General features: G+C 42.8%; 6 protein-coding genes and 2 non-coding genes across 24 annotated transcripts; 6 read left to right on the top strand and 2 right to left on the bottom strand.

Moving 5' to 3' along the window:
- The first annotated feature begins 17,348 nt into the window (after positions 1–17,348).
- Positions 17,349–26,391, top strand: Fdps (farnesyl diphosphate synthase). 3 transcript variants are annotated; one of them, XM_060377731.1, is made up of 12 exons: positions 17,356–17,455; positions 17,555–17,744; positions 18,203–18,418; positions 18,517–18,679; positions 19,887–20,027; positions 24,196–24,276; positions 24,400–24,522; positions 24,733–24,821; positions 24,908–24,980; positions 25,439–25,516; positions 25,599–25,733; positions 26,136–26,391. In XM_060377731.1, the coding sequence occupies exons 3-12, from the start codon at positions 18,240–18,242 to the stop codon at positions 26,334–26,336; spliced, it is 1,263 nt and encodes a 420-aa protein (XP_060233714.1). In that variant the 5' UTR covers positions 17,356–17,455; positions 17,555–17,744; positions 18,203–18,239; the 3' UTR covers positions 26,337–26,391. The 3 variants fall into 3 exon arrangements, with proteins under 3 accessions (XP_021493462.1, XP_060233714.1, XP_021493461.1); XM_021637787.2 differs by lacking the exons at positions 17,555–17,744; positions 18,203–18,418 and having other exon boundaries at positions 17,349–17,507; XM_021637786.2 differs by lacking the exon at positions 18,203–18,418 and having other exon boundaries at positions 17,380–17,744.
- LOC132652543 (U6 spliceosomal RNA) lies at positions 21,931–22,036 on the top strand. Its single transcript, XR_009590153.1, has one exon. It is a non-coding gene; the product is annotated as a U6 spliceosomal RNA (small nuclear RNA).
- Positions 26,392–26,554: 163 nt separating the features above from the next.
- Positions 26,555–35,208, top strand: Rusc1 (RUN and SH3 domain containing 1). 5 transcript variants are annotated; one of them, XM_060377729.1, is made up of 12 exons: positions 26,555–26,707; positions 27,354–27,818; positions 27,939–28,775; positions 28,998–29,411; positions 30,125–30,223; positions 30,338–30,414; positions 30,542–30,716; positions 30,787–30,892; positions 31,058–31,104; positions 31,471–32,011; positions 32,835–32,957; positions 34,530–35,208. In XM_060377729.1, exons 1-12 carry the CDS (start codon positions 26,572–26,574, stop codon positions 34,696–34,698), a joined length of 3,189 nt encoding a protein of 1,062 aa, XP_060233712.1. In that variant the 5' UTR covers positions 26,555–26,571; the 3' UTR covers positions 34,699–35,208. The 5 variants fall into 5 exon arrangements, with proteins under 5 accessions (XP_060233712.1, XP_021493446.2, XP_021493442.2 ...); XM_021637771.2 differs by having other exon boundaries at positions 27,354–28,775; XM_021637767.2 differs by lacking the exon at positions 28,998–29,411 and having other exon boundaries at positions 26,556–26,707; positions 27,354–28,775.
- A 4,605-nt stretch (positions 35,209–39,813) lies between these two features.
- Ash1l (ASH1 like histone lysine methyltransferase) lies at positions 39,814–158,221 on the bottom strand. Of its 4 annotated transcripts, XM_021637696.2 has the most exons (29): positions 157,577–157,703; positions 141,683–141,769; positions 138,615–139,133; positions 118,963–123,517; positions 106,281–106,382; positions 98,303–99,041; positions 88,535–88,714; positions 85,545–85,639; positions 79,014–79,087; positions 76,628–76,673; positions 76,414–76,522; positions 72,677–72,883; positions 72,163–72,309; positions 64,833–64,941; positions 64,348–64,512; positions 64,083–64,177; positions 59,828–59,982; positions 56,428–56,580; positions 54,830–54,884; positions 54,616–54,748; positions 51,911–52,159; positions 51,208–51,294; positions 49,844–49,934; positions 48,441–48,579; positions 48,150–48,322; positions 46,003–46,169; positions 44,090–44,130; positions 42,722–43,023; positions 39,814–42,262 (listed from the first exon to the last, which is right to left on the bottom strand). In XM_021637696.2, the coding sequence occupies exons 3-29, from the start codon at positions 139,032–139,034 to the stop codon at positions 42,171–42,173; spliced, it is 8,880 nt and encodes a 2,959-aa protein (XP_021493371.2). In that variant the 5' UTR covers positions 139,035–139,133; positions 141,683–141,769; positions 157,577–157,703; the 3' UTR covers positions 39,814–42,170. The 4 variants fall into 4 exon arrangements, with proteins under 4 accessions (XP_021493371.2, XP_021493373.2, XP_060233711.1 ...); XM_021637698.2 differs by lacking the exons at positions 141,683–141,769; positions 157,577–157,703 and adding an exon at positions 158,112–158,221; XM_060377728.1 differs by lacking the exons at positions 141,683–141,769; positions 157,577–157,703 and adding an exon at positions 157,957–158,065.
- Positions 157,359–202,790, top strand: Dap3 (death associated protein 3). 3 transcript variants are annotated; one of them, XM_021637701.2, is made up of 13 exons: positions 157,359–157,426; positions 171,577–171,630; positions 182,484–182,588; positions 185,133–185,234; positions 194,092–194,200; positions 194,472–194,564; positions 195,491–195,621; positions 196,629–196,709; positions 196,782–196,940; positions 198,773–198,832; positions 199,388–199,477; positions 201,153–201,270; positions 202,454–202,790. In XM_021637701.2, the coding sequence occupies exons 2-13, from the start codon at positions 171,589–171,591 to the stop codon at positions 202,537–202,539; spliced, it is 1,176 nt and encodes a 391-aa protein (XP_021493376.1). In that variant the 5' UTR covers positions 157,359–157,426; positions 171,577–171,588; the 3' UTR covers positions 202,540–202,790. The 3 variants fall into 3 exon arrangements, with proteins under 3 accessions (XP_021493376.1, XP_060233713.1, XP_021493375.1); XM_060377730.1 differs by lacking the exon at positions 157,359–157,426 and adding an exon at positions 157,599–157,736; XM_021637700.2 differs by lacking the exon at positions 157,359–157,426 and adding an exon at positions 158,513–158,687.
- Positions 202,791–206,300: 3,510 nt separating this feature from the next.
- Msto1 (misato mitochondrial distribution and morphology regulator 1) lies at positions 206,301–210,426 on the top strand. The gene is made up of 14 exons (XM_021637734.2): positions 206,301–206,498; positions 206,582–206,717; positions 207,174–207,243; positions 207,324–207,399; positions 207,795–207,849; positions 207,974–208,061; positions 208,198–208,315; positions 208,396–208,530; positions 208,630–208,782; positions 209,078–209,209; positions 209,280–209,464; positions 209,656–209,760; positions 209,840–209,943; positions 210,146–210,426. The coding sequence occupies exons 1-14, from the start codon at positions 206,415–206,417 to the stop codon at positions 210,358–210,360; spliced, it is 1,656 nt and encodes a 551-aa protein (XP_021493409.1). The 5' UTR covers positions 206,301–206,414; the 3' UTR covers positions 210,361–210,426.
- On the bottom strand, positions 209,968–275,449 carry Gon4l (gon-4 like). 6 transcript variants are annotated; one of them, XM_060377723.1, is made up of 33 exons: positions 275,308–275,449; positions 274,167–274,261; positions 273,409–273,936; positions 265,296–265,487; positions 253,144–253,337; positions 252,406–252,480; positions 252,199–252,249; positions 251,614–251,664; positions 250,891–250,989; positions 249,444–249,563; positions 248,976–249,146; positions 243,197–243,389; positions 238,918–239,019; positions 237,088–237,128; positions 235,506–235,609; positions 232,291–232,489; positions 231,725–231,811; positions 229,440–229,608; positions 228,300–228,444; positions 226,939–227,089; positions 225,084–225,200; positions 223,094–224,839; positions 221,347–221,602; positions 220,761–220,945; positions 219,666–219,863; positions 218,177–218,320; positions 217,015–217,158; positions 216,817–216,936; positions 214,363–214,473; positions 212,355–212,565; positions 211,282–211,897; positions 211,096–211,198; positions 209,968–210,819 (listed from the first exon to the last, which is right to left on the bottom strand). In XM_060377723.1, the coding sequence occupies exons 3-33, from the start codon at positions 273,908–273,910 to the stop codon at positions 210,670–210,672; spliced, it is 6,747 nt and encodes a 2,248-aa protein (XP_060233706.1). In that variant the 5' UTR covers positions 273,911–273,936; positions 274,167–274,261; positions 275,308–275,449; the 3' UTR covers positions 209,968–210,669. The 6 variants fall into 6 exon arrangements, with proteins under 6 accessions (XP_060233706.1, XP_060233705.1, XP_060233707.1 ...); XM_060377722.1 differs by lacking the exon at positions 274,167–274,261; XM_060377724.1 differs by lacking the exon at positions 274,167–274,261 and having other exon boundaries at positions 250,891–250,986.
- LOC132652544 (U6 spliceosomal RNA) lies at positions 256,958–257,064 on the top strand. The gene has a single exon (XR_009590154.1). It is a non-coding gene; the product is annotated as a U6 spliceosomal RNA (small nuclear RNA).
- Positions 275,450–276,561: the final 1,112 nt, after the last annotated feature.

The raw sequence follows: 276,561 nt of genomic DNA, 5'->3' as shown, positions 1-276,561 counted from the left end.
TGAGATTTAGGATTAGGTTTAGTGTTAAGGTTAGCATTAGGTGAGGGTTAGGGTTAGAATTAAGATTAGGGTTAGGTTTAGGATTAGGTTAGGGTGATAGGGATAGGGTTGTGGTTTTGGTTAGGGTAAGGGTAAGAGTTAGGGTTAGAATTCGGGTTAAGGTTAGGGTTATAGTTAGAGTTAGGGTTACTTACAGTTAGGCTGAGAGTTAGGATTAGGGTTATGTTGAAAGTTAGGTTTAGGGTTAGGATTAGGGGGAGTGTTAGGGTTAGGATTAGGGTTAGGTTTAGGTTTACAGTGAGAGTTAGGTTAAGGGTTATGGATTAGGGTTAGGATTAGTATATGAATTTGTGTTAGGGTTAGGGTGACAGGTTTAGTTTGAGAGTTAGGGTTAGGATTAGAACTCAGGTTAGGGTTAGGTTTAAAATTAGAATTGGGTTAGGGAGTTAGGGTTAGGGTTAGGCTTACTTTGAGAGTTAGGGTTATAGGTTAGGGATAGGGTATGAGTTAGGTTTAGGGTTACAGTTAGGGTTAGGGTGAAAGTTAGGGTTAAGGTTAGAGTTAGAGTTAGGGTTAAGATTAGGGTTAGTTCAAGAGTTAGGGTTAGGGTAAGAGTTAGTGTTAAGGTTAGGATGAGAGGGTTAAGGTTTGGATAAAATTAGGGTTAGGGTAATGGTGGGAATTAGGGTTAGGGTTATGGGTTAGGATTAGGTTTAGGGTACAAGTTAAGTTTAGGGTTAGGGTTAGTTTGATAGTTACGGTTAGGGTTAGTGTTTGCATCAGCGTTAGGACTAAGTTTAGAGTTAGGGTTAGCTTAGGGTTAGGTTTACTGTTAGAGTTACAGTTAGGGCTAAGGTTAGGATTAGATTTAGTTTTTAGGGGTAGCGTAAGTATTATGATTTTTGTGAGGGTTGGTGTTAGTGTTAGGGTAAGCATCAGGGTTCTGTGAAGCTGAAGGATTTCGTTATGTTTATTGCTAGCATTAGGATTGTGTAAGGTCTAGAGTTATGGTTTGGATTGGTTTATGGTCAGGATTAGGTTTAGAGCTAGGGCTGGAGTAAGTCTATGTTTTGGTTGGGGTCAGAGCTAGGGATGTAGTAAGGTCTATGTTTAAGTTAGGGTTAGAACTTTATGCAGTGTTAGGGGTAGAAGTAGGGTTAGGGCTGGAGATGTGTTATGTTATGACTAGGGTTAAAGTGAAGGTTATGGCTATGTTTAGGGTTAAGGCTAGTGTTAGGTTAAGTGTTAAGATTTGGATAAGGGCTAGTGTTAAGGTTAGGGTTACGGTTAAAGTTAGGGTTAGGGTTAAGAACTTTTTGTTTGTGCTAAGCCATCATAGTTGAATTCCTTGCCAATGCTTAGGCAAACAAATCTGAATGTGAACCCTAACCCTATTGCTAACCCTAACCCTCATTCTAACTCTAACGCTCCCCTAACTAAACGGGCTGTATTCACTGTGCTTTCACACAGGAGTGATTTCACATGTCCACGACATCTAACATGTCCACTGATATATTCATACACCATAAACAAATGTTTCGTATTGAGTTTGATTATCAAGGCATTCTATGCTTTCTGCAAAGATTCCAAGTGATTCGTTGCTAGAGAAAGCATAGGCAGAAGAATACCACATGATTCCGTGCGCTTGCACATACGATTGTTTCTACAAGTGACTAAACAAATGTTTACAAAGTGCATTTGTTAGTAGTAAAAGAGTGCTCTCCTCTTCTCTAAAGACGCCATGTGGTTAGTGGCATCAACAAGTTTACGGAGAGGTAAGTGTTCTGTATTCTAGACTATGCTTCCAAACAGTAATGTTTCAACAATTCCTCTAACAAATCAAGTTCACAGATGGATGAAAACCCTTTAAGCATGTGTTTAGCTAGTGTATTTGATTTCATTTTAATGGAATTTATCATTTGTGCAAAGCCTCTTTACGTTGACTTTCTCCCTTTTTTTTTTAAGATTTATTTATCATTTATACACCATTCTGTCTGCACACCAGCTTTTACTATAAATGGTTGTGAGCCACCATGTGGTTGCTGGGGATTGAACTCAGGACCTTTGGAAGAACAGTGACTGTTCTTAACCTCTGAGCCATCTCTCCAGCCCCCTATGTTGACTTTCTTGCAAACTCCTAGACAACCAAATTTGAATACTAATCCTAACCTTAACCTTATCACAACCCTGACCCTTACCCTAATTCTAATGCTAACCCCACCCTAATAAAACGGGCTGTATTCACTGTGCTTTCACACAGGAGTGATTTCACACAGGCACAACATCTAACACATTCACTGATGTGTTCATACACTATAGGCAAATGTTTTGTAGACGTATTGAGTTTTTGGTACAAAGGTGTTTGCTTTCTGCAAGTCCATGTGGTTAACTGCCGGAAGAAGCCCAGGCAGAAGCAACATGCCGCATGATTCCACATGCTTGCAAAATGAGTGCATCTAGAAGTGTCTCAATACTGACCTGTTCACAGATGTATGAAAGCAGCTTAAAGAACTGTTAGAAGACTTCAGTTCACACACACACACAAGCACGAATGAATGCATGCACAAATGCATGCTCATTGCACACACAATTCTGTGTGTCTATCCTACTGTCCTACTGTCCTGAGTGTCATCTGCAAGGGAGGGAGCCTTTTCTTTCCAGAACCTAAGGGTCAGGGGAGGCATTGGAGGGAAATTTAGAGCATCAGGTGCAATGATCATGGGAGCTGAGAGCAAAGACAAGCACTCGGGCACAGTCAGTGCTCAGACAAGGCTTGGAAAAGCTAGACACAAGGACGGTGGAACTCCACAAAGCTGCTTGATGAGGGGCAGTCATAGAGGCATCTCTTTGCCCAGGAAGAGGTCACATCTCCTTGGGCAGACAGTCACATTCGTCAGATGACTTGAGATCGCATTATTCTGGATACTGGCTACACAGGAGCTTAAGTAAGTGTCAGGGACTGAGTTGTGTTGCCCTCAGATTCAGATTGAAATTCTGGGTCCCAGGAGCTAGAGATGTAGTTCAGGAGATAGAGGGTTGTCTGGGAAGCATGAAGCCCTAGGTTCAGTCCCTGCTACCATATAAAGCGGGTATGGTATGAGCCCAACACTGGGGAGGTAGAGGCAGGAAGATCAGGAAGTCAAGATCAAGGTCATACCTTTCTACAAAGCAAATCTGGGCAAAATAAGACCCTGTCTAAAACACACACACACACACACACACACACACACACACACACACACACGCATGCAAGAACAAGCATGCACGAATGCACTCTCATTGCACACACAATTCTGTCCTGAGTGTCATCTTCGAGGGAAGGAAACTTTTCTTTTCATGCAGTCCTGCATGGGTTCCTCAGGGTCATTGTCTGGTAGCAGAGTGGTGGGACTGATGGCCAAGAGTTTGTCAAAGGTCAGTTTGTCCTTATCTAAAAGAAGGGCTTGGCTTTGACATTTGACATTCACTGGTTGGCGGCCTCCCTGACCAGGGTTTCCACAGTGTATTACAGTTAGAGTCTGTCCCAGTGTGCGCCTGTCATCTTCAGCTTCTTTAAAAGAATTGGGGTGACTGTGATGCCTCTTAACCAGGGGCCATTGGAGGCCACAGGATCCAGTCTCTTTTGAGATGTAAGCTATCCGCCTTTTCTAAGAACCCAGGATCTAAGTCAGGACTCCCTTTGCAATGTTCTTTCTTTATGGACATTAAGACAAGACATCTTGGAGATGCTTGGAGACATCAGAAAGAGTTAAAATAGTGGCCTGTCCAAGGGCCTCTTTTACATTCTAAAGACTGTTCATGCTCTTCAGGCCATTTCAAATGGGTGTTGCCATAGCAGATTATAAGGGTTTGGCAATTTCAGCAAACCCAGGTATCCAAAGATGACAATATCTAACAGCTTCCAGAAACTTGTTTCTTGGTGGTTGGAGCTGGAATTTGCCTTATGTCCACTACGTAGGCCTGGGAAAGCAGTCTTTTTCCTTCTCTCAGTTCATATCCCAAGAAGATAACTTGAAATGAGCAAACTTGGGCTTTCTTTTTTGAAACTCTATAGCCTAACTGGTTTAGACTTGTAAAACATCTCAAGTGACTCTCGGCCAGTCTTCCTCATCTTTAGCAGCCAAAAATAAATCATCCACATATTGAAGCAAGGCTACTTCAAGGTACTTAGTGCGGAAGAGACTTAAATGCTGGCTGAGTATTTCATCAGAGATAGTAGGAAAGTTTTTAAATTCTTGAGGCAGCCTGATCCAAGTTAGTTGTCTTGATATCCCCAGCTCAGGGTTGGCTGATTCAAAAGCAAAGATGGGCTGACTTAATTCTGACAGGGGGATGGAGAACACATCTTTTAAGTCCAATTCAGTGTAAACTTTATGCGGTGGTGGTAATAGACTGAGCAAAGTGTAGGGGTTTGAAACAATTGGATGAATGGATTCTACCCATGTGTTCACTTCCCTCAAGTCTTGTGCTGGTCTGTAATCTCTAGTTCCAGGTTTCCAGTCAGGCAACAAGGGGTGTTCCAGAATAAGTATGCTTCAAAGAGGCTTCTAATTGATCCTTAATCCCTTTCTGGGCTTCTGAGCAACTAGGTTTTGCTTTAGTGGAATGAGCTTTGCCCCAGCTGTTGCACTAAGATGGTGGCCAATCCAGGAGGATTGCCCTCTTCCCAAACTGTAGGGATTTCCTGGATCGACTACTTCCATCCCTTTTCTAGGAAGTGGGTTGGATTTTGGACAGGGTCTAGTTAAAGACACAGCAGGGTCTCCCAATTGCAGCCTAGGAGTGTCTCCTGAGAATGATATTGTTGCCTGGACTTGTTAGTAAAGGGGTGGGGGGGGGAAGCATTCAGGAATAACAGTAAAGGAATGAGTCACATTACCCTGTCCTAGGTTAATAGTCTTGTCAGTGGTCCACTTATATTCTTTAATATCCCATTTTGTCCCCTGTACTTCCATTGTTTGGTTGGTAAAGGGTCCTAGGAGCTCCCATAATACTGAATGGGTACTCCCATGTCCACCAGAAAATTTACAGGTTGGCCCGTGATGGTGAAGGTTACCTGGGGCCCTAGTTAGAAGGATCTTGGGAGGGGGAGGAGGTTGGAGAGATGGCTCAGGGTTTAAGAGCACTGTTTGTTCTTCCAGAAGTCTTCAGTTCAATGCCCAGCAACCACATCTAAACTAGGATGTGGCGCCCCCTTCTGGCAGGCAGGTGTATACAGGTGTATATGGAGGTAGAGCACTCGTATACATTATATATATATATATATTTTTTTTTTTAAAGTAAAAAGAAAAGATAAAGGAGTCTCAGCCTTGCCAGTCTCCATAGCTGGATCGGCTTGAGTTTGGGGTGTGTGGGGGTACCTGTTTCCATCATGAACAATCATTGTTCCAAGTGCCATTTCTTTGAAGTAGTACATAGGTCCTTTTGTAAAAGTCTCCCTTTTCGGTTTGGTTTGTTTTTTGTGTTTTTCCAAAATAGGGTTTATCTGTGTAGCCCTGGCTGTCCAGGAACTTGCAGGAAGAGCAGGAAGAAAGTACAAAAAAAACTCAAATAAATAAATAAATAGCCAGCCACCGCCATCTAATCTCAAGGAAGGCCTTTGTGCTTTTGCCCCCTCTTGTCTCCATTGTCTTTCCAAAGGTGGGGTGGAGGCTTTGGAAAAGGAACGAGGAAGCCCAGCAAGTTCATTATAAGTTTAAGAACATACCTGGGCTCTGGCCAGCATCTCACAGAAAAAGACAGAAGAAGAAAAAAACCAAAACAATTCCACTTTTTTGAGTCACTCCTCCCTCCATCTCACCCCCTAACATCAGTTAGGAGAGAAAGGAAGATGCATAGGAAAGAGGAATTAGGAAAATCCCGAATCTAATTTCTTTTCTTGCTTCTTTGACCATGGCCACTAACAAACTTGAAAGACAAACAGACACCTCATAGGCCCTCACTTATGTGTACCTCTAAGAAGTTCCCTGAATTCCTAACATTACACAATCAAATTAGCTGCAGCTGGCAAGACCACACTTCTGCTTCAGCACAAGGTAAATCATGGTCAGCTACTGTGGACAGTCCAAAGCAGCCCCACATCTACACCTGGGATTAAAACAAAAGCACATTCTTATAATAGTTCTGTGTTTAAAAAAAAAATCAAGAATTCTTAAAAATGTCGATGAAGGAACTGAGGATGGCATGGGTGGCTCCATTTTGTTTCTCAGACTCTATCTTAAGTTGACCTTGGAGTGACTTGACCCCCACCTTTGGGTTCCAAGAAGGGCCACATGGCCCTCCACCCTGCAGGTTGTCGTGGATACATACCACAGAATGTGTAGATAACTATAATCAGGCCTCCATGCCACAGGTTCTCATAACTACCACAGAACGTGGTAGTGGGTCTCCACTCCACCCAGCAGGCTGTTGTACAGATATCTTAGACATCTGTCGGTTTGGCCAGGTGGCTTGGAACAATTAGTCTAAAGGTCATCTCGGTTGCTGAAGCCCTCCACCCAGAACTTACCCTTCTCTGTAACTGCAAGGCTTGGAATTCCCTGCTTGCGGTTTTTCCCTTTAAAAGCTCTGCCTCCCTGAGCCTCAGGGCCTCATTTTCTAACCTGCTGCATCAGGGAAGATTGGTGGCCTGAGCTTAAGCTTGAATAAAGATCCTTGTGTGATTTGCAATGGACTCGACTCCTAGTGGTCTTTTGGGGTCTCTCAAATTGGGCACAACATCACTACAGCAGGCATCAGATCTGAACCTCTTTCAGACTGCACTAAGGGGCCAGGAATTCTGCAAAGAAAAAAAAGCACATAATGTAATCTGCTTGCCAGGGAGTGGTCCCAAACAGGTCTCTGCACTGCCCAGTGGCTTAAGACCTTAAGAAAGGAGATAAAGGCATGTCTCCCCAGAGGTGATTCTGTTCCTTACAGTGTGTGTGTGGGGGTGTCTCTTATGGCACACGTATGGACAATGGCAGGCGCAGAACTTTCCCTCACTTTGTTTCATGGTCTCTTGTTTACTGTTTGGGGAGCAGTTTCCTATCTCTGTGTCCCATTTCGTCATAAAGCATGGGCTTACAGGTGAGTGCTACCACCTGACTAGGTGGGTTGTGGGGATTTGAACTCATGTCTTCACATAATGCTTTATCCACTGAGCGACTGCCCAGCCTCCTTCATATTCTCACATATGCTTTAGGAATTAGTTTCATACAGATATGTCTTTTACATAAAATTCAGGGGTGTAGGGTGGGTTGGCCTGGAGAGAGGGCTCATCACTTAAGGGCATGTACAGAGAGGACCTAAGCCAGAAGGCTCAGAAGTTCCTGTAACTCCAGCTCCAGGCATGTTGACACCTCTGACCTTGGGGGTCACGAGCAGTCATACTTACACTCAAAAATAACCAAACAAAGGGAGCAGCATGCCTGGAATCTACAGTGGCCTCAGTTCTGCATGTCCCATTGGAGGTTACACAGTCCAGTAGAGTCCAAACAGGCTAGCCTGCACAGGGCTTAGCCTGCTTAGAAGGAAGCGTAGGTCCAGTACTTTCCCTTTATCTGGTTCAGGACAAAAACTACATGGAGAAATCCTGTCTCGAAAAATCACAAAAAGAGTGACCATGTCCCAGAAACACAGATTTAGATCTCCTTCAGCCTGATGTTCTAATGTTGAAGCAGTCTTATGGTGTTTCTATGGTAAAAGAAAAGCAAGCAGATTTTTCTGATGGTGAAGCCCAGTTTAGACCTCACACATAGGTGGAAACAGGGATGTGGACTGCTGCAGGGAATCTCAGCTGCAGGTCCCAGATGTTATCTGAGCTTTTTCTCAGTATTTCCATTGGTGAAATTTAGGTTTTGTTAAGTAAATACATTACAGAGGGTTTTATCTATCTACCAGGAATTTAGGTCTGACATGGGGGTGGTTAAGGAAGCTAAAGACAGTCCCCAAAAGTTGTATATAGGCTCAGGGCCTATGCCATTCCAAACTCTTCACAGCCATTCTTGTTTTGTGCTGAGACAGGGTTTTTCTATGTAGCTTTGTAGACCAGGCTGGCCTTAAATTCATAGACATCTGCTGGCCTCTGCCTCCCAAGTGCTGCCAGGTGTGTTTCCCAGCTGCCACTGACATTTGAAAAGGAAAAAGATTTATTTTATTTTATGTTTACCGGTTTTTGTCTTCATGAGTGTCTATATGCCATGTGTGTGCCTGGTGCCTGAGGATGGTCAGAAGATGGTGTTGGATTCCCTGGAAATGGAGTTATGTCACAGATGGTGTGAGCCACTGTGTGGCTGTCATGTCCTCTGCAGCATCAGCCAGAGCGCTCAACCTCAGAGAAGCTCCAGTCCTAGTCACTGACGTTGGTCAATCAGCAGCTTTTCAAGAATTCTGACTGACACCCCTTCCCCTACAGACAGGGTTTATCTGTGTAGCTTTGGCTGTCCTGAGACTCCCTTTGTAGTCCTGGCTGGCTGCAAACTCAGAGATCCACTTGCCTCTGCCTCCAGAGTGGTGGGAGTGAAGGGACCTGCTACCATCACCTGGTTCTGATTTTCTTCTAATCAGGCAACTCTTGGGTGGCTCCTGATGGCAGCTGGGCACAAGATCAAAATATGAGTAGATCCTTGAAAAGTTCAGTTTTGCCCTCATATCCTGGAAAGAGGAGCTAGAAACCAGTTAATAATTTATCATGCCCCCATGATGAAATGTTTATAAAAATCCCTGACCTACTGGCTTTGGAGAGCTTCCAGGCTGGCCCACAGGTCAGGAAGGTGGCCTGCCAGCACCATGCGAACAGGCTTCTTTGTGCCCCTTTAAACCTGTGCTGGCATCTTTTTGTCTGGATGTTCCTGAAAATACTAAGGAAGGAAGGAAGGAAGGAAGGAAGGAAGGAAGGAAGGAAGGAAGGAAGGAAGGAAGGGAGGGAGGGAAAGAAAAAGACTGTTCATTTATTTACTTAGGTTTTTCAAGACAGGGTTTTTCTGTGTATCCCTGGCTGTCCTGGAACTCACTCTGTAGACCAGGCTGGCCTCAAACTCAGAGATCTGTCTGTCTCTGCTTCCTTAGTTAGAGACAGTTTATTTAAAAAGTAAGAAGGTCATACATGGTGGCGTACCCCTTTAATCCTAGAATAGAAGAGGCAGAAATGCACCCCTTTAACCCCAGCACTCAGGAGGCAGAGGCAGGCAGATTTCTCTTTTAAAAGATGTAATTAATTAATTAATTAATTAATTAATTATTTAATTAATATAGTGTTCTGCCTGTATGTGTGCCTGAAACCCAGAAGAGAGTACCAGATCTCATTATAAATGGTTATAAGCCACCATTTGGTTTCTGGGAATTAAACTCAGGACCTTTAGAAAGAGCAGCCAGTGCTCCTAAACTCTGAGGCATCAGGTGAATTTCTGTGAGTTTGAGGTCAGCCTGGTCTATAGATAGTTCCATAAGAAATCCTGTCTGGAAAAACAAAAAGAAAGAGAGAGAGAAGGAGAGAGAGAAGGAAGGAAGGAAGGAAGGAAGGAAGGAAGGAAGGAAAGAAAGAAAAAGAAAGAAAGAAAGAAAGAAAGAAAGAAAGAAAGAAAGAAAGAAAGAAAGGAAAAAGAAATGAGGCAGAAGAAATGGGTGAATCTGTAGGTGAGTCTGGCCTACATACTGAATTCTAGATCAGCCAGGACCCTGTATCATAGAATAAAAAAATAAATTAAAAAAAAAAAAAAGAACAGAAACGAAGGAAAAAGGCAGGCACTCCCAGGGTGGAAGTGGGCCAGTGAGCTGGAAAATAAAGCTTCAGAAGCTCCATGTGAGCCTTTATAGGTTATTTACATATGGCTGGACTTGTCTTAAAGGTGTGTGTTCTGTACACGCTCCGTTTGGAGTCCTGGTTTCCACCTTTCTCTACCAGCTGGCTCCTTTCAGATGAAAATATTGAAGCCTTTCCTGTCCCTGCTCTCCTATGAGAATGCCCTCTGGGGCCTATGGTTGCAGAAATTTTTTTTGGAGGGGGGAGGTAAAGGGTGAAGATCACTCTTCTAAATCTTCTTTCCTGCTTCTGAAGAGCATAGTCCATGCCGCGGATGGCCCACGGGGCTCTCTCCTACTTTATCTGCTGGTTGGTGAGGAGACTTGTAGTTCGCCGTAGTAGGCATTGGCTAGGAACCTTGTATCATAGACTGTAATGGAAGTTTTGGTTTCTTTGTACGTTATGAAAATATGCTTTTGTGTTAATCTCAAGTGTGGGATTTTAGTTGGACTATAGTTTGTCCACACCTGTTAATTGTCACGTGAGGGCATGATCTTTGTCAGTTGGTAACAGCCTTCCACGTGCCACAGAGAGAGGGTGGTCTAGGACTCTGAGGATATAAATATGAGGCCTAGAAAGATTCGGTGTTGTGTTCCGGGATGTTCAGTGGAGTTCAGTGTTGGCATGTAGCAGTTTGGAGAGACCAGACACCAGAGAGGGTGTGGCGGTTTGGAGCAGACAGAGAGAGCCGCTTCGGGGCGCAACAGCATGGAGGGGCCTGCTAGCTGCGTCTGTGGTTGACCCCTTGACCCTAACTAGCCTGGAGAAGTAAAGGGGTCTGGGGCCCCTCTCCCCACCAACATTTTCCCTCTCCTACTTAAGGTGGGGTGGTTGGAGGAAGGGAGGTAGAGGCCTAAACACCCCCAAATAGAGTTTTAAAAAAGAGCACTTAGCCTGTGTGGTGGCACATACTTCTAATGCCAGCACTTGGGGAAGCAAGGTGGATCACAGAGGTGGGTCTCTGTGAGTTCGAGGCCAGCCTGGTCTACATCGTGAGTTCCAGGGCAGTTAGGGCTACATAGTGAGATCCTGCCTCTATGCACCCTTCAAAAGCATAGTGTTTGAAACTTGCATATAGCCTGGATGTCACAAATTTTATGATGTTAAAACATGAGGTTTAAAAAAACAAAAACAAAACAAAACAACAAAATCCCCATGGGGTTTAATTAGGAGTAACATGATTATATTAACTCCTGACTTCAGAAAGGGTGAGACCTGGGAAGCCATGGCCACGTGAAGAACGGGCCTACCTCCATCTTAGACTTGAAAGCCAGTTTCTAGCGAACATAAGCTAGATGCTAGGTTCATTCCTGCTTATGATTAAACCTGTTTCTCAAGGATTGGGCCATACCCCATCCTTAATCACAAATGGTTCTGTACTTGCCTGCTCCAGGAAATGGCAATCATGTCTTTGTTTCAAAAAGATATTTTATTACCATCTTGCAACCCTATCTTTGTTTCAAAGGGTTGTAGGTTCACCTGTTCCGCCCACCTTGCAACCATGTCTTTGTTTCAGGAGGTTGTTAGCACCAACTTGCTATACTTATGTTCTGCTCCTGTAACCCTGCCTATTTTGCTCATCAAAACCTCCATTTGGAAAGCCCCTGTCGCTGAGCTATAAACAACCTCATTGTCATTATCTCTAACGCTGACCTCTTGAACCCCACCTTGGGGGGAGGTGGCTCCTGTACAGGAACAAAAAAGCTTACTTTAATTACCTGCTTGCTTTAATTAATTTGGCCATAAAGATTTGGGCCGGTGGTCTTTCTCCTCCCATCTTTGGGATTAACACATGCTTGTCCCGTGAGAACCATCCTTGTATAGTTTGTTTGGGGACAAACTATACAAACAAAAACATACTGATGTTTGAATGCAGTGGGGCTGGGACTGTCGCAGAGCCGGGAGAGGGCTCACTTAGCATGCAGGAGGTGCTGGGTTCAGTCCCAGAGCCACACAAAACAAGGGTGGTGGATGACGAAGCTCTTTAATCCCGGCGCTGGTAGGTAGAGGCAGGAAAATCGGACGGTCCAGGTCAACCTTAGCTACAGAGTAGAATCAAGGCTACCTGAGCTCCACAAGACCCTATGTATTTAAAGTAATAGTGAGAGGACTGGGGAGAGGGCTCAGAGGTTGAGAACACTGTCTTCTTCCAAAGGTCCTGAGTCTGTTCCCAGCAACCACTTGGTGGCTCATGGCCATCTAGAGTGAGATCTGGTGCCCTCTTCTGCTGTGCAGGCACACATGCAGGCAGAGTATTATATACATAATAAATGAAATCTTTGATAATGATAGTAATAATAATAATATCCTGGTGAGGTGACTAAGCTGCGGAAGGTGTGAGCCACCAAGCTTGACAATCTGAATTTGACCCTAAAGCCCACATAGTGAAAGGAGAGAATCAACTCTTTCAGGTTGTCCTCCTCTGACCTCCCCTTGTGCACACACACACACTAAACTGTAGTAATTCACATGAGAAAGATAGACAACTACACTGATTAAAGTGATAAGCAGTAGGGTCCTGGGGGCTGGAGAGATGGCTTAGGGGTAAAGAGCACTGGCTGGTTCAATTCCCAGCAACATTGTGGCAACTCACCACTGTCTGTAACTCCAGATACAGGGGGTCGGATACCTTCTCAGGCATACATGGAGGCAAAAAAGCAATGCACATAAAATAAAGAAAAAATACATCGTTTAAAAAAGTATATAAGCCCTTTACTGTCTGGCAGCCAAGAGGGGGCTCTTGCCTCACAGTCTCTGGGTACAGAAGCTTTAAAAGCTACTGTCTTTTCCGGGTAAAACCACAAAGACTGTAATTTACATCCAAGTTAGATGAGGGTGAAAGTAACTTTGAAATGTTTATTTCTGGCAGAACAGTAATTATTTTAGAGACATGACAATTATTTTTCTATGTATACCTATTTTTAGTGATTTTAGTTTATGTTAAAATTATTTAAATATTATTTTGTTTAACACACTCAGACCATGGTCAAGGTCATGAAAATCTCCAGTGTGTTGCCAAGGCAGAAGTGACTGCTGGGGAAGCAGCAGAGGCCACGAGCTGTCTATACAAACACAAAATGGAGTCAGGGCAAGGCACAGTTACTTTGTTACTTCAAAATAAATAAAAATGTAGCAAGACGCAGAAGAAAATCTAGGAAAAATCCAGTGGTGGGATAGAGTGAAAGCGTGGAGGTGCGCAGCTGTAACCACTCAATGCCAGAAGCATCAAACACCATGTAGATTTATCTTGTTATTATGTAATAATATAGTAGCTGTGTTTCCCTGAGCTCTGTGATTCTACAAGGCCATTTAATCAGACAAGGGGCGCATAGGCCCTCCAACCTGGACGCGCTGTTGATGCTGGAAGCAAGGAAGGAAAGGTCTTGTAATGTGGCTCCCTTAGCCTGAAAGGCCTCCACAGATTTCAGGTATGCAGTGCCAGGGGGGTGGGGGTGGGGGTACAGAGAGGAGGTTCAACTTCCTGAAGACAAGTTCAATTCCTAGCACCCACATCAGGGGTTCTCCATCACCTGTAACTCCAGTTCCTTGAGGATCTAACTGCTCTGGCCTCTGAGGGTACCCCCATTCACATGCACCCAGTCCCCCACCACACAAATTTTTAAATTTTTATTTAAAAATTAAAAAAGAAATGTAGGACACCTAACTGGTAACTTCAGCAACTTGGAAAATTAAGTTGTGGGAAACAGCCACATACTTGTTGCAAATTTGGAGGGAGGGGTCCAGTACATCTGGTGGGGGAAAAAGCAGCTTTCCTTTAGTTGATGTAGAGAGGGAGGAGTTGGAGACAGAGTCTGACTCCCAACAGGCCATGGAGGGGAGGTGGGTTTGGAGAAGAGTTTGGAGTATGGTGTACATCTACTCAGAGAAAGAAGTGAAAACTTCAGGACACAGGAAAAAGCCTCTGCAGTTAGAGACGCCACCAAGCTCAAGCATGCCAGCAAGACCGGAACCTCACAAACTGTCACAAGAGGCGCTCAGGCTAGATGGCAATCCCAGCTGAGAGCTCAGGTCGAGCGCTCTGTAGATTGCACTCTGCAGCTGCTCTGTAGAGGTGGAGGAGAGAAAAAGAGCGCTCTGCAGGGCATTCATCTGGAGATGCCATGCCCGGGGATCTGCTTCCACGCGCCCTCCCCCCTACCTGCTGTAAATGCAGCCCTGAGCTGGCCTGGGGCTCACCCTGAACTCTCAGAAGATTGAGCATTGTCTGGAGTTAAAGAGCGATACCCCCTTCAAACAAACAAACAAACAAACAAACAAAAAAGCCCCTCAGCATATTCAATGCTGATGTCATTATGTGAATGGCCCTGGGCAGCAGCTTGGGGCTATGATGACTGGAGTAGAAAGGATGGAAAACTGAGAGTCAAGATTGTTTTCTGCAATCAGTTTTCCATCCTTTCTACTCCAGTAGAAGGTGGGGGAGGGGAGGAGCTGGAGAGATGGCTCAGTGGTTAAGAGCACTGTTTGCTCTTCCTAAGGACCTGAGGAGTTCAAACCCCAGCACCCACATGACAGCTCACAACTGTCTGTAACTCCAGGCCTGACACCAATGCACATAAAAATAAAAAAGAAATAAAAGATTGTTTTCTGTGTTTGAGCTCAGGTTTGTGCCCTTCCCTAGAGTGTTTTCTGGCACCAGAATCTCTTATGGCTGGGAGTCTAATTTGCTTGGGTTGCCTGCCCATCCCCCCTTTTCTGGTTGTTGCTGCTGCTGCTGCTGCTGTGTGAGAACAGGTGCACACATGCCACTGTGCTCTTGTGGAGGTCAGAGGATGACTTTACCCTGGCCAGTTCTCTCCTCCTTCCAGTGTGGTTCCAGGAGTTGAACTCAGGCCCTCACCACTCATTGGACCAAGGTTTATGTTGTTTGAGACAGGGCATCAGGTCATTCTGATTGGTATCAGTGACTGTGAACTTCTGATTCCGCTACCTTCGCCTCCCAGAGCTGGTCTCACAGATCTGCTTTTTCCTCCTTTCCACTTCCTTCTCTTCCTCTTTCTTCTCTTCCTCTCTGTACAACCTTTTCCTTCTTACCTGTCACGACAGACAATAGCCCTTCAGACTGTGAGTCAGAATAAACATAGCATCCTACAGTTGTTTCTCAGTCACAACAGTGAAAAGGGAAACCAATATAATAAGAAAGATACTATAAAAATGGATTTTATTTTTATTTGTGTGTGTGTCTCTGCCACACGTGTGTAGGTCCTGGAGGGGCTGAAAGGTACAGGTAATTGTGATCAGCCTGACATGGGCACTGGGGACCAAATTCCTATGCTCTGGAATGCCAGGAAGCACTTTTAAACACGGAGCCGTCTCTCCAGTCCCGCAGTAATAAAGTCTTAGAACTACATTCTCTTCTAAGATTTTTTTTTTATGATTTCAGCTTTTAATCTGTGAAATTAAAACATGTGTTTGGCATGTGCTGGCAGCTAACGCTCACACCATCCTACCCTTTCAGGTTTTGGGCTGGCTTACATTCATCAGTGGTCCTCAGAAGGAATCCCAGACAAACCCTCAAAATATTACAGTCTAGGGATCCTGCCAGCTAAAGAATTAAAAGGCAGAAAGAAAAAATCTGGAGCACAGCAAGTGACAGCTGTGGAAATCTCAAACAAGCAAACAGAAGCACACAGAATCCGAAGCCTAAAGGGGCTCTTAGAGGCAAGGAAGCACATGCTTACTGCAGGCTCCACAAGGAGACTGAGGACCAGTTTCTCCTAGAAGGCTGTGGCTTTTTTTTTTTTAATTTTTCAAGAGACAGGGTTTCTCTGTGTAGCCTTGGCTGTCCTGGACTTGCTTTGTAGACCAGGCTGGCCTTGAACTCAAAGATCTGCCTGCCTTTGCCTCCCTCCGCTGGGATTAAAGGCGTGTCCGATTAGAGCCTGCGGGCTGTGGGGCTGTGGCTTTTAGCATCTCTAAGTGGTCTTCCCCTACTTTAGGGTTGGCTAGTTTGAAAACAGACGGGATGACTGATTGGCACACAACTGTGTGTAAGTATGTCCTGATCCAGCCTTGAACTGTCCATTAACAGGGGCCATGCTTGCAGAAGAAAATGCCCACAGGCCTTTGCTCTAAGCTGCCAGCCTTTGGTCTCAGGCCAGGAGAGTGAGGAAGAAGCCAGTTGCCTTGGAAGTCCACCGAGTCCCGGCCTCTCTGCCGGGGAGAGTTAGGGAGTCTACCTCCTCGTCCCTCAGTATGGGATAACAATATCTATTCTTTCCCATCTGGAAATCCGGTTGTTGACACTATTCTTTCCTTGCACAGACTTGGTATCTTGACAGCTAATTGGCCATTGCATTGGTTTGCATATGTTTGTTACGTCATTACTGTCCCGTCCGAAGGAACTCCATTTCCTCAGGAACTTGTGAGGCCGGGTCTCCTTTATCAAATGAGCCGCTCTTTCCTCATCACCGAAAGAAGGGACAGAAAAGAACAAGGTGGTCTCCAGGCTCCCTCCAGTGTCACAAGGACCTAGCTCTTCTCCCCCATTACCCTAAACTTCTCAAGCTCAGGACCCCACAGCTCACATTCTCCTTACAACTCAATTTCAGCCATGCTGTCCTGGTCCTCTCTTTCCCATCATTCTCTCCCTATCTCCTCTCATGGCCTGGTCCATCTGCTGGCCATGTTCAGTCAACTTCCTTCTCTCTCTACGCTGGACTCTTCCAGATGCCTGGGCTGTTTTCTCATAGCTAAAATGAAAACCTCCCTCTCATCAGGTGTAGCACACACCATTAATCCCAGAACTCTATAGGCAGAGGTAGATGGAACTCTGAGTTCAAGGTTAGCCAGGTCTATAGTCCGAGTTCCAGGACAGCCAGGACTACAGAAACTGTCTAGAAAGCAGAACAAACCAAAACAAGCCAAAGAGTAAAGTTTACCTTGCCCAGACCTTTCATTTGGGAGTGTAAGTGGTCTCCTTCTTTGGGACCATGAAATTATATCTATCACTACAAGAACAAGTGCGTTAATGCCTCAGCTAGTTTTTAGCTTCAGGTCTCTTTCTTGATCGGGATGAGTTTGGGAGGGAGTATAGAGAAAGGTGTTGGGCTGAAACTTCTGCTCAGTTTTTGCTTTTTCTTCAAGGGACCAAAGTACGAATGTTTTTTTTTTCTCATGTAGTCTACAGTCTTCAGAGTGGCCCAAAACTCACTATGTGACCCAAACTGGCTTCCAACTCGCGATTCTTCGCTGCTTCTGCCTTTTAAGGGCTGGAAAACTGAGCCGCCACAGCCAGCTAGCATCAGAGATGTAGAAATGATCTGTCTAAGTTGGAAATAGGAAGCTGCAAGGCTGTTTATTCCGGGGTCTTAGTAACAATGTCAACCAGAGGTACTGGAAGAGCTGCAACCAAAGCCAGATGGCCGAATTCCCAGACTCTCGGTCGCTTGACACCGCCCTCCGCTCAGTGGGCTGATGGACCGCGCGCCGCCCTTCCATTGGTCAGCTGTCACAAGGCTCATGCTCACACGAGGTCATTTAGCCAATCAGCGATGTCGGCCATGCCCACCCAGCTGTACAATCTTGCATTTTTTTGCGTCCGGGTCCGCGGCATGCCGGGAGTTGTAGTACTATTTTCAGGGTCTGCCTACTGAGCCGAGAGTCTGGGAACTATAAGCCCCAGAATGCTAAACGCGTAGAGCGCTCGGTTTTCAGGTATCAACCGCACCACACCTTGGACCCCGGGAGAATCCGCGTTGAGAAAGAGGTGAGGGATATTGTCGCATGTGCAGCGGAGACTTGTTCCTGTCTCAGGTCTGGTGAAGCTGCGGGGCGCCGCGGGGCCAGCTGTGCGGGAGTTCCTGTCTCTGGGTCGGTGAGCCGGACTGAGCGGCTTTCTTGCTTTCGCGAATTTCTAACTCTGCGCTGGTGTGTGCCTCGAGACCTCCTTACGCACGGCCGCGAGTTTACCCTCCACGCCCACCTGTTGCAGAGGCCGGCTGCGGTTAGTACCAGTACAGACCACATGCCCGCAGCATCATCGGTCCCCTCGGACGTAGCGCAGAGCCTGAGCCTCCATCTTCTTCCCCTGCCCCCGGACCCCTTGGTCCTAGTTCTGGCCCTGCGTCGGCTCAGCTGTCTAATAGCCCCAGAAGCTCAGTTTGGTGTGTCCATTAATAGTGTGTCTTAAAGACCTTCTATCCCCTAATTCTCGGTACTGCATCTCTGGCCCTGCGAACGCATCCTCGGAAGTAGAAAGCGTTCAGTTTTAGCCATTTCGCTTCAAGTGAAGATTTGTTGGGACTCTGGCACCCGGACATTCTTTTTATTTCCTGTGTGTCCCTTCTGTAATTCTTGAATTCAGGGTGCATCAGAGTGGGGTATTCTGGTGCAGGGGTAGAAAGCTTGGCCTGTGGGTACCTGAGGTAACGGCTACCAAGCATCTGCCTTCGGTGCTTGCAGGGAGTGCTTGGAGCCCCTCCCCCTATGCCCACCCACGATGCCCCTGTCCCGCTGGCTGCGATCTGTGGGGGTCTTCCTGCTGCCAGCCCCCTGCTGGGCACCCCGGGAGAGGTGGCTTGGTTCCCTACAACGACCCTCCCTGGCATATGGGTGTCCAGTCCTGGGGGCCTGGCACAGTGCCCGCTGGTGGTGCCAAGTGTGGACAGAGGAGCCTCGGTGAGTGTGGTTGGGGTGAGGGGCTTCGGGGAGGGAAGTGCCAGGACAGAGCTCTCATTTGTGTGTGTGTGTATGTGTGTATGTGTTTTTCTCCTCAGAGCATTTTGCACCTCTCTCAGAATGAATGGGAACCAGAAATTGGATGCTTGTAATCAAGATAGGCAGGATTTCATCCAGCACTTCTCCCAGATCGTCAAGGTGCTGACGGAGGATGAGCTAGCACACCCCGAGACCGGGGATGCTATTACCCGGCTCAAGGAGGTGAGGGTTCAGTATTGAAGAAACCAGTAGGGGATGGATTTTGCATGGCTTTTGATAAGAGTGGAAGTAACAGTTTCAGCCTGAGTCCCTGGAGTAGGTGGGTCCCTGGGGTACTTCAGCCCACTTTCCTGAGTTTCTGCTCTACAAAAGGTGTATTAAAGAGATGTCTCCAAACAGCTTTGCGTGAGAGGGAGCAGAGCCTTGGACCTATTGAAGCTCTGATTTTATGGCCTGAAATTTTAAGATGGGATATCTAAGAGGCCATTGTCCCGAGGCCTGAGGGAAGATACTGTATCATTAGAAAGCCCTATTCAGGCTGGAGAGACGCCTCAGAAGTTAACACCTGTTCTGTCTTCCAGAGGTCAGGAGTTCAATTCCCAGTCACCCACATGGTGGCTCACAACCATCTATAATGAGATCTGGTGCCCTCTTCTGGCGTGCAGGTGTACATGCAGATGGAACACTGTATACATAATAAATAAATCTTAAAAAAAAAAGTCCTTTCTAGGAAAGGAATAGTTGAGTCACCTATTTCCCTCCTTTATTCTCTTGTATTTATTTATTTTTCTTAAGTCAGAGTTTCCTTTCTTGGCCTACATGGCCTTGAACTCAGACACCCCTCCCTCAGCCTCCTGTGTGCTGTATCTTTACAGTGCTGTCATGCCTCCATCTGGGACTCCTTTTGTAAATGTTGTTTGTCTTGTCTGAGGAAAACCAAGGAGGGTGTTTTCCTTGTCTATAGTGTGTCAGTATTAAAGAGATGTCTTGTTAGTTAGGTCTGCTGTGTGGCAGAAGGCACAGTGAGAGGCTTCAGTAGGAGGATATTGGAGGGGTCAGAAATAGCCTGAACCTTGCTGTCCCCTCCACACCCTCCTTTGGCCTTTGGAGACACCTTACATTTTCTGTCCCGGAACTCATTATGTATCTGAGGCTGACCTCAAACTCCTACAGCCTACTTGCCTGCACTTGACATTATAGGATCACTCCCTGCTAGGACCCTGTCTCCAATACAGGCTTGTTTGTGGATGGCCTAAGTTCTGGGCTTGGGGGAAGAATTGAGTATATATTATGGAGCAGGTACTTGGGTGTCATGCCGTAGGACTTTGGAGGGGAGTGATCCAGGGCCCTCCAAGGGGAGCTGGGAAGAGGAATCTCCTCAGGCCCCTGCTGTGTGGGCCCTGACGTCCTCTTCCCCTGCCTGCCTCAGGTCCTGGAGTACAATGCTGTAGGAGGCAAGTACAATCGGGGTTTGACTGTGCTGCAAGCATTCCGGGAGCTGGTGGAGCCCAGGAAGCAGGACGCTGAGAGTCTTCAGCGGGCTCTGACTGTGGGCTGGTGTGTAGAACTGGTAAGAAGGGGGAGGGGGCAGAGGCTTTCCAGAGTTGGGGTTTTTTATTAAATTTTTTATATTAATTACAGTTCATTTACTTTGTATCCCAGCTGTAGCCCCGTCCCTCATTCCCTCCCAATCCCACCCTCCCTCCCTCATCTCCTCCCTGCCCCTCTCTAAGTCCACTGATAGGTCCTTCTCTCAGTCCTCCTCTCCTTCCATCTGACCCTAGCTTATCAGGTTTCTTCAGGACAGGCTGCAGTGTCCTCCTTTGTGGCCTAGCAGGGCTGATCCTCCCTCGGGGGTGGTGAGGTCAAAAAGCCAGTCACTGAGTTCATGTCAGAGACAGTCCCTGGAGTTGGGGTGTCCTAAGGAGGAGAATGGATCTTAAGCTTGTGTCTGACTGTTCTTGTCTGTGTCTCATGTGCTACAGTCAAGTTCAGGCAGTGTGGGTCACTTCAGGGACTGATGAGTGGGCACGGAGAATTTTCAGAAATTCTAAACTTAAATCTTGCCCTGTGGTGGTAGCCCAACAGGGGCCAAGGCAGGCCGATCCCTGAGTTTGAGGCCAGCCTGATCTAGAGAGTGAGTTCCAGGACAGCCAGGGCTACACAGAGAAACCTTGTCTCAAATAACAGCAACTTAAATCTCGTAAACTTAACAAAGAAGACATTTCATTAGAAAAAATAGTAAAGGGGCTGGAGAGATGGCTCAGAGGTTAAGAACACTGGCTGCTCTTCCAAAGTCCTGAGTTCAATTCCCAGCAACCATACGGTGGCTCACAACCATCTATAATGAGATCTGGCGGCTTCTTCTGGCCTGCAGGCATACACACAGGCAGAATATTGTATAAATAAATATTTTAAAGAGTAAAGTAAATAAAAAGGTTTTCAAAGGCTGGTGAGATGGCTTGGTGGGTCAGAGCATTTGCTGTACAAACAGAAGACCCAAGTGTGGATCCCAGCACCACATGAAAATCAGCTGTGGCTGTAAACACGTAATCCCAGTGCACTGTAGGAGAGTCAGGAAATGGGCTTCCAGGCTTAGTGAGAGAGAGATCTGTTTCAAAGGAAAGTGGTGAAGTCAAGCACCTGGCATCTTCCTTTGGTTTCTACTGTCATGTGCTCATGCCCACACAAAATGCACACACGTCTCTGTGACGCACGCCCGTGCTGTTAGTGCTGGGCTGCAGAGACAGGCGGGTTCCCAGAGCCTGTGGCCAGGCTGATGTAGCTAATCAGTCAGTTCCAGGCTCAGGGAAGGGGTTTCTGTCTTTAAAGCATGAGATGGGATGGTGGCTGGAAAGCTGTCTCAGCGTTTAAGAGTACCGTCAGCTCTTCTGGGGTCCTGGTTTGCCTCCCAGCAACCACAGGGTGGCTCACAACAGTGGGGTCTGATGCCCTCTTCTGGCAGACAGGTGTACATGCAGATAAGCACGCGTATGTAAAAATGAAAAAAGGGTGGGGAATCAAAGACAGCTGACATTGCCCTCTTGCCTCTGTGTGCACAGCACAAACACATAGCACATGTACACACACAGGTTTCCGAGAGTGGGAGCGATGGCTCTGTCAGAAAGGCTGGGCACCAGGAGCACTTGGCTCGGTTCCTCAGTCACTCACAGTCCTGCAGTCTGTCATCCCCTTACTGGGATGGGTGCTGTGTAGCTCCCTGGAGCTTGCTGGCCAGTCCGTCCAGCACAGTTGCCATGACAGACCCCATCTCAAGAAGGTGGGAGGGCTGGTGAGGTGGCTTGGTGGTTAGGAGCGCTGGCTGCTTCCCCAGAGGACCTGGGTTCAATCTTTAGAACGCAATTGGTGCCTCATGACTCTAGCGCCAGACCTAGGGGATCTGCCGCCCTCTTCTGGCCATGTGGTTCACAGGCATGCGTGCAGACAGAACACCAGAATGTATAAAATAAATAGTGCTTGCTTTGGCAGCTCATATATTGAAATTGGAACAAGACAGAGAAGATCAGAATGAGCTCTATCAAGGATGACACACAAATTTGTGAAGCATCCCATATTTTTTCCTAACTGACATTTGTCAAGTGTGTAAAAAAAAAAAAAAAAAAAAAACAACATAGATTGGTACCAAGCCCCCCAAAAAAACAACATGTAAAATTTGAAAAATGAGGAAGACATCTCAACCCCTGCAAATGAGGAAGATGTTCAGTGTTGACCTGGCCTCTATGTGAATGCATATACTTGTACAAACATGTGCATACCCTATAAAAACACATGCACACACTTGCACAAATGTGTGCATGACATGCACTTGTAACACATGCACACATTAAACATGCATGCACAACACATGCACACACTTGTACAAACATGTAGTACAACATATAACAAACACGTACACTCTGTACATACATAACAGCCCAGGATTTGGCAGTATGCTCACTTAGATGTTCTGGTGCCAAGTGAAAGCTGCTTGTCTAAGTTGGGGTGCATGCTCTCATGCATGGCCTCAGTCCCAGCATCTTTTTGTCTTATGTGGTTAGCTTTCCTGGCTCTTGAATGTCTGTGGCTTTTTTTTGGCGGGCGGGGGGGAGCTTGAGGCTGGTGATGCCCAGGGCCTTGTTTATGCCCAGTACCCTCTGATCCCCCACTACATCCCTTTGGTTGTTTGTTTTGTTGGATTTTGGCTTTTAGAGACAGCCTAGTGAGGCTCTCTCTCAAGGAAACCAAACCAGAAGGCGTAATGGGTATTATTGGGTGTTCCATTCTTCCATCTCCTTAATGGAGAGCTTTTGGGAAGCACCGCTCTGAGGTCAGGGTGAGGCTCTGGGGAGATACAGAGGGGCAGCCCATCCTGTATGTCCCATGAGCCTTTGCTGAGACTGAAGAACATTGAAAACCGGATATAGTTCGGGTTGCAGAGCGCTGCCTCAGGTGCATGAAGTCCTGGGCAAATGCCCAGCCGGGCATAGAGCCAGGTGCGGCAGCCCATGGCTGTGACCTCAGCACCTGGGAAGTAGGAGGAAGGGCAGAATTGCTAGGTCCTTCTTGGACATGTAAGGAGCTTAACTATCTAAAGAAGAAGCCATTGCTTAGCCTGTAGCACAAGGCCGGGGTGGTGTGTCCCTGTCTGACACTCCGAAGCCTCTCCTTGCAGAAGAGAGTGGAAGTGAGGGCTGTGGGCCTTTTGCTGGATTTGCATGCTCTGCCTTAGGACAGAGAGGCCCTTTCCAATAGATGCTTTTAAACTTCTTTAAATTAGCAGTTTACTTATTACTTATTTATTTTGTTTTTTTGAGACAAGAGTTTCTCTGAGTAGCCCTGTCTGTCCTGAAACTTGCTCTGTAGGCCAGGCTGGCCTGGAACTCCAAGATCTCCTGGCCTCTCCATCCTGAGTGCTGGGATTAAAGGCTTACACCACCACTGTCTGGCTAAAAATTTACTTTTTATGATTAGAAAATGTTATGTGTGTGGGTGCTTTGCCTGTGAGTATATGTAATGGGTGTATGCAGCTCCCAACATGCCAGTAGAGGGCGTTGGATCTCCAGGAACTGGAGTTACAGATGGTTGTGAGCTGTCATATGTGTGCTGGGTCCTCTGCAGGAGCAGCCAGTGCTCTGAACCACTGAGCCATAAACACCTTGATCAAAAGCGACTTAGGAAGGAGAGGTTTGGTTTCATCTACACTTCTAGATCAGTCCACCTCAGAGAGAATCAGTGCAGATGCCATGAGGAACGATGTGAACTCTTCTTCTCCATAGCTTAGCCTGCTCTTTTATACACCCAGAACCACCTGCCAGGGCTGGTACTGCCCACGGTGATAATGCCGCACACTCTTGCCACAGGCCAGTCTGGTAAGGGCATTTTTTTTCAGTTGAGGTTTCCGCCTGCCAAATGACTCTACATTGTGCCAAGTTGACCTCAAACTAGCCAACATGGTCAATCACTGGAACAGAAATTCTGTGATGTTTTGGTCCAGAGTGCAGTATGTGAAGGTATTCCGTGCTCTTCCTGCTGCTGGGGGTATCTTAGAACCGATCAGAGATGGCAGAGATCCATTACCTGAAGATAAGGGGCATTAGTGCCACTTTACAGATGAGGAAATCTGGGAGCAGGCCCCCCCAAACCTCCCGCGCAGCGCACAGCAGTGGCCAGAGCAGCAGCTGTCACTGAGGGAAGGCCCTTACGGAGCCCTGGGCGTCTTATTGCACTCCTCCTTCTAGCTCCAGGCTTTCTTCCTCGTGTCAGATGACATCATGGATTCTTCGCTCACTCGCCGGGGGCAGATCTGCTGGTATCAGAAGGTAGGTTAAACAGGAGGTTAGCAGTGGTCCTGGTAGACAGGCCACAGGGAGGTGATTGGGGTGCCAGCTGTGATGGTTTGAATATGGCCAAAGGTAAGTGCGGCTTCACTCTGTTCCCCACAGCCAGGTATAGGCTTGGATGCCATCAACGATGCTCTGCTTCTGGAAGCCTGCATCTACCGCCTGCTGAAGTTCTACTGCAGGGAGCAGCCCTACTACCTGAACCTGCTGGAGCTCTTTCTGCAGGTGTGCTGCGGGAGGGCTGGGGCCCAGCAGCTGTGTGCTGTAGCGCTAGCTTCTGGCACGTGCTCATCTGTTGTGCTGGGCCTGCCTGGAGGTCTTCTCTCTCCCACTCCCTGACTGCCTAGCCGACAGTTGCTTGGGACATGAGGATGCCAGTGTCTTCCTCCAAGGAGGAAGGCTGGCTTAGAGGCCTTCTGCTACCTTCCTCTCTAGAGTTCCTATCAGACCGAGATTGGGCAGACTCTCGACCTCATCACAGCACCCCAGGGCCATGTGGATCTAGGTAGATACACAGAAAAGAGGTGAGGGCCGGTGGCAGCCACGTCTGGATGGTGAGGGGCTCAGCTTGGGCCCTGCCTTTGTAAATGTATCTTCTACCCTGACGCAGGTACAAATCTATTGTCAAGTACAAGACAGCTTTCTATTCTTTCTACCTGCCAGTCGCGGCCGCCATGTACATGGTAAGTCCACGTCACTTTCACTGTGTTTTTTCTTGTGGACTCTGGGACAGGAAGGCACAGAGTAGACACTTGGACAATCTGTGTTTCACTGTCTGGCTGTCTGGCCTCACACCAGGCACTCGGTCCCTCTGATACTGGAGAGTGAGCAGCGGTGAGGCCCGTAGGTGCTTCGTGTGAGTGGGAAGAGCAGGGAGGGCTCGAGCTGAAGACACTAGGTTCCCAGGCAGTTGGGTCCATCCTGACCCTAGTTTTCTTTTCACCCGTTAAGAAGTTGAGTTTACCAAAAGAAATGGGAAGTGAAACTGTGAGGCTAGAATTGCTCAGGAGGGTGGCGCAATGGCCTCCCCGGGAGTCCCAACTGATGAGGAGGCTGGAGGTTGGCCTGTGTTAGCAAAGGCCACGGGGAGCAGGAAGGGCAAGGTGCCATGGGCCTGGCTGCCTCGCCTGTTTCTCTGCAGGCAGGCATTGATGGGGAGAAGGAGCACGCCAATGCCAGGAAGATCCTGCTGGAGATGGGCGAGTTCTTCCAGATCCAGGTAGGACATCAGAGCAGCAGAGCCCCCCTTCCTCTTCCGCCGGCCTGAGGTTCTCTTCACCCTCCTTCTTCCTGCTGCCTAGGACGACTACCTCGATCTCTTTGGAGACCCCAGTGTGACTGGGAAGGTGGGCACTGACATCCAGGACAACAAGTGCAGCTGGCTGGTGGTGCAGTGTCTGCAGCGAGCCACTCCGCAGCAGCGCCAGATCTTAGAGGTGCCCAAGAGGGCTGGGGGCGAGGGGGTGTGAGAGCACGGTGATTTTGCTGGCCAACCCAATACAATGTGGTTATGTGCTGAAGGCAGCCAGGGGAGGTCTGGACAATGGTAGACAACGTGGAACGCCCAGGGATCTCGGCAGTCATGGCCGAGAAGCCGTACAGTAGAGGAGGTAGAACCCTAAGCCAATACCTCAACATTGGGGTGGGGGCAGTGTTTGGTATCTTGGATCCCCAGAGACAGGAGAGCTACAAGTGGTAGTCAGGAGACAGAGGCAGCCCTGCGTAATGAGGTCCTGACTAAAACAAAGTGGAGTGAATGGCGTTGCCAGTGTTCTGGAAGGTATGAATGATTTGTGAGGTCCTTTGGACCCAGCTGAGTAGAGCTGTTCTGGTTCCAGGAGAATTATGGACAGAAGGACCCAGAGAAGGTGGCGCAGGTGAGAGCGCTGTATGAGGCGCTGGACCTGCAAGCTGTGTTCTTCAAGTACGAGGAAGAGAGTTATGGCCGCCTCCAGAGCCTTATCGAGCAGCACTCTGCGCCCCTGCCCCCTACCATCTTCCAGGAACTAGGAAAGAAGATCTACAAGCGGAAAAAGTGACCTCAGGATTGCGGAGGATGGGAGGGAGGGAATCTCAATAAATTTTTGTTCAACACCCTGTGGTTCTGTGCTTGCGCCAGTCAGGATTCAGCTCTGTACTGAATGGAGGGGTGGGGCTGGCAGCTTGGAGGCCGGGTTGGCACCAGCTTTCCGAGACCCAAAGCTGCAGCGGTTTAGATGGGTGACACAGGCACAGCGTCAAGGGCTACGTGGGGTTTGGGGGCGGGCCTGGGCTATGCCACGCCCACGTGCGGAGGGGTGCGGCTGCGCAGCTACAGTGGGTTTCGCCGGCGCCCCTCCCCTCTGCTCTGTTCCCCGCTGGGCGGGGACGCAGACAAGCCCAAGGCCGGAGCGATTCCAGGAGGACTGCGGTGAGGAGGGCTCAATCTATGGGTGTGGATGGATGGATGGATGGATGGATGGGGGGCACGGGAGGGGAGCTGCAAAAAATAATAATGAAGGGTTGGGTGGTGGCTGAAGGGTGGAGACGAGCACAGAGCGAACGGACAAATCTTGCTGTTGCGACCCGGTGAGGACACACAGGCTGGGGGCTAGATGCAGAGCTGACGAGCTGAAAGCTCCCTCATCCGTCTCCAGCCCAGGCCCCTCTCCTGCCCTAACAAACCAAATCCTTTGCCTTGTTCCCCAACATCCAGCTCACTAGAGCATCCGGGCGGGGTCTCATTCCTCCCAGGACCGGTAGGCTGCAGGGCAGAGCTTGATTAGAAAGGATCGGGGTGGGTCCTGGGCCCAGCTCTTTTCCGAGCTTCGCACCCCACGAAGATCAGAGCGCAACCGCATTATCTGATGACCCTCCTTTCTCAGTTCCCTGGAGGTTATGTCCGACTCCACCTGCAAATACCGCAGTGGAAACTAATGGCCGGTTGGTGGTGATTTGAATCTCATTTGAATATCTCCCAAAGCGGTCAGAGCCTTCGAGCCTGCTCTAGCCCTCGGTCAGCCCCGGTGCCCTGACCGCACCTCGGTAGCTAGGTTTCAACCCTCCCTGTCGTTTAGGTCGGCGTCTGTATTGCCGGGTAGGTGGATGTGAGCGGCTGGCTCCTCTCTGTCTCCGGAAGGCACCCTCCGTCATCCCCGGCACCATGCTGTCCCCTCAGCGGGCTCTACTCTGCAACCTCAACCACATCCACCTCCAGCACGTCTCCCTAGGCCTGCACCTGTCCCGCCGCCCTGAGCTGCGAGAGGGGCCTCTGAGCACACCCCCGCCCCCGGGAGACACAGGGGGCAAGGAAAGCAGGGGCCCCTGCAGCGGGACCCTGGTGGACGCCAACTCCAACAGCCCAGCTCTGCCCTGCCGATGCTGCCAGGAGCACGGGCCCGGCATAGAAAACCAGCGGGATCCTTCCCACGAGGAAGAGGCCGCCTCGCCCTCCGATCCCGGATGCTCCTCCTCTCTCAGCTCCTGTTCAGATCTCAGCCCCGATGAGTCGCCAGTGTCAGTGTACTCTCGCGACCTGCCCGGTAATGATGCCCACCCCCAGTCCAGCGGCTTTCCCTTGGAGCTGGGCTCTCCTCTGCCTCCAGCGGGCCCTAGCACCTGCTCTCCTGACAGCTTCTGCTGCTCTCCTGATTCTTGCTCAGGAGTATCTTCCCCACCTGGACCTGGCCTGGACTCGAACTGCAACGCCCTGACCACCTGCCAGGACCTACCTTCCCCAGGCCTGGAGGAGGAGGAAGACAGTGGGGAACAGGATCTTGCTACCTCTGAGCTCTCAGAAACCGAAGATGGGAGAATCGACTCAGGGAAAGCAGAGCCCAGCTGGAAAATTAACCCCATTTGGAAAATTGACACAGAGAAAAATGAAGCTGGGTGGAAAAGCATCGAGCACAGTGACTCCGGTCGGAAAATCGACGAAAATACAAACTCGATCTTGAAAACGGAACCCGGGAAATCGGCTTGTTTAAACAGCAGTTCTGGTTCGAAAATAGATGCAGGGAAAACCGATGGGGGATGGAGAGGTGACGTCAGCCAGGAGCCGGTGCCCCACCGGACGATCACGTCCTTCCATGAGCTGGCCCAGAAGCGCAAGCGGGGTCCAGGGCTGCCCCTTGTGCCTCAGGCCAAGAAAGACCGCAGCGACTGGCTCATAGTCTTCTCGCCGGACACCGAGCTCCCGCCGACGGGGTCCCTGGGAGGTTCCCCGGCCCCTCCCCGGGAAGTCACCACCTTCAAGGAACTCCGGTCCCGAAGCCGAGCGCAGCCGCCGCCGGTCCCCCCCCGGGACCCTCCGGCCGGGTGGGCTCTGGTCCCGCCTCGCCCGCCTCCCCCGCCCGTTCCCCCGCGGAGGAAGAAGAACCGGCTGGGGCTGCAGCCCATCGCAGAGGGGCCTCCGGAGGAGGGCAGGGCGGACAGCCCCGCGGCCGGCGGCGAGGCCCCCGCCGCGCCGGAGCGCGAGGAGCCGCGCGCGCGCGCCGTGGGTAAGAGGCGCGGACCCGCAGGAGGGCGTCCCCGGGCCGCCGCTCGGCGCTCCTCCTGCGGCGCCCCCACCCGCGGCCAGGGCGCCCCCTGGGAAAGGGCGGCGGGGCGGGGCGTGGAGGAAGGGACTAACTCTCTGCTCCTCTTTCTCCCGCCCCTCCTCGCCTGGCTGCCGGCCCCGCTGCCCTCCTCCCCGCCCCCGGCCCCGCCAATGCCCCCCGCAGCCGGTCCTCCGCGCTTCCCTCGGCCCCCGGTTGCCCGGGTTTCGGCCGACGGGCGCCCCCTGTGGGAGGGTGGAGGCGCAGGCGCACGCGGGTCTCCGCTCTTTCCGCCTCTGACCCGGTGGCCGGAGTCGCGGCTGCGGCTGCGGCTGCTCCGGGCGAGTCCCCCGGAGGAGCAGCCGCTGCCGGTGCGCCTCTCCCCGGTGGGAGCCTATTCCCCTCCCACGCGGGGGGCCTTGCCTTGCCTGGCCAGCCCCGAGCTGGCCCTGCTGCTCTCCCCGCTCTTCCCCAGAAGTAGCACCTTCCCCGCCGCGGCGCCCCCACCCCGCCAGGTTCCCGTCCCCCCGCTGCCATCACCACCGCGTCCGCCGACCGCCCCTCGCTGGACCAGAAGGCCACCGCCTCCGCCCAGGCAACGTAAGACGGACCCGGGCCAGCCCCTCCTGTCCCGGGCCAGCCTGCGTTTTAGCCTTTTTTCTTAGGGTGCCTGGCTAGGTCTCGCCCTTGGAGTTGGGCAGGTTCCTGGCGGGCTCATTAGTTCCCGGGAGGCCGGCCCAGCTCCACGGCCTGGGGGTGAGGAGCGTGGCTGCTCTCCACCCGGCCTCCTTCCTGCCCAGCTTACGGGGTCCATTGTTAGGGACCTGGGGTCACACCCTGTGGAATTCCTCCGCTAGGGAAGTTCTCGGCCGCGGTGGTCCTGACCCACTGTCCCGCCCCACACCTCCTCCACTAGCCCCGCCCCAGGCAGGGTGAAGCTGGAGCCTTGCCCTGACAAGGTGCAAGGTGACTGTTGGGCTCCCCAAGCCTCTCCACCCTTTCCCGTCTATCTGTCTTTCCATTGGTCGAGGTTCCCACGTGCTCGGAGTGGGCGCAGCCCTCAGTTTCCTCGTCCAGTCATCTCCCTCCTTAAAGGCCCAGCTGGTTGGTATAGCTCTCTTCCCAGAGAGGAAGGGCAAAAGGAACCGAGGTGGGGGCTGCGAGGGCCGGGGTTTGCCCGAGACTACCCTCCGCTCTACTTCCCAAGTGGCTGTGCTCCTTCTACCTGACTCCCAAACTGTGAGACCTCGGTGTCCTCCCTCCGCGTAACCTTTGGTAAGTAAGTGTCAGCGAGTTCTTCTTCCCTTACACAGTGCGTAGTTCCTGGTCGTTTGCCGGTGTTCCCGGGGCCCAGAGGCTGTGGATGGCAGAAGCCCAGAGTGGGACTGGCCAGCTGCAGGAGCAGAAGAAAGGTAGCTCGCCCTTCCCGCCTTCTGAGTGACCAGCCTGTCCCTGGTCTTCAGCGCCCCTCCCCTCCCCCGTCAAGACCAGGGCCTTTGATGTGTCTTCCTCCCATCTCCACCCAGGTCTCTTGATAGCTGTCAGCGCTTCAGTGGACAAAATCATCTCGCATTTTGGGGCTGCTCGGAACTTGGTTCAGAAGGTGAGTTGCTTTGAGGGAGAGTGTTGGAAGAGTTAGTGTAGCAGGGGGAAGTGGGAGAAGCCTCTGGAAGCTTGGCTAGCAGTGGCCAGCCACGCCTCTGGACCCACTCGCTTTACGCTGCCCCCAGGCCCAGTTGGGGGACAGCCGGCTGAGCCCGGACGTGGGGCATCTGGTACTGACCACCCTCTGCCCGGCCCTCCACGCTCTGGTGGCCGACGGGCTGAAGCCATTCCGGAAGGACCTCATCACCGGGCAGCGCAGGAGCAGCCCGTGGAGTGTGGTAGAGGCCTCTGTGAAACCAGGTAAGCAGCTAGGGAGTGGGATCCAGCGGGCGCAGAGCCCGGACCTGGCTGAGCTTACCCCCGTCCTCAGGTTCCGGCACGCAGTCCTTGGGATCCCTGTACGGCCAGGTCAGCCGCCTGGCCCCTCTGAGGAGCAGCCGCAGCCGCTTCCACGCTTTCATCTTGGGCCTCCTCAAGTAAGTGGGTTCCCCCCCCCCCCCGCACTGCTCTCCGGCCTTGGAACCACCAGCACGTGATGCAGAGGAGACAGCATGGAAGCTATGCTTCCAGAACTCCCTCTCTGCTGTCATTTCTCACTCCGCACGTCTTCCCTGAATTCACTTCTCTCTTTTTCCCTCCAGCACCAAACAGTTGGAATTGTGGTTTTCCAGCCTTCAGGAAGATGCAGGTCAGGAGCTGAGCTGGGAGGGCACGGTGCCGCAGGGCGGGGAGAGACAGGCCCTCCGGGGCTGGTCCTGGCTGGCGTCGGCATACACACGCAGCCCTGAAGCTCAAGGGCAGGCCCTCTCCCTGTGTGTGTCCCCAGGCCCGTGGTCTTTTCTCTTTCTAGCCTATGCTGTATTTCTCAGTTAACAACACTGAGTGGTCACATCTCCTTCTGGAGGCACTGGCTCCCCGGGGGCAGAGGCCTATCTGCCAGCTCTCCCTGCCTTTTCCTGCCCCTGTGCCCTACACACAGTGAGGTCTGGGAGATGTTGACTCTGGAATTGGTGCAGGAGGCCCTCTGGGGCTGACGCTGGCTGCTCTCTTCCAGGCCTGCTATCCCTCTTGTATCTGCCCACTGGATTCTTCTCCCTGGCCTGTGGGAGCTGTCCATCCCTGTCTACAGAGCTACTGCTTCTCCTGCAGCCACTGTCTGTGCTCACCTTCCACCTGGACTTGCTTTTTGAGCACCACCATCACCTGCCCCTGGGCCTGCAGCAGGCTCCAGCCCCGTCAGGGGCCCCTCCTGCCCTCCAGCAGACAATGCAGGCCGTGCTGCACTGGGGGGGCCGCTTGGCTCAGAGTCTCCGGGGGACCTCAGGGGAGGCCACTACAGACTCTTCTGCTCCCTCAGCCCGCCCTCCACCAGGGAGCTGGTGGAGTCAGCTGACCCAAGCCTCGAGGGTCTATGCCTCTGGGGGCACCGAGGGCTTCCCTCTTCTCCGGTGGGGACCCAGGCATCACGGAACGACAGTCGAGGGGGCTCCTCCACCCTCAGAACAAACCGCACCAGGCAGAGGCGTGTGGTTGGGGCGGCTGTTTGGTGTGCCTGGGGTCCCCTCAGAAACTGAGAGTGGAGCCTTCAAGTCCAGGTATGTCTGCATATACACATTGTCCATGGTCCCTCCTCTGACTTCCGGTCCCTTCAGAGCTCCTAGAGGCTAGGCATTTATGATCTTTTAGATAGGAGGTAGGCAGTTGGTTTTTATAGCCATGGGCTATAAAAAGATTAGAATCCTTACATTGATGAATTGTTACATTTTAGAGGCTACACAAAGTTCCTGATTTCCAGCTGGGTGGTGGTTGTTCAGCCCTCTTCCACCTACGCCCCCCAGGCAGGGTTTCTCTGTCTGGCACCATGATGGCTGCTTTTAGAACGTAGCAGGACTGGGCCCCCCTCCAGACTTCCCTTTCCGGTCCCTTTTCTAGAAAGCTACTTCCCAGCTACTCATTCTGCTCACTCCTTCACTTCCTTCAGGTCATGGAGTAGGCCTTTTGTAGCCAGGCATGGTGGCACACACCATTAACCCAGCACCCGGGAAGCAGAGGCAGGCAGATCTCTGAGTTCAAAGCCAGCCTGATCTACAAAGACAGTTCAAAGACAGGCAAGGCTACACAGAAAAACCCTGCCTTGAAGAAAAAAAAAAAGGTTCCTGATTTCACAGCTTGGCTCTTATAGCTGAAAATATTTATCTGACCCTTTAGGGAAAAACCAACCAACCAACCGTATGTGCCCTAGAGCTTGACACGGCAGGTGCATCTTCAGTGATGTCTAGTGACTCAAACCTGTGCAGACCCGTAGACGTAGCTGCCACCCTGCTCTGCGCTCTGGCCAGTTCCCCAGGGTGCCACTGGGGCTCTCGGGTTCTTCTTCTGGGGTGTTACAGCTTTGGTGACCTACATCCTTCCCTGTAGGAGACCGTCCAGCTGGTTGCCCCCAAGTGTGAGTGTGCTGGCTCTGGTGAAGCGGGGGGCACCTCCTGAGGCTCCTCCTGAGGAGCCTGTGGACTCAGGAGCCAGCACAGTGCAGGCTGACAGGTAAGAGGGGGGGAGGGGTCTTCCCTGCAGTTGTGCTGTCTCCACAGAGTGGGCAGGAGGCAGCGTAAAATGCAGTCTGCATTGCTTCTTCCCTGCCCATTTCTGTGGGTGCACTAACTCCTTGACCCTTAGCTTTGATGCCGGCTGTGGTGGCTGCCCTTGGGAGCCAGACACAGCAAGATCTTGAGTTCTAGGCCAGTAGTGGATGCTGCACAAATGTGGTGCACAGAACATAATGCAGGCAAAACACCCATACACGTAAAAAAGAAACAGAGTTGTTTTTTTGAGACATTGTGTAGACCAGGTTGGCCTTGAACTTACAGAGAGCCACCTGCATGATTAAAGGAAGGTATGCACAGTCATACTTGCCTTTTTGTTTTGTTTTGTTTTTGAGACAGAGTTTCTCTGTGTAACAGTCCTGACTGTCCCAGACCAGGCTGGGCTCAAACCCACAGATATGCCTACCTTTACCTCCAGAGTACTAGGATTAAAGGTGTGTGCTACCACACCCAGCTCCCCACCCTCAGAAAGAGTTTCTCAGTGTAGCCTTGGCTGCCCTGGAACTGGTACAGCAGGCTGATATCAAATGCAGAGATCCACCTGCCTCTGCCTCCTAAGTGCTGGGGTTAAAGGCACCACCACCACCTAGCCGAAGCAAGCGTTTTTTTAAAAATAATTTTTATTTAGGAGGCTAGGCCTTACTATGTAGCTTTGGTTGCTGGCATTAATCATGTGTGCCACCATGCCTCACCTTACTTAAGCTCATCCAGGCACTTCTTTTGCGCCACGTGTTGTTGCCAGGAACAAAAGTGACCCCTTTTGTCTGTACTCCAGTCTGAAGATGCGTATAGTTCAATGGAGATGTGGATAGGAGCACGTCAGATGAGAGCGGGTGCGCTCAGGGTGGTCACGGCTGTAGCCTGGCTAGCAAGCAGAAAAGGGTGCAGGAACCTTTGTAACGGTGCTGGCATGTGTCTGGCAGGAAGCATGGAAGTCAGGGGTGGGAGACTCAAGCATGGTTAAGTGTAGAACTGTGGGACATGATTGGTCAGGAGGTCAGCCGGGATGTCATTCTGAGGCAGTGGAAACTCTCGAAGGTGCTAGAGCCTGAGAATGGTAGACTTGATTATGCTTTGGGAAGATCTGTGACTGCCGTGTGGCTCAGGGGATGATCACGTTCCACCCCAGAGAAATTAGAGATCCCACTTAGGGTGACGGTGCACAGCTGAAGGGCATGGAGGAGATAAGCCGCAGTGAACTCTGGTGAGGAACTGCCAAGAACAGCTGAGTAGAGGCTCAGTCTGCCCCTTCCTACTACTGGAGTGGCCATCTTATTTGCATATGTGTAACTGGAAACACCAGAGAATAGTGCATTTTCAAGTGAGCATTGCAGGAGTGGGCTTGGGGTCCAGGGAGGCCAGAGCCCCAGTGTCAGCATGTCAGCCAGTGACCCCAAGTCTCTTCTGGAGTCCAGCACACATTGCCTGGATCTCCAGGGGCAGTCTGCCAAGGGACGGGATGGCCTGGGGACAGCTGGGCGCCTTTCCTCCACCCTTCTCTGACTTCCTCCAGGGCAGTCCGGGCTCTGTGTGACCACACTGCTGCAGGACCTGACCAGCTGAGCTTCCAGCGTGGGGAGGTGCTTCGTGTCATTGCCACAGTGGATGAGGACTGGCTTCGCTGTGGGCGCAATGGTGTGCAGGGTCTGGTGCCAGTGGGGTATACCTCCCTTGTTCTCTAGCTCTGGGCCTGTGTCCTTTTCCTGGGAATGGAATGGCTCATGAGTACTGTTCATGTGAACTGACCATCCCAGAAAGTGTTTTCTTCCTTCTGCAAACCTCACTTTTCTTCCCATATCCAATGCTGTGGACAGTTAAAATGAATCTTCCTTCTTCCTTCAACACCTACCAATAAGGTGGAATCTGCTCTTGCAAATATGTAAAAAGACCTTCCTGTCCACAGTACTCTCTCCTCCATCTGCACAAGAGAACAGCACCTTTCCTATCTGCCAATCAGTATCTCCCCCTCTGTCCACTCAAGTGGGCCGTGTCAGCACAGTACACAGCTTTTGCCTCCAAGCACTCAGGACCTCGGCCTCCGTATTGTCTACTCCTAGCCCTTGTTGCCTGTAGTTAAGGTGTCCCCTGCCGTGCTGAGTGCTAGATGGACGCCTGGACGCCCTGGCGGGTGGGCCAGTGGCACTGGTCTGCCTTCCCTTACTTGTCCCAATAAAGCGTGGGAGTTGAACAGACATGTGCTCCTGTGGGTTTTGTAGTATAGGTACTGGTGTGGGGAGGGGAGTCCTTTCATTTTGGAGCCCCAGACGGGTAATTCCTCCTTAGCCAAGGTAGGTTTTTATTTTGGGGGGGATGGAAGAGGGAGGGAGCAGGATCTTACTCTGCAACCCTGGCTGGCCTCCAAACTCATGAGATCTGTCTGTCTTTGCCTCCTGAGTGTGGGGATTAAAGGTGTGTGCCACCACGTCCTGCCAAGACAAAGGGTTTTGTTTCTAAAATACCTTTATTTAACTTGTGTGTGGGAGGGGGCACATTCGTGCCACAGCTTACACATGTAGGAGAGTTTTCTTTTCCACCATGTCACTCTATCACAGTGGTTCTCAACCTTCCCAGTGCTGTGATCCTATAATTCAGTTCCTCATACTGTGGTGACCCCCAGCCATAAAATTATTTTCATTGCTACTTTATAACTAATTTTGTGACTGTTATGAATCATAATGTAAGTATCTCATCTATGCCCCTCAGGTTGAGACCTGCTGCTCTGTTAGATCTGTTAGTGACATAGGCAGATAAAACTTTCATTGTTGTCTCCATGAGCCACTTAGGTCCTTTTCAGGAACAGCAAACTCTCTGAACCACGCAGTCACCTCTCTAACCCCTTAGACTTTTTCCCCCTTTTTTCTAGACCTATTTATTTTTGTGTGTGAAGGGCCAGGTGTGCCATGGCATACATGTGGAAATAAGATAACTTTTGGCAGTCAGTTCTCTCCTGCTACCATTGTAGGTCCTTGGGATGAAACTCAGTCTTAACTGCAACTGCCTTACCCACTGAGCTGGCTTGCTGGCCCCTCCTGCTTTGTTTTTAAGACTGCTGTTTCATTTGACAGATGGAACCTTGGATAAAGATGAGGAAAGACAGAGGAAGCATAGCCCTTGAAATTATGTTTAACTAGATTCTGAGGTGAAAGGAAGGTTTGATGTTGGCAGTGACACTGTTTTCTGTTTACTGCTACCAGTCTGCAGTGGTACAGTTTTAAGTCAAAGCAAAATGGCTTACCATCCATTAGTTGGTTAGGTTGGTTGAGTTTCCTGTTAACCTTTAAAAATAAAAGCTAAGATGTTGGGGTCTTGGAGAGATGGCTGGAGCACTGGCTGTTCTTCCAAAGGTCCTGAGTTCAATTCCCAGCAACCACATGGTGCCCTCTTCTGACATGTAAGCACACATGCAGGCAGAATATTGTATAAATAATAAATAAATAAATCTTAAAAGAAAGCTAAGATGTCCTAGGGATCACTACAAAGGATTGTCTTGAGAGAGGCATTAAAAAACAAAACAGGAAGCTGTCATTATAACTATGCAACAGGAAAGCCAAGGACAAACAGACCTACTTGGTAAAAGTTAGATGGGGTAAAGAAGTCTGTGACACTTTTATCTTTGGCTATTCTGGGTAAGTGAAGAGATATGCCTTGAGGGAATAAAAGCTTTACTCTGCTGTCCTAAACTGTCTTTGTTTGTTTTGAGACGGTTTTTCTGTGTAGCCTTGGCTGTCCTACACTCGATTTGTAGACCCGGCTGGCCTCAAACTCACAGCCATCCACCTGCCTCTGCTTGCCTGAGTGCTGTGATTAAAGGCATGGTCCACCATGCCTGGCTCAGAGTTTGAGTTAATTACAAATGTATGTATGTGTGTCTCTCTTCATCCTCTGAGTGCTAGCATTATAGGTAGGCCAACATGCCTACCGGGCATAAACACATACACAACCCAACACGCTAATATGCTTATATGTTCAAAGTTATGTGATGGTGAAGACAGAAGAATACCATTACTGTGATACTGGCACCAGAAGTCTTGAAGACATATGAGCATGGTCCTGAGAACCCATATATGCCTCTTTCTGACCCATTTTCTTGACCATGTCTTCAGAGAACACTGGTAGAGCATTAGAGACATCTGGTGTGCTACATACGTAGTCATAGCCTAATGGTTTAGCCTTGTGCAGGCGTGAGAACAGTGGGATCTTCTTGCAGAACCTGAAATGGGCCAAAGATGTAAGATTTAAGTTTTATAATTTTATTACATCTAGGGCAGGAGTTTAGTAAATACCAAAGGTTAAAACAAAAAACAAAAACCAACCAAATAAAAAAACAACTGTGTGGCCATGGTACATGTCTTTAATCCCAGGACTTGGAAGGCAGAGACAGGTGGATGTCTGAGTTTGAGGCCAGCCTAGTCTACAGAGTGAGTCAAGGACAGCCAGGGACATACAGAGAAACCCTGTCTCAAAAAACCAAAATAAAAAAGAGAGAGATGATGGGGCTGGACAGATGGCTCAACAGTTAAGAAGAGCTGGCTACTTTTCCAGGTTCAGTTCTCAGAACTCACACAGAGGCTTACAACCACCTGTTACTACACTTCCAGGGGATCCAGAGCTCTCTTTTGGCCTCCCTGGGTACCAGGCACATATGTGGTACCCACATATAATATTCAGGCCAAATACTCATACACATAAAATAAAGAGTTAAAGAAAAGTAGAAACACTTAAAGCTCCACTTTGCAGTCATGAGGAGACATGTGACAATACCAGTTTCAACTGTAAGAGACTGAAGGTGGTATTTAACCACCTTGGACTTTTTTTCCTCCCCCTTTTAAGACAGGGTCTTGGGGTGGGATTTTACTCAGCGGTAGAGTTTGCCTCGCACCAAGGCCCTGAAAGCAAAGGCATGTGCCACCATGGCCAGGCCCCTTGATGTTTCTAAGCAACTGCATTCTACCTGACTTTCCAGTATCAAAAGACTATGTTTGGGACAAAATTAAGATTGAGTAGGAGTACTTGGGCTGCTTTTTCTTTTTAGCTGTATAGATAACGGTTGAGTGTGTGTGTTATGTATGTGTGCAACTGGAGGCCAGAAGTTGACGGCAGGAGTCTTCCTCCACTGCTAGAAACCAAAGCTCAGTAACTCAGTCTGTCAGTGAGGCAGCTCCTTGCAGGGCTGCTCTGTGCTGCCTCCTGAGTGGCAGGATCACAGCTGGGTGCCATGCTTGCACTGCAAGCACTGCACTTCCTCAGCATCTCTAGCCTAGTCTTGGCTACTTCTTTTAATGGTTTTTAGAGTGTAGCCCCCCTGTCCTGGAACTCATCTAAAGACTAAGCTAGCTTAGAAAGCGGAGATCTGCCTGCCCCAGTCTCCTAAATGCTGAGATTAAAGGCATGCACCACCACCACCACCACCGCCCAGCTTTTTTATTTTTATTTCTTTATATTCTTAAGTGCTGAGTCTTTATTTTCTTTTTTTTGGTTTTGGTTTTTTGAGACAGAGTTTCTCTGTGTAATCCTGGCTGTCCTGGACTCGCTTTGTAGAGCAGGCCTGCCTCTGCCTCACGAGTTCTGGGGTCACAGACATGTGCTACCACACCCAGCTACTTTAGTCTTTAAGCACATATTATTTAAGCACATAAAACTGTTCTACTTAATATATTTCTCAATGAACTTGTAAAATTCAGATCATAGTATATCATTTATAATCTTTTGTCTTTTGAACATCTATACCTTTTGCACTGTTCTTAAAAAAACAAAAATAAAACCAGGTTCTTTTAACTCTGAGTGGGCTTGAGGCTGGGATGTGCCAGTGAGAAAGAAGAGGGTTTCCACACATATTCTCTCTTGTTTTTTGTTCTTGTTCCTTCCTGCCCTCACTCTGACCATTTCTAAAAATTTAGCATTTGAGCACACAGGCTGGGAGTCTACCTCCACCACTAGTGATGAGCTATGGATGGCAGGTTATTTAACCTCCCCATACTTAAAAGTTTATGCTCCTTTAGAATGGACATAACAACTTCAAATGGTTAATAATGCGAGGGCTAACTATGCCAGAGTTAAGTTACTTAACTCTGCAGTTGCTTCAGTCTTGGATCAATAAACTAAAGAGCAGTGTTATGAAGATTGCTACATGAGTACACTGAGGTTTTATGGTAGAAACTGTCCATACAGGAAGCACAAAAAATATGGTCCTGCAGTTCAGAGGCAGCTTCACTTAGATGTAATTCTTCCACCTGAAAGGCTAGACTGAGTTTGAGGCCAGACATTGTCTTAAAAAAAGTTACACTAGTAGCCTTGGGCTAGGAGGTAGCCCAGTATATGCCTGGTATGCACAAGGCCCTCATTTGGGCCCTCAGCATGCCTAAATAAAGTAGAGGCCGGACATGCTGGCACACACCATTAATCCCAGTACCTGGTATGCATATCGACAGCCAAGGCTACATAGTGAGGCATGGTCCCAAAATAAAAAAGGAGCCCTAAGTTAATGTCCGCTTTAGAGGCTGCTGATGTGCACTAAAGGAGATAATAGACATGTGTGAAGGATGGCTATGCAGACTAGCACAGCATGTTTGTCAAACAGCTGGATGTTGGATGTCTGGCATAGTGAGCACTGTGGCGCTTACTTGTCACACTGAATCCAACTAGAGAGACACTAGAATTGAAGAAATGGCTCATATGGGGCCCAGGATACTGATGACAGAGTTTCTGAGAGCTCTTCTTAGAAACAGGATGACGATGAGGTTTGGAGACATGGGAGGATACGAAAGAGGCACAAAAATACCATGCTAACCACTCCACAGTTAGGAAAAGTTGTTTCCATTTAATGCTAGATTTTCAAGGATTGAGATGCAAGCCTTTATGCAATTACATCCAATGTTAAAATTGGTAATACATAATTTACAAAGATTAACATCAAAACAATCATCTATTTAGATATGCTTTTCTGTAAAAAGGAAATATATTAGCAGCATTTATATTTTCCGCAATCACACAGCCTACAGACATGCAGACTAGCTCTGTATCTATTTGCAGTGATGTAGTGCTTTTCCCCGCATTTCAAACATCAAACCCCACCTGGAAGCTGGGGTTGTTTTTATTTTGTTATTATAAAATAACTGAAAAATAAAAAAGGCATTAATTTCTACACCAGTAAGAAAAAACAAGTTTTTGCACTTACCTAACATTTGATTGTCTAAAAAACATTTCAGTTTTTAATCTTTCAACAAAAGAAAGATAAAATGACAGCGTAGTGTCTTTTGCTTCTGTTCTTAAATTTTACAAAGTTTTTTCTTTCTTTTTTAAAATTTTAGTGTTTAACACTATTAAAGGAAAACATTGATTTTAAGCTCTTTCTTGTCATTTCTTGCTTTTGACTAAAAGGAGACCCCGAAAGTGCCCTTAGTCCTCCCCCCTGCAATGAGAAACAAAAGAAACCACTCAAATGGGCTTCGCATGCAATCCCCAGCTCCACGCGTGAGTATCTTATACCCAGGTCTCGTGGTAATGTACAATGCTTCTCTACAGTAAGAAAATACTCCAAACTATTTTCTTAATTTCTCTTTTTTCTTTAATAAAATATTTTGCTTTTTCTCTGCTCAAGGGGATCTATGCCATCCCCCTCTTTCTCTCTCTCTTTTCCCTTAAGAATAACACAGGAGAAAAAGAAAAAGAAAATCAATGGAATGAAAGGTGGTAAAATGTTTCTATCTAAATGAGTCAGAGCGTCGTCTTCGTAAGGGGAAGGAATTGTACAGTTAGGACATCATTGGTCCAGTATCGGAAAAGAGTAATGATGTATTTACTAATGTATTGCTTACCAATCTCACAGCATATATATATATATACACACCCACACACACCCACACACACATATACATATATACACACTCACACACACACATATATACACACACATAACTTGGCACATTTAAAAACCATCTTTTCTCTTATAAGAACATCTAAAATGTATATGCATATGTATGTCTGAGAGGACAAAGCAAAGCTTTTTGAATTTTACTTGTGAAGAGACAGTATGGTCTGGTAACTTCTGGTCAAGAGACTGGAAGGGAAGGAGACCCTGGATATACCTCCTGATGGTGAAGTCATTCAGAAAGGCAGAGGAGAAACGGGACTAGTGGTGAGAAGGTGGCACTGGAGACCACACAGCTAAGAAAGTAAGAGTAGTGCTTTCCACGGTGATCTACGCTTGCAACAAATACCCAGCGAGCGCTGCTCAACAGTTCTGTAGTGAGTTTTGTTAGGGGAGAAGTTTAGAGTTTTTATGTAGTTTTAAAAAGTGTTTTTTGTTTTGTTTTTTTTGCAGTGAATCTTGCTGCACAGCACACACACACACACACACACACACACACACACAAACGCACGCACACAGAGGAAGAGAAGCAGCGTGTGTGCTGGCGGGGGCTTGGCTTTCTCAGTAGGAAAAAATATGTTCGGTAGGTTACAAAGGGTAAACCAAAAATAATTACAAATACTGCCCTTTGGACCCCATGGGGGCCTCTCCTACCCCATGATTCTACTGATTCTATTTTGGGGAGTAGAGGTAGGGAGAATGGCAGCAGTTCTAAGTGCTCTGAGCAATTAATCATGTTCTATTACTTTGATTGGTTGGGCAAGAAGGAACAAAGAACTTTCCTGGTCCAGGAGCTCAGAAGACGCCTCAGCTACTACATCTGTTTTAGGTCTCTGACGTAGCTCTTAGAGCTAAAGAGAATAAATGGGACAGGGCTGGGATCTGGGCCCCTCCCTTTGGATTTGAATTTACACCTGGTCATAGAAGCAGCTTCTTAGTGCCTGCAGGGTCAGAGGGCAACCCAGAAGAACCCAAGCTCTGAGGAGTACCAAGTGCTGTAAAGTACCAATAGCTTCCGGCTACTCCTAACGTGGTCCTCCTCTCTATATTAACCCTTAGGGTAAAGCTATCAAGAGGAGAAGTAACTCAGCTGCCCCAGACAAGCCTACTTCCTCTCTCTCTCTCTCCACTAGCTCCAAGGTTTAGTAAGTACCTAATGTCAGAGACATGACCCCACTCCTCTTGCCTGGATGGAACTTTTTCTGCCCCTGTCCACATCCAGAGAGCAAGAGACAGGACTTGGTGCCACTGGATCCCAGATGCTCGAGGTTCTTATTCTTTCAAGAGTCACTTCCGAAAGCTGTTTTCTGGAATAAACAAAGTGCGCCTTCGAAGTTTCCTGCCTGATCCTTCTTCTAGCAAGTAGGTCACGTCAATGGCTGAAAACAGAACCAAGGCAGTTCATCAAATACGCTTTCCTGTATCACACTCTGAATTTGCACTCTAAAGCGAACCACTTCGTCTAAAGCAATCAGGTCTGCTTCTAGCACTAAGTTCTTGTTTTGAAGCTGTACTCCCCACCCTCCACAAAAGAAAAGAAAGTGGTTCTCTAGCGCTTGAGAGACAACATCTCAGATTGGCCTCACTTTGAAGTGAAGCTAATCTGTGTAACTGAGAGACTGAGTTACGAGAGAACTAAACCATTTGCTTAGAACACACTCTATGCTACCATAGTAACTAGAGTTGTTCTGAATTCAAACAAAACTCAGTGGTATAATGTGTTGCCTAGCATATCTAAGGTACTAGGTTTATTCTCTAATACAACACACACACAGACTTGCTTTTTTACTACTTTTTTTCTCGCTATCTTCTAGCCTAATTATGAGCCTGAGTCTTACCATTTTTCCCAGGGATTTTCTCAAGGAGGTTGAGCAGGATCTGGTTGAGCCTTTCCCGCTGGCTGTGCCTCCGCTCCTCAGGTGTGCTGGCTAATTGGGGCTCTTGACTATTTTCCTCTGGTTTCTTTCCAGCATCACTGACGTCCCCAGTGACTCTCTCCTGTTCTGGCTCCTCAGGGCTGGGCATCTCACTGGCTGCTTGCTCCTGACTAGCCAGCACCTCTTCAATCAAGGGCAAAGCATCATCTTCTTGCCCTAGGTCTTTTAGGGGTGGCTTTGAGCGCTCAGATTTCCAGGACGATCTACCAAAAGGATATGTGAATTCAGGGCAAGGCTGACAAAGGCACTTTGAGAGGGTGAAAAATGAAAGCTAGAGGCCTAAGAATGGAGTGAGGTCCTGGAATCTGCTTATTAGAGCTTTGGCTTAAGTTAAGAAACCTGAATATCAGCAGTAAAACAAACCATTACTTTTCTCTGAAATTTAATTTTCCTTTTTATGGTAGTACTTGTGCATGCTAGATTAGTGTTCTAACACAGATTTTTAAAAATCTATTTATTTTTATTTTATGTCCACCGGTATTTTTCCTGCATATATGTCTGTATGAGGGTGTCAAATCCTTGAAACTAGAGTTACAGACATGTAGGTGCTGGGACCTTCCAGGTCCTCTGGTAGGGCAGCCTTAACCACTAAGCCATCCCTCCAGACCCAAAATTTAACTTCTATTTGTATAATTAAATCTCTCTCCTTGTTCTCAGGAATCTGAAGCAAAATTGATATAGAATCCCATAAAACACAGCCAGGAGAGGGTGTTGGATCCCCTGGAGCGGGATTTACAGGTGGCCATGAACAACTGGACATAGCTACAGAGAAGAGAGCTCATGTCCTCTATAAGAGCAGTACTACTGAGTCATTTCCACAGCCCCAGCCACTTACGCTCTTAACTGACAGGCAACAGAAAAGCCTTCAAGAGGAATAGCCTTATTTACAAATCAAGCAAAAACAAAACAAAACAAAACAGAAAACAAACAAAAAAACCTGTGCAATACTGATTGTATCTCTTCAATAGATGCATCAAAAATTGATACACCATCATGTTTTGGAGAGAGCTCAGATTTTATAACGATACAGAATCCATCTGCACTGTTTCTAGTCTTGTTCTCTTTCTCTTATCTTTACATTCCCCTGTTCTTGCTAAGAATGCTAATGGGACTGGCACCTCTCCTACTTTAGTGACAGCGTTAAACTGGGCTTTCCCTCAGAATAACCAATCCAAGTAGTGGAGACCAATGAGGAACTACGTGCTTTTTTTTGTTCTGTAAGAGCTCCTGGCCAACCCCTTAAAACCCTCACATTCTTCTAGGACTCACCGCCCTCCGTTCCTCTTGTAGTTGTCTGGGACATAATGAGGCTGCAGAGAGAAAAAAAATGGAGGGGGACAGAGGGAGGCACATTAATGTTGGATCTGATCTGGGGACACTAAAATAAAGAAGGCAATTTGGGTGACTTATTTACATAAAACTTTCATTGGGATGCTGACACCTTTCTCCTTTGCACTCTTTAATTTTTTTTTTTTTTTTTTTTACTGCAGTAAGGTGAATCACTTTCTCTTCCTCATGCTCCTGCCTTGATGTACTGCGTTGTAACATGCCCACAGCAGTTACAGGAATGATAAGATAAAACCTCTGTAAGCCAAAACAATGTTTCCCTTCTTTTAGGCAGATTACCTCCGAAAATCTGCCACAGCAATGGACAGCCAATTAATATTCTCACTTTAAAAGAAGATGCAGGATGAGGAATCTGTCAGCTGGGGTTTCAATATAACAGAGATGATAATGACCAAAATCGTATGGAGTAAATGAATGAAAATCATTGGTCTGTATTCCCAACAACTAGAAAAAATACCCAGAGAGGAGCAGAGAATAAAAATGTGTGCACTCAGGGTGGCAGAAGCAAGCGGATCTCTGTGAGTTCAAGGCCAGCCTAGTCTACAAAGTGAGTCCAGGATAGCCAAGGCTATATAGAGAAACCCTGTCTCAACCATCCTGTACACTTCCCTCAAAAAAAAAAAAAAAAAAACAAAAAAAAACAAAACAAAAAACAAAAACAAAAACAAAAAACAAGCGAGCATGGTCAAGCTACTTCTCGGATGACATCTGGAACCACCCTCACTGTTTCGAGCGCTCTGCGTGGGTGCACATGCACCGCACTCCCACTGCGCAGGCTGAGGAATCGCGGCAGGGCTGCATGCTCTAGGGCGAGTGCCCTTACCCACTGAGTCCGTTCCCATGGCCTAGAGCCCGCCCTTTTTTAAGACAAGGCCTCAGTATGTAGCCTTACATGGCCTGGAACTTGCTACACAGGCCATGCTGGCCTCAAAATCTTTAGTGCTCTACCTGCTTCTGCTGGGATTAATGGTGTGTGTCCCCACACCCATGGCTTACATTTTTTATTTAGACATAAGAAAGACAAAAACATCAAAGGGCTTTTAAGAGTTAAGACTGCTTGACACTCAAGATAAGCCTAGGCCACACAGTGGCTGTGAGGCAAACCTGAGCTATATAGTAAAACCCTGTCTCAAAAACATAAAAACAAAAGGTTATTTTTGTTTTCTTTCTACGTATTTATTGGGACAGGGTCTCACTATGTAGCCCTAGCTGGACTTGAACCCACAGAGATCTACCTGCCTCTGTATCCCAAGTGCACCACCACACTGGCTTCTACATGGTTCTTGAAATTATAAATATGGTTGGGTGGTGGTGGCAGCGGTGCATACCTTTAGTCCCTGTCTTGACAAAACAAAAAAACAAAAAAGTTTTAAAAGTCCCATGAATATGAAGAAAGGAAGGTGTAGAGAGACAAGGAGAATACTCCACAGGTAGGAGTACTCACCATACAAGCCTGAGGACGGGGGGGTCAAATCCTCAGTAATCACAAAAAAAAGCAGATTGTGGTCCAGTGCTGGTTGCAGAGGCAGAGACAGTAGGGTCACTCAAGCTTGCTGGTTATTGGCACCAGGTACAGTGAGAGACCCTGTGTCAGGGTTCAGGGAAGCCAGTCTCCTCTGGCTTTCTCACCTGTATCTGTGCATGTGTACACACACTATACATTTTTTTTTTTTTTGAAAGGAAAGAATAGTGAGGTCTCAAGTATTATGCATGTAGTTCTAACACTTAGGGGGTAGAGGCAAGAGAACTGAAAATTGAAGATTAGCTGAACTAAGTGGTGACATCCTGCCTTAAAACACAAAACAAAACAAAAAACAAAAACAAAGGTGACTTACTGAGAAATCTCTTTTGGGAGTAAGCTTCTTGGGGAAATGATCAAAGGCATAGGGCTTGGTGCAGACAGGATAGCGATTCCGGTGGATTTTGTAGAATAGGTGTGCCGACTTGTCGAGCCGGTAGTCACAGATGTACACATCTTGTTCCTTTACTCCTTTGGGTCTCCCTGCAAATTCAAACACTGTTACAAAATCTGACTCCCCAAGGCCAGAGAGATGGCTCAGCTGCTAAGAGTACATGCTGTTCTTACAGAGGACAGAGTTTGGGACCCAGTAACCCAGGTGAGAGGGCTCACAGTTGTCTCTAACTCCAGCTCCAGGGGATATGACGCTCTCCCTTTGGCTCCCAAAGGTACCACTATTCATACATAGATACCTACAGATAACCACATTATTAAAAATAAAACAGATCTAGGTCCAAGAGTGATGGTGTACACGTTTATTTTCAGCAAGGCAGGAGGATCTCTGAGTTCATGGCTAGAAAGGTCTGGTCTAAATAGAGAAACCCTGTCTCAAAAAAAACAAAAAACAAAAAACAAACAAACAAACAAAAAAACAACAAAAAAACAAGAATAAAAATATCTGAAACAAAGTAAATCTGATTTTCCTTTGTTCCTAAAAGCAGCCCTGGGGACATCATCTATCTCTGAGAGAGAAGACAGACCCACTGAAAGGAGACAGACCCTAAAAAATTAGAAAAGGCTGTAAAATCAAGTATTCGGTGGCTGTAGAAGAAGCAGGCCCTCCCCTCAAAACTCCACCTTTCCAAAGAAAGTAATTTTCAAGCACTATATCCAGAAGGAACATAGCTGCGGAATGGAACAGCACACTGTAAAGGACCCAGAAACATAGGCTGAGTGTTGTAGGGGGTTTTGAGCAAACACTCCGAGGTGCGTAGGGAAACTGTGAGACAGGAAGAGGCAGAAATATGAAGAAGTACGCTGAAAAGCGAATACTTTTTTTTTTTAAATTGGCGAAGTCAGGGTCACAGAACTATAAGCAGTTTGTCAGTATGGAACAGAATATTTATTATGGTGAAGCTTTTTGCTATATTGAAATAAAGGTACAGGCAACTAAATCCTCGCTAATCATGGCAACAAACAGACACCTAGCCATAACTAGAACTTTTGTAGATTATTTGATCTTTGTAAAAACTCAGAAAAATTTGATAAATTAAGGAAACTTATGCTTGGTTAAGTAAGTATGTAGGTAGTAAAATATGGAGCTGGATTTTGAAAATTAGATCAATATTTTAAAATGCTGGGCCTGAATGTTTGCCAACAAGCAAACACCCCCCAAACTAAAAAAGTGGTGGTGGTGTTATGAGTATATAAGTACTGAGCAATGAATAGAAGGGACTCTCTCAGGGACACTCATATATGGTTCTTTCTGAGTACCTCTGTCTTCCTTAATTGTTGTGTTTACACATTAAAATACCTTTATTAGTTGGGTATGGTGATGCACATAAACTTTAATCTCAGCACTGCAGAGTTAGAGGGAGCTAGATCTGACTCTGGAATTCAAGCCAACACAGTGAATTCCAGGCCAGCACAGTACAGTAAAATCCTGTTGCAAAATGCATGAATACATAAATAAGTAAATATATCAAAACATCTTTATTAAACCCCAACTGTGCTTCATTAAACAAAAAAAAAAGAGGGAGGCAGGCACGGTAGCACATGCCTTTAATGCCAGCACTTGGGAGACATATGTAGGTAGATTTTTGAGTTTGAGGCTAGCCTGGTCTACAAAGCGTGTTCCAGAACAGCCAGGTCTACACAGAGAAACCCTGTCTCCAGAAGAAGAAGAAGAAAAAAAAAAAAAAAAAAAAAAAAAAGGAAAAACTTCTCTCTGATGTCCCATAGCTAATATTAGAGAAATGTTTTTAATATTTTTAGATTTACTTTTTTTTTTTTTAATGTGTATGAATGTTTTGCCTACATATGTATACCATGTGTAAGCCTGGTGCCCATAGAAGCCAGAAGAAAGTGTTGGGTCCCCTAGAATTGAAATTACAGATGGTTCTGAGCTGCCATGTGGATACTGGTAACTGAGCTTAGGTCCTCTGCAAGAGTAGACAGTGCTCTTAACTGCTGACCCTCTATCTAGTCCCACAGATCACCTCTTAACAAGGTTTCATCATTTACCTTTACAATATGTATAAAGGTCCAGCACACAGCAGGTCCCAACTACAGCCTCCAAGGGAATGATCTCATAGAGTGGCACCCGAAATAGTTCATTGTGATAAAACCGACGGGATGGAGAGTGGTGGGTTTCATGGGGGCGGAAATAATGGTGACCAAAGGCAAACCGTTCCTCTCTTAAAAACAAACAAACAAACAAACAAGAAACAAAAAGGAAAATGAGAAAGGAGTGATTAGGTCTACTAGCAGCTTCAAGGCTCCAGTGCAGCTGCAAGGAGAGGACCCAGCACATACTTTTCATTCTTCCAAAGCTTCTCAATTCTGAAGATGTCAAGTTTATCTCGGTTAATGTGAGATAACAGTCTATAGGACTGGCGGACTGGGTGGCCATCAGGTGTGCGCCGACTGTCCCTCATCAGGTACACACAGTCACCTAGAATGGTACAGAACAAAGGAGAACATTAGTATTGACCCGGATGCATTCCATAGGTATCCTTTTATCTGATCCAGAGTCTAAAACAATATGGAGAACGGTAGTAAGACAGTTCAGTAATTAAAGGAGCAAGGAACTGAGTTCAATCCCTAGTACTACAAAAGAGAGCAAGAGAAAGTAAAACCAGCAGCCTCACAATGACTATTATCAATTCTAAACTGTGAGAATTACAGAAGGACCTTTGATTTTTTTGTACTTTCTGCTGTGTTTCTTTACTAGATTTATTATTATTATTATTAGTTGTTGAGGATTATTATTATTATTATTAGTTTTTGAGACAGATCTTATAACATGACCCTGGCTATCCTGGAACTCACTAAGTAGATCAGGCTGTCCTCAAATTCAGACTTTCCCTGCCCTCAGATAGAATTAAAGATACAGAACCACCATACCTGGCCACTAGCTTTAAGATTACTATAAGGACATTGGACATAGCTCAGTTCTGGGCTGTCTGACTAGCAGCATGTCTGCAGCTTTGGCTCACCCACCAGCACAGCAAACAAACAAGCAAACAGACAAAGCTAGTATAAGCCAAGTAGGTAGCTAATGCCTATCATCTCAGAACATGGGAGGCTGAGGCAGGAGGACAGGTGGGAGTTTGAGGCGTGACCTGAGCTATACAGTCTGAAAAACAGTAATAACAAGACAATACCCCTCACATATAATCAAGACACTAAACAAAAGCTACCAACCTAAGGGGAGGGGCTCATACAGCCCCACCAGCCCCGGAAAGCTACTGACAGTTAATGGTTGTTAGGGTAACAGGGTGTAGAGTCATAGTGTTCAGGGAAATAGCCTATGGTAAGCTTCCCTTGCTGAAGTAAATGATATATCCTTCCAGCCATGCTCATGCGGGCAATCCTAATGAAATGCTGCAGTGGGACACACACACACACACACACACACACACACACACACCATCTCAGTCGTGCATATGTGCAAACACAAACTAGGGACTTTTGAGAAGGGGTTGGTGGGAGGGGGAAGGGGAAAAGAGAGGACAATGGGAGCTTCAAAGAAAAATAAAATTAGCTTTATAAAGCTGTCTCTACAAATCAGTATATATGTTGGAAGTGGGGTAATGATGAGTTTAAGTATAAAGTGTAATAATCTAGTCATCCACGCAGGATGATAACCACTATGCATGGAGCATCTACTTCCTACAACTCTGAAAGGTCAGTGGGGTTTGGGCCACGGTACTTACCCTGACGAAGCAGCAAGTCATCTCGGAGTAAACAGATGAAGTAGACACAGCCAGGTTGGGCATAGTGGGGCCTAGGAATCATGGGTACCTCCTGAGAAGAGCAGAGAGTCAATGGGAAAGGCTAGAACTATTACATTTGGCCTAATAATCTCAATTCAAGAAAGGAAAAGAACTGAAAATCTCCACTCAATACTTTCTAAAATCACTTCAATACACTACAAATATGAAGAAAAAAAAAAAAAAAAGAACACCATCAGTTTTTAAACCCAAAGAAATGATAGTAGGTGACAAGACTTAAGACAAGGCATTAGGTCTGAGATGGTTCTGTGCAATCCCAGTGGCATCTGAGAGTGTATGAAACAGTGACAAGGGTCTTTGGAGCCTACTTACAGGTATTTAGTATCCAAAGCTGGGGAAGCCAAACACTGTAAATAGCATCCCTCACAACATCAAACTGTCCAGCTTTATATGACAGCAACACTTGGGTTAAGAAACGCTGCGTAATGAAGGTGGATTTCTGATTTTGAGGGCAGCCTAGTCTAGAGAGTGGGTTTTAGGACAGCTAAGGCTACAAGGTTATACCCCCCTAAAAAAGGAAAAGAAATGCTGCCCAAATCCTTCTTTTTAGGACGGTAACTTAATCAAGATCATACATATACATTTATTGATTATGTGTATATGCATGCATGTGTGTATATATGCGTCTATGTGTGGGTACTAGCTTGCCACGGCATACAAACTGTCAGAGGACAGTTTGTAGGAACTGATTCTCTCTTTCTACCAGGTGGATCCCTGGGACTAAACTCAGGTTTAGCAGCAAGAACTTGTAAGCACTGCGCTCACCTGGCAGCCCAGGATCATACATACAAGTACAGCAGTACCCACCCAACTTGGTCAAGTCACGACTTACTACATTATGTAACTCTGAGGCAAGAGCTGTTTTCAACAAAAATCTACCTGACACAAATGGCATTTACAACTCTGTCTCTACCATGGAGAGGCAAGACGAGGGTGGGTCTGGAGATAGTCTGGGCTGCACAGTGAATTCCTAGCTCAAAAACAAAACAAAAAAAGAATCTTTGTTTTATATCGTATCATTTCTTTTTCCCTTTGAGCAGGGTTTCTCTGTGTAGCCCTGGCTGTCCTTAAACTCAGAGAAGCACCTGCCTCTGCCTCCCGAGTGCATGGCCCAGCTTTATATAGTGCCATTTCTTTCACAAAGCCTCATTGTTTTATTTTCCTTTGGTTACAGTCCTGAGAAAAGGAACGTCAAGAACTCCTAGCCTCAGTGTGAAGCTGAGGCATGGAGACCGAGGAGCCCTGCACAGTAGCGCACTGTGTCTCCTGACTGTGGGTCAGCTTACCCTGTCCACAGGCCGAGGGCCGCACTGCTCACAAAGGTAGTGCTCCACGTCTGTGCTCACGCCCATGCAGTCACAGTGCTGCCACACCTGGAACACAGGCACACGTGACAAAGGGGTCTACACTCAGAGGAGCCCCGAGAGGTCATAATGACAAACAACAGGACAGGGCAAAGTTAAAGGAGGAATTACGACACAGTGTCTGAGTGAGAATTAGAAACAAATGAAAAAACAAGAGTAAAACAATGTTTGAATAAAAGTATACACATCGATTTGAATATATAGATTGGACAAATAAAATGGAAGATGAGTGAAAACGAAGATGAACATACTTGCTACCGTCAAACTCTTTATACTCACACTTGACTTTATCTTCTCAATGACCTTATGTACTATTCACAGCCCCATGAACAAATAAAGTAACAGTATACAGGTCTGGAGGACAACACAAATTGAGTCCAGTCTAGGCTCTTCCAGTTGGAGCCTCTGTGAGCAAACACCACGCACTGGAGTCTACCTGCGCTCATGCTCGATATTGTGTACTATGGTTCATGTTTTTCAAGGCAAAACACTATAGCAAATGCTACCCTTCTAGGTGCAGACTTTGTGAGAAATGTACAATTAAAATTGGTAGAAAGAGGAAAGGAAGACATAAATGAATGATAAAAACAGCATGCTCAGGCTCCTGCATCACTCCAGCGCTCACCATGCACTTGTCACACTGGATCATGAGACCTTCATCCTTGTAGAGGCCACAGATACAGCGAATAACGTCATCGTCCTTCTCATGCCCATTCTCCTTCTCAGAGACTGAGGTCTCACTGCTGTCAGCCTCACTTGCTGTTTCTCCCACAATCTCATCGATTTGGGCTGATGCCTCATGCCGGGCACTGTAATAGGCCTTTCGTAAGCGGCAAACATCTCTCCCAATTGGGGATTTACGCCCATAGTACTTCTGAAAAAAAGCAAAAGAAACAATTTTTGCTTTTCTCATCTGGTTTAAAAATACCTGCAGAGGCAGCATGATTTTCTTTATTTTTCCTCTTTGGCAAACAAACTGAAGTACAATGAATTAAAATTAGACTTTAGAGAGTATGGTGTTTCTGTTTTTTCTATTGCTTTGTTACTGAATTCCTGTCAAGAGCCTTACTTTCCATAAGATCAAATACACAGTGATCATTACATTTTAATTAATGTTGCAAGCATAATGTCTTGTAGAAATTTCCCATTTACCTTTGTCTTGCAAATGCTTGGAGCACATAGCAAATGTCTATGGGAGCAGGGTTTTAATAGAAACTATGTCAGAATTCCAGATTACTCTAAGTATTCTCCTACCTCTTTATTACCTTCTCATTTTGTCTTTCAGTCTCTATTTACTCCAGTGATCTGCTCTGTTCTCCAGGGTATTTCAAAGTCACCAGAGAATTTCCTTTTTCAAGTCACTACAGAGTAATACACTAGGCTTGCTTTTGGAGGCAGGGTTTTGTTTTTTTTTTCAAATAATTTTTTTTTTATTTTACGTTCATTGGTATTTTGCCTGCATAAATGTCTGTGTGAGGGTGTCAGTAGCTGACACTCTGTCTGGAACCGGGGTTACAGACAGAGTTGCTGCCATGTGGATACTGGGAATTGAACCATGGTCCTCTAGAAGAGCAGCCAGTGCTCTTAATCGATGAGCCATCTCTCCAGCCCCAGGAGGCAGGGTTTTAATATAAAGCCTGGTACGGGCTCAAACTTGAGCTGACCTTCTTGCCCCAACCATTCAAGTATGAGTGAGTCACCAAGCTTGGCTTCATTTGTACTTACTTTCATGAACAAAGCAGTGATGGATACACATCTTGCACACATATGCATGCATGCCTGTCTGTCTGTGTAGGACACAGGAAAAGCACAGGTGTCATTCTGAGGAACCCTGCCACCTTTGAGGCAGGGTCTCTCACTGACCTGGAATTAAGCAGTTAGAATGGACTGGCTGGCCAGTGAGCCACAGGCATCCTCTTGTCTCTGCCTCCTACATTCTGGGCCTGCAAGGGCACACCATCACATCTGGCTTTTTCTGTTTAGATAGGATCTCATTACAGTCCTGGCTGACCTAAATCTCACCCTAGAGACCAGGTTTAGCATAGAACTCACAAAGATCCACTTACTTTGCCTCACTCATGCTGGGATTAAAGGTATGTGACACTACAACTGGCCATACCTGTCATTCCCATATATGTTTTGAGGCTCAAATTTAGGTCCTCATGCTTCTACATACATTTTTACTGACTGAGCTAATTTTTAATAAAAAATTATTATTGCCATCTGGGCATCGTACAGACCACGCCATGCACACAGAGATCAGATAATGACTTAGCAGAGAAAATTTTCTTCTTCCAACATTACACGATGGGATCTGGGAATAAATTCAGGTTGCCAGACTTGCATAGTACTTTAACCTAAAGAGCAACCTGGCTGACTGAGAAACCACCTGCCACCTCTGTCCAAGACAGGGGCTCACTGTAAGAAACTCTATGTAGACCAGGCTGCCTTTGAACTCATAAAGATCTACGTGCGTCTACCTCCCAAATGCTGGGATTAAAGTTATACATCAGTATACTCGGCCAGAATGTTTTTCATAAAAAGAATTTTACAATTCTTAGCACAATATAATGCATACTCTTAAGAGTACTTAATGAAAACTACTTTTCTTGGGTTTGGAGAGTTGGCTCAGTAATTAAGAGTACTTGCTGCTCTGACATAGAAGGTTCAGTTCCAAGTACCCACATGGTGGCGTACAACCACCTCTAACTCCAGTTCCAGGGCATCTGATAGCCTCTTCTGTCTTCAGTGGACACCGTACACATATGTTGAATAGACACACATCCAGGCAAAACACTGATATGAAAGTTTAAAAAAAAAAAAAATTACTATTAGGTTGATGAGATGGCTCAGCAGGTAAAGGTACCAAGCCTGAGGACCTCAGTTTTTATGTTTTTTTTTTTTTAAATATTAGTTACATTTTATTAACTCTGTATCACAACTGTATCCCACTCCCTAATTCCCTCCCAATCCCACCCTTCCTCCCTCATCTCCTCCCTGTCCCTTTCCAAGTCCACTGATAGGGGAGGACCTCCTCCCCTTTCATCTGACTCTGGTTTATCATGTATCTTCAGGACCGGCTGCAAAGTCCTCCTCTGTGGCCTAGCAGGGCTGCTCGACGACCTCAGTTTGATCCTTGGGATGCACATGCAAGGAGGGATATGCTGCCTAACATACACACTGTGTCGTGTATGCATCCATGCAACATATATAAACACACACACAACAAATGTAGTCATTAAAAAAAAGTTATTGTCTTTCCTAACCAAAAACTTCTAAAATAATTGTCAGACCAAACTTCTTAAATTTGTGTTTGAAGTTAGTAAATACCTCAGCATTCCTAAAGACCTTGAGCATGTCGGCATCAAAAGCTTCCACTGTTTTGTAATACCCAATGAGGATCTGCTTCTCTATGGTACTGAGATCCAGGGGGTCAGAGATCTTCTCATAATAATCGGCGTTCCTGGAACACAGAGCAGGTTATCAAACTTGTGCACTAACTTCTATCCTGAGCTCTGCAAGGCTAACCGAAAAGTGCACCTACTTTTTCTTGGGGGGAAGGTTCAAAAGTGGAGCTGCAAGGGCTTGCTGGGAAGAATCTGTAAAAGAACACAAGATTTAGTACACAGACATTTAAAAGACAAGGCAACCAGGAGACTGTTAGAAGTGGCATGTGCCTTTAATCACAGCACTCAGCAGGCAGAGGCAGGTGTTCTCTGTGTGAGTTCAAGGCCAGCCTGGTCTACACAGTGAGTCCAGGACACAGAGAAACCGGCTCAAAAACAACAACAAAACAAAAACAAAAACCCAAAAAACAAAAGTACAAACCAAAAACAACAAAAAAGGGGGGGGGAAGGGAAGGGGCAGGCACATATTAGGTACACACACTTTCTTTTCTTATATGTATGTGTGTACACACACACACACACACACACACACACACTTTAAGTTGAGATGGAGGTGGAGGTCTTGTTTTATTGCTTAGGCTAGTCTACAACGCATGGGTTAAAAGAGTATGGTGCATGTCTGTGCACCACTTATGTGCATAGTGCCTCCAGAGGCCAGAGGAGGGCATTGGATACTGGAGTTATTTGCATCTGTGAGCCACCATGCAGAGCGGGGCTCTCTAAAATGTGTTCTCTAAAAGAGCAGACAGTATTCTCCAGCCCCTAAACATCTTTTAACTAAAAAAAAAAAAAAAAGAAAGAAAGAAAGAAAAAAAAAACAAACACCAAAACAACACTAGAATTTTCCACATTAAAAGTTGGAGGAGGAGGCTGGAGAGATGGCTCAGAGGTTAGAAGCACTGGCTGTTCTCCCAAAGGTCCTGAGTTCAATTCCCAGCAACCATGTGGTGGTTCAAAACCACTTATAGTTAAGATCTGGTGTCCTCTTCTGGTGTGTAGGCACACATACAGGCCCTAAAAAAATTAATCTTATAAAAAGATTGGAGGAAAAAAGAACTATTTTGAGGCTTGATAGTCAAAAAGTTACTCCTCCCCACACCTCCCCAGAGATCAAAGAATACTTAAAACAAATCCTTTCCCAACAAAAGAGATCATCACATTACATCGAACCATGTATTCCAGCCTCTCTTAATTGTCTATAATTCAGTCTTGTTGGTGTGGATTTGACTGAATTCCAGATAAGGAATAATTTAGCAAATATGCTCTAGAATTTATTTTTGTCAGTTACTCTGTGGTGCACACACTCATAGTAAGGGTTCTTCCTCATCTTTCTTACTTCTGTTAGCTTCGCTGGAGAAAGAGAGAATGCTGCTTAGAGTGCAGGTAAGAGTACTGGCTTCTCTCCAAGAGGGTTCCCAGCACTCACAGGGCAGCTCACAACCATTTATAAATCTAGTTCAGTTCAGGGGACCTGATGTCCTCTTCTGTCCTCTGCTGGCAAAAAGCAGATACATGCAGGTATACAAATATATGCATGTGAACAGATACATGCAGGCAAAGCCTACCATACATATAAAAATGGGGGAAAAAAAAACCCAAAATAATTTAGAGACAAATGTGGAATCTTCCCATCTAACAGCAAATAGAAGAAATCTATGTTATAAATTCATAATCGCACAGCATTGGTGGTTCTTGAGGTCTGGGGTTCTCAGGAGAGGGCAAGTGATATGCCTACCTTTGTAGGAGATGATACCATCACAGATTTCTTTGAAGATCTGTGCTAAGCGTGCTGCCCGAGCCACTTCCAGGTTTTCCTCTGCAGCTGCCAAGCGTCTTGTTCGAACAGATCTAGCTGTCTGCAGGGCAGAGAACTGGGTCATGAAGACATCTGCAAAGAGGAGGAAAAAAAAAAGCAATTTTAGGAAACGAAGAATTTAATGTAGCCTGTTCTTTCCCAGTTGACTCCTGACATCTTTTTTCTTTCTAGTTTCCTTGAGGATATTAAGTAGAGTTAGTGGGCAGATAGTTGCTTCTCCTCCTCTAGAGAAAAACCAGAAAACACTAGTTTTTAAATTCTGCATAGTCCAACAGCTGCAAGTGTGCACCTCTTTCAATACCTTGTCCTTAAGTCACTCAGCAGTTCTCACAACTTCCCCTGACTCCAGCTTGGTATATGATGTCTTACTCTAGACTTACTTAAACATAAAAAATGGATGTGTGAGTGAGTCTAAGCTATACTCTGGATCATGTCCTTGCAGTGCCATTAAATACTCAAAATGAATGTGAGCAGGGTGATGGCCTGGGGGTGTTAATTTAGCAACAGGCAGAGTGCCTTGAGCACATAGTATCACTTCTGCTTCAGCTTTCTAAATGCCTAGACCTTGAGCACATAGTATCACTTCTGCTTCAGCTTCCTAAATGCCTAGAATTACAAACTGTGCCACCTCACAAGGCTCAAATAATGATGTGTACTTTGACATATTTTGCATGGAAGCAAGCAACCACAGAAATTAGTTAGCAATTTGGAACTCCTTTTGTTGGGAATACACCCCGATTCTAACAATTGGAAACCTGAGACATTTAACTGATCTTCCTATTCTCACATCCCCTTTCTGAATAATTCACCTAGCAACTTGTAAGATAGGACCCCAACTTGCACGGCGCTGCATACACATGCCACTCTTTGAACAATGAAATAAGTTTGTCCTTCCACTAAAAAACATCAAACTTGATGGGCGTGGTGGTGCATGCCTTTAATCCCAGCACTCAGGGAGGCAGAGGCACCGTGGATTTCTGTGAGGCAGCCTAGTCTACAAAGGGAGTCCATGACAACCAAGGCTACAGAGAAACCCTGTCTCAAAAAAACAAACCAACCAATCACCCCAAACAAAAAAAAAACCTAACACCCCCCAAAATAACAAAAACAAAAAATAAACCCAAACCCCTCAAAAACAACAACAACAACAAAAAACAACAACTTAGATTCTTTTCAATTGTACTCCACTTATGAGGCTAAGTAGGCTGATTTAGCCTAAAATGGTTTGAATGCATAATGAATGCACTATGGACAAAATGTATTTTTTTTTTTTTTAAGTTTTATTTATTATGTAGTGTTCTGCTTTCATGTGTCCAGGCAAGCCAGAAGAGGGTGCCAGATCTCATAGATGGTTGTGAGCCACCATGTGGTTGCTGGGAATTGAACTCAGGACCTCCAGAAGAGTGCTCTTAACCTCTGAGCCATCTCTTCAGCCTCAAAATATATTCATAAAGGTGGGAATCCCCTAGTTACCATGTTATGCCTGTGCACAGCTGGAGCGGTGAAGGATTAAAATAAGCCAGGTGTGGTGACGCATACCTGTAATCCCAGCACAGAGGCAGAGGCAGGTAGATCTCTGTGAGCTTGGGTCCAGCCTGGCTTACAAAGCGAGTTCAAGATAGCCAAGGTTACACAGAAAAATCCTTTCTTAAAACAAAACAAAACAAAACAAAACAAAACAAAACAAAACACCAAACCAAACCAATTTGCATCATAGGAAGACATGTAATTAAAAAGTTGAATCCAGAAAGGAAGCCCACAATCCAGTACTTGAGTATTTGTCATTCGTGAGGCCTGAGGTCATCTCTGAAACAATCTCACCTATTCTATCACTTGCTTTAAATAAAGCTGTCCTGCTCCTTTTGAAAATCCTTGTTTTTAACTCCTTGAATAAGAAGCCAAGAATCTGTTAATACCCAGCTCAGACTGGGATCATTGTTCATAGTTCTTTGATTGATGTGTATATTCAGTAAATGATTAAGATTTGAACTGTTTGGTTTGTAACTTCAAATTGCTGAAAGGATTTAAACTTCTGGAAAAGTTCATTTTTCTCTTGACTGGTCAGGTTGCTAAATGGGTGAAGATGCTTGGTGCAAAGCCCAATGACCTGAGTTTGAACCTTAGGATCTACAAGGTGGAAGGAGAACAGTCTTCCACAAGCTGTGCTCTATCCTCTATATTCAGGTTGTGCCATGTTCTCTAAACAAAAAAGTTTACCAAAAGGTAAGCATGTTAGCACACACTTATAACCTCAGCATTAAGGAGGAACAGAAAAGAGGAATGGTGTTCAAGGTCATCCTCAGCTATGCAGTAAATTCAAGGATAGCTTGGGCTATAGAAGATCTTTTCTATACAAAAACAAGAAACAGGAGAGTTTTTTTTTTTTTCTTCCTTTTTTAGTTTTTTGAGAAAGGAGTTCTTTGTATAGCCTTGGCTGTTCTGGACTTGCTCTGTAGACCAGGCTGGCATTGAACTCACAGAGATCTGCCTGCCTCTGCCTCCCACAGTGTTGGGATTACAGGCACGTGCCACTGCCTGGCTGAAACAGAAGACTCTTTAAAGAAGCTATTTATTTATGTATTTGAGACAAGGGCTCACTGTATGGCTCAGGTGTCTTCATACTGATGGGGTCTGCCTGCCTCAGCCTCAGTGCTGAGGTTACAGGTGTTTGCAAGTGTCTGTCTGGCTCTTTCTTCCTTTCCCAGACAGTGCACTGTCTTACTCAGCTAGCTCAGGCTTTCAATGCCCTGTGAAGCCAATTTGAAATACCTGATCCTTCTTCCTCTACCTCACAGGCAGTGTCACAATGTTTATTTGGTTTTTGCTCCCTTCTCTTCTTTTTTAAATACTCATTTATCTAATTTTGCTTATTTGTGTGTGTATGGGTGTCTAGGTCTGTGCATGCAGTGCCCATAAAGGGCAGAAGAGGGTAGTGGATCCTCTGGGACTGAAGTTACAGAAGGCTTGTAAGCTGCTGTATCAGTGATGGGGATGGAAGTTGGGTCCTCTAGAGGAACAGCCTATGATCCCAATAGATAGCCATCTCTCCAGCTCTGATTTCTTTGTGATTAAAATGATCACAGAATAATGCATATGCTTTCCCAGCCAGGCAATGGTGGCAAAAGATTTTAATTCCAGCACCTATGAGACAGAGTCAGGTAGACCTCTGTGAGTTCAAGGCCAGCCTGGTCTACAGAGAGCTCCTGAGACAGCTAGGGCTATAGAGAAAAAACCCTGTCTCAAAAAAATAAAATAAAACAAAACAAGACAAGACAAAACAGAACAACAACAAAGAAGAGTAAGTCTTCCCATGCCTTACCAGACTTAATATTCCCATCGTCCCTGCAGATGCCATTCCAACGGGTATATAATGATGTTGAGTGAATATCACGGGTGTGCTTTACTTCCTCCTGTTTCTGATGAATCTTTTCCCAGTTTCGGACCAAGAACACATGATGCTTTAATACAAAGTTCCTGCAAGAAAAGAAAAAGGAGTTCCTTACTATTCCATAAACAAGTTTATTACTTGTCTACACTCCATACACTGCTGTTAAGTGACATAGGTAGATGAACAAAACAGTGACTAGGGTTTGGAGCTTTTACAGGCTGTTACAGAACTGGATTCTAGAGTTCACACTGGTAGGATGCTGACAAAGGAGGGTGAGTCTTGAAAGCCTTCCTGCAAAAAGCCAAATACCATTTTTCTACATTACCTACAAACAGCTTGCAAAGAAAATAACCAGACCAGAAAGCAGGTTTACAGAATGTTTGTACAAATCTCAATTTGGTCAGGGCCTTAAACTCTATAAACAATTATAGTCTAAAATGGACTCTTGTAACCTTCCAGTTTCAGGTTTCCAAATCCCAAGAATACAGAAGTATAGCAGGACAGCCAGCTATCTGCATAAATCATGTGGTTTTGTTTGTTTTATAAGTATTCATTTATTCATAAATTTATCTTGAGACAGGGTCTCACTATGGCTCTAGCTGACTTTGGGACTCTATGTACACCAGGCTCGTCTGGAACTCAGATATATGCCTGCCTCTGCCTTCCAAGTACTACGGCTGTGCCACCAAACCTAGCCAATTTATGTTTATTTTATTTCTTTGAATGTTTTGCCTGCATGTACATATGTGTACATATATATATACAGATATATATACAGTGCTCATGGAGGTCTGAAGAGGAGATCAGAACTTCTGGAACTAAGGTCACAGACGGTTGTGAGCTATTTGTGCATGTTAAAACCTTATTTAGTTTTAAGATAGGGTTTTATGTAGTTTAGACTGGTTTTCAATTCCCAATTCTCCTGTCTCTACCTCTTAAATTCTAGGATTACAGGTATGCACCACGTCAGGTATTTTTCTTTTTTAAATTCTGCGAAGTTGTTGGCAGGAAGAGTGAGCTTAAGATCAACTGATCAAACAGAACTAGAGTTCTAGGAACAGACAAACATAACAGAAAACTATGCAACATTATATATAATGTATAGAGAGAGGTATATACCTCTCTCTATACATATATATATACATATATAATGTATAGAGAGAGGTATATACCTCTCTCTATACATATATATACATATATAATGTATATATATACACATACATATATATAATGTATATAACAGAGGTATTATACCTCTGTATGGAGGAATTAAAGGTATGTGCAATCATGCCCAGTTATTTTATTTTCTGTTAAAAATGTTAAATTGTATTTATTTACTGTTTGTTAGGTGTCCCTGCGTTATATGTGTGGGAATGCATGGTTTGTGGCATGAAAATGAAAGTCAAAGGGCACTTGCAGGAGCTGGCTTTCTCTTTCCACCACATGGGTGCCATGAATCAGATCTGGGTCCTCAGGCTTGGCAGACAGTACTTTTTTCTGCTGAGTCATCTCACCTGGCCCTATTTTTTCTTTTTTTCCTTTTTTCTGAGTGGCTCTCAGGTAGTCAAGAATGGCCTCAAACTCAGGAAACTGAGGATGATCTTGAATATTCTTTTTTGTTGTTGTGTTCTTTTGAGATAGGGCTTCTCTGTGTAGCCCTGGCTGTCCTGGAAGTTGCTCTGTAGACAAGGCTGGCCTTGAACTCACAGAGAGCCACCTGCCTCTGCCTCCCAGAGTGCTGGGATTAAAAGTGTGCACCACTACTGCCCTTTTAAAAAAAAAATAATTTAAGGGCATTAGTGTAAAGAGGTCAGATCCCTGGAGTTACAGACAGTTGTGAGTTGTACATTAGTGTAAAGGTCCCTTGGAATTGGGAATTAGACAGTTGTGAGCTGTCATGTAGGTGCTAGGAATTGAACCCCGGTCCTTTGGAAGAGCAGACAGTGCTCTTAACCACTGAGCCATCTCTCCAGCACCTGACATTTTTTTTTTTAAGATTTATTATTTATACAGTACTCTGCCTGTATGTATGCATACACACCAGAAGAGAGCACCAGGTCTCATTATAGAATGGTTATGAGCCACCATGTGGTTGCTGGGCATTCTGAATATTTTTCTTTAAAAAAATAAATAAAGGGGGTCAGGTCCTGTGCAACAGTAGCACTCACTTGTCACTGCTGAGACAGCTTTCGCTCATTTATATTTTATTCTTATATTTTAAAGTAATTATTTGTATGCAGAGTCCAAGGAGACCAGAAGAGGGCACTGAATACCCCACAGCTTAAGTTATAGTCAGCTGTGAGTCACTACCAGGTTATGAGCTGCCCAACATGAGATGCTGAGAACTAAACTCAGGTCCTTAGGAAAAGCAGTTTAGTGCTCTTAACCACTAGCCATTGCTCCTGTCCTTTTAAATAAATAAAATAAGTATTATTTTGTGTGTGTGTGTGTCTGTACATGTGCATGATGTGTATGTATGTAGTGCAAGGGTCACAGTGAGCATCTGGAGGTCAGAGGACAATTCTGTTGAGTCAGTTCTCTCCTTACACTTTTATAAGGGTTCTGGGGAATCTAAATTAGGTCAGCAGGCAAGTGCTTTTATCACCTGAGCCATTCCACAGCCCTGACCTTGAACTTTTATACTCTTGCCTCTTACTCAAATTCTGAGGTTACAGGCTTATGTTGTCCCTAGGCACAGTTTTATAGGTACTAGGGAACCAATCGAAGGCTTCTTGTATGTAGGCCAGCATTCTACCAACTAAACCACATCCCAGACTTTACCTAATTTAAATAACAAAAACAACAAACTCTTATTTATTATCATCATCAAGTTTGGGTTTGGGTGCAGGGGCTAGTGCATACATGTGCAGGTAAGAGGATAACTTTTGGGACTCTGTCCTCCTCACAAGATATGAGCCCCAAAGATCAAATTATTTTAAACCACTAAGATGTCTGATTAGCTCTCTTGTTTCCTGTTGATAGGGATAGTACTTATCAGAATAAGTTCTTTTAATTGCTGAGCCATCTTTCCAGCCTCAAGTTTAGGTTAACTTTTCTTTGGAAGACAGAGATCTTAATAATGTAGTTCTTAGGGGTCAGGCTTGGGGGCAAATGTCTTTAATACCAGCATTTTCGAGGCAGAGGCAGGTGGATCTCTGAGTTCCAGGCCAGCCTGGTCTACCAAGTTAGTTCTAGGATAGCCAGGGCTACACAAAGAAACTCTGTCCTGACAAAACAAAACAAAACAAAACAAAACAAAATGTAGTTCTAGCTGGCCTTGAACTCACAGAGATCTGCCTGCCTCTGTCTCCTGTGTGCTGGCACTAAAGATGAGCAGCCACAACTGGCTCAAGTCTTTTATTTATTTAAAATTTTTTATGTAGGTTTATGTCTGTGTGAGCATTCCATGTAAATATGGTGACTAGAAGAGGCTGTCAGGTTCTGTGGAGCTAGAGTTAAGAGACAATTATAACTACAAAATTACAAGTTACAGACAAATGAAACAAAACAAAAAAACCCCACACCTTTCTTAAAAAAAAAAATATTTTTATCCTGGATCTGGTGGCACATGCCTTTAATCCCAGCATTCTGGGAGGCAGAGGCAGGAGGATCGCTGTGAGTTTGAGACCAGCCTGGTCTAGAAAGAGTTCAGGACAGCCAAGATTACACAGAGAATAAGGCCAGAATAGGGTATCAGATCCCCTGGGACTAGAGTTACAGATAGCCGTGAGCTGCCATGTAGTTTCTGAGTGTTAAACGTGGGTCCTTTGAAAGAGCTCCAAGTGCTCTTAACCACTAAGTCTCTCTAGCCCCAAGTCTACGTTCTAGGAACTCACATACACTGGAGGCAAAGGCAGGTAGACCTCTGTGAGTCTGAGGGCAGCCTGGTCTATAAAGTGAGTACAGGCTACGCAGAGAAACACTGTCTTGAAAAACCAAACCAAACCAAACCAAACCAAACCAAACCAAACCAAACCAAACCAAACCAAACCAAACCAGAAAAAAAAAAAAAAAAAAAAAAAAATCAAAAGCACACACACCTTTCCCTACAGTTGGATTAAGACTTTGTATATTAAAAAAAAAAAAAAAAAACACAACAAATCAATGTTATGAAGTTCAGCAATATTTTAAGTTGACAAGCAAATCACATAATTTAAAAAGTACTCAGTAGTTAAAAAAACTTTACCTCTCTCTGTTGGACATTGGTTTCATCTGTAATTGTGGAGTCAGTCTTGTTGGGGTGTTGATATTTTCACTGGGCTCTTCAGAGGGATGGCCTCTCTAAAAATTCATGTGGGTGAGAGCGCAAGGAGAAAAAAAAATCCATCAGATATTACCTCTGAAATTTTAAAGCCAAGATTAAGACATAACCTTGTGTGACCCTTGCTCCAGTAAGTGCCTGAAGGGGACTTGGAACAGCTTTTAGGGAAACCCGTGAGATCATGATTTACCCTTTTCTTCAATTTGTGCTTAGACTTCCTCTTCTCTTTGGACCGTCCAGACTTCTTATGTGTGCTCACAAGCTGGCTACTTTTATGGCTAGTGAGTCCGTTCATTCGTTGACTTTTGCCTCCAATGATTCCTCGACATTTCTCAAAACCACATTTACAAAGTTGCTATAAGGAAAGAGAATATTTTTTTAACCCTGTACATTCTCACTACAAGTTCAAAGAGGGTAGCTGAGCACTTAAATACCCAAAGGTAAGCATGCATCAAGAAATTTAAACGTAAATATGCAAATAATCAAGATGAGAGAGAGAGAGAGAGAGAGAAGACTAAACTTATGTAAAGTGACACTAAAAAGACATGACTGAAGAACAAGAACAGGGCACTGTGGCTTCAGATTCCTGAGACAGTGAGGCCCACGTACAAAAGAGTGAAAAGCAGTCTTCCTCAGTGTGACTTTCAATGCTCCTTCTTGAACTTAAACTCCTACCTGTTTTTCGACATTGAAGGAATGAAAGTTGTAATCATAGGTGAGCTCGGTCCCAGCTGGCATGTCCTTAAGTGCGTACAGTCCAATACGGTACACTCCATTAACAGACCTATTTAGAAAATTAACAACAAAATTAAAGGAATTAAAGGTTGGAATGTCTCGTCACAGGGTTCTTATCACAAGCACGCTATGCAAGCACCCCACTATGGCACTCTAGCCTTGTTTTAAACTTTTATCCCTTAATTTTTAAAGGAGTCGCCAAATACCATGCCTTTAATCCCAACACTCAGGTGCAAAGGTAGACAGATCTCTGTGCATTCTAGAACAACTTGGTCTATATAGTAAGTTCCAGAATATGGAGAACCATGTACAGAAACCCTGCCCCACCCATCCCACCCACTAAAAAAAAAAAAAAAAAAAAAAAAAAGAAGAGAAGTATCACTGTGTACCCCTGGCTGGCCTAGAACTTGCTCTGTAGACAAGGATGGCTTGAGACTCAAAGAAATCTGTCAGTCTCTGCCTTGAAGGCCTAGCTCTTAAACATCAAGCCCAGCTTCTTACTATTATTTAGCATGGTCTCATGTAGCAGCTTATGTTGACCTTACACTCACTACGTAGCTGAGGATGATCTTGAACTTCTGATCCTCCTGCTTTCACTTCTCCTGGTATTAAAATGACAGGTCCGTGTTACCACACAGGATTTATGAGATGTTGGTGACTGAACATAGCCAGGCCTTTGTACATGGTAGCCAGCTACTCTTTTGGTTGAGCTATATCTCCAGTCCCTTGTTTTTTTTTTTTTTGTTTTTTTTTTTAAACATAGCCATAAATTCATGCTGATCCATCTCCCTGCATCAAAGTCCCTAGTGGTGGGATTACAAACATGCATCACTGGTCTTCTAGAGAGCATCCCTGTCCTCCCACGGAACCCCACACTCCCAACTCTGGCAGGATATTTTTTGTAAGCCCTAGCTTCCCTGAACTCTGTAAATAGACCAGGCTGCCTTACACTCACAGATACCTGCCTGTTAGAATAAAAGGTGAGTGCCATCTTTAACACTCAGAGTTCAGGCCAGCTGGGGACTACATAGTGAGATGCCATCTCAATCAACAACAATTAAAAAGAAAGAAAACAAACAAACAAACAAACAAACAAACAAACAAAAAAACCACTCAAATGAGCGCCATCCCAACACCACAGAGTGTTTGTAACTGTATCCTTCTGCAGTGAAGTATGATGATCAGGAGTACAAGGCCAGCCCTGGTTACATAGAAAGTTTGAGGTCAGTCTGGACTACATGAGACCCTGCTTAAAAAAACAAAAGATGACTGCTTAGTACAATTGACCTCTAGGTTTGATTCCCTAGGAAGCAAAACAATTCTACACTATTCAAAACAAAAATAAACAAAAAAATCCAAACAATTCCTTCCCTGTGCCACCAATCTTGAGTATGTATGTATGTATGTGTGTGTGTGTGTGTATACACACCTTGCTTTTTAGTAATTTACATACCTGTAATCGCTTAGAACACTCTTAAATCAGTACCCATGCCACAATCATCATTTTTCTCACCTCTATCACTGTGCATTAGTTGTGGCTACTTTGTACTTCAAATAAATGGAATCATAGACAATACTCTACACCTTAAAAAACAAGATTTATTAGCCAGGTGCAGTGGACCTGTAGTCCTAGCACTCAGGGAGACAGAGGCAGGTTGATTGCTGTGAGTTCAAGGCCAGCCTGGTCTACAAATCAACTCCAGTACAGCCAAGGCTACACAGAGAAACCCTGTCTCAAAAAAAAAAAAACAAAAAACAAAAAAAAAAAAAAAACAAGAAACCCAACCCAACAAAAACAATCCCCTTCCCCCCCAAAAAAACCCAACTGAAACCAAAGATTTATTTTTATGTTATGTATATGGATGTTTTCCCTGTATGTCTGTGCACCATGCACAGACCTGGTTGTCTGTAGAGGTCAGAAGTAGACACTGGATCCCATGGAACTGGAGTTAGGGTTGTGAGCTAGCATGTGAGTGCTAGGAATTGAACTCAGGTATCTGAAAGAGGAGCAAGTGCTCTATGCCACTATGCCATCTCTCCAGCCCTTAAAACTTTTTAATTTCATGTGTATGTGTGCATCTCTGTGGGAAAGGTGCATGCCAACATTAGTTCTAAGCTGCTCTCCATGGGTGCTAGAAACTGAACTCGGTTCCCAGCAGCAGCAGCAAGTACTTTTAATGGTTAAGCCATCTCTCCAGGCCCTGCTTTTGTTTTCTTTTTTTTTTTTTTTTTTTTGGGGGGGGGGGGTTGAGCCCAGATCTCACTATGTAGCTATAGCTGGTCTCAAACTCAGAGGTGGGATGGGTGGGGCAGGGTTTCTGTACATGGTCCTCAATGTTCTGGAACTTACTACAGAGATCCACCTGCTTCTACCTCATTAAAAGTGCCTGACTCTACATCCAGCAGTTTTTTGTTTTGTTTTGGGAGGAAGTTTCCCTATGTAGTTCCCAGGCTGGCCTGCAATTTGCTGTCCTGCCTTAACTTCCTAAGTGCTCAGATTAAAAATGTGTGCCACCACACTTGCCCTTTAAAAATTTTATTGATCAGCCGTGCAGAGTGGCACATGCCTGTAATCCTAGCACTTGGGGAGGCAGAGGCAAGTGGATAAATGAGTTTGAAGGCAGCCTGGTCTACAAAGTAAGTCCAGAACAGCAAAGGCTACACAGAGTTGGAGTTACAGCAGTTGTGAGCTGTGTTGTATGGGTACTAGGAACTGAATTCAAGTCCTCTGCAAAGAACCGTACCTACTCTTAACTACTGAATTATCTCTTCAGCCCCTATTATCATTTTTTTCCCCTTTGGTTTCTCAAGACAGGGTTTCTCTGTGTAGCCATGGCTATCCTGGACTCTCCTGGCCTAGAAATCACAGAGCTCCACCTGCCTCTTCTGGGATTAAAGGTATGTCTCACCACTGCTTGGCCCTATTATCATCTTTAAAAAGTATGGACTAATAAGTGAGTTTACTTTATACAGAGGCCACACTATTCTTTTATCATTCCAATTTTAGTATGTGTGCTGTTGAATGGCACAGTATTAGTTTTTAAACTGTATTTTATGTGTGTCTGTGTCCTACAGTGTGTGTGGACAAAGGTCAGAGGACAACTTTCAGGAGCTGGCTCTCCCGTTCACATGGAGGAGAAATCAAACTCAGGTGTTTGGCTTGATGGCAAATACCTTTTCCCACTGAGCCATCTCACCATATATATATGCACATCTGTGTAAGAGCATACTGGGGTCCACTACTTGTGGGTCCCTGTTCTTTCCTCCCTCCCTCCCTCCTGGAATGTATAGTTTTTCACTGACTGGCTAGACAGGCTGGCCAACAAGCTTCTGGGTCCAACCTGCCTCCACTTCCCTGCTGCTAGGGTTATAAACCATGAACAGATTTTGATATGGGTGCTGGGGATGTGGCAACATGTCCTCATGCCTGAGGACTATATACTCTAGCCTCAAAATTATGAATTTCCTGTTTCTACCTCCAGAGTAGTGGAGTAATAGGTATGAAAATTGACACCCAGTCCTGAATATGACCTGTCTGTTCATAAACTTATGTTTGGTGAATTTTACCCTGAAGGTTTTTCTTTAAATTTCTTTTTAGGTATTAGTGTTTACTGTTTTTTAGCAATAAGATTTTTATTTTTCCAGTACTTTAAGTGTATGAGTGTTTTGCCTACATGTATATATGTGCCTAGTGCTCACTGAGATCAGAAAAATGTGTTGGATTCTCTGGGACTAGAGTTATAGACCATTGTGAGCTGTTACCTGCGTGCTGGGAATTGAACCAGGGTCCTCTGGAAGAACAGCCAGTGCTTGTAACAACTGTTAATTCAACTTTCTAGCCCTTAGACACTAGTCTTTAATGAAGTTATTATAAATAGTATTGTATTTCACTTTTGTTTTTTCATTTTTGAGACTGAGTCTCAAAGTTATCATAAATAGTATTGTATTTCACTTTGATTTTTTTCTTTTTTGAAACTGGGTTTTACTCTGTAGCCATGGCTAGTGTACAATTCTTTATGTAGCTCAGGATGGCTTTAAACAGAGACCTCTTGCCTCTGCTTCTCAAATGCTAGAATTAAAGGTGCGTGCAACCTGTGCTCAGCTGTGTATCATTTGTTTCTAATGACAGTGAGAACTTCTTTTGAGACAGGGTCCCATGTAGCTCTGGGTGCCCTCAGGAGTGGAGGATGTCTTTGAACTTTTAATCCTCTTGTCTCTACATCCTGAGGACTGAATTGTAGGATTGTACCACAACGTCTGTCTTGTGAGTTGCCCAAGGCTGTGTGCATTGTTGGCAAGGACTACACTGACTGAGCTATGTATCAGGCATTGTTTACTTCTAACCTACTGTGTTGGTATGCTCTAAGGCAGTGCTCTCCTAAGAATCCCAGGTGTGCTGCCTCCATGCAAACTGCTGAGCTCACAGGTCTGTTAATTCTGTTTTATTTCTTCCTTTTCTCACTGCATCATTTAGTTAGAGACTTCATTAAAACAGGGAATTAAAGTTATGGACAATGGCTAGCTTTAAAATTTTTATTTATTTCCACTTTTTATTACACTTACTTAATGTGAGTCTGTGTGGGAGAGGAGCATGTGACGAGCTCAGAGGCCAACTTCAGGGTAATAGATATTGAATGCAAGTCTTAAAGCTAGGCATCAAGTGCCATTACCCAATAAACCATCTCACCATGATGACAGCCCTAGATTTTAGGAATAGTCCTCTCAGCCCCCCTTTTGAGACATGGTCTCCTATATCCAGTATGGTATGGAATTATACACTGGAGGATCAGAAGCTCAAGGTCTGAATGGCAAGATTGCTCAGCGGGTAGAGGTAACTGCTATCAAGCCTCCTGACTTGAGTTTAGTCCCTACAACTCATAGGGTGGAGAGAACCAATGTCTACAAAGTTGTGCCACTCTAACACCCACATGTGCTCTGTGTCATCAGTATACATGCATGTACATGAGTAACAAATAATTACATGCATAAATGTAATAAAAGCATATCATCATTAGTGGCTAAATGGAAAGGCTAAGGCCAGCCTGGGCTACAGAGAATCCTATCTGAAAAACAAACAAACAAACAAACAAACAAACAATCAAACAAACAAAATAAAACAAACGAAAAACCCACAAACAAAATAAAAAGTATGTCTAAGTGTTATTAGTGAATACATGATTTTGATTCTAGACTCGGTTTCTTGGGGTATACATTTAGAGTTTCTGGTTTTTTTTTTTTTGGGGGGGGCACTTTTTGAGACTGGGTTTCTCTGTGTAGCCTTGGCCATCCTGAAACTCACTCTGTAGACCAGGCTGGCCTTCAACTCAGATATACACCTGCCTCTGCCTCTTGAGTGCTAGGATTAAAGGTGTGGGCAACCACTGCCCAGCTTAAATTATGTCATTTTTAGGAAATGTGTTTTTGAAATAATTCACCCTTTTCCTCTATAAATTAATAGGAGGCTGGGCATGATAGCCCATGCCTTTAATCCCAGCACTTGGGAGGCAGAGGTAGGTGAATCTCTGTGAGTCTGATGTCTATAGAGCAAGTTCCAGGACAGCCAAGGCTACAGAGAAACCCTATCTCAAACAAACAAACAAACAAAAAAACACCCGCCCCCCAAAAAAACAACTTAGGAAAACAGATTAAAAAAACAAACCAAAACTGACTTTATAGCTGGTTGGTGCTGGCATATGCCTTTAATCCCAGCACTTGGGAGGCAGAAGCAGGCAGATCTCTATGAGTCCCAGGCCAGCCTGGTCAACAGAGTGAGCCCAGGACAGCCCTGGGCCATGCAGAGAAACCTAAAATCAAAACAAAAAACAAACAAACAAAAAGAAATTGTTGCCTTCTTTGCTCTCCCAGTACCTTATAACAGACTTCCATAGAAACTAGACCAAGATTTACTTTGGAAGATGGGGAGACTGACTGTGGGAGGAGAAGGTAAGCTGTGCGTTGTGAATCGTATTTGCAATCCTAGGTAGGCAGAGGCAGAATTGCTTTACATCTGAGAACAGCATGGTCTGTCTATACGTGAGTTCCAGGACAGACAAAACTACAATGGAGATCCTGTTTTTGTTTATTTGTTTTGAGATAAAGGCCTACTCTGTAGCTCTGGCTGGTCTGGCTCTCACTCTGAGACCATGCTGGTTAAGGCTGTTTGCCTCTGCTTGGGGAAAGCATGCACCTCCATGATCTGCCTTATTTTCAGTTTGCACAGCTAGGCAGGAAGTTCAGGTCTGTGCTTGCTAGGCAAGTGCTCCAGCATGGCATTCCGTCCTGGTCTCTTGTTTACTGTGTCTCACTTTCACAGGGGTGTGGACTTTTAGGATGAATATATTGGTAAAAATTAATACATACTGAAAACCTACGTATTTGTGTGTGAATTACAAGTTAATAAAATTCATGAAAAAATGAAACTGTTCATAACCATCTTCATGTTATCCCTTCTTATTGCATATGTATGTGCACATGCCACAGTGTGTGGAGGTCAGAGGACAACTGTGGGATGTGGATCTCCTTTCTCACCATTTGCATTTTGGGAACTGAATTTAGCTTGTTAGGAAAGGTGAGAAGAATCATATCCCCTGGAGCTGGAGGCAGTTGTGAGCCACCCATATGAATGCTAAAAACCAAACTCAGGTCCTCTGTAAGAGTAGTACACACTCTAAACTACCCAGCACCATGCACTAGCTTTCTGAAAATGGGACTGCAGGCACATCCCATGTTTCTTTTTACTACTAAAAATTATGTATGTACACATGTATGTATATGTAAATGCCTGTGAGGCCAGAGGTGTTGCATCTCCCTAGAGCTGGGATTACAGGTGCTAGTAATCAAACTTAGTTCTTTGGAAGGGAAGTATGTGCTCTTAACTATTAAGCATCTTTCCAGCCCTTCAATGATTCTTTGACAAAATTCTTTTCCTTCTCAATTAGATTTGACCATTTAAGAGAAAGAAATCTCACCTTTCACATTTTGTCTCCTCTGACAAAATGAACAAGTAGTAAGTCTGGCATGTACAGAATGACACACAGTAAAGCAGTCACCTCGTGCCTAGTATCAGTAAGCACTAACATCAGCATCACCAAAGCTGCCGCACTGTTCCGCTAAGAGGAGTGATGACAAGCTAAATGCGCAGCAAGGACTTGGTATAATGGAACTTCCCAAGATGCTCTGTGTGACTCTGTGACAGTGGGAAGAGCAGTATCTGGTACTTTAGTACCTTTACATCTATACACATCTTTTGATTCACCTCATGCTTTCTTACCATTTCTGCATTTCACAATTTGGGTCACAGCTGTGGTTGATGAATCTGGCCTCATTTCCCATTCGATAACTGTCAATCACCATTCCACTATCCAGGTTTAAACAGTAGTGGTCACTGTGATTATGATACTGTTCAATCATCCTGTTCCTAAAGAAGACAGAAATAATCAAAAGCCAATTACTGATTAAATTGGAAGGCAGCTACTTTCACCATCAATGCCAAATGACTAATTAGTGATTAAAAGACTACAGTTCAGCTGGGTGCAGTGGTGCACGCCTGTAATCCCAGCACTCAGGAAAGCAAAGGCAGGCAGATCTCTGTGAGTTCAAGAACAGCCTGGTCTACAAAGCAAGTCCAGAACAGCCAAGGCTACACAGAGAAACCCTGTATGATGATGAAGAAGAAACAAGAAACAAGAAGAAGAAAGAAGAAGGAAAAGAGAGAGGGAGAATGAGAGAATAAAGTTCACATCTTTAATTCTCTATCCTCACCTTGCAGATTCATCATTATTTACCTGAATTCTTGTTCGCTGACAACTTCCCCTAGGTATTCAATGATGAACTGGCCAGCTTTTAGGGGTTCTTTGGTTCTGATTCCCCAACCTTTCTCCTCAGCTCGAAATCGTTCCAGACACTGCACCCATTCATGCCTCTGTATCCTCTGGTTACAGCACTGCTCACCACAGGGGCAAGTGTTAGGGGAACACTCAGCAAAGATCATTCTAGAAAGTAATAATTGTAGTCAATTCACATAATACCTTTTATTGTATCCATTTTGTTTTGTTTTTCAAGACAGGGTTTCTCTGTGTAGCCTTGGCTGTCTTGGACTCAGTCTATAGACTAGGCTGGCCTTGAACTCACGAGATCCACCTGCCTCTGCCTCCCAAGCGCTGGGATAAAAGGCATTCACCACCATCACCCGGCTGCTACTGTATCCATTTTATATCTTCAAATTATTTTAAAATTTAATCCATGAAGCCAGGCTCGGTGGGCATACCTATAAGCAGAGAACTTGGGGAGGCAGAGGCAGACAGATCTCTGTGAGTTTGAGGCCAGCATGGTCTACATGTGAGTCCAGGACAGCAAAGGCTACACAGAGAAACCCTGTCTTGAAAAAAAAAAATTATTTCATGAAACAATTCAACAAGAGTAGCTGAATATCCAAAATAAAATAATTTAATTCAAGAGTTAACCACAGACAATGCTTTACTGCCATATAAAACTTGCAGTCCTCTTTTTCTTCTGAAAAGATTGGTGCCTTTAGAGTGATATGGCTATAGACACTCTAGTCTTCCTGTTGCTGTTTTCTCCCCCCACCTTTGGTTTTCTAAGAAAGGATTTCTCTGTGTAGCCTTGGTTGTACTGGAACTCTCTCTGTAGACCTGGCTGGCCTTGAACTCAGAAATCTGCATGCATCTGTCTCCCCAGTGCTAAGGAGTAAAGGCATGCATCACCACCACCACCACCTGGAGCTCTCTCTCTTTCTTTTGGTTTATTTTTCAAGACAGGGTTTCTCTGTGTAGTTCTAGCTATCCTGGAACTGACTTGGTAGAACAGGCTGCCCTCGAACTCAAGAGATCAGTTTGCTTCTGCCTCCTGAGTGCTGCTGGGATTACAGGCATGTGTCACCATGCCTGTAAAATGAATTTGCCTACATATTTAATGTGCAAAGCCTTTACTCATACTTCAGAATTACATTAAGTTCCTGCTTCACTAGGCAACCTTCTGTTCTTATTCTGTGTTGTAGCAAAGATTTCATGCTGTAAGAATTCTATTTCCTAATTTTTGGGGGTATGGTGGACTGGTTATTAAAAGATGGTGCAGAGTGGCAGGAGGCTCACATTTTGTAGCCCAGGCTGGCTATGAATGAGATCTTCCTGTTTCTGCCTTCTAACTGTCAAAATTATAGACACACATCACAACACCCTTACAAAATTTCTGCTTTCCAATTTTACTTTTTGAGACAGGATCTCTTATTGAAACCAAAGAGCTAGATTGGCTAGATTTGGCTAGCCAATAATCTCTGGGAATCTGACTTGATTCCCCCTCCCTGCTAGGATTACAGACACAAGGCATGGGCATTTATGTGGCATGGTGGTTTGAGTAGGTTTAGCCCCAAAGACCCATGTGTTTGAATGCCTAGCCCATAGGGAATGGCACTTTTAGGAACTGTGGCCTTATTAGAGTAGGTGTGGCTTTGTTAGAGGAAGTGTTGTCACTGTGTGGACGGACTTTGAGGTCTTACATACATACATACATACATATATATATATTTGCTCAAGCTCCAACTACACTGGGCAAGTGTGGAAGACATTTCCTTTCTGCTGCCTGCAAATCAAGATGTAGAACTCTCAGCTCCTCCTCTAATACCATGTCTGCCTACATGCTGACATGTTTCCTGCCATGATGATAATGGACTAAATCTCTGAAACTATAAGCCAGCCCCAATTAATTATCTGCCTTTATAAGAGCTGCTTTGATCATTGTGTCTCCTCACAGCAATGAAACCTAAGACACGCGGGTACTGGGATTTGAACTCAGGTTCTCCTGCTTGTACAACACAAACTTTAATAACTGAGCCATCTTTTATCCTCCAAATTTAAAGAGCATTTTCATATATGGCGTAGAAACACAGGTAGGTGGGGCTGGAGAGATTGTTCAGTGTACACACACACACACACACACCAAATGTAATTAAAAAAATATATTTTTTAAATGCACAGAAAGTCAACAAAAGGCTTCATTGTAGTATTTTGTGTTTTCTGGAGCAGGTACTTAAAATAAAAAAAAATAACATTTTTATAACTTAAGTTATTTGCATTAAAATCTTTTATGTTTTTGAAACCATGTAGCCTTGGCTGGACTGGAGCTTATTATATAGACCAGGCTGGCCTCCAATTCATAAAGATCTATCTACCTGACTCAGCCTCCAGAGTGCTGGGATTAAGAAGTATGAGCCACCAAGCCAGGCTTTGTATCAACAACTGGTAACTGCATTTCTTTGTTTGTTTGTTTTCTGTGTGGTGCACACTGAGCCAGGGTGTGCTCTCAAGCAGCTCGCAGCATTGGTCCTCTCCTTCCAATATGTGGTTTTGGGAAGCACATTAGCCCACTGAACTAGCTTACACCAGCCCACAATATAACTTGTTGGATCATAAAACTGGAAGAAAGGAGAATTTTGAGAGTATTCTCTTCATATACACTCTAATACATAGTATACAGTCATCTCCTCTACTCAAATCCAAACAGAAATGTGCTACAAAGGATAAAAATTCTCTCCTGCTTGAAGGAATGAAAATTCTAATATACAGATAACTCCTTGAAAAAGAAGGCTTTTTTTTTTGTTTTGTTTTGTTTTTTTTTCAAGACAGGGTTTCTCTATGTAGCTCTGGCTGTCCTGGAATTCACTATGTAGAACAAGCCGACCCTGAACTCAGAGGCCCACCTGCTTCTACTTTCTGGTTGTCCTGGCGGTCACTTTGTAGACCAGGATAGCCTCAAACTCACAGAGATCTACCTGCCTCTGCCTTCCAAGTGCTGGGATTAGAGGCATGTGACACAGTGCTCAGCTGAACTTTTTTTCTTATGTATTTATCACAGTCTTTATCTTGTCATCTGTAATATAGATTTCTTTTTCATGATCAGTCGAATATGGCATTCATTTGCCATCATTGTATCTTAGGTTTTTGTTTTCTCTGGTTGTTAAGTAGGTCTTTTAAGACTGAATATATATATATATATATAGGCTGGGATTAAAGGCATGTGGCACCATCAACAACAAAAACAAGATTCCCAACAGCTGGAGGAAACTAATTCCTCCAGCTGACAGGGCAGTTGACCTAGGGACTTCAGAAGACCAGACTGGTTAACAAAGCCAGTTCCAGGAGTTCCAGGACAGCCAGGGCTACACAGAGAAACCTGTCTCAAAAAACAACAGCAAAAAAGCAAAACACAAAAACAAACACACACTTTGCTTATTAATAAATCACATCATCTCATATTAGCTTCAGACCCTCCTCCCAGAGAAGTTGGCATTTATATCAGAGAAATTAACCATCCTTATGTCTCATGGGTATTTAAAAAAATTAATTTACATAATAAACACTCTAACATTCTATTCCATCCATTAGTATCAGTGTACAACATGTAGAGGATAAAAGAATGTAGTATTTTACACACACACACACACACACACACACACACACACACACACACACACCCCTTAGAACTTCAGAAAAATCAGTTACCGTACCTATTGAGGCAGTCATCCCCACAGCCCTTCCTGTTGTCATCATCTGGCTTCTTACAATTACAGGTGGTTGCCTCATAACCAGAAAGAGGTTTTACATCAACGTAGACATCTTGAGAAGATAGCAAATAAAAGTTTTTGAACATTATCTTTCAAGTCACAAGACAGGAGGAAGATTGATGTTTTGAAGGCAGAAAATAACATCTAAGTTACTCACTTGAACGGATTTTTTTATACAGGGGGACATCTGGCTTTTTGTATAGCTAGAAGGAAAAAAAAAAAGATACAGCATTTCACTTCAAATGGCAATGTGGCATCTATCCCTAAAAATACAGGAAATAAAGGTGTTCCATTCATTCAAAAATATTTGTAGCAAACCTGGCAAAAGTGTCACCTCTGTAACACTTGGGAAGGAGAGGCAGGGGGATCGCTATGAGCTTATGCTACTCAGTAAACACTTTTGAGCCCCTACACCCCCCATCCCTGGACCAGAATTCTTGGTGTAGCCTTGGCTGTCCTGGACTTGCTTTGTAGACCAGGCTGGCCTTGAATTTACAGCAATCAGTCTGCCTCTGTTTCCCTGAATGCTGGGACTAACGGCATGCACCACCATTTCCAGCTAACTTTTGAGCTTTCTAAATTAGATGTGATTGAGGAAAATGTAAAGTGATCTTTTTTATTTCCTCCCTAAACATAAAGAATGACCGAGAATTAGATTTAGTAAGCACTAGTTTATAAAAAGTTATCATAATTTTTATTTTAGACAGTCTCTATGCAGACTTGGATGGCCTGAAACTTTCTATGTGAGACTGTTCCCTCTTTTCCTACATCCCTTCCTGAGTGCTAGGATTATAGGCGTGCTTAGTAACATCCGAGATATAGTATTTTTTTAAAGCATGTTGCTAACTATAGAAAAGAAGCACTTTTAAGAGCAAAGCTATCATTCTCTTAAATAACTTAAGATTCTATTTGCTCCTATCAAAAGAAAGGAAAGAGGCTGTGAGTAAAGGTTGGTGGTACAATACATGTTGAAGCCTTAGCATGAACCCCTCCATAAAGTACAAGCTCTTTAAACCCTAAACATGTATAAGGCTTGTTCATAGTGCAACTATGTGAAAACAGAGACTAGCTGGCCTTTCCACATCACACTCACTGGTGAAGAATCTTAGGAAAGCAACATTAAGATAGATTTTCATTACTGTGGCTAATCAACAAGCAGCATGTGTTGGTGGTGCTTTTCTGCAATTGTAGCACTCACTACAGACAGGAAAACTCGAGAGTCAGAGGTGACTGAGCCACAGAGCAAGTTCAAGGATAGCCTGGGTGTGAAACACTGAGCAAGAGCACTCATGCTTGCCCCCGCCCCTTTCTCTGTGCAGCCTGGCTGTCCTGGGCTCCATTTGTAGACCAGGCTGGCCTCAAACTCACAGAGATGCCCCTGCCTCTGACCCTGAGTGCTGGGATTATAGGCACGAGACACCGTGACCAGCGTGGAAGAGCTCTTATGTCTGAATAAAGATGTGCTGCCAAAAAAAAAAAAAAAAAAGGCAACTTGAACTAAACATCATTTAGTAATGAGTCAGAATTTCTGCCATCACATTTCTTTTAGTCCATGTTGAAAGCCCCTTCTCCATAATCAAAAATGAGAAAGAAAGGAAAAAAAAAAACCTGTTTCAAAAACAAAAGCAACCCCTCCAACCAAAGCTGATAAAAACAGACACAAATATCTTTAGGGATTCAATAGAGACCATCAGAGAAGAGGAGGCATAGGAAACTGAACTGGTTTTGGCCTTCCAAAGATAACTTTTGTTGGAGACAATGTTTTACTACTCAGCTCTGGTTGGCCTGGAACTCAGAGAAATCCACCTGCGTCTGCTTCCTTACTAGTGGGATGAAAGATCATCACACCCACTAAAGTTAACAACTGACAGTATTTTCAGCTCAACTCAGAAAAACCTGCTGTTTATTATCAGTATGACTACTTCTGTCTCCCCACTGTTGTTTTAGGGATAGGGCCTGGAGCCTTTAACTTTAAGGCTCCAGAGTCTTTCATTTTTTTAGAGTGTTGTTAGCAGTATATTTACATTCTCCCAAGATATGCATGAAATAGAATTCTTACAGCACAAAGTCTTTGCTACCAAAACAAAAAACGCAGAACAGAAGGATGTCCACTGAAGCAGGAACTTACTGTAACGCTTAAGTATAAGTAAAGACTTTGCACATTAAATATGTATGCAAATTCATAGTCTCTAACTTTTTCTTAGTCTCTAACCTTTATGAGGACAGTTCTCAATATACCTAAGATAACATGAGAAGGAACCAGAGGAAATAAACTTACAATCCGTAGTCCCGTACCCTAATTCTTCTTCTTTTTTTTTTTTTAATATTTATTTGTTACGTATATGATGTTTTGCCTGCACTGCCTGCAGGCCAGAGAGGGCACCAGATCTCATTACAGATAGTTGTGAGCCACAGTGTAGTTGCTGGGAATTGAACTGAGGACCTCTGGAAGAGGAGCCCAATGCTCTTAACCTCTCCAACCCCTATTCCCTAATACTTAACACTTAAAAAGAAGAAAACCTGGTAAAGAAGGCCCATTGTACCTGATTATGTTTCCACTGCCAGAGGATGTCATAGGGAAGCTGGAAGTCAATTCTCTTCTGTCTGAGGTACTTTCCTGAAATAAAAAACAATTTCAACAACTATTCTGATACGTAGTCCATACAAAGAGAGCAAATAGTAACACACAAAATATATTTTAAATTTATAACAAAGCAAAATTACTACTGAAATCTACAAGTCACTATGAAACTAAATACTAAGAAGTTTTTGATTATTAAAGCTATAATCATAAAGTAGCTGGTATTTGCTCTCCTTTATTATTAAATAGAGTTTTATGCTACAAAAAAAGGTTAACCAGGCTGGAGAGAAGGCTCAGTGTTCAGTGCTTTCTGCAGAGGACAGTGTATCTTTCAGCCCAGTTTTAGTGGTCTGATGGTTTCTTCTGACCTCTGCAGGCACTGGTACATATGTGATGCACACACATCCATGCATATAAAACAGTCATACAGACAATAACAACAAAATCTAAAGCTATTAAAGAGGGAAAGGTACAGAAGCCCAGGTTGGCTCATGGATCAAGGTGTCTGCTGTCAAGCCTGACTACCTGAATTCAATCCCTGGAACTCACATGCTGGAGAAAAGAGAATGGACTCCTACAAATTGTTTTCTTGCTTCCATACAGCACTGTTGAACACATATTCCCATGCACAAAACTAAATAACAATAATAATAAAAAAAATGAAAAGGGACATCCTTGAATTTACATAACTGAAAAATACATGTCACCCATATGATAGCTCAGCAGGTAAAACAACTTGAATTTGGTTCCCAGGATCCACGGTGGAAGAACCAGCTCCTGAAGGACTGCGTCTGACTTTAAATTTTTTTTTAAAGATAGGGTCTTTCTTCATAGCCCTGACTGTCCTGACACTCAGAGAGATCCATCCATCTGCCTCTGCTTCCCTAGTGCTGGGATTAAAGGCGTAGACCAGCATGTCTGGCTCCTGGGACACCTTCATACACAATGGGGGCATGTGCATGTTAGGACTCGAATTGGGGGTTGTTCTGATGCTTCTATTTTGATGCTAATTACCGGCCCTCAAGATCTGGTGACTGCCTGGATAAACCCATCCTTGTTTTGTGTAAACCTGCCTAAGACATTATATCTGATTGATTGATTAAAGGCCTAAAACCTGGGCAGGGTAGAGTGGGGCAGGAATGGCTAAGGTTTCCTGGCTATGGGTTCAAGAGAATCAGAAGAACAGAAGAAAGGAGGAAGGAAGACACAACGATGGGTTAGCAAGGAGAAAAACCTTGTGGGCTGGGAGGAAGGACTCTGAGGAATGGCGCAGAAGGAGAAAACACCAAGATGAAAAATATAAGATTATAGATGAAAGATAGCCCAGATAGGAATGGTTAAGGCAGATTGCATCGGATGGGGGCTGGGAGATGGATGGTGAGGTTATTGAGACAGTGTAAGTTAAGTATCTGCCCAGCCCAAGGTAAATAAGGCAATTTTAAAATCTAACAAGTGCCTGTGTTTTATTGATTGTGACAGCAGGTTAGATAACACCACTGCAACAATTATAGGGCTAAAAATAACATTATATAGCCCAACACCAATCTTATTTACAACAACAGACTCAGAAACACACACATATATATGTAGACACAAATACAGACATACATGAGTAGTCTGAATGGGGGAAGAGGGAACAAGAGAGACCAAGCAGTGGGGCTGGGGAGATGACTAAGTGGCTAAGTCTGCGTACTGCTTTCAAGAGCTGCTGAGTTTGGCTCTCAGCATCTACACAGGGCGGCTCACAATGGCCTGGAACTCCAGTTCCACAGGATCTGATAGCCTTTTATGGTTGAACATACTTAAATTCAGACTCAAACACACATAATTAAAAATAAAATAAAAGGTCTTAAAAGAAAAGTGTATCCACTTTAGTCCCAACAGTCAAGAAGCAGAGGCAGAGGCAGAGGCACAGGCAGGCTGATAATCCTTGAGTTCTGAGGCCAGTCTGGTTTACAAAATGAGTTCCAGGACAGCCAGGGCTACACAAGCAGGGGTGGGGTAGGGAAGTACATGTGAATTTAAGATCCTATTAACATTTTCCTCTACCTTGAACTACTACTTACTTACTTACTTTATTTATTTATTTTTTCCCTGTGTGAAGCCCTGGCTGTCCTTGAACTCACAGATTCGCTTACCTCTGCCTCCCAAGTGCTGGGACTAAAGGCATACACCACTACTGCCCAGCCCAGCTCTTGGTCTTAAGAAGTTTTTTTTCTTTTTTCTTTTCTTTTTTGGAGACAGGGGGTCTTCCTATGTTATGTAGTCCTGGCTGTCCTGGAACTTATTATGTAGACCAGGTTGGCCTTGAACTCACATAAATTTGTCCACCTCTACTTCCTGAGTGCTGGGATTAAAGGATGAGCTACTATGCCTGGCTTTACTCTTGTTTGTTTTCTGAGAAAGAAAGAACAAAGTTTTTTATGAGAAGAGTTGAGTCTATTATTTGCCAGCAAAACATATTTTATCTAGAAAATGTAAGTAGAGACAGAAAGATTCTGAACTTTAAAAAAAAAAAATGTTTTCCTCACAGGTAAGGATCCATTCACATCTACTCAAAAACTGACCCCCAAACCAGAACTCTGCTCACAGGCCCCTTCTCACATTTTCATAGATAGGACCAAGTCTCCAGGGCTGAAGCAAGGCTTCACATTCCTCTCTGTCTAATGCATGCAATGATGACAACTGGAGTAAAAAGATGTGTCTGTGTGACTGCTGGAAGTGTTAAAATTACCTAAATGGAAGACTTTCCATTACAACCTGGGTATGAACTGAGTCATTAAAAACTGGGAAATGAAGTGGATGCTGTTCATATCACTCAAGCTCAAGGACTGCACTCTTGCTTTTGAACTATGTAACATGTGTTCAACTTTTTCTTAGGCAGCAAAATCTACAGCAGTCAGAATGGAATACAATTCCTCTCAATACAGACGGAAAGCAAAGTGGTGATGATGGCTCAACTGAAATGGAGTCAGAGCAGAATAGAGAGAAAGCCTTAGTAAAGCCCTGGATGTTCAGGGACCAGAGGTAAGTCAAAGTACATTAAATTAGCAATGATTGCGGCACTCGCCTTTTATCTCTTTAATCTCTTGGGAGGCAGAGGCAGACAATATTCCTACTGAGTTCCAGTTCAGCCAGAACTAGATAGTGAGTATCTCAAAACAAGCAAAGAAAAAACAATGGTCACAGGTCATCTTTGTCTGGGGGATAGAGATGGCTCAGCAGCTAAGAAAGAACACTTATTGTTCTTCCAGAAGCTTCAGGTTTGGTTCCAAGAACCACTATCAGGTATTACAAAACCTCCTGTAACTCTAGTTTCAAGAGATCTAATGTCCCTTGGCTTCCACTGGCACCTTACGCAAGGGGTTCACATAAACCCACAAAGATACCCATACAACTATAAATAATTAAAATTAGGTAAATAGAGATGTGGTTGCCTTAATGAAGGGCCGTAGGTCAGATCTGCACTAGGGTAAATGAGGATATGGTTCATTTGAAAGCACCACCTAGAAGTTGGAATAAAAGGCACTGAGGACGTTTTTGCAGGGCTGAATACAGTAGATATTACTACCATTATAGCCTTAAATGCAGTGGTTCTCAACCTTCCTAATGCTGTGACCCTTTAATACAGGTCCTCATGCCGTGGTGCCCCCCAACCATAAAATTACTTCATTGCTAATTTATAACTATAACTTTGCTGTTGTTATGAATTGCAACATAAATATTTACGAGAAATTGGAATAAGGACCATTCATGTAAGGTCTTGGCCAAGAATTTGGCTGGAATCTTAATTCTATCTGATCTAAGAATCTGAGGAAGCTGAATTTTAAATAGTAGTAAACTGAATTTGCTTGATGGAGCAAATTTCAAGGCAGGAGAGAATTGTACTGGTGTTGAGAAAGCAACTACAACTGGTCAAGAGGTTGGCACCACTGTAGTGAAGGCTCCTGTGCTCTACTGGGACAATAGCACAGGTGTCCTGAGGGCAAACCCCATCTGTCTAAAGGCTACACCCTGTAAAGATCCAAGCACATTTGAAGGAAGACAGCCTGAAATGAAACAGAGACAGCTGCTGAAGGGATTCCTTGTTCCCCAAAGCAGCTGCCCAGGGCTGGTGAGACGGCTCAAATGGGAAAACATGCTTCTGTAAACCAAATGACCAGAGTTTGATCCCTGGGACTAATATAAATATGGAGAGAACCAACCCTACAAAGTTGTCCTTTGACCTCCATATACATGCTGTGGGATGAACTTCCTTCACCTTGCCTCCCAAGACACACACATTTTGAAAACCAGTAAAAAGGGATTGGAGGGATGGCTTAGTGGCAGAGGACCCTAGTTCGATTCCTAGCACCCACATGTTAGCTCACAATCATCTGTAGCTTCAGTACCAGGGAAATCTGATGCCTTCTGGGCCCCACAGGCACCAGACATGCACTCAGTGCAAAGATACAAAACACTCAGGCACATAAAAACTACAGATGCTGGCCTAAGGGGGCCAGGTTAGATGCCAAGACGGTAGAAGACTTAAGCAGTGTTTCTCATTTTGTTACTGGTTTTGGGGTTAAGAAAGATGTTAAGATTGAAGGGGTCATGGAGTTTTCTGTGTGATTTCAGAGAGCAGCTTTGACAAGGAAATATATTGTAGGGTTGGCATTTTTGCAAGGAGGTCCTGGAAGTCCAGTGCTTTAAGCTGTGAAGGTGAAGCCTACATTGAAATGGAGACTCCAGGAAATTGGCAATACTAGGACCATGGGATGTCCACCCTGGAGAGAAGTTGGCATAGAATGGAGCCAGCCCAGAAAAGAATCTAAGCATGCTGTTTGTAGTAGAGGTGAGGGATTGGTGCCACCCATCCTTCGTTGCCCAGTTAATTATATTATGAACCCCAAATGACATACATGGAATTGTAAGATTGATTGTTTGCTCTGCTAGATTTTTATTTTGCTTTGTTTGTTTGTTCCTTGAGTTCCTTTCTTTTAAAACAGGAATGTGCTGTTAATGTTGGAAATATGTATATGTAACTTGTTTTCTACTTTATTGGAGCTCATAGCTAAGAAAACTGATTTTTTTTTTTTTGAGATGAAGTCTCTTCCCAAGTGCTGGGAATAAAGGCATGTGTCATCATGCCTGGTTAGAAACTGATTTTTAATGTGCTACAAAATTTTAAAACTTTGTGGACTTCTAAAGTTGAACATTCAGTATTTTACATTATAACATGGTAATGAACCTAAGGGCAAAAGAGATAGTGAGGCATGTACAGATGTCAAGTTGACAAGTGGCAGAGTTATGACACTAGTGCTCATTTTCAGCCTGATAGAATGAACAATCACCTGAGAGATAGGCCCTGGGAGATTATCTTGATCATAGTAATTTAATGTAGGAAGAACAATCATAACTGTGGTTGAAACTATTTCCTAAACAAGGGATTCTGGACTATACAGAATGAGAGAAAGCAAGCTGAGCAATGACAAGCACTCCCCTCCATGTGCTTCCTGACTGGAGCATAATGGCAGCTGGCATGAGCTCCTGCTGCCCTGACTTCTTGGCACTGATGGACTGAGGCCATGACAGGAACCGAGCCAGAACAATCCTTCCTCTTTCGTGCTGCTTTTCTGAGGGTATTTATCCCAGCAGCAGAAAAAGAAACTAAGAGAACCTGCCATTCCTTACCCTGATCACAGATCCTTTCCTTGGAGCCAGATACAGTAATTAATTTCTAAGAAGTAAGGTTGGGAGTGGTGTGTACACATATCACCACAACTCGGAGAGAGTTCAATGTAATATGTATCAAGTTGAAGCTGGTCTACATTATATAAGATTATTTCTTGTTTGTTTCCAAGACAGAGTTTCTCTATGTAGCTCTGGCTGTCCTGGCACTCTGTAGACCAGACCGGCCTCAAAAATCAAGGATCCACCTGCCTCTGTCCCCAAGTGTTAGGATTAAAGGTGTGTACCACGAATGCCCATCTAAGACTTTATCTTAAAAACAAAACAAAACAAAACAAAAAAACCCCACTACCAAACAAATAATAAAAAGTAAGATCTAAAGATTGTGCCTGATTAATTTCAGCTCAAAAGGTACCTCAGGAGAACTTACTCAAGATTCTCATTTTGAAGAAAATGAATAATGCACATTACTTAGATAATCCCTATTTTACAAACATGAAAACTAAGGTTGGTGTACATGGTCCCAGACAACCCAGGCTGAGGATGTCCCTGAGCTTCTGACCCTCCTGTCATCACCTTGAATGCCAAAATCACATGCATGTTCTCTACCTGGTTCATGTTGTACTGGGGATCCAATTCAGGCTTTATTCTTGTTAGGAATACATTCTACCAACTGAACTAAATCTCCATATCGAGAATTCTTGGGACTATCTTATAAATAAATGGTAAAGAACTTGAATCCAGTAGAACAAAGAAAACAGGTACTTCCCCTAAATTCATAATATACAATTTCTTTAATAAATTATGTAGACTTATTACTCACCAACATGAATGGGTGCTGGGAATAAGCCATATTCATGTTCTCCTGGAGTATATTCCAGCTTCTCTTTCTTTAATTGGATTAATCGGCTCTTTGGGCTGTGATGAGAAAATGAATAAGAAAGAAAGTCAATTAGATTTATTCTTGAGGTCAAGTGAAAATAGATCACTCAATGGGTAAAGGCACTTGTCAGCAAGAGTGACAACCTGGGTTGGAACTCTGGGAAGTGTACAGTTGAAGAAGAGAATCAACTTCTGAATACTCTCCTTTGTCTTCATCAATGCATGTGTACCAGCCCCCTTTCAATAAAAAATGTAAAAAAAAAAAGTAATTTAAAAATGTACTAAAACCCCCCTGGAGTCAGAGAGAGGGCTTAGCGGTTAATAGCACTGCCTGCTCTCTAGAGGTCCTGAGTTTAGTTCCCAGCACCTAAAACTGCAGCTGGACAGGATCTGGGAACCTCCTCTGACCTCTGCAGGTACCTGGAAGCACCTGTAAATACATGTAAGTAAATAAATAATCTTAAAATTCAGAGAGTCCTTTTTAGAAGAAGTTAAGATTCTCTAACAATTTTACAAAAAGAACTTAAATTTGGGATCTACTTTATTTTATTGATTTAATAGCAGCCCCGGCTATCTAGGTAAGAAGGTCTGCAGCCCTGACTACCTAAATTCAATCCCTGGAGCTTAAGGTGGGAGGACAGAATTCACACCTCAAACTTGTTCTCTTTCCTCCACACCTGCACATGGTTACCTGCACTCATGCAGATAGATCATATAAAACAAAAACAAAACAAAACAAAACAAAACAAACAACAAAAAAAATTTACTCTGTATGTGCTTTGCTTGAATGAGCACAATGAGCACAGGTGTCAGCTGTATGCCTGGTGCTTGCAGAAGCCAGAAGTGGGCAGTGTATCTCCTGAAACTGGGTGCTGGGAACTGGACTCAGGTCTCTCTGTAAGATCAGCAAGTGCTAACCACTACAGCAAGTGCTAACTACTAGGCCATCTCTCCAGCCCTTTGAAGGTAGGGGTGTGTGTGTGTGTGTGTGTGTGTGTGTGTAGATCAGGCTGGCCTCGAATTCAGAGATCTACCTCTTTTTGCCTCCGAAGTTGAACATAATTTTAACACGGATTTCATTATGATTTACTATCAGTATGTCTTGGGTTAATATACTGTTTGGTCCAAAGTGGGCCTCCAAAATGGCAGTATTAGTGACGATATTCTAAACAAAAATCTAAACACAAACCTTCACAATTCTCAACAGGCAGGTCTCTGTTTACCAGGAAAAGGACTACTTCCCTTATTTCCCCGACCACAACGGCCAACTCCCTCAGGCAAGGGCATCTAAATTCTCAGTTATCAACACAGCTTGCACCCTGCTGACTATCATACAAAAGCGGAGTACATTCCTGGCAAGTTGCTGTTTTCTGCCCCCAGAGACAGTCTTAGCAGTTTGATCCCCAATAAACTCTCTACCCACAAAGTAGTCCGGTTTAGTGGCTTCACTGTGTTCTCTCTTACATATACTTATTTTACATGCATATATACCTGGAGCCAGGTAAATTTTTCTTGGATTAAAAAAAAAAAAAAAAAAAAAAAGAATGGAAAGAGCAAGTCTATGCTAGGTTCAGAATCCGTGGGTTTTAACACCTGCTCCTCCTTTCTCAACCTCCTGTAGTGCTTGGATTATAGACAAGCCCAGCCATGTCCAGTTTATGAGACAATACATATCAGATCTGGACTTCCAGAATAAGCAATTTACTAACGGAACTATAAACATGTTTTTGTTTTGGTCCCAGGTGTGGGATGTGTTACTGAATCAAATGGTCCACAGCAGCAGACTATTTGCCTCATTCCGGCTCTTAGAGGAGCTCTTTGCCAGCTGCAGATAGTCTGAATCTGAGGACTCTGGAGAGAGAATAAACGCTAGAGTCCAGAGAGTGGAGCGACAGAGAAACAACACTGCTCCTGCTTCCCCCTTGCTGCTCCCTGGTTGCTGTTGTGAGACAAGATGGAGATCTCCTGAAACAAGGACTGGACTGGCTTCAAGAAACCTGACAACTAACAAGCAGGAAGCAGCTAAGAGAATTGTGCCCCCCTCCAACTAACCCTTTCTCTCTCTTACCTGGTGTTGGGGTGTTAGAAGGGATTGGGGTGGAATAGGGAGAAAAAGATCAAAGAAACATAAATAATTAAAAATAAAAAAGTACCTAGAGAACTACACAGCCAGCCTAAAGCTTTCTAATCAGAGTACACACCTGTGATCTCAAGACAGAGCTGGGTGGCTGCTCTGGTCTATACAGCCAGTTCCAGACTTCATTGCAATAAAGTAACAAATGAGTACTTATCAAGTTTTATCAAGGAACTATACAGTTCTTCAAACAATGAAGGTCAATTTATTCATTTGAAAAATGATTTAATCAATGAAACTCAAAACATATTTATACTTACACAGACAATGCTATTTAACCCCTCCTCCTTTTCCCCATTTTTGTTTTGTTGAGAAGAGTCTTACCATGTAGCTGGAATTAACTATGTAAAGTCTTACTATGTAGCTGGAATTACCTATGTAAAGAATGATCCTTGAATAAGTGGTGGTCTTCCTGCCTCTGCTTCCAGAGTACTAGGATAACAGGTATACACTAATACACCTGGCATTCTTTCTTATTTTTAAACAACAACAAAAGGTACAATAAGAATCCAAACTACAGGATGGAACTTAGAAGAGAGACTAAACATCAAGAATGATAATTAAAACCCTATAACACAGTACAGCATTAATAGCCCAGCAAATGCTAAGGTACTTGGGAATGTTATATGTACAATATATACTACAGATATATAATGTATTATATATATAAATAATCATGCACATGTGCACACACATACAAATGTAATTTTTATAGTTATAAAAATATATTTTTATATAAAAATATGGGTGGATAAATAGGGAGTAGAAGATGTAAGTTTACAGTCACTACCACTTACTCTGTAGTTTTGTAAACATCAGAATACAGCCCAGCTCTCTGGTATTTCTTCTTTGGAGGACGTGGGGCCTTCTTTTCTCGTGGGATGAGAGCCAGCACAGGTTGCAATGTACGTTCAGGTTCAGAAGGTTCAGCCGGGGTTTCAAGAGGACTGGGAATGTCAAGTGGTGTTTCTATAAAGCTAGAAAAAAAGTTTGAAGATGTTATTGTGAAGAATAGAGGAGGAGGAAGAAGAAAATATATTATGTTTTTGATATAGTGTCTTGGCCTTGAACTTGGTATGTAGCCAATAATGGCCTTAAACTCCTCATTCTTGTGCCTCCCATTCCTAGGCACTCATGTTGAGGTCTACTTCTAATGCCAGAGTGAGGAGCTAGAGTACCTCAAAACTGCCTGTAACTCCAGCTACAGGGGATCCAACTCTTCTGTCCTACACAAGCATGAGCTCACCTGGCATACATTCATTCACACAAACATATATGTACATTAAAAAAATAAAGAAGGTTAGCTGGAAACACTGCTCAGTTCATAAAGCCTGTTTCATCTAAGCATGAGGAACTGAGTTTAATTCTCAGTAAAATAACAACAAAACTGTTTACCTCCAGCACTAGGAAGATGAGCAAAAACAAACACTAAAGATCCTGACACAGTATCAGTTTGGGACCTCAATGCTTCCCTTTCATAATTAGACAGGTTTTCCAAAATAAAAGTAAGTAAAGGAACATCAGAGATAAACAAACTGCAGATCAGTGGTTCTCAACCTTCCCAATGCTGTGACCCTTTAATATAGTTCCTCATGTTGTAGTGACCCCCAACCAATTATTTTGGTGCTACTATATAACTGCAATTTTGCTACTGTTATGAATTGTAATGTAGATATCTGATATGTGAACCTCAAAGGGGTTGTGACCCCTCAGGTTGAGAACCACTGCTGTAGATAAACTGCTGTAGATATATAGAGAATATTCCACCCAGAATATGCAATTTTCTCAGCAGTAAATGGGACTTCCTCAAAACCAACCACATCATAGGATACAGGTCAAGTCTCAACAAATACAAAAATATTGAAATAGTAATTTCTTGTGTCCTACCAGGCCACAGAGTGATAAAACTACAAATCAATAGTAAGAGCAACTACAGAAACCACAAAAATATTTGGAGACTAAACAACACATTTTAATGAATGAACAGTGGGTCAAAAAAATCAGAGGAAATTAAAAAATTCCTGGAGACAAATTACAATAAAACACAACTTAACAGAACTTCTGTCATTTAGCCAAAGCAGTCCTAAAAAGAAAGTATATAGCAGCAAATGCTTATATTTCAAAATATGTAAGGGGGATTGAGACAAGGCTTAGCAGGTAAGTGCAATGGCTGTTTCAGGCTCACATGCCAGCATCCACATGATGGATAGCAACCATTTGTAACTCTAGTCCCATAGGGACTGACAGCTTCCCCATCTAGCCTATTGGGTACCAGGCACAAACATGCAGGTAAAAAACATCCATACATACAAAATAAAAAATTAATTTTTTGAGGTAGCAAACAATTTGATGACATGCCTCAAGGGGCTGGAAAACCTAAACACAGCAGACAGCAAGAAACAATAAAGAGAAGAAATTAATAAAATAGAGATTAAAAATAAAGAATCAGTTCATTGAAAAAGCTGAGACAGACAAATCCTTAGCTAATCTGACAGAGAGACAGAGAGAGAGAGAGAAGACATAAATTAATAAAAGAATGTCATTATGAAGACTCCAATGAAATAAAGAATGTTATTAGAGATTACTATGAAAATTAATAATCTGGTCAGGTCTGTAGTGACACATCTGTTTAATCCCAGAATTTGGGAAAGATGTAGGCTAATCTCTTGAGAGTTTGAGGCCAACCTGGTCTATATAATGAGTTCCCAGACAGCCACAACTACATAGGGAAAATATAAATAAATAAAATAAAGCTTACAAACTAAAAGGCTGGGTAACTGAGAAGTAACAGAAGAATTTCTAAGTGCATCTCTAGAACAGTTAAATACAGATAAGTAACTTAAAAGAAACCCATTATGAGCAATGCTATAGACACTGTAGTCACAAGTCTCCCTTCAACCAAGAAAAGCTCAAGACCAGTCACTGCTGCTCTATCAAACCTTCAAAAGAGACTGCATACCAACTCCTAACTTGTTTTACATGGTACAAAGTCAATATATATTTTTTAAATGCCTCATATATAATATATGCCAACAATGGACTCTCAGAAATATAAATTAGGAAAATTATCTCATTCAAAGAACTCCAAGCCAGGCACGCATCTTTAATCACAACTCTTGGAAGGCAGAGGCAAGATAATCTCAGTGCATTTTAGGACAACCTGGTCTAAATAGTGAGTTTGAGGATAGCCAGCACTATGCTGTCTAAACAAACAAACACCTCCAAAGAAATTAAATATTTAGGAATGTATGTAAGAGAAGACTTTGTGCTGGATAGATTTATGTCAACCTGACACAAGCTAAAGTCATCTGAGAGGCGGAAACCTCAATTAAGAAGATGCCTTCAAGCTGGGGGCAGTGGTACATGCCTGTATTCCCAGGACTCAGGAAGGCAGAGGTAGGTGGATCTCTGAGTTTGAGGCCAGCCTGGTCTACAAAAGCAAGTCCAGGCCAGCTGGAGCTGCAGAGAGAAACTCTGTAAACGAAACAAAAAAATAAAACAAAAATAAAAATAATAGTTGTGATATGAGGGTTTGTGCCCAGTCTAAAATTGTATAAATATGTATACCATATTCAGCACATCCCTGCTCTGCTTTGTTTTGTTCTAAGGGAACAGATGGAGTTGACCTCAGGGAGAGGGAAGGTAGAGGGAAGAGACTGGGAAGAGTTAACTGTAGTCAGGATATAATGTGAGAGAAGAATAAGAAAGGAAAAAGAAAATCCCAGTGGTGGCAGAGCATTTAATCTTAGCACTCAGGAGGCAGAGGCAGGTGGATCTCTGCAAGTCTCAGGTCAGTTTGGTCTACAGAGTTAAGTTCCATTAACAGCCAGAGCTATACAGAGAAATCCTGTCTCAAACAAACACCCTCCCCCCCGCCAAAAAAAAAAAAGCCCCAACCAACCAAAAATGCCTCTGTAAGATCTGAGTGGGGCCAAGGGTGGAGGGCATTTTCTTAGTGACTGATGTGTGAGGGCCAAGTTCATTGCTGGTTGTGCCATCCCTGGGTGGTGGGTGGTGCTTTCTATTAGAAAGCAGGCTGAGCAAGTAAGCAAGCAGCACTCCTCCATGGCCTCTGCATCAACTCCTGCCTCCCGGTTTTGTCTTGATTGAGTTCCTGCCGTTAATGCTTTTGATGATGACATGGAACTGAATCTGAAGTCTCAGCATACATGAAGTACTCTTACTGAGGATAACTAGAAATTAATCTATCCCGTTACTGAGTATCTGAGACAGAGAAACATCCTACCCTGTTTGAGTTCCTCTCCTTACTTTCTTCAATGATGGACTACAGTGTGGAAGTGTAAGTCAAATAAACCCTTTCCTTCTCAAGTTGCTTTGGTCATGGTTTTTCATCTCAGCAATGATAACCCTAACGAAGATCTCTAAAATGAAAACTCGAGATATTGAAGAAGAAAATCAAAGAAGATATGAGATAGTGAAAGACCTTCCATGCTCTGAAATTGGCAGAACACTGGGAAAATGGCTATACTACCATTACTTAATTTACAAGTTTTAATAAAAATTGTGGTATCACATTTCACAGGTTTAGAAAAGAAATACAAGAATTTATATGGAACCAAAAAAGACCACAAATAGCCAAAACACTGCTGAGAAGAACAGTTTTGAAGGCATTTCGATACCTGGCCTCAAATTACACTATAGAGGTGTAGTAATAAAGAGCCTGGTGCTGCCATAAAACTAAAGGTAGACCAGTGGAATAAAAGAGAGAACCAAGAGACAAAATAAACAAGCTACACCCACTTAAGTAAACACAAGACACTGAAAAAATACAGCATATTCTAGAAATGATGCTGCCAAAAATGCTTATCTGCTGACACAGAATAAAATTAGACTGGTGTCTTTCATCTGGCACAAAAACAGAAAACAAACAAACAAACAAAACAACTTAAAATGTATCAAAGACCTTAATTTAAAACCTGGAGGACTGAAATGCCTAGAAAAGCTGTTCTCAAAATGCGGTTCATGATCCCTTGAGGTGGGGGGGAGGTATCCTGTATATCATTTCCATTATGATTCACAACAGTGGTAAAATTACAGCTATGAGGTAGCAAAAAAAAATAATTTTATGGTTGGAGGTCACCATAACATGAAGAACTGTATTAAAGGGTTGTAGCACGAACGTTGAAAACTACTGGTCTAGAAGAAAGCAAGGAACATTCTTTAAGACACTGGGCAGGCATAGCTTTCTGAATAGAACAAACATTGCACAGGAACTAGCCCCAAGACAAAGTTTATATACAGCAAATCAATTAGCAGAGGAAACAACCCACAGAATGTAAGAACATTTTTGCCAGCTATAGCAATTTAAAACTGTGAAATATTACTTTGCCTTAGTCAGAATGGCTATGATCAAGAAATTCTGACAAATGTCAAAGAGAAAGACAATTGTGGAGAAAAGACAAACCTTTATCACTGTTGGTGGGGTACAAATTAATAGTGGATGTAAGTTTGGAGATTCCTCAAAAAATAAAAATAAAAAAATAGAAAACAGGACTACAATATGACCCAGTTATTTTATTCCTGAGAACATACCCAGAAGGCTCCATATCCTACCATGGAGACAGCAGCACCTCAATGATTATTGCTGCTGTAGTCAATATAGCAAGGAAATAGAACCAACCTGGTTGTCTGTCAAGAAATGAATGGATAATAAAAACCTGGTACATATATAAAATGGAACACTATTAAGCATTAAAGAAAAATGTAATTACAAAATATTTAGAAAATTGGGCAACTTTGGAGTATACAGCATTAGCGTCATGTTCTTCCTCATATGTGGACCCTCGTCTGTAATACATGTGTTTATATGTATACAAATGTGCATGTAGTGCAGTGTGCCATGTTGAGAGGAGAAGAAGAAAGGGCGAACACAAAGTGATGAAAAAGGACTGAGGGCAGGCAATGAGCACACAGTTATGAAAGATGATACAAAAGTTAACAGTTTTTCTAGTTTTAGCTCTTACATTTTGTTATTCTGGGATTTTTTGGGGTGGTGGTGGGTAAATACATAAAAATATATTTGAGAGTGAGAGTGCAAAACCCCCTGGGTAGTGGTGGTGCACGCTTTTACTCCTGGCATTTGGGAGGCAAGGCAGGTGGGTGTCTGAGTTCAAGACCAGCCTGGACTACAAAGTGAGTTCTGACAGCCAGGGTTACCATGCCACCCACCCCTGAAAAAAAAAAAAAAAAAAGCTCCGCAGCTACTCTAACTGCATAGAAGGTTCACTGAAACATACAGATTTTGTGTGTTAATTTTGATGTATGATACTTTCTATCTGCAAGTTCTTCCAAAGGAGGGACACAACCAACAGTCTTCTCCAGTATGATGCCTGTGCACCACAATGCCAAGTCTCCCATGATAACCCTAAGGGTGCACTAGTCGCACAGTCACCTTGATGGTAACCAAGAGCTCTCTAATGAGACACAACAAGAAATCATGTCTGGCACTGGATACTCTAAGTATTTACCCTTTACCCATGGAAGTGTAGCTCTCGCCTGTCACCAAGGAAAGCTCTCTTTGCAACAGAAAGCGACTACTTATAGAAAGCCACAGCTGATCAAAATAAAAGAGTTATGGAGCCCAGTCATAAAGCATACATCTACAACACAAGTATTACACCTAATGCTCAGGGATCATCTGACTTCTTTCACTTGCATTACATCTTTTTAAACATTTATCTAGGGTCAGAAAGATGGCTAAGCAGGTAAAAACACCAGCTGGGGAAGCCTGATAACCTGACTTTGATTTCCATAAAGAGAACTGACTCTACAAAATTGCCCTATGACTTCTATATGAATGCTGTTATTGCACAAGCCCATGTGTACAACATACAACAGTAATAATTTTTTAGAAGTACTATTATTTAAAGCTAACTAATATGTCATTACATGTAAAACTGCCATTTTATTTAACCATTTATCTACAGATAAAACTTTGGTGTTTCTGTCTTTTGTCTAATATAACAATGCTTTTTTTTTTTTTTTTTCCATTTGGTTTTTTGAGACAGGGTTTCTCTCTGCATAATTTCCACTGTCCTGAACCTCACTCTGTAGACCAGGCTGGCTCGAACTCACAGAGATCCGCCTGCCTCTGTATCCTCAGGGCTGGGACTAAAGGTGTGCACCACCACTGTCTGGCTGTAAACAATGCATTATAAACATTAGTCTACTCTGCTTCTTTGACACTTACGGTATCTCCATATTCTCCAATACATTTCCATCTTTTATCCCTAATCAATATATTTAATATACACTATAATGGCCATGCAGTATTAGTACCTCTTTGTGATTTTATTATTCATGTTGAACATCTATTTTGTATATTCCCTCTGAGAAAATATCTATGCAGTTCCTTCGGCAATTCTCTGTGTTTTATTTTCTTTTTGAGTTTTAGAAATCTTTTATAGTCACTGATAGTTTATTCCAAAAATTTTTGGAATGTGTGTTCACTGACTTGATCATGCTCTTAAATGCAGAAAATACTTTGTGCATTAAAGAACACAAATTTTGATAAAAGCCAGGTATCTATATTTTTAGTTTCCAGAATTACTGGAAAATTCAATGTCAAATCTTTTGTCCAAATATAATTTTGAACCTATGATTAAGTCTTTGCTCTGCTTTTATTTGTTTGTTTTTGTTTTTCAAGACAGGGTTTCTCTGCGTAGCGTTTCCTGGACTCACTTTGTATACCAGGCTGGTCTCAAACTCACAGATATCAGCCTGCCTCTGCCTTTCCAAGTGCTGGGATTACAGGCATGCACCACTGAGCCCAGCTCAATTAAGCCCAGCTTTGGCCCACTTTTAGCTTTAAAAATATGATAAAAAGGTCCAATTACTTTTTACATACGAATATCCAGTTTTCTCATTAGCAACGCAATCAGTTCTCCAGGGAATGGCAATGTCATTCCTTTCCCTTCCGCTCTAGTATGAGTGATTAAACCCAGGGTCTTGTTTTTAAAATAAGGTCTCAAGTCTATGTAACCAACGCTAGCCTTGAACTCCAGATTCTCTTGATTCACCCTCCCAAATACCAACAGGCATGATCCATCATGCTCAGCTGATAGCATCTTTGTTAAAGTAATTAGATAATGACTTATTTCTGAACTTTTTCTTTTTTTTTTTTATTTCTGAACTTTTTCAATCTATCCCATCATTCTCCATGTCTGTCTATATTGTAGTTTTGCCCAGTGTAACTTTAAAAGCATAAATACTTCAGCTTCCTTCCCTTTCAATATTACTTCAGCTACCTGTCAGCCTTTGAAAAAGCTATGTGGATTTTAGAATGGATCATTCATCTATGATAGTATCCCAACATAGCTCAGGGTACTCAGGGTAGCCTAGAACTTAAGGCAATACTCTTCCTTCAGCCTCTTGATGTCTGAGATTACAGGCATATTTTACCAACCAAGCTGTATTTTCCAATTTTTGTAAAATGTAATTGGGATTTTGATGGACAGTTCCCTCAATCTGTAGAGAACATTGGAAAGTTATGACATCTGAAAGCTTTCCAAAACATCAACAAAGTCTGACTTCCATAACTCCCAAGCCATCTCTCTAGAGCCTCTTCCATTTTTCATGTATTTGTGTGTGGTGTATGTGTACATGAATGTTATTTTTTTGTGAATATGAGTATGTGTAGTTGTGAGGTTGATATGGGCAATCATCTAAAATTGCTTTTCTACCTCTCAGTCTAAACCAGAACACTCTGAAATTATGAAGGTAGCTTGCTGGCCAGCTTGCTCTGAGGATTCCTTTTTTTTTTTTTAACCTTCTCAAGACTGGGATTATAGGTGGGCTATCCAGCATTTCCATGGATTTCTGGGTATCTGAACTTTGGTTCTTATGCTTACGTGGCAAGCATGTTAAACCACGAGCCATGTCCCCAGACCCTATTATTAGATTTGTTTTGTTTTGTTTTTTGACGCAAGGTCTCATTCTGCAGCCCAGGCTGGCCTGGAACTCAGAACCACTCCTGTCAAAGTGCTGGGATTACAGTGTTGGTTCACCATTTCCAGCTTTGCTGTAGAATGTTTTTATTTTCATTAAAAATAACTTATTTTTAATTAATGTGCCCGCATATGTATAAGCACTGGATTTCCCCATAGCCTGAGTAACAGGCAGTTAATAATTTTTTTTAAAAATTGTGAATACAATTTAAATTTTGTCAAAATTTTCCTTTATCTATTAATATGATAATTTTCTTTTTAGCCTATTAATATGCATTTATTTCAAATGTTAAACAAGTTATGCATAAACAGAATATATCTCACTGGTAGGAGACTTATTGTTTTCACTGCTATCCTTACCAGCTCAATGTTTTCACTTCTATGTCTGAAATCGTATTTCATTTCCTTGCCAAAAAACAAATGTTTTCTGCTATCCTATCACATATATGAATTCTTCATAGCAGTAATGTATAAAGTCTTTTCATGGAAATGTATCAAAATCATGTTTGGAGCTTGACAGTAATGACTCAGAAAAAGGGTAGGTACTTAGCATGTGAGTGGAAAAGTCAGGACTAGGAAAAGGAAACAGACCTAAGAGAGTCTAATGGAGGACACCATAGTCAGTGAAATAAATCACAAAAACACACTGTATGATTTCATTGATAAGCAGTACTTAGAGTAGTCAAAGCCACAAAATAGCAAGCAGGATGTTAGTTTTTAGGGGGTTGGGAGGCAACCCTCTAAAACCCTCCTTAGTAGAGGGAGCTATGATGAGATTCTGTCTCAGCAATATCAAAACTATAGAGCAGAAAACAAAATAACACAAACACACACAGAGCAAGAGAGTAAGAGAACAAGAGTGGGGGAGGTAGACACAGGAATGAAGAGAGAGAGGAGGGACTTATTGATGGATTGAACCTGGGTATGGTGGCACATACTCATACCTGAGAGACAGAAGCAGGTTGACCTTTTTATGAGGTCAAAGCAAGCCTGGTCTACGTAAGTTATAGGCCAGCCAGGGCTATAAAGTAAGACAATGTCTCTAAAAAATAAAAAGTTTCTTTTGGTTGTATGTCACAATAGACTTTTAAATTCATTTCCTAAAGGTGCATTTTGTGTTTTGAATATTAAGCCCCTTTTACTTTTTACATGTAAAAATGCTTTTTGGTCATTTGTTTAAGAAAGGGACTAGCTATATTACGTGGCCTACAAATCAATGTTAGTATAGCTCAGACTGACCTTAAAATTCCAGATCGTTCTCCTTTAGCCTTGAATCACTGGTGTGCATGAGCACCTCACCCAAACCACTTTCACAGTAAAAAGCAGAAGGTTTTAAGATCTAGTTACATAGATATATCACAGTTTGGAGACACTTACGCTGGGGTTAGGGAGATAGCTTATCAGTAAAGATGCTTGCTGACAAGCCCAATGAGCCGAGTTTGATACCTGGGACCCACATTGTGGGAGAGACCCTATAGGTTGTCCTTGGGATTGCCTACACCTGCCATAACATGCATGCATATACACATAAAATAAATAATAAAATATAGAAGTTAGACTGCTCTTATTCATATCATAGTACCTTAAGAAAGAAATTACCTTTTATTGTTTTCTTGTTCTTCTTCCTCTGGTACTGTCTTCTGCTTTTTCCTAGCCTGTTCTTCTAACAGCCAATTTTTCCTCTTCAACCCTTTCTTATGTTCTGAATTAAGGTTCACACTCTGAACCACAGCCTCGATCACATCAGTAACTGTGTCTGGACTCAGGTGCAGTGCTACTTCTTCATCTTCATTCAATTCTGGGTTGACAAACTGGCCAGCCTGGAATGCTTGCAACGATACAACAGCTTGGAGGGGACATTTCCGAGGTCGACCTGGTCTGCGTTTCACAAAATTGTTTCCTGTCCTGGCCTGCCTTTGAAGTTTTTTGGCTTTTAAAATTTTATTGACATGATCCAGGTTTTTCTTGGTGGCCAAGATTTTGTCATAATTGCACATTTTCCGAGCCTGACGCTGCATAGCTTCAACTACACTTCTCTTGATATGATGAGGGGAACATCTACTTGTCAACTTTTCAGAAAGGAGTGGAATATTATTACTACCAGAGTCACTTGGGACTGCAGGCACTAGAAGACTGTCTGATTTACTTAGGGTCCGCTCTTTGCTGTAGCTATGGCCTGGACTGGAGGAAGGTGGTACAGACACAGTTGTAATTGAGTCATCAGTATTTTTCTCCACAGACTCTTGCTCATCATGTTGAACTATCCGCTGCAACAGACTGTCTACAGAATCGTCCATAGAAGCAACCAATCTGGGACTTCTGGAGGGAATTCCATTCACTAAAAGAGATAACACAGCACACACAGACAAAAAAATCGATCACTTCGTTATCTAAATTACTTCATCTCTATGCTTGTTTCTTAGCCTTTTGAGACAAGGTGGTACTTTGAAGCCCTTGCTAGCTTAGAATTCACTATGCAAATTCAACTGTGGCGACTAATCCTTGCCTCTGCCATCTGAGCGCCAGGATTATAGGTAATTTACCAGCTTTTAATAATTAAATTAAATCTTATTTTTGACTTATGCATGTGTGTGTGTGGCATGTGCATCCAGGTGCCCATGGAGGCCAGAAGAGGTAGTCAGGACCCCTGAAGTTGGTGAGCTGTCAGATATGGGTGCTGAAAAATGAACCCAAGTAACCTGGAGTGAAGTAAGAGTTTTAACCACCAACTCATCTCCCAGATCCTTCATTTACTTTAAGATGGGTCTTCTGGAGCTCAGACGGGCCTTGAGTCTACCATGCTTGATGTCATTCTAGTAGAGGATTATCTTGAATCCCTAATCCTCATGTCTATGTCCTCAAGTGCTGCAATTACAGTGTGTTCAATGCCTGGCTAGATGACTTTCTATACTGACAAGGATAAAGAAGTGGCTACACAGTTAAAGACTGGATAAAGATCTACACTTGTCTTTTCTTCCTGAATCCTGGGGATCAAATCCAGAGACTTGCCCATATCAGGCAAGTTTACACTTAGCTAAATCCTGAGCAAGATGGGTTCTTTCTCTTCCCTTGTCTAGCTTTTTCAAAAAGAGTGTGATTATAGTCTAGGCTAGCCTGGGGTTCACTATGTAAGGTTATCCTCCTCCCTTAGTCTCCTGAGTTCTGGAATTAATAAATCATGCCTACAGGGTTTGTTTGTTTATGTGTATCCAAATTTATATTTGTTGGGGGAAGGATTTAATCTTGCTGTTTCTTATGAGCTATCCATCTTATTTTTTTCATCTTATTATTTTTAATTGGAACCAAACAGGTATCAGTTTTAAGAAAAGTGAGTGTGCTAACCTACTGAATCAGTTCTCTAGCTCCAGGACTAAGGACTTTTAAAGGGTTAGAGACAGTTGGGATGAATATATTTTATATCTTGAAAGTACGTATTCAAGGGTTGGAAGTTACAGCATAAAAGTGGATATGTTTGACTGTCAAGATGACATGGGACAGTGCTCTGATGAGTCTCTCAATATGTCTCTAGGAGATTTATCTTTTTAAAAGAATTATTGCTTTTATTCTGCGTGTATGGTGTATGTGTTTGCGCACATCCTGGTACAGTGCATATGTGAAGGTTAGAGGACAACTTTCTGTCTTCAGTTCTTCCACGGTGATGTGGATTTGAGGCTGGACTCAGGTGTCAGGCCTCCAGAACATGTGCTAACCCACTGAGCCATCTCTTTAGCCCAATCTTGATTTAGTTAACTGAGGCGGGAAGACCCACCCGCGGTGAGTGGCATCCCTCTTCTATAAGGGATCCTAGACTGAGAAAGGAAACCAAAAAGCAGCTTAGGTTATCCCTCTCCATTTCCTGATTCTGGACATGATGTGACCAAAGGCTTCAAGCTCCTGCTGCCTTGACTTCCCCACCAAGATGGATGGTACCATAAACTCCTCTTAAGTTTCTTCTGGCAGGTCATTTTCAATCACAGGAAAGAAATTAAGACAGTCCCTAAACTTTTTTCCCCCCAAGACAGGGTTTCTATGTGTAGCCTTACTTATGCTGGACTAATAACTTTGTAGGCCAGGCTGGCCTCAAATTCACAGCAATCTGCCTGCCTCTGCCTCCCAAGTACTGGGATTAAAGGTATGGGCCACCACTGCCCAGTTCATAAATTACTATTAATATCCACAGGTTTCAGTTTTCTAATTGATTAATTTAAAATGTGGTATTAGCTGATATGCATGGTGGCTCATACCTGTAACCTCAGAATATAGGAGCCTGAGGGAGGATTGCCATAAACTTCAAGTCAGCATGAGCTACACAATGGGGACCAGGACAGCTGGCCATAACAAAACTGTCCAAAACCACTAAAATTAGTGCTAAATGGTTTAGGATGGATGAGTTTTAGCAGATAGAAAGCATTTGCTGATAACCCAAGTTGCAACCCTAGGGCCCACAGTGGAAGGAGAGAACCTCTCAAAGTTGTCCTCTGATGCCAGCCTGCATGCATGCACACACAAACACATTTTTAAAATAAAAGAATGGCATTAGAGCTAGAGTTCAGTGTACAGAGTGTCTGCTCACATGTAACAGGTTTAGGGAACAAACCCAGTACTTGAGAGAGGGGTAGAGGCTGGAGGATCAGATATTTAAGGGAACTTTGACTACACAGTGAGTCTGATTCCAATATCGACTACACGAGTCCCTATTCAAAAACAAACACAGGATAAAAGAAAATGCTATCATTTTACTTTTTTTGATAAGATTTATTTTACTTTTACTCATGTATTTGTGTGTCTATGTCATGGGCATATAGATGCTCTTTGAGACCAGAGAGGATGAAATGCTGGAAACAGAACTTGGGTCCTTTGAAAAGGCAAACAAGTACTTTTAACCACTAAGCCATCTATCTCTCTAGCCCAATTCCAGATATTTCTCTATCAAGTACTAGGAATCATAAAATCATCTATCTTATCAGGAAACAATTTTTCTAACATCCCAGTTAAAATCCACAAAATGAACAGTGTGGGAGGGTGAGGTGTGTAACTGGATCTCTGCTCCTCCCATGGGATCAATCTTTCATCATTCCCACACCTGGGAGGCAGATCAAGGACACCCTGGTCTACAGTATGTGCTCTAGGATGTCCTGTACATACAGCACATGTACCCAGAGCTACATAAAGAAACCTTGAAAAAGAAAAAAAGAAAAATAAGTCCTTGTCTATCCCACGGTCATGATGACTTTCTATGTGTTCTTCTGTGTTTTCTGGTTTTACAAATTTCAGAGAAAACTATTTCAAGTTAAAATTTCCATGGCCTTTTCTTTTCATAAAGCCAGCTAGTCAGTAGTTTTGTTAAAAAGCCTAATCTTTGTTAAAAAGACTTATCTTCAGGCTAGAGAGAGAGAGAGAGATGGTTCAGAGGTTAAGAGCACTGGATGCTCTTCCAGAGGACCTGAGTTCAATTCCCTGCAACCACATGGTGGCTAACAGCCACCTATAATGGGATCTGGTGCCCTCTTCTGGTGTGCAGGTGTACATGCAGACAGAATTTTGTATACATAATAAATAAACCTTAAAAAAAAAGTCGTATTAGAATATGTTTGTGAGGAATGAACTGGAAGGACAGGAGTGGTGGCTCTAACTGCAATCCTAGTACTTCTGAGGTGACACAGGGTTTCTTTTGATTTCTAGCCCAGGATGGGCTATATAATGTTCTAGACTAGCCCGACACTAGTAAAACCTTGTGTCTTAAAATAAACAGCTAACCAACCCATCCATAATACCAACTCCAAATGAATCAAAAGGCTATGTATAGAGCCACCCAGAGAGCTCAGGAGGTAAAGACACTTGCTGCCAGGCCTGATGATCTGAGTTACATCCCTGAGACCCACAAGGTGAAAAAGTATATCTGACTTCTATAAGTTGTCCTTGGACCTCTGTCCTGTGCACTTGGCACACAAATACAATAGATAGATAGATAGATAGATAGATAGATAGATATTTTTAAAAATAAGTATAAAAAGGAGCAACTATTTCTGGTCTTTTAACGGTTTCTTTTAAAAAACTGTATTTATTTATTGTAATTCAGATCATCAGGCTTGAAGACATATACCATTATCCAAAACACAAGCTCAAAGGCCCAGTTTCCAGACTTTCTGTTTCAGTAAGCCATATTGTATGCTTATAGTCCTGGAAGGAATGGAAACTCTTTTTTTTTTCTTTCTTAGAGACAAAGTTTCACTATGTAGACCTGGCTGGCCTTGAACTCATAGAGCTCTGGCTGCTTCTGTCTCTCAAGTGGTATCTTAGTTATTGTCCTACTGCTGTTAAGAGACACCAAAACTAAGGCAGCTTATAAAAGCAAGCATTTAATTGAGGACTTGATAAAAGTTTCAGTGGGTGAGTCCATATTTATTTTGTGGTAGGAAGCACAGCAGAAGGCAGGCATAACAGTTCAGAATTTACATGTTATCCAGAATATAGAGGCAGAGAGCAAAACAAACAGCCTACTGTGGTCTTTTGAAACCTAAAAGCCAATCTCCAGTGACACACCTCCTCCAATGAGGCCACACCTCCTAACCCTCACCAAATAATTCCAACAACTGGGAACAAAACATTCAAATATGAGCCCATAGGGACCATTGTCATTCAAACTATCACAAAAGGGGAAAAAAAACTTTGTGCCCTTCTGTTTGTCTATCTTTGCTATTAGGTTGCAGACAATTTTCCTTCACAGGAATCTCACCTAGGAAGAAGGAAATAGCGAGGGCCCTTGGACCAGCCAGCGAAGGAATTTTGTCTTCAGGAAAGTTTTCAGCAATGCCAACACCTTGCTGAAGCCCGGAGCCTAAAAGACTGCTTTCGTTCCGTTTTTGTTATTTGTGAGAGAGGGTCTCACTATGTAGACCTGGCTAAACTTACAGACATTTGCCTACCTCTCCCTCCTGAGTGCTGGGATTAGCAGTGTGCACTACAACGTTTAACTTGGGACTTTTAAGGTTTATCTTATGTCTGTGTTTTGCTTGTACATATGTCTATAACGTGGGTCCTGGGACTGGAGTCCATAACTGCAGTGAACCACAGTGAAGAGTCGTTTGGGTGCTGGGAGCCAAAGGCAGTCCCTCTGCAAGAGCAAGTGTCCCGAAGACAATGAACCATTTATGCAGGCTCAGGGCAGCAGTTTTTTTGTTTGTTTTATTATTATCATTTATTACAATTTATTCAATTTGTATCCCAGCTGTTGCCCCTCTCTCTTCTCTCCCTATGCTCTGTCCCTAATCTACAGGTCTGCCTCCCCTTCTGTTTAAGCCTAGCCTATCAGGTCTCATCAGGACTAGTTGCATTGTCTTCCCCAGGGGGAGGTGATCAGACAGACTGCCATTCCCTGAGTTCATGCTGCAAAGCCCCTGCTTCCCTTAGTAGGGAACCCACTTAAGAGACTGAGTCTATGGGCTACATCTGAGCCGGGATTTTAGGTCTTCTCCACGCATGGTCCTTGCTTGGGGTATCAGGGTAGCTTTTTGTGCACATACTTACTGTCTCTTTAAACCTGAACCTCATGTCAGGACTTGGATGACAGACTTACAGGAGGGAGGTCAATGGGTAGCTTTGTACCTCTCTTAAATATAGGGTCACAGACCAAATATTCCTTTTCTGCTTTTCTCTATTACTTGTTTAATAGGCCTTCTCGGAACAGGTGGTCAAGACTGACTTGTTAGGAAGCTGTTGAGGCCCAGGCTCTGACCAACACCTCTAGGAACAATCTGTCTGTCCTTTCACTAATATCACACTGTCTTTTTGTGGGAATGTATGCTATATGTATAAGTTTGTGTATACATGCACATGCTTGAAGGGGCCAGAGTTCAATGCTGGGCATCTTCCTCAATCTCCACTTTATTTTCTGAAACAGGGTGTTACACTGAAACTGGAACTCATCCAAAATTTGGCTACACTGGCTCCTATGATGAGTTCCAGGACCCCCCTGTCTCCACACTCCAGCACTCGAGTTACACATTGGCTCTCCCTGGCTTGTATGCTGAGGCACCAGCTCAGTTCTGTGTTTGTGCAGCAGGCACTTTACTCTCTGAGCTGTCTTCCCAGCCTATGCTTTACAGTAAGCCATGTACAAGTCTTCAAAATGTTTCTGAAAGAGCGAAACTGCTGATATTTTACATTTCTGTGTGTTTGTTTTTTACTGGTGAACCTAGCTAGAGTCTTATGCATGAGAAACAAATGCTTTTCCAATGAAGCTATAATCTCAGACCCTTTTATGTGTTTTGAAAGGTCTCAGTTTGTATTTCAGGCTGGTCTTGAATTCCTGGCAAATCCCTTGCCTCCCAGGTATTAAGGTAACAGGCATGAGCCATCACCCCTGCTGGGTACCATATACATTTTAGAACTAGGACCTGTGAGGTGGCTCAGCAGGTAGATATACTCGATGCCAAGCCTGAAACTTAAATTCAATCTGTTCAATCTCAGGTTTCCACATGGCAAAAGGAGAGAACCCACCCTAGGAACATTGTTCTCTGACCCCCAAATATGCAAAGTGACATGTATACACATGAGTAAGCAGAAATACACACATAACATGTAAAAACACAGCAATGTATATTACATAGATGTTACATTGTGTGCTGTGGACAAAAGCCATATATAACCCATGATTTGATCAACTCATGCACTCCTTCTCACTCTCGATTTAAAAATAAAATGAAATATATTTTAGGATCAGCCTGTCATTCAAATCAATCTCACTAAGACGACACTGCACAAATAGATTGGTTTGGAGAATTGTCATTTTGATGGTTCTGTCTTCTAAACAATGATATGTACTTTCAACAATGCTTTCTAATTATTCTTCTGAGACTGTTTCATGTAGCCTAGGGTAGTGTTGGAGAAAGAAACCAGGGCTGCAAGTATGCATGCAAGTATGCATACTCTATCAACTAGTCTACATTTCTGAATCTTATAATTACTATCATCGTATATATTTTTGAAACAGGGTCTTGCTTTGTTGCCCACGCTGGCCCCAAATTCATGGCAATATTTCTTGCCTCGGCCTCTTCAGTGCTGGGATTACCAGCTTACTTTTAATTTTTTAAATTAAATACTTAGTATATTTAGGAAATTTATCTTTAAATATTTCATGGATGACCCTTGAACTCCCCAATTGCTGAGATTAAAGGCATGTGCCAACATACCCAACAACAAAAATTTATTAAAGGGCTTCAAGCCACACTGTTACAGAATACACTTTTAAAAAAAAATAATTTCAATTAAAAAAAAATATGTGCATATGTGTTAAGTCTGAGTATGTGCACAAGTGAAGATCCCTGAAAAGGCCAATGGTGTCAGATCCCCATGCTCGGGTCTTCTCCAAGAAAAATACATGCTCTCAACTACTAAGCCACTGCGCAAGTGCCCCCACACTTCAATTTCTTAAAATTAAATTAGGGAATGTTTCCAACACCTATTATCAGTGACCCTGAGAAGACAAGACCACTTTTGTTTGCTTTACACAGATTCATTAATCTCAAGTTCCAGATAGAAAACTATTCTGAAAATCTAGAAAAACAATATCACCCACCTGTTGAAGAAGTACTTTCAGATGAAGACCTTTTACGAGAAGGACTACAATTTGTGCTTTCTGATGATCGCTGGGAAGGTTTATCTGAAGTTGACTGGGTACCTGGGAGTAAAGAAGAAAGAAAGAAAGAATAGGACCACTCAAAACTACATGAAGTGTTAAACCATGTTGTGTTAATATTGAATCTTAGCTGCTGTTACTGCTATTCCTTTTAATAGCATGACATGTAAGCTCACAGTAAGAATAAGCAACGGCTAAACCACACTAGATGTTGCTAACAGAATATCCCAGGTTTCATAGAAGCTTTATATTAGCAGGGAGAACACTAGTTTTAACAATAGAATAAAAATAGTGATTTAGTTTTATGTACCATCACTATGAAATATTTACTGATAAAAATTGAGTCTAACCTGTTCTTTATTTTTTTATTAAAACCATATATAAACGAACAAAACTTAAAATGCAATTATTTGAGAAATAACTGATGCGGGAAAGGAATACAACTTAGGTACCTCACTTAAAAGACTCAGATAAAAAGTATGCAGTTGGCTTTCAAGTCCATCATCTTATCCAATTCGCAAACTAATCTTCACATTCTGTTTTCTTCTACAGAAAATTCTAGAAAAATTGGTTATTAGCTTATTTGTGAAATAAATCTTTAATGGTATACACTTAATTTGGTTTGTAGGTAACAAAACTTCATTAAGACAATCAATTTCCCTTCAAAAAAGCTTATAATTTTAGCAAAACCCCAAATTGATGAAGAATAATTTAGAATATCTCTTGCTCAGGAGAAAAAGATGAAGTTCAGAAAACATTTTCCTGGAAAAAAAAAAATACTGTTTCTAATTAATACTCCTTTTATAACAATCTAAAAAGCCAGCCATTGAAAGTACAAAATAAACACCGACTTTGTATTAAGCATTCGAAAATATTCATGTTTTAAAAATGTATGTAGAATAAATGTCAACGTCAAAGTGGCGGTCACAGAAGACAAGAAACCAAAGGCTTAAAGAGAAGGACTGAATAATCAGACTTGCCTCTAGGATTTAGCCTCTAATGAAGACAAGATTTCATCTCTGAAGAACAATACAGGAACAGAAGAAATGAATGGAGCTAAGTTGCTCTGATTTCCCTCTCTCGAGGAGAAGAAGCAGATTATGAAGTTTGCTTTATGTAGCAGTTTCTTAAGTCACACTACTGCGATTATGCTTGCAGTAGGCTACTTGCAGTACTGGCCAGGTAAGATGTATGACTTACTACTCAAGAGTGAGAAGTCAGATGCTGGGAAAATCAGGCTCTACACAATGCCACCCTACTTCTAAAACACAGTGATGACTGATACAAGATTTACTCAAGAACAAAGATTGCTTAGTCTTGAATTTCAAAGAATACAAAAGGGATTTTGAAAACTTAACAGTACAGTAAATCCCCATGGAGTATGGCTCAGGTAAGAGTAGAACTAAGCAGTGTGATATAATAAAACACTGAAGAAGTAAAAGTCAGGGCATCAATGAAAACTAAGTATTAATATAGAAAACTTCACATATGGGACAGATACATTCTTCCTACCCAGGCATGCATCCAAGACAGAAGACAACAGTGGCCAAGAAGGTTGAGATATCACTGAGCTCTAGCATTACCCACCATTCCACATGAATGGGAGAACAATGTGGATTAGGTATCAGGGAATAAAGGGGTTTAACAGCCCTATTAATAAGTCTTCTCTTTCAGTCATAGGCTAACACCTAGTGGGTATAGTTTACATGGAGTTGGGCAGAAGGAGATACAGAGAAGAGTATACTAGTCTGTCCTCCAGGAGCTTATTTAAGGTTATGCATGTTATCATACATGACATTTGTGCTATCTGTTCTAGAGCATCATTTTGGGATTCTATGCTATTTGATAACCTTTCCCAAATTTCTTGGTCATCTTCAAGAAAGTCTTGAACTATACCTTTGATCATCAGGATATTCTGAGAATCACCCTGCCTGGCCTCACCCACCTCAGGATAAAAGAGGGTACAGGCACTTTCTTCAAAGCTCCTTCTTTTGGTGGCATCTGGAGCTGCTGAGGAGGCAGTGGGAGGTGGAATGGGGGTCAGATCCCCGGAGATCTTTATTGGCAGCATTGTTCAGCAATTCCTGAGAAACTGAAACAATTGAGAGAGAGATGGCTTAGCTCACTTAGCTTCTGAGCCATTTTCCATTTTCTGAAAGTAATGGAGGCCAGCAGCCTAGTCTTAGGATTTAAATAGAAGACCGGAGTAAAAATTCAGAAAGGCTTTCATTTTTCAACTTAAAAGTGTGTTCAAATGCCCTGTTCATAAAGAGTAGAGCTGGTCTTAACAACAGTGCGTAATTAAAGAAAAAAGTTGTATTCTTGAGATGTGTCTAAAAACAGTGATAATAGGAACAGTAAGAGGATGAGGATGCTGAAAAAACACTGCTCACTGATGTAAACAGATCTAAGACTGGAAAACAATGTTGTAACTTTTGAACAAGAAGTAGCAACCTGTTAAAGAAGTAAAAAGTATGTTAAAGTTGGCCTGTAAGTCATATGAAATCTAGAAACATACTGTCCTGTTAAGTTCCACTATGCAGCTGGGTAATTAGGGAAGAATAAGAGAATGTATAGAGAGAACTAACATGTCTACTCTAACAGAGACACCAACATAACTGTATTTCCAAATATAAGGCAAAATGAAATGCAGAATAGAGTAAAGTATAATGTTAACTATAGGGGAGCTGTGAAGAAAAACAACATGGATTTGATTTTTTAGTCTTTAGCAAAATAAGGATCAGGATCAAGGCAAATAAACATGCCTAACTGGCTCATTAAAGTACTCAAAATCATAGGACAGTGTTAAATCCCAAAATAGGATATTGTAATGTTAATATTACCTTACAAATTATAACCTGGCTTACAAATGGTTAGTGACTACAAGATATGAAAAGGGTTCTAATATTGGTCATAAGCTATCTTTTTCCTGGGGAGACAATGTCAGTGATTGAACCCAGGGTCTTGTGTACCAATGAACTATAAACTCATCATTACTGTGAAAAACTTGTAGATGTTAAATACATATGTAACTGACACATTTAAATGAACATCTGATTTTAAAATAAACTAAAGTAGAACAGCCACTTATGCCCAACTAGGGAGCTGAAACTAACCTATAGCTATTAATTAAACATAAAGTGAATACAATTAAGATGGCCCCTTAAAACAAGTATACCCTGGACAGGGAAGTACTTGTAAGACATGAAGAAAGGTATCTGAAATGAATCTTCTTAATGACTGACTTTTCACCATAGCTACTCTAGGAATGGGGTGATGATCTAAAGCACAGCAATAATACCAGATGTACAAGCAGATTAACTGGAACCTGGTGTTTGGTTTTCTGTTCAGTTCTTTAATAAAGGACAAAACAGTTTTCTGCTTCTACTATTTATTTTTATTTTTTTGTTCTTCTAATTCACAGTCAGTTTTTAAGGGAAGTTACTACTTTGTTGTTATAGCTATCGAGCGTGGAGGAAACAGTGCCTAAGCTTCATTTGTGGGAAGATTTGCCAGCAAAGATGTACAAAGATTTCATTCCTCACAGAATATGGTATTTATCTGGATTTAAGTTCAAGAAAATCTGATACTGCCTCAAATACACAAACACACACAGGCACACACACACAGAAAGCAAGAGCGAGAAAGAGAGAAAACAGTAAAAAGGAGAGGTCAGGAAGTTTCCATAACTTCTCTTTTCAACTTAGAACAAAGACATAATGAAATACCTCATAAGTCAACAAGAAATATAGACAGAAATGCTTCAGTTCATACAATTTTTGGTTAGAAACATTACTGGAGTCTCAGCACTCAGACCACCACCTAGAAACACTTAGAAACTACATACACATAAGCGAAGCAGTAATTACACACAAAACTGAGAGGATATGCTTAAATAAAACTGGACTTTTAATAGTAAAAGTGTGCTAATTCTTGGGAACCAGTTCTTAATGCTTGCTGGTAACAAAGACTTCTGTGTAAAGGAGGCAGAGAACTGAAAATCAACTTGGATATGTGAAGAAGCCTTGAACGTCATTTTAATTGTAGGCTTTCTGAATTTCATTTATTCATTATTTGATAAACTTATAAGACAGGGCTTTGAAAAACCATTTGTATCAATTTAAACAAAAAAAGAAAGATGGTATAGATTTGTACATACAGAACTATGTATGGGGTAAGAATGTCAGAAAATGGAAAAGGAAAAAAAGAACATAAAGTCTCTTTTATTATTCCTGGATTAGGGATAATAATCTAATCTTACAGTATCCACAAAAATAAGAGAAGACCAATAAGCTGCCCTGAGGTTGATTTGTCGCTTAAAAAATCCTGATCACATCTACTATAAAAAATAAATACTATTTTCAGATGTCTGGATGCTACAAAGAATCAAATGGATAAAGTTATCACAATCAGTAGAGAAAACTGCCACTGATAATAAGTGTCTCTGTATGCAGAAAGCTGAAAGAATCATAAAGAAGAGATGAACACACAATCCAGAGGGATGACTGAATAAAAATGCTTGATGAGCAAGTCTGACACCCTGAGTTGGATCCCTGGAAGTCATGGCAGAAAGAGAAAACTGACTCTCAAAAGTTGTTTACTGATCTTCACACACATACTAGGGCGGGGTTTCTTTGTATAGCCCTGGCTGTCCTGGAACTCCCTCTGTAGATGAGGCTGGCCTTGAGGAGATTCACCAGCCTTTGCCTCCCAAGTACTGGGACTAAAGGTGTGTGCCATGCCCAGTTGAACACACTCTTATGTACAAAAAGATATGTGCATACACATACAGAGAGACAAACATTCTTACACTAACTTGAATAAAAATTTAAAAACAAACAAAAAAGCTGGGCTTGCTAACACACAAATTTAATCCCAGCATGTGAGAGTCAGAGATAGTGGATCTCTGTGAATTGAAGCCAGCCTGGTCTACACGACAGTTCTGGAAAAGCAAGGATATATAGTGAGATTCTCCTGTGTCAGAAAACAGAAACCTAACACATACACACACACCATGAAAACAAGATTCAACCTAAGTACTTCAATGAGGACCTAACTATTCCATTGTGCTTAATATCAATTAGAAAATAACATGGTGACTGGAGATGGTGACATAAGCTTTTAATTTCAGTACTCAGGAGGTAGAGGCAGGCTAGCCTGGTCTACACAGTGAATTCTGGGCCAGCCAAAACTATATAGTGTGACTCTTGTCTCAAAGTATATAAACAAACAAACAAAAAAACAATGAAACCAGCATTTACCTTATTTGGAATTTAACAATGACACTTTACTAAGTAGGAAATTATTTAAATGAGTGAAATATTTGATGTTTCCAATGCTAGAAGTATCTTTGGGTTAACTATGGAGAACAGATTAATGAGTGCTGGATTTCAAATAATGCTTATTAGTGAGTTAAAAGTACAGACTTATTTCAAAACAGTATTTCAAAGTAATTTTATAACAAATCACTTCTATCCAACAAAAAAACATGGACCAAAATTTTAGTTTTATGTGTGTGTGGTATGCATGTGTGTATGCCTGGTTTGTATGTGTGGGTACACACGTTTGTGTGGGCACACGTGTACATGTGGAGGTCTGACTGAGGATGATGTTGGGAACCATCCTCAATTGCTCATCCACCACAGGGACTGAAGCAGGGTCTCTTACTCAAACTCAGAGCTTGAGGATACTGCCAGCTTTGTCAGCTTGCTCCACCTGCTGAGGCTGGAATTACAGGCACGTTGCTTGTCCACATCAAATTAATGTGGGCTCTGGCATTTTAACTCTTGAGCTATTTCCCTTAGCCCCAGTATTTGGAGACTTGGTTGAAGATTTTTGGTCCTAAATTTAAGTTCTGAATTCATTCTTGAATCTCTTGAACACAAGAATATAGACGTTTCTTGTCAACAAGTTGAAAGATGAGATAGAGGCTGGATTTTTAATAAATAAACAGGTGCTTCTGACTATGAATAATATTTACAAAAAAAATTTCATTTGCCTCATCAATTAAATGCACCGTAGGAAGGAAGAATTCAGTCTGTTGCTGGTCATTTTAAAGCTAAAAACAAACAATACCCCAAACAAACAAAGTATTTTTTTTCTCTTCTAGTTAGGGAATTCCTAACTCATGTCAAAATTAGATCACACTGATATGGAATTCTGGAAATGTCACAATCTACTTTCAATTTTTACTTTTATATGCTTATACTTTACTTTTGGGTGCATCTTTGAAAACACTCTGAAACATATCAAAACCATGGTATTTTCAACCAACTGATGCTTATCCCCTCCAGGTAAAAAGGAGGCAAAACTCAGTATCCTTTTTAAAAGAGGTAGGGTGGGGAAAGAAGGAGAGGGAGAGAGGGAGAGGGGATGTGGGAGAGAGAGAGAGAACACTAATATGTTTTCAGAGTGAATACCTTTCCAAAACAGAAATATATAGTCATTTATTCATGAGAAACAGAATAGTGGAATGCCTGAAATATATAATATGTAAAGTTCACATGCAGTTAATCACTCACAATTCTGTCTCACTGTCCACTCTTTGCTCTGCCATGTACAGCTAGTTATGAGCCATATACTGCAGCAAACTCAGATTGAAAACACATGCCTACACTTTCAGAGGCATATTCCCACAACCCCCACATTCAGAGGCTGCGGAAGGACCCTGAGGTGGCTGTCCTCTTGCCTCCACCTCTGCGTACTGGGATTAAGACACACACCTGGCATCATCTATGTTTTTTGTTTTTATTTTAGTGTTTTGCCACTCTTGTGTACCTGGTGCACAAATATTCCAAAAGAGGACATAAGACCTCCAAGGCCTGGAGTTACAGCTGACTGAGCTGCCACATAGATGCTGGTAATTGAACCAGGGCCTTCTGGAAGAGCTGCCAATGTTCTTAATCTCCAACCCATTTTTCCAGCCCTGGTTCTTATGTTTTGACTTCTCACATCATGCTTTGAACCTACATGTCTACAGCTTCGATCTGATTTTACTAATCTTTCCTGAAATTAATATGTAACTTAAATATAAATATATAACATAAATATAACTTACCAAATATTTTATTATAACAAACACATGATGAATCCAATCAATATAAATAATAAACAACCTTGATTTTTCCCATTAAGCAGTTATCAGAGACATATTTTGCTTAACAATTTAGAATATGCTTTAAAAAAAAACAAATCTTTTTTGAATAGATTTTATATCCTTCAGCCAAATTCCTCTAATGTTAACATCTTAAACAAACACAGATTTTTCAAAACTAAGAAATTAACTTTGGTATACTATATTAATGCAATTCCAAACTATTGGAATTTCAACAAGTATTAGGCATATACTTTTCCTAACCCAGGGTCTGATCTCGGACATCATACTGTATTCAACAGTTTCCTCTGATCTGTGACAACTTGTTAACCATTTCTTGGTTTTTCAGGTCCTAATTTTTTTCTGTAATACTTTGTAGAATGTCACACTCCTCTCTGCTGTTTCTCAGTTAAGGTAGTGCTATTTTATTGCTCATGCTGACCTTTACTGTAGGCCCTTCAGTCTCTGCCTCCTGGGTGCTAGGATTATAGGCCTGTACTCACTCCACATATAGCTAGCACTTGGCAATCTTGACAATTAAACTAGAAGGCTTTCTTGACAAGAAACCTAGAAGGCTGGTGAGACGGCCTATCACGGAACGGTACTTACTGCCAAGTCTGTCCCTGGAACCCACTTGGTAGAGGAAAAAACTTCTTTTACAAGTTGTCCTCTGACCTCCACACATCTTAAACCCTTTGTATGCTCCAAACAAAATTAATTTACTAGACCGGGCAAGCATGCCGCAGCATACATATGTGGAGTTCACAAGACAACTTCAGTTCTCTCCTTTCACAATGGGGGTTCAGGAATTGAACTCAGGTCACTAGACTTGGCAGCAAGTGCCTTATGGCTGTGCTATTTTGCCAGCCCTTTCTACCTTATTTCTTGAGACAAGATCTTTCATTGTGCATGGAGCTCCCAGATTGTCTGGCTAGTGAATGACAGGGATTGGTCTAGGCTTCCTCCACTCCTTAATTGTGATTACAGGCAAATGCCACTGTACCTGGCTTTTACAAGGGTGTTAGAGATCCATTACTGATTGAGCTATCTCTCTAGTCTCTTCCCCTAAAGCATTGACAAGCCCCCCACTGGTCTTTGAGATAAGGACTTGGTTATTCAGTCTTGCTAGTCACTATATACCCAGGCATGACCTCAAATTCTCCTGCCTCTGTCTTCCTAGTACTGATGCTAAGGATATAACTTAGGTTCTCTACAAGTGCTCCTAACCACTGAGACAGCTCTTCAGTCCCTGTGTCTAATATGCCTAATATACAATTTTTATCTTTAGGCTCTCTCTCTCTCTCTCTCTCTCTCTCTCTCTCTCTCATACACACACACACACACACACACACACACACACACACACACACACACACATTTTTGAAACAGGCTAGAAAGACAGCTAATTAAGGGCACAGGAGAAGGGAAAGAAGCCCCTTATCTCAGAATCTGGTTAAAATCTCGTCAGCCAAAAAAAGAAAAAAGAAATCTCGTCAGCCAAGAGTCAAGAATTCCAGCACAATTAACAGTATTTGAAGAAGACAATATTCCTTTTATATATATACATATTTCAAGTACTTGTCAAAATAGTAATGAATCATGTATAAGGAAGGCCTAAGCACATAGCCTTCCTTTTTCAGGTATAAGCCTATAACTTCCTAGAAATCTCACAAGAAGCTCCATTTATAATAAAAAAAAAACAAAATAAAAAGAAAAAACATGTCTTAACCACCTTGTAAAAAGTCCTTGTAACCTATATAAGGCTTTAACTTACTAGATTTGAGCCCCATCAAGGCACCTCCACAGCCACCTACCAATATTATCTCATTCACAAGGGGTTGGAGGAGGTGTGGCACAACTCTGACTTTAAAAAACACAATGAACAAAACAAGGTCTTGAAAAGTATTTATAAAAATAACTACTCAGGCTGCTGCAGGAGGCAACATAGAGCTGTATCTCTGCCCTCCACCCCATTGCATATATGCCACTACACCTGGCTTAACTTCTTTTTTAAGATAGAGATACATATGCCTCATAACAAGAGTGCGAAAGCTGTTTTCTTCTTGAGACAAGGTTTTTCTGTGTAGCTCTGGCTGGCCAAAACTCACTCTTGTAGACAAGGCTGGTCTCAAACTTAACAGAGATCCACCTGCCTCTGCCTCCCAAGTGCTGCAATTAAAGATATATGACCCACTGCTTAGCTTTTTATTTAGTTTTTTAAAAAAAATCATTATTTGGGACTGGAGAGATAGCCCAGCAGTAAAGAGCACTGGCGCTCTTCCATCCCAGCACCCACATGGCAGCTCACAATTGTCTGTGACTCCACTTCCAGGGGATCTGACACCCTCATTCAAGCCTACATGCAGGCAAAACACTGATGAGCATAAAATAACTACATATATTTTTATTTTATGTGTGTGAGTATTTTATCTTATGCCCACATGTACAAATGTATACCACATACATGTATGGCATCCAAAGAAGTCAGAAAGGACATTATCGGCTCTTCTGGAACTGGAGTTACAGACAGTTGCTACCATGTGGGGCTGGAAACTAAATCTGGGCTCTTTGCAAAAGGGCCACTGAGCCATCTCTCTAGTTCCCTATATCTATTTTCTATCTCCTTTGTGTAAAGCTAATTTCACTTAATCTCATTACCATTCAACTAAATGCCCCAAGTAGGTATCTGGGAACCACTCTAAAAAAATGTTGTTCTCTCTCTCCCCCGTCCCATCCTAAATAATAAATCTTCTCTCTCTTCCTTACAACATTCTGCTGGAAGGGCTTGCAACAGATGAGTTGTACTTCCTGTTAATCTACTATTTCCACATTGCTGTATTTGTAATTGCAAGGACTGGTTGCCCTTCTTAATTTTGGAGACGAAGCCCTAGCGCTTTACCCACGGTAGGCAAGTCCTCTATCACTGAGCCACAGCCTCCCAAATTCTTAACATACGTTTTGGCTGCTGTTAGTACTTCTTTTTCCCCCCAACCCCAAATCTCTTGAACTCTTGCATTTTTTCTTCCATTAAGATTTTTTTTTAAGTTTTGTTTGAGCTCCTTTCCAGTTCAGGATGTTCAAAATATGCTTTTCACCCTAGTTTTCTCATGCCAACTTTTTTTTTTAATCCTTAGGCTATGTTAACTGTGTAGGTAGATAACCCTCTCTTATTTTCTACAATACTTCTCTCAATTATGTCATTATGTGTTTCCTTAACCCTCTACCATATGACTTCATAACACTGAAAAAGCAGTCAGACATCAGATCTCTGCTTACTACATGTAAATAGCTAAAACAATGCTGATGTTTCTGGAATTCAATAAATGAATGAAAAAAATTAATGAATAAATAAATGTAGAGGATTCTGTTTCTCCAACTAACTGTTACTCATGCTGAGTGTCCTATTTTATTTTAAGCCCTCTTCTCGGGAAGTCATTTTCTGAATTAGGCCCCTCATTTCAAAGAATCTTACATTCCCTCTTTTATATATTTTATCACACACACACACATCCTAACCTTTTATTTTTTTCTTTTTCTTTCTTTTTTTTTTTTTTTACTTTGGAGATATGTTCACACCATAAAGCCCTATTTGGAATGGGTATTTGCTACACAGACCAAGCTAGCCTTCAACTTGTAGTAAGTAATCTTCCTGCTTCTATCTCCCAAGTACTGGGATTACAAACACCACCATGCCCAACTTCATGAGAATAATAAAATAATAATAAAAAATGTATTTTTTTATTATTCCTCTCTTGCACATAAAAATAAAATGTGTATCTCATTTTCTATTATAAACAAGGGTCCTCAAAGGAAGGGTCCTGGCAAATACTTGACATTAAAAAACTGGCATTGGTTAAATATTTGTAATAATAATAATAATAATAATAATAATAATCTGTCAAATAAAACTAGTTACAAAGTTTTCCCCTCCATACTAAAACAGAACATTGGGCCAGGAGTGGTGTAAATGTACAATAAGGTAACCTAACAAGATATTAAAAACAAAAACCTAAAAATAATATAAAAATTATTATGGGGGGTTATTTAAAAAAAAAAGAAAAGAAAAGAAAGAAAGAAAAATCAAAAACGAAGCCAGGAATAGTGGTGCACATCTTTAATCCCAGCACCAGGCAGAGGCAGGGTAGGTTCTCTGTGAGTTCAAGGTCAGCTAGGTATACACAGTATGTTTCAGGACAGTCAGAGCTACATAGTGAGACCCCGCCTAAAGAATAAAAACAAACAAATAAACAAGAAAAATATTTTAGGTAGGGTGTGGTAGTATACCCTTTTGATCCCAGAACTTGGGAAGTAGAGGCAAGTGGGATCTCTGTGAGTGAAGTGCCAGCCTGGTCTCACAGAAAGTTTTAAGATAGCCAGGGCTGCATAGAGAGACCCTGTCTCAAACTATAAAACAAAAACAAACACATTTTTATGAACTTGAGTGCTTTGCCTGCATGAAGATCTGTGTACCATTTGCATGCCTGGACCTATGGAGAAGAGAAGAGGGCTGAATCTCTGGAACTGGAGTTACAGACTGAGTTGCTTTTTAGTGACTCTAAATCAAACCTGGGCCCACTGCAAGAGCAGCAAGTAGTTTTAAGCACTGAACCACCTCTCCAACCTCCCTTTTATTCTACATTTTTAAGAAGTAAATCTGTCTTTTCCACTAAGATTTTGAGTTTTCAAAGTTCATGAATAAAGAAAATTAGGAAAAGAAATACTTGTCTGAGGGGCTTTTCTTTCTATTATTCAAACTTTCACCCATTTAAGCGAAGAAGTATAAAAACGAATGGCTCTTTGCTCACTGTGGTGAGAGTACTACAGTGTCACTCAGCTATGTTCCTGCCTGAGTTATCTCTATAAAATCAGACACAGCATCAGACTTTACAGTTAATCTACAAGCCTTTTAAAGAGTTTAGAAATTGCTAAGTTAAAACTATACTTTATTTGAATAAGCAAAGATCACAGGTTTTTTCCTCTTTATTCTCAAAACACATTTTTCTAGGAGCAGCAAAAGAATTAGGTATGTTTCATGTCCTTTTGTATCTAACTAGAATACCTTTTATGAAGAAACCTAAAAGTACTCTGGAATATAAAGCCTCTCTGAATATTCAGTCACATCTTAGTTCTGAAAATATTTAATGGTTAAATCTTTATTGAGACTTTTGTATAACACTAGAATTTTGTATAACACAGAAACATTTGTAGTTACTTAACTAGCATATATTAAGAACTACCTACTAACAAGCGTATGAACCACTTATTGCTGAAGGAACCAAACACACTTTTGTGCAAGAGAGTTGAAGCCTTCTTCCTAGTTTCCAAGGTTCTTTTTATAAATGACACTTCTCAAAAAAACAAATAAAACTTGATACAAAGATATCCTTTACCTAACTTCTTAAATCTAAAATACAAAAACAAAAATTAATAAACCATAAACTTATTTAAAAGATCAATACTTGAATCCAGAAACTAGTGAGAAATTTATTACTGTAACACAAATAATAGACAACAAAATAACCCTCTTACCTGCCAATGTCTGTATTGCCCTTTCGCTGGAAGGCTGCTCCTTTCTGTGAGGCCGATTTAGTGCACTATCTTGTACAGGAAAGAGCCCAGGGCTGTCAGTTAATTTCTTCCGGCAACTCGAGCTAGGGTTTGAAACTCTGCAGCTGCCTATTGCACTTGTAAAAAGGTTCATATGTTCATCACTGCTGCCTGGCTCAGAATTGGGAGTAAATCCTCCAAGGGACAAACTTGGAGAACTTTCCGAGCAGTCAATTTGTAAAGGTGTTTGCAATCCCAAGGCTAAAGAACTTGATTCTGAAGGCTCCCGAGAAACCCACTGTTCTTCTCTGTTTAGTAAGCTCTTTGAAGGAGAGAGATGAGGGCAGGACATGTGACACCTGTGCTTTTCCTTATGCTTGTATCGATCTCCAACAGTATCCTTTCCAAATCGGTAACGTTTCAAAGATTCCAAGACTGATCTGGAAGAGCCAGGGTCCATGGAAACCTGGGGCTGTTCAGAACGGTGTTCTCTGTGTTTGTGACGGTGTCTGTGCTTGTGCTCCACCATCCATCCATAAGCCATCTCAGGAGGTACGCTTGGATAGGTGCTCATGGAAAGGAGAGGAGTCCTGCTGGTTGTAAGAAAAGCCTCCTGTCTAAGGAGCTTATGCTTTTTCTTATGATATTTGGTAGGATTGAGCAGTAGATGGCCAGCATGCATATAGGAAGGAGGTGGTAGTGGAGTGGTGAATGAAGGAGATGGAGGTGGTGGATAGAGAGTGGGGGGATACCTTCCATAATAACCTAATCCTATTGGAGTAGCTGTAAGGGGTGAAGGAGAGTAAGGCATGCCATAAGAAGGATAAAATCCAGTACTTGATAGAGGAAAACTAAGGCTGTGCATAAAAGGCATTTCTGCCATTGCCTCCCTCATTTTAGGGGGCCTCCCTCTTTTCTTTTTTAAGTCAGGCTTCCGAATGTAGTGCAAAGGGTCTAAGGGAAAGGAAGGATGTGTATAGAAACTATTAAAGTTGATTCGAAATATAGTTGGCAGGAGGTCTCGGGGAATAAAGTGATGGCTTCGATGGGTGATCCGAATCTCACTCAGTCGACTTATTAGCTCCTCAAGTTCTGCAATGAAGTCTGGATCCTGCCTATTTCGGAGCTGGGGATATTTCTTTTTCCGTTTTCGTTTCTGTCTTTTCATCTTGTCATAGCTGAGGTAATCGTGACTCCTGCGCTTACATTTGTGTTTGTGTTTTTCTTTAAGACTGTTTAGCATGGTAGAGGTTTCAGGGGGAATCAGAGAAATGTGTTCAAAAGAATGTCTCCTCTTTTTCTGTCCACAAAATTTTTCTGCCCTGTCTGATGTGCTATTATTATCTGTCCCAATGCCACTGTCACTGGGAATGGTCTCATCACTATGAGACTCACTAACTGGGGAAGGAGTAGCTTCTTTCAAGGATGTGAGTTCGCTCAAATGAGAAGGAGAATTTGGCAACAAAGTAGGAGGAGAGAGTCGCCTCCTCCCCTTGGATGCCTTCTTCATTGCAAGAGTCTGAATCATACTGCCCTGTCTGGAGTGCACATGCAAATATGGCACTGAACTAGGTTCAACAAAGCCTGCGTCACTACTAACAGGGCTCTGACCTCCACTGGTCCCAGAAGACTGAGAGCAAATCGGTGATGGAAGAATCTCAGAGCTACTAGCAGGTGAAGGCAGTAAAGGGGGAAGAATCTGTCCTAATGCTGACCCAGCTGCCTGCTGAGCTGTTTGTTCAAGCACAGCAAGGCTGGCAGGGCTACCAGACAGAAGGCCATTTAAGACAGTTTTTGGCTTTCGACCCCTTCTCTTCCCTATATAAATGGTTCCTTTCTTGCTGACATTTATTTGTTGGCCCAATTTAGAGCCAAATGTGGCAGCAAGACTTGATACTGTATTATGGAGTTTGGATTGTACTTTCCCTTTATTACTTGATTCTACAGAACTTGAAAGAATCTGATTCAACAGTTTTTTTCTCTTTAAAGTCTTCATTTTATTTATTTTGCGGATAATTGTTTTCATTAATTGTCCATTGTTTCGCTTGCTAATTTTTTTATCTGGTTCCATCTCAAGGTCACTCATACTACAGACACTTTGCCTATGATTGTCATCTAAGTCATCTGTATCCTGAAGCTGATCCTCACTCTCAAAGAAATCACTGCTACTTCTATGGTTTTCACTGTCTGACTCTGGCTTACTTGGACTTTCAGTGGCAACAAACGGAGCCACTGACAGCACAGGTGGCTGCATCTTCACTGGAGACCCCGCCTGCCTCTTAGGCCTGCCTCTCTTTTTTGGAAAAGGAGATGTAGACAAACTTTGTTTGAAGGAAGGAATTTCAATTTCTGGTTGTAAAATTGGGGGTTCTTGCTCTTCTTTAGACTGCAATGAGAAAACTTTAGAGGCAGGTATTTTTAAAGTCCTTTTTGGTGGACCTTCTAGTTGAGGCATTTCCTTGGCTTTAGGTCTTCCTCTTTTGGGCTTATAAATATCCGACAAAAGATCACTAGTGACACACATACTGGAGGACAGTTTGTGAGTAATAAAAGATTTATGAGATGGTTTCTCACTGTCGGTTAAGAGAGCAAGAGATGGAGCCGAAGACTTACTCAACTTTGGCAATCGGCGTTTAAGGAAGTCATGATCGACAAAAGATGATGCTCCAATATTTTTCATAAACTTCGTTGGCTCAGAACTATTTGATAGTGAGCTACATGCAACATTTTTAAAAAGCTCGGATCTTTCTAATTCTAGTCCTTTTGGAGAACGGCATGTGCTTCTTGCCACCACTTTAGTCCACCGAGGTTTTCTTCCTTTTCTTTTTTTTAATGGTTTGGACTGGAAACTAGTGCTTAGACTTTCAGCAACTTGGCAGTGTTTGTCTGGTGCAGTTACTGCACCAAGTTTTAAAAAAGGCTTATTACTAAATAAACTAGTAAAATTAACAACTGAAGGAGTAATTGTATGAATACCAGAGTCAGATGCCAAACTTAGTTTCTTTCCCAAGGAAGAACTTATTCTAGGAATATCCAGATGTGTACTTTTTGATTCATTTAGTTCTTTATCAATTCCTTTACACTCAATACTTATGCTATGACTTAATGACCTATGACCAACATTCAAGTGGGTACTTTCGGTAGTAAACTGGTTCTTTCCAATAGACTCAGAAATTTCTTCCATTTGTTCTGCGGTAGAATTTAAAACTAATGGGTTTGGAGCCAACTGTGAAGAAGTTTCAGGGGGACTTCTGGTTAACGGATTAATGGATACAGTAGGTGATGGGGAAGGAAGATTGCTTTCTCCTACTGCACTGAAGGGAGACTTGGCCGTAGCTGCATCAGAGGCACCTCCCATTTGAAAGTCTGGAGAAGTGCAATAGACAGGAGGTTGCTTTTCATGCTTTGAGGTTTCAAAGGCTCCCCTTTCACTAGGTGAGAAATTATCTTGCTGAATGCATGTTCCTTCATTAAACATTTCTTTCTCCAAATTAGTAATTTCCTTTCGGACTGAAAACTTTTCCAACATGCTTTCTTTACTATGCCGCATAACATTCTTTTCAAAAGTTTTGCTGGTTGCACTGTCTTTCAGAGACTCAGGAAATTCTTGACTTTCATGATTATTGATGTTTGCACTACAAGAAGCCTTAAGTTGTTCCGGAGTGGGGAGCAGTGCTTCAGATTTAAGGGTTAGAGCATCTTTATTGCCCAGTTGTCCTGCCATAGGACAACTCACTAATTTCTTTCCAATGTCCTTATTAACCAATCCCATTGCTGAACTTGCTACAATCTTCTTTGTAACATCCTTGGCCACCAGGCCAACTGTAGAACTCAATTTCTTTCCCAACTCTTTATTAACCAGTCCAACAACAGTACCAAGTCCTAATTTCTTGCCAGATTCTTTATTCACTAAACCTGGAACAATACCAATTCCTAGCTTCTTTCCTGAATCTTTGCTCAGCAGTCCTACTGTAGTGATAGTTCCTGGCTTTTTGCCTAAGTCTTTATTAATGAATACTGCTGTAGTGCCAGCTCCCAATTTTTTCACAGAGTCCTTATTGATCAGTCCTACTGCTGCATTGAACACAGGCTTTTTCCCTGGATCTTTAGTTACCAACCCAACAGCTGTGCTAAGAGATGGCTTTTTAATTAAGTCCTTATGAATTATTCCAGCTATAGAGCCAACATCTGGTTTCCTGATCAAGTCCTTGCTAACCAATCCCACTGTAGTGCCAGTTCCTAACTTCTTCGGTTTTGTCTTGGAAGACTTGGAAGGAGGACAGGTAGCAATGAGCTGTGCCAACTTTTCTGTTACACTAGTTCCTCCATTAAGTAATGCTCTGTCCTTTATATCAAGATCCCGACTGCCAACAAAAGACGGTGCTGCATTCATGTAATCTGTCATTTGTGAATGTACTGGAGAAAGCTTCTTAGACAAAGGATTATTTTCTCCCTGTGAATGAAAATGGATGCTTTCTTCAGATTGGCATTCGATGGCTGCAGCATCACCTGCTTTCTTGTACAATTTTGAGGAATCCTAAAATTTGAACAAGAAAACGGTTTCAGAGAAAGTAAACCTTGTAACACTTTAATTTCACATTATAATCTAATAAATTAATTGACTACATACCATATATATATATATGCAGCAAAATATTTTTGTAGGAATTTAAAACGTGTGTGTGTGTGCATGCGCACATGCCACTCATGTGCAAGTACTCACAGAACCCAGAAGATTCCCTGGAGCAAGAGTTATTGTGTGCCACCCAACGTGGGTACTGGGAAACAAACTAAGGTACTCTGGAAGAGCAGCAAGCACTTTCAACACTGAGTCATATGCCTCAGGAAAATACTTTTAAGAAAATTAGTGTTAAGTGGGGTATAATGGTACATGCCTATAAACTTCAATACTTGAGAGGCTGAGGCACGAGTATTGCTGAGTTTGGCCCCAGACTGAGCTATAAAGTGAAAAAGTCTCTAAAAATCAAATCAACACATCAACAACAACAAAAAAATCAAACTAGCTAGTAAGATGGGTCATTGGGTAAATGCACTTGACACAAACCTTGACAACCTGAGGTTAATCCCTAGAGAACTCACAAAGGAGAAAAAGAGAATAAATTCCAAAAGTTGTCCTCAGCCCTCCACCCTCACAATGGAGCACACAGATAACATACACACACCAAATGAATTTAAACAAAAACAAGAAGAGTACACTAACGTCACATTTTGTTAATTCATACACTGCTGTGCTATCAGTACTGCGGCTTTCTTTTCCATTTTTGGAAGCAGGTCTTGACGCTATAGCCAGACTGCCTCAAGTCCTCAAATTCTGCCCATGTCCGTCTCCCATGGGATTGCAGGCACTGTCACCACTTCTGGCTTAGGATGTTTTCTTTGTTTACTGTCAATCATATAAACCTATGTATTTATTTTAGATATGTCTTCATGATTTTTAACATAGTAAATTAATATTATCTATTATCATCTTCCAACTATTGACATGAATGTGGGACAGTTTTACTTTATTATTTATTTACTGTGTGTATGTTTGTGGAAGTTAGGACAACTTGAAAGAATTGGTTCTCTCCTTTTAATATATGGTCTCCAATGCTTGAACTCAAGTTGGCACGCTTGAACTAATGCTGTTACCAGCTGAGAGCTGAATCTTTAATTTTAACAGCAAAACATTTAAACAATCTGAATGATTAACAGAGACTGAGTGAATAAAACAGAATAGATGTATATAATAAAGCACCAAAAAAGCTGTCAAAAATTAACATATGTAAGTAAAATGTGATTGAGAATACTATCATTTTGTATATGTATCTAATTTATTTAATATTTATTTATTTGGTTTCTTTTCTTTTCTTTTCTTTTTTTTTAAGGGTAGTAGGGAGGTCCTTCAGACAGGCTTTCTTTGTGCAGCCCTGGCTTTCATAGAACTGGCACAATAAACCAGGATGGCCTCAAACTCAGAGAGACACCTGTATCTGCCTCCGAAGTGCTGGGATTAAAGGCATGTGCCATCATTGCCTGGCATTTTATTTGGTTTCTTTAAAAAAGTATTTTAGTGTTGGGTGTGGTGGTACATGCTTTTAATCCAAGCTCAGGAGGCAGAAGCAGAAAAATCTCGAGTTTGAGGTTATCCTGGCAAGCTTCTGGCCAGCCAGGACTACAAAGAGACCTTGACTAAATAAATACATAATTTTATTACTGTGTGTATCTGCTTTAGCTGCATGTATGTCTGTGCACAATATGTACACCAGTTGTTGCCTGTGGACACCAAAAAGGGGAGCCAGATCCTCTGAAACTAGAGTCACGGATGACTCTGAGCTGACATGTGGGTGCTGAGAATTAAACATGGGTTCTCTGGAACAGTCAAACATTGAGCTACCTCTCCAGCTAATTTTTGGTGTTTTGAGACAGTGTCTCACTGTGTAGCCTTTGTGACCTGGAACTGGCATTGTACACCAGGCTGTCCTTGAACTCAGAGATCCATCGGCTCTGCCACCTGAGTGCTGGGACTAAAGGCATGTCTCACTACCTGAAGTGCATTTATTTTATGGCTTTTTCTTTGGAAGCTATTTTATATGGTTAAACGTTATAAAATTACCCCCAAATTCTGAATATCAAGAATAACAGAATCAACTATATGTGACTACAAATCAATAAATATAACATTACAAAAAGTATTGAGTTGGGAATGGTAATAATTTCTATAATCTGGCATATGGATGGTTGAGGCAGGAATATTGCTATGCATTTGAATTAGCCCTAGGCTACAGAGTGAAGTTATGTTTCACAAAACAAAAACAGACTTGGGAGATGGCTCGGTGAGTGAAGTGGATCTCAACACCCATGCAGAAGCTAGATGCACACCTGTAACTGGAGACAGAGACAGGCGTATCCTGGCGACCTGCTCTAAGCTCCAGTTTCAGTGAGAGACCATCAAAAATTAGGTGGAGAGCAACAGCAGAATACACCCATCAACTTTTGACCTTGAAAAGTATGCCCAGGAAAGCATGCCTACACACACAAACACACAAAGAAAATGTTTTGAGATATTTTGGTAAAATAAGTAACCACATTAATATCATTCAGAACCAAATAAATCTGGCAAGTTAAGAAAAAAAAAAGAGCTGGAATGTACCTCAGAAGAGCACCTGCCTAGGATGCTCAAGTTCATGGGAATATGTGCATTTGCTGTGAGACCAGAGAACAATTTTGCAGAGTTAAGTTTTCTCTTTCTATGGGTTCCAGGAATGGAGCTTAGCTCACAAGTGCCTTCACACACTGTGCCATCTTACTGGCTCCAGAATGTACTTTTTTCTTTCTTTTTTTTTTCGAGACAGCATTTCTCTGTGTAGCCTTGGCTGTCCCGGACTTGCTTTGCAGACCAGGCTGGCCTCAAATACACAGCGCTCCACCTGCCTCTGCCTCCCTGAGTGCTGGGATTAAAGGCATGCACCCCCATGCCCAGCTCACAATGTACTTTTCTAAGCCTGTCTCAAAAAGAGTAAGCCAAAACTAGCAAAGGAAATGTAATTTCTTCAGAAAATACTACAATAGGAGAATGTCAATAACAATATGTAAATTATATATTAGGAACTTCAACAGCAAGTTTTTCTTAGTATATAACTTAACCAAGAAATGTAAGATCACCCCTCATCCCTGTCACACACATACTTTTGGTATGTTGAAACAGGGTATGTATACGTATATGCAATCCAGGCTGGCCTGTAATTTAAGGTTCTCATGGAATGATAGGTTTGTCACCATACCTGGCTTTAACTGTGTGTGTGTGTGCGCATGCAGTCAGAAGTGAGTTTCAGATTCCATTGGAGCCCAATGTGGGATTTGAAGTCTGGTTCTCTGGTAGAGCAGTAAGTTCTTTTAACTGTATAGCCATCACTATTTTTTATAACTTTCCTTTTTACAACTATTCCAGTAACCAAAGTTTTACTACTTTGTGGGTTCCTTTCTCTCTTTTACCCTTCTCCATCCCTTAAATTCTCCCCTTTTAATCCTACTAACACTAGATAGGAGAGAAAAAGGATAGAAGGGGAAGCGGGAATTATCATCATTAAATTACTTCCTGCTAATTAGGGGTGCTGAGCTCCTTGAGGCAAGTTTGATCTTCTTTATCAGGATGTCTAATTTCTTCTTGTTTCTTCTTTGCATACAACTACTTAACAAACCTCAACCAACAGCATCCAATCACCAACCAGCCACATCTATTGAGGCTTTTGTATTTACATATCCTCTGAAATCTCCCAGAATTCCAAAGGTCACACACAGAAACTATCTGCAACTGGCAAAACCAAGACCCTACTAGAACAGGAGGCAAATCAGTCACCTACTGTGAGGCAGCCCCATATCCCACACCTGGGATTAAAATGAAAACATATTCCCATAACATTTCTGTGTTGTTTTTTTTTTTAATTCTCTCTACAATTCTCAACATAAAAAAATGGCCTTAAGAGCACATTTCTAGCTTAATTTAGTCTTTTGGTATGCTCTTCTATAAATTCCAATATGGTGGTTTGAGTAAGAATGGCCCTCATTGGCTCATGTATTTGAAAGCTTAGTCATCAGGGAGTAGTATTGTTTGAAAAGTAGTAGAAGGATTAGAAGATGTGATCTTAGCTGGCAGTGGTAACCCAGCATTTGGGGAGGCAGAGGCAGTTAGATCTCTGTGATTTCGAGGCTAGCCTGTTCTACAAAGCAAGTTCACAACAGCCAAAGCTACACAGGGAAACCCTGTCTCAAAAAAAGAAAAACAAACAAACAAACAAACAAACAAAAAGAGATGGACAAAGAGAGTGTGTGTGTGTGTGTGTGTCACTGAGGGTGGGCTTTGAGGTTTCAAAAACCCATGCCAGATCCAGGCTTTCTTTCTCTGCCTCTCTGCCTGAAGATGAGGAGATAACTCTCAGCTACTTCTCTAGCATCGCACTTCGCCTGCCTGCCTGCTGCCATGCTCCCTGCCATGATGATAATGGACTAAGCCTCTGAAACTGTAAGCAAGCCCCCAATTAAATGCTTTTTATCAGAGTTTCCTTGTTCTCTCTTCAGTGCAATAGAACAGTGACTAAAACACCCTATCTGACTGTTAGGTTTGAGTTCAGGGCCACTTGGGCCATGCTCATCTGCAGGAGAGTTTTTCTCTCTCCACCCTCCCAGCTGATTTTGTCTGCAAGCACTAGACTAGCAGACTTCAAGTTCTCAGGAGTGATTGGTATTACAGCCCATATAATAAACACAAATTAACTACATTGGTCCTTCCTCCCTACTTTTCCTTATAATGTAGAACTTTTCCCTTTGCCCGGCTGCCCAAGAATCAGAGTCAGCCTGATTACAAGCACAAGACCATATTTTTAAAAAGATTTTTATTTTCATTTATGTGTACTATATATGTGTTGTTTGTACACTTGAGTACAGAGCCTGTAGAGGACAAAAGAGGGTGTCAGAGACCATGGAGCTGGCTAAAGGCATTAAACATTGAGTGCTGAGAACCAAACTTAGGTTCTCTGGAAGAGCAGCAAAGCTTTTAACCACTAAGCCATCTCTCCATCTCATATAACCAACTACAGTATGTTAAGCCTCTCTCTCCCTTTTGAATTCCAAAAGAAGAGATTATTAGTCTTGAGCCTGAACATGCCTAAGAATGACTGCATGTCTGTCTGCATTGTTTGTCTATGGCATTGAAAATTTTCCTAATAAATCTTTTACTCAAAGGGACTCCACAACGTCTTGAAAACCTGAGATCCTATAGTGATTATTTCTGAAAGGGGTAAAAGATTACTGTGGCTCTGTTGCATGCTCTTGGATCACTTTCCCGGGGCAGGGTTGCCTTGCCAGGACATGGTGAAAGAGGAAATACACAGTCCTGATGCAACTGCATGTGCTGGGGTAGGTTTGGAGGGGGGGGTGTTCACCTCTTCTGAGGGGCAGGGGATGGGAGATAGGGAGTGAGAGAGGAATGGAGGGGAGGGACCAGAAGAAGAGGGAGGTAGCTAAGATTAAGATGTAAATTGAGTAACAAAAAAAATATATGTTAAAAAAAAAAGAGTACTATGTACTCAAGCATGTTTTGACTGACAAAGTGATCAAACAGGAAACAATTTCTGCTTAATAATATATTCTACCATGCTACATTTCACAAATGTTTCCAGGTTTCAGGCTGGCTAACTGGCTCTGCAACTTGCTAAGTTCCATCCTTGGAATCCACAAAGAGAAAACTGACTTCACAATGTTGTCCTCTGATACCTCTCCAAAAGCTGTGGCACATGCTAAACACATATTATTCGTTGTGTGAGCATGCATTGCATGTGCACACAGGCACACACGCATGCATACACAGGTTATGGGGTTTGTTATCACACTGTCATGTAATTCTGGAGTCTCCTTCAGGAGTCTTCGTTTAATACCATGCAGCTGTATTTCAGAATTAATTAGTAATGCACACTTACTAAGTAATCTGTATGTGAGCAGCTAGGGAATGATTTACAAGTCATTAAAATGAAATAAGAGATATAATTAGACAACTATAAAAACCCAGCATGTGAATTATTGAGTTAAAGTGATGATTTTTAGGTTTAATTCTCTGGCACCAAAGAAACTATGCCTTCTAACAATCTGGTTCAATGATGACTTCCATTAGCAAGAACAACAATGAAACAAAAAACATTCAGAGTCCTTAATCCTCATTATATACACCCTGAAAACAAATGACAATTAGGACACATGCAGATATTCTTTCCATTATACACTCTAATAAAAGCGAGGACAGGAGAGATAGCTCAGCTGTTAAAAGACAAGGCCCACAACCAAAAAGAATAATGAACTAGGAAACAAAACAAATATTACAAGGGTAACATCCTATTCACCAGGTAATAGATATGCCAGCCTTTGACCGCAGGACCATGACAAAGAGAAAGAGGAGGAATGCTGACAATGAAATGTAAAAATGGACAAGGAAAATTACCTTAACACTCAGATAAAAAAAAAAAAAAAGTGTCTTAAAGTGTAGTTTCAAAACAGAAAGTGAGCAGTGGAAGCAGAGACTTATGCATCCAAATAGGAGGGTGAGGAAGTGTTCACAGACTTGGAATATATTAAGTTTTCAATCTCTTTCTTTATTGTAATAATTTGTTTCTTAACCTCTTCTTTTAAATACAGTAATCTTTTTATTTTAAAATTTTATTTATTTTATTTGTATGAGTATTATCCTGTATATGTGTGTGTGCGCTCATGTGTGTGTCAGCTTTCCACTATGTGTGTGTGATGCCCATAGAGGTCAAAAGAGGATGCAGAAGATTGTTGTGAACTTTCATGTGGGTGCTGAGAACCAAACCTGGGTCTCTGCTAGCACACAAAGTGCTTTTAACCAGTGTACCATCTTTCTAGACTCTCAACTTAGTAAAGTTGAATTTACCTCTTATTTTTGGGTAGTTTAATTCTTGAGGTTGGGAGAAAAAAAAAAAAAAACCCAACAAGGTTACTATTATTAAGTATTTGGGAAAGTTGCTACTTGTTTGGTAATTCCTGTCAAAATTGCCCAATCATAATCAACTGAGTTTAAGAGGAAAGGCACTATGCTCCCTACTTTGGCTCTTACCTGCACATAATTACTTCAGTAGTATTCTGCAACCCCCAATCATATAACGAAGAAGTGGATAAAGATCTACTTGAAATTTAGCAATTTCATTGAAGATAAAATTTGGAAATAGCTTCTACTTTGTTTTAATGTGAAAGCTACTTCCCAACACACATACATACACACACACACACACACACACACACACGAACTAGATAAATGCAAAAATAAAGTGTAGGAAATTTTTTACAAACTAGGAATGAAGAAATTGTTTTCTATATGCACTGGACTACAAGGAAGGAAAGAAAGGAATGCATGGGTCCACAGGAGATAGCAGAAAAGAACTTTCAACCTTCCCTTCCCCACATACCAGAACCACATGGAACACTGAGGCCGCAGAGACCACACTTCCCCATATAGCTGCCTTTCAGTGCTTTAACAATTAAATCATGTAGCATAACCAGTAACTTGCATAGGAAGTAAAAAGGGATGCTGTGAAAGGGAATACTCTTGTACAGCCAATTCTTTGAAAACTCTATGCATTTTTAAACTCTTACGCTTAAAATGATAATTATGAACAATGGAGAACTTTTTGTTCTTTTTACAGTTTCTACAACTCATGCCGATTTGCCTTTAAATGTGGTCTTTGCCAAGTAAATATAAGATGTATTTTAAAGCTTAAATATAAATGTCTATGCAGTACTGTTTGGAACTTTTAAGTAAAGTCATCCTCACTGTGGGAGTTAAAAAAGAAAAACAGTCATATAAAAGGCTCTGTGGAAAATCTCAGCCATAGAATGGTTCAAGGAGACGACAGAATATCTAAAAGACAAGGTGGGAGAACTGGACAAGGACAAAGAGAGAATAATAAATAGCAGTCGGGATTCCAAGATATGTGACACTCAGAAAAGACCAAATTTATGAATAAATATAAAAGGAGAAGAATCTGGTTCTAAAGGCATGGAAAGCTCTTTTTTAAAAGAATGAGAACAGATAATTTTCCAGGGTTAGGAAAAGAGATGTCAATCCAGATGAAGGAGACATTAAGGACAACTGAACAGACCAGAAAAGTACCTCCCTGGTCATGTTATAACTGAAGCACTAAATACACAGAACAGAGCAACAAGGAAGAAATGCAAAGGCACATACAGCATGCCTTTTCAGATTATTCAGCTGAAACTTTAAATGCCAGGAGGCCTGGACAGATGTTCTGCAGTTCTGAAAGACAACTGCCAACCCAAACTACTTACTATACTCAGCAAAACTATCTGTCATAACTGAAGGAAAAATAAAAACATTACATTAAAAAAAAAACAGGTTAAAAAAAGCTCTATAGAAAATACTTGAAGAGACTCATTAGACTGGAAAGAAAAACAAATCTAACCATGAAGCCATGGGAAAGAATAAATCATGCTAGTATAATAGTTCAGAAAGAAGAAGAAAAAAGACCAAACAATACAAAATCAACAAAATAGGCACCAATACACACTTTTGAATAACTGAAGATTAATGGTTCCAATATCACACACACACACACGCACACACACACACATACACACACACAAAAAAAGACACAGACTAGTAGATTGGACCCCAAAACAGAAACCACCTGTCAGCTGCTCTAAGAAATGTATATTAACACAAAAGATAGACACTACCTTGCGTGAAAGGATGGGAAAAGGTGTTCCAAGCAAGCAAACCTGTAAATAAATCCAGGTGTCAGGTAAAATAGACTTCAAACCAAAACTAACAAGAAAAGATAGACACTTTACACGGATTAAGAGAACACCGCATCAAAAGGGACATTAAGATTCCAAACACAGGTGCATCCAGTTTCATAAAACAAATATTAGATGTGAAATCAGATTCATCGAGCACAGTGGTAGTAACTTTCATGCTCGATTCTCACCAACTGATAGGTGTTCCCAATTAAAAAAAAAAAAAAAAAAAGGCAGAGAAACATCTGAATTAAATGACATCCCAAATCAAATGGGCCTAACAGACACCTGCCTATAGAATATCCCATTCAAACACTGCAGAACACATATTCTCAGAAGCCTGTGGAACTTTCTCTAAGACAGATCCTATATTAGGACACACAGCACAACAGGGAGTGAGAAACCCTAGAACAGACACAAACTCAGAGACTAAACACTTTCCTGAATAATGAAAAGCTCCTTGAAGAAATCAGTAAGAAACTTTCATTAAAAATTTCTACAGGGTACCAGGAGAATAGTCCTAAGGGAAAAGTTTGTGTCTTTAAGTGCTTATGTTAAAAAACAAAAATAAAAACAACCACCACAGAGACATCTCCAACAACGTTGGGCCTAGAAAAACAAGTAAAACCCCAAAATGGTAGATGGAGAAAAATCATTAAGATTAGGGCAGAAATTAATGAAATGAAATCAAACAAACAAAAGCAATATATAGTCCAAAATGAACAAACAAAAAAAAAATCTCCGTTCATTAAAAAGACAGAAGAATTGGTTACTTAACAAGACAGAAAAACGCTTAACCAAACTAATCAAAAGAGAGAAGACTGAAATCAATAAAATCAGATCTAAAAAAAGAACCATTACAATAGATAACAATAAAATTCATAATATTAGATGTGAAATCAGATTCATCGAGCACAGTGGTAGTAACTTTCATGCTCGATTCTCACCTACTGATAGGCCTTACCTTAAAAACATACATTCCACTAAATTGGGAAATCTAAAAACAATAATTTCTAGATGCATTATGATCTACAAATGTAAATGAAGATAAGATTTAAACACGTAAACATATCAGTGACAGTGAGATAAAACAGGACTTAAAACTCTCTGAGCAGCCAAGGATGGTTTAGTCCCAGGAAGCAGACAAAGGCCTCTTAGTTTGAGGCCAGCCTGGTCTATAAAACAGGTTTGAGACAGCCATGGCTACAGAATCCCTCCTCCACAAAAACCCCCAGATACAAGTAGATTTACTGGTGCATTTTATCAGATTTCCAAAGATAAGAGCAATGCTTCTGAAACTATTCCATAAAGTAACAAGGGAAGTGGCTGCAAAGTTGGCTCAGTGGCTAAGTAAGAGCATCTACTGCTCTTGCAAAGGTCTGAAGTTTAGTGTTCAACACCCACATTAGGTGGTCACCTGTTACCCCAGCACCAGGATACCCACACACATGGGAAATAACTATACATATACACATAAAAACAAGCTTTTTAAAAAGAAAAAGGGTCATTTGCTAAGATCAAGTTGGGTTTATTCCACAGATAAGGGAGAATTCAATGTATAAGTCAATAAATGTTACATAAATTGATTCAAGGGTAGAAATCATATGACCGTATCAATAGATACATAAGAAACTTGATAAAATGCAACATTTCTTTACACTACAAGTCCTGAGGAATTGGGCATAGTGACACACACCTTTAATCCCAGAACCCAGGAGGCAGAGGCAGGTGGAGCTCTATGAATTCAATGCCAGCTTACAAAAAGAATTCCAGGCTAGCCAAAACTACACAATGAGACCCTGTCTTAAAAAAAGAAAAAAGTTACCAAAGAAACTCTTAATAGAAGAAAATTTCTAAACCTAATAAAGGCTATAATGACAAACTATAATCAACATTATTTTAAAAGAGGGGAAAACCTCAACAGCATTTCCACTAAAATCAAGGTAAGACAAGTATGCCCACTACCAGAGAGGTCTTAGAGCAGTTAAGACCAGACATGCAAAGAAAAGGGATACAACTGGAAAAGGAAGAGGTCAAAGTATCTCAGAATGAGATGACTTCAAGGAGTCCCTAAAGCCTCAACTCTTAGAACTGATAAAATCAGTTCTATATAAAATAAGATAAAATCTTCTTATATACCAAACGCCAACACTCTGAGAAAGAAAACAGAGGAACAATTTTATTCATAATACCCTAAACCAGGGGTTGGGAGCCATAGGGAAATGTCTCATCAGTTTAAGAACACACTTCCTCTTGCAGAAAATCCAAGTTCAGTTCCCAGTACTCACATGGGGTGGACACAACCACCTTTATCTCCAGCTACAGAGAGATCCTACACCTCTGGACTGCTTGGACATTTACACAAATAAGCACACACACTAATAAATCAGGAGGAGAAACAAAGTAGAAAGAACATATGTTAAGTGGAAGGTAGACTCTGGGGTGGATGTGATAATATATTCTCTATGTATAAATTTGCCAATGAATAATTGAAAACAGAAAGTTTTCCAAATGATGCAACAAAATCCAGACACCACAAGTAAAGACTGACACTGGGCAAAGTGACAAATGCTTACCATGCCTATAATCCCAGCACCAAGAAGGCTAAGTCAGGAGGATCTTGACTTTAGGACAGCCTGGTATATATAGCAAATGTGAAGTGAGTTTGAGCTTAAATAGTAAGATTGGTTATGAATAAAAAATTAATTAAAAATTTTTTTCTTACCCAATCCTGGGGATTACACACAGGCCTCACGAATGCTACACAAGCACTTACTTTACCAATTGAACTATATCCAAGCTCTCACACAAATTAGCAAAGTAGTATCTAAAGGAAACTAAACAAGTGAAGGGTTGGCAAGATGGCTCTTGGAGTAAGGGTACTTGCCAGCCTGAGAACTTAATCTCCAAAACCCACAACCACAAGTTATCCTCTGACATACTGTGGTATGCAAGTGCCTACAAACATATGCACATCCACAATAAATGTAAATTTAAAAAATAACAACTGAAAAATTTAAATTCATATTTCAAAAAGGTACTTCAATCCTGCTACTTATCAACAATCTCCAGAATTAGCTAAGTTAAAAAAAAAAAAGCATCTGGTAGGTAGAGGTAGACTGGTCTTCCTATTAAGTTCTAGGCCAGCCAGAGCTACACAGAAAAAAAAAATGTAGAACAATGTTAACAATATGGTATTTATATTTTTAAAATGGAGAATATGTATGTAGGAGACATGTATGTGCTTATATATGCTCATGTTTCTGGAAGATATAAAAACAATGCATCGTTCACTTTTCTGGTAGTTTTTTGGATCAATTTTGGTTCTAAACAATACTTTTTATTTTTAAATTTTTGGTTTATTTCATATGTAGTGGGCGCTTTTCTTACATGCATATATGCGCACCCTGTTGATGCAGGGGAGCATGGAGGCCAAGAGAGGGCAGGTGACACTCTAGAACTAGAGTTACAGATGGTTTCGAGTTGCCAAATGGGCGTCGGGAATAGAACACAGGCCCTTTAGAAGGGCTGAGCATCTCTCCATCCCTAAACAAAGCATGTTCTTTGCAAAGACACTACCCCAGCAGAGATAACCCTAAAGATAGAGTGAATGCAAAATTTTCTTCCCTTTGGTTCAGAAACTATTTTTCTGCTCATCAGATACCATAATCACAATACCATGGTATTATACCTAAATGGAGATTCTGAAATGGCTGGGTTCAAATAATGAGAGTTAATAATGGGAATAATAATGTTATTCTCATCATTACATTTGTTGCAAGAATGTCTACTCCCCTCTAGCTGAGGTCTCAACACAAACCAAAGTTCTCCTGGGAAACCAGTTCATTCACTGAGCTTACTGACAGGGCATGGGTGACCCCAAAAGTGGCCACACTGGGAAGTCTGGACCTAGCATGGATAATTCACAGATGGAGCACTCTTCTAGTCTTCTCCAGCCTGCATAGTCTAACCCCTCCCTGATACTAAGGCAATCAAGGCAGTATTGCTTACAGTCCCCACTGCTCCTCTAAGGGAATGCCAACAGTCCACATGCCCAGCTGTGTACAGAAGGCAAACCTCAACTTCATGAAAAAGGACTTGCCTAGCACGTATGCAACTCTGGTTTCAATCCCCAATACTAAGAAATAAGCAAATTATTTATTAAATGGCCACACTTTTAATCCCAGCACTGCAGAGGTAAATAGATCTCTGTGAGTTTGGGGCCAGCAAGGTCTATACAACAAGTTCCAGATCAGCCAAAGTGAGACATCCAGCTCAAAACAAAACAAAACACAGCTCAACCAAAACAAACAAAAAAAATTCTGGCCAAACTAGGCAGCCTACTTCTGTAAATCCAACACTTACAAGGTGGAGGGTTGTGAGATCAAAGTAGAACTTGGCAACATAACAAATAAAAGGCTAGCCGGAGCTAAGAAGACCCTGTCCTAACACATACTCATAGACTCACTTCTGGGCCCTAGCAACCCCGCAGAGAACTTGCAACATAGATTCTGGAAACATGCAAAAAGCATAAACGTGGGAGTAAAGACTTATGGGTAGTAAGTTTAGTGAATAAAGGCATTTGCAAAGCAAGCCTGATGATCTGAGTTCAATTTCTAAGACCCACAGTGGAAGGAGAGAGCCAAGTCATAAAGTTGTTCTTGAACCTCAATATACACTAGAGCATACAGCCTCTCTCCTAACCAAAATAAATACATAAACAAACAAACAAACAAACAAACAAATAAATAAATAAAAGTGTTGCTAGTCGGGCTGGAGAGATGGCTCAGCTAGGTTAAGAGCACTGTCTGCTCTTCCAGAGGTCCTGAGTTTAATTCCCAGCAACCACATGGTGGCTCACACCCATCTATAGTAAGATCTGCTACCTTGAGGCACACATGCAGGCAGAACACTGTATAAGTAATAAGTAAAAACAAAATCTAAAAAAAAAAAAAAAAAAAAAAAAAGTATTACTAGTCATACCATAGGTGTGATGCTATACACACCCGTAATCTTAGCACTTGGTGAGGCTTGGGGAAAAGGACTCTTTTACACAAAGAGAATTGGGGAGGGGGCTCGGGGAGTAAGAACACTTTGTTTGCACACATGAAGACATGAGCTCCAATTCCCAGCACCAGCACACAACTGGGCATGCTCATGTAACATTCGCACTGTCATGGATAGAGACAGGAAGATTGCCAGGGCTTCTGTCTAGTTCCATTTGCTCTGTCTGTTCCATTTTTATTGCTAATGCACACTCTCTTCATTCTGCAGGGGCACACTTTGTATATACAGACTGACACTAAATAACATAACTAAAACTTCTGGTCAAAAAGGCTGTAACACAAATTGCTCCTGTTACTAGCTAAAGCAAAGTTAAGAAAAACTAGTCCTGGGACTGGAAAGATGATAATGTCTCACCATGTAGCTCTGCCTGGCCTGTAACGTCCCATGTAGACCAAGCCGGCCTCAAACTCAGAGATCCACCTGCTTCTGCCTCCCAAATATTCGGGTGCAAGGTATACACCATCAAGTCCACGTCAAATCAACTTTTTAAAAACAAAATTAGTCATTTTGTTTTGGATGTGACAGAAGGAGGCAACTTGGTTTTGTTTGATGTTGCTTTGACTCTGCACTGGTTGATTTACAGTGTACCGTATGAGAAACAGTGACAGGGATGTCTTATAAAACAACTCATTTAACAAAGGCTTTCACTATGTCAGGGAGTCACATCCTTTAAACCACGTCAAGAGAGAGGTGCTACGATAACCTTTTATCTCTGAGCTTCAATTTAATTTCTCTGTTAATATGTTCATCCCTTCATTATTGGAAATAGAAAGGCAAGAATCAAATCTAAATAGAATCTCCAAGCTTTTTTCTATCACATTAGGAGCAACAATTTGAGTATGCTCCATTTAACACACATAATTTTTCAAATGAAAATAAAGATATAGACATATGTACCTGTAAGATGGCTCAGCTGGTGAAGGCACTTGTCTTGAAAGCCTGCCCTGAGTTCAGGTCCCAGAAACCATGTAAAGGTGGTGGTGGTGGGGGGAAACAAACCAAAACCTGACACCAAAGTTGTTCTCTGACCTCTACATGTGTGAAGTGGCATTCTCTACACACATTCATAAAACAATTGAAAATACAGACATAACTGTATTATTATACTTTTAGCATCCCTTATAGCCTATTTAGACCTAACTAAAAATTAGACCCAAACTTGTGGAATATGCACCTCATGTAAATAAAGATGAACAGAGAAATCCAAGTACTGACAATGACAGCGTACTGTAGGAAAGTTCACTCACCCATTTTGAAGGGCCATGTTCATTCTTCTCATCCGTCATCTTCCCACTTTTAAGTGCTTTCCTTGAGTGCTTGATGGTTGTTTTTATGGCAGGTCGACATACATAGTTCTCCAAGTTCTTTGGAGGCTTTTTAGTTCTCTTGGCCTGAAGGCCAATTTTCAATTTTAAGTTTCCCTCTGAGAAGTTTGTTTCTTTCACTGAAAACTGTTGCTGTGCATCAGTCAAACCATCATCTTTTCCTACTTCAATGCACCTTTCTCGATTCCGCTTGCGAGGATCCTCTTCTTCTTTTGTGTTACTCTCTATTTCTACTTCCCGCTTGCTCGCCAGCGTGCCACTATTGATGGTAGAAGGACTCTTTCTTGAAATTCCTTCGGAATCAGAACTCAATCCTAACATAGCAGTATTCCTAGGGTCCATCACAAGTGTGTTATTGCCAAGGAATCTTGTAAAACTTTTACAGAACACTGTTCCATAAAAAAATAGGGTTTCCAAAACTTGCGACCAGCATCTCTTTTCCTGCAAAATAGATCATAACAAAAAATTATCAGAAAATAATTAACATAAGAAAGGAGCAATAAGAAGAGCAGGACAAGCATATATATGTATCAGTTAAATCAAAATGCAGTTCAGAATACATACAAATTGTGTACTTGTGCATTCTCTTAAAGCTTCATATTTCTTTTCATTGTTCTGTAAATAGAACAAGCTACAATATTATGGCACAAATCAAATTACAGAATCATTGTTATAGCAGAGCATGGAGGCACAGTCGAGGGGAAGACAAAAAGGATCTCAACTTTGAGGCCAGTTCAGGGAAATCTCTCTCTTTTCTCTTTCCCCTCTCTCCTCACTGTTTGTGTCGATGTATCCTATTTTTGACAAAGGGTCCCAAGTAACCAAGGCTGGCCTTGAACTTATTACATAGCTGAGGATGAACTTAATCTGATCCTGCTGCCCACAGCTCCCAAGTGCTAGAACAGGTGTGTACGACCATGTGTCTTGAGGTTGAAGCGCTTAAAAAAAAAAATCATTGGCTGGCACAGCGGTGTACAACTTTGAACACAGTGGTGCACTTGGAGGCAGAGGCAGGTGGATCCCTGAATTCAAGGCTAGTTTAGTCTATAGTGCAAGTTCCAGGACACCAGGGCTACATAAAGAAACCCTGTTTCAAAAAACAAACAAACAACAACAAACCAAAAACCATTAGAAAACCAACCAAGAAGCTCCTGCGACTAATATCCAAGCTCAAATACAACCCAGAAATAATTTTGTGTATTTTAAGTCTGATTCTCCTCTCTTTACCCTGATTCTCTCCTCCTCTAAGACAGTGTCTGCCTATAAACCTGAAAACCCTCCTTCCTCAACCTCAAGAATGCTAGGATTACAAATGAGCATCTCTATGCCTGGCATAAAAATTCAATTTTAAACAAATACATTTTCTACATTTTTAAAGAAATTCTCATTTTATTAAAAACAATTAATTATTTAAGTAGTTTTTGGTAGACTTCAGTGTTCAAACATTTTATCTCAAAAACTGTCAGGATTGGATTGAGAGGTAGAGTTAAGCACACTGGCTGTACTTCCAGAGGACAAGAGTTCAATCCCCAGCACCTCCATGGTATAATGGGTCAGGATTCTCAGGACTCTCACAGATTTAGGCAGAATCTTTGTTGCTACCACATACAAACTCTGAATTCATTCACTAATCCAATGAAAAATTTTCCTGAGCATTTACTAAATGCCAGATATTATACTGTGCCCTGAAAATATATATATTCAACAGAACCACTTCCTAAATTTGTGGCCTATAATCTAGTGAAAACAAAAGCATTAAACAAATAATTATAAAAATTATTAATAACAAAAACAAATGTATTTTCATTAAGTTTTCCTAATAGAAAATATTGGTCACATTTCAATTTTCCAGATACATAAAATGTTTTCAAGTCAACATGCCAGCTGCCTAGGCCACCTAATATAAGAATGTGCATATGGAATCTTCCTTTTTATTACATAAAGGTTCTCAGGGAACCAGGTTACCATTTAATCAGAAAGCTGATTAGTAAATAAAAAGCAAAACAATAACTCTGTATTCGCTTCAAAAATTGTTTATTAATTATGAGGATGAGAGGTTAAGAGGACTTGCTGTTCTTGCAGAAGTCCTGGGTTTGGTTCCCAGCATCAAGATGACTCACTGTTGTCTATAACTCTAGTTCCAGGGTATCCAATTTCCTCTCTGGTCTATGCAGACAGCAGGCATGTGCATGGTATATGCACATTCAGGCAAAATACTCACACACACACACACAAATGCCTTAAAAATTTATCATCACTATGTGCTTTAGTGTATGTTTGAAAGTATAGGTGTGCTGGCACACCAGGGTACAAGGTGGGGAGGTGAGAAGACAAATTTCAAGGGTTGGTTCTCTCCTACCAGGTTCTCTCCTACCATGGGTTCTGGGGGTTGAACTCGGGTTGTTATGCTTGAATTCCAAGTACTTTTAACCACTAAGTCTATATCACAGGCCTAGAATTCACTATACTTTTTTTTACATTTTTATTTTCTGTGTATAGGTGTTTGCCTTTATGTATGCCAGTGCATGATGTGTGTGCCTGATGCCCATGGAAGACAGAAGAGGGTGTCAAATCCCCTGGAACTGGAATTACAAATGGTTGTGAGCCACCATGTAGGTGATGAGAATCTAACCTGAGTCCTCCATATTAACAAAAAGCTCTTAATCTCTAAGTCATCTCTCCAGACCTAAATAATTCAGTATCCACAAGGACTGACAGATGTTTTCATGCCATCTGTCTGTCTGGGATATCTTATCTACACAGCATTTGCCTGGCATGTACAAGACCCTGAACAGAATTGTAAGCAATGGGGGTGGGGAAGGGGAACTTTAAACAAAAAATATAGCCAGATGAAATGGTGCATGCATATAATGCCATTGAGAAGGGTGAGGCAGAACTTCAAAGTTCATGACCAGAAGGGACAGTTTAGTGAGACCTTGACTCAAAAACAAAACAATAAACAGAAAGAAAACAACAACAATAAAATATACCTGCCTGAAGATCCAGGCTTACAATCCTATATTGGCTAAAGATCCAGGCCTAAAATCCTTCACTGAATAAAGATCCAGGGCTACAACCTAGGGTGGAAAAAAAAAAAAAAAAGAAATCTTATTCCTCAACCAATTTTATTTATGAAATTAAAATTTTTATACTTTAAGTGTGTTTGTGGTTCTGTCACACGTGTTCTCTTCCTATAAAACACAAAGCTCTACTGGTTGTCATGATACATTCAGAATCCTAAAATCCCCAAAACTGAAAACCCAGTTTTTCCTCCTCAGTTTAGCAATGACAAAATTTGAACTGAATTAATTTTTAGTTAACTAGCAGAATTTCTGTGAATTATCTTCAATAACACAGAAATATTAGTGTCTGATAAAAGAGTACTTTCCCAAAATCTTTTAACTAATCAGTGTCAGTTCAATCAATCAATATTATACTATCTAAAGTATAAAAATCAACAACCTCCAACCAAAACTGCTGGCATCAAATGTTCTAGATTATGGACCGCAGAGATAGTCTCATTACTGGCCTTGAACTTGTGATCCTACTTCTGCTTCAAACTCCTAAGAACCGATTACAGCTGTGCATCACTACAGAAGAATGGGAACACTGTTTGGAATGTTTGAAGTAATGCTGTTTGTGAATGGCATCCTTTCAGTTTGGGGAATTGTGTTTCCATCCAGAATTAAGAGTGCTATGCTGTATCTAAGTTATTGTTTCCTTCTACCGTATAATTAATTTAAAATATAGTTGCAAAGAAAGTCAGGCACGGTTGCATACACCTGTAATCCCAGCAGTCTGGGAAGCAGAAGTAGGCCGATCTCTGTGAGTTCAAGGCCAGCCTGCTCTACAAAATCCAGGACAGCCAAGGCTACACAAAGATACCCTGTATCAAAAAATAGATAGATAGATAGATAGATAGATAGATAGACAGATAGATAAATAGACAGACAGACAGACAGAGATAGATAAAGAGACAGACAGACAGAATTAAGAACTGTTGCCTTTCTGCTCAAAGGAGCAAATTTAACATTCATTTAAAATAGTTTTTGTGGTTTACATTTTCAAATCTCTCGAACAATCCAGAACAAACTAATGAAACTGAAAAAAAGATAAAGAAATATATGTCAGCTGATAGGATGAATCAAGTCCTGGGCTCTATCCCCAGTACTGGGAAGGTAGAAACAGGGTAATCAAAGCTCAAGTTTAACTTGCTGGAGGGACAGCAACGTCAAAGCCAGCCTAGGATACATAAGACTACCTCTCCCCCTAATAAAGAAACAGAAAAGAAATTTAACACTAGCTTCATGGCATAGAGTTCTTTAACATAGACCATTATGAACAAACTGGAAAATTAATTACATTAGTAGGTCACCCACATTTATGTCACTACAAAATATAATCTAACAATATAGTAGAATTACTTCTAATTTTTTTAGAAATCACCATAATTAATTTACAAATGTTACCTGCTATCTATTTGGCAATGTTCCACTAAATATCTAGAAAAGCAACATAAAATTACAATTTCCAACTAGAGGTCTAGCTTAGCATGTTTGAAGACTTAGACTTAATTCCCACCACCAAATACAAGGACAAAACAGTAACTGGCTATGGTGATACACTTCTGCAATCCCAACACTAAGGAAAAGAAGCAGGAGTTTCAGGTCATCCTTAGATATATAGCAAATTCAGGGCAAACCTGGATTACATGAAAGAGAAAGAAACAACACAAACAAAGGACAAGCAACCTCTACCACACATATATAAAATGTTTGAACAGGAAAACTCAAATTTGTTTTTCATACTTATATCCTGTATTTCTTCTCTCAAGTGAGTACCTCTACCGACTGCAACCTGCCACAATAATCCCATAAACAAGTAACAAACAATAGATCTAATAAAATAAAGAGGCCAAGGACACAGCTCAGTAGGTTAATTGCCTTCAAAGAAATACACTCTCAAACACACATTAATGAATGCATGAATACACGTCAATAAAGAGTTATGAGGCTGTGGCTACTGCTTAGCACAATGCTTGCCTAACGTCCACCAGGCTCAAACTCCAGCAGAGGGAGGGAGGGATGAAGAAAGTGGGGAGAAGAGAAGACAGGCAAGTAATGCTTTCATCTCTGACACAAAATCACTGTGACAATTTAATTATCTGTGGAAGACCATATACTGTGTAGATAGCCTGTCTACCATCAGGAACAGGACGGAAATGAGTATACTTTGATAGAACACAATTTAGCAAAGCAATATATAATTAATTATAAACTTTGTAAGTACTATAAATGAATCCTGCCAGTAAATTTTAACATTTATAATTTAAAATTAAAACCCCTAATGTTTACTGAGCTTTTAACATATACAAAGTTCTATATTAATGCTTTACATATCTCACTATCACCATGAGATAGTTACTATTACTCCCTTTTTATAAATGAAATAACCAGTAAGAGTCAAATCTACCTACTAAAGGCTCAGACAGGTTGGCCTGTCTTATCTTAAGTATGTCGTACTACCTCTAAATCATGTTCAGAACTGATTTTTACTCCTCTCTGTTACATCTGAAATTCTGTTGGCATTCCTAATACTTCTTTCTTAACCATTTCCTTCTTAGACTCATTAAATGTACTCGTGCAAGTGAGGAGAGAGGCAGACCAGGGCGCTGCACCTGAACGCGATGTATATGAATGAACAGGTATGCCCATGCATGATGAAAAGGCTCGCCTGAGGTCAACAGCTTTCATTTATTCATTCATTCATTCTCTGTGAGTGTGTACGTGTTCACGTTGAGCATGTGCATCCTAGAGCGTAAGTTCTGAGAGCAGAGGACAACTTTTAGGAGTCAGCCCTCTCCTTCCACCATGTGGATCCCAGGAATCAAACTCAAGTTAAGCTTTTTTTAACCAAAATAATTAAAATCTGTCATCAGAGGCAATGACTGCACTTATTGTTTTTTTCCAAAACAGGGTTAGCAGCCCTGGCTATCTTGGACTCACTCAGTAGACCAGGTGGTTATCCTGAATTTTCTAACTATCCCCAACTTTCAACTTTATGCCAAAACTCATGAAGAACTGGTTAATTACACCCCATACTCTTCAATTCTATTCCTACCAATGTTTTAAAACTTTTCCCCCACCAGGATACAGACTTCTAACTTCTTGATATAATTACCTTGTTTTCCCTCTAGGTTCAAATTATAGCCAGAAAGATGTTTTTTGTTTGCTTTATTTTTTTCCAAGACTGGGTTTCTCTTTGTAGTTCTGGCTGCCCTGGAATTCATTCTGTAGAACTCAGAGAGATCTGCTTGCCTCAGCCTCTGGAATGCTGGCATTAAAGGTGTGTGTCATCACTGCCTAGCCCAGAAAGATGTTCTGAAAAGTGCCACTTGTATACTTACAACTTCACTTCTTTGTCCCCTCTCAACCCCATTACCCCAAATGTAACTAACAGCTTCTGTTGATGGCGGTTGACGCATTTAACACACACTGTGTAGAGTGAACATGGAGGGGGACGTCATGCACAAGTTCCAGCTAGACACAGGCAGCGTTGATTTCTCCTTTGCAAACAGCAATTGTTCTTGGAGCTCTTTAAAAGTACTGCTCTTACGATGTGGAGACTCACTGTTTCTCACTGTGCTACAAACAGAGCAAGAGTCAAGGAACAAGCAAAACAAAAAATACTGGTAATACCTAGGGTGTCTGTGTTCTATGTACTTGTTCCTTCCATTACAACATATGGTTATTTCTCTCTGTATGTGTGGCAATTCCAGTCTCTGTCCAGATTATTTCTGCTTTAAATCAATTAAAAGTTCCAGGAATCAGGTAGTTGATGATGGTGCATGCCTTTAATCCCAGAACTTAGAGGCAGAGGCCATTGGATCTCTGAGTTCATACCTAGCCTGGTCTACAGAGCTAGTTCCAGGACAGTCAGGGCTACACAAAAACAAACCTAGTCTTGAGAAACAAACAAAAAGTTCCAGGAATCAAATACAGGGCCATCAGGCTTGGTGGCAAGCATCCTTACCCACTACTGAACAATACTGCTGCCTGTAATATCTTATTTCTATAAAAATGTTCTATGAAGAACCTGGAATCCTTGATCACTGACAACAGCAATGTAAATGGTAAAAAATTTTGGAAGAGAGTCTGGTAATTCTTCGATGGGTAAGCAATTGCCAAAAGATCCTGGCAATTTCACTTTTAGATATATATCCAAGATAAATGAAAATATATGTGCACGCAAATATTCACAGCAACATTTTCTAATCCAAGGAATGTTAGTGAACAATAAAAAAAAAAAAAAAAAGGCAGCCAGGATGGCAGAGTCTACCTATAACAACAGCATCATAGAGCAGAGGCAGGAGGGGTTCTCTGAGTTCCAGAATAACTTAGTCTACCATTACCAAAATCTAAGTTTCAGATCAGCCACGGCTACATGGTGAGATACTGTGTCGAGAAGAGAGAAACTGAGAGACAGACAGACAACAGAGACAGAACAAGCTGGGCATGGTGGCACATTCCTTTAATACCAGTAATTCAGGGAGACAGAGGCAGTCGAATAGTTTGAGGCCAGCCTGGTCTACACAGAAAAACCCTGACTCCAAAAAAAAAAAGAAAAAAGAAAAGAAAAGAAAGGGAAAAGGAAAAAAAGGAAACAGGAAAGGAATGGAAAGGAAATGAAAGGAAAGAAGGAGGGAGGAAGAGAGGGAGGGAAATAAGGAAGGAAGGAAGAAAGGAAAAAAGGAAGGAAAGAAAGAGAAAGAAAGGAAGGAAGGAAGGAAAGAAAGGGAACAAGCAAACAAGAACTAAAAAGGTGGAACGGTGGTTAAGAGGACCCAGGTTTGGTACCCAGCATTTATGGTGGTTCACAACCATCTGTAAGTTCAGTTCCAGGGAATCTGATGCCCTCTAACCTCCCCTTGCACAAGGTATACATACATACAAGCAAAAATCATAGACATAATGTAAATAATTTTTTAAAAAAGTACCAAGTACTAATAATACTAAAACATGAACCTTCAAAACATGCTAAATTAGTCAGTTCTATGAGACAACAGTATACAATTTTATCCATGGCATTTTAAAAAAATAATTTAATTTTTTATTTTATGTTCATTGGTGTGCTCATTGTCAGATCCCTTGGACCTGGAGTTACAGACAGTTGTGAGCTGCCATGTGGCTGCTAGGAATCGAACGGGGGTTCTCTGGAAGACCAGCCAATGCTCTTAGCCACTAAGCTATCTCTCCAGCCACCATATGACATATTTTTTAAAAGTCAAACCTAGAGTCAGCAAAATAGCTCAATGGGTAAAGGTCTCTTTGCTACCAATCCTGAAAACCTGAGTTCTATCCTCTAGACCCATATGATGAAAAGTGAGAAATGATTCTCCAAATTGTCCTTTGACTATTTGTGCATCATTCACACACACTAAATATAGAAGATTTAAGACACAGCTGTGTATGACAGCAAAGTCAATACCAACACTTGGGAGGCCGAAGTAGGCAGGAAGATCAGGAATTCAGGGCCATCCTGAGCTATATGAGACCTTTATCAGTAAAACAAAACGAGACAGATATGTAGACAAGAAATTAGTAGTTACTGGTAGGACAAAGGGAGAATATGTGAGATATTATATATTATGGAGTGACAATACTGTAATAAAATACTTTACAATTATATATAGTGGTTAGGCAGTTATATAACTATGTAAATATATTAAAAGCCATTTGATTGCACATTTCAGTTAATTCACACTGATCTTCCCATCTCTGCCCTTGGGTGTTAGGATTAGGGCTGTGCACCATCGTGCCTAGCACTTCCCACAGATTTAATACCTTTCCTCTTTCAACCTTGGAAAGTGCACTGCACTATACTGTAATGCATTAGTTAATAGGTCTCTTAAATTGAAAACTCTTGAAGGAAAAAAAAATTGCTCTTTTGCCTTATCCCTAAGCTCAACGTTACTCAATAAATAAATAAATAAATAAAATTAAATAAAAATCTGATGGTTCAAACTGAAGTACTTCAAGGAAGGAAGTCCTCTCCTACTTTGCCCAATGGAAAGCTTGCATGGTACTACATACCTTTAATCCCAGGACTCAGGAAGCAAAGGAAGGCCACAGAGATCCAAGCCAGCTAGGGATATACAGGGAGACCCTGTCTCAAAATAAATATAAATAAACTCAACTAAAGTGGAGGCAACTAGACAAGCCCTCAGCAATTGTTAGTCTTCAGAGGCCAACATGGTGGCTCATAATCATCTGTAACTTTAATTCCAGGGGATCTGACACCGTCTTCTGACTTCTGTGGGCACCAGCACTCATGTGATGCACCTACATACATGCAAGCAAAGTACTCAATATACATAAGGTCATTTTTTTGTTTTGAGACAGAGTTTCTCTGTAGCCCTGGCTATCCTGGAACTCACATTGTAGACTGGGCTGGCCTGAACTCAAGGCATGTGCCACCATTGCCACTAGGAAATATTTTTTTTATTTTAAAGCAGAATATGGGGACTGGAGACATGGCTCAATAAGTAAGAGCAAGTGTTGCAGGTACAAAGATTTGAGTTTGACTGTAAAAAGCTAGGCAGGGCTACATGTTCCTGGAACCTCCACACTGGGATGGGAGAGACAAGTAGATACTGGAAGCTCACTGGCCAGCCAGTCTAGCTGAAACTGCAAGCTTCTGGTTCAGTGGGAGAGCCTGTCTCAAGTGAATAAGGTAGATACAGAAGATATGTGACTTCCTCCTCTGGCTTTCACAGGCTCATATACTTGCAACAAACAAAGAAACACATACACACTGGATAAACATCACTCCTGTAAAAGTTCTTTTCAATTAGTAGATTCCATATTGCAAAAGAATAATTTATTTGCTATGATACTACATGTTGACATAAATGGTTAATTCACTTGGGAGAAAACAAAGGTAGACGCTTTCTTCACGTCCTTAAAACAAACAGGCTGGAGAAATGGCACTAGCTTCTCTTCTAGAGGATGCTTCAACTCCAAGCACCCACATGGCAGCTCACATATGAACTCCAGTTCTAGGAGATCCAACACCCTCTTCTGGCCTCCACAGGCCCCAGACATGCATGTGGTGTACAGACACATGTGCAAGCCAAATAATCATACATATAAAAATAAAATGTTAATAGAAAGTTAGAAGAAAACAAACAACAAGAGTGGGTGCATAGTTGAGAGGCAGAGGCCTACATATAAACAAAGACCTGGGGGCTCAAAGCTGTTCACACTGAAACCAGGGGTGAAGGCGGGGGGGGGGGGTGAGGGAGAGAGGCACATGACTGGAAATTTATGGGGCTGGAGAGAGGGCTCAGGGAGCACTGACTGCATGTCCAGAGGTCCCGGGTTCAATTCCAAGAACCTACATGGCAGCTGTGAGTTGGAGACCCGCCTGGGCTATAGAGTGAATTCCAAGCTATCCTGTGCTACACAACCACAACGTAAGATACCGTCTCCAAACCACAGGAGGCATAGTGGGGTTGTTTGAATTCATCTCTATGTGAATGTGAATAGCTAGACCATACACATACTCATGACTAGCGGCCTAAGAAGCCAGGAGAGAGCTGGATTCCCTGGAACAGAAGTCACAAATGGTCGTAAGCTACTATGTGGGTGCTGGGAACTGAACCTGGATTCTCTTCAAAAGCAAACAGTTCTCTTAACCAATGAGCCTGATACAGATTTTTTAATAACTCAGCAGTCTAATGCAATAATGCTTGTTAGGATAATTCTGAGATTCTTTTTTATCACTTATTTATTTAGTATTTGGGGAGTGGATATGCAATGTGACAACAGAGCAAGTTTCAGGATAGTCAGGGCTATGCAAAGAAATACTGTCTCGAAAAATCTAAAAATAACAATAAGAGGGACTTGTTAATGTGCTCAAAATCCTGACTTTGTTCTATAATTACTTTACTTTTCCTTCCTCAAAATACATACACACAAATAGCTCAATTTTCTCCATTAAAGAATTGTTCATTATTTTTCCTTTTTCTGCAGCTGAATGTTTACCTTCCTAACCTGTATTATCATTATTGGGTGTGAAATTTCTGCTTGTTTAAGATTTATGTCTTCAGATCATCTCTGAAAATATAAACAACATTCATCCAGTGGTTATTCTACATGATTTGCTCAATTCCTTTGAACCCCAGCTTTCAAATATCAATTATTCACTTCTTCTTTTCAAAGACAATCTTTTAAATTTTTTCTATTTTGCCCTGCTGAGCTTACTCAGGAAATATTTAAACTCTAAAGTTTTCATTTCAGCAGTGATGAATTAGGAAGCCTTGAAAATGTCCCTTCCGAGTTTCAAGTAATACCATCTACACTAAGAAACCAAAGCAAAACTAATTTATAATTGACACACTGAACTGCTTGAGACAAACTGTCTGAGTAAGAGTGACTAGCTAACAAGTACAGAAAACAGAACAAATCGGAGAGCCAAATACTGAGTCAAGAGCTCAGGACTAAAACATACAATACTAACACGAGATGGGAACCACACAATCACCAAGATGGCTCGTAGGGTAAAGGCCCTTGCAGCTCAGCCTGATAACCTAACAGAACTGACTTCTAAAAGCTGTCCTCCAATTTCCACAAGTGTATTCCAAGTGTGCAAGCATGCACACATACACACTAAATAAACAAACAAATATAACTGTAAAAAAAAGAATAAAATACTAATTGTTGATAGAACTTACATTCATTTCAGCTATAGCTGTCATTTTAGAGGGAAGTATGTTTAGCAATCACTTGAGGTCAGGAGTCCCAGACCTGCTGAGCAAAACGGCAAGACTCTATCTCAAAAAGCAAAAACAAGGTTAAGTATGATAACAAATGCCTAGAATCTAGGAATTCAGGAGGCTCAGGCAGACAGATCAAGTCTAAGACAAAACTGAGTTTTACAGTAAGTTTTAGGCCAGCTTAACCTAAGAATAAAACCTAATTTCAAAATGAAATAAAATAAATTTAGGCAACTAAATAAATTCTTTAAGGTGACCACTTAAGATGTCTGTTTTCTAGAACATTTTCTCAGCTTAAGAGCAGCATTTGCTGTCATTTTCTTGCTTTTGCTCATCATGAACACCACATGATACGTAAGGTAGGTAAAAAAAATCAAAAGTATTTCCCAACTACCCATACAGAGTGCTCACAATCAGAATTTCAAAATCAAAACAATATGAATTTCATTCTTGTAAATAGCAAGTTGCCTTGAGACTGAACAATTCAGCTCTTGTTCAGTGTCTCCAGTGCCAACTCATTTCTTTGTGGTAATTGGATTCCACTAACAAATGTTTTTTAACATTTTGTCCATCTGACTAAAACAATAGAAAAGTATCAACATAGTATTTGTCACTTGTGAATTAAATAAAAGCTGAGAAGCTTTTCTGACAAATATGAGAACGTCTAAAAGCAATGATGGGAATGTCTATTCACCTCAGTTGTTAGAGGAATTCCCTATTGACAACATAGATTAGAAGTAGCAGGTATAAGTAATTTAATTCCAACTATCATCAAATAGAATATTTTCAGAGTGACATGAACCTATTTATGAGAATGAAAGAGCATGGCTGGAAAATGGCTGTGGTAAAGAGCACTGGCTGTTCTTCCTGGGGACTTCAGTTTCCACAGCCATCAAGACGGCTCATAATTATCTCTAACTCCAATAGGGATCAGACCCCCACTTTTGGCTACACAGGCACCTGATATACACGTGATAAAGACAAACATGCAGGCAAAACATCCATACACATAAATAAAACTTTTTCTTGAAATAAAAATATTAAGAATAAAAATAAAATCCATAGATTCCTCAAATATACAAAACACAATGACAGAAATACAACTGTAAAATACCAATTATACTTAATTTAAAGTCACTACACTCTGCCATTAACAACTCTAATAACCCAGTTAGTTGAAAAAACAGAAACAAAAAACCAGATTTCTGAGCCAGGTGTGACGGCATATGCCTATAATCCTAACTCTGAGAAGGCAGGGTCAGGAAGACCATAAACTCAAGGTTTCAGGCTTATCCGAGTTACATGAACCCCTATCTGTAATATAAGATTGGTAATTACTAGGATAACAAGTAAGTAGAAAGTTTAATATTGTCACACAAAGAAATAGAAACGAGAAGGACGGTGGCTCAGCTGATAAAGTGCATGAAGCCTCAGTACAAAAAAAAAAAAAAAAAAAAAAAAAAAAAAAAGCCAGGTGTGGTGCTTGCTTGTAATCTCAGTGCTAGGGCTACAGCAACAGGTAGATCCTGGAGCTACCAGCTAGTCGGTCAGCCTAGCCTACTAGTTGAATGCCAGGCCAGTAAGAGACCTTATTTCAAAGATAAGATGGAGAGTAACTGAGAAGAAATGATACAAAATTGTGTTCAGGCTTCCACACACAAGGGTATCTCATTATGAAAAGCTGACACAGGAGACTCACAGAAGATTTTATTAAGGCTGTAGAGCACCTTTAAAATACTCAGACTAGGACTGCAGTTAAGAGCACTTGCTGCTCTTTTAGAGGACCAGAGATTAGTCGGCAGCACCAGGTTGGGTCATTTGCATCCATTTATAATTCCAACTCCAGGGGGATCTTTGATCTCTCTCTCTTTCTCTCTTTCTCACAGACATGCACACCAACAAAACAAATACCTTAAAAAACACTTCATTAAAATATTTAGACCAACATACTTAAATCAAATAGCAATATAAAATTATTTTTTGGGAACTGCCAACTACACAAGTGGTCAGACTTCTCCTCTATGTACAAATACATTGGCAGGAATGGAGATGACCAAGCCTTTATTAGCAAAGCATAGAGAATAAAGCCAATATAACTACTAAGACTGTAGAATCAAGTCAGGCAAGCTACTTGGAAGTTCTGCTAAGTATTTTAGGACACAATGTAAAAACAGGACATAATCCTTTTCTAGTCCCGTTTTGGTTGTTTGAAGTAGGGTCTCGCTTTGTAGCCCAGCAGACTTGTAACTGGATAGTCTGGGTCTTTTTCCACTACTGCACCTGAAGATTTTGAACCACTTTTTGTGATTTTAAGTATTTATTGTTTTTGAAACAAGATCACACAATGCTGCCCATGTTGAGCTCAAACTCACGGGCGTAAGTGATTCTCCTACATATGCAGCTCATGGTGGCTCAGGCCTCTAATTCCAAGACCTAGAAGGCAGAGAAAAGATGACTTTCATAGTTTGAGGCTAGTCTGAGCTACATCGTGAATTCTAGGACAGTATAGGCTATAAAGTGAGACACTGCCTTAAAAAAATAATTTTGAAGTATCTGAAATACACAAGGGACAAAACACATACAATCACATGTGTGATTATATATACATACATATGGTATACATAAAGAATGGAACTGCCCATTAAGCATTGGAGGAAATATTAAACTTTCACAAACACTTAGTTTTTCTTTTCGCATACCTTTACAAGGCCATTCTAATTAATACAAGATAAGAGACAGGAATGGGTATGGCTAAATACTTATAAGAGCACTTGTACTCAGCACCCACATAGAAGGTAACAACCATATGTTCTAATCTAAGGCCCTCCGTGGACAGCACACACACACAGTACAGATGCATACACACAGGAAAAACACTCACACATATGAAAAAAGACAGTCTATTCTATCAAAATATCATCACCAAAATACATTAAATGTCTGTCTTAAACTTTTTTTAAGTACACTATTTTTAATTCCTAATAGTAGATTCTGGATAGTTGTCAAATAATTCCTAAACTTTACATAAGGAAGGATTTTTCTCATTTATATACACCCCAAAATGGCATCAAGACCCTTTTACAGAAATTCCCTACTGGTAAACATAGTAGTGCTATCCTGGTGAAACCCCTTTTTCAAAAAACAAAGAAAGTTATTTGGATTAAACGCATGCTCCACCACACCCAGCACATTTAAAAAACACCCCATTTATAACTCTTATGTATGTGTGTGTGTCTGAATGAATTTATGTATACCACATTCACCCAAGAGCTTGCAGAGGTCAAAAGAAAGTGTTGGATGCCCTGGAACTAGAGTTTGGGGCAGCTGTGAGTCACTGTATGAGTACTTGAGTACCAAACCTGGTCTTTTGCAAGAACAGTAAGTACTCTTTACTGAAGGCCATTTCTTCAGCCCCTGAAAGGCTTTTTAAGTAAATAACCTTCCATTGAGTATATGCATTTTATAGTCTCCTAATAATAAACAGGACCAGTGCTATAACTCAGTAAATACACTTGCTTTAAAAGCCTGCAAGCATGACTCGGACCCTAAACTACGGGGAGATGAGCAACTCCACTCAGCTGTCCTCTGACTTCTGCATGTGTACCATGGCAAACATACTCAGACACACATCAAGCACCTACACACAATAATTAATTTTTAATTAAAATAACATTATCAAAAACCATTTACAATTAAGTTGCAAAATGTCAATTCCTCCTTCTAGTCTAGACAGTCCTCAACATTATGCAAGTCATCAATTCAACTGGATTAAAATTTCTAGAACAAGAGACTACACAGTATTCATCTTACGTGTTCTCCATGCATGAGTAATGAAATGTGCTTATAACTAAACAAAAAATTAAAAAAATGAGGGGAGAAGAGCTTTGATTTATCTGTCTCAACATACAACTGGGGAAAAAAGACACACCATTTCTCAAAAATGAAGATATAAAGAAAGATGTTTTGAAACAAGCCAAAGATGCTGGTGCTACATTACATATCCTTATCAAACACCACTCACAATTGTTTACCAACTGCAAAAATAAATTGAGAAGATAAACTGTCTTTTCCCTACACTACAGCCTAGCTCACCCTACAGTCCAGCTAGCCTAGAACTCACGATGTAGTCCAGGCTGGCTTTAATATCACAAAAATCTTCCTGCCTAGGCTTTTGTAAATGCTCTCTCTGATGAGTCACCATGCCTGTCTTGAGAGCAAATTTAAAACCCTAATCCTAAAGTTCTCCTGGTGACACTTTCAAGTACTATCACAGCCTTCACCTTCAAACTTACAGCTCTACTCCAAAACAAAATTTAAGGGGAAAGTGGATATTTCAAACAAGACCTGAATAAAAACTGGTGTTATTTCATTACAATGTAAGCTCTTGAAAGTACATACATACTAGCAGGACACAATGACGCCTGCCTTTAAACCCAGCACTCAAGACACAGAGGCAGGTGGATTTCTGTGAGTTTGAGGCTGGCCTGTCTGCATATCAAGTTCCAGGACAGCCAGGCCTCATAGTGAGATTTTGACTCAGAAAAATAAAAGTATATACATAATTCACACAATCATGATGATGCTTGTTATTTTAATGTAAGGTCTCAATTTCTTCAGCTTCTCAGGATAAATTATACATATGTGTATATGTACTTTTACATTCACTAATCTAGAATCATCAAAATAATACAATTGAATTAGCTCAAAGATTCTTTCCTCATATTCATAGAGGGGATCCTTACTACAAAATTAGCCTTTCTAAGAATTCCTACAGTCCGGCCAAGAAGTTCCAATATCCAAAGGCACACATCAATAATTCACAGATCCCCAAAACAGTTTACTCATAAATGCCAAAAGAAACTGCCAAAGAAGCCAGGCGAGTTGGCTCATGCCTGTAATCCCAGAAGGCTGTGGCAGGAAGATTACACTCCTCACATTTGAGGGCTGCCTGGGCCACTGGGCCAGTCTGGGCTACAGAATGAGTGAGACCCTGTTTCAAAAAAAACAACAAAAGGAAAATGTCAAAGAAGGTATTCTATTACAAACATATCATCTGCTGGATGGCCATACCCATGTTCTTCTGCATTAAACTGGGCAACCTAAATTCCTTCTAAATTAAATAGCTTAATTTTTTTCAAATCTCTCTTCTCCCCCCATCTCTCTCTCTCTTCCCCCCCTCCCTGTGTGTGTGTGTGTCTGTGTGTGTGTGTTCATGTAGGGACATCAACAGAGACTCAAAGAGGGTGCCTGGCACCCTAAAGTTACAGGCAGTTCTGAGCCACTGAACTGGGGCACTGGGAACTGGAACCAAGGTCCTCTGAAAGAGCAGTATGTGCTTTTAACTGATGAGCCCTATCACCAGACTCTTGTTTTGTTTGCATGTAACCTAGGCTGACCTTAAACTTACTATGAAACACAGAAAAGGGTTTGAACTCATGGATCCCCCTGCCTCAGTCTTCAGTCTCAGAATGTTGGGATTACAAGTGTGAGCCACCACACTCAGACTGAATAGGCTTTTAGAAGTTTTTGTGGTTTCAATTCCACACTGACTTATTTGCTCTCTTATGTTAACTACTCACATTTTATGCATTCCAAGTTATTTCAACAAGCTAATCAACTGATCTTGATTATTTTTACTCCAAGACAGGGATCAATTATTAAGTAGCCAATAATTTTTTGGTTGAATGAGTCAAAGAAGGTCCTTTCTCTTATAGATATAAAGTTAAGCTGCCCAGATGGGCATGTAGCTCAGTGGTAGAATGCTTGCTAGCAGGTTTAATGCCTTGGGTTTAATCCCCCATATCTAACCCCCACCCCCCAAATCAGCAACAAACAACAGCTACAAGATACAAAGTAGGCTGTAGAAGCATTTCGGCTTTCAAACATACATACTAAACTGTTAGAAATGCTCTGTAAACACAATAACAGTTATAAATACCTATCTCCAATGGCACAGGAAAGGACAGTATATACCTCCATACATATTTGATACCTTGGGCTCTCCCAAGCATAATCTAACCAATCATATATACCTCCTTTCCAAACACACTTGTATCTGCCGATAACAATCTCCTGAGGCACTATGATATGGACAATACACTACTAAAGTAGTAATCAAAATAGCCTAACTCTGCCACTAATTTAACACATGACCTTGGAAGAGTACCTCTTCACGCCTAAATTTCCTATAATTCTCAGTTTTAGGATTACAGACAAACTGAAAGAAAACCTTATGTTAACGTAATACTATAAATCCACATGGCCAGAATCAACTCCCCTGTTCTCAGCCTGATAGCCATCACTGTGAGTATGATAATCTGGCCTTTCATATTTATACACCTGACTCTTGATTCAAAGGCACAAACCACGTCAAGTTTCTCCCCTCCCTCATGCTAGCATGCATGCTGCTATTAGCTAGCATGCTAAAATACATGCACATCTATGGACTCGGAGGACGTGTTCTAGCAACATTTTTAAATAAGCTAACTTATAAAGGGAACTCCATTACACTGCCCCCAAAACAGGCAAAAAGTCTTCCTTAACACTTTTCATCCTCGCATATACGCACATAAACATAGCAGCTATAAACCAACAGACCATCTGGTCTGCAAGACCCAAAACGTTTCTTTGCAAGTACAAACTAACCAGTGACATTTATTAAACTTATCAACACTCAGATCACTATGTCATGTCTGCATATAGTTCCGCCTTTAGAGAACAACACAGATCTTGCTGTACAGGTAAATTACACTCTGAAGATCATCTCCCTTGCTACTTTTGTCCCTTACTTAAACACACAAACTAGATCTTGGGAGATGCTCCCATCAGGCCTACTATACAAACTAACCTGTCAGGGGCACAGGCGACTCCGCCTCCACTCGCTTACTTTCCCGTCCCTCTCCCCCAAACCAGGAGCCCGCCGGTCAGGGACACCCCGTCACCCCGCCTAGACTTCCCGGTAAGCTCAGGATCCCTTTCCCTCCTCTCCCCTCCCCCATCCTCACCCCGCTCTCCCGGAGGTCCAGGTCCGGGAGGTGACAGTGGATCACGGGTGGCCAAGGAGAGAGTACTTGGGCCTTCAAAGGCCTGCTCACACCGCACTACTCACCGTGTGAGGCCGAGAGCGCCGAGTGCAGGCAAATGGGAAGAGGGGGTGGCAGCCTGGCGCCTCGGCTTTCCTGGGTCCTCACCGTAACCCTCCCGCCTGTCAGGAGGCGGCCAGCGGGTGAGCGAGGCAGCGGAAACGCCGGAGCGGAGAAGCCAAAGGCGTAGGTCGGGAAAGGGGGAACCGAGGGAAGGCGGGTCCGGCGACCGAGACCGGGATCGTCTCCCCCTCCGCAAAGCGAACCCAAAATGGCGGCGGGAGCGGCGGCGGCGGCGGCGGCGGCGGCTCTGGGGAGGGAGGGAGCGAGCGAGCGAAGGGCGCCTCGTGCCCCCCCGCCTCCCACTCCTCCCTCCGCGCGCCCTCCCCGCCGTCCTCCCCCTCACCCGACTCCGGCCGCGCGGCGCGCACCCCCGCCGGCACGCTTCCGAGTGTGTCCGGACTGGTCGCGAGCTGCGCCCTCCAACCACCGCCTCCGGCCGCCCCGCGCCGGCAGCCCCGACGCGCTCGCTCCCGGCCCCCTCCCGGCCCTCCCGCGTACCTTCCGCGGCGCGAGCCCGAGCCTCCTCCTCCTCTCCTCCTCCGCGGCTCGCCGCCCTCCCTTCCCCGCCCCCACGGCTACCAACGGCAGCCACGGCCGCCGCCGCCTTCGCCCCCACCCCTCGAGCGTGCGCCTCCCACAATCCCCCCCGCGGGACGTTCCATTGCGCGCGGCTGCGGGGAGCGGGGGGCGCGCCGGCGCGGGAGCGGCTCGGCCCCGCGGCGAGGCTCGCTCGGGCGGCGAGCGCAGCGACCCCGGCACCGACCTCCTGTGCGGGCCGCCGCGGCGCCGAGGCCCGCAGCCCGCTTCCGGCCTCGGGGCGGGAGGCGCGCTGCCCCTCGGCCGCGCTGTGGTTGGAGCCGCGGCGGCTGCGCGTTGGGGAGCTTCCTGCCGCACGACCCGAGCTGGCTCCGCGGCTGCAGGACGGGCGCCTCGCATCCAGCTGCGGGCGGCGTGCGCGGGTCGCAGCGGCCGGAGCCCGGGTGTGCGCTCGCGGCGAGAGGACTGAGCCGCCGGGGGACGAGCTGAGGCAGGAGGGGAAGGAGAGGAAGAAGCGGGTGTCCGAGCCGCGCTGAGGTAGGGAGCCAGAGCAGCGTCCTCCAGACCCGGGGCTGCGACCTGGGACTGGAGGCCGGACGGGCTCTAGCGTGTGCTCCTGTGCTCAAAGGTTGTGCATGCTCGGCTTTCCCTGACAAGCCTGATGTTACAGCAGCCGTCCTTAACCTTCCTGATGCTGCGACCTTTCAGTAGAGTTCCTCATGGTGTGACCTCCAACCGTAAAATTATTTTCGTTGTTACTTCGTAACTGTAATTTTGCTGCTGTTGTGAATCGTAATGTAAATATCTGGTATGCAGTATATCTGATATGTGACCCCTGTGAAACGGTCGTTCTGGGGCCCCCCCAAAGGGTCACACGACCCACTGGTTGAGAACCAGTATTAGAGGCTTAAACCATGCGCTTCAAATTTATTTCTGGACTTGATCTTTTATGGCCTTCAAGTTATTTTTCTAAGCTACTTACAGGCTGCATGGTCGTAAAAATCAGCTAACGCCAAAATATGCCTTCAGGGTTAGAGTATGAAATGAGATCATGTATGTAAAGTGGAATTAGCTCCTGGGCACTGGGGAAATGCAGACTATTATTGTTATCATTTACGGCGCTGTTGATGTTGATAAGACTTGTAGGTGTAATTGGTAGTTTGTATTCTATTCATCTAAACTGTTAGTTAAACCAGACCTGCGGCGTTCATTGGATGCTACTATTTGTTTCTCAAAACTTAATTGTCATTTGATGACTGAATTCAGAGCTATGGAATGTTAAAACCCCAACATTTGATCATTTTAGTCTCTCACAAAAGGCAAAGCAAAATTTTAAATGAATGAGCTACTTCAGTTTTTCTTTTTATCTGTGAATTTTTTACCTTTGTGATTTGGGGAAAATTTTAAGTATTACTATATTCCATTCATCTCTAAGACCCATTCTTTTAAAATTCAGCGTCATTTTGGAGGGTTGGGGCTAGGTTGTCTTTTAAGACAGTCTCCCTCCTTCGCCCAGGCTTGCCTGGTCTCTTGACAGTCATCCTGTGCTAGCCTCCTTAGTGGTTGCATTAGGTGCGTGAGCCAACCCTGGCTGTCAGAAGTCCCTAACCTGTATGTGACAGGATTTGCCTTCTTGTTCCCTTCTCTGATTTAAAGAGAAAATTAACCTTAATTACCTTGCTGTGAAGTTACTTTAGCTAATCAAGTCCTAGCTGACTTAATGGAGCCCACCTAGGTTTACACTGATCTTATTTTAGTAGCTTCCTGTGTGCAACTTTGTATGGGTGTGTACAGACTGACTTCTTTCCAGTTTTTCATGGTCTGTTTCAATGATTGGACATGTTAAAATTAGATACGTAGCTACTAGAACTAGCCAAGCACAAGGCTATAATCTCAACACTTGGAAGGTGGAGACAGGAGGTCCAAACTTCAAGGCCATCCACAGCTACACAGCAAGATCTTGACCAGCCTGGGTTAAATGAGATCCTGTCTCAGAACAGCAGCAAAGGATAAAGGGAAGGAGTGAGAGAAAGTGCAAGCCTGAAAAGTATTGATAGATACTGTCCTGGGGAGCGTGTGTCCTGTCTAACCCTTACAACAGTGCTGTGAGATGTTCTTGCCTTGTTTTTCAAGTGGGAAGCCCATGACCTGATCTTTAGCTTGTAGTTGCCTGTCTCTTAAAAGCTTTCTCCCTACACCACACTGCCTTCACAGTAAAAACGCTTTATTTTTATTTTCATTCTTTTGCGTGTATGGGTGTTTTGCCTGCATGTATGTCTGTGCATCTGTGGGGTGGGCGTGGGGGGTTGTTGGATCACAGAAGATTGTGAGCCACGATGTTGATACAGGGGATAGGGGGAGCAATATGTTTTGTTTTGCTTTGTGTTTTTGTTTTGATGATGCTAAAAATGAAACACAGGGTCTTAGAATTGCTAAGCAAGCATGGAATTAACTGAGCCACACCCAAACCAAAACACTACATTTAATGTGACCACCAGTATATAAAATGTTGTTGATAGTCTCTGGATTCCATAGCTTTCAGTAAGTGCACCAATTTATGGATTGCCAGAGGCAAATAAGATAATATTCTGTTCTTTCGTGTATTCCTGCGAACCTACCAGAACCTAAGCTATATTTATTGAGTGCTCAATAGAAAAAGCACCTCATTGAACCTTAGGTATTTAACCAACAATGATAGGAGTGACCCAGACATCGAGATGGCTCAGTTGCATAAAGGCACCTGCTATCAAAGGCTGACGGACTTTAGTTCGATCACAGGATCTATCCAAAGGTAGAAAGAACTGATTCCCGGGGAGGGGGAGGGAATGAGGGAGCAGGATACAGCTGGGACACAGAGTTAACAAATTGTAACTAAAAAGAACTGATTCCCCAGAGTTGTTCTCTGAGACCCCCCACTCATGAACCCACACATACATGTACACTAAAAATAAACCAAGGGTTTTTGTTATTCTTTGCTTTTTAAGAGGTGAACCAACCGGGCATGGTTGGCACGTGCCTTTAATCCCAGCTTTTGGGAGGCAATGGCAAGCAGAACTCTGGGAGTTTTAGGGTAGCCAGGGCTATAAGATCCTGTCTCAAAAGCAAAACAAACAACAACAACAAAGATAGGAACGACTGTTGGCAAACTTTAAAAAAAAATCTTATGTATGCTTCTTAGATCTTTTTCTCCCTACTCCACCTCACTTCCTTCCAACACCCCAACACCAGGTAGAAGAGAGAAAGGGTCAGTGGGAGAGGGGGCGCCGTTCTCTTAACTGCTTCCTGCTGGCTAGGGTCATCAGGTTCCTTGGAGCTGGTCCAATCCTCTTTTCAGGAGATCTCCATTTTTTAGTTTGACCGCAGCAAGGGGGAAGCAGGAGCAGCCTTGTTCTTTCTCAGACCTCCACACACTGTGGCCTCTGGCATTTATTCTCTCTCCAGAGTCCTCGGATTTAAGTTATCTGCAGCTGGCAAAGAGCTCCTCTCAGAGCCCTCAGGAAGCAAATAGTCTGCCGCTGTGGACTGTCTGAATCAGTCCCACATCCCATACCTGGGACCAAAACAAAAACATTTTTTATATCCATAACAAATGACAATAATTTTCCCACATATGTCCACATTTAGTTCCTGTTCTATGAATCTGCTAGTTATATGAAATAAAAGGATACAAATAGAAATATGGTTGCTAATCAAGGAAACAGAAAACTAGGTATCACAATGATGTAATGTGTACCAAATCTCCAAACCAGAAGCTGTAGATGTCAATATAACAGAAATCCACGAACCAGGCAGCTATAGATACTGGAAAAGGAAAGGAAAAGGGGCTTGGGGCTGTCTGGATGCATCCTGATCCAATTCTGTTTTTTACTTTCTGAGCTACAGATACTTGTTTTCTATCACTCAGTTGGTAATTTGTTAGAGCAGTAGTAGGAAGCTAATACATAACAATAGATCATGGCAAACCGCTGAAGTAGTTTCCTAGAACTGTGGTTTGTACTTTTAAATGAGGATGTAGTTATTCTGAAACAACTTCAGGTAGAATGAAAGCTGGTCAACAGAATTGTCTAACTTTGCAGTATTTCCTTACTCTGCTCCTAGCATCAGTCCTCAAGCTGAAGATGGCTGTACTACAGCCATGTTTTCAAGCACACCTCACACTTGCTTATCAGAGTAATGTACTGTGTGCAGTACCTACAAAGGCTAGAAAAAGGCATCAGATTACCCTGAAAATGTTGTTCACCACCATGTGGGAGCTGGGAATCAAACCTGAGTCCCCTGGAAGAGAAGCCAGTGTTTTTGGTTTTGTTTTTTTCCTTCAAGACAGGGCTTCTCTGTGTAGCCTTGGCTGTCCTGGACCAGGCTCTCCTCAAACTCACAGTGATCCACCTGCCTCTGCCTCCCTAGTGCTGGGATTAGAGGTGTGTGCCCCCACACCTGGCTCAGCCAGTGCTTCTAAGAGCTGTGCCATCTCCCCATCCCTGATTCTAACTTTTAAAAAATAAGGTCTCAAATACTGAAAGAATGGATACTGCAAAGATTAACAACGTGTTATTTAAGTTTTATTTAACAATGGAAGAACTTTGAAATTGTTGTTTAAGTACCAAGATTTTAGACTCATGCCATGGAAACTTGAAATAAATCCTACCAATTTTTTTAATCTGTTATTTTTATACTTACTTAATTCCTTCCTTCTTTTCTTTTTCTTTCACCTTTTTTTTCTTTATTGTTTCTGGCTCGCCTGGAACTTACTGTGTAGACCAAGCTTGGCCTTAAGCTCACAGAGATCCACCTGCTCCAGACTCCGAGTGGTGGGATTATGCTTTGCCTGTGCGTTAATTATCGTATTCATAACTTGAGAAATATAAACCTATTCTCCCTCTTTCCCTCATCCTCATATAAGTGGCCAAGATTATCAGTTCTTTTCTATACCCTTCAGTAGGTATGTTCCCTTTTTATGTGAACGATAGCATGTTGTGTACCTTGTTTGATGTTCTACACATACACTCAAAATAGGTCTCTCTTCCTAATGGTGTGCATAGTTTTTAGAGTTTGGTTAGGTTTGCAAGCAGCCGCATTCCATTGTATAAATATGATACTTATGCTTAATGATAGAAATCTGGTTCTTCTTAGCTATTTAGAATTACAAAATGTTACAGCTGAATGGTTTGATTTGGTTCAGTTTTGACATCATCTGTCTATGGTGTGAACATTGTCCTCCAGTTCATAATTCTGCCGTGATTATACATCCACACCACCACAGTAAGCGAGATTGAACAGTGTTTTTTATTCCATACACAGTGTTATCAGCATTGCTAATTGTTAATACCATTAGAAATGGGAACTGGTATCACTTCTTGGCATATTGTCTAAGATGGTATGAAGAAATAAAAATCAACAAGTATAATTTCTCTGAATGGCTGTATAGCTCAGTTGTAGAATACAGGCTGAACATACATGTTTTAGGGTCGACTGCCAGGGAGTAGGGCAACAATTGCATGCACCATTAGCACGCAGATACATCACACCATTTTAGTATATCTTTTTCTTGTAGTCTTTATGCAAGCACTACTTCAAACCATAATTTGGAGTCATCTAAATGGCTCATTAAGTAAAAGGCTTGCTGCCAAGCATGAAGACCTTAGTTCAGTCCCTGGGATTTAACGTTGTAGAAGGACAGCAATTCCACAGAAAGACCATAGCTGCACAAGTATACACACATACAAACACACTCACTCTCAGTGAATAACTGTGATCTACAGTCAGATTGAGATCAACAGTGTAGACATATCACTCAGCCCCAAAACTTTAGGGTCTTAACCCTGGGCCTGTATGTGCTTTTCACATCTTTTTTTTTTTTTTTTTTTTTTTTTTGTGGTTTAAGAAGGTTTTAAAGTACTATTTTTAAATTTTTACTTATCATTGTGGTGTGCAGAGTGATGAGAGTGCATGTCTGAACAAGGTCAGAAGACAGTTTGTGGAATTCAGTTCTGGCTGTCCACTGTGGAGGTTCAAACTTACATTATCAGGCTTGGTGGCAAGCCGCTGAGCAATTCCCCACACCTTATTCCATCTGAAGCCTTTGGGCACCTAAAAGTGCCTGATGTTGAATAACCTGGGTCACCTGGACAACCCCTCGCCTCTAAGCACTCATGGACCCTCCTGTTTACTCTCTGCTCCCCATTTGACATGGTAGTTTATAGTACAGCATCACTTGCACTGTTATCAAACTGCAAACTGCTGAAAATGTCTACAGGTTAAATACTGAGACTTTGAAGTCTGTACTGTTGAAATGTCCTAATTGTGTTTCAGAATTTCTTTACTTTGTGCGTGTGGTGGGAGGTGTACATGACTGTACATCTGTCTCGGGGCATGTGTCCCCATGTGTAGGCCAGAAACTGACTCCAGGCATTTTCTCTTCCACTTCCCTGTATTCTGGGTGTCTGTGGGCTAATGTAGATGTAGATATGTGTAAGAGCATGGAGATCAGAAGAGATGTGAAGTATCTTGCTCTCCACCTTACTTTCTTGAGACAGGGTTTCTCCCTCAGCCCAGAGCGAGGCTGGCAACCAGCAAGCTCCAGTGATCTTCATGTCCCCACCCTTTCCAGTCCTGGGGTTACAGGTGTGTACCCCACACCTGGCCCTTTATGTGGGTGCTGGCCATCCAACCTCAAGTCCTCACATTTGAGCAAGAAGCACTTCACCCAACGCTCAGACAGCTCAGCCTCAAGCAGTACTGTTTACTCTGCAGTCCCAGGGTTTCTCCAGGAGCCTGAGCAAATAGAGCAGCAGAGACTGCAACATAAAATGCATTTGGTTAGCCAGGTGTGGTTGTGTGCGCCTTTATTCCCAGTGTTCAGGAGGCAGAGGCAGGCAGATCGCTGTGAGTTTGAGGCCAGCCTGGTCTACAAAGTGAGTCCAAGACAGCCAGGGCCCTACAGAGAAACCCTATCTCAAAAAAAAAAAAGTCGAGTTGTTTGTGTGCATGTGCATGTTTTCAAAAATGTTTGGGATGCCAGAGATCCACTTTAAATGTCATTACTCAGGAGTCATCCTACTAGCTTTTCTTGTTCTTGATTTGTTTTTGGTGTCTGTAGCTCTGATTGTCCTGGAACTCTATAGACCAGGCTAAACTCAGAGATCCAGTTGCCTCTGCCTCAAGTGCTAGGCTTAAAGATGTGTGCCACTATGCCATGCTTGTTTTGTTGTTGTTTTCTGAAGCAGTCATCTGCCTGGAACTCAGGCAGGCGGGACATGGTTAGCCAGTGGTCTGCCTGTCTCCACGTTACCCCAAATCTTGGAATTCCAAAGTGTGTAGCTCATGCCTGGCTCTTTGATATATCCAGGGATTAAATTTGTGTGGCAGGCACTTTGCTGACTGAACCGTCTTCCCAGCCCTAAAACTTTTTTTCCCCATAACTTATTATAAATTATAAAAACAGTTAGATTAGGGGCTGAGGAGATGGCTCAGAGGTTAAGGGCCCCTGACTACTCTTCCAGAGGTCCTGAGTTCAATTCCCAGCAACCACATAGTGGCTCATAACCATCAATAATGGGATCTGGGTACCCTCTTCTGGCCTGCAGGTAGACCATTGTATATGTAATAAATAAATAAATCTTTAAAGAAATTAGATTAGTCTTCACTAATTTCCATACAGTGTTTCTCAACCTACACAATTAAGTGCTGTCCTAATATACATAAGTATTTTGATCCCTAGCATTTTTACTCCAGCCCCCCCTCCAAAAAAACAAAAACAAAAACAAACCAACAAGACAAATACTCCTTTCTGAAATTTTAGTTTGTCAGTATGGTTTCATTTTCTCCTCATGTAGCTGCTGTTTTGAGACAGAATCTAGCACTGGGTAGCCTAGAACTTGCTGTGTAGAACAGGCTGGCCACACCTGGCTCTCCATACAAGTTTTGTTTTTTTTCTTTTAAGTATTTTAAATGACATTGAAAATGTAGTTTAGAGCCAAGTGAGAGCCTCATGCTTGAAATCCCAGCACTTGGGAGGCTGAGGAAGGAGAGTTGCTGAGAGTTCAGGACCAGCTGAGACCCAGTATGAGACCTTATCTATGCATAAATAAGCAAGTATGATAGCTAACTGGAGTGCTTCTAGTAGTGGAGCATGTCTGACATACACCAAGCCCTGAGTTGATCTCTAACCCTGCTAAGGTAAAAGCCAAAACAGAATGTGGTGTAGTTGGTCTGCCGTAGTTTAAGGACAGAGTCTCAAGTAGTTTAGGCTAGACTTGAACTAACTATACAGTGCTAGATGGATGACTTCCTCTTAACCCCCACTTCTAAAGTACTGTGGTGACAGTGGGCATTGCTACACTCAATTTACGAAATGCTGGAGTTGGAGCCTAGGCTTTGTGCTTGCTATGGAAGCAATGTATGAGCTGAGCCACTCCACAGTCCTGCTTTGGTTTGGGTTTTTTTGGGTTGGGTTGGGTTGGGTTTTTTGTGGTTTGTTGGTTGGTTGGTTGGTTGGTTGGTTGGTTGGTTGGTTGGTTTTGGTTTTGTTTTGTTTTGTTTGTTCGTTTGTTTTTTGTTGGTTTGGTTGGGTTTTTGAAACAGGGTCTCACTCAGTATCCCAGGCTAACCTAGAATTCACGTTGTAGCCCAGACTATTGCTGAACTCACAATAGTACTCCTGTAGCTCTGGCTGTCCTGGAACTCACAATGTAGACCAGGTTATCCTCAGACTCACAGAGATCCGCCTGCTTCTGTCTCCCAAGTGCTGGCATTTAAAGTGTATACCACTATGGCTCAGCTTAAAACTTAGTTAACGGCAAAAGAGTTAAGCAAAGCAGATAACAAGTGGAATAGATAGAACCTTGTTCCAGCCTGTGACCAAGAGCTTTGTCCATGGCTTGAACCCCCACTTTCAGCTTTAACCTTGCCCCATAGCAGCTGTATCCACTATAATGTGCAACAGTGGCATCAATGCTGCTTTGCAGTAAAGGGATTCTAAGGCGAAGTTTGGAATTCAGTTTAAAGTAAAGTCTCTTAGCAGACACAGTGGCACAAACTACCATCCTAGTACTGGGAGATAGGGGCCATAGTTGGCTACATAGCAAGTTTGAGTCGAGCCTGAGCTATATGAGTCTGTGCCTTAAAAGAAATAAATAAATAAAACGAAGAGTCTTTATTGGTTTTCTCTTAAGAATTTTAATATGTATTTGAAATTAATCAAGAAATTAATGACCACAATATTTTTCAAATTTCTTTAGCCTTAGACCTTTGGTTCATTCTATAGAAGGTAGTAATTACCAAACATCTTGGGAAGCGCTGCTGTATGGCTATGGTTTCGTGTACAGCAAAAGAGCCCTGGCTCCCTGCAGGTGAAAGGGAAGCTGGTGGCACACACCTTTAGCTCCAGCATCCAAGTGGCAGAGGCTGAAGGGTCTCTGTGTGTTCCAGCCAGTATGGTCCGTGTAGTGAGTTCACAACAGCTAAAGTTACATAGTGAGACCCAGGCTCACAAAGGAGGAAGAGGGCAGGCCAGTGGAGACCCTGTCAGTCATGTTCACCTCTGTACACTAAATAGGTGAGCATATGAAAACACTTCACATGTTTCTTGAGTGACTGAATTAAGGAATTATTGGTTTCTCTTTTTTATTAGTTACATTTTATTAACTCTGTATCCCAGCTGTATCCCGCTCCCTCATTCCCTCCCAAACCCTCCCTTACTGATTTCTTTATTCAAAAAGTAACTAATAAAAGAGGATGAGATTTAAAGGAGTTTGCAACTCTTTTTTTTTTTTTTTTTTTTTTTTTTAAACAATGTATTTATTTTGGGCTAGAAAGAGGGCTTAGTGGTTAGCAGCACTTGCTACTTTTTATAGAAGACCTGGGTTCAGTTACCAGCACCAACATGGCATATCACAACTGCTAGTGGTTGGGAAGTGAGAACCATACATACATCCCAGTGCCCTTACAGACATGCAAACAAAACACTCATAGACATAAAATGAAAATGAAATTTTTATTAAAAAGAATTTATGTATTCTGTTTATATACCTGGTACCTGTGGAGTTTAAAAAGGAGCACCAGACTCCGGTTCTGATGTAGACTGCCAAACTTGGGTCCCTGCAACATCAAAAAGTATTCTTAACCTGCTGAGCTGTCTCTCCAGGATGGTTTGTGACCCTTTTAAGTATACTGGAAGCTTCATGTCTACTGATTGAATTCTGTGGTATTGGTACACGGTAACAAGTGAAATTGTACAACTTTCCTGGTACTATTGTTGCTCTAATTGAGTTGTAACACAGGTGGAAAATAATTATGGAAAGATTTTTTTAGGGGGGCTAGAGAGATAGCTCAGAGGTTAAAAGAGTTTGCTGTTCTTCCAAAGGTCATGAGGTCAATCCTGGTGGCTTACAACCATCTATAATGCTATCCTGTGCCCTCTTCTGGCGTGCAGGCAGAATAATGTGTAAATAATAAATAAATCTTTAAAAAGAGAGAGAGAGAGATTTCTTTAGTTTCTCTGCCAGTGCTGGGTATTTGTAATTACATTGAAGTATAGGAATGTCTACCTGGGGAAGAATTTGTTTTCCACAAATTTCAGTGAGCTGTGGTCAGCAACAGGGGCTGAGAGGAGGCTCAGCAGTTAAGAGCACTTGTTATTCTTACAGAGGCCCTCAGTTCAGTTCCCAGCACTCCTGTAATGGCTCACAATCATCTATAACTCCCGTTTCAGGGGATCTAATTCCCTCTTCTCATCTCTTAGCACCAGGCACGAATATGATACACATGCATACATGCAGGCAAAACACTTGTAGACATTAAATAAATAATTCTTAAAAGTAAAAAAAGAAAAGAAAAAAAAAAGAAAGAAGAAAAATTCAGTCAGCCATGGTTCCAAAATCTTAACTGGAATATTATAAAAAATGAACAATTTACAAAATTTGAATGCTGTTCTGATCAGATCTTGTGTTGTGCCACTCCATCTCACCTAGGACCTGAGCCATCTCTTTCTAGCATATTCACCCTGCCATTCTACTGACTAATAGTCATCTGGGGTATCTGATGAAGTATGGCTACACTGTAGTGAGTTCACTTTATTAAAGATCCAAAGCTTAAGAGTAATGATGCTGGAATTTAGCATGGTGGTACACTCCTTTAATCTCAGATTCAGAGGCAGAGCTCTGTGAGTTTGAGGACAACCAGCGCTACATAGACCCTGTATCAAAAAAATGAAAAATAAAAAGGGAAATTAATAATGCTAAGAATTCAGGTTTGACAAAGAGATGGCGTAAAGTGCTTCCTTTAGATAAAATGATGAAAGTACACTAAGATACTTTGAAAGAGACCAGTCTGAATGTAGTACTTAAAGGAAGGAGGACCATGAATTAGACACATCATAAACTACATAGTGACACCCCATCTGGAAAGACAGTTCATGTAACTCATTATATTTATTATAGTTCTATTTATTTAAATAAGTCACTTATTAAAATGTCTTGTTAATGCATTTGCTTTGGTGTGTTCCATGGTTTTGGGTGTCATCTGGTCTTGTTTGTTGGGGTGGGGTGGGCACAGTCTTATTCTGTAGCTCAGGCATTCCTAGAAATCAAACCATGTAGTCCAGGCTTGCCTCAGAGTCCAAGAAATCCTTCAGCTCCAGCATCCCAAGCGATAGAATCACAAGTGGCATAAGCCACTATGCCCCATTTCTGAGGGGTCTCGAGGGAATACTATGTTTACATTTCATCATCAAAAGAGTAGAATTTTTAATTAGATATTTTGAATATCCAAAAGGATAAATTTAGCACATGGTATAAAAATAATAAAACTCAGGGTGGCAAGATGGCTCAGGAGGTAAAACAGCTGTCCATGTGAGACTGGTGCCAAAGACAATCCCCAAAACCCACATAAATGTGGAAGGAAGGAGGGAGGGAGGGAGGGAGGACAAGGTATAAAATAATGGTTTAATGAGGTCTGAATGTGAAACATCCCCCATGTGGTCCTCAGTTGTCGCTGCTGTTTGGAAAGGATATGGAATCTTTGGCAGGTGGAGCCTAACTGGAGGGAGTGGGTTGTTGAAAGATGGGCCCTGAGTGTGTATGCAGTGTTGCCAGAAAGAAGGTTTTCTATTTCTGCACTATGCCTTCTGTCTATTGATATGTCTTCTTTCCTCTGCATCCTATGGACTGTATGTCTCTGGAGCTGTAACCCAGAATAAACCCTCCGCAGTGCTTTTGTCAAAGGTCATTTATTTACACCATCAGAAGAGTAAGACCCTCATTGACAATTCCAAGACTCAAGAGACAGAGTTTGGAGCATCTGTTCCAGTTCAAGACCAACATGGTCTACAGGGTTCCCTGTTAGCTAAGGCTACATGATAAGACTGTCTCAAAAATACCAAGCTAATAGTAACAGTAATACTCATGTGCCCATTCTCTAGAGTTAGGATTACAATTCCCAGTGTGTCTTCCTCCACTAGTTCCCTTTCCTTCTTTCTAAGTGTCACCGTCATTCTAAATGTTATTCTTAGCATTTGTTTGCCTTTCTGGTTCAGTTTTGCTGTGTGTGCCCTTCAAATATTGTGTGGTTTTGGTGGGGTTTTATTGTTGTTTTGTTTTCTCAAGTCAGGGCATCTCTGTGTAGCCTTGGCTGTAGACTAGGCTGGCCTCGAACTCACAGTGATCCGCCTGCCTCTGCCTCTGCCTCTGCTGGGATTACAGGCATGCTCAGTGTATGATTGTGTGTTGTTTTTTTTTTCTGGTGTTACTTATGCAACTCTGGCCTTAAACTATGTAGCTGATGATGAACTTGAAATTCTGATTTTCCTGTTTCCACCTACTCAGTGTATGAGGTTGTAGTTTAATTTTATTTAATGCTGGACAATAATTTTCACTCAGCATTAATTTTAATTTAATTTGTTTGTTTGAAACAGGGTCTCCCTGTGTAGCCCTGGCTGGCCTGGAAGTCACTTTGTAGATCAGGCTGTTCCTGCTCTCTGAGAGATCCACCTGCCTCTGCTTCTCAAGTGCTGGGACTATACTCCTCTCCTATAAACATTCTTATATTTCCCAGTGTATAAGTATAAATAGATTTCTAAATAAATATGAAAGAATAGAATAGCTGGGTATCTGTACATCTTCAACTTTGTAAAGATTGATTTTTCTAGTACATTGGAATTTAATAGTTGTTGTGGGACTTTTTCATTTTCCTTAAGATGCTGCTTATGATTGGCATTTCATTGTGGAAGTTTTACTTTCATTTTCATGGCTTGTAATGAGGTTAAACTTAGCCATAGTGTTTCCAGAGTGGAATGCGCTTTTTTTTTGTCTTTTGCCTAGTTTCTTGATTCATAAATGATTTTCATATATTTAGTGTCTGATTTTTATATTGCAGATATGTCTTTATTAACTAGTGTCTTTTTTTTCTCTTTGTCTTGTTTTTTTTTTTTAAGAGAGCAAAGACAATGTTGACAAGAATAACGCGGCTTTTCTCCAGGGTCCAGCAGGTAAGTCGTAAGAGACTGCTCACATCCTTCACTTTCAGGTTAAAGTGAAGGTAATGTGATGCTACATGCCTATAATCTAGTAATGGAAAGGCCAGTGCTAGATGATTAGGAGTTCAATGCCAGTCTGGCCTGCCCAGTGAGAACCTGCTTAAACAACAGACAGAAATAATGTGCTTGAGAAATCATGTGATGGGATAATTAGCATTTTTTAAAATTGGTAAATTTGAACTGTTTAAAAGAAAAGCAGCCAAGCGAGGTGGCACACATCTCTAATCCCAGCTGGAGGCAGAGGTAAGTGGATCTCTGTAAGGCCACCCTGGTCTACAAAAGGAGTCAAGGACAGTCAGAGCTATACAGAGAAACCCTATCTTAAAAATTAAAAAAGGGGGGGCAAGTTGGCTATTTACATATGGCACTGTTGATAATGCAACAATATCATATATAAAACACAGACTGCCTCAGAAAGCTAGGAAGATGAGCACAACAGATTTTATACGAAAGAGGCTTATCAGATGGAGATAAAGAGAGAGGAGAGAGGGGGACATGACAGGGGGAAGGGAGGAGAGTAAGAGGGCAAGAGAGCAGCAGAGTGGTGGGTTGATTCTTTCAAGGAACAGCTTAACCATGCCTGCCAGGTGAGGCAACACATGATGATATCATAGGTTGCTAGGCAACCCAGAAGCAGGCTACCTAAATACTAACATTCCTCCCTTTTTCTATAATTAAAAAATGAGGAGCTTGGGCGGCTTCTCGTGTAAGACAACTTAAAGTATATAAATGTAGGTTCATTGGAAGCAACTCTTGGTTGCCTTGCAAGGGAAGGAAAAAAAATAGAGAGAGAAAAAAAAATAGCAACAAAATGTCCAGATTACATGGTCAAGAGGAGGAGAGAAACCCCTGCCCTGGAAAGTTCAGAGTAGAGCGTTGCCAATAGAAAATTGCCAGCCACGCAAGGCAGCAGGTAGGGACTGAAGAATGCTGGGAGAAACTGGAGCTACTTGTCCTGGGCATGAAGCACAGCATTCCAGCCTTTTGTTAATAATAAGTGAGTAACAGGCGTAGATTCTCTTCTGGCTACTTCCTGCTGACCCTGAGGCCACTGTAGAGAGGTCAAAAGGCTGAAATTTTGGCCAAGTCCAGGAAGAACAGGCTGTTTTGATGCTGTCCAGGGTCTATGAGAACATCCATGGCTGGGAGGGAAAGTGCAGGTCCAGCTTGATGGAAGTCTGTGAGGTCAGACTGGCACTGTTGTGGATGTAGGAAACACCTGGGTCTGGCAGAGTACAGAAACATGTTTAGGCAGAAGACAAAGTTAAGTAGGTTATAGAGAAATTTTCTTTAGGTGTACAGTTAAAACTTGTGGAAGAGCAAGCAGAGGTGGAAGATTTGGATCAAAGAGACTTGAACACGGGACCCTCCATTTACCTGAGGGGATCTCCATTTATACAATCACTGGAATTAATTAAAAAGGCTTTGTTCTGGATCTGTCATCTAAGGAAATTGAGGCCAAGATTGGTTACAGAGGTGTGTATGATAAGAGGCGCTTAAAGCAGATACTAGGTATAGAAATCTGAAATTCTCCAGAAGATACCCCAGAGGAGAATCTGGAGGAATGGGCGAATGGACTATTCCTGTTGGGCAGGTAGGAGTTAGTGACCTGTCAAGGCATCTCAAGAGCAAGTTTTGACTCAGTGGATTGGTGCAATCTGTTCCAACAGCTCGTCAGCGTTGGACAGAGACCAAGGGCACAGTTGCATGTAGCAGACATGGTTTACCTCGCGCTAGGATTTTCATAGACAAGCGAAAGGGACAGGGAGAGAAACCGTGGTGGTAGAGGGAAAATATTACCCAAGGGAGAAGATGGTCCTAGATGAAGGGTTTGGATGTAGGTTGGCGAGAGCGGTAGGAAGCTTTTGCACCATCCAGAAGTGAAGACTCACCAATCGGCTGGTGTTAGGTGTACAAGTGCAGCAATCTGTAGTCAGAAATTGATACCAACCAAAAGGGAAGACTCACCAATCAGCAGGTGTTGGAGGTAGGAATGTAGCAATCAAGTAGGCAGGAAGGGGAAGTCCCAATCCAGGGAAAGGGGAGGAATCCCACCCTCTGAGATAGGCAATAGGTACAGTACTTATCTGGACCTGAGAGGTGGATTCAGGTGGATTTCTTGCAGCTTACAAGAATTACTTTTAAGTTTTACAAAGGAGATAAAACTTTAGACATGTTAGCATCACAATTGTAATCTTCACTGAACTATACATTGTAGAAAAAGCAGTGGACATACATACACATTTGTGTTAACAGCATAAGCATTCTTTAAGGTGAGCTCTGAAAAGGCAGAAGCTTTTCATGAAGTAGAAGGGGCAAAAGCTCACTTGATCTTACCCTTTAGTATGATTACACATTATGGAGATTTATAAGAGATTTAAAATCTTGGGCTTGGAACCATGTTAGTGGATGGCATGGTAGAATGTTTTTGTGGTAGAGTTATATTAATAAATCAGAGCTCAATTGATAAAGGTCAGAGCTCTGGACAGTAACTTAAGCATTTTTACCTATTTAGGATACCTTAAATCACCTTAGACCTTACAACCTTTATAATTTGTATTTACCAACTTTAAAATATTTTCTTAGACCCTCAAACAACATTTTTCTTAGGCCTTTGTATCTAGTTATTTACCATGAGACATAGGTGAGACTGCTATGAACATTTATTGTCCTTTAGCTAAAGGGATGGTAAAAGGTTACATCTGAGGCCTGTTTCTTGAGTCTCACAACAAGGCATATTGTGTTTAGGCCTAACAGTAACAGCTCTGGAAGGCTTAAGGCCTGGTCTCCTACATATGAAGAGAACTAAGAAAGCATCTGAAGTCTCCCAACACAGAAGTTGGCAGCTTGTCTGACGGGCCTGAGTTTGAAACCAAAACAGACCTGCATTGTTACTCTGTGCTAGGCAAGAGTGGTGGAGGTCGCTAAATCTAGGAGCCATTTGTCCTCTGCCAGGCCAAGGAGCTGGTAGGATAGAAGTGTCTGTGGCTCTTGTGCTGGTTGAGCCTCCATGACTGGGCGCAGAGCACAAGCCTGCACGGGAGCGTTTTGGCTTCCAGAGGTCAGTCTGCTAGCAGGCAATGTGTGGCTTTTTGAGGCAGCTACGGGACCAGCCCCTTTGGCTGCATTTGAAACAGTTACCTGGCAGAATTGACTTTTGGCTATACTGGGTGGGATGAGGCATTGCAGACCTCTTGTTTTCTGTGTGGGAATGCCAACAGTCTTAGAGCAGCAGCCAAGGTCTGGAGCATAGTTTTCGCTGTAGATGAGCCTAACAGGAAGACTCCTCTCTTACTATTTTTACAAAACAACTCCTGTATGGTGACTCAGGGACCATCCTAAGCTGTTTAATTAAGTAAGCAGTGAGACCATGCCTGCATTTGTAGGACTATGAATATATATTTGAACATCTTAAGGGACTTGATCATCTATGAGATGACTGACTATTAACTTGCATTTGTTAACCATCAAATATTAGGACTTTAGGTTTTGTCCCTGTTAAGTTGGAGCCTTAGAAGTCATAAATACAGTCCATTAAAATAAGCGTAACAGTTTTCTGTATGATTTAGTACATAAAAATTTCATAGCTTATAATAAAAGTCTAAGGCTATACTATAGAGTAATAATATTACCATGTTTAGAAAACAAGACCAAGCATATTTTAACCTTTTGATAGTGAAGATATAGCACAGTGACTAAGTTTTAACATAAATAAATAAATGCCTCTAAAATTAATAGATCTTAATTTAGAGTATGTAAAAGCTTGTACGTAGTAACCCCTGAATTATGAGTTTTAAAACCAACAATATAGTAGAACAGTGTAAAGCAATTTTAAAATTACATTTGAATTTATTGTAGCAAACCTATTAGCCAGAAAGCCTAGTGGTGACTCTGGATCATAGGCAGCTCATGGCACGAGAAACAGCATTTATTAATTTAGGAATTGATAAAGACATAAGCAATTAGACATACATTTTATATTAGATTAACATTTATAACTTTAAATTTTTAACCTTATATAAAATTTATTTTGAACCAGGATTGAATTATGTATATTGTAAAATGTAACTTTGAATTTTTACGAAAATCCCTACCAATTTAAAATGAGACTTGTTGCTGTCCTAGTCTAAAAGGAGATAAAATAGAGAATTAATTATGATTAAAACTGTTCATACCACATGGTCACCTTAAGGTTTACAATTTAATTTTAGGATTTTTTTTTTCTTTTTGAGAGCATAAAAAGAAACCAGAAAGTATATTTAGTGAGAGCAGGCAGGAGAAACAGACAAGACTTTGAGAAAAGAAAATTAGAGAATTGTTTTTTACTGCACGAATCACTTTTAGTGTTACTGGATATTACTAGATATTAGACATTTGAGAAAAGTAAATATAGGTGTAGAGGCCAGAGGTTTCCCTAAGAGGAGAGAGTATGAGGAAGGTGTTCCTGCTAATGACAAAGGGAAAGAGGAAAGGGATTTGTGGCTCCTGGTTCGTCAACCAAATAGCACAACAGGTCATGGGCTTAACCTCAGTGCCTGGTACCAGGGCTTTATCAGCAGTAACGCCGAGTTCTCATAGAGGGGATCTCATCCTTGGGAAAGGATAGGGGCAGATAGGCAGCTTTAGAATGGAGATAAGAGGGGGCACAGTGGCCTTTTAGGGCCTACAAGAGACTGCAGTTTTGCAGCTCTGAAAACAGTGGGACAGAAACAAAGTAGTAAAAGCAGCTGGCAGTGAGGGAAACCACAGTGTGTTTGTTTGTTTGTTTGTTTGTTTTTATAACCAAGATGGCTGCCAATCATGTGACTGCCCTTGATTGCCCTAAGTTAAGATGGTGTGCTTGCCCTTAGTGAAATGTCAGTGAAGCCGTGGTTCTATCCTCCTTATCCCAAAATCAACTTGGCAGCTAGTCATGTGCTGTGTGTGACCATAGCAGCTTAGGGAGACCAGGTGCTTGCTGGTGGGATGGCCGTCTTGGCCCAGTTCAAAACTCTCTGCATGCATGTGGCATGGCTGATCTGTGCCCCCTCTGCAAGCCAGCCTCTTGCAGCAGGTGTTCTGCAGGAGATTTAAAACTTCATCTGTGGGGACTGAGGCAGCAGTACAATCTGAAGCCATCTGTGTGTGTGCACAGGGTCCCCAGCAGTTGCTTACCTAACAACAATACTTTAGAAGCAGGTAGAAGCAGGCTGTGTCTGTGTCTGAAGTGGCAGTTTCAGGGTCTGGCATGAGTGTTACAGTTTCCCCAAGCTGATTTTGGCGCAGCATGAGTGTCCACCATGTCCCCAGTGCTCGGAGCACATGGCAGGATGCCAAGTGTGAGCAGCTGTGAGCAGAGGGACAGGTGTGCATGTTAAGGGCAGAGATAGGTAGAACAGAAAAAAATCTGTTGCAGGTCCGATTAAGGGTTCCTGGTGTGACCAGACCAGGTGCTACCAGGAGAGCCCTTCCCGGCCAACGCACCAATGTTAGGACTGATGAAATGATGCACACATCAGATTTCAGATGAGAAAGGTTTATTAGATGGAGATGAAGAGAAAACAAGGAGAGAACAAGACATGATGGAGGAAAGGAAAGGATGTATGACAGAGAAAAGGAAGAAAGAAAGAGAACAAGAGAGTGACAAAGTAGCAAGTTGGTCCTTTTAAAAAGCAACTTAACCACACCTGCCAGGTACAACACCTGGTAGGCGACACATGGTGGCATCATGGGTTGCAAGGCAACCCAGAAGCAGGCTGCCTAAGTACTAACAGATTGTTTTGTTTCTATTTGTTTTTTTAAAACAGGGTCTCACTGTGTAGCCTCGTCTGGCCTGGAACTCCCATCTGCCTTTGCCTCCCAAATGTTGGAACTAAAGCTATACCCCCCTCAGCATGCTTTATTTCTTTTCATCCTCATGACAAAATACTATCCTTGTTTTAAAGTAGAAACTAAAGATTAGAATGGACAAATAACCTACTAAGAAAGCAAGCCAGGAAGTTGTAAAGCCTACATAGATGCTGGCTGTTGGACTTCAAGAGCCTGTGGCTAACAGTGTACATAGGACATGGTATCCATGTTTTCCAGAGGCACACAGTTCAGAAGTCATGAATAGATGACTGCAGACTGTCAGGTAGTATGGCAGCACCTACAAGGATCGTCCTGGGTGGGTTTGCTGAGAATAGGAAATACTTATAGAACTAAGTTTTGAGGATGAGAACTGAAGAAGAAAGGATCACTTGCAGCAAGGCACATGATTACAAGACTTCTTAGAAAAGAAACACTCCTCTTCTATACTTTTGGGATTGGGAGGAGGTATTTGTTGTGGGGTTTTTTTTTCTTCCTTTCTTTGTTTTTTATAAATTATAAAAAGCCTCTGTACATTTTATGGAATCAAAACAAAATAATAAAAGCAGATATTGGGACAATAAAGTTGGCGCGGGTGGTTAGGAGCTCTTGCTGCTCTTGCAGAGGACCTGTGTTTGGTTTCTAAGCACCTAAATGAGGGCTCATAACCACCAGTAGCTTTAGTTCCCGAGGACCTAGTGTCCTCTTCTGGCCTCCTTGGGCATCAGGCACAAAGACATGCACTTACATACATGCAGGCAAAATACTTGTACATAAATATGAATGGCATCACATGTCTTTAATCACAGAGGGCAGAGACAGTGAATCCCTGAACTCCAGGTCAACCAAAGTTAGTGTCTTAAAAAGAAGGTGTAGTCATAGTTTTGACTTAGTGGTTAAGAGCACTGGCTCCTCTTTCAGAAGACCCATGTTCAGTACCCAGCACTAACTTGGTAGCTCACAAGCACCTGTGACTCCAGTTCCAGGTTGGCCTCTAAAGGCCCCAGTGAGCACACATGTGGAGCACAGACATTTAGGCAGAACCCATTCACATAAATTTAATGTGTACGTTTTTAGTTTGGCTTATGGTTGGTGTTCTTTGGGGAACTGCATGATGTTCACTTTGGAACTAAGCAGAGAGAATTGTACATTGGGTTTTTCCTAAAAGTGAGGTTAGCCGGTCGGTTCCATTTATAGTACTCTAAGACATAAGGAATCAATTTTGTTAGCTTGTTGTTTACTGAAGGGGAAAAATCTAACTAAAAAGTCATCAGAGTACTGTAGAAATAACACCACCTTATGAACCTTGAATATTTTTAGTTAATTTTATTTATATGTATGGGTGTTTGACTGCATGTATACCTGTGAAACATGTGCATTCCTGGTGTACATGTAGCCCAGAAGAGGACGTAGATCACCTGAGACTGGTTTGAGACTGTCGTTACAGATGGTTATGAGCTAGCATATGGGTGGCTGAGAGTGGCTGTAAGTTCTGTCTTCTCTTGCTGTGGCAGCTGAGGTTACAGAACAGTAAGAGCCTAACTCAAGCAAAAGGAATGGGGGATAACGAGGAAGAGGAGCTGGAGAGATGGTCCAAAGTCTTCTGGAAGAGCAGCCAGTGCTCTTGACCACTCTTGACCAGTCCCCCCAGCTCCCTACTTTTCTTTTTTTTTTTTTAATTTATTTATTATTGCTGTGTATGATGTGTATGGGTGATGCACTTGTGGAAATCAAGGTTATCAGTTCTTCCAATTTTATGTGGCTTCTGGGAATCGAAGGTCACCAACTTTGCATAACAGCACCTTTATTCCTGAGACATCCCAGAGAAGGCTGGAATTGGTGGCATATACGTGCACTCCCTGTACTTGAATTGTTGAGACAGGAACATGGAAAATGTAAGGCTAGCCTGATCTACACAAGTGCTGAGAGAGCGAGGGCGACATAGTGGCATCTTGTCTCAAAAACAAAACAGAACAACTAGATAGAAAGATAGAAAGAGACAAGGCACTTTTTCCTAGTAGTCCAGTGTACTACTCAAGTTGCTGTCCTGAAAGTACAAGCTCTTAGTCTGTCTTGTATATGTTTTTCATTTTATCATTTTGGTCCTGTAATTTCAAAAGCTTTGCTGGCAAGAACAGGGCCTGGATATAGGGATGGGAGTTTATCCTGGGATATCAATGCATGGGTCGGGTGGCAGCTACTTTCTTTTTTCCTCCTTATCTTTTTGTGTTTTTAGGTATATGGATGTTTTCCTGAGTGGGTGTCTGTATACACATAAACGTGCCTTAAACCCACCTAGGCCTAAAGAGGGTGTCGGGTCCCATTGAACTGGAGTTACAGATAGTTGTAAGCTGTAGTGTGCGTGCTGGGCATTGAACCTGGATCTTCCGAGAAAGCAGCCTTAACTGCTGGGCCGCTCTCCAGCTCCTCCCCTTCTTTGTCCTCCTTTTCTTGTGCTTGATTAGGCTCTTACTAATCTGTAACATAGGCTGTCGTAGCAAGAGAAGACAGAACTTATAGCCACTCTCAACTGGATTTGATTTTAAATGATTGAAAGTATTTCCACTCCTGGCTCTTTGGCCAGAATAATCGCCTATCTGTAGATTAGAGGAATATTTGAACTGTTTGGTAGATATAACTGACTCTGCTATAAACTAACTTGTACATTCTGAAAATTACAGCAGCCTATTTCTTACACTGTTACTTTATATTGAAATCTGCCAGTAATGTTTCAGAGCTGGTGTGTACTTGGGAGGTCGTGGTAGGAGGATCCTTGGAGCTTGATGGCCAGCCACAATATCCAAATCAGTGAGAGACCCTGTTACAGAAAAGTAAATAAAAAGTGGAAAGCGACTACTGTTGACCTGTGGCCTCTGCGCATACATGAATGCATATAAACACACACACAAAAAAAAGTAATAATATGAAGGACTACAAAGATCGCTTGCTGCCTAAGAGCAGTTGCTTTGCAGGCAAAGGACCAGAGTTCAGATCTCAGCACCCTTATTATGAGCTGGACTCTCCCATGTGACCATAATTCCATCTATGGGAGAGGAGAATCACTGGGACTGCCAGCTTCCAGACTAGGAGAGAAAAGTGTGACCCCAGTCCCTCGTTCAGGGAAAGTCATTACCTCAGTGGCCCAACACTCTGGCCTGTGTGTGCATAAAGCATGCTAATATGCTCCCAGACATAAATAAACATGAAAAAAAAGTTTATTTAAAAAGTGAAAAGGGGCTGGGCAGAATGGCTCAAAGGGTTAAAGAATTTGGTGCCAAGCTTGACAATCTGAATTGGATCCCTGGGACCCACATGATGGATAGAGAGAGGACCTTCCCTAAGGTGTCCTTTGATTCCACATTTATGGCAATGTGCATATCCATATACATAAGCACAAAGAGAGGCATTTTTAAAACAGCTGTGATTTCAAAGCTAGCCTGGTCTGCACAGTGAGTTCCAGGCCAGCCAGGAATGAAACTCTGTCTAAAAAACAAAGACAATGTTTAATGAAAACAAAAGGTAAGGAAAAGAATAGAAATGTTGGGATCAAACCTGCATGTTATCTTTGTTAGGGTTTCTCAGCCTGTGACAAACACCCTGACCAAAACCAATTTGTCTCAGAAAGGCTTTATTTCAGATTTTTTAATAATTTTCTTTGATTTGTAATTTTAAAATATTTTTTAAAATAAAAACAAAACAACAAAGACAAAGATAGAAAGAGAGAGACAAGGCACTTTTTCCTAGTATTCAGCTGTACTACCCAAGTTGCTGTGCTGAAAGTACAAGCTCTTTGTCTGGCTGTATGTGTTTATCATTTTCTCATTTGGGTCTTATATCTTCAAAAACTTTGCTGGCAAGAACAAGGTTGTGCACACCTTTAATCCTGCCACTGAGGGAAACAGAGGCAGGTGGATCTCTTTGAGGCCAGCTTAGTCTACAAAGTGAGTCCACAACAGCCAAGGCTACACAGAGAAACCCTGTCTCGAAAAATATAATAATAATAACTATTATTATTATTATTATTTTAAATGCCCTCATTACATGTCATTAATGAAAGATTCTTATTTTGCAGGTGATAGCTAGCAAGGTTGTCATTGCAGGCCAGGCATAGTATACACCTTTAATCCCAGCACTAGTGAGGCAGAGGCAACCAGATCCTTAGAGTTTAATGCCAAATACAAATCCTGTCCAAAAGAAAGGAAGTGGGGGGAAGGGCTAACTGTAAAGGGTATAATTTTATAACCATCACCTTTAACCCCAGTACTCCGAGGCAGATGCAGCCAGACCTGAGTTCAGGGCTAGACACATAGTGTGAGCAAGAGAGAACATTGTATAACATCCACACTGAAGCGCATTGCACTAACTGCTCAGGGAGGAGGCTGTAGCCCCTATGCTGCAGAAAGTTCTGGTAATAAGAACCACGAATCACAGTGGAAGATTAAACAAATTTCCTGAGCTGTGCACATGGGCACGCCTGCCCTGTGTTTGCAGCTACTGAGAATGTGGAAAGAGGGGAATCACTGAGCCCAGAATTCAAGGCCAGCCTGAAATTAAGCAAGACCCAAGCTCCAGAAAATAAAAATAAAAGTGTGGCTGGGAAAGATGGTTCAGCAGTTACTCTCAGCACTTAAGAATCTGAAACTAGACTATGAAATGCTTGAGGCTAGTCTGCGCTCTGTAGTGAGACTTTTTTTTTTTTTCTTCAGAAAAAAGAAAAGTTGTGTTAGCTTATCATTGGCTACACTGAACTCCTGAACAATCTGACAGACTTGTTTCCATTAGGACAGAGCTCTGGCATAGCAATATATGTGCTAAAACAGATTCAGAGAATTTAGGGAATTACTCCTAAGGATCCATTTTATACATATCTTAGTGTCATCTTTCCCTGATAGAAACATGGCTTGAATCCTCAGTGTTACAAGTGTTAAAAATCTGATGATTCCAGAACACTAAAACTTGTTTGTTTGTTTGTTTTGTAGCTAGACCCAAGGTGTTTTTTACACGTGAGTGCACAAGCATCTCAGAGCAGTCAGGTTCCAGCTGAGCATCCTAGAGCTATTTCCCGCACCAGTGACAGTGACCCGGTAAGTTGTTGATGTGGGCAATGTTTCAGAAATTATAACTTCTGTTGCCATGTCTTCCTTTTACATGTCAGGAAACTGGTTTACATATGTTCACCTAGGTGACACTCTAACATAGATCTTCCTGATGCTCGAGATATAAAGCACAAAGTTAGTCCAAATTCTTTCTAATATGATCTTAAAAATGAATTTACCTAGTGCCAACAATCTTGCTGCATTAAAAAAATGGATAAAACTAAGCTGGGTGTGATGAGGCACAGCTATAATACCAGCAGAGGCAGAGGATCTGTAAATTTTCGGCCAGCCTGGCCTACAAAGTGAGGTCCAGGGCAAGCAGGGCTATGTAGACAGACCCTGTTTCAAAACAATCAAATTAGCTAAATTAAATTTCTTTTGAGATAAGTTTTGCACTAATTATTGATTTTAATTAGGGCCAAGCTTTCCTTTAACAAGTACTGGGTACGTATTTTAGATTTCTGGTTTAAGAGGCCTTCATGGTTCTTCAGCCCTACTGTAAGCAAACAGATATATGGTTATGTTCCAGCAGAATTGTATTTAAACAGGGCACCCAGTGTTGGGAAAGCTAAGCACTGTGGCATCGCCCGTGACTACCATCCAGATCTGTCACAAATGGTAGGGCACGCCTTTAATTGCAGCACTTAGTTTCCTGTAGCCAACCAGGGAGACACCACAGTCCTTTCTAGGCAGCGTTTCTGGTGTCTTCTCCTGAATAGTGTTCCTCTAAGTTAAACCCTGAGAGACTGAGTGCTAACTTTTCTGCGCCTTGCCCAGTGTTGGTAGTCTCTTATGATTGAAATCAGTTGTGTTGTCTGTGCTTTCTTTAATGTGGAGGAAGCCATCCGCCTTTGTGTTTGTTTGTCTCAATCTTATTCTTCCCATCCTAATGCGGCTGTGTAAAAAGGTAAAAAGTGCTGTCTCCCAAAACATAATTTCATAAGGGATGTGTTTAAATCACGTATTCTCACAAATGCAAAATGAAATAGAATGAATCAGTGAAGTCAATAAAGTGTCTTTCAATGCTATTTTTCAAGTCCTCTAGGGTTTCTATGGAAACAGCATCATGCAGATGATCTTGCCACATGACTGGAACATTCTTCATTCTTTGCAGCATAAAAGAATCCAGGTGGCAAAAATTATGTTTGTCCTCATTAACAGTTTATTGCTGAACAGCTAATTTTTATTAGTCAGGCCACTGTCCTTATACAGCATACACTGGATTTGAGGACACCAGCACTTTATTAAATATATTTGTTATGGGGGTGGACCTGTGCATGTGTCATGTGGAGGCCAAAGGACAACTTTGGGGAATCAGTCTCCTGCTATTGAGTCCTGTATTTTGATCTTGGGTTGTCAGGCTTGGTAACAAGTATGTTTACTCATGTGACCCATCTTGCTATCCCAATACCCAGTGTTTTAAATGAGAAGCCAGGCCTGGTGGCATGTATGTAATCTTAGCAGTCTCGTAGCTACAGCAGGAAGACTAGCAGAAGTTCCCAGCCAGTCTGAGATGTATAGCAAGACCATGTCTCAAAAAAAAAAAAAAAATTGGGTGTTGGACTATATAATGCTTATGATTAGCCCTAAGATTATTATGGTGGTATTTTTTAGCCCGTTGTCACAAATAAGTCACAGACACCTGTTAGATTTATAGTTGCCTTATTTACCTTGGACCAGGCAGCTATTTCACCTACGTTGTCTAAATATCCTCGCCATCCATCTCCCAGCCCCCATCCAATGCCATCCTCCTTAATCCTTTCTATCTGGACGATCTTCCATCCATAATCCCGTGGTACTTTCTTATGTTCTTGCTTATGTTCTTCATCTTGGCCTTTTCATGGCGTTATTGGAGTCCTTTCTCCCAGCCCATGTGTTTCCTTCTCCACACTAACCCATCATGGCACCCTCCTTCCTCCTCTCTTCTCATCCATCCATCCATACCATTCTCAGAGTCCCACATGGTTCCTTCTCCGTGTAACCCATCATGATGTCCTCCTTTCTCCTCTTCCTGTCTGCTTGTGTGTCTCCTGTGATTCTCCTATCCCTGAGTTCCAGGAACTTTAGCCACGCCTACCCCATTCTGCCCTGCCCAGGTGTTTAATCAACCAAATTGGTTGACTAATCAACCAACATTGGTTGATGTTTAATCAACCAATCAGGTATGTCTTAGGCTTACCAAACAAGAATAGGTATGACCAGATCTTGAGGACCAGTAACTTGCATCAGACCAACCCTCCAACAGAGATGTTACTGTATGTGCAACTGTGGCCTGGCAAGCAGTATCTGGAGTGGGGGGGGGGGGGATGGCAGTTAGCTGGTTTTTAGGCTTAATTTGAGTTTTATTTTATTTGTTTTTTGATTGATTGATACAGGCTCTCTTGTAGCCTACGATGGCCTAGAAGTCAAGATAATTCTCCTGCTTCAGTTTTTGAGTGCTAGGGTACTAGACAGTGTATAACCACACCCAGCCTAACTTCTTTTCAAAGTCCGTACCCCTTTGTGACCTCTTGTTCCTGTTTGTGTTTCCAGGCTAAGCATGGGGAACAGCATGAGGGTCAGCACTACAGCATCCCCCTTCAAGATCTGAAGACAATATTTCCTCATGGCCTGCCTCCTCGATACATGATGCAGGTGCTCAAACAGAGAACCCAATGTACAGTGTGCAGGTGGCAGGAAAGGATTAAGTGGGAAGCAGAAGCTTTGACATTCTGAAAAACAGAAATCAGCTAGAGACTCATAAACACACAGTTACTAATGTATGTCCTTTTTTAGCCACTTACCCCAGTTAAGTGTTTTTTTATACACAGTATCTTTTTCCTTAAATTACCGATCAAGTTTTTAGAAATACTAGCATTCAGATAATTATTTTAAGTGGATTTAAGGTAAGTCTGTTAACACATACCTGTAATCCCAGTGCTTAAGACGCAGCAGTGGAATGATTGCTTCAAGTTTGGGCCAGTTTGGACTGCATGGTGAGTAATAGGCAAACTGGGCTATAGTGTCAGGTCCTGTTATATTTTAACAAAATCGCAATAGTTCAATTTTGCCAATGAAGACTTGGGAGCCAGACACTGGGGTGAAAGCCTGCTGGTTCAGAGAGACAAAGAAAGCACCCAACTGACCTTCCACCTCAGCAGACATCCTAAAAGACGACATGCCCTCAGATTGCATGTCCCTCCCTAATTCCTCTGCGTCTCTTCCTGTTAGTGGGTTTCCATTTTGATGATCATATAGCTATAACATTGCACAAACGCCATGATTTGGAGAAGATAGCGATTTTCCTTTTGCTTTCCTACTTTGGTTTATAACCAATAATGCTCCACTGGTTTGGGGTTCCTTCCTCAATATTGGTCATTTCATCCCCAGTCTATAGGCTGCCAATTTCCAGTAGTTTTGGTTCTATCATGGTTGATAAACCATCCAGTAAACCGTGCATTAGCAAAATGTTGTGACCATTCTCTTGGTCCCCACAGTGCTTCTTTTAGGGGAGGGGTATGTGATTTAGGGATGGGGATTATAGGCAACAGAGCTATTTCCTCAGTGCAGGTCGTCTTTGTTACCACATCCTGGTCACAGAGACATTCAGCTAGGTACCAGTTCCACTGTTGTACCTGTCCTTCCATGGCTAAGCCTGCGAAGAACTCTGCCTTCAAAAGGATCTGATCTATCTGGCCCTTCTTACCAGAGGGCGGTTGGCAATGACTGAGTATAAAGTTCCACATGCCTTATAAAATACCCAGATTTATTTCTCAGAATATTTTCCGTTTATGGAAAGCGTTTACAATAGAAGTCAATAGGCAAATGTTTGTGGACTCCTTTTTGCTTTATGAAGAGTTCCCAATTGGCAATTCACCAATAAATAGGATGTCTATAATTAGGCTATCATGTGGTTTAATACTGGTTAGGGTTGCATGCACAGAGATGAGCCAGCAGTCGCAAAACCTGTTTATTCCTGTCCATGTGGGAAATTAGCTGCCTTTCTAGTAACCTGGTAGAAGGGTTCTATAATAATCTGAAATATGGTGTGTGATTTCTCCAGTGTGCAGACCTACCAATTAGGAGCTGTATTAGAGTTTTCTCCCTGTGTGGTGAGGTTAAAGGTATGCACCACCATACCTTGTTCATTGTAACTCTAGAATTTAGAAAACAACTAATTTATAGTTGTTTTATTAGTTACCCACTTGTGTCTGCTGGGATTAAAGGCTTGGACTACCACCGCTCTGCTCAAACATTTTATCTTCCTTTCAAATTACTCCAATTCTTAGAGTCACAGTAACCCTTTGAATTTACTTACAACATTTACAGTCTCTTTATTGTGTTTTTAATACCAAACAACAAAAATACCATTTTTATTTAAGAAGAAAACTCAAAAGCTGATGGTCAAGATGGCATGGGGCCAGCATGGCAATTTACAGTCTAACATTCTAACATTGAATTAAGACACATGATTTAAGAAAACCCATTTTTCATTTCATGCCAGTAAGGCAAGTGTGCCTTATATAACTTATCATTTGAAAATATTTTTATTTTTATTATTTCATGTCTGATCAAATGAAAGGCGTTTGTTAGTCTTTATAAGTTAGTTTGGCCCAAGTGACAACACATGCTGAAGAGGTTGTGGAGAATTGGGAACCCTCCTCCACTGCTGGTGGGAATGTCAACTTGTACAACCACTGTGGAAATCAATCTGGCACTTTCTCAGACAATTAGGAATAGTGCTTCCTCAAGATCCAGCTATACCACTCCTAGGCATATATCCAAAAGATGCTCAAGTACGTAACAAGGACATTTGCTCAACCATGTTTGTAGCAGCTTTATTTGTAATAGCCAGAAACTGGAAAACAACCCAGATGTCCCTCAACGGAGGAATGGATACAGAAATTGTGGTACTTTTACACAATGGCATACTACTCAGCAATTAAAAACAAGGAAATTATGAAATTTGTAGGCAAATGGTGGGATCTAGAAAAGATCCTGAATGAGGTATCCCAGGAGCAGAAAGACACACATAGTATATACTCATTTATATAGTCCTATAAGATAGGATAAATATACTAAAATATGTGCACCTAAAGAAGATAAACAAGAAAGAGGATCTGGAGTAAGATGATCAATCCTCACTTAGAAAGACAAATGAGGTGTACATGGGAAGTAGGAGAAAACCAGAAACAGAACAGGAGCCTACCATGGAGGGCCTCTGAAAGACTCTACCTAGCAGTGTATCAAAGATGTTGAGACTCATAACCAAACCTTCAGTAGAGTGCAGGGATTGATATGATAAAAGGGGGAGTTAATATGACCAGGAGAAGGTAGGAGCTCCACAAGGACAAAATATATCAGGGCACGGGGGTCCTCTATGAGACTCTGTCTCCAACCAAGGAACCATGTATGGATATAACCTAGAACCCCTGCTCAGATGTAGCCCATGGTAGCTCCGTATCCAAGTGGGTATCCTAGTAAGGGGAACAGGAACTGTTTCTGACATGAACTCAAGGACTGGCTCCTTTACCTCTCCCTGCCCCCAAGGGAGGAACAGCCTTGCTAGGCCACAGAAGAGTACATTGCAGCCAGTCTAGAAGATGCCTGATAAGCTAGGGTCAGATAGAAGGGGAGGAGGACCTCCCGTAGCAGTGGACTTGGAAAGGGGCAGGTAGGAGATGAAGGAGGGAGGGTGGGATTGGGAGAGAATGAGGGAGGGGGCTACAGCTGTGATACAAAGTAAATAACCTGTGATTAATATTAAAAAAATAAAAATTAAAATAAGTTAGTTTGGACTGAATGTCCAAGCTAAACTATCACTGCTCCTTATTCAGGAGGTCTCTCCTATTCAAATCTAATCTCTATCAATTTTATTGGTATCCACAGCTTTTCTTCACCTGTGGAAATAGAGGCAAAACCTCTTCTCCAACACAGTTATACCCATGTTGAGGTTCACACATTTTTAAAATACACAGGCTGATTCAGTACAGCGGTTTTTCCACTGTCCATTGTCTTTCTGCAGCTGTTCTCTTTATCAGCATTTAAAATTTTTAAGTTAATAAGGCACTGTGTAACCTATCTCTGAGAGTCTTCATTACCCCTTTCTGTTAGTAAGTTTTTTTTCTTTTTTAGTTTTTCCAAACAGGATTTCTCTGTAGCGTTAGCTGTCCTGGAACATGGACTGTAGAGCTGGCTGGAACATTGTCAGTTTTAATATGTACATATCTCTTTACTGGACAACTACTATTATAATTTGGCACTGAGAAAGCAAACCTTTCCCTATCATGCTTATGCAGATTATTTATGTGAAAAAATAATCTTTCAAATCGATTACTATCAAAGGCCATGACTTAGGAAATAAAGGGCAAGAGAATTCCAAGCTGTAAAGAGCCCACTGGCTTAGTCATTTATGGCTCTTAAATCTGTTAGCATCCTCCATTTTTCTGATTTATTTTTTATATTACAGGGGAATTCCGTGGGCTGGTAGATTCTTCAATGTCTTGAGCACTTAGTTGTTCCTGTAACAGCTCTTCTAGTACCTGTAATTTTTCTTTTGTCACAGACCATTGATCTGTTAGCCATTTTAAACAAAGGCAGTAGGTACCTTTGAAAGAATAACAGCTGTCATGTCCTGCTTATAGACAACCTAGAGAGTCTTTGACTATTTGTGATAATATCTTTTAGTATTTTTCTCAGAAGCAGTCTTTATTTTATGATTTGTTTCTGAGATTGGAGAACGTTAATCTGTGTTTTCCAGTTGCTGCAAAAAATCATGTCCCCATAAATTCATGGCTAAATGGCTTTAATTTTTCTATTTATCCCTCTGACCCTATGCACTCAACCCATCTTGCACTTTGTTTTACCTGAAGATGAATTTTTATCTCCTCAAGCAGACAGTTTGGATCCCAAGATTTTGGTTCCTGTGTCTACTAAACCATCAGTTTCAATGCCATTTGTATTTTTTTTTAACTTTGGGCTCTGATCACTTGTGGCAGTTTGCCAAAATACTTGTTTTCTGTTCTTTCCTTAGTTTTTTGTTTTATCTATCTACTGAAGCAGTCCTGTCCTTGATTACATCCAGAGCAGTATTGTTTTTAACAACAGGCATTAATTGCTCTGTAGACGAGCTTCTCTGGTGCTGACAGGGAATGATTGAGTTGAATTTGATATTGGGACCTGCAGGAGGACCCCTGTGTCCTTTCCTGATGACAGAGGATTACCCTGCCTGCCTGTCGTTGGTCTGCAATCAATAGACTAATGTCAGCCTTTGTCACCTTCTGCGTACTCCAGAAGCCTGGAGCCTTCTTTTTGGATTATCTCTAGAAAAAACATTTCTAGGAATGCCTTTCCTCCAATTCCTCTTCAGATCACCTGGGACACCACAATTAAAGCACCTTCCATTTTGATTTTTCTTAAAACTTTCCAAAACTACTTCTATCAGAGGAGCATCATAAACATGAGATCCAATGTCAGCTTTACTACTAATCAATTACTCTATTGGTGCTGGTCTTGCCTTTAAAGGCCTAGTCACCATTTTGTATTCTGAAGTAGCATTTTCAAAAGTCAAAAATACAGTTAATATTTGTCTGACTTCTGAATCTGATACTATTCTATTTACAGCTGAAATCAATCTTTGAAAAAAAAATCAGTGAAGGTTTCTTTTGGGCCTTTATAATTTTAGTAAATGACTCAGACCTTTTTCCTGATTCTTCAGCCCTATCCTAAGCATTTAAACCTGCTGATATACACAGCACCAAGGTGGGATTATGAAATTCAAACTAACTTTGTAGCTCAGCATATTGACCATCACCTAGCAACTGATCCTGGGAAATATTAATACCACTGGCCCTATTTTTTGTTCTATGTCCCTAGCTTCCTTTTTCCACCATGTTCACCATTGTAACTGAGGACCAGCTTCCTATATTGCTGCTGCCAAATCTTTCCAGTCTTGGGAGATAATTCTCTTCTGAGCCGCCCAAGAATTAACAGCTGCTTTATATAGGGTGAATGCATACCATATGAAACAACCAATTCCTTGGATTTCCTCAAATCTAATGTCTACAGGGTTCTATTTTTAACTTCGTAACTTCAGGGGTACCTGCTGTCTCCTGGTAGGTCTTGTATAGAAAAACAAAGATTGGTCTTGTAACAGTCTTGGGCTGCTCCCCTTCGGTTTCAGCATGCAGTGGTGCAGTAGGTACTTGTCTAATTTCCTGTCTGTGTCTGAGTATTTTTCTCATTTTGATGTATAAGTCTCTTCAATTTTTCTTCTAAGGCATGTATTTTATCAATCCACTTTCTTTTTTTGTTTGTTTGTTGTTTGTTTGTTTTTACCTTTTTCTAAAGCTTTTTTGAAAGGGTACAGAAAGTCGCTATGGCTTTGATGGATAAAATATGAAATACAAAAAATTATAATAACCGTAATCAGTATTGAGCCAATTTCTGTTAAGTCATTTTGCTTTTCATTTTCTGCTTCTATTTTCTTGTTTTTGGTGTTTTTTTGTTTGGGATTTTGGTTTGTTTTGACTTTGGGTTTTTGCTTTTTTATTTGGTGTTTGGTTTTTCTGTTTTGTTTTTTTGGGTTTTGATTTGGTTTGGTTTTTGGTTTTTTTTGAGACAGGGTGTCTCTGTATAGCCTTGGACTCACTTTGTAGACCAGGCTGGCCTCAAACTCACAGAGGTCCTCCTGCCTCTGCCTCCTGAGTGCTGGGTTTACAGGCATGCATCACCATGCAGGGTTCTCCTTCTGTTTTCAAGCCTCTTAAGTAGTACTAAGTAAGGTCGTAATGCCTTGTGTTATGCTATTTTTCATCCTTCACTCTCTCCTTGAGGATTTCCCAGGTGACTTACTAACTGTGATGGTTTCTCATTTTGTCCGAAGCTAGAGTGATTTCTGTGTCCATGTGGTCATTACATGTGTTGGAGCACCAAATGTTTTTTAACAAAATCTGAGTCATTCAATTTGGCCAGTGAAGACTTGAAAGCCAGATGCTGTTGAAAGTGTGCTAGCTCAGAGAGGCACAGAAAACATCCAACTGACCTTCCTCACCTATTGTCCCCTTTCCCCCCCCCAAAAAAAAAGAATCATTCCTCTTTATCCACACTGTCTCAGAAAATCCCTCAAACTGAATGTCTCTCCCTTTTATTGCCTGGGCATCTCTCTATCTGTCCTCCTGACTTCCTTTAACTATCTATCTATCTATCTATCTATCTATCTATCTATCTATTTTTTTAATGTTCACTCCCTGTCAACTGATTGTTTGCTCCGCCTCTTGACCTATGGTTGACTTTATTTAATCTTGCTTACAGTATTCAAGCAGAAAGCTCTTAGGTTAAAGGTATGTGCTAGGGCTGAGACACATCACAACTAGAAACAGGTTTTTCCAGTAAACACCACAATCTTGGGCTTCATAGTGTGATCAAATTTCCTGCAACAGTACGTAGGATCTGTGGTGACACACACCATCAGCCCAGGACTCTGGGAGTAGAAGCAGGAAGATCTTCAAGGTCATCTTTGTATGCATGAGAGCATGTGTTCTATTTGTTTAAAATATTTTCTTTTTTTTTTTAATAATTTAATTTAATGTGCACTGGTCTGAGGGTGTCAAACCACCTTGAGCTGGAGTTACAGACAGTTGTATGCTATCATGTGGGTGCTGGGAGTTGAACCTGAGTCCTTTGGAAGAACAGATAGTGCTCTTAACCACTGGGCCATCTCTCCAGCCCCTAAAATATTTTCTAAGCTAAATTGGAATGCTTTTTCCAAACTATATGTGTATATATATATGTGTGTGTGTGTGTATGTATGCAGTATGTAGAGGAGTATAGAAACCAGAAGTCATACTGGTGTCCTTTGCTAGGAGATGTCCATGTTGTTTTATTGGCTTTATTTTTTAATTATGTATGGATGTTTTGCCTGCATGTTTATTTGTACATCACATGTGTTCAGTGACAGAAGAAGCAAGGAATGGTTGCCAGATCTCCTGGACTGGAACTGGAGTTACAGACAGTTGTGAGCGAGCAGCCATTTGTGTGCTGGGAATAAAGCCTGGTACCTTTGGAAGAATAGCCAGAACATCTCTCCAGCCCCTGCTCATGTCATTTTTTTTTTTTTAACAAGGTTTTTTGTCTGGGGCCTGGGCCTTCCTGTTAGGCCATAAGCTAGTGATAGAGCCCCAAGCATCTACCTCACTACTACCCTGGTCCTGGGGCTACAAGCACACGCCCATGCCCGGGTATTTCTTTGTGGGTGTTTTTGCGAGAGCTGTTTACCACCTATAGCCTCAGTCACCTGCTTTTCTTTGTGTTGTTGCTCTTGTTTTTGTTTGGGGGTTTGTGAGGGGATTTGTTTTGGGGGGGTTGAGTTTTGTTTTTGTTTGGCTAGTTGGTTTTGTTGAAGGTTTTGTGGTTGCTGTCATTAACTGTTGTGTTATCAATTATCAGTCCACCTGCTTCAGCCTCCTTAGTGCTGGTATTATAGGTATATACCACCAAACCTGGCCCTAGAAATGATATACTTTTTAAAAATGCATTTATTTTATTGTCAGGGAGGTAAGGGGCACTTCACACACCTCATGTGTGGATGACAGAGGGCAACTTGGGGCTGTTATTTCTCTCCTACCTTGTCATTTCGTCACACTGAGGGCATCAAGCTTAGGAGCAAATAAGTTGGCTGACTGATGAGGGACTAATATTAGAAAGGAAGTAAATTCTAGATTATACTACTGTTGTCGTCAAAATATTTCTTAGTATTAGAGGTAGGACCCAACCAAAGAAATTCCCTGAGATAGCCTTTAAACTGCTATAATATGTTCAAAGTTGAGTCTTTACCTTCCAGATTTTGAGGGACTATTATTTAACCAACTTGAGTGACTTGCAGCCTGGCCAAACCATAGCTGTCAGAGCCCTTGTGACCTATTGCTTCTAAAGTCCCACCTCTGAATGATGAGCTGGCACTATCTTCAGATACATGAGTTTTGGGGAGACAGTTTATACCCAAGCCAAACCATTCATCCAATTCTTTTCCATAATCCCATTTACACTGAGGTTTCTCTTACTGTTCCTTATTTTGCATCTGTCATGTTGCCTAGTAAGATAGTTTCGCTCCTTTTATTTTTGTTTCATATGTACTGCCCAGTTGGGCTTGTCAGGTCCTGTTCCACCAGTTCAGTCTGAGAACGGAAAGGTCTTTTCATAGAGGCAACAGTGCTGAGGCTGAGGGTCTAGCTCACTAGTTAGAGTGATTGCATCTGTTTGCCTGCTGTGCACAAAGCTCTTGAGCTCATCCCTATCATCATAAAATTAAATATAGAAGCATCAAAATCTAGCTAGCTATATTACTTGATATGAAACAGTGTACCTGAAATCTTAGCTCAAATACGTGGATTCAGTGGCAACCTCTGAGCACAGATGAGTTTGGAGCTGTCTGCTGCACCAGGCTTAGTGTACAACATGGTCCAGAATGGCTAGGATCTCCATGCCAGCCTATTCTCCTCTTCTGTTTGCTCAGGTGAAGACTTTTGGAGAAGCTTGTCTGATGGTAAGGAAGCCAGCTGTCGAGCTTCTGAACTACCTGAAAAATACCAATTTTACTCATCCAGCTGTGCGATATCTTCTCTGTATCCTTTCTGACATGCCTGGGTCCCCTTAAGCCTATGTGTTTTTCCTCATTTGAGGAAAGGAAATGCTGTTTGTTTTGCTGTATTGGGGGGGGGTGTTTTTTAGACAAGGTCCTGTTATGTAAACCCAGGTGGTCTCAACTTCAAGACCTACCTGTCCCTGCCCCTGCCCCTGCCCCTCCCCTAAGTGCTGGGATTGAAGACTTGTACTGAAAAAGGCTGTTGATGGGAAGTGTGTTGCTTACGATATTTTCTTTAACATAGACTTTAGATGGGGAGAAGGGAACAGGAAAAACCCTCAGTCTTTGCCATGCTATTCATTTCTGTGCAAAACATGACTGGCTGATTCTGCATATCCCAGATGGTAAGGACATCCTGTCTGTCTTGTTTGTGAATCCTCTTGACTGCTCAAGAGACAGTGGTCATGCTGTACCGTCCATGCTGACTCTTATTTTGTTTTGGGTTTTTGTTTTGTTGTTGTTTGTTTGTTTGTTTTCAAGACAGGGTTTCTCTGTGTACCCTTGGCAGTCCTGAACTCACTTTGTAGACCAGGCTGTCCTCAAACTCACAGAGATCCATCTGCCTCTATCTCCCTGAGTGCTGGGTTTAAAGGCTTGGGCCACCACGCCGGGCTCCATGCTGACTCTGAATTCTTGAGCTGAAACAACCTCTCCCCGCCCCCACCTCAGCCTCCCAAGGTTCCACCACAGACATAAACCTCTTTTGCTTTCGTTTTTCTGTCAATTACTATGAGTATCCACAGAGCCTTAGCACTCCTTGGCTATTTAGAGTTGTTCAGTATAGATTTGAGACCTCATACTTTGCATATATCCTCTGTTGTTCAAAGTTTATGTATCCACATTTTCTAACTTGCCTTTAAAAATTGTCAGTAAGGAGAAATGAGAGTCCACTTGATGTCTCTATGTACTGATTACAATGTAATGTTGAGTGTAAGAGCAAGGACATAGAGGATCAGTACCACCACACACTAGAAACTATGTTCATATATTTTTTAATGTTTCTCATAATTTACAAAGTCATCCATGGGGCTGGAGAGCTGACTCTGCAGTTAAGAGCACTGGCTGCTGTTTCAGAGAATCCAGGTGCAGTTGGCAGCAGGGACCTGGCAGCTCACAGAATCTGTAACTGCACTGCAAGGGGACCCAACACCTCTGACCCTGCAGTCAAAACACCCATAATGCAAGTTCAAATCAAATTCTTTAAAAAAAAAAACGTACAGTATTTCAAGTTACTGCAGTCAGTTCCTAATCTGTTTTCCTTTGCATTTAGCTCATCTTTGGGTGAAAAACTGCCAGGAGCTTCTGCAGTCCACTTACAACAAACAGCGCTTTGATCAACCCCTAGAGGCCTCTACCTGGCTGAGGAATTTCAAAATTACGAATGAGCGCTTCCTGAGCCAGGTGATTGTGCTCCGGGAACTCATTGCTGGATAACCTTTGCACTGGCGAAGATTTTGTCTTCTTTGTATCTTGATTAGTTAGTACACTGTGGAGAATTGGCATTGTAATCAGTAGTAAATGAGCCATTTTGTATCCCAGTAACATTTTTGGTCCACAGTGGGATCACAACTTAAAATTTATTTGTTGTTATCAGTGAAGCAGTCCACAATAAGCTGTTCATTTAGTGGATGGTAAAATAAGTCTAAATTCATCTTTACTGTCTCTGAGATAAACCGGAAATGTGAGAGTAAAATTACTCGTTCCAGTTTCATTTTGTTTTGCTTTGTTTGCCGTGTAGTCGGGTCTGGTCTGAGCCGACTGTGCACTCCAGACTGCCCTGTTCTTACCGTCCTTCCGCCTCAAGCAGGAGGGCGCCACACCAGCACTGTGTTGACTCGCAGTGAGCTCTAGAAAGACTCACGGAAGAGCAGGAGAGTGGTCTTGCTGGCACAATGGCGCAGTAGAGGATTTACAAACCAGGGACCATGTGACCTCCGCACCTGCCTTGTGGCTCACCCTCACACATATACAAATAAAGAAATAAATATAGTTTTGAAAATGTGAGTGCCAAGACTTGGGTGTAGCTCAGTGGGAAAGCACTTACCTAGTGTGCCTGAGGCTCAGGATTTGATAATGAGTGCTGAGGGGTGGGAGGGACAATGCCAACGTCCTGCCCTGAACCTTTTTAGCCGGAGTGCCAGGCATGATAGTGTACATGTTTAGTCCAAGCACTTGGAAGGCTGAGGCAGGGTGATTGTCTTGAGTTGTAGGCCATCCTGAGCTAAAGTGTCTCAATGCCTCCTTTCCCAACTAAAAGCTCCAGGAAGAGGTTAGAAGTCTTTTATTTATTTGTACAATGCACCACCTAATGGTTCAGCTGACTCCTGTGGGCGCCTTCCTGATTTGGAAAGGCTTCAGTGTAAACAAGCAGCCTGTTGTATTTTCTTATTTTGTTTGCTTGCTTTTAGATAAAAGTTCAAGAGAAGTATGTTTGGAATAAGCGAGAAAGCACCGAGAAAGGCAGTCCTCTGGGAGAAGTTGTTGAACAGGTATGGCAAACAGCACCTGCACCATGTCCTCGGCAGAGAAAGCAGAGGCATCATCCCTGCCTCTCCCCACAGGGCATTACCCGAGTGAGGAACGCCACAGATGCCGTTGGGGTTGTGCTGAAGGAGCTAAAGAGGCAGAGTTCCTTAGGGCTCTTTCACCTCCTGGTGGCAGTGGATGGAGTCAATGCCCTCTGGGGAAGGACCACACTGAAAAAAGAAGATAGAACCATGGTAGGAATACTTTGTGTTCTCTAACTCTGTCAGGGACAAGGGATGATGCTTTCCTGTGTGGGCCACAGAGGATATTTCCCCTGGAATCTTGAATTCTGTGTGGAGCTAGAGCAGGAGCTGAGTGGGTTGGCTGGCTCCTCTTGTTGAGGACCCAGGTTTCGTTCCTACCATGCAGAGCTCAGCTCACAGCCATCTCTAACTCTAGTTCCAGGGACTCTACTACACATACATATAAAATAAGTAAATCTTTAAAAACAGTAGCAAGAGGACAGTGAATGCTGACACACCAGCCCGTGGAGCTGTGTAGCACGTGAGTGCCTGTGTGTGTGAGACCCCACACTCCATCTCCAGCACTGCAAAAGCAGGGAAAGAAATACACAGTGAATTAGCTTCAAAGAAACAAAGTGATACATCCTAGCTGACTTTCTACTGCTGTGGTAAACACCATGCCCCAAAGCCGCCTGTGGGGGACCGTTGCCCGCTGAAGGAAGTGTTGGGGGAACATGAGGCAGGAACTTGGAGATAGGAACCGAAGCAGGGTTGTGGAGGAATGGCTTGCACCTCCTTGCTTTTTCAGTTTGTTTTCTTGTACACCCCAGGACTGCCTGTCCATGGATGGCACCACCTATCCTTGTAGGCTGCTCCTGTCTCACTCCAGCCCCATCAAGCACTAATGAAGGAAATTCCCACAGGCTTGCCTCTGACCCTCGCTGGTAGCAGCTTTTCCCCACCGAAGTTCACTCTTCCCAGATACCCCTGGCTTTATGTCTGTGAATGTTTTGTGTGAATACATGCATATGTCTGTTGGATTCCCCTGGAACTGGAATTACAAATGGTTGTAAGCTCCCAAGTGGATTTTGGTATTCAAACGTGAGTGTTCTCCAATAACAAGAACTCTTAATGACTGAGCCAGCTCTCGCGGCCCTGCCCCATTTCTCAAACACTACCCAACACATGATTCCACATGCTCCATCGTGCATTGTGACCAGGGGAGCATGTTGGAGAGAGCAGGGCAGTGGAAGCTGCAGGATCTTGGCCCTCTTCATTGGTTCCAACTACTGTTTAAAAAGGTCAGAATATCCAGTGTTGTAGGCTGTTAATAATATTTACTATTTTTTATCTTCTTGTAACGCTGCTGTTAATCCTCAGCAGCTGTATAACCAAATCACCACACAGAGACTGGGTTTTTAGTTAACCTAGAACACAATGCTGGGCAATATTTACTCCCTCCTAAACCTCCAAGCCCTCAGTTTCCTAACATTTAGATTTCCTACATTATACTTGCTTTTTGTGAAAACTTAGGTCTGGTTCATGCTCCAAGTCCTCCAAGCTCTCTCCTCTCGCTCTGCTCTCCTCATCCTCTCCTCAGCTGCTCCTCCTTCTCGCCCCTTCCTGTTCTCTAGCTCCTCCCCTCTTTCCTGTCCTCTGGCTCCTCCCATTGCACAACATTGTATCTAGTTGCTTTATTTGTGTCCTGTTTACACAAGAGTTGAGACAGGATGCTTATAGTGAGTATCACAATGCAATATCCAGATTGAAACCAGAGAGTTGGGGGTGGGGAAATCAGCATTTGAATTAACAAGGGTAAGGCATATACATTTTAAAAGAACATTATATCAACAATCCAGGGAGGAAGGTACACTTGGTACAGTTAAGCTCCTTCTTCCTTCATGCCCCTCCCCCTCCTTCTTCCCCCTTCTCATTCCAGAGCAAGTATGTAGAGTTAAAAGAAAACCCTTTTTTTAGAAAATGTGATTGTCAATTCAGTTTTTTTGGGAATAGCCAGAAGAGTCAGGTCGTAACCTCCTCACTTTCTTGTTGGCAACGTGTAGATTGCCCCGGAAGAACTAGCCCTTGTTCACAGCCTGAGGAAGATGGTGAAAAATGACTGGGTAAGTGTGGCGCTCCTGGGGTGCAGGGGAAGTGTGGCCCTTCTTTCCTGCCTTTGTCTCTCACCTGTTGTCTCCATTTGTCTGGTAGAAAGTTCCTTTACTGACAGCCTTCTCGCTATTATCTGTCTTTCTCTCTGTGTGTCTTTGCACGGCTCTCAGTTTCTTTTGAAGTAGAGTGTTACTGTGTAGCCCTGGGAACCCACAGATCTGGCTCCCTGGATTTAAGGCGTGCAGCAAGCACAGCAGGCGGCAAGCTAGGACCTCATTTTGTAGCTCAGAGCTCACCTGGCCCCAGCTCAATTCCTCTACTTCGTTCATTAAGTGCCTGAAGTTCAGGCATTGCAGGCAAAATTGAAAATAAAAGGCACATTGTGATAAACTTAAGGTCTTGTGTAACTTAATGTCACAGCCAGATCTAGAGCCAGTAACCAATTTGTCGCCAGTTAATTATGCTAAACCACACTGTCATGACAAGATCATGAAAAAGTCTGAGTACGATTGTCCATGTCTGTCATTTCCATCTTTTTAAAATTCTACTACTTTTCTTTTTTTCAGCATGGAGGTGCAATTGTGTTGAGTTTGAGCCAAACCGGGTCTCTCTTTAAGTCCCGAAGAGCCTGTTTGCCACATGAGCTCCTAGGAAAGGTAGGACCCTTTCTGGAGAAACCTGTCTCCATCAGGGTAGCCGTCGTGTCTAGAGCAGAAGTTCCCAGCCTGTGACCAGCTCCCTTCGGAGTCCCCTAGCTGATATCCTAAGTGGCCCATATCTACAGTCTGGTTCATAACAGCAGCAGGGCTAGAGCTGCGAAGTAACAACAAAATAATTTTATAGTTGGGTCACTGCAACATGAGGAACTGTATTAAAGAGTCCCGGCATCAGGAGTGTTGAAAACCACTGCTCTTACAGACTGTGTCTTTCTTTTTAATATTCTTTGAGAGGATTCACATGCTACGGCACATGTGTAAAGGTCAGAGAACAACCTGCAGGAAGTGATCCTCCTTCTACAGTGTGGGTTCTGGGACTTGAACCCTGGACATCAGAGGCATCTCACCAGCCTTATATCTCTTAATTTTTCTTCTTTAGATTTATTTTATTTTACTTCATGTCTGTGAATGTTTTGTGTGAATACATGCATATGTCTGTTGGATTCCCCTGGAACTGAAATTACAAATGGTTGTGAGCTCCCATGTGGATTTTGGGATTCAAACATGAGTATTCTCCAATAACAAGAACTCTTAATGACTGAGCCAGCTCTCCAGCCCTGCCCCATTTTTTTTCTAAGATTTATTTATTTACTATTTATACAGTGTTCTGTCTGTCTGTATGCATGCATGCATGCTTGCACACCAGAGGAGGGCACCAGATCTCACTATAGATGGTTGTGAGCCACCGTGTGGTTGCTAGGAATTGAACTCAGAACCTTTGGAAGAGCCTGTGAGCCATCTCTCTACCTTTCTTTTTTTTTTTTTTTTTTTTTTTTGCCCTCATGTTTCTTTTTAAATTATTTTGTCATAATGTCACAAAAAATTCATATTCTTATTACTTTATTTCCAGAAATGTCAACTTTCATATTTGTTGTATCGTATCCCCCCTCCCCCAGATTTTTTTCAAAGTTGTGTTAATAGTAACCGGAATTAGAAACATGTCTTCTCCTGACAGAATTGCTTCTTTGCTACAGTGTGGATTTGTTTGGGGAAGTCTTATTACTGCCTTTGTGATATGGGGAACTAAACCCCAGTCCCGTGCATGCTAGCCCAGCCCTACACCTCGGAGCTGCGCCCCATTTTTACAGTATGGATTTGTAAATTCTCAGAAACCAGGTCTCACTATGTGGCTTTTGCCGGCTTGGAACTGTCTGTGTAGATCAGCCAGACCTCAGACTCAGAAAGATCCCTCGCCTCTGCCTCCCGAGCTCTGGGATTCGTGTGTGCCACCACACCCAGCTGGCTCATAGATTCTCAGTTAGGAAGTGGACCGTTTTTACTGTTTTTATGTTTTTTTCTTTTTTTCTTTCTTGTTATTGTTATGCTTTTAGTTGGTTTGTTTTTGTTCTGCATCACAAACTTATATATCCCAGTCTGGTTATGAATTTACGGTCTCCTATGGCAATGCTCACTCCTGACTTCATTATCTTTTTGATTATATTGTTTGTGGCAATGTAAGCAGTCACTAGCCTCATGTGTACAGCTCTGTGAGGCAGGAAGCTGAGCGTTGGGGTGGAGTGAAATTGTTGGAGAGTACCACCAAGGAAAAGGACCCTGTCCCACCAGGCAGTTGGCTTCTCAGCTAACGGTGTGTCTTTTATCCTTCTGTTTCCAGGAAGGATTTGATGCCCTAGACCCATTTCTTCCCATCCTCGTTTCCAACTACAATCCAAAGGAATTTGAAAGTTCTTTTCAGTATTATTTAGAGAACAATTGGCTTCAGCATGAGAAAGGTCAGTCCAATCATGTGTCATCATCCTGCCCGCCAGGCTGCTGAGCCAGGGCACAGGGTGCTTCGCGTCGCCGTGGTGTGGCACCCAGAGCGTACATGCGCTCGCAGACACAAAAGGGTTAGTCCTGGCCACGTGGCTCCATGCTCCAGGACATGTGAAAGGCGGTGCAGTACATCTTGACGCCAGGCACAGAGAGTGACCTGGAGAAGGTGTAGCCCCTAAGGACACTCCCACAGAGGCCTGCTCCCTTCTGCTGCGCCCCAAAGCCTGCACGTTCTCAGGGCCTCCCAAAATAGCACCACCAGCTGCCGGCCCAGGCACTCAGTCTGCGTGTGAGTGGCACACACTTCCTGCTCACACGCAACACATGCTCTCTGCCCTCAGCAGCAGCCTGGGATTGGAATTGGAATTTCATCTTTTTCCCTTAGACTTTTTTCTATGTAATAAAGGAACTTAAAAATGTGATTAGAAGATGGCTACAGTGTAATTTACAAAAGAAATTCTATTTCTGCTTAACTTCTCACCTGTCCAGAACAAAGTATTTGTGTTAAAGAAGGAAGCAATTTTCAGTCTATGACTGGGTAGTTTGCACATGTCTGGGCTGCTGCCATTCTCACTGATGCCATTCTCACCTTCGCTCGGGGTGCTGCTAGTGACCGCCACTGAGACTCTCAGAAGAGTCCCGCTGTGTAAGAGGCCAGCCAGACCACATCTTTGCTGTCCCTGCCCTCAGGCTCCAAAATTAGTAACTGTTTTCTTTTCCTTTTGTTTTTGAGGCAATATCTCACTGTGTACCCCTTCTTACCTCACACTCAGGGTCCACTGCCTGCGCCCCCTCAGGTGACAGCTGGCACATACTTTCAGAAGCTCCTAACTTTTAATGTCAGATTTGATGGCTTGTGTTGAAAGCATTCTACCTGTCCCCTGAGCATGCTAAAGGATGTTCACAAAGTAAAGTGCTCTATCACTGAATAATCACTGGTTGTGGTCCTAGTTCACCCTGGGCCACATGAGACTTTGGCACAAATAATAATTGGTTGAAAAGTCCCTGACTGGGTTTGAGCAGCAGCAGTGTGTTATAAGGGTAAAATCCCAGGGTTGGTCATGATCTGAAGGCGGATGCCTCTGACTGCAGTTTGTAGCAGGAAGAAACTGCCACTCGTGTGTGTTTGCTCCATTTTAGCTTCTACAGAAGAAGGGAGGAAAGAGCTGAAGTTCTTGAGTAACAGCAACCCTGGGCAGCTGGAGCGGCTCTGCGCCTCACTGTAAGCTCGGACACAGTGCATCATGTCTGGAAGACAAGTGGAACAGCCTGACCTGCAATTATGAACATAGGACAATGGGATGTCCCATTGTTCTTGCAACTAATACCAGTTTTTTGTTACGGCTTTCACATTAAATATAGGTCTGTTTCTGAGTGTTGTGTTAGATTTGCAATAAGAAAAGCTTGCATTTTGGGCAAATTGAATTTCTCTGTCATTCTGTTTATTAGAATCTGAAGAAACTCAATTTTACAGAAATTGCTAGTTCTGTCTTCTGTGGCTGCATCTGTTGATGTCTCTCTGCCATTCTCCATAGATCTTGGTCATAGAACCAACACCATCTCTGTTCCGGAAGTTTAGAGCAAAGCCAGTTCTTACTTCTTAGCCAGACTGACTGTCTACCCTTTTAAGGACTTTGAGCTTCCCAGACTTTTTGAGGAAGGCTGGCACAGCCCTGAAAGTGACGGACATTTTTTATAGTAACTCTGGGCATCATATGGCCTCCCACAGGTACCTTACAGGCAAGGCTGGGTTTGGTTTGGTTTTGTATTTAAACATTTTTGTTGTTTTGTTTGTTTGTTTGTTTGTTTGAGGCAGGGTTTCTCTGTATAGCCTTGGCTGTCCTGGAACTTGCTCTGTAGACCAGGCTAGCCTCAAATTCACAGATCCATCTGCCTCTGCCTCCCAAGCATTGGGATTAAAGGCATGTACCACCATGGGGCCCTGCTAATTAACATAATATTTTCATTTATTTCAAATATTTTTAAATTATTTGAAATTTTGCATCATGCACCCTAATTACTCCCCCCTCCTGGTCCTCCCATGTTTGCCCTCTACCCCACCCCACCCCAAACAGGAAAAGAAAAAAAGGCTATTTTGTGTTGTTCATATATATGCCCTGCTGCATGGTCAGATGTCTAGTGTCCACCCCCCAAGGGAAGCTGAGTCTCCTCCACCTGCACTGTCCAATGTGGAGACCTACACCTGTGTCCCCATTGAAAATTTTTTGGGTTTTGGGTTGTTGTTTCGTTCTAGTTTTTCAGTTCTCATTGATGGCTTCCTCTCAAGGATGTCTTTTTTTTTTTTTTCTTTTTTGATTGGTGTGGTTTGGTTGGAGGTAGGCCTTGTCACAGAAGCCCTTTAATTCCTTTCTTCACTGTGTGTCTGACGTCGTCAGTGGCCCTTCACAGTCAATGGGATCTTAGGCTTCCATGAGGTTTCAGACAATAGCACAGACCACAAACATCCATTTGTTCTCTGCCATCAGCATGCGCCAAGGACCTCCAACCTGGTCTCTAGTGGCAGCCCACAGTCATCAACATGGTCCTCTTCCGAAGCATGGGCCACTGAACAGCAAGACCTCTGGGAGAAGCACAGACCATGGAGCTCTTTCAAGGAAGTCCAGTCCAGTAAATGGACCATTCATCTTGAACGTGTCTGTTAGAGCAAGGGTGATCATTTGGTTGGGCAGCTTGGAGTCCATGGAAGCTTCCAGCTGCTGCACTCTGTCCCGCTGCCCTTACACTCGCTTCCCCTACCCATTGCTCGTTGGGAGGTGCTGTGAAGACCAGGATCTAGAACACATTTTCAAGGTTTATTTTTATTATTTTTATTTATGTGTGTGGGTGTGAGTACAGGTGCCTGTAATGGCCAGGGCCACTAGGTCTCCCGAAGCTGCAGCAGTACAGGCCATTGGGAGCTGCAGGCAGACGGGCTAAGAGCTGAAGAGCTGATCCACCACTAGAGCACATCATGGTCTTCATTGCTCAGCCGTCTGTTCATCCCAAGATACTTTTGAAAATATAACATTTCAAGACTGAATTGGGATCAGAAGTCCATGTAACAAATTAGTGCTGTATTGTAAGATCAGCTGTGGCTCAGCGATAGTGTTTCCCTAGTGTCAGAAACAAAGAATATCCTCAGTGTTGCCTAAAGGAGCACATAAGCAAAGCAAAACAGCAAAGTCATTCACTTTGCAAAAAGGGTGTGCCAATGCCCTAACCAGGCTAACAAGCAGGTGTCAAAATGGCTGTCAATTCGTGCGATGACTGGGTCTGAACACTGATCTGCACTACTTACAGATGGGTCTGACGGGGCACCAGGAGTAAGGAAGCTGAGATGTGTCAGGGAGCTCTGACAGCGCTGCGGGGCGGGGGAGGCCAGGGTCGAGCTGGGAGAGGAAGCTGCAGTCAGTCCTCTACACAGAGCCCACCTCCCCACCAGGAGAAGGCCTTGCAGTGGCTGTGCTCGCCTCACTAGTACATGTTCACACACACTTCATCTGCTCCCCACACTGATCTTGTTATTGAGAACTAGATTTAACAGTTGGAAGCATCTTGGCAAACTGGCATGAATGGGAAGAAGGTTCAAGAAGTATGAGTCCTTGACAAGTCTCAAACCAGCAAGTGGTTTTTGTTTTGTTCTGGTTTTGGGGGTTTTGTTGTTCTTGTTCTCTCATAAAATCCCCTGTGCCTGCTGGCAAGAGGTTCCTAGCTGGAGTATGGATATTCCTTTAATGGGTAGTGGCATCCTTGGAGCTCATCGAAGAGTAGCTCCTCCCTGCTGTTTGTACTCTGCCCCAATTGTATTTGGCCTCTGCGCCTAGGTGAGTATGTTAGTCTCCAGAGCCTTTGCTATGAGGTTTTGGGGTCATCCTTGCTCCATCCGTTAGTAAACAGTTCCTCAATAAGCTGGTTGGCTCCCCAGGTTGGACTTTGATAGAATAGTGGAATTCTAAGAAAAAAAAAATTTTTTTCAAGAGACTAGGGGGGAAAAAGTATTTTTAATACACAGTTCTACAGAAAGGGACACAGCACAGTGGAAAGGAAAAAAAAAAAAAAGACTGGCAAGGCTCTTCTTTTTTTTTTCATCTTAATTTTTTTAATTTTACTTTTTTAATACTGTGCAACAATGTTAGTGTTTGTTGTGTGTGTGTATGTAAAGTATGTGTTCTCAGAGACCTGTGCTGTCAGTTTCCCTGGGGCTAGAAAAGTTGCAAGAATTCTGAGCTGCCTGGCATAGGTGCAGTCCTCTGAAGAGTTAATATTTCCTTCCCTTAACTGACAGCACAGAGATCTGGTTCTGTACTTCCATGTTAGTCCTCAGGCTCAAACTCCGGTCTGCAGGCTGAGCAGCAAGCACCTTTCTTACCCAGCGAGCCCTCCAGCTGGGCCCATTTACTTTTATTCATAAATGAACACCAAACAGCACAAAAGAAACATGAGCAAGACATTTGGAATAGTGACTTGTTTGGTTTAGTTGGGTTTGTTTTGCACCTTAGACACCTTAGTCTCATGCAGCCCAAGTGGGCCCACAAGTCACTAACAGCGCCAAGGATGAGCTGGTCTCGCTCCACTCAGAGGACAAGGCGTCTCAAAAAACAAAAGCAAAACAGCACGGAAATGCAGATGAGCTACACACACGTGGAAGTAAGGGCCTGCAATCTTTTCCATAACGTAACGGATGCAGATACAGGCTCCACGGCCAGCCCACGGGTGAAAGCGGACTAGGACTTCAGGGATGGGAAGAGGAACCGAGGGGGAGAATCCGGGGGAACGTCGAGTTCCCCGTCAGGTCGGTTCTCGCGAGACTTAGTGGCTAGGGGAGAGAGGCTGTGCGTGGAGAGGGACGGAAGCAGGTGAGGGAACCTCCCTTGACCTTGGCCAGAGCAACCTCGGCGCAGGAGGAAAGGCGGTGTGACGCCACCGGGCTGGGGCAGCTTCCGGCAACTTAGGAGAGGAAGAGGCGGGGCGTGACCTCGTCGGAGACTAACGAATAGTGTAGCCAACGGGAAAGCACGTGCTCGCGAGCCAATAGGGCGCCGGAGCCGCCCTCCGGCCCAGCGGCCCGCTACGGCCGGGAGTGCCGAGCAGTGGCGGCGGCATGGCGGGCGGGGCCCGCGAGGTGCTCACGCTGCAGTTAGGACATTTCGCGGGCTTCGTGGGGGCGCACTGGTGGAACCAGCAGGTCAGGCCCCTGGTCGCGCCCCTTGCGGGAGGTACAGGCCCTTGCCTGTCTTTCCGTCTGCGCTCAGTCTTCTGCACCTGCAGGATGCTGCGCTGGGACACACGACCGAGGGCGAAGAGTCGCCTGGAGAGCTGTGCCCCGATGTCCTGTACCGAAGCGGCCGGACGCTGCATGGCCAGGAAACCTATACGCCACGACTCATCCTCATGGATCTAAAAGGTGAGGCGGTGGCGGGGCCCAGCCAAGTTTCCCCGTTTGGCTTGTGGGGTCCTAGCACTGCTTCACTTCAAACCCCACACTGGACGCAAGTCCCCGGGGGCACTGGAAGGCTGGGCTGTTCACTTCAAGACTGGCTCTGGGATGGGCGGTGTGCTGTTGGGGTGCTGCAGTCACACCGGACCACAGCTACCCTGACAGAGATGGAGTCCAGATTCTCCATCCCTTCTAAGTGTGTAAGCGCAAGGCGTGGTTGGGCACGCCTTTTATCAGTCCCAGCACAGGCAGGTGGGATCTGAGTTCAAGACCTACCTGTTGGGCACAGTTGTACACTGTTCAGGGCTCCCAGACCTCACCTTGGTCCGGAGTAACTACCACAACACATCGCCTGACAGGTGATGAGGTTAGTGTTGATCAGATGTCACCCTAGGTTTTAAGGTGCCTTTCATTTCTGTGCAGGCAGTCTGAATTCCCTGCGGGAAGAAGGTGGCCTCTACAAGGACCGACAGCTCGAGGCTGCGGTAGCGTGGTGTGTATCTGTCCATGAGCGTCCCGTGTATGTGCATAGAGACCTGGACTCTCTTTTCTTAATAGCCACTCTCTTTTCAGGCAGGGGAAGCTTACCACACACAGGGAAGAAGCCTACCCAAAGAACCCTATCCTCCAGGACCTTCTGAGTGCAGAGGTGACCGGGCTCTGCCCCCAACCTTTAAACCAGCACCAAGCGTAGTTCTGTGAAGCCAAGAAGAGGGAGTCTAGCCACTGTGAACGCGTTAGAGGAATCTTTTTGAAAAAGCACCTTTCTGAACTGGGGGAACCTGGACTCTTATCTCGGGGGCTGAGAGTCCTGACTGTTCTTCCAGAATGCTAAGTTGAGTTCCCAGTGCCTACATCAGGCAACTCATGGCACCTGTAACTCCAGTTCCCGGGGACCTAACACCTTCTTCTGGCTCTGGCCACCTCATTCATGTGGTGCTGCACATAAACTCATGCAGGCATGCATATACGTACACAGGTGTAGATAAACCATGGCGGAGGAGACCCGCCTGAAACTAAAGCAGGTTTTCTGACCCCTCCCAGGGAGCGCTGAGTAGCGATGGTGTCTGGAGGGCCAAACCTGTCCAGAATGGCAAAGGTGAGCTAACCCTTGACTCTGGAGACTGAACACAGAAAACAGGAACTCGGGGAATGAGCCAATCCACCTGTTCTTTCTGCCGTCCTCCACCCTGCTACAAATCCAAAACCATTTATCCCCACAGAGAACAGCATCAGAGTCTGGTCAGACTTCCTCAGAGTCCATCTCCATCCTCGAAGCATCTGTGTGATTCAGAAGTACAACCATGATGGGTATGAGGACTCTAAATGCTGAGACGAAGCTTAGGCCCCACGGACACAGTGGATAAGGCTGGGGCCCATCTCCCCAGAGCAGCAGACTGAGGGGTGAGCACAGGGCTGGGTCTTTTACCATGGTCATTTCTGGCAGTGAAACAGGGCGTCTGGAGGCTTTTGGCCAAGGGGAGAGTGTCCTGAAGGAGCCCCGGTACCTGGAAGAGCTGGAAGACAGGCTGCATTTCTATGTGGAAGAATGTGACTACTTGCAGGTAGCTATGTGACAGTGGATGCTGGGGTAGGAAGGTCCTCATCCCACAGTCTACTTCCTGTAGCCTTCATGTCTCCGCAGGGCTTCCAGATCCTGTGCGATCTACACGATGGTTTTTCTGGAGTGGGTGCTAAAGCTGCAGAGTTACTGCAGGACGAGTATTCGGGGCGGGGAGTACTAACTTGGGGCCTGCTCCCGGGCCCCTACAGTCTTGGGGTGAGTGGTGGCTGGAGGAGAAAAAGCAGAGTTGGTGGGAAAGAGGACCCCACTGAAAGCTGGTCGCCTAAAGCAAGCCACTCTCACTTCTATTACCAGGAGCCCCAGAAAAATATCTATCGTCTCCTAAACACAGCATTTGGTCTGGTGCACCTGACTGGGTACAGCTCTTTCGTCTGTCCCTTGTCCCTGGGAGGGAGCCTGGGCCTGCGGCCTAAGCCACCTGTCAACTTCCCTTACCTACATTATGATGTAAGGCTCAAAGCTCAGTTTGTCAACCTCTCTTGCCTGTAGCTCTACTCCTTCTCTTTCTTACCTAACCCCACAGCAAATGTGTGTTGCTAGGGTTGAACCTAGGACCTAATACATGCTTGGGAAGCATTTATAACACCAAGGTGGGTTCCCAGCTTGACCTTGCCTCCCACTGCCTCGTGTTTGTCCAGCCTCAAAACAAACAGCCTCGTTTCATCCCTTGGATGTCTGTTCTACCTCTACATGGTGTTCCACACCCAAAAGACCCATTGTTCCCCTCCTGTCCCACTTACAGGCCACTCTGCCCTTTCACTGTAGCGCCATCCTGGCTACAGTCCTGGATACAGTCAGTGCTCCCTACCGCCTGCGGTCCTCCACAGTTACTATGGCTCATTTGGCCGATGTGCTAAGTTTTTCTGGGAAAAAGGTATGAAGCTTGGAGGGGCTGGGCCAGACCTGAGAATAGGCTCTATAACCTGCTCCCTCCTGGTCTTTAGGTGGTGACAGCAGAAGCAATCATCCCCTTCCCACTGGTTCCAGGCCAGTCCCTTCCAGACATCCTGATGCAGCTCAGAGGAGCCACCCCATGGACTCCACTGTCTGCATGTGGGGATTCTGCTGGACGTCGGTGCTTCGCCCAGTCAGTGGTGCTCAGGGGTATAGACAAAGCCAGCCACACCAGGTAAAGACTACTGGTTCTAAGGGGCCTTGGGAGACTTGCCTTGTCTTTGTCTCCCTAATGTCTAGGCTTTTTGATGGCACACCTTCTTCCTACCACCATCAGTGCCTCAGTTGATGGTCCAAGAATGTAAGAATCTTCGCTTACATTCACATGGCCAAAGAGTAAATGTGGGTTTGGCTTTGTTCGGGCAGTAAACTCAACCCAGGAACAGCTCTGCCCTCCACTCTCCACGCATGTGCCTCTGGAGAAGAAGTCTTGGCCGAGTATCTACAGCAGCAGCATCCTAGAGTCTTGAGGTCAGTACAGTATGGCTCTTCCCCCAGGCCTTCAGCAGCCTTTGCCTCCCAGCTTTCTGAATCGCCTCTCTGCCTGCAGCTCATCACATCTGCTGCTGACTCCCTGCAGAGTGGCTCCTCCTTACCCACAGCTTTTCCCGAGCTTCAGTCACAAGGGACTGGCCATGGACAGTCCCCCCAAAGGTAGGACATGAAGGAAACTAGCACTTTGGCTACACGAGAGCATTTTACTCTTTCTCTTCCTGGATTCCAAGTGCTAAAGAAAAGAAAGTTCCCCTACTCAACTGCAAGCGCCCTGGGGCGCTGGCACACGGGGACAGTACACACATGAGTCAGGTCTACCGGGCCCCAGTCCACGCAGCATCCCTTTTCTCTCCCTCTGCAGCAGTGCAGAGCATCCCTGTGTTTGGGGCCTTGCGCTCATCTTCATCCTTGCACCGGACCCTGGGAGACTTGGCTGAAGAGCTTGCCAGACTTGACCTACGGCGCTGGGCTAGCTTCATGGATGCTGGGGTGGAGCAGGATGACATGGAGGAGCTGCTGCAGGAGTTGTACAGCCTGGCCCAGTGTTACCAGGAGGGTGACAGTCTTTCAAACTGACGTTCCAGGGGAGGGTAATGGGGAGATACTTTATAATAAAAGCTGCCGGGTGCAGGACCCACTGTATAGGGACCTGTTACATGACATAGGCATTTGTACACATAAAAACACAGATCACCATTCTCCCTCAACACTATGCACAGGTTGGATTGTAGGGTCTTCCCCAATGACCACGAGGGACACACAGGCTGCAGAGCCACCTCCAGACCCCCTCTGTCCTCAGAGTCTCCACAAATGAAGTGCCACCTTCTGTCCAGTACAGATGACGATTGAATTGATCCTGGAAGATGACAGCTATACCTCTCCAGGTCACTCATCCAGCTCCTCTTCAGACAGCAGGTCCCCGTGGTCAGAGAGCTGGTCTGCATTGCTGGTGCTGGTGGCATCATCCTCATCGTCAGAGCTGGCCTCACAGGCTGTATGGAAGAGCTGCATGAGTTCTCTGAAGCGATGGGAAACCTAGCAAAGGAAAAGGTTGTGCTCACTGCTCCATTCTTCCTATGATGACCAAACTCTGCACCCACTCGCCACTAAGACCAAGAACTGTGTCTTCCGTATAGAAAAAAATAGAGTGGGTTTCCTCTAAAGACACGGTACCTCTAATTCCAGCCATCAGAAGGTGGCCACAGATGGATCTTACGTTCAAGGCCTGATCTAGGACATCCAGAGACAGGGAAAATCCACCTGCCAGGTCAAGCCACCCTTATGATAACCAGCTGCCCCTTCCCACCTCACCTCACCAGGGGTCTTATTTCCCAGTTGCTGAGAGATGATGCTGAAGGTGTGAGGTTGTGCTCCCTGCTCCTGGCACATGGTGAGAATCACTCGGTCGGCTTCCCTGTGATCAGGCAGCATGATTAGCCCAAGAAGCCGTTTGGATCTGTGTTCCCCTCTCTGCAAACACCGCCCACCTTTACCTACCTTGTCCACAGCACCACCTTCTCCCCAGTGGAGCTGACCTTGCTGTTGTTAGCACAGACAGTGGCTTCTGAGGCTTTTAGACCCCCCTCTGGGCCCTTGCCTTGTGTCCCACTGTCTTCAGCCATGACCCCGCTGGCAGCTTTGGGGGCAATCTCCGAGGCAGTAATTCCCGATGAAGTTCCACGGATAGGTACCACCATATGGGCTGTCTTTGCCTCAGCCCCACTTTCAAGTAGCCAGCTCTGAGTGCCTGCTTTCCCATATATGTGTCTTCTCCCTGTGTCTCTGGTCCTTGAGGAAACAGGACTCGGGAGGGAAGCGGGGAGCTCAGCAGTGCCTGGCAGTTTCTCAGTTTCTGATGCACTTGGGAGTGGTGCAATACTCTCTGAGGTAGCAGCAGTCTTTTGGTCCTGACCATCTTCAGGAGGTTCGGAGGATGTACCAATACAGGAGACACCTTCAGGCCCAGCCTGGTTTCTTCTGACAGAGGAGACTACAGCTTCAGTCTGAGCAGGAAGCTGAGGAGTGTCTGGTGAGCAGAGTGTTGAGCCCTGCAAGGGCTGCTCCAGGACAGTCATTTTTGCAGAGCACAGCAAAGTCCTCCCTACTGTCGGCCCTGCTTGGGAGGAATTCGGGGATCAGGGTACAACTGAAAAGCACAAGCCACTGGGAAGTTATGGGAACATGCTCCGCTGGGAAAGCTAGCGGAGGAAACGGAGCCACTCAGCAAAGGAAGGCAGAAGAGAGAACACAAGGCTGGGAAAAGACTCTGTTTTGTTATTTTGAGACAGGGTCTCACTATACAGCCCTGACTGTTCAGGAACTCAGAGAATACCTGGCCCTGCTTCCTATGTGCTGGGATTGAAGCCAGGTGTCACCACTGCCTGGCTTCATAGCAGTCCCAACTGTGACAAAGGTGAATGGGAAAGGGGGTTGCCATGGTCTATGAAAGATGTATCATGCCCATCCCTTCCTTGGAAAGGTGTTTTAGCCTCATCAAGCTTCCTACAGTGTGGGAGAGTGGGCTGAGGAGGAAGGAGGGAAAGTCACAGCTTGCCAGTCAGGTCACTCACCTGGAATAGGTGTCTCTCCCTTTCTGGTGGTCCTGCCAGTCTTACTCTGGACTGCCTCAATGTTCTCCTGCTCCTCCGGGGCTTCCTCTTCCAACATTTCCTTGCCTTGTCCTGCTTCCTTAGTGCTGGGCATAGGACTCACCTCTTGGTGGGGGCTAGTGCCCACCAACTCCAGGGGCTCCTTGCTCTTGTAGGATTTGCTATCACAGACCTGCAAGGGTGACTCTCTAGGTTAAAAGTGTCCTGACCTTCCTACATCTCAGGCCCCTCCAAGGTCAGGCCTGTGTTGCTATTCAGCAAATCGGCCAACATGCTTTCAAATAGCTAGGACCCCTCTGTTTTTAAAGAGGACTGCATCTGTGATGCAACCAACTTACTCTGGAGAACCAAAGTTATCTCTAGTCTGTTTTGCTCGCAGGTTTATGTGATATAAAGAAAGGGAAACCTTAAGGAGCTAATTGTAGGGCATACCTATAATGACATCACTTGGACCCTGAAGGAAGAACACGAGAGCACAGACTCCATACAGGTCCCCAGGCAATAGCAAGAGGCTGTGAGGAAACCCTTCAGCATGTAGTTTTACTTCCACTGTCTGAGATTCGAGTGTGTTTATCTAAGGCTTTTTATTTCTGCATATTGTCTGACTATCTGCCTGCCTGGATGTCTGTGCACCATGTGCTCACAGTGCTGGTAGAGGCCAGAAGGCAGTGGCTCCCCTGGAATTGGAATTACAGACAGCTGTGAGCTGTCATGTGGGTGGAGGGAATAGACACCCAGGTCCCCTGGAAGACCAGCGAGTACTCTTAACTGCTGAGCCAGCTCTCCAGCCACTAGTTTTTTTTTGTTTTTTGAGACAGGGTCTTTCTGTTCCTGGCTGCCCAGAATGTGCTATATAGAGTCTTATTTCCTAGATTCCTGTCTCTGCCTGCTAAGTGCTATGACGACAGCTATGAAGCACCATGTTCAAATCAAAAACTCTCTTTAAAAAGCAAAATCCAGCTGGGAGGTGGTGGCTGTTGCCTTTAAGCCCAGCACTCCAGAGACAGAGGCAGGCAGGTGGATCTCTGAGTTTGACACCAGCCTAGTCTACAGAGCAAGTTCCAGGACAGCCAGGGCTATGCAGAGAAATCCTGTCTTAGAGAAAAACAAACAACTAAACAAAAAGCAAAATCCAACTTAAGCAGTGGAGGCAGGACTTCAAGGTAATCCTTCACTACATGGTGCATTTGAGGCTAGCAAGGGCTACATGAGACCTTATCTCAAAAATCCAAAACCAAAACCACCACCTGAGAAAAAAAGACAGAGCTAAAACTGCAGATATAGCTCAATTGTTAGAGTGCATGCCTACCATACGAGGAGCCCTGGATTTGACCATAGCACCACATAAAACTGTGCTGATAGTCCCAATTTTCAGAACACACAGGCAGGAAGATGGTAAACTTGAGGGCAACATGGGCTATGTAACAAACCACTGTCTCAAGACAGAAAAAAGACAAAAGCCAACAACAAAAGGAAAATTCATCATTTCCTTTTAGTTTCGTTTTGAGAAATGGTGTTAGACATCCCTTGCTCATACTTGCTATGTAGTTGAGGATAACCTTGAACTGCTGGTCTTCCTGCTTCCACCTCCTCACTGCTAGGCTTACAAGCCAAACACCTGGTTCCATTCTGGATGTTGCACAGGGGTCCATTTGCTTTACATATGTGCATAAGTGTGTACTGTGTATAATCTGATTCGTGTGATCACTTTATAAATTCAAGAAGACACAAATCTGCAGTGGCAAAACAGCATAACCAGGTGTGGTGGCACACAGCTTTGATCCCAGCACTCAGAGGCAGAGGAAGGAGTATTTCTTTGAGCTTGAGGCCAGCCTCATCTACACAGCAACATCCAAGACAGCCTAAACTGTATCAAACAAACGAACAAACACCCCACAAACCACAACAAGGCCCGCCAGCGTTTACAGTGTGGCCTGGGCAGTCCCAGGATACCAAGCGCCCTCCTAACCTTGCTGCTGCAGTGACAATTCCTTCTCTTGCTCTTCTTCAGCTTAGAATCAGGACCTCCCTCGTGACAGGAACAGGAACAGTCCTTGGCTGCATCAGGCCATTCAGTCTCCTACAACATAACCCAGCTAGATTAGCTGCCAAGTATTTCTTGAACAAAGAAACAGAGCTGAGTCGAGAGGCCTGAGTTATGAAGATGCCCCTCCCGCTCCTTTTATAATGTACCATACCATCACACAGGCCAGTGACCCAATCTTGACTACAGCTGTTACAAATCCCTAGTGATTTGTAGAATCCCTAGAATCCACAGTGATCCAAATAAAGAAGCCATGCACAAGACCAGGACAGACTTAAGTCAAACAGGTTCTAAAGAGATGCACTGCAGAGTGTACAGACTCTGTCTCCCTGTGCACTCTCTAAACCCTTGAAAAATGGCTTTGAAATGATTCTGCTTGATACAGCCAAGACATAAGAACCATTACATCCTAATGGACAAGAAACCCCAAAGAGTTTAAAAAGTTCTCGAGGTCATTCATTTTCTAAGAAGTTTGCCAGGGAAGTAGTAAAGAAGCATAGATTTAAGAGGCTGGCTAGAGAGATAGTTTGGCAGTTAAGAGCACTGGCTGCTCTTCCAGAGGAGCCAGTTTTGATTCTCAGTACCCATGTGGTTGCTAACACACAACAGAAGGTCTGATATCCTCTTCTAGCCTCTGTGGGTACCAGGCACACTTGTGATACACAGACATACATGCAGACAAAACACCCATGCCTATAAAATTAAATTTTAAAACAAAAGGAAAACCCATAGACTTAAAGACTACCTATTGGTCAGGCATGCTGGTGCACACCTTTAATCTCAACACTCAGGAGGCAAAGGCAAGCAGATCTCAGGGCTATATAGAGAAACCTTATCTCAAAAGAAAAAAAAATCAAACAAAAAAGAAAATCCACGTCAGGGCCAGCCACAAGTTGTCCGCTGCTACACAAATGTTCCATAACACATGTGCCCTACCACCACAAAATACATAAATATAAATTTTTAAAAAAAATCTGTGTAAGTAGCCCAGTACTTTAATCCCAGCACTAGGAAGATTTTCAGTGAGTTTGAGGCCAACCTGGTCTATATAGTAAGTTCCAGGGCATGACTACATAGAGAGGCTCTACTTCATTAATAATAATATCTTAGAGAGATGAGATGATTCAGAGGTTAAGAGCACTGGCTGTTCTTCCAAAGGTCCTGAGTTCAATTCCCAGCAACCACATGGTGGCTCATGACCATCTACAGTGACATCTGGTGCCCCCTTCTGTAGGCAGAATGCTGAATAAATAATAAATAGATAAATCTTTAAAACTAATAATAATAATACTAATATCTTTAAAAATAGACTAATTTGGGGGCAGAGGTCTCCAAAGCAGAGGTGCATAAGCTACCATGACGCTGCTCGAGGAGATCCCGCCCATCTTCCAGTCTCTGAGTGTACCTGTTCTCACCCAGACCTACTCCCACACCGACACACATTGTTCTCTAAGATTAATACATCTACTTATTTACGATGTACATGTATGTGCACACATGCATGTTGAGCCACATGTATGGAGTCAGAATAGCCTGACATATGGGTCCAGGTGAGGAATCTCTAGACATGCGGCTTGGGGTCAAGTCCCAAACCCACTGATCCATCTTAGCGCAAGACGATTTCTAAGTATGAAAGACTCTAGAGCTAGAAAGAAGTCGCCTACATCAATGTCCAGCACTGGCACCTGAAGAGGTCATTTGGCATTAGCTACTGCACTTCACAGTCACATAAATAAAACTCTCCTCAGCGCCACTATAAAAACGACATGCAATAGTTAATGACCTACATGAACTACTACATTTATCATTAGTAAATTATTATTTCCTTCTACGTGAAAAAGTTGAAAAAAACCCAAATAAAAGAAAAATGGCAGCTCTGAGCCAGGGAAAAAAACATGAAATACCTTGGGCTTTTTGCTTGTTTGTTTTGTGTGTGTTCCCTTTCTTTCTTGATTTCATTATGTATTGGGTTTCATTATATAGCCTAAGCTACCACTGAAGTTGCCTCAGCCTCTCAGTGCTGGAATTACAGGCATGTGGTATCATGTGATTCCTTCTCCTGAGGCCTCGTGGGTCCTTCTCACAACTGCTCGTGGGTCTCCACAGCCTGAGGTTCGTGCCCATTACCATCTCAAATATTTTTTTTTTCCCCCAAGTCAGGGTTTTCTCCATGTGGCCCTGGCTGTCCAGTACTTGCTTTGTAGTCCAGGCAGGCCTTGAACTCAGTGTCTGCCTGCCTCTAGCTCATGAGTGCTGGCATCACAGGCATGCGCCCCCAGGCCCGGCTAAGCATCTTCAATCTCTAGACTAGGGATATGTGCAGAGTGTAATTCAAGGCATGATTCATGAAAATCAGCTATTTTCCAAAAGCATGCATACCTTCTCATGATGCTGGACTCCAATCTCTTTTCTCCTCTTGCTCTTTGAGGCTGTGGGCACCTTGGAAGGCTCGTCTTCCTCTTCTACATCAGGGAGTGTCACTTCTTCAAAGCCATCAAACTAAACAAGAGTTGGCACTGAGCAGACGCTGGGGCCCAACGCTTCCCCTGAAGGCAGCCTTCCCCTTGACACCTGTACCTCATACTCTTTCTCTTCAGTCCAATTAATCTCTTCAAAGTCACCCATCCTGCTAGCTGCTGGGCGCAGATGATCAAAAAAGATGGAGAACTCATCCTGTAGGTGGCCATGGCCTCTGAGGAGCTGCCACACCTGGGTCTTGAGCTGAGGAGAGTTGTGAAGGCTAAGAAGACACCCGCAGAGCCTTCCCAGTCACAATGGACGCATATTCTGCCTTCTACATGGAGCCTAGCTTCTGTTTTTAAGTATTTGATTTTTAAATTAATTAATTGATTTGTTTGTGGTGCGTGTGTACTCGTGAAGGCCACAGAACACCTGTGGGAATCACAGGACAACGTCCAGGGGTCAGTTCTCTCCTCCACGGGGGTCCTGGGAAGCAAACTCAGGTCTTCTGTCAGCAAGCGCACAGGCCAGTGCATGCCGGTGGAAGTCACTAACTAACAGACTTACATGGGTCAGGAATGGAATGCAGGTAGTCAGGCCTGGCAGCAAACAACTTCACCAGCTAAGCCACCTCACTGGCGTATGGATTCTATCTTTGATAGCTAAGATTTTACAGCTTTCCCCTGCTTGCCTGCCAACATGGGTGGGAATGGGGTGGGAATGGGGTGGGGAGGGAGCATATTAGTCATAAATGCAATTCCCCAGGATAGTACTTTCCATTCCTGCCTGCCTGGTCCCCTGAAGAATCAAAATGAAGAGTCCAGACCCTCCATCACCCACTTTCCTCAACATCCCTTCCACAGCACTGATGGCCCCAGAGAGCTCCTGAGGGTCAGACAGGCTCTGGATTCTGGCAGCCATCCCTCCTTACCCCCGTGCTTCATTCACACTGGAGCTAAGCTGGAAACACTCTTGCTTTTTGAATCTCTTTAGTTTATGGTACTCCAGAGTGAAAAGATATTGAACACATCAGGCAGAGAGAAAAGTGACAGTAAAAGGGACAAAGGGCAAGGGTGCTGGAGACGGCTCAGCAGTTGAGAGCGCCTGAGGACCTGAGTTAGGTTCCCAGCACAACATGGGAGTCAACACCTGCCACTCCAGCACCAGGAAATCCAATGTCCTCTGCTGACTTCTGCTGCCCCCTCAATGAATGCCCCCACATGCACATAAAACATTCCTACACAGAAAATAAATAAATCTAGACAGGGCAAGACAGTACCTCAGTGATGTCCTGAGGAAGGCAATCTGCACAGCCTTGAAGAACCTTGATAATCTTCTGGTGGTGTGAGGGGTTCTCCGCAAAGCATATCTCCAGCTGCCGAAGGAACTTACGACTCTTCTCAAACGCCTGTTGCTCCTCAAACTTTCAAAATGAAAGGAAGACAAGAAAGGAGTCAACTACTAAGCTACAGCAGGACATGAAGGCTCTGAAAAGACCAGTGGGCCAGAGGCATTGGTTATGACAGGGTTCTATTTAAAACCCTAGCACAAACCCAAGAAATTAAGATGTAAATTAAGATTAAGATGTGAATTAAGATTCAACAGATGTTTATCTCTCTCACACTAGTAGGGGGCTGAGACAGGAGAATTCCAAGTTCCAGGTCAGCATGGGGTCAAAATAAGAACTGTTTCAAAAATAAAACAAAAGAGATATAGACATCTCAAGTTCGTTATTTTATTTTATGGATTATAAAATCAAATACTCAAGCTCAAGTGGAACATCAGAGTGTGTAAGTTGTTTTTGCATATATGCTCATCTAATCTTCATAATAATGCCAGAAGGAAGATGGACATGACATTTAAAATCAACCCACCATCAAATGAGCACCAGTCTATTAAGATGAGGTAGCTATTCCCTTTACTCCTCTTTCTACCTACCAGTCACAAGTCAGGACTACTGCTGTCTTCTCTCCCTCCCTCCATCTCCTTCTTCTGCTCCCAAGTACAGGGACAGTACATAAGAGCCACCATGTCATTCCTCCCATTTCAACTCTTAGCGTTCAACATTTTTTTTTTTTTTTTTTAAAGACAGGGATTCACTATGTACCACAGAATCCAGAATCCTGAACAAGCAGAATCCTGAATCCTGGGCTGGCTATGTACCAGCAGCAATCTTTCTGCCTCAGCTTCCTGAGTGCTGGGTAAAACACACATACACCCACCCCCCCCACACACACACACTAGTTTTCTGTGAGGTATTATCACCATAAAAGATCGTGTGCTACATACTTGACTATTTTTATAATCTATGTTTTACAGATTTTATCCTGAGAATGAAAGCTTTTTGAGATTAGAGATCTTACTATTTTTTAACTGCTGCAGTCATGGTCTCTAGACCTTTGCCTGCCACACAGCAAACACTCTGTGGTGGCGCACACCTTTAACCCAGCGCTAGAGGCGGAGACAGGAGCATCTCTGCTCTACAGAATGAGTTACAAGGTAGCCAAGGTTATACAGAGAGTGTCCAAAAGAAGTTAAAAGTGAACTTTTCACCAGTGAGGAGGGAGGCAAGAATTTGACTTATCATGGTCTCCACTGGCACCACAGATAGAACCCTGTGAACAATGGGAGGGAGCTGGGTGAAGAAAGGCCTGAGAAGCTTGTGCAGCGGGATGGGGTGGCCCCGAACAGTCGGAAGACTGGAGCTGTCTTGACTGACTGCATTCAAGCCCCATCGGCCTGTGCTCGGACGCCTGCTGCATACTTACTAGTCCACAGGACAGGGCTTGCTCGGGTAGCAGGAAAGCAGCAAAGTCCTTCAAGAGCTGAGGCCAGTCTTGGAGCAGGTTCTGCAAGCTTTTGTAGAGATCCACAGCGGTCTGCCTCTGAGTACTTGACTCGAACTCATAGATGACCTGAAGGAAGTCTTCGTACTTGCCTGGGATATGCTGCAGAGCTTCTCGCACCTACACAGGAAGACTTCCAATAGTGAACGTCCTCTCTTTGTGCCTCAGAAACAAGCAAGGGCACAGGAGAAGGCAATCATGCTCATGCCCCTGACCTGAGGGTTAACAAAACACACAGAAAAGTAGCAAGGAAGACCTCCTTTTCTCTGAGGGATGACTGGACAGCTTTTAACCCTTTAAAAACTAGGGACTGCTTCGACAGCCCTATGCTCTCCTTCCTGGCTGCAGCACTACACTCAAGCAAGTAAGAGGCACTGTATATATAGACTCTACCACATGTCATGCCAAGGTACACAATGGACAAACTTAGAATGTTAACAGTGTAACAAAAGACAAGAAAAAGCCTTGCTTATCCCTCCAAGTACCTCACTTTGCTGAGTTATTAATTGAGGAGAAAGCTACACAGTATACCTAAAAACACCAAAGACCAAGGTACATGCCTCTGAGATGAGTTCGCCAGTCTACATACCAACTGCCATTCTTTTCACTGAGTGCTCATTAAAGGTCGGTATTGGCCCAATCTGTGAAGTCACAATTTGCCACTAAGGGCAGCAGTATCATCTTTCTCCTAATCTGACAGAAGGTGAGATAGGATGAGGATGGGGGCGCTGATAACCACCCCACATATGGCTGACCTCTGGGGCTCCTGCCCATCTCTAGAAAACTCTGTGGCAGTTGCCAACAAGCTAAGGCAGAGACAAACAAAGTCTATAATGCATCTAGAGAAAAGACTTGGTTTTGGTTGTGCTGGGGGCTGACCCAGCTGTGTCCATGCTAGACACACGGTACTGCTAAGCTACCTCCTTAGGCATACATTTCATGTTTAAAGCATCTTCCGCCAAAACAGCAGCCACCACATACACACAGACTGGCAGTAATAGCAGCAGTCTTGCCTACCCTGGTTAGATAAGCCTGTGCGAAGGCCAGGTCCTTCTGTTCCCTGAGTGGGTCCCGATCGAGAATGTCCTCATCATATAGCAACAGCAGCTTGGAGGTGTCCTTGCTGGCCCGAGCCCGACTGCCCCGCTTGTTTCGAGCTCGATGATTGCTCCGGCCCTTTCCAGCAGCTTTGATGCTCTCTCCTTGGAGTACATGAGAAAAGGATTCTTTCTCAGTCTTTGTAGCCATGCTATCCACATGCGCCACCCGATGGAAGCCAGCTAATATCACAGCACAACTAGGAAGGAGAAGCTAGGAAAGCAGCAGCCAGCCTGCCTGCCCTGCGCTAGTGTCGCATGATGTGCAGCACGCGCCTCTGAAATCATGGGGAGGCCACAAGACAGTGAGTGCTACAGCCCTTAGCGCCAGGCACACAAGAGGCGAGAAGCACAAATAAAACACAGGGCAACTTTAGTAAGTCAACTTTACCACCCTAGTCTGTTTGGGAGCAGACAGCTCCAGGAGACAGAGTCTGCTCTGCACACTGTCCTCTAGGCAAGGCACCCCAGGGAAACTTACCCTCCTCAGTGTGTGCTGCACTCACCTGGTGGGGTTATGCTGGTCTCTATTTCCGGAGCAGTCTTGGGTGAGGCCAAGGTAGAAGGAGGTTTCTCAGCAGCATCTCCAACCGCTTCATCCTTCACTTCATCCTCTTTCTGCAAGACTTCCATTCCTTCTGCCTCCTCTTCCTCCTCTTCTTCTGGCTCAGAGTTCTCTTCCTGGGAGTTCTCTTCCTCAGACTCACCCTCCTGACTCATACGCCTTTCAGATGCCAGCCAAGTCAGTTTCTCCATTGTTTCCTAAAAGTACCCCATAGAAACTTTGTAAGGGCTCCTGGCGGCTCCCAGAATGCTGAAGTACAGGACCAGAGTCATGAAGATCTAAGGCAGCGCAGGGCCACCACTCAGAATACAAGGAGCCTGGACAGGGCCTGACAACAAAACGTCCTTTCAAAAGGCCACTCTACATCCTGGAATCAGCTTTGCTTTTGCTATGACCCATACTTAGGAACCTTCTAAACCTTTTCTCTTTCTTCTTTTGTTTTTTTTGTTTGTTTTTTTGTTTTGTTTGGTTTGGTTTGGTTTGCTACTTTGCTTCTTCTCTACAGGGTTGGAGGGTGAATCAGAGCCTTTATGTGTTAAGTACATGTTCTATTTTTGTTTATTTCTTTTGTTTTGCTTCTACAAGACAAGTTTTCACTGTGTACTTCTTAGTGTTCGGTAACTTGCTCTGAAGACCATGCTGACCTTGAATTCACAAAGGTCTACCTGCATCTGCCTCTTGAGTGCTGGAATTAAAAGCACGCACCGCCATTGCCCATCTTTACAATTATTTTTAAATATTACTTTATTTTGTGGGTATAAGAATTCTGCCTGTACGTAGATCTGTATACCATATGCCTGCAAAAGCCTGAAGCGGGCATCAAATCACCTGGAACCAGAGTTACTGTGCATTGGGTGCTTGGATTCAAACCAGTTCCTCTGGAAGAGCAACAAGGAGGAGGCAGGAGGAAGGAGGATTTCAAGACAGGGTTTCTCTGTGTAACAAACAGTCCTGGCTGTCCTGGAACTCACTCTATAGACCAGGCTGACCTCAAACCCACAGAGATCTGCCTGCCTCTGCCTCCCAAATGCTGGGATTATAGGTGTGCATCACCACCATCTGGTACAGGCTTTTTTAAAAACAAAACAAAAACAAAACACATTTACTTCTGTCTGTGTGCATGCACTGGGGTTACATGTATGCCACGGCACCCAAGGGAGAAAGTCAGAGGATAACTTGTGGAAATCAGTTCTCTCCTCATACGATGTAGTCCCAGGGATGGCAAATGAGACATTAGTGTTGGCAACAGGTAGCTTTACCTATGGCCTCCACGCCATGAGGGGTTTTGTTTTTGTTTTTTGGGAGGGTGGACTTAAAGTGTGCTAAAGAGGGTCAGTGAGATTGCTCAACAGATATATAGGCCCCTGCTGTGGAGCCTAACAACCCAAGCTCAATTCCTGAGACACATATGATGGAAGGAGATAACCACCTCCTTCTGGTCCTCTGACCCCTACACACATGCCATGGCATGCACATACCCACACAAATAATGTAAAAACAAAACAAAAATTAATGTGCTCAAGGGACACAAATTAACTTAAATGAGCTTGATTCAAGGAGAAGGTCCCCTTTTCAAAGCACTTCCCACAAAGCTCAAAATTATGTTCCATAATGTACTCAAGAGTCAGTAACCTCCTAGGACATGACAGGACAAGGTGTGCACTACCTGCTGCCGCTCTGCTTCTCACCTGGAGCTCTGGGACAGAAAGCACAGACTCCTCAGATGCTGACGATAGCTCATCTTCTTCATCTGGGGTGAGGTCATCAAAGTCCTCCTCCTCTTCTTCTTCAGGGCCATCCTTCTCCCCTCCAGTGTCTGGTCCTGCTGGGGTCCCCACAGACTGACCGTCAGCACTAGCCGCGTCCTCAGCCCTCCCTGGAGGACTGCTAAGCACCACCTCCTGGTCCGCGGAGCAGGCAGTGCCTTTTGGCAAGCCTCTGCTTGCATCCCCACTGGTACTTCCCTCATCAGGAATGTCCTGGGACACAGAAGGGGATTTAGCTGCCTGCATCTCTTCCCTCCGCACGACTGTGTGTCTTTCCATCTCACCAGCACTACTCAGTGTCTCCTGTGGGGATGCACTGTCAAATTCCATAGCACACTCCTCCTTTACTCCCTCACCAATGTCCTGCTTGGGGAAGCCACTGGAGATTTCCTCCATATAATCCTCAGCTTCCATCTTGACCACTTCTTCTAAATCCTTTGGTGCAGAGCTCAGAGGTTCCTGGAAATTCTGAGGCAATGGCTCTACAACATGCTCACCATCTTCTGTCTTCACAACAGTCCAGCCACAGGCACTCTTCTCCGAAGATCCTTCCTGGCTTTCTGTCTTCACAATAGCCCAACCACAGCCACTCGATTCTGAGAATGCTTCCTGGCTTTCCCCACCAGCTGAAGAAGGCCATGGCCTAGGTTCCTCTTTGCAGAAGACAGTAGCACAGAGAGGAGTTAGTTCCTGGGGTTTTAATTTGCACTCAGGGTTTTGAGGAACATTTTTCCCTTCGGCAGTATCCAAGTTCACTTGAGCCTGATCTTCAGGAACAGAAGGTACAGGAAGAGTCACAGGACTGCTGGAAACAATTAAGGGTGAGAGGGAGGAGGCCACAAGGGGTTGGTTTAATGAGCATGGGAAAGAAGTGGGGTTAACCAGGAGTGTGGTGATAGGAATTGTCTGGGGACTTGGGGCCACAGCTGCATTAACAGGCTGAATCATGTTACAGCCACTGCCCAGGCTTACAACCTTCACTGTGGTGGCAGGAACAGTGAAAATGACAGGTGTGGGGTGGATGATGGGCGCAGGTTTGACACAGAGAGAAGCCTTGGCTCCTTTTCTTCTTGCGGGCTTCCGCCTCACGTATGGCTTTCGGAATCGAGAAGGGGCAAGCGAGGGCAGCATTAACTTGGGTGCAGAGGAGGAAGGCAGGGATGACTGAGACTTTGAAAAGGGGAAGCTGGTCCTGGCCTCCGAGCCACAAGGCAGAGTGGGCAGTGCTTCAGGAGACTCACAACTCTCTTCTCCACTGATTCCCACAGACACGGAAAGTGTCTGTAAAACAGTGGTTGGCTGGATCAGATGAGGAATCTGGACCACCGTGTTCCCTGAAGGGACTTCTGATTGAGTTGGCCAGGCTGCTATTTTCCCAGGATTGAATGTAGGCTGAAGAGAGGGGCTGGGTTGGATAAGGAGGGGCTTCTGGACCAATGGCCGCTTCTGTCGCCAAGCCCTTCTGGAGAAACGCTTAGAACCCGGCTTCAATTTGAGTACTATACCCTTGGGCAACATCAAGGGGTATCGCGTTTCACCCCCCGACTCAGGGCTGGCTTTCTCCGAGTGTTGCTCGCTGCTGGTCTCGGGGGCTGTGTTCACATTTCTTCCTTCCACAGCACCTTCAGCCATGTTCCGCAGTTCATCCCGAATGGACTGGAGACTGGCCTAAGCGACAACAACACTATGTTCTAGCACATCAGACCTTAGGGGTTAACTTTCTGCATTCTAAAGATTCATGAAAGACAGCCTCAAGATATGGTTCCAAGATTGGTTTTTCTATGCATCAATTTTTTAGAACAACCACATTCCCATTCTATAAAGTCTTCCCGAATTTACTTTAAAATTTATCATTTAACTCCTACAGGAGTGTTCAAGGGCTTCTGCCTCACAGTTTGGAGGAGGGCCAGACCTTTAGCCAGAATGGGAGCCTGTGTTCTTCCTTCTCGATAGGTGGCTTCCACTGATGTGGGTGGACCTCTTCACAGCACCTCACCAGAACTGGCAGCTGTTTGGTCTTCTTATAAAACTAGGCATGAAAACACAGAGTGTAAGTCATATTCTTTTAACTGGTAAATAGGGTGGCTGATGGTTTCATACACATACGTATCAGGAGTGTATGCTGAATGTTACTGCATTTCAAACGAAGTGTCTCTATTCAATATCTATCCATTCTTATTACCACTAAAACTCATACCTATCTTCCCCAATTACCCTACCGTGGGGAAACTTGGAAGGTTAGGTCACAAAGAAAAGGAAGTAAATGATCAAAATAATCTTTTCAACATTCCTTTTTGCACACAGAGCCAACCCTCCTCACACACACAGAAGCTGCAAGGAATAGTGTGAACTGCAAAGACAGAAGAAAAGGCACTGTAGACCATGCATGATGTACACACCTGTGAGCCCACAATAGGAGGAGGAAGAAAAAGAGACAAATTATGTTCATTTCTTTTTAAAAGTAAATGGGCTAGATGTGAGAACATACACTTCTAATCCCAGCCCATGGGAGGCAGAGGCAAAGGGGTCTCCATGACTTTGAGACCGGCCTAGTCTACATAGTAAGCTCCAGGATGACAGGGGTATGGAGAGATCCTGCCTCAAATCAATCAATCATTAATCAATCAATGAATAAATAAAGAAATAAACAGCATACACAGACAGACACTGCCTTAAACAAGCTAATGAATAGACTAAATGGTGCACCCAGGAGGCTCCAGCCTGAGAAACTGAATTCATATGGTAGAAGGAAGACAGACTTCCTCAAGTGGTCCTCTGACCTCATGTGTGCACTGTGGCATGTGCATGCTCCTACCAATGTAAATAAGTGTGATTTTAAATATATATAAGTAAATCAATAAATCAGTGGAGTGGACAGATGCTTGCTGCTAAGAAAGGACCTGGGGTCAGTTCCAAACACCCACAATAGGAAATAGATTCAACACACACATGGTGCACAAATACACAGGCACACACAAATACATATAGAAGATGACAAATCTTTTAAAACAATGCATTCTTTAAAAGAGTGAATGAGTAAGGAAGAGTGCTGGGGTGTGGTTCAATGACACACTGTTTCCTAGCACTGAAGGGGAAGGAAAAAGAAGGGAGAGAGGGAGAGAGGGAAGGAGGGAGGGAGGGGAGAGGAAGGAAAGGGGCAGAGAGGCAGGGAGAGAAGGAGGAAGGAATGAAGGCAGATAGGCAGGAGTCCATGACTGAAGGTTACTAATTTAGGCCTAAGGCCAAACACCAAGAGTCAGTTATAACCCTGCTACATCATGCCACTAAGCACACCACCTTCCCATACACATGCGCTACCAGGAAAGGATGAAAACACTTTCCTAACAAAAGCTTCAAGAAACTGTCTGACTTTTTAAGCTATTTAATCTTTTTTTAATGTTGTCTGGTTTTTATTTGTCTCTTTTTTTGAAAGTATCTTGTTATGGAGCCCTAGATGGTCTCCAATCAGCAATTCCACTGTCTAGTCTCCTGGGTCTACCTGTAGAGAAATACAGCATGGCTAGAAGGATCAAGGACTTGTAGAATTCTTTGACTTGAGTAATTTCTGATTTATGTAAATATTCATAAGACATGGTAAGGTGAAGACACTCCGGAACAAATCAGTGCCTTAATAAGGAAAGAACGGAACTAATCTTACATAGCAGAAGGAATTAGCTTGAAATTAGCTGTCTTTTGGGGGCCTTCCCCCCCTTCACTGAGAGATGAGAAGAGAAAGCAGGAGCAGGGAAGCTATCAGCAACACTCACTTTAATCACGTTGTTGGGAGCCTTGTTCAGGTTGAGGTTCTTGATTCTCACAGTCAGCTGGTGGGCAGTCTTACAAGTGACAAGGTACTTGCTGATTAGAGGTTTGGGAAACTCAGTGCCTTCGAAGTGCTTCAGTCCTAAAGCTAACAGACTGAGACAGAAGCAAAAATAAAACCTAATTTTACAGACCATTCCTCAAAGGAGCTCTCCAGACTGTTCATGCTTCATGACCACTTTCTACACCTTCAGATATTTACAGAGTACTGAGTATTTTAAGGATCAAACACGGAGAACTCAATGACAGGAAAGACCCTGAATTAATCCCTGGCACTGTTTAAAATAAATTTGTTAAGATTCTCGGTGAAGACTTGTGGCAAAAAAAACAGAAGAAACAAAAATCAGCCAACAGCACACTCTCAACAGCCAGGAAGCTGAGGCAGGAGACACCAAGGTCAAGACCAGCCTGGGCTCCCTGGCACAGGCCAGGGCTGTAATGTAACTAACTCACTGGTTACAGTCTTACCTACTATATGGAAGGGTTGAAGTCTCTGCTCTCTAGACTGGTTTCAAAAATAACACACACAGGGCTAGAGATACAGCACTGGCCAAGCACAGGAGAGACTAGTCAGACTTCAAAAGTAACAACGAAAAGAGCACTACGTGTCACAGTGTGAGCTGCTCCAGGCGTGGCGACAGTGACACTCCGATAACTGCAACACTTCTGACAGGCTGAGGCAGGAGTGCTGCTGTAAGATGAGGGCAAGCTCAGGCAAATAAGACTCTGTGCCAATACCCAAGACCCCCCCCAAAAAAAATAAAAACGACCTTAGGATGTTGAGGCAAAGGGTTAAACGTTCAAGGTCATCCACAGGAACATGGCTGATTCAAGTGGAGCATTGGATACATGAGGGCCTAACTCAGACAACAATAAGTAAATAATGAGTAACTCAAAGAAAAAAATGCCAATTTGAACCTCTTAATGTTTTGTTTTTCCAGACAGGGTTTCTCTGTGTAGCCCTGCCTTTTCCTTTTTTTTTTTTTTTTTCATATTTTTTATTATTATTATCATTTATTACAATTTATTCAATTGTATCCCGGCTGTGGCCCCCTCCCTCGTCTCTTCCCAATCCTACCCTCCCTCCCTCTTCTCCCCCTATGCCACTCCCTAGTCCACTGATAGAAGAAGTCCTCCTCCCCTTTATTTGACCCTAGCCTATCAGGTCTCATCAGGGCTGGCTATATGCCCTGGCTTTTCTTTGGTCTGTGTCCTGGTCACACACATCTTATTCCCCTAAGCTTCTCAAAGGGAACTGTCTTTGTCTTTTGCTAATGTACTCTTTTTATCCTCACAGTAAACGTACTTGTCCTCAGCCTTGGTAAAGATGGTCTTATCCCGAGGATTATTTGCCTTCAGGGAACATACTGGAAGGAGCTCTGGATACATAAAAACCTTGTTTGTGGCCAGGATCCAAGCCACTTGCTTGGGCAAACATGGAAATTCACTGGCTGTAAACAAACAAAACAAAACAAAAAATCTGAGATAAATATAACCCAAGAACCAAAGAGCTTCACAAAAGCCTATAAATAGACTTTTGCATTCAAGCAGTGCTCTTCTTCTCTGACTTGATGCCTAGAGTTTCAGGCATTCCAACCTGACATATGCCTCACAGGAGACAAGCCAAGCTATTCTCCTAGCAGTACCCACATATACTGTTATCCTCAGACTCTTTTCCAGCTCTCCTCTCTTTGAAAAGTCTTTGCAAGATAAACACCTTCAACAAGATTTTTGTTCTTCCAAGATAAAAATTACAATTTGGTTTTTCTCTCTTATAAATCCAGTATTCTAGATGCCAGGGAAGTGGCTCAGTAGACAAACGAGACACTCGGCCCCTGGGACCCACACGGCAGAATGAGAAAAACAACTCTCAAAGCTGTGTAAGGTTCACTCTCTTCCTGTTTCCCACCCCCTCTATGAGTGTGTGTGTGTATAGATATATCAATCTCTTTATAAAAATACATGGAGAGTATAAGTGACATTCCCATTTTGAATGAAATGTTGATTTGGGAGTTAGGCCCAAGTTAGAAATGAACATTAAACATTTGTCACAGGAGGTAGGTAAGTACTTTACCACTGAGCTACATCCTCAGTCACCACAATTTGACCTTAATGAATCAGAGTAAGAACATAAGCACAACTTAACCTTAACAACCCAACTTTCCTCTTTACTAAACCCCACTACTGTTCATGTGACACCTAACACTGACCCATATTGTCATTCAAGTGCAGTTCCTAGGAATAATTGCTGCATCTCTATCCGGTCTATTGTCTTTCTACTTCTTACACTAGCATAGGCATCAACATGAACTATTAAAGCCTAGAATATAAAGGATAAAAGACAGAAACAATAAATCACAAATATTCTACACCGTCCATCCCTAAGAATTAGACCGAAAACATTAAAGGCCAATCAGAACCTGAGGTTAACACACGAATCACCTACCAGTCTTCTTGGCGGTTTTATGAGGGCTGCAGTCAACGCTGATGTGTGTGAAGTCTTCAATGAGCTGCATAGCTCCCATCCAGTTACAGGGTTGGAACAAGGTCTGAAACCTGGGGTTGAACTGCTGGTGGACAGCAATGGAGTTCTCAGCAAAGGTGCCCAGCTCTTTCTGGGAACAAAGGACATAAAGGACATCGCAGATGATTCCAGACAACTAAATCCACAATCCTCAACCTCTAAAGAGGAAAAAAACCGTTCCTTCCATAGCATTAGAGCCAGTAAAAATCTTTATTAACTGCTATCATTCCTCTATAACGTGTCGGTCTTTGGCCTCAGCTATTTTAGGGACTAATGCACATTCATTTGTCCAGTTTTGTTTTGTTTTGTTTTGTTTTGTTTTGTTTTGTTTTGTTTTAACTCTCAGACTATAACATTCCTCAACCTTCTAGATGCACTCTATACCCTCAAGTTAGAATAACGAGTCAGCAGAAGAACAGTTATGCACTATGTAGAAGTCCTAGGTTTAACCTCAGCACTGTGGGAAGGAAGAATGGGGGAATATTAGATTACCACACACACACACCAGTTTTTTGAGACACAGTCTCAATCTCTAGAACTAGATAGAGTTGAATTCATAATCTTCCTTTTTCAATCACCAAATACTGAAAATAAATGGCACTACCACACCCACCTACAGTTTGGGTTTTTATTGCTGTTGTTGTTTTGGGTTTTGGTTTTGGTTTTTCCAAAACAGGGTTTGTCTGTGTAGCCCTGGCTGTCCTAGAACTCACTTTGTAGACCAGGCTGGCTTTGAACTCAGAGATCTGCCTGCCTCCGCCTCCTAGGTGCTAAGATTAAAAGTGAGTACCACCACCTGGGCCACCTCTTGTTTAAAAAAATAAAAATAAAAATTCTGAGGGTCTGGAAAGCTGGCTCAGCAGTTAAAAAGCACTTGTTGCTCTTCCAGAGGTCTGAAGTTCAGTTCCCAATATCCATATGGTGGCTCAAAAACATCCCTAACCCCAGTTGCAGGGGATCTGACATCCTCTTCTGGCTTCTCCAAGTGCATCAAGCACACATGTTGTACACATATGTACATGTAGGCGAAACTCATATACATACATCAATTTCTTTAAATTTTCTAAATAATGTGTCACAAAACATTTTTCTCATGATCTTCTGAATACAGTCAGTGAGGACTCTTTTACTATGAAGAAAATTTGGCATGTTGGCAAACATAGCATGAAACCACAAAAAGGCTTTCCCCAGGTTCTCCTCTCAGAGTCCCCCTCAGTGCAAACTTCTTTTTCATCTCCTCTTACAGATCTACTATTAACTCTACTATTCACAGATTCTACTACTCACAGATCTACTATTAATCTACTATTTTTTTTCTTTTGTTTTTTTTTTTTTTTTTGTGACAGGGTTTCTCTGTGTAGCCTTGGCTGTCCTGGACTAATGTTGTAGACCAGGCTGGCCTCGAACTCACAGTGATTCACCTGCCTTTGCCTCACAGACTGCTAGGATTACAGAAGAATATCATGGTGCCCAGCTTATTAATCTACTATTGATTCTAAAATTGAGAAAGAATAAGGGGAAAAGAGAGGAAGAACAGAGAGTGGGAAGGAGGACACATTAAAATTTATATCTTTCAAAATACTTGAAAATGTCATAAGCAAAATTATTTCTATACCAAACGTTAATGAATTCAACATCTATTTTTCTTTTTTCCTTGAGACAGGGTTTCTCTGTGTATCCTTGGTTGTTCTGGACTCATGAGTCTGGCCTCAAACTCACAGAGATCCACCTGTCATTGCCTCCCAGAGTGCTGGGATTACAGATATGTGCCACCACACGCAGCTGAATTCAACATCTATAAAAACAGAAGTATCAAAGGCTGAGCACTCAGTTAATGAGTGCTTGTCTGAAATCATATACCTGGGTTATACCTGCAGCACCCCATAAGTAGTGACATCAGTAACTCCAGTACTTCTGAAGTCAATGCAAGAGGATCAGGTCAACAACAACAACAACAAAAAAAAAAAAAAAAAAAAAAGAGGCAAAATGGATCCCAAGATGAGGAGGGTGCAATTAGACTGATATTCAAACATTTCCTGAGATTCAGTATTCTGACAAGCAGAGGAAGATACAGGACAAGCAGGTACAATGACCAAACACTGAAGAAATGTAGATTACAACCAGTGAATAACATTAACAGTGAAAAATGACTTGTCATGCTAATGTCATACTTAAGTCTTCAGAGTTAAGGAGATATGGAACCTTACAAGAAATACCCTGGTGGTACTGGCCTCGGAACTGAGGTTGGGGTTGGAGGTGGTGAGAAGGTAGATTTGTGTCAAGAGCTGAACATGCTGGGAAGGAAAAAAAAATGACATATTACAATGTTGCCATTTCATAAACACAGATACTACCAAGAAGTCTGCAAATGTATCACACATATCTTGCTTCCCATAGAGACTAGAGCAAAGAAGGATCTTGGCATGAATTTCTGAATGATATTCCTTTGAACAAAACCACAAACTCAGACAAGCTTGAACCTCAAACTAGACAGACTAAGACTGAAACAAGAAACACTAATCCTGATGGATATTCAAGTCTGAATACATTACTGACAACTCTGGAATCTCTAGTTCTTCGTATTATCATTGTCTGTATTTGCTTTTCCACCCAAGCCACAGGCCATGACCATGTCGTTCCAGGCCTTAGCAGATGGCTAGTCCTAAGGTCTGTGGGAAGTACAGAGCCATCCCTGACTTCACCATACTGCTCACTTCTCTTCAGTGTTAAGCCAGGAGAAGATCCAGTCCCAAGACAGGGAGAGAAGCCTTGCCTGCTGCATCTGCTGCTGAAGCCTGCTCCTCTGTGCTGGCTCTAGAGTTAAAGTCGGATGGACTTTCTCCTTCGGAGGCTCAAGCTTCTCCACTTCAGGCTGCTGTTTGCCTGAAGATTTTTTCGTTTTCAGCTGTTCAAGCAGCTCTTTCACTGTCCGATGTCGTTCATTTAGCAAGTTGGCCAATGGTTCCTCAAACCTATTCCCAACAAGGAAATATTGTATATTTCCCTAGGTCCATAACACAGCAAATTCCTTGTAATAGCATATTAACCAAGCATACACAATGTCTCTTTACTTTGATAAACAATGTTTGTTTATTAAATCTCACTATAACCAATATTCATGCTCTTTAAGCAAATATTTCTGTCAGGGCTGGTAAGGGTACACATGCCTTTAATCCCAGCAGAGGCAGGCAGACCTCTATGAGTTCAAGGCCAGCCTGATCTATAGCCAGTAATACACAGAACTCCACCTGGAGCTTGCTTTAACTGTGGCAAAGCTGGCCATGGGGTGAAAAACTGCCCTTCACTCTGCCGACTGCCAGGACCCCGTATAAACTTTGGACAAGCAGGACACTAAGAAGTTGGCCACTTTGCCTAGACAATGTAGGCCGATCCCCCACATTCCTAGTCCAAGGAAAGTCTGTTGGGTCTTTAGAGATTGATGCTTCCCTGGGACTTCTGTCCCCAAAGAAATCAAGACTGCCATAGAGAAACTGAGGGTGATTATAAGTTTCTGTCATTTTTAGTAGATTTGGGACGTACTTGGTGTATACTTCTGCTTACTCTGGTGAAACGTATCCTTCCCAGATCCCTGATGGACTTGACGACCATGCTAATGATGGCTTTGTCAGTTTAAAAGCAGCAAACATCCAGGCTCCTCCTGCAAGGCCTCTGCTGCCTTCTCAGTTATCTTAATATATAAAAATAAGGCTTCATGCCCCATTTTTCTAGAGCTACTAGGTCTCTGTTAGTTCTGAATAATTAAAAAAGTGCTTAGGTGTGTAAATACAAGTTGTAACTGTCTAAGAAGGTGATTTAAGGTGTATAAAAAAATAAAAAATTATTACTCCAGCTCTGGTAAAACACTGCTGCTATTATCATAGTCACAAGCTCCAATTTTTAAATTCCCTCTGATTGTTTTTAAGTAAAGACTTAAAAGGGCTTCTCATTGTGCTAACATCTCTGTCCAATCTATAGATCCAGCTCTTTAGAAAGAATGTTAATGTGTTCTTTTCTTTTTGAAACAGTGTCTCTTTGTGTAGCTTTGGGCTGTCCTGAAACTTGCTCTGTGGACCAGACTGGCCATGAACTCAGACATGTGCTATAATGGAAGTTTTGATTTCTTTATAAAAACGTAGTGATGTTATGTAAATATGTTTTTATTTTAATCCCAAGTATGGTACTTTAGTTTGGGTTTTAGTTTGTCCACAGCTGATAACTGTGTAGAATAGTCTTTGTCAGCTGGTAACAGCCTGCCTCTCCATGCACAGGGAGGGGTGAGGACTGGGGCTCTGAGGACATAAATAGGAGAGCCCAGAAAGAGAAGGTGTGGTATCCGCTGGTGGCATAGGGTGTTGGCATAAGACATGGCAGTTTGAAGAGATCAGAGACAGCATGGTGGTTTGAAGCAGACAGATGGAGAGAAATGCTTTGTGGAGGCTTGGAAGAGACTGCTGGCTGCATTTACTATTGACAGAGAATTGGGACAGCCCTTAAAGAACCCCTCAACCCTAAACAGCTGGGAAAAGTAAAGGGGTCTGCACACCCTCTCCCCACTAACCTTCTCTCTCCTACCTAGGGTTGGGAGGTTAGAAGGGAGAGATTGCTATAATCCGCCTGTCTCATTAGTACTGGGATTAGTACTGGCATACACCACAACCATCTGGCAAGTGTTAATGCTTTTAACCCAGAATCATTTTTGGGTCCCCAAGCATGTACTATGATTCAAACACATGAATCTATTACCTTTTCTGCAATGTAGAACTCAATACAGATTACAAGTGGTACTGCTAACATATCTAAAACTTTTATCTCTTTTGGTAAACTTAAAAAATTCTTGTAAGCTTTAAGGAACTGACTTGAATCCACCTCTCCCAGTCTAAATAGACTCCAGATAAGTACTGTCAACCAACAGCTTAAGTTTCCACACTTACTATTCTTCAGGAGCTTTCTCTCTGTCCTGGTCTAGGGACTGCCGAATCCAAATACCAGAATCTTGGGCCTGAAAGTTTTTTTTGGTTTTTGGGGTTTTGGTTTTTGTTGTTTGTTTGTGGTTTGTTTGGTTTGATTTGGTTTGGTTTTTTCAAGACAGGGTTTCTCTGTGTAATAACAGCCCTGGCTGTCCTGGACTCATTTTGTAGACCAGGCTGGCCTACACAAAGATATACCTGCCTCTGCCACCCAAGTGCTGGGATTAAAGACTTGCGCCATCACTGTCAGGGGAAGTTTTAAATGTACACCCTAGATAAAAATTTTCCCTGAAACTTTACCTTTTCTCCCTAGTGATTGGCCCCTACAGATTTCAAATCAACTACAGACTGCTCTTTCAAATCAAGCTCCAGATGTCAGCTCCAAAGCATCTAGCCCCAAATGGTCCAGCCCCACATCCTGCTCCAACCAGGCCTACACTTTCCTAACCCCAGAAGGTTCCACAGGGCGTGGACAGTGAGCAAAACAACCTGTTCTTCTTGGCCTTGGCTTTCTTGGGTCCCCAACAATGACACCCCAATGTCAGGAGGAAATACTTGTAGAAGATTATGTCACCCCTTATCGCTTATTAGTAACTTTATACAAAATGGCCTGTTTCTGGCTTCTGGGACATCATAGCAGGTGCTCCATGGTTTGCTCAATCGATTCCTAGGTGACAAATTTGATGTTAATGACGAACAACATCTAGACATTAGAGTGGAGGGTAGCTCTGTGGCTGGCCTGTGAACCTCTTCACACCTCTCCAGCACCGCTCGCCTGGAGAAGCTGTCTAAGGGCCAGCTATGCTTTTTCTCCCTTCCCAAACAGATACAGCTTTGTCTACAGCTGCACTGCCCCAAAACAAGGAGATTGTTTTTGTTTGACAACAAACTTACCTCCAGGGATCCTCCTCCTAAATAAGAGACTGACTGAAGATTAATTATAATTTCTAAAAGAAAAAAAAGAAAATCAAATCTTTTCAGAAATCCATTATTCCTGCACTGTAAGTCTCAACCAGCATACCTTAGGGCTTGAGGGGTATTGAAGTTAGGCCGAGACTCTGCTACACGCTCTTCTTCCTCTGGGCCATCGTCTTCCATATTGGAGAATCCCATTTCATCTTGGAACTGTGGACAAAAAAAAGGAGGGTTTTCTCCAGGGTATAAGTATCTCTAGAAATGACAAACATAAAGAAACTACAGAATTTAGGGACTTTAAAAATGTTGGGACCCAAAGAGAGTCTACGGGCTGGAGTCAGCTCAGGAGTTAAGAACACTTGTTGCTCTCGCAAAAGACCCAGGTTCAAGTCTCAGCCCCAAAATGTTAGCTCACAACTATCTGTAACTCCAATCTAGAGAATCCAATGCCCTCTTCTGACCTTCAGAGTTACCGGGCATGTGGTGCAGACAGACATGCTGGGGAGGGAGGACCTCATTCACATAAAAAAATAGTATTTTTCACTCTTCATCAAGTAAACTTCTCTTTGCAACACACAGACCATTATGGAAAACTGCAACTGATCAAAAAGAAGAGTTGTGGAGTCCAGTCTCAAAGGACATATATATAAAACATTCATGTACCTAAGGCTCAGGGAACATTGCAGAAGAGGGAACAGAAAGATTGCTAAGAGCCAGAGAAACAGCCCTGATGCTGAAGGCTGCAGCCTCCATGACTGGACAGCTCTCTGTGCTCAGTACAAGATAGAGGACTCCCTTCCCCCAGCAGGCTTCCTACTCTCTGCCTGTCCTTATTTGGAGGATGTCCCTGAGCTAGATGCCTGTCATAGAAATAGCTCTGACACAGCTTCCTACAATGCCTCTACACCGCTAACCCCACCCTCCCATCCTGCCCCTGTGATGACTAGGTAGTGTGCCCCTGCACGGTAATAGGACTGTACTGTTTTATAACAATGAAGTATATCAGAGTACTCCTTGGCTGCTTCCCTTTTCCTATCCTTCGCTTTTCTCCTCACCCCTGGAATAAAGTTGATCTGCCTCCCTGCAGCTGGTCCCAGAAGTCCGTCATTCGGTCATGTTCAAGGCCCTCCGAACCCTGACCCCTGCCTCTGCTGATCCTGTCCTCATGGGCTGGTGGCTAACAGCTCTCAAGTAAAGGGGAGACCCACAACAGTGGGAACTAAACTTAGATCCTCTGGAAAAGTAGCAGGTGTTCTTGAATGCTGAGCCATCTCTCCAGTTTCCCCACACACCCAAAGTATCTTTAAACAGACAGATTTACCTGCCACTCCTCTTTGGAACCACCCACTCCAATCTCTCTTTGGAGAGTAAACTTTCTTGAGCTAAACAAATCTCTGCTTCAACTGAAAAATTACCTAAAGTCAAGAGACAATTTTATGAAGAAATGTTACGGGATTCAGTGTCTTAATGATAGTCTGCAACAAGAGGCTCCAGTGTGGCATGTGGATAATACAGAGTTTACTGCATGGGGACAATCAAGAGTCTATGACTTAGAATTTCCTCATCCCTGTACTCCTAGGTGGCCCTGACGATACAGACCATTGTGCTGCAAAGACGAATGTGAAGAGCAAAGGACAGAGCTCATTGAAGAATTCTACCAACCTACTAACTCAAAAATCATTACTCACAGTTTCAAACAGCTCTTCCATCAGCCCATTCACTTCTTTCTCTGTGAAAAAGTAAAGGAGTATGTTAGCGGAACTTAGTTTCATTTTGTAATAAGGAAGAACTCTATGAGGATAACATGCTATTTCTCCCAAGGCATCTGACTAAATGCTCACATCCATCCTTCACGCAGCAACTAAAAAACAGCTATGGAACACCAATGATGCTTCACTTCCTGTTCAGAATGCTTGGGATACATGAAAGGAGAAAACACAGAAGTCCATTTTTGTGGTTCTCTTCCTGCCTGGGGCTGCCTTGCAGCAGCCCAGGAAGTCAGGAGGGACTGGAGACAAGAGTGTGCCTGGAATGGCCTCTGCCTCTGCCTTGTTGTTCCCCTGCCTGAGGCTGCCTCAAAGCAGGAGGGGATGGAGATGAGCAGAACCGTTCAGGGATGAATGGAACCATACATACAGGAATCACACACCCCAGGAACAGCTGATGGCTAGTTCAACTTTACTTCTAGAGAAAAAGAATCTACACTCCTAGGGGAGTGGCTGGGGGGTCCAAGAATAGGTGAACATAATTGGTTGAAACTAGGCACTTCAAGGATGCTTGATTTGCATTATACAGCACGCACCAATCATAAGAGCAGAATGTCAGTGCCTGATTAACATTAACATAGGTGCAAGGAGAGGAGAGCTGACAAGGAGCTGTGTCAGAGGCCAGGGGAGTCTGTTATCTAAAGGCACTCTCCAGATGAAGTCAGGCAGAGAGCAGGAGTCCCCGCAGAGGGGAGGGAGTTCAGCCTTTAGCACTGAGCTCCTAAAGGCAATCCAGTCCAGACAAGAACTGCAACCTCAACCAGCAGGGAACCTCCAACACATTTAACACATTTAAGTTCTAGTAGGAAAATACACAGAAAGGGTCCAATGATTTTATAATAAAAACAGAATATAAAATATTCTTTATTAAAATATAAAATTTTTTTTATAATAAAAAAAAAATAATCCCAGTTCTCAGCAAGTTGATGTAAAATAGTTGATCAGAATTCAAGACCATACTTTTCTGCATGAGTCAGAAGCAAACTCTGGTTACATAATGAGATTGTTTCTCAAAAAGAGAACAAGAAGATCAACAGACTTATATATGGAGAGCTATCTGATAAAGCAACTTGATCTCTGACTCTCCAGTTGGTACTCTCAGTTTGCAATGGGATGTCTCTGTATTGTCCCCATCCACGACAAATCTCTTGGCCCTGCCTTCAGTGGCTGAAACGTCTCATCTTGAGTCCTCTCCTCTGCCTTTTTGAGAAAGACAACCTTTTTCAACAGACTGGCACATCCTATGCAATCCACTGAGGACCCATCACTTTCTATCGCCTTATCTTAAGCTCACTGCCTGCAAGGAAGGGGCCCTCACTGCCTGCAAGGAAGGGGCCCTGTGCATATTCCTTTTGTTATTCAAAGTATAATATAACCCTTGCCAAACAGAAAATGCCAAACGTGAAACTATAAGGTGTACAAGCAAAGAACAAGTTTCTGCATACACATAAATGTAAACAATTACAGAAATAAACAAAACTTAACTTTTTTTTTTCTTTCTCTTCTTTTTTGGTTTTTTTGAAACAGGTTTCTCTGTGTATACCCCTGGCTATCCTAGTACTCGCTTTATAGACCAGGCTGGCCTCAAACTTATAGCAATCCACTTGCCTCTGCCAGAGTACTGGGATTAAAGGCATGAACACCATACCAGGCAACTTAATTGTCTTAATTTGAATTAGCCATAAACTTCCAAACCATCTACAAAATAAACACAGATATATTGAAAAGGCAATAATAAACAGAAAAACTTACTAGTGATTCTCACTGCCCGGTCAGTACGGAAATCCTCTGTGTCTGGTTCATCAAGATCTTCCAGGAAGTTATATTCTGGATCATCATCATCATCTGCTTCATCTAGGGAAGAAAGGGTTTAAACACTTATTTCCAACTCTTGACTTTTTTTTTCCCCAGACAGTATACTTACTCTCTATCCCTCCGTGTGTGTGTGTGTGTGTGTGTGTGTGTGTGTGTGTGTTTCTCTCTCTCCCTTTGGTTTTTTGAGACAAGGTCTCACTGTGTAGCCCTAGCTGACCTGGGACTCACTATGAAAATGAGGCTGGCCTGCTTCTGTCGGGAGCCGCATTCACCATTACGAGATGGCGCTGGCTTCCTGCTTCCTGGTTCTTCTTGCTAGAACTCGCCTTACAGCGGCGCATGCGCCACATGATGCTAATACGGATTTGAGTGCTCTCCCTATCAGAGAACACATGCTAATTGGGTATTGTGCGGAGCACCAATCACAGACGAGCACGCCGCCCTGCAGGCTATTTAAGCAGAGCGCGCTTGGGGTTTGGGGTCCTTCTCCATCTACCTACAAGAGCTCTACAATAAAGATTCTGCTGGACAAATCTTCGGTTGCCGCGTCTTCCTTATCGGCGAAGGATTGCACGCGACATGCTTCTGCTTCCTAAATCCCAAGATTATGGGTATACACCACTGTACGACCATGCACAGATTCCAATTCTGAATACTTACCTGTAGAAAAAAATTAAAGAATCTTTCAATGAAGTATATATAATCCTTTTTATTTTATTGCACTTATTTGTGTCTACATGTGTGTGTAAGCCTTGGTATGTGTGGTGGTTTGAATGAGAATAGATAGGTCCCATAGGTTCATATATTTGAATGTTTGGTTCCTGGTTGGTGCAACTGTTTTGGAGAAAGATTAGGAGCTGTGGGCTCACTGGAGGAAGTGTACCACTGGGGTGGCTTTAAGGTTTCAAAACCTCACACCAGGCCCACTCTCTTTCACTCTCTGCCTCCAACATCCAGATAAGATATATACTCTCAGCTACTGCTCCAGTGCCATGCCTGCCTGACTACTACCATACTGTACCTTGATGGTCATGGACTCACCCTCTACAACTGTGAACAAGATCCCAATTAAATGATTCACGATGTCTCTCTCTTTACAGCAATAAAACAGTATTGTGTAAGACAATAAAACAGTAAGTGTAAGACAGCCTGCACATATGGCTCAGAGAACAACTTGTAGCAGATGATTCTCTTCTACCATCATGTGAGTCCTGGACATGGCACTGGTCACTGGGCTTGGCAGCAATCAGCTTTACATACTGAGCCATCTCATTGACCTGTGTTCTCCTTTCTTTTCTCTGAGATGGGGTCATATTAAGTAACCTAAGCCAACCTAAAAGTGCCTGTGTAGCCTGGCTAGGCTCATCTGAATCTCCTACTCAGCCTAAGATTACATACCCGTGTCAGGACCACACCCTTCCCTGCTTTTTAAGTAATATTTCCCCCCAGTTCACTTTGTGTGTATGCACATGTAAATGTGGGATGCGATATAGCAGGGCACACAGCTATGAACATGAGCGGACAACCTACAGAAGATAGCACTCTCCTCCCACCACGTGTGGGGGAAAAAATTACCAAAAGACAATGTATTGCTTACTATGTTGTATCCATTAAAAAAAGAGATAGTCAGAAATGGTAGGCCATGCCTTTATTCCCAGCACTTGGGAGGCAGAGACAGAGGCCAGCCTGTTTGCATAAGGGGTTCTAAGCTACCATGGCTACACCGTGAAACCTTGTCTCAAAAAGAGCAAAGAAAGAAAAGGAAAAAAAAAAGGATTATATAGATTATATGCTATGGAAAAATGTCTCAATTCTATGATTAAGTAAAAGGAGAAAGCTGAACATACATGGCAATATGTATAATAAAATTCTTCTGTGGAAAAAAAATCTATATATATTTTTTTTCATTTTGTTTTTTCCAGACAAGGTTTCTCTGTGTAGCCCTGGCTGTCCTGAAAGTCACTCTGTAGACCAGGCTGTCCTGGAACTCACAAAGATCCACATGCCTGGTGCTGAAGAGACAGCTCTTCAGATAGTGGTTAAGAGCAATGTCTGCTCTTCCAAAGGACTCAAGTTCAATTTCCAGCACCCACATGGCAGCTTACAGCTGTCTATAATGCCAATTCCAAGGGATCTGACACCTTCAAACTAATCCACATAAAATAAAATAAATTATTTTTTTAAAAGACTCATATGTCTCTGCCTCCAAAATGCTGGTATTGAGGGTGAGCACCAGACCTGAGGAAAACATTATTTAAGATAACAATCTGCTTAAGTTGAAAACACAGAAACTATCTAAAGAGAAATTAATGCCGGGTGTGGTGGCACACATCTTTAGTCCCAGAACTCAGGAAGCAGAGGCAGACAGATCTCTGAGGGTTCCAAGGCCAACCTGGTCTACGAAGCAAATCCAGGACAATCAGGGCTCTATTACAGAGAAATCCTATCTCAAAAAAACAAACAAACAAAAAAAAGGAAATCAACAAAAATGAGTGAAAATGGAGCTCAGCTGACAGTGTTTTTCTGACATGCATGAACCCAGAGCTCAATTCTCAACACAGCTTGAAACCAGATATGGTGGTGTTAAGCCTCATATAACAGGGCTATATGAGACCCTGTTTCGAAATAATGATGACAATTAAAAAAAAAAAAATACTGCTTTTGTGGTGCCCACTTTTAACCCAACACTTCGGAGGCAGATCTCTGGGAGTTTGAGGCCAGCCTGGTCCACAGAGCAAGTTCCAGGCCAGGCAGGGCTACACTTGCGGCTAGAAAGATGGCTTAGTTCTTAAGAGTGTTTGCTGCTCTTGCAGAAGACTGGAGTTCATCTCCAGTTCAGGAAGCTCACAGCCACCTGAGCATCCAGCTCCAGGGGGTCTGACTCCAGGACACAGACACAGACATAAACAATAAGATAACAAGAAGAATAGGAAGAGGAGGAGGAGGAGAGGCAGCAGCAGCACAATAAAGCTCCATAGCTCAGCAGGTAAGTGTACTTGCTGCCAAGCTAGACAGCCTGAGTTAAATCCTTAGGGCATGGAAGGTAGGAGAAAGCCAGATCCTGCAGGTTCATCTGTGATCTTTTTTGTTTGCTTAGTTGGTTTTTGTTTTGTTTTGTTTTATTTTGTTTTTTGAGAGTTGCTCTGAGTTCAAAACCACCCTGATCTACATAGTAAGTTCTATAATTTTGTTTTTAAAACAAAGTCCCACTGTGTAGCCCTGGCTAGCCCAGAACTCACTAAGTAAACCAGGTGGGCCTTGAACTCCAATGAGTTCCACTGGCCTCTGCCTCCCAAACCTTGGAATTAATAGCATGCGTACTACATTAGCAATATAATTCAAAGGTTCCAGGTTCAGTGGTTAAGAGCACTTGTTACTCTTTCAAAGGAACCAGATTTGATTTCCAATTCCCACAAAGGGCCTCACAACCATCCATTACTCTAGTTATGGATCCATGTTCTTCTGGCATCCACCAGGAGAAAGCTTGTGACTGGCACCTAAAGCAGGGGCAGACATGGGAACTGAGCTGTCAAAACTTATTTCTAAGAAGACAGCTAAAGAGTCAAATGGACTCAAGGAAACCCAACTGGTTACCACCACTACAGAATGGTTTACTTGCTCACATAGAAAGAATCACCTCTTTGTGTTAAATGAAATTTGTAATTAGTTTGTTTGTGTGTGAGACAGAGAGACAGACGGACAGTCAGAGGACAATTTATGAGATTTACTTCTCTCCTTCCTCTGTGCGGATCCCGGGTTTACACTCAGGTCATCAGCTTGGTGGCACAACCCTTCCTAACCTGTTGAATTATTGAAATCATAGAAATCTTCTATATTGATTCTGGTGTGCAAACAAAGGTAAAATAAACTTTCCTTTTCTGGCATTATTACTGTCTCCTTTTTTTTGTTTGTTTGTTTTTTCATTAATCCTTTGATTTTGGAAACTAGGAACAGAACCCAGCTGGCTCTTCAGTGTTAAGTACATGTTCTGCCACTGAGCTGTTCTACCTCTCAGCCTCCACAATAGCTTCCTTTTGTTTGAGACAAGTGTCACTATGTTCCCCACGCTAGCCTCAAGCATCTTCTTGTCTCAACTTCCCAAAGAGCTGAAACAAGTCTGGGCTTCCAATTTATAACAATAACCACCCCCCCATACAGAGAGAGAGAAAGAGAGAAGAGTAGAGCAAAGTAGATAACTGCAAATAAAATCACTCACCCTCATTCTCCACGTCATCATTTATGAGGCCCCCCAGCCACACCTTCCAGTCCTCATCATCAGCTGTATTTGGGTCATACATATCTGGTGTGATATCTGGAGCCTGAAGCTCAGCCTCTAGTTGACCCAGAGGAACATCCTTCAGGGGCATCTTAGAACGTGTTCGGAATGCAATAAGACTATCCTCCATGGGCTAGGCAAAGTAGAAAAAAAAGGATCCAGGATGTGAAAATACTGCTTCTTAATTCTCCAAACTGCACACTCTGCAACACATCCTACTTAAACCACTAGATTTCTACACAAAACAGTGGAGGTTTACTGTCTTCCCAGCTGGAAACGGGAAGCAAGCCTTTAATCCCAGCACTTGAGAGGCTGTGAGTTCAAGGCCAGCCAGGACTAGTACAACCCTGTCTCCACAAATTAAAACAAACACACAAAGGAGGAGCAACAGTGTGGGTTTACTCTCTACTCTGTCTCCTTATTTCTTAGAGGTTAGGGTTGTCTGAAAATCTTTTTTCTTTTACACTCAATATTTAAATTTCTTTGCAGGGGAGATTGTAAAAGCAGTCCTTCACTATAATAAACTACAACAGTCGGGTTTCATGGGTTTGAGGAAACAGCAGAGATCAGCAAGGCTGAAGTGGAATAGATAAGCTTACCAAACTCCTGACCATGGCATCTGCCCTCCTCCAGCTAAGTATACTATTTTGTTTTGTTTTCTTTTGTTTTTAAGATTTATTTTTTTGTAAATTTTTTTTATTTTCTCAGACTGGGAGCGGTGAAGACATGAGAGCTGAGTATTTCTATATAAATATCGCTAGGCTTAGGCCTGGCCGCTTCTAGCCTCTGTACAATCTAATCATTTGCAAGGCCCAAATTATATCATTTATTTGTTTGTTTGTTTATAATATTTATTTACTTATTTTATGTTTTCATGAACACCAGAAGAGCATCAGATCCTACTATTTACATGAACCACCACGTGATTGCTGAGAATTGAACTCATGACCTCTGGAAGGAGAGCAAGTGCTCTTAACCTCTGAGCCATCTCTCTAGCCCTATAGCACATATTTCTACACAGGTCTTTCACTTCTTGGTTAGGTTTTGTTGGGATAATCTTTCCGTGTACTGTGTAAAGGTTGCCTTTGTATATTCAAATGCTGATCTCTGTACTAACAGAGAGCTAAGGACTGTCCAGATTTTGATATTGTTATTATTATGGCTCGTCACCTGCCTAAATATTTTTTAAACATACACCTCCCTAATCTTCTGACTGGTTTAATAAAGAGCTCACTGGGGCCAACAGCTGAGGCGGGAGAGGAAAAGCAGGACTTCTGGGCAGAGACAGGAACTGTGGGAAAAATTAGGCATGGGGGGTTTTGAGAAGAGTAACATGGAGGTGGAGGATACAGGTGCAGGGACCGAGAGGGAAGTAATGGGTCACATGGCAGACATGGACTAGAACAGTCAGGTTAATTGAAGTTAGGGAAGCTGACTGGAAGGGAGGGAGCTAAGGCCTATGTTATAATAAATATTATAAATATAATAAATATTATAGCTGTGTCATTATTCGGGAGCTGTTGGGTAGAACTCGGTCCATTGGTAAGGTTCATCCAAGCCCACACCATCCAGGTAATTATGAAAAGGATTCTTTCTGATTTCTTGCTCAGCATGTTGGGCATTGGTATAAACAAAGGCTTTTGCTCTTTGTATGTTAATTTTGTATGCTAGTCTGGAGAGCTAGCTGTGCATGCATGAGCACCTGAATATCAGTACAAAAAGAAAGGGAGAGACAGAGATCTAGTTTTGTGGTTGAAAGGCCCAGGCTTGATCCATAGCCTTAAGTGGCTCATAACTGCCTGCAACTCCAGTTCCAGGAACCAATGGCCTCTCAAGACACCAGCACACATGTAGCATACACAGAGACAGATAAATAAAAATAAATCTTAAAAAAGAAAGTAAGGAAAAAAGGTAAGTATGGTGACATAGTCTTGATGAGTTTATGGCCAAAGAATGACGCTGCCTCAAAATAATAAATAGGGAGGAAGGGAGGTAGAGAGAGATGAATGGACGGATGGGTCCTGACACTTTGCTGAATGCTTATTAGGTCTAAGAGTTTTCAGATGGAATCTTTAAGGTCTCTCTCTCTCTCTCTTTTATTTAATTTATTTTTTGTTTTGTTTCTGTTTTTCAAAACAGGGTTTCTCTGTGTAGCCTTGGCTATCCTGGAACTCACTGTATAGACAGACCAGCATGACCTCGAACTCAGTGATCCAACTGCCTCCGCCTCCTGAATGCTGGGACTAAAGGCATGCATGACCATGCCCAGTGGGAGTTTATTTTTAATTAAAAGCCCCATCTCAGAAAAAAACAAAGTTATTATTTTAAGGATTCTTTTGACAATGACACATAGACACATGTCAACTCCTGGCAGCACCCCAGCCTACCTCAAAGAAGATATCAGGCATGGAAGAACCTTCTTATGACGTTTGCTCCAAAAATGGCAAGCCAGCCACTGGATAAAAACTACCCTTGCTACAACTGCTGACAGCATGCTGTCCAAAATGGACAAACTGGATGCATGGGGAAAGTAAACAGCCAAACTTTGCCAAGACAAGGTAGGCAGTTCTTCATAGTTTCTCCTTCAGATATACTAAGCCAGAAGGCTGAAGATGATGTCCTAATATTGTAGAGAAAAATAAGGTGACTGTCCAGGCAGCCACCTGTCTGTCATTTTGGAAGCTGCTTGCTCTGCATTTCCTACAAACTCAGGTAATACTTATTCATTACCAAGTCTCTGACAGGGCTGAAAACTAGACAGTTATAGTTTCACAATTAAACTTAAGTTGTTTAGGATTTTTAATAAAATATTTTAAAACATTAAAATATTTTTAGGTCTAAGTTGAATTTTTAGGTTGTTAAATACAAGCTGTGATAGCAAATGAATGTTTATACTACTCTGAATTCATCAAGATAGGACAGATAGCAGAGTACTTCCTCCTAAGTTGACAATACAAATGGACCAGACATTATGAATATAATTATTCCACGATAGGGTTGTGTGTTTTTTTTTTTTTGAGGTTTATTTATTTATTATGAATACAGTGTTTTGTCTGCATGTACACCTGCATGCCAGAAGAGGGCACCAGATCTTATTATAGATGGTTGTGAGCCACCATGTGGTTGCTGGGAATTGCACTCAGCACCTTTGGGAGAGCAGCCAGTGCTCTTACCTTCTGAGCCATCTCTACAGCCCCATGATAGTTTTCATAATTGTTTCATATTTCATAACTGTTTCATACAGTTTATTATGTAAGGGAAAGAGCCTTTTCATTTAGACAAAAAGGGGGAAATTAAGGATTGGCCTTTTGCTGTGTCTTCAAATGCTAAATGCTGGCCTGCAAGATCTGGTTGCAATTCAGACAAATACATTCTCACCTACCCCAAAATACACTGTATAAACTTTGCTCCCTAGTATTCTCGGATTGGTTAAATAAAGTTGCTGACAGCCAATTGTTGGACAGAATAGAGGCAGGCAGAGCTCAGTTCTAGGCTGAAGCTCTGAGGTGGGGTCCATGAGACCAAGAGAAGGGAAGAAAGAGAGAGAAGGAAGAAGATGGAGAAAGAGGATGAGGCTTGATGGAGCAGATCCAGCCCAGACAGCATGACTTATCGGCAAGTAACCTAGGTAATGCAGTTGGGTGAGAGCCAGACTAGCTTAGACTATTACTTTAAATCATACCTGCCCAATTACTGCGCCTAAAGCTTGTTTAAATAAACTAAAAGGTCTCTGCCTTGATTTTTGGGGGGCTAGCCAGGTCATAAAATAAACCTCTAGAGCTTAATAAATATTTTACAACAATATATTTATTGATTTGTAAATAATGAATTATCCCTGCATCTTTGAAATAAATCAAACATGATCTTCTTAAATTGTTATATTTTTTTTCCAGACAAGGATTATCTAGATGAGGCTGGCCTTGAACCCAAAGAGAGATCCTGCTTCTATCCTGTCTAAAACAAACAAACAAACAAATAAACAAAAAAATATTACTTTTCTGTTAGGTTTCTATTTGTTTATTTGTTTTTTGGTTTTATTTATTTATTTTTTTTTTGGCTTTCCCTAGTACATTCCCCTAAGATGGTAGTGCCCTTCACTTGACTTTTGAGTCACAATCTCATGAGCTCAAGCTGGTCTTCAGCTTGTTTCCCAGTCCCTACCTCCCTAAGCAGATGACAGGCCTTGCTACTACAATCTTGACGTTTTAGGGGGCTTGTTTTGTTTTAGTTTTTTGAGACGGGTTTTACATAGCCTTGGCTAGCCTGGAATTCACTATGCAGGCTAGGCTGGCCTCAAACTAACAGATATCTACCTGTTGTTAGCCTTTCCAGTGCTAGGATTAAAGGCATGTGCTACCACACCCAACAAGGACTTTTTAAAGCATTTATTTACTGCGTGTGTGCACATGCTGAGGAACATGTAGTAGTAAGTGAACTCATAGGAGTGTCCTTCCAGCATAAGGGTTCTGGGAAACAAGATCGCACCAGTTACCAAGTGCTTTTGCTTGCTGAACGCTCTGTTAGCCCTTATCTTATTTTTATACGCACAGGTATTTCTGTCTGCATGGCATACACCATTTGCATGCATTGCCCACACAGGACAGAATAAGGTATGCCAACCCTTGAACTGGAATTGTAGGCAGTTGTGAGCTACCATGTGGCTGCTGGGCATAAAACCAGGGTCCTTTTGAAGATCAACCAGTGTTTTCCACCTCCTTACCCCATTTTCTAAAACAGGGTTTCTCTGTGTAGCCCTGGCTGTCCTGGAACTCACTCTGTAGATCAGGCTTGCTTCAAACTCAGAGATATGCCTGCTTCTGCCTCTTGAATTATAGGATTAAAGGCACACACCACCACCTCTGGCATCACTGTTCTTAATCACCGAGCCATCTGTGTAGCCCTAGATTTTTTTTTTAATTTACTTATTATTTATACAGTACTCTGCCTGCATGTATGCCTATGTACCAGAAGAGAGCACCAGATCTCATTATAGATGGTTGTGAACCATCATGTGGTTGCTGGGAATTGAACTCAGGACCTTTGGAAGAACAACAGCCAGTGCTCTCAATCTCTGAGCCACCTCTCCAGCCCATACATTACTTTTTGTTGTTGTTTTGGTTTTAGTGCTGGGATTTAAGGCATGCGCCACCACACCCAGTTTATCTTCCCAATTTTAAATACTGTCCGGCAGTTTATTCCTTTCTCAGAAACTGCCATTCTCAGTCAGGCATGGTAGTGTGTACCACTAATCCCAGCATTCTAGAAAGCTAAGGCAGGTAGACCATCTTATGTTTAAGGCTAGCCTTGTCAACATATCACATTCCAAGCCTTTAATGACTGCATACTAAGACCCTGTCTCTAAAAACAAGCAAGCAAGCAAACAAAAATAGCCAGGCTGAGTGCCTTTAATCCCAGCACTCAGGAGGAAGAGGCCTGTGATCTCTGAGTTTAAGGAAAGCCTGGTCTACAGAGCAAGTTCCAGCACAGCCAGGGCTATACAGACAGACATTGTCTCAAAAAAAAAATAGTAATAATTAATAATTAATAATAACCATAATAATAAAAAATAAAAGCACTGTCATTTTTACTTGAAAAATAAACAGCACATATCAAAGACAACAGCATGACACCTACATAAAAAATTCATCTCTTTCAGCCCTATTCCCTTCTCTGACAGTAAGAAGTTATTTACTCAGCAACTCAGAGTTGCGATACTTACCTGGAAAGAATCCATGCATACAGGACTAGATGCCAGTTCCTCATCCACCGCATCTAGCTTCTCCATGAAAGCGCTGTCTCTGGTCTGCTTTGGTTTTGGAGGAGGTGGGGGCCCCATGGGCACCACTTCAGCACTGATGTGCCTAAGAGCAGGAGTGGCAGCTTTCTCAACCTGAATAAAAAAAGACACTGTGTTAGGAAGAAAGGATGGGAGAGAGAAGGTCAGGTCTTGCAGTTAATGTGGCCATTTTCCTCTTTTCTAGATGGAAACAGATGAATGCCAGCTTCAACACACAGATCTAACTAGGTCTCATCCTATTTCCAAGGGAGACAGACAGGACACTGCTTGGCTTTAAAGACATCTCTTAGCTGTTCATTCACTCGAGGGACTGACAGATCAGCTGCTTATCAAAAGAAGCCACTGCTCATATATTCCATCTAAAGTCTCTCTTGTCTGACGCTGGTTTACCTCTGACAACATGCCACTCTCCTCATCTGTCTCAGCCACTTCAGAAGACGGCCGCAGTCTGGATCTCTTCACTCCACGTGGAGACGAAGCAGTGCTTTCAACATCACTTTCCAATAAGCTCTAAAACAAACCCAGTGCACTCTGACGTGTGTGCCCCAACCTCCGTCCAGAGCACGAAATGTCACAACAGAATAAAGCACAAAATACCAGTCATTTAGATTTGGGTTGGCAGGATGGCACAGCAGATGACTAGGTGTATGTGGCCAAGCCTGACCACCTGAGTTCGACTCCCAAGATCCACATGGTGGAAGGCAAGAATCAACCCTTACCAGTATGTCCTCCAATCTCCACAAGCAAACTGTGGCACACAAACAACCCAACACACGTGTATATATACACATATACAAATGTAGTATGTAAAATTATGTCATAGAAAGAATATATGTAATACATACAATTACATATGTCAACGAAAGAAAATAAAATTTTAATGACATAATAGCCTAAAGAAGAAAAGATGGCAGAGTTCATATCTCTAGCCTCATCTCATGGTAAAATGTTAAAGGGTAAGGTATTAACAAAAAAGAGAGAGAAGAAAACTTTTTTTGAAAAGTCTTAATAGACAGCCATAGTGGCAAATACATTTAACCCCAGCACTCAAGAGGTAGAGGCAGGAGGATCTCTATGACTCTGAGGATAACTTGATTTACCCAGGGAACGCCAGACCAGCCAGAGCTACATAGCAAGACCCTTTCTCTAATTTAGATAGATAGATAGATAGATAGATAGATAAAATAAAGTTCATAAATAGAAAAACATATAGAAGTATATATTAGGTGATATACTGGTGCATATTAGGTAATAGGTATGGAGGTGATGTAACTATAAAGAAAAACTGTAAATAAATATCAAAAATTCAGGGTAAGATAGGGGTACAACTTGCCTGTTGATTTCTAAGACAGCATCTAGAACATATTGTATAGCTGAGGATAAAATTGAACCCAACCCTTCTACCTCCACTTCCCCAGTGCTGAGATATAGTACAGCTTTTTTTTTTTTTTTAGTTTTATTTCTTATTTATACAGTATTCTGCCTGCATATGTGCCTACAAACCAGAAGAAGGCACACGATCTCATTATAGATGATTATGAGCCACCATGTGGTTGCTGGGAATTGAACTCAGGACCTTTGGAAGAACAGCCAGTGCTCTTAATCTCTGAGCCATCTTTCCAGACCTATAATACACCTTTGTGTTACATTTCATAATGTAAACTTAAATATGTAGGGAGTGTGAAGAGGAGAGAAACTCGTCACAGCAAAGCAGTTACTAGAAAAGAGAACCATGTCTCAATCATCTCTATGGTTTGGGTGGCAATACTAAGTCACCAAATAAACCCTTCCTCATGAAGCCCAATTCTACTTTTCATTAACATGAGCACTCACTAACCTCTTCAGCTGTCTCATCTTCCTCTTCTTCATCTGGCTGGTACTCTTCATCTGAGGAATCATCTTCTTCAAGGTGAATATCCACAAACTGTGGAGGCTGCTTTAATAGAAACAAACAAAAAAAATGGGGGGAACGGGGTGTGCAGAAAGGCGCCTCAGCAGATAAAGGCACAAGCCCAGTGACTTGAGTTCAGCGTTCAGGACCAGTATCACAAGAGAGAACCAGTTCCCCTAATTGTCGGTCCTCTAATCTCCAATGACATGCAGGTACTCTGCTCAGCACACAAGGAAATAAGTAAAAATGAAATAAGAGAAAGAAATGGAATGGGGCTGGAAAAGAGAAAGCTCAGAGGCACAATGCTCACCATGCATATGTTCTGAGTTCCAGCAACAGCCGCAGAACAGATGGGAAGAAAGGAGGGTGAAGGAAGGGAGGGAGGGAGAGAGGAAGAGGAAGCACAAGTCACACACATTTGAAAAATAAAGATTGGGGGTAAAATAATTTTGTGAGTCTAAAGTGCAGTGAGATCAAACAACACAGGCAGGGTTTGTATGGTTCCATGAAGTGCAAGGTTAGGTGTAACAGAATGGAAAAACCCATACCTATAATTAAAAAAAAAAAAAAGACAGGTCTACAAAGTAGTGAATACAGAGGAAGCAGTTAGGTTTCAAAACTGATAAAGTATTTTGGGTAAAGAATATCAATGACTTCTTCTAAACTTACCTTGATTTCATTGGCTTTCTTAATTGGTGAAATATTCCAAGTTGGAATTACCTATCAAAAAGAATGTACGTCGTAACATGGAGCTGCTTCTCCTTTTACTGATCATCAGAGAGAGCCATCTACTTAGCATGTAGCTACAGTAGGCTACAGGTACTGACTGTCATTGACACAGTATTCTCAAAGATCTGGGGTTTATAGTCCCAGCTGAGAGAGGAAGAATATCAAAAGTTCAGAAGGGCCTGAGCTACAAAGTAAATTCCAGGTCAGCCTGGGTCAGAGTGTGACCCTAACTCAACCAAACAACAAAGCTTCACAGAGGAGAAAGAAAGGGGCACTAACCATGGGTGTAACCTGGCTGCCCTTGATTCATGCCAGGGCATCTCATGAAAAACTGGACAGTGTAGTTCACACCTGTAATCTCAGGTATATTAGGCAAGCATTCCTACACAGAGCTGAGAGCCTCAGCCCATACATAATTTTTTCAAAAGGCAAACCTAAACCAAAACTGTTCACATATTTCTTCTCTATGAATAACCTAGAACAAGACTCTATTTCCCAACATAAAGAAAAACTCAGAAGACATACCACTCCTTTCTCCACAACCTCCTTCAGTTTAGAGCGAGTCATCTTGGGCTCCTAAGAAGGGAGATATAGGAACAAAACAGCAAATAAAAATCATCATGTGATTTTTTTTCAAGACTGAGATATGTCAAGTTGTTTACAAACTCCTACATGCCCTCACACACTTGGAAAGTTTCCATGACATGGAAAGAGTGACAAGAAGCTACTCACAAACAGTGGCATGTCTTCTGTTTCACTGATGGCTGCTTTCATCATGGCTACAACATGTTCATTTGTAATTACTTCCTGGAGGAGAGAAATGAAATCCCACTTTAGGCCAAGGGATTTGTCATCTGGACTATATTCATCTCTATGCAACTCTGCAACTAGATTTTTGTGAAGGATAAACAGTAGCTAGATTCTCAAACAGCTCCAAACTCCAGTCAAGCAAGGTAACTAAAGATAAGAAAGACAGATGCAAGTTAAAACAATGTAGCAACAAATGGCCCCACTTATTACCTGTTACTAGAACCAGGAATGTGCAAATCCAGCTAAGAGGTAAAAGAAAATTATGTAACAAAGGTATTCTTTTTTTTTTCTCTCTCTCTCTTAATATTGCTGGGGATCCAACGCAGGCCATTGGTGTGCATGCAAAGCTGGTTCTCAAAGGCATTCTTTACATATATTCAAAGCACTACGAACTACTGTGGATGTTTTTCTAACATAGTGTTAACATTATTGGTTAGATCAGTGGAAGGAGGTACAGGGAGTTCATCTTCTCAACACCTGTTCAGACTTCACATTTGTGCTGAGCGCAGAGAGAAAGCTGTTTTGGGAAGTAAGACAGTTTGTCACACATAAAAGACAAAATTGCTAATTCATACAGCAGGAGTCAAGGGATGTCTGGGTCTATTTTTTTCTCTATGGGCAGTTGCTATGCAGAATACGTGGCTGCCCACTGCTACTTACATGCAGAATGTTTCGGACATTGACAGCAGTCAGATTGTGCTGCTTGGCACCATCCTCCAAGGTACGATCCAGCATGTCATCCAGTTTTGGGTCATATGCCATCGTTCCTTGTCCTTGACCCTTTCCATCTCGTTTCCTCTTGGTACCCTTTTTAGTTTTTTTCCTTTTATCAGTTTCTTCACTGTCTTGCTCTTCTACAAGTAAACCAAGAAGAACATCATCAGACTCTCCTGAAAAAACTTCTGTAGGAACTTAGGTCCAAACCAACAGTGAAAGGAAACCAACCTTCCTACTGTCTGACTTTGAAAACCAAATACCATGATGTGGCATTGCTGGTTTATTATGAAGCTGGTAATGCACCAGTCATAACAGATAGCTCTCAGTGAGGTGTTGGTAGCACCTTCAATCCCAACACTAGGGAGGCAGAGGCCAGCCTGGTCTACAGACTGAGTTCCAGAAACCTTGTCTCAAAAATATACACACATACACACACACACAAAGCTAACACAAGCTAGGCAGTGATGGCACACACCTTTAATCCTAGCACTCAGGAGGCCAGCCTAGTCTATAGAGAGATTTCCAAGATAGCCAGGGCTACACAGAGAAACCCTGTCTCAAAAAGAAAAAAAAAAAAGGAAGGGAGGGATAAAAGGAGGAAGAAAGGAAGGAAGAAAGAAAGGGGGAAAAAAGAAAAAAACTAACACTCATGAAACATACATTGACAAAATATTTGGTAACAGAGAAGTGTCCCTGCCAGGTCTGGTGGCAAATCTACAACACCTTGGGACCAGTAGGCTGGAGGGTTACATGTTCTAGGCCAGTAGAGTACATGGAGAGAAACCTTTGCTTTTCTGGGCATGCTGACCATGCACTGTTAATCCCAAAAAAAAAGCTGGCCTTAGTTCACGGCCAACCTGGTCTACATAGTAGATTTCAGTCTAGCCAGCATTACACCTTTCTTAAAGGGGATGGGAGAGGCTAGAAAGATGGCTTGGTTAAGAACACTGACTTCTTTTCTTAGAGGAAGGTTCAATTCACTGTGCCCACACAGTGGCTCACAACTGTCTGTAACTCCAGGTCCAGGAGGTCCAGAGGCCCTCTTCTGGCCTCTGGAGGCACAAATATACATGCAGGCAAAAAGTTCATCATATATAGTTTTTTTAAAAATAATAAATAATACAGATAGGTGAATATATTAAGTGAAACCTAGGAAAGTATTTGTATAAAATAAAAATTAAGAGAGGGCAGCATGATAGCCCAGCAGGAGGAACTGCTTGAGGCCAAGCCCTGGAACCCACAAGGCAGAAGGGGAGAACCAGTGCCGCCAAGTGGTCCTCTAACATCCATAAAGGCACCATGGCACCCCTGCCTAAACAATACATGTTAAATGCATGCATACAAATACAAATTCTATTTCACTCCATTTGAAGAAAGCCCCTGGTGGGAAGATATACTTATTTTTCAAAAGAAAACACTGGAGACTCTATCACCATGGCAACATCATTAATCTGTGAAATTAGGATCCAAACCTGGAGATTCTGACATATTATTTGATCTATATGGAGTAACAATTTCACTGCAGAGTCTAGAATTAGAATGTTTGGCTTTGGTAGCTGTCAAATACCTAGACATATATCATTTACCTATATTACTTCTAATATGTGTAATTTTAACCAAAAAAAAAAAAAAAAGGGAATACAATGAATAACACAGTCCACAATGAATAACACAGTCCACACCAATAGTCCCAGCATTTGATAAATAGAGGCAGGAGAATCAGGAGTTTTAGACCAACCTGAACTTAAAAAAAAAAAAAAAATCAAAGGAGAGACCCACTCCTAGAAGCTTATATCTATAATCTCCCATCACCTTAAAGGCTAAGACAAGTTAACTACTTCAAGTTCAAGTCTAGCCCAGACTATATACTGAGAAATAGGAGAGAGTCTATCTCAAAAACAAATACAAAAATAAAAGGGCCAGATAGTTGGCTCAGTGGTTAAGAGAATGCACTGCTCTTCCAGAGAACTAATGTTTGATTCTCAGCTCCCAGGTCAAGGGGCTCACAACTGCCTATAACTAAAGTGACACCTGTGGTCTCCAACAGAACCCACACTCACATGTACATATCCACACAGACACATATGTACACATGTAACTAAAGTCAAATCTTTTTTAAAACCACATATACAAACAGGACTATAGAGAAACAATAATGTTTTTTGTTTGTTTCTGGCAAAAGGCCCTTTATGTTTATCCCAGGCCAGCCTTCAATTTCTGATCCTCCTGAATAAAGTTCCAAACTGTAAGATTAAAGGTAAAAGACACCACAGCTGGTATTAGTCACACACTAAACCAAACATTGTAGTTCTTGACTCTGCAGTGAAGTTATCACTCTAATACAGATCAGATAATATATCACAAACCCTAGGTTTGTGTCCCAATTCCACAGGTTAACAAGGTTACCATGGTGATAGTCTCCAATGTTTTCTTCTGCAAAATGTGGCTACCTGGGAATGTTATGCAAATTAAACAAAACACAATTTATCCAAGAGCGTTAAAGCAAATGAAATATAGGCAGTGGTGGCACAAGCCTTTAATCCCAGCACTCAGGAGGCAAAAGCAGGCATATCTCTGAGTTCCAGGCCAGCCTGGTCCATAAAGTGTCTTCCAAAATAGCCAGGGCTATACAGAGAAAACATTTCTCAAAAGAAAGAAAAAAAAGAGAAAGAGAGAGAAAGAAAAAAAGGAGAAAGGGAGAAAGAGAGAAAGAAAGAGAGAGAGAAAAAAAGAAAAAGAAAAAGAAAGAGAGAGAAAGTTTGTTCGACAAAAAGGAAACAAGGAACGCTAACTTAAACGTCTACTCTGAACTTAAACAAAGAGAAAAGTATCCTTACTCTACAGAAAAGCAGTACATACAATCAGATAAAAAGAAAAACTTTACTGTACAATTCTAGTAAATTAGGAGAGATTATCACAAACACATAAACAAGGCAAGTCCTGTTTTGCTATCTCTAGTTTGCTACTATTTGAAAAGTAGGAGTTTTCAAAGATTAAGATTAACACAATCAGGCTGGAGAGATGGCTCCAAACAAAGGTTGTGAGTTCAATTCCCCGCAACCACATGGTGGTTCACAACCATCTATAATGAGATCTAGTGCCCTCTTCTGGCATACAGGTGTACATGCAGATAGAACATTGTACACATAATAAATAAATCTTTAAAAAAAAGATTAACACAATCTATGTTAAAAAATATGTATATATACTTTGGGGCTGGAGAGATGGCTCAGTGGTCAAAAGTATTAGCTATACTTTCACAGACACCAGGTTCAGCTCCCAGCACCCACATGGTAACTCACAACTGCTTTTAGCTCCAGTTCCAGAGGACCAGACATACACTTCTGGCCTCTGAGGGCACCAAGCACATTCATATACATAAAGTAAAAACAAATAAATCTTAAAATAAACCCTATATGAAGGCTGAGGAGATACTCAATGGTTAAAGTGCTTACCATACAAGCATGAGGATCTGAGTTCAATACCCAAAACCCACATAAAACTTAGGCACAATGGCACATGCCCTGGGTTCAATCCACAGCATAACATAAACCTGTAATCCCTACTTCTTGAGGAGACATAAGAGAATCAGACATCAAATCTCAGATTCAAGAAACTCTATAAAACCAAAGCAAGACTAAGAAAACAAGGCCAAGACATAATCAAACGGCTGCAAATTATGCTGGCCTAACATGACCTAGGGCCCTGGTTTCATTTTCCAACACTTAAAAATAAATAAATACAATAAAATAAAGCAGGGCTCGATTCAGCAGCATATATACTAAAGCTGGAGCAACACAAAGAAGATTAACATGGACCCTGTGCAAGGTTGACACACAAATCCATGAAGCATTCCATATTTTAAAAAGAAAGAGAGAGAGAGAGAGAGGGTGGGGGCTTCAAACTACAGTAAAAAACATGACTCACTGAAAGGAAAAATATTCATGGGTCAGCAAGATGGCTCAGCCAATAAAGGTTCCTGTCACACACACTGACATGAATTGGGTACCTAGGACCCACATGGTAGGAGAGAACCAGCTCCCAAAAGTTGTACTCTGACCTCAGACGCACAAATCACAGTGCATGCACACACAAACACACACCATCACCACCAATTTGCTCCAGCTACATGACAAGTTCTAGGCCACACGTGTGAGGCCATATTTAAAAAAAAGGGGGGGCGGAGAGCCATCTATTTTGGGGTCAGAGCAGTAAACCATGGAGAGTTGGGGATAAAATGAACAACCAAAAAAAATTTTTTTTTAAGACAAGCTGATAAATAAAAGTGAAAAAGTCTCAGGAGAGTCGTGGCACACACCTGTAATCCCAGCACTCAGGAGGCAGAGACAGGTGGATCTCTGTGAGTTCAAGGCCAACCAGGTCTACATAGTGAGTTCCAGGACAGCCAGGGTTACATAGAGAAAGCCAGTCTCAAAAAAAAAAAAAAGAAAGAGAGAAAAGAAAGAAAGAAAGAAAGAAAGAAAGAAAGAAAGAAAGAAAAGAAAGAAAGAAAGGAGGAAAGAATGAGAGGAAGGAAGAAAGAAAAGGGAGAAAGAAGAAAGAAAAAACAGAAAAAGTCTCAGCACTTGGGAGGCAGAGGCAGGCAGATCTCTGTGAGTTGAAACCAGCCTAGACTACACAGTGATTTATTGTTTCAAGAAAAAAAGAAAGGAAAAAAACAAAAACAAAAAAACCCCTCAGCAATGTTATACTAACACTGAAAGGGAAAAGAAGACAAATTATCAGAATCAGGAATGAAAAACTAGACTTCTGTTGGGGGCTGGTCTGGTGCAGAGTAATCAGATGCTGATTTCTGTGCCCTGAGATCTGGTCACAGTCTGGATGTGGGCACTGTCACTTCTATGAAGAATTGCTGCATCAATGTTATGTAAACATTGCTCCCCAATTTTCTCTGGTTGGTTAACAAAGAAGCTGAGAGCCAATGGCTGGGCAGAGGAGACAGAAAGGCTAGACTTCTGGCCCAGTTTTGGTGTCTCAGGTAGGGACCATGAGGTAGAGACAGAGAAGAAAAAGGGAGTAGAAAGGACACGGCTATGAGGAGCTTGCAACGAGTACTGACCTGATGGAGCAGCCCAGGCAGGAGCGATATGGCAAATAATGTGAGGCATGTGGCTGGCAAGTAGCCAGACTAGCACAGAGGGTTAAAACAGACAAATATCTGCCAAGATCTAGTGCTATAAAGCTTGCTGAATAAATCTAATAGGTCTCTATCATTGTTTGGGAACTAGAGCAAGTGACTAGAAAAGGCCCCCAAATTATACTTTATCTTTGCAGACTTCATTGCAGGTCTCCCAGACATTGAAAATATATCATAGAGAGCTGGAGATGCAGCCAGGTGGTAGAATTCCTGCCACAATGCTTTAATAAAGCATGATGCTCTGAAATAATTTTGTGTCAATAAACTCAGAAACTTGACTGGAATGGAAAAGTATCTTGAAAGACATCAAATGTCAAAGTTCACTCAGGAAGAGCAGGACTGGACTATACAGGTCAGATGGTAGAGACTCTGCCCAGCATTCACGGAGCACTTGCCTAGAATCCACAGACACATGTAAAGTAGGAGTGGTGACATACATCTGTCTCAACACTCATGTGGTAGAAACAGGAGGGCCATAACTGTCATCCTTGGCTACAACTCAAGTACCAGTCCAGTCTGAGTTCCACGACAACCTTTCTCAAAATACAAACAAAACAGAGAAGGGAGGAAAGAAAATTGCTAGCCTGCAATGCCTAATATGGGTAGAAGCCCTCAGGGTGGGCCAGTAAGGAAAGGCACTTTCTACCAAGCCTGATAACCTGCGTGCAATCTCTGTAACCTACAAGCTGTCTTACACACACACACACCAGAAGGAGAGGGCAGACTCCTGCAGGTTGTCCTCTGACCTACATATGCACACTGTGGCACAAACAACCTCATACACACACACACGATAAGCTGTAATAAAATATTTTTTAGATGAAAGAGAAAAAGGAAGGAAAGGGGGAGGAAAAAGAGATAACTGAATAGCCGTACATCTACTAAAGAAACTAAATTTGGGGCCAATGAGATGTTTCAACAGGTAATGGTGCTTGCTACCGAGCCTGACCCAGGACTCACATGATGGACAGAGATAACCAACTTCCCCACAAGTTGTCCTCTGACCTCCAAAAAATCTGTGTTCACACGATAAATAAAATTTTTAAAGAAACTAAATTTGGGGATGAAGAGATGGCTCAGCGAATGGTTAGAAGCACTGGCTGCTCTTCCAAAGGTCCTGAGTTCAATTCCCAGCAACCTCATGGGGGCTCACAACCACCTGTAATGAGATTGGATTCTCCCTTTCTGATATGCACGAAGATGAGAGTCCAAAGAATTGAAAATCGTTTTTTTGGGTATTGGTTTGGGGTTTGAAGCACAAGCCTGCACAAAGACCAGCCAGGTGAAAACATGTCCAGCCACCTGGAGGGGAGGAATTAGCCTTACTGCATTCTTTTCCTGTCCACTAGAGATACAGTTGCTAGGAAACCTGCCCAGATGGCCAGGCCAGAACCATTTCAAAAGTCAATTTCCCTTACCCAATCATGTAATGCCAAGGCATGTAACCCTCCTCTTGGGGTTTCACCCTTTAAAAATCTTGTTCCCCTAGCCCCGGGGGTGTGGGGGCAGGATCCTCTTCTTCAACCAGGGAGGTTGCTGCAACCCAGGAACAGGCTTGTAATAAAAAAGATCCTCATGTATTTTGCAGGGGAGTCGATTCTTGGTGGTCTTTGGGGGTCTCACGAACTGGGCTTACATACATAAATATACATGAATAAACACATTCAGAAAAAAAGAAAGAAACTGAATTTGTAGAATTAAAGCCTTGCTGCAAAGAAAATTCCAGAATCAGAAGGCTCACTGGTGCACTCTATGAGAGAAATAATTTGCAGTAGAAATAATACAATTTTGTCAAAAAAGCTAGGAAAACTTAAGACTTCAACTCTGAAAATCTACCCCTTAAATGTTCAGCACACACACACACACACACACACACACACACACACACACAAAACTGTTCAGCACAGACAGACAGATAAAATCATTAAATGCCTGTATCATGAGGTAGTCTGGTACTATTCCTATTTCTCAATGAAAGTCAGACAGAGATTTGGAGAAAACTTACTATAGAAAAAGGAGATGTTGGGGCTCAAGAGATGGCTCAGAGCACTGGCTGCTCTTCCAGAGGTCCTGAGTTCAAGTCCCAGCAACTACATGGTGGCTCACAACCATCTATAATGTGGTCTGACACCCTCTTCTGGTATGCAGGTGTACATACAGATAGAACACTCATACATAAAGTAAATAAATCTGAAAGAAAAGAAAGAAGAAAAGAAAAGAAAAGAGAAAAGAAAAGAAAGAAAAGAAAAGAAAAGAAAAGAAAAGAAAAGAAAAGAAAAGAAAAGAAAAGAAAAGAAAAAGGCAATTTTGGCTCAGTGGTTAAGAGTATTGACTGCTTCTCTAAGGGACCCAGGTTCAATTAACAGCACTCACATGGCAGCTCACAACTGTCTATAACTCCACTTACAGAAGGCCCCACAGCCTCACACCAACACACATAAAATATTAAAATTAAAAAGAAAAGAAAAGGCAACTTTGTTGGTGTAAGAATGAAAGTGAGGAACAACTGAATACCCAGATTATATTATCAAAAGATATGTCATTTCCATTAAGAATACTTGGAAAAGAAAAATTGCTCCTGAAAAGTAAATCCTCAGATATTACATGGCACAGCTGGAGAGATGCCCTGCAGTTAAGAGCACTTGTTGCTCTTGCAGGGGACGGGGTTCAAGTCCCAGTACCCACATCGTAGTTAACAAACATGCATTAACTCCAGTTCCAAGGAACCCAAAATCTTCTGATTTCCTCAGACACCAGAATGATGCAGTGCACATATAAACAAGCAGGCTTATCACATATAAGGTAAAATAAATCAATCTATAAAATATTTTTAACTTATTTGGATTGAATGAAGGACTAAATGTCCACCTTGATATTTTAATAACTATTAATCTAATAATTGGAAAAAAAAGAAAGTCCGTATCTCAAGGGGTATGAATCTCAATCTGAATGAACCATCTATACCTGTACAAACATGTAAAACTACAGGCTGGGGATACAGACTCAGAAGGAAAGAGCATGCTTAGATGTACAAAGACTTGAATTTGGATCCTTGAACAAAAAAAAAAAATAACTGAATAAATAAAACTTTTTTTAAGACAATGTATCCCAGGTTTTCTTTGAACTTGCAATAGACAGAAGGAGAAGGAGCAGAAGAATGATGAGTCCTTATCGCCTGTGTTTATCTCTTGAGTGCTGGCATTACCACATGCCCCACAATGTCTGCTGTGTTCAGTACTAGAGACTGAACCCAGGTTTGTGCACACCAGGCAGGACCTCAGCAAACAAACTGAGCTATCTCACAGCCCTAAAACGATATGACTTACAGACAGAAATAAAAAAATTAAATTAAATAAAACCTTTGTGGTTGCAGGTGAAGTGGTATGTTACTAAAAGCATGGAGCAAAAATAAAACAGCTCTGCATACCTGGGATACAGGCTCTCACAAGATAGAAGTTGTGTTGCCAAGAGTTCGAGTTCATGGCCAACCTGGTTTACATACCTTTAGAGTCAGCTCTGACTACAAGAAACTGTATCTTACAAAACAGGGTGAGGGGTTAAAGCAAAAACAATCTAAAATAGCTCTCCATGAGTTAAGGTAAAGAACTTGGAAAAACAACATTGATAGTAGTGGAAGATGATTTCTATTATAAAATATAAACATATGAGCCCATGTTCTAAACGTAAAATCTCAACCAGATGTCCCAGCACTCAGACAGAGCACTATGAGTTCAAGATCAGACTGTGGCACAAGCCAAGACTGTCTCAGAAGAAAAAAAGACTATTCTCCCCATTTCTTTATTAATTTACTAACTCATTCACTTAGGCCTCTTCTTGGTCTTACAATTACAAGTGCTTGGGTTATAGACACCACAAATAGGTCCCACCAGGCCTTACTCATCAACTTTTCTTTCTTTCCTTTGCCAGGGTCTCAATACACAGTACAAGTTGAACTGAAAATCACGGCAATTCTCCTGCCTCAACCTACTAAATGCTGGCATTAAAGTTGTGTAGCACCCTTTTTATAGAAAAATTTCATTTATAAAGAAGAATTCAGAAGGAAAAAGAACCACACATTAGAACTACACAGGTAACAGTTTCAGACAAGATCGGGCACACACTAAAATGATGGGTAAGACTGAGAGGTATGTTTACAGTCTATATCAAACTGTCCCCTGAAGGTGTGCCAGTAACAACCTACACTGAAATCACATTCACTCTCAGAGGACGCTGGAGGAGGCTTTGAACTTCTGTGGCACTCTTACACAAATGCATATTTGAAATCTACACATAAGAAAACACCAGACAGAAAAATCCACAGGAGCAAGATCCTACAAATCAATCAGGTCTTCAGCACTCCCCACGAGTGAACCTGGTAAGGTAGTTTACACCTGTAATTCCAGCACTCAGAAGAGACTGACATAGGAGGAGATCAGCAACTTCAAGATCATGGGCTACATGGTGATTTCCAGCCAAGCACACAGAGTCAGACCCTACTCAAAACAAATAGAGCACAACCAGTAAGATGGCTGGGCCCTTGCCACTGCATCCGATGACCTGACTGAGCACCAGGACTCACACACAAGTACAGGACTGACTCCTGCAAGCTGGACTGGGACCTCCACATCGCTGCCATGGAGCACAGTCACATGCCTGAGCAGGCACAAACACACACAACAACAAAGATTAAAAGTATTAAGTTGGGCAGGTGAGATGGCTCAGCTGACAAAGGTGCTTTCTGCCAAGCCAAACACCTGAGTCTGATCCCAGGACAAACACGGAGGAAGCAGAGAACAATTCTCCCAGGCTGTCCTCTGACCACCGTGTTCATGCCATAAACACCCACACACATGTACACACATACAGAGACTGAATAAATGTCATTTAAAAAAACCGAGCAGAAGATATAAAGTAACTAAAGACAAGAAAGAGGTCTGAATGAAAAAGACTAAGGACAATAACTAAGTGAAATGTTGGGTCCAAGACTGAACTGAAACAAAAATGATAGCTACTAGAAAAATGGAGAAATCCAAATGAAATCCGCAGGTTACTCAGGAGTCTACATTCTGATTATCATACAGAGCCAAGCATGCTTGGTTTTCATTCCAGCTTTGAGGCAGAGGCAGAGAATTACCACAACTTTAAGTCCAGATTGGACTGCACAATAAAATCCTTTCAAAAAAACAAAACTCAAGTAAGTAAGATGGCTGAGCAGGTTGGAGCAATTGCCAGGAAGACCTGGTGACCTGAGTAGGGTACTAAGGTCCCACAGTGTAAGGACAGAACTGAAGGTTGTGTAAGGACCTCCATCATGCATGTCATTGTATACACACACACACACACACACACACACACACACACACACGGGAGCGCGCAAGCTACTAATGAACAAAGTAGCCTGGTATGCTTACAGGCTGTATGAATGAAAAAACACATTAAAAAGTTACTTGTTTTTAATAAGTGGTACTAGATAGAAACCCATAACCATTTATCGTGACCCCTAAAAATAATGTTTGTTTCTTTCTTTTTTTTAAATGATTTTTTAAAGATTTATTTATTCATTGTGTATATCGAGTTTTGCCTGCATGTGTGCCTGCATGCCTGAAGAGGGCACCAGATAGCATTATAGATGGTTATGAGCTACCATGTAGGTGCTGGGACTTTTGAAAGAGTAACCAGTACTCTTAACCTCTGAGCCATCTCTCCAGCCCATTTATTTGTTTATTTGCTTATTTTGGTTGTTTGTAACACACCTTTAACCTCTGAGAGTTTAAGGCCAGCCTAGTCATGTAGACTTGTGTAAATAAGTACCAAGACAGCCATGGCTACATTACAGAGAAACCCTCTCCCAAAAAAACAAATAAACTGGGTGTGGTGGCACAGGCCTATAATCTCAGCACTCAGGGAGACAGAGGCAGGCAGATCTGTGTGAGTTAAGAGGCCAGCCCAGTCTGCAAGGCAAGTCTACACAAGAGAAACCCTGTCAAGGCTACACAGAGAAACCCTGTATTGAAACAAACAAACAAATCCCAGTGAAAGGGAAACTAAGGCAGAAGTGTATTAAAGTTGAAGACAGCTTAGCTGTCCAAGTAAAACTGTACTTAAAAAAAAAAAGCACCTTTTTCAGTTTAACAATAAACGACACAACAACAACCATTTCTCCAAAGGAAATAATGCATAGGAATACACTCCATGTCATCACTCATTTGAGAAGTACAAGCTAAAACTGTAATGCAATACCACTGCACACCTGCAAGAACAGTAAAGTTTTAAAGTCTGAGAAGTACTAGTGTCTGTGCAGACAACAGCAAAGCACACAGGCCAGTAAGGGTGAAAGCTACTCAGGACCTCACGGCTACTTACTTTCTGAGGCAGTGTCTATCTCAGGCTGGTCTCTACCTCACCCCCAACCCTCAAGTGTTGGGATTCCAGTCATGCAACACCAAGCCTAGCCAACACTACCAACCAAGAAAAAAATCAAAATGCTGGTAAGATGGCTTGGGGGGTAAAATGCTTTATGGCAAGCATGCAAAGGTTCTAGGTTTATTTACCAAAGAAAAATGAAAACAGAATAGTCAAACAACAGAGCATTAAATAGCAAAGATAATGAACAATCAGCAATTTTTGGCAATATGAATGAATTTTATACATATAACATTGACTGGAAAACAACCACCAAAAAAGGAATATATCTGATACCATTCACTTTATGAGGACAGATTGATTTATTACTACCGAGGAGTAAGTAGTAACTGAAAGGAAAGACAGGCTGACTTGTAGATGGGAACTGCAGACGCTGCCATCATCCTCTCCGAAACTCCCGCTGTCTAATGCATGCAGTCATTATATACACACTCTACACTGCAACAGTCCATTGCTCCAGTACTGCTGCAATTACTTTTGCTCTGTTTTAATTACAAAGAAAAAGAAAGCCTACCCGTTGGAATAAAGAGTCCAGCATCCTCCGTCTCCTCCTCAGCTTGGTGAAGCAGAGCTCTGAGTGGCTTTTCTTGAGGGAAGGCAGAAGCATCCGGCTGGAATGGCCTCCTAGGCTGGGCTCCTGGCTTTGCAGACTGGCTGCCTGATGACAGCAAGGGTAACTCCCCTCGAGAATGCATCTCAAGTTTTCCTAGAAGAATCGCAAATACTGCTCTACACTCTGCTCACTCTTAATCATATGCTACAGCAAAATTCACACCTTTTCCAAAGACCTTTATGATAGACACCTTCAAATAAAGCAGACCATATACACAGGCCTTCCCTGCACTTCAATGGGCTCCTAGAACGAACAATGAAATGAAAACTCAGATCCAAACTACTCATCTCTAACTCACAGAATGAGAGAGAACTGCTCTGATAGTTTGAGTTCAAGTATGCTTTGAACTCTGTGTTTCCTAAGAAAAAGGGGACCACTGTTAGTACAATGCAGCGCTAGCCTAGTACAGATGACAGCTCTGGGTTCAATCCAGAGCACCGAGAAAACAAAAATCTCATCATTATAGATGGGCACAGGTATCAGACAACTAAAGGACACTTATTTAGAGTTGACCATTAACACTACATTTCAACTATGAGTTATATAAAAATGCCCAAAGCAGGCGTGGGAGAAATAACTTAGAAGTTAAGAGCACTGGCTGTTCTTGCAGAGGACCCAAGTTCAATTCCCAGAACCCATATTGCAGCTCACAACCACCTCTAACTCCAGTTCCGGGTGATCTTCTGACCTCTACAGGCATAAAGCACGCACCTCGTGTGCAGGCATACTTGTAAGCAAAATACCTACAAACACAGTGGTGGTTCAAATGAGAACAGGCCCCACAGGCTCATATCTTCCGGCTTAGTCCCCAGGTGGTGAACTGTTTGGGAAGGAGCGCAAAGCCTAGGCAGTGTGGCCTTACTGTAGGAAGAGTGTCACTGGGGTAGACACTGACATTTCATAAAAGCTCAGCACTCCAAGGAGGCAGAGACAGGTGGATCTCTGTGAGTTTGAGGCCAGCCTGGTCTACAAAGCAAGTCCAGGACAGCCAAGGTTACACAGAGAAACCCTGTCTCAAAGAAGGACAGAAAAAAAAAAAAATGCCAGGCCCAGTGGCTCTCTGCCCACTACTTGTGGATCAGAAATATAAAGTTCTCAGATTTGGCAACTGCACCAAGCTCCCACACAACCCACCATGATCATAACGGACTAACCCGCTGTAACTGTAAGCAAGCCCCAATTAAATGCCTTGGTCACGTTGTCTCTTCACAGCAATAGAAAGCCTAAAGAAGACATACATAAAAATACAAAAATTTAAAACAAGAAAAAATGTCTGAGGCACACTGGCAGACATCTGTAATCCTAGCACTGGGGAGGCTGAAGCAGAAGAAGAGTGAGTGAGTTTAAAGCTTGGGCTACATAGCAAGGCTAGGTCTCAAAAAATAAAAAATAAAAGCAAAACGCAAAACAAATATTCCTGACTCTTTAATCAATTTTACAGAGCAAATGAGTAAATATACCATGAATCATTAAGTATTTACTATCAAAAAGAAACAAAGAATCAAGTTGTCAAGACAGGCATTCTAGGGGCTGGAGAGATGGCTCAGCGGGACTCAGCGGTTAAGAGTGCTGGCTGCTCTTCCAGAGATCCTGAGTTCAATTCCCAGCAACCACATGGTGGCTCACAACCACGTATAATGAGATCTGGTGCCCTCTTCTGGCGTGCAGGTGTACATGCAGACAGAGCACTCACATACATAAAATAAATAAAATCTTAAAAAAAAAATTAAAAAAAAAAGACAGGCATTCTATGACATGACTGCAATCCCATCACTTGGGAAGCCAAACGGAGAGGACACTGTAAATTGGAGGCCATATATAGAGGGATTCAGGAGGAAGAAAACAAAAATCAAGTTGTCATAGAAAGATTCCAAGTAAGCAGGCTTTGTGACACACACATGCCTTTAGTCCCAGGAAAGGCAGAAGGTAGACGTCTGTGAGTTTCAGGCCAGTCTAGACTTTAAAGTGAGACCCTGGAGAGAGACACACACACACAGAGAGAGAGAGAGAGAGAATGTACTCCAGCTAGCTGTCCTCCTCTGGTCTCCACACCTTCATGTGCACTCACGCACACATGCACACAGACAAACAACTGAACTTGGCAAACCTTTAACCCAGCCCTCAGGAGGCGAAGGCATGCAGAACTCTGTAAAGGCCAGCCTGGTCTACAGAGTGAGTTCCAGGCAGCAAACCTATTCAGTGAGACCCTGTCTTTAAATTTTTTTTGTTTGTTTGACTACTCAAGTGTGGCAGTAAAAGAGGGAAAGTGTCATTCTATCTATAATAGACTGTGAACAATCGGTTGCGATAACTATCTGCAGATCAGCCAAAAATAAATAAATTTTGAAAGTGAAAATAGATAACTGAAAAATGAAAACAATGATTTTTTTTTTTTTTTTTAAGAAAAGACTGGAGCCAGGCATGGTGACACATGCCTTTAATCACAGAAGTAAGAGAGACAGAGGCAGTCAGATCACTGTGAGTTTGAGCTAACCTGGTCTACAAAGTGAATCCAGAGGACAAGACTTAAGGCCAGGAGGCAGAGCAAGGACTAGAGAGGCGTTCAGGGGGAGGTGTCTGACACTCACAGAATTCTGTAATGATTGGGTTTCCTTTGGAAGAGTTGTTTTGCTTGTTTTCATTTTGTTGTTTTGGTTGTGAGTCTAGCCTTTAACGGCTGAACTGCTTCTCTAGCCCTTGTCTTCATATTGAGACAAGACCTCCCTATGTAGCTAAAGTTGGCCAGGAGCTTGCAGTCTCAGCCAGAAGTAACCAGAAAGATTATTTTCTCTTTATCCAGTTATTATTAAAAAAGGCTGGAGTGGTGTGCTTCAGACCCAGGACAAACAACTCCAGACTCTCCCAGCATTCCTTGGTCCCTATCTGCTGCAGAGCATGGCTGACATACACCCCAACCCTCTGTCCTGAACTTTCTAGGGCAAGGGCTTCCCCTTCACCATATAATCCAAACATTTTGGCAGCCAAGAGCTGCTTCCAATGAAGCTACATTTCTACACTTTAACTTGCCTTGAGGAGGAGCAGCCTAACGTCGTCATTCCTGCCTCACCACCCCTCCCTAGCCCCTCTCTCTCTCAATTATAGGAAAAAGGAGGAGTGTTAGCATATAGGCAGCCTCCCTCTACGTTGCTTAGCAACCTGTGCAACCTGTGACCTCATCACCCGTCACCCTCCAGGGGCCTGGAGTAAAATGACCCAGTCTCTTAGCTCTCTGTGCCTTGGTTCCTCTCCCCTTCTCTGTGTGTGGAACACCTCCCTCCTCTCTCTCTCTCTCTCTCTCTTTCTGTCTGTCCCTCAATCTGTCCCTCTGATTCTCTGTCTGTCTCCCCATCCTCTTCTAAGCTTTCCTACTGTCTCTGCCTGACCTTTCCCATAATAAATGTTCCTGTACCACAACCTGTTGTGCATAACATCCTGCCTCAACCTCCCAAAGGCCAACATCACAGGTACTTGCTTGCCACTGCACCTGGCTACTTTTTGTATTTCTGAAATTTTTTTATGTACTTGCATAGTCTCCAATTAAACTTTCTTATTTCAATCAGCACTGGAGATGTAGCTTAGTTGGTAGAGTTCTTAACTAGCATGCATGAGAGGGGCCTGGAGTGGGTCCCAGCAATCACACAAACTGTGAATGGTGCTCATACCTGTAAAGCCAGCACTGGGAGGAAAAGGCAGGAGCATCAGACATTCAAAGCCAGCCTAGGCCACATACAGAGTTCAATGCCAGGCTGGGCTTATAAGACACCGTCTCAAAAAAGGCAACCAAATTATTTGTCACTTTCCTCAATTGAAACACACACCCTATGGCCATTGAGATGGCTCTGGAGGGTAAGGGCACTTAGAGCCTACCCTAAAGATCAAGTTAGGGTTCCAACACTCACATGGCAGTTCACAAGTGTCCTTAACTCTAGTTCCAGGGGATCCAACACCCCCTTCTAGCTTCTGTGGGCAGTGTATGTATGTGGTACATATACACACGTGCAAGCAAAAAACTCTCACACTTTAAAAAAGCAGAATAGGGGCTAGAGAGATGGCTTGGAGGTTAAGAACACTGGCTGTTCTTAACCTCCAAGAAAAAAAAAAGGCAAAATAACCCCAGCATACCTAGACAGTGATGCACACCTGTAATTCCAAGACTCAAAAGCTAAGAAAGGATGGGTGAAAGCTTTGTTTTGGTTTTTTTTAATAATCTATTTAATTGTATTATATGTACATTAGTGTAAAGGTCCCTTGGAATTGGGAATTAGACAGTTGTGAGCTGTCATGTGGGTGCTGGGAACTGAACCCACGTTCTTTGGGAGAGAAGACAGAGCTCTTAACCATTGAGCCATCTCTCCAGCCCCTGGTGACAGTTTTTAAATGACTACATTATGAGCCTTTTTATCTCAAAGGAGAAAACAAAAACATAAACATATCCTTTACATTTTTGAACTATCACCATATTGATATCTTCAGTTGCAACTAGTCAAACATGCTCCTAAATTAGAGCATTACCCCACCAAAAAAGAAAAAAAGAGCCTCTTTCAATCCTGCCTCTTATTATTTACAGAGCCCAGTGCCACATACAGTGGCAACAAGCTACAGGCTTGCCTTGACAAGGACTGCTTCCTAAAACAGGGTTGTAGTAACTGACCTGCTGTATCGCAACCCTAACTTCTACTCACATTTCTTTCTCTCTGCCTCCTGAGAACAATTAACATGGCCAGACTTCACCATATATATATTATATATGTATATATATACATATAATATGTATATATACTTACACACACACTCACACCAGATATATACCAGAGGTTCTCAGCTTGGGGATGGAACAACCAGAGGTTGATATATACCAGAGGTTCTCAACTTGGGGATCAAACAACCCTTTGTAGTCTAAGGATTCTTTCATGGGGGTCAAATAACCTGCATATCAGATATTTACATTATGGTTCATAGCAGCAGCAAAATTACAGTTATGAAGTTGCATTGAAATGATTTCATGAGCTGGGTGTGGTGGTGCATGCCTTTAATCCCAGCACTCAGGAGGCAGAGGCAGGTGGATCTCTGAGTTTGAAGCCAGCCTGGGTAAGTCCAGGGACAGACAAGGCTACACAGAGAAACTTTGTCTCAAAAAAAAACAAAAAACAAAAAACTAAACTAAACTAAATAAATAAAATAATAATAATAATAATAACTTCATGGTTGGGGGTCACCAAAACACGAGAAACTATATTAAAAGGTTGCAGCATGAAGCTGGAGAGGTGGCTCAGCAGTTAAGAGCACTGTCTGTTCTTCCAAAGGTCCTGAGTTCAATTCCCAGCAACCACATGGTGGCTTACAATCATCCAAACTGGGATCTGATACCCTCTTCTGGTGTGCAGGCATACATGCAGCTAGAGCTCTTATATAAATAAATCAATCTTTAAAAAAAAAAAAAAGTCTCAGCATTAGGAAGGTTGAGAGCCACTGGTATAAATTTTATCAGCTAACTATTTTCATGTTATCAGTTTTAGTTCTTACGTTAGAGTAAACAAATTAAAATATATTCTGAATGAAGCTTTTCCTTCTCTGTCTCATGCTTGGCTTTTCTCTCCTCTCCCTTCACCACCATTCCCTTTCTCCTCAATCTTTCCTAAGACCTTCCATTTGGGCATGAGGGAAGCCCTGAATTCAACCCCCAGAACAACTTAAAAACAGTGTGGTAGGCAAGGGACATGGAAAGAGATTAGCAGTGGACACTGCTCTTCCAAAGGACTGGAGGTTGGAACCGAGGCCAGATGGGGCAGCTCACAACCACCTGCAACTCCAGCTACTCCAGGAGGCTGAGATGAGACAATCCCTGGAGCCCAGGAGTCCTGGGACTGCCATGGCAACACTGAGGAAGCCAGAGACAAAGATCACTTGCAGCCTACAAGTGTAGTTTAACAATGTAACAACGTAGCAAAACACTGATACCTTCATCAATTATGTATCTTTTCTGTATTTCTTCCATCATTTTCCAATCAGCATGATGCTGTTTTCATAACTAGTAAATCAAAATGCTGAGCCAAGAGTGGTAGCTCACACTGGCAATTTTTGTATGTGGGGACTGAGGCAGGAGGACTGCTTCAAATTTGAGACCAATCTGGGCTACACTGAGTTTAAAGTTAGTTTGGGCTAAAATGATACCCAGTCAAAAAAAAAAAAAAACAGTGGTGAAGAAGAGAATCAACCCCCAAAAGTTGTCCTATGATCTCCACATTCCCACCATAGTACATACTCACCCACTCACCCCCACTATATGAACATGCATACACAAAATAAAAACATGAGTTAAAAAGACAGAGAATATCAAAATAGTATACTCTAAGTTTTAACTAATTATTCAATAGTTACAATTATGACTGAATACAAATTATACACACACCACTCAGGGGCAAATTCAGGGCCATGAAAATGTAAAACAAGGGCCCCTACAATTGATGCACAGCCCAAACATCCCAGCCCTTGGCTTTTGACATACTACATTGCTCCATAATCTGGCTTTAAATTCACATATAGTAATTAAAAAGTAAGAGTATACATATTGGAAAATATTGAAAAACTAAAAATAAATAAAAATCATCCTTCAGGCATAGCAGCACAATCTGTAATTACCATAATTTTAGCACTCAGAAGGTAGAGGCAAGAGTCATTTGTTGAAGGAAAGGCAGGGCTATGAAGTGAATTCCAGACCAACCTGAGCTACAATGAAAGACCTTATCTCTAAAAACCAAAAAAAAAAATTTTTTTTTTAAAAAAAGAAAGGGGCTGGAGAGATGGCTCAGAGGTTAAGAGCACTGTCTGTTCTTCCAGAGGTCCTGAGTTCAATTCCCAGCATCCACATGGTGGCTCACAACCATCTATACTGGAATCTGATGCCCCCTGCTGGCATGCAAATGATCTACAGATAGAGCACACTTATATGTAAAATAAATAAATAAATATTTAAAAAAAAAGAAAAACAAAAAACAAAACAATAGGAAGCTGAGGAGTGGGGTTATCATGCATCCTAGCAAGCACAAGCCCTTACTGCACTCTGCAGCACCGCAAGCAAAGGGAGAGACAATGCATCAATGCCTGCCTTTTGAAAGGACCACCTACTGGAAAAGTCACGATGCCTAAGTATGAAAACTATGCTTTTTACCACTGAAACCTAACCTGCCACTTTCAAGTCACCTTTTCCTACTACTTCCAAGTTACTATGTCACCATCCTTTTCCATCTATGTATCTCTACATAAACTGTTCCTAGTCTGTGCCACCATCCTATCAAACTACAATCTTCAGAGTATTCCATCCAAAGGGTTCTTCAACTCTGGAAAGCCTTTCTCAATGTCCAAAAAAGTCTTCCTTTAAACCACTGCCCTGTTCCATGAGGCCAACTTCATGAATATATAACCAACTAATAGAGTATCATCTCTCCAGACATGCAGAATAAAGCTTAAAGGAAAAGGGAAGGAAAAGGCTAGAAAGATGGCTCAGTAATTAAAAGCAACTATTGCTCTTGCAAAGAACCCAGGTTTGATTCCCAGCCCCTATATGGTGGCTCACAACCATTCATAATGTCAGTTCCAGGGGTCCTGACACCCTGACTCCAGTCACCAGGCACACACATAATGCATATATACACATGCAAGTGAAACACCCACACACGTATTTTTAAATGGGAAGGGACAGGCAGAAGACAGTAGAGTTGGAGACGAAAGGAAAATCTCTACCCATTTGTAAGATTCACAATTCCAAGTCCAAACCACAGCAATTTCCTCTTACTGAAACACTTCTCTGTAAAGGCACCACAGAAAGCAAAGACAAGCCAGGACACACACCTTTAATCCCAGCATTCAGCAGGAGGATCCACGTGAGTCTAAGGCCATCCTGGTCTACATAGTGAGTCCAGGACAGCCAAGGCTACACAGAGAAACCCTGTCTCAAAAAGCAAAACAACAACAACAATAAGTTAAAGCAAAAGCAACCAAGATCTTTCACCCTTACCTCCTTCCACCTTGACTTCACCAGGCTCTCCTGAAGGAGGTTCTTCCACCACAGGATGATCCCCTCGGTCTTCTCTGGTAACCAGCCCAGGCTTGGAGAGAATTTTCTTCCCCTTCCTTGAGGCAGTGGCCTGCAGTCTCCCTTTATCCATGTGTACAGGAAGGGAATGAGAAGACTCCAAGGAAGGAAGGGTGATTTCCTGAGAGACAGCTACATCAGCACCTTCCAGAACCGGTAAGTTTACACGCTGGGTGAGCATCTTAGAGCTCAAAGTTGGATCCTCCTCAGTGAACTGATTTTCTACATGATGGGTGAAGTGCTCTTCAGGGCACACTGCACGGTCATGGCTCTGACCACAGGACGGTGACTGGGACCCGGAGTTTCTGAGCTGGTCTGATTCTGGCTTCACAGCTGCCTCTGGGTCTAAGTCCTCACCCTTCTGGTCCACCTGCTGCTGCACAGATTCTATCACCACAGCTCTTCTCTTTTTACAGGGCAACATTTTAAAAGTCCCACTTCTGTTCCATCCTAAAAGCATAAAAAGCAAGTCCTTATCACCTCAGTAGTAATAAGTGATGACATTTGCTTAGTTATCATTTCATGCTACCTAAGTCTAATCATGAACACAGTACTTCACACCAAATGCCTACAATTTTTAGGGGAAGATGGAACTGATTACAGGAGCTCAGCTCAAATTTCATACTAAATAGTATGCTACCTTGACTAAGCAATGCCTTAATTTTTTAAGCTTCTGTTACCTCAGACTTCATTTGATCTTGTAGGCTTCTTCCCAGCCTAGGAAGGCAGGTGGATCTCTGTGAGTTCAAAGTCAGATTGGCCTGGAACTGGCCACCTGCACTGACATTCACATACAAACACACAAACATGTAATCAAAAAATTAAAACAAATCTTACAGTATCACTTTTCTATCTTTGTTTTCATTCTCCAGAGCTATGAAGTCAGTGAGCAAAGGGAATCCTTAGCTGGTGTCTCCAGAATCCAGCACTATATGTGTAATGTAAACAGGTATTACATTACAGGTGCCTGTTCCCTGAAGAGATGAATGAAGGAAAGCAGCCCTAAACAATGCTATGCTGCATTAGAACAGTAGTGCAGAAAGCATTTACATGGACACTGGAAGGGGACTTCCAACTCGCTCTGTGTCTCAGGGAGGCCTTACAGCTGTGGTCCAGCTGCCTTCACTGACAGGGCTCTCCATCACGTCTCTTTTTATGAGTTAGGTACCTGGAGCTTTCTGCATGTAAGGCAAGCACTCCACCATCAGAATGCAGCCTGGTTTGCGCAGTTCTATGCAGGAAAACCCTTCCTTTCAGAAATAGGTACAAGAACAGAGGAAGCATCACTGGCAACAATCAAGTCTGAAGGACCTCACAACAGCACCAGAGTTTGAGCCATAAAGCTAATCTTAAGCCTCCACAATCACGTTCTCTAGGGCATTAAGGGGGAACCCTTCACCCTAACAGTCCAGGTCCTTATCTTGGCAAAGCTCACTAACCCAGAGAAGAACCATTGATCCTGTCAGGGAGAGTGGTAAATGACTAAGAGGGGAAGTGGGAATAACCTAGGCGATTTCTTTATTTCACAGATAAATTCATGAGGTGAAGGGACCAGGGAGCAGAAAGAAAGCGGGGAGAGGGGAGCAGCTAGACGCTGCTGGGTCGCGACTGTGCGGGGATCGAGCCAAACGAGAGTCTGCTCCTGGGACAGGAGAAGCTGACCAGCTGAGTGAACCGACGCCAAAGCGCGAGCAGCCCCGGGGGCCGTCCCGGAAAGACACTTCACCGGGAGTCCTAGCTGCGCTCTCCACCTCAGCGCTCTACCCTGGCTCAAGTCCGCACCACCGCTCACACCCCTGCTCCCCGACTTCCCTCACGCACCGCGCACCCAGCCTCGGAGCAGACGCCCTTCATCCTGGGCTGCCTCCGCCGGGAGCCCCACGTCCAGCGCACACTACCCAGTACCCTCACAGACGCCGGCCTGATCCCACGGAAACTCCGCGTCTGCACCAGCGGAAGTAACGCAACGGCACCGGCTGACGTGCGCGCCCCCGAGGCGCGGGCCCTGCGCGTCAAGGAGCATGCGCCAAGGGGTCGCGCCATCTTATTTTAGGGCCTCGTGAAGCCGCTGCGCTAGTATGTCAGTTCGTGGGAAAAGTAATAGATCGATGAACGGTAAATAAATGACGGCAGGCAGGCAGGCAGGCAGGTAGGTTGGTAGGTAGGTAGCTAGGTAATAAAAAATGTCACTTGAACCAGCACATGAGGCAGGGGCCGGCAGATCGCTGTGAGTTCGAGGCCAGCCTGGTCTACACAGTGAGTCCAAGACAGCCAGGGCTGTTACACAGAAAAACCCTGTCTCGAAAAACAAATAAAGAAATTAAAAAGTTTTGCTGGTCGTGGTGGCGCATGTCTGTAATCCCAGCACCCAGGGGGGGGGCGAGGCAGGTGGAATGCTGTGAGTTCGAAGCAAGCCTGCTCTACAAAGCAAGTCCAGGACAGTCAAGGCTACACAGAGAAACCCTGGTGGTATAATGTTCTTGTGGAATGTATACAATTTACCCTTGTTCATGCAAATGCTGATTTCTCTACCCCACTATCTGGTTTCAATCCTGACATTGTATTGTGATGCTTACTCTAAGCATCACCTGTCTCAAGTTTGTGTAAACATGCCACCATTTGTTCTCTATATTGTCAATTAAAAAACCAATAAGCCAGTGCTGTACAATGGACAATATAGGATGGGACAACCTGATCTGGAGTGGGAGGAAGAGGAAGGAAGCAAGGGAGGAGAGAAGCAAAGAATCTGCAGGAGAGGTCTTGGAACCACGTGGAGAAATGAGAACTGGACCTAAGATTTGACTAAAAGCAAGTATAATGGGAGAAATCTGAATGGTAGGAAACTATGCGGGCTTGGAGATTTAGGATGGAGTAACTATTGCTCAGCATTGTGCTCTAGGTTAATTAAATAAATCCTAGTCTCTGTGTGGTGATTTGGTTATACAGCTGTTTAGGAATAATCGCTGCTTAACTAAAAGTAAATATTAATAACCCCAACAAAACCCTGTCTCAAAAAGCCAATAAAAAATATGCATCTATTTGCATTTTTCTACGTGTAGACATCCAGTTAGACCA

This window comes from Meriones unguiculatus, chromosome 2, assembly GCF_030254825.1.
Source record: "Meriones unguiculatus strain TT.TT164.6M chromosome 2, Bangor_MerUng_6.1, whole genome shotgun sequence".
NCBI lineage: Eukaryota > Metazoa > Chordata > Mammalia > Rodentia > Muridae > Meriones > Meriones unguiculatus.
Note: the sequence above shows the minus strand (reverse complement) of the source record. Positions and strands in the feature narration are given on the sequence as shown.

Excerpts from the sequence above, each read along its gene's own strand:
- Fdps (XM_060377731.1), top strand. The coding sequence starts at position 18,240 with ATGCCCCTGTCCCGCTGGCTGCGATCTGTGGGGGTCTTCCTGCTGCCA. Across the intron at positions 20,028-24,195 it reads TGGGCTGGTGTGTAGAACTG|CTCCAGGCTTTCTTCCTCGT; the intron begins GTAAGAAGGGGG and ends TCCTCCTTCTAG. Across the intron at positions 24,822-24,907 it reads GGTAGATACACAGAAAAGAG|GTACAAATCTATTGTCAAGT; the intron begins GTGAGGGCCGGT and ends ACCCTGACGCAG.
- Rusc1 (XM_021637771.2), top strand. The coding sequence starts at position 26,572 with ATGCCACGCCCACGTGCGGAGGGGTGCGGCTGCGCAGCTACAGTGGGT. Across the intron at positions 30,415-30,541 it reads CTCGGAACTTGGTTCAGAAG|GCCCAGTTGGGGGACAGCCG; the intron begins GTGAGTTGCTTT and ends CGCTGCCCCCAG. Across the intron at positions 32,012-32,834 it reads AGTGGAGCCTTCAAGTCCAG|GAGACCGTCCAGCTGGTTGC; the intron begins GTATGTCTGCAT and ends CCTTCCCTGTAG.
- Ash1l (XM_021637698.2), bottom strand. The coding sequence starts at position 139,034 with ATGGACCCTAGGAATACTGCTATGTTAGGATTGAGTTCTGATTCCGAA. Across the intron at positions 72,884-76,413 it reads GGGGATGACTGCCTCAATAG|AATGATCTTTGCTGAGTGTT; the intron begins GTACGGTAACTG and ends ATTACTTTCTAG. Across the intron at positions 72,310-72,676 it reads GTCAGCGAACAAGAATTCAG|GAACAGGATGATTGAACAGT; the intron begins GTAAATAATGAT and ends TGTCTTCTTTAG.
- Dap3 (XM_021637701.2), top strand. The coding sequence starts at position 171,589 with ATGTTGACAAGAATAACGCGGCTTTTCTCCAGGGTCCAGCAG. Across the intron at positions 171,631-182,483 it reads TTTTCTCCAGGGTCCAGCAG|CTAGACCCAAGGTGTTTTTT; the intron begins GTAAGTCGTAAG and ends TTTGTTTTGTAG. Across the intron at positions 198,833-199,387 it reads AGATGGTGAAAAATGACTGG|CATGGAGGTGCAATTGTGTT; the intron begins GTAAGTGTGGCG and ends TCTTTTTTTCAG.
- Msto1 (XM_021637734.2), top strand. The coding sequence starts at position 206,415 with ATGGCGGGCGGGGCCCGCGAGGTGCTCACGCTGCAGTTAGGACATTTC. Across the intron at positions 207,850-207,973 it reads ACCTGTCCAGAATGGCAAAG|AGAACAGCATCAGAGTCTGG; the intron begins GTGAGCTAACCC and ends TTATCCCCACAG. Across the intron at positions 209,761-209,839 it reads CAGCATCCTAGAGTCTTGAG|CTCATCACATCTGCTGCTGA; the intron begins GTCAGTACAGTA and ends CTCTGCCTGCAG.
- Gon4l (XM_060377723.1), bottom strand. The coding sequence starts at position 273,910 with ATGTTGCCCTGTAAAAAGAGAAGAGCTGTGGTGATAGAATCTGTGCAG. Across the intron at positions 235,610-237,087 it reads TGGAAGAGCTGTTTGAAACT|TTCCAAGATGAAATGGGATT; the intron begins GTGAGTAATGAT and ends TTTTGTCCACAG. Across the intron at positions 232,490-235,505 it reads AATACCCCTCAAGCCCTAAG|GTTTGAGGAACCATTGGCCA; the intron begins GTATGCTGGTTG and ends TGTTGGGAATAG.